Consider the following 288,358-nt stretch of genomic DNA (forward strand, 5'->3'; position numbering starts at 1 on the left):
CTCCTCCTTCTTCCCTGGACTGTCACACTGAGTTTGGGAGCAACCCACTTCATTTTCACAGCATAATGGGTAAACAGAGTGTGATCAGACCAATTACCCCCTCATTGCAGAGGCGTTCTGGCGGGAATGAGAGTTAGCGGCCTGGCAATGCAGCGGATAGCAACAGTAGCACCTGCTGCCCGGAGCCCTCACTTGTATGAATCTCAATTTGTTTGTACAGCCGTGCCGAAATGCGGCGACCAAAAAGTGAAGCCTCTAAGGAGGATGGCACTGCTGCCTGCCTTGGCACTCTGATTACTGTTTTCTATGCGCTGTCCCTGAATCCATTCAACATTACAAGGTACCTTTTCCAGCAACAAACCCATGTTGCTGTTCGGTTTTCCTATCTCGCCACAACACTAAAACTGCTTCAAAGATGATTATCATGCTGAGAAAGAATCCACTGAACAGAATCAAACTGCAGTTCCAAACAGGAATTTTGAAAACATATTTCATGTTTTTTTTTCATCAAATTTAAAGACAGGATCAATGTCCTTGCATTCTTAATAGTTAGCACTTATTGTAATGTATATACATATATTGTGAAAATTATTGAGACTCTTCATGCCCTCCATTGTTTTCTTTTCCCTGTTTTATAACATGGTTCTTTGCCCCTCGTCTGAGATGTTCGTGTTGTCCTTGAGGAAGGTGGAAATATTTCTTTTATGGTTTTTCCTTGGGGAACTGTCTGGTAGCTGATGCAAACTTATCTTGCATATATTTTAGCTGCTCATTAACAGGCATCGTAATAACTACTTACAAGAAGGCAGGTTTTTTTTTGGATGCTGAGGTACCATTTTTGTGAGAGAGAGAGAGATGGGGGGGGGGCAGGAAGTATAGAAAATGCCTTGCAGGGTTCATTTGGCTCTACTAATTGAAACTAATACCTTTCAAATAGCTTATTGATTTGGAAGGATGCTTAATTTTTCAAATGTGGACAGTAAAAATGAACAAACAGTAGAAAATCTGATTGCGAGAGATTAAAAGAGCTTTGGTAGCATTGTCCCTCTCTGTTTAGAAGTCAAACGTATAGAATCAAATATATACTGCAAACCAGGACATAACCTAAATGTTGCTTGTTTAGGGATAGGAGTGGTGATCAGCAAAAAAAAAAAAAAAGATACACAGATAATAATAATAATAATAATAATAATAATAATAATAATAATAATAATAATAATAATAATAATAATAATAATAATAATAATAATGCATTGCCAAGGTCTCAGCAGTTGGAATTATCTGCCCAGATGTGTGAAAACTGCTCTTGTTAAACCAAAGAAAGCCTGTTTTTCAAGTATGGAATATTTTATTGTCTGTAGTTGAAGATTTAAAACATGTAGATAGAAACGAAATTACTTTACTCTAGAAAATTCTGAAATCCATATTCTACTCATAAAAAGAACAAAAGCAAAAAATATGAATTGTGAATTAAGCCCCCAAACCAGTAGGGACCTACCATTAGTGCTTAAACCTTAAGATAGATCTAAAATGTGCATGTTTGTGTTCTTGAGACAATACTATTACATTAGAGTTGATAGTTTCAGATGTTTTCTTTTAATTTATTGAAATTTTATATTTAAAGGAATAGGCATGTTTACTTTGTAAACCTCACTGCTTAATGGTTGTATTACAGCTACAATCTAATGCTACAGGACAGATCCTGACTGCTTTTAAGTTCAGCCAATTAAACATAGACTCAGGTCTCCCAGATTCCACTATATTTGTGTTGAAACGCTGTTTGAGGGGCCCCAAATCTAATTCTGTTAAGGGTCCCACACAACCTTGGGCTGGCCCTGCCCATGCATGTCATGATTAGGCCTCTGGTGGCCCTTACCCCAATGACTCAGGCTGCAGCTTATGCCATGTGAACCTCCCCTAAATTCTAGAAGGGACCACACTGTTTTCTTCCACTAAACTTTTCATCCATATCCTTGCATACAGCACTCTGAGAGAGACAACGTCTTTAGTGATGACCTTTTGTGGTTTACCCTCCTTGCGTAGGGTGTCAATGCCTGTCTGTTGGACAGCTGTCAAGTCAGCAGTGTCTCTCGACTGGGAGTGGTACACAATTGGGGGAGAGATTGCTGAGAGAGACCGCTACACTCTAGATGTAACATCGCATAACACCACATTTCTGGATTAGCAATGCTGTTTTAATGCTTTTTAATGTTTCATTGCTTTTATGTTAAATTCAAAATTTCAGATTGAGGTTTTCTTTAACAGTGAGCCATAATCTTTAAATTACAGAGAAAAAAAGGGTGTTTTACTTGGACGGTGTTTAACAAATGTATAGCTTAATTTTCCTTCTCCAACCAGATTTAAGACTTAACTTTTCAATATTAATTTCTATCAAAGTCGTTCAATTATGCACCTATATAACTTCAGCAATACCTACGGTAGGACTGGGATAAGAAGGTCTAAAGTATTTTCTTATAGATAACTGAAATATTATGATTTTACAGGGAACAGAAATTTCAGCACATCAGCAGCATCGCAGCTTGGAACAATAACAATAAAACTGGATCTTTATCAGCAGTCCAAGGGAATCTCTTGCAAATGAACTCTCCCACATATGCTCGGGTGTGCACAGCTGACAGGTGAATCCGCGTCTGATTGATGCCAGCAAATTATGTTTTTCTCCCCAGTCGTTTCAAAGGCAAAACGTTGCCGCAGACTGAACACTGTTATGCAAAGCACACATTATTGTTATTTTTTTCTGTCAACGGGTTTAACTCCGTCAAGCGCTGCTCTGGATAACCTCCACAGGTTTCCACCATGGATGTTACTGAATAAAACCCTACATCGTGGAATGATTTCAAAATGATTTGAAGGCTTTAAACTCTCCCTCCTCTTCTTCTTTTTTTCAGACGTCCTCATGAGCTCTACTACCCGTTCTTGCAGATACTCTTGGCTGGCGCGCTTGCCTGATGCGCAGCGCCTCCCCAACTGGTCCCTCAATTTGACAAATTCTTGGACGTGAGTGGCTCCACTGAATGGATTTTTTTTTACTTGCAAAGATGATCTGCTGAATATCTGAGAAGTCGAACATCTCTGTTGCATCATATCTTCTCTGCACAAGAAGGCTGCCCGGTTTTGAAGAGCGCAATGACACTTTGGTCATTTTGGAGTTGTTTTCTTTTGGCTTGCATACATCTTTACCCCTTTCACCTCAAGTTGGGAGCTCGGGCGGAGATAACTTTCCCTAGATTGGCGAACAGATTTTATCCCTTAGAGGTAACATCGCCGAAAGCACGTGTGATCAGAAAATCCGCGGAGATCCAAGTCTCGCTCAAAGTCAGTGACCGCAATGAAGTTTTTAACAGGTCTGAAACTGAAGGAACAGCCGCTGCGAGATCAACATATGAGCAGGGGGTAAAAAACGAGACCCTCATTAGAAATGACACCGCGGTAAACTATTTTAACAATCTCAAAATACCCGACAAAAAGTGCGACAACATTTCAACAGGAGTGACTGAAGCACCAAAACGCACATTTTCAATCAGGGAGAAGCGGAAAAGGAGTGTTGGCGTTTCTTACAACGAAAATCTGGACAGGAGTATCACTGGGGAAGCGCAGAGCTCCGTGGAAAGTGTCCAAGGTGCTTCTAACTTCAGAAGCGAGTACCGGCGCACAGGGGAGGAAAGCAGGGGCTCGAACGCGAGGCAGAGCGAGCCTCACCTGGACACCTCCACTTTTGCTCTGTCGGGAGACTCGGCGCACAACCAGGCGATGGTGCACTGGTCCGGCCAGAACAGCAGCGTGAGTTTCAGTTCGGCAGAACACTTAAGACCGTGAGGGTTAAAAATGCCCTTTGCTGCCCATATGCTGTTGTCATATTATTGCCTGTCTCGAAACACGAAGGTTTTAGAGGATTTTAGAAAACCACATTTTTACGCACGGCTTCCTCCGCGCGCAGATAAACAAATATTTAAGCCTTACGAACACTTACGCACCATAAGATATTTTTTGCCATTTCTGCATGAATTATACAGTTTTTTGTTGGAATCTAAATCCCCTCTGGGTGTTTTGAAGGCAAGCAATCCTTATTTTATCCCTCTGCGCTCCCCCCCTTTTCAAAGAAGAATCATTTATTCTAATAACTGTCACTTGAACTTTAAATTAATATCCGTCCTTGCAAGTAAATTTGACGAGGCACAGAGCTGTGGGAGGGTGCAGGCATTTTGGCAGCAATCACAACACATTAATTATTTATGAAATAATCAAGTAATATCTCCCAGAGAGGTGTCAGCGCTACAATTAGAATAACTGTGTCCAACCTGGGCCCCTAATGTGACGCTGATGAAACAGCATCTGACCTTTTAGCAAATTAAACACGCTTTTATTATTGACAGTAAACTCACACTTAGTTGATAAATGTTGCTGCTCGGTATATTTGCTGGTCTGATAAATCCTGGCTTAACACTGCAAACGCAGCTCAAATGCATGCCAAGACACTGCTTTTTCCCTCCACATCAACCTCCCCCTGCGCGCGCGCGTGCAACCCCCCCCCCCCCCCCCCCTCACACACACACACACACACACCTCCAAAAACATATTATGGGTCAACAAAATTGTATCAACTCACAAACTAAGCCAGTGTGATCTTTATCTCTTGCTTTATATATGCAGCATGCAAACATGTTTGCAATCAGCAGGTTATATCAGGGGTAAAGATCTCCAAACTACAAAGAGCCTGGGACTGATAAAACTGCTGCTCTGCATCGTTCATCTTTTTTTTTTTTTTACTTCAGGTAACTTAGATCAGCTTAGTCCAGTGAGCAAAATACTCAGTGTCAGAAGCAAGCATTTTATTCCACATTTAGTCATTTCCATATTCCAGTTAAAGAGCTAATACTCCTATATTTTAAAACAACCTCACCAATCTCTTTAAATAATTTCATCTTTAATTGCTTTTCTTATCTGTTCCATTTTCTGTTATATGGTGCAGATTATTATGTTCACAGCCTTTCTGCTACATTGAAGCGGTTTTGAAGTCATAAAAACTCATGTGTGATGGATAGGGAAATATGTGGTTGGTTTTTAGACGTCTTCACCATTGATGGCCCTTTTTCACCGCACAACAGTATTCACTGGATCTCTGATGAGCTTGTCACTGCAGCCAGTCAACATTTTAGATTTATACAGTCTGGACTCCAGTCTGTGGTCCCGAAAGTACAAGTGAAACTGCGGATCTTAAATTTATGGGGTTTTACGACTGGATGTTAGAGCTCAGGCTATATTAGATGTAAATGACTGATAATAAATTCAATCTTAAAGAGACATTTGAAGGAAAATTACTTCAGTCCTGCGGTCTAGGGTAGTTCTATCAAATTTTCACTTCAGGACATTGCCTGCGATTTGGCCAATATGTCAAATCCCACAGGAAGAAAAATGAGAGAGATGTCGAGGGTGATGGCAAAATGTGCCAGCAGGGGATCTTCTGAGTTCAGATTTGATAAAGAATCTCATTGTATAAAAAATCCGAACCTGTCCACGAGTCAGTCTTCCAACTATCATTTGATTTCTGGGATTGTCTAAGACATCAAAGCCTGAAGTCGTAGCCCCCTGGACTCTGACTTTAAGAGAGATAACATTGATTGGGCTCAACCATGGGAATAAAACATATACACCACAAATTCCCTTTTAAATTCGTGCTCCTTAACTGTGTGTAGTATCGATTGGCAGTGCTGCCCAAATCTGTCCTGAATGTGAATGGGGAAGGTGATATGATTTGTAATGATCCAGTTTTAATTTGGAGAAAAATAAATTGAACAAATTAGGAATAGCTTTGACCCTATGAGCACAAGCACATACAAACAATAACAATAAACAATAGCATGGCTGGTGATATTGCATATGGTGAAGCTATAGTGTCTTGTATAAGTCAGGTGACAACCATAACATGAATTGTATAAGATTTGGATTTCATAGGATAAGAGAACACAAAATAGGACACAATTGTGCGATGGAGAAAATTATATATGGTTTTGCATTTTATAATGAGAAGTGTGCATATGTATTTATCTCAATTTACTTTTACACCCCTGAATAAAATCGACCAGTTGCCTTCAGAACTCACCTAATTACTAAATAAATTCCATCTGTGTATAATTTCATCTCAGTATAAATGCAGTTGTTCTGTAAACCTACACTGACAAGCCAGGCAAGGAGAGCATTAGGAATCAGGCGAGAGGTCCGTGGTAATTCTGGATGAGCTCCAAAAATCCACAGCTCAGGTGGAAGATTAAATAGCACAACTATTAGCTGTGCACTCCACAAATCTGGCTTTAATGGAAAAGTGGCAGGGTTCTTTAACTGTTCAAGGAAAGCCTCAAGAGGAACCTCTGCAGTTAGTCAAAACCTGTGTAGGGAACACAGCAGGAATGAGGGAGAACCTTTTGGCCCACATGTAAAACGCACTGTGCAGTTAAAACAAACAAATAGTCAAGATGTTGGTGAAGATTCTCAGTCATCCAGGCCATGATCAATCCAAAAAAGGTTAAAAAAAATAAAACAACTGGACTTCTATTCTGAAGCTGAAAACAAATAGACAGCAACATACTCAGAGTGAATCATTGTGATGGCAATATTATGCTTCTTTTAATAAGTTTGTCAGAGCTGTGGGAAAGTCGATGGAGGTAAATAATCACTCCTGGAAGTAAACCTATTAAAAGTCACAAAAGACTAAAGCCTGAACCAGAGGTTCACTCTCCATCAAGGAAACAAACATACAGCCAGAGCATAGCATATTAATGGGTTGGAATACCCTCGTCAAAATCCAGACTTAAATTCAATCGAGAATCTCTGGTATGAATTGAAATTGTTCGTTTGTTTGTTTTTCTTTTTTTTTTGTGCAATCTGACAATGCCTAAACTATTTAGTACATAAAAATGGCCAGAGCTGGTGATGGCATACTCCAAAAATACTTGCATCTGTTATTATAGTGAAAGCTCTACAAATTATTGCAAATAATTACACTCAGGTCATGCAATTCCCTCCTCCCGCTGAGGGCAGACGCCTTAGTGTGAAACCCAGTAGATGATGATCAGGGAGTTTATCGGCAGCCAAATGATTTTGGGCTGCTCATTGACCATTATTGCAAACTCCTCACAGGCAGCTGATCAAACCAGGACAGCGTGTTTGAGCCGAGGATATTAATGAGCATCTTTATTGACTACACCTCCCTGGGGCTTCGTCTGTGCGTCGCTGTAAACAATGTCCTAAGCCGTGAGAGAAAGAGTCTGATCATCTTTACTTGCCTGCTGTTGAAAACTTGCTTTAAGAGGTGCCAGGCATTGATGAGGCTGGCTTCTCTCCTTCTCTTTTTCCATTCTGCCTTTTGAGGTGGAATTAGTCAAACGGATCTGTCAGTTCGGTAATTTCGTCTTTTCTGTTGTGACTTACTGAGAATTAGACAGGCCCCCTGGGTCGTGTTGTCAGAACGCTTAATCAAAACGAGGCCATTATTGTTCCTCATAATCTCATAGGTATAAATAGACAATAAAAAAGAGGAAATGACATGGCCCTGGGGGACACCTGTGTTTAAAACCGTTTCATTACACAGACAGCCATTCCATTTAATGCGCCAGAAATTCATTGATCCATAAAATCAAATGGAATGGGTTCCCAAATCACAGAGGTGTTTGACCAGAATTTGGTTCTGTTTCAGGATGATGAAAACAGCATTAGAAACCTTCCACTTGTGAGTCATAGCAATAGATAAAACAAAGGCGTTTCTATTGGTTTAATAATTTCTCAAAATGCATATCCTTCATACTGCAAAGCTGGTTTAACATATTTTTTTTATATAGTTTTGTTGCCAAACTTGGGGAAAACGCTTTCATGACGTTCAGTCAAAGGGTTAATAGTTCCTTAAGGCTTTTATTCATGAACTTTTTATCATTTTCTGGCCCCCTGCTTGCCATCTTAGGGGGTTTTTGATCCACACTATGCTTGATGAAAACCAAAAAAGGATCATGCCTTCATATCTGAGTACAAATTACTCTCCCCCTGCGGCACACTTTATATTAGATTACTTTCCAGTACACCACTCCTGTTGAGTTTTTATTTTCTTCAAATTTTATATTTACTTGCATGACAAATATAAGTTTGCGGTTTTTGTAAAGTTTCTGTAACCAGCTACATAAAAACAAATCAAAAATGTATTTTTTTTTTCCCCTTACAAGGCATTTTTGTCCTCCACATGCTTGTCTCTGGAGGTGTCAGCACCACACACTTGTTCATTAATCCCACTTGTCTAAAGCCTTTAGGGTGCACTATCCACTGATAGGATTGTAAGATGCCGGAAACCGCAGCTGTGTGCTGGATAAGACGCAGGGTACAGCCATTTATCCAGTCATTGTGACCACAGCACTGGTAGACGTGTGCTTTTAATTCCCTTTTTGGTGGCAATGACTCGGCCAGTTGTGACCTGACAAGTTTTTCTGAGCTCCCAGTTTTACAAAAGGTTATTATTTAATAAGTGCAGTTGATTACAGTGCTAAAGTCTCTGTACCTCTTTCACTTTGTCACATTTTGTCATGTTAGGACCACAAACTTCAGTTTATTTTAGTTTAATTTTATGTGCTAGACCAACACAAAGTAGCACATGATTATACAGCGGAAGCAAACAATTACATACTTGTGAACCTCTTACTGGAATAAAATCGTTTTACAGTTTTTATGCATTGGTATTCCCTACTCCTTTACTCCAATACCCCTAAACAGCATCCATAGCAACCAGCTCCTTTCAAAAGTCACTGAATTTGTAAATGGAGTCCACACGTGTGTTATTAACCTCCATATAGATTCAGTCATTTTTGTGAAGGCCTGAAAGATTTGTTAGAAAACATTAGTGAACAAATAGCACCATGAAGAGCGGATAGGTCAGGAGGAAAATTGTGGAGTCGTGTAAAGCAGGATTAGTATATAACACAGAATCCTAAACTTTGATCATATCACAGAGAACAGTTGAGTCTATCATAAAAACAGTGTTGTTTGACCACTAAACTGAATTGACTAGCAGGGGAAGGAGACTGTTGATCAGAGAAGGGGACAAGAGGCCTAAGGTGACTCTGGAGGAGTTGCAGAGATCCACAACTAATGGAATAATCTGTTAAAAGATACCTATTAGTTGTGCAATCCTCAAATCCTGCAAGAAGAAAGTAGTTGTTGAAAGAAAACCAAAATAATCCCCGTTTGCAGGAGGGCTGGGTGATAAAGACTTTATATTTTAATCACAAAATATTGTGGTAATGTTGTGATAACAATAAAAGTGATAACAGAGCATTAACAGCTTCTTGCATTCTTTTTCAGGTAACTGTTTGGCTGTGACTGCATGTCAATTAAAATCCAATAAGCACAAATACTGTCCTTAAAAAATATGAAAATGTAACATTAAAACAAAATTTGAAATGTTTTATCAGGACTCTAGTTACTCAAAGAAGTGTGATTTTTATTTCCAAATTGCAGACACTAACTTCATTTAATTGTATTGTCAAATGTATTAATACATTTGAATAAGCCAACTGTGGAGAAAATAGCAAAGATAACAATACTGGCAGTTCTGGGGGATTTCAGACACCAGTAGTTGGAATTTATTATTGCCATGATAAATCCAAGTTCTTATCAGGATAATAATTGTTTTCATGATAACAAAACAATACAACAAAAGAACCAGCCATAATTAGCAGTTTGCTAACAAAGTGCTCTGGTCAGATAAGAGCAAAATCTAACTTTTTGACCTTCGTGCGAAAAAAACTGGTGGACAGCAAATAGCCTGTCATCATAGTGAAGCAGTGGCAGCAGCATCATGCTGCAGGGAAACTTTTCTTCAGTTAGGACAGAGATGCTGGTCGGGGTTGATAGGAAAAATAGTTGTAGCTAAATGCATTGTGAAAGAAAATCTGTTAGAGGTTGCATAATCTGGAGCAAAGCAGACTGGAGCAGCACCAGACAGTGGAACCAAACCTCAGTGTGACTGAACACGAGCAGCTGACTGAACACACAGGCACTGGTAGGATTCATGGCAGCAGTACACATGAGATGAGACGTTCTGGCAGTGAGGCAGGTATTTAAAGCCAGGGAACCAGGTGAGCCGAGTTGATGCTAATTAGTGGCAGCAGGTGGAGCTGGTCTGAGCTGATTGACTGGTGGCTGGTGGCTGAGGAATGGACTGAGCTGATTGGATGATGGCGTGGTGGCTGAGAGGAGTGGAATAGTTTAGAATGTCCAAAACTACAAACATAACCCTAAAACCTGACACAATTTAGATTCAAGCATAATGTTAGAATGACCTAGGAGCCAAAGTACAGCACAATTCCTACTGAGAATATGTGGCAAGAATTTCTGGTCAAAGAAACTATCCAGTCTGACTGAGCATGGATATATTTTGCAAAACAGAATGGACAGACTTTAGTCTCTAGATGTGTAAGGCTGGTAGATACATATCCCAAAATGTGCAGTTATAATAATAATGCAAAGGGAGGCTGAGTTTCATATTTGACTTTGCAAGACGTCTGAAAACCATGTATCATTTCCTTCCACTCGATAATATGTCATTCACGTTGGCCAGCTCCATAAAATCAAAATGAAATACAACTGAAGCTTTTGGATTTAACATGGCAGAATCTGTAAAAGTTCACAGACTGAATACTCTTGCACCTCCCTGTAAAAAATTATTATTGATAATAAGCCAAGTCAACGCCTTTCCCAATTCAGTAAAAGTTTATTTTTTGTTGTTTTTTTGCAGTTTCCTTACACAAAATGGTTTCATAATACGTGGATCACAGTAAAGAATCACCCCACCTTGTTTTTAACCTTGTACATTTATTTTAGAAGTTTAGAAAAAGAGTTTAGGAGTTCAAGGAAAGCCTCCTCACAACGCTCAACCAAGTGAGCTAGTCGACACAGGCGTGTAGGTCAGTGAGTGTTACGCATTTAAAAAGTATCTAATTGCTTATTAAAATGGCTAAGAATGATAACAATAGTCATGAGCCAAAAATTACAATAATAAATTAACCAAAAACAAAAGCCTACTGGTCATGGTTCATGCTGAGGTCCAGGAAGAATTAGACATCTATGAAGAAAAGTTCTTTTTATTTTATTTTTTTCCGTAGTTGGATGCAGTGTGGACAAGTCTGATTAAGTTTTATTTAAGGTGGCAACAAATTGTTGTTAAAGCTACAAAAGCTGTGTTGCCTGATACCAGAGATGTCATCTTTTGAGGTCCTGTGGAGTCTTTATTTTGGGGTAGGTTTAGAGACCACACAGATTGTATTCCCTGGTGCTCAAGAAGTGTCCGCTCATCAGTGAACATGTTCATAGTAATTGCGGCTGCCATTCAGACTGCCACTGACAATAATTCAGTCGAGTATCGCATCAAATTGAAATCCCACTGCTTCACTGCCATTGTTTCATTTTTGAAACTGCCCATCTTCACAGTAGGCTTTGAATGTTTGAAATAGTGGGAACACAACATAGTTACCTAACTCGGCAATAATGTCTTTTAACCTGAACCGAGATCTCATCCTAAACCTGACCAAGGACAGTGCAGTGAAAATGGAGTTGCCCCCTTTCAGTTTGCCTCATCTTTTTTGTGCCGATTTGTCACTCTTACATGTTTCAGCTCATGATTTTTTTTATATATCAAATAGACATAATGTGATTGAACACACAAGTCAGTATTTAAATGGGGAGTTGATTCATATGGAGAAACTCGTTATCCAAACCATCATTGCCAGGATAAACATGTTTTTTTTTGTCTGTGAGTTAAATTATGGATTAATTGCACTTAATTGCATTTCTTCAATTTACTAGCCACACACAGGCCTGATTGGCATCTGAACTGTAAAATGCAGAAATTATTAGAACCTGTCTTACCACACAAAGTAGACTAAAAGATCTCCAAAAGCAACTCATCATTTCCCAGTCAAACAAAATTCAAGAACAGGGGAGAAACAAAGTCACTGACACCTTTGAGACTCCGGCAAACCTTCTGCGAGGGTCATTATCGACAAAAGGAGAAAACATGGAAAAGTGGTGAAAGCTGTCCAAACCAACCTTGGCCTATGTGAAAAAGCAATTTCCTGCTTGCTAAATCATAGATTAACGGTGACTAACCATAATTTTTGGAAAGCTAAGTTAAGTTTCACTAGCAGACCTGATTGCGATTACTTGCCTCGGTTATTGTCATTGTTAAGGATTTAGCTCTAAGAAAGTTGGCAAAAAGAGCATCCAGTAGAGGGTTTCTAAGGTGAAACAGACTGCTGACCAAAATCAACAAAATGGCCTGTCTCATCTTTGTCATTATTTATCATGAAATTTTAGGTCAGAAAAGAACATCTGAGGCGGCTTTGCTGCTTCAGGAGTTAGACAACTTACCATAATTGATGGAACCATAATTATTATTATTTTTTCCTTAAACTAATATCCTGAAAGAAAATGTCTGACTATAAATTTGTAACCTTCATTCTAGATTACTTGCAGGTCAATGATGCAAAGCACACCAGCAGCTCTACCTCTGAATTGCTCAAAAAGAAAGAGAAAAAAGGACAGCACTTGTTGACAGTTGTCGGGTGGCATAACTGACTTGCTGTATTTACTCGGGTTATCTTTCTCTGATGTAAGTGTAAAAAAAAAAATTTATTGGAAGAAATCTGTGAGGAGGCAAAAAAATATTTAATACTGCTGTTGCTTCAGAACCAAAATCTATCCACAAATTTTGACATCTGAATAAAATAGAATAGAATAGAAGAGAATAAAATAGAAAAACTATTACCTGTCCAAATTGGTGACAGAAACAGACATTCCAACATAATTACATGAACATCTTAATAAATACAAATACAGAAAACAACTAAACTAAACAGCTTAAAGGGGACATGTCATGCCTTTTAATACTTTTCAGATTGAAATCATTCAGTTTTGGTCAATATAATGTGGAACTGCAAGGCTTTGGTTTGAATTCCAGGATATTCCACCGATCTCTACATGGTTCTACAGAACTATCCAGAATCGCTGCCTTTGAGAGGGCTTTCAAAACCAAATAAAATGGACGAGCCAGTCAGGATCGCCGGGCGGGATTTTCATAGATGTGATGCATCAGATAAGCGACTGTTTGGATTCAGACAACAATGGCAGCTCGCAGCAAGGAAGCAAGGGTGACCAGACGTCCCTGAGTGCCCATTTTGGATGATCTGTCCCCAGCAAAAACTGTCCCCGGAAATGTCCCAAGTTTCAGTGTATTATGATGGTCTAAAAACGTTTAATGCAGTGAGAGGTATTTACCTAGTCCTGCTGTTGTCCCAACGTAGTAGAATTGCTAAGCCAAAAGTGCCTTCCCCGCTCCATTGGCATTGGAGATTGGGCAAAACAAACCAACACGTCGACAGAGATTCTGCGTCTGCCTGCCCGCTTAGCAAAATAAGAGACGTCCCCATTTTTCATTAGAAAAATCTGGACACACTGTAGCATTGATGCTGCTATTTCAACAGTGTTGTCCAATCTACTAAATACTAATTCCTTAAAAAAACACCAGAGAATGCTTTGAAGGCTTTTGTTAGTGGAAACAATGGTTTCAGTGTTGGTTTTGATGTGAGTGGTTGAAGTAGCAGGTCAGTAAAGATGACAGACAAGTGGTTTATCCAATCATATGCAAGGATTTTTGATGAGGCCCTTCTACCATAAATACATCTCTAATGGAACAATCCCAGACGGATGTGTGGATTTCTGCAGAACGAAATCCATCTGGCAAGAGTCAGGTTAGCCCCACCGCCCCTCTTTTGCCCTTGTTCTGAGTTGTGTCTGAGTTGTTGCTGTATCTTTAAATGCAAAGGAGGCCCTTCACAACCGCACCCCTCCAGATCGCAGAGAGCGTTCCACTCCACCCAAATAAGCCATTTTTATAGTATGCTGAGGGAAGGTGTAATGAATTATGTGCGTCAATACACATAACAACCAAAAATCTTTACTTATCAACGTGTGGCTTCGACAACCTTGAGCTTGGACTACAAAATAGTAGCGAAAAATTTCTTAAATGGCTGATTTGCATTATTGGTAAGCTGGAAGTGCATGATCGTGTTTAGCAGCACAGACTCTAATTATACAACAAAATGTATTTTTGGCTTAAAAAAGTAAACTTTACTTGATATGTCCCCCTTAACTAAAGTAAATCACTAGTTTGTTACAACCCAGTTGCAAAAGACAAAAAAGTATTTACTTTAATCTTTGGGCTTAGTATGATTTCTTTTTTCTTGTGAACACATGCTTGACAAAAAACTGGGGAGGGGGAGTTTTGTGTGTGACCTTCAGCTTTATTAGCAACAAACAAGCACTTATTGGTGGGTCGGCAGCTTTGCTCTAAAACACCTGGTTTCATCTGATGGGCTTATGGGCCTCTGTTCGACTCCTGCAGTAAGCAATTATTTCCCTCTTCTTTTACCTTGGACTTTCTGTAACTGCGAGACTTCCCCACCCCCACTCACCCCACCCCCACTACCCACTCACCCCTCCCGACCGACCGCCACCATCACCAACTCCCTTGAAAATAGTGTCCACCGAAGATTCATTTTTGGGTTTACAAAATTAAATACTCTGTTGAGTTTGGGGGAGGGGGGGAGAGAGTGCCTCGCTCTTATTCATGGTTATACATAGATAAATTAAATAAACTCTACTCTTCCTACCAACCCTCTCTGTTGGACATGTTGTAACAGAGACATACGACTTATTGCGGGAGTGTAGATTGGTAATGGTGGTTTCCATCAACATAAAATGGTCATAAAATTTTTAAGTGACTAACCTGTTTTTTTTACATAATAATTAGACCAGTATGATATAAGAATTCAAAAGTAACCTCTCAGAAGTTAAATATGGCTTCTGTAAAAAACCTGTCTCATTTCTTGTATAGGTATTTTTCCTGCGTAAGTGCATGAGAAAATGAGCCTAAAGTGTTCTCCTGCAGTGAACCAGGATGCTGTCATCATGTTGAGATGTGTGCAGCAGTAATTGTTAATGGCTATAGTCTACTTTTTATGTTAATAATATTCAATCTATTTCTTAATTGTAATTGTTATTCATGCTTGGATTTCAAGCTACATTGGCAAACAAACTAGTTTTACACGGCTTTGTTAGTAGAAAACAACTCCTTGTCTAGATCTTTGAGCTTAGATTAAATTAATCCTTTCTTCAGTTAACATTTCACGGTAGGCTGCTCCTCTAATCACTGTTAGGTTAGAGGCAGGTCTGTGGCTACTGCTGAAGCTCGGCCATCTGTTTTAAAGAAGCACTGTCAGCAGCTACTGACAAAAAAAAATGTTTAAAAAAGTAAGAATATCCTATTACCGGTATTATATGTTTCTTTTTCAGGGTAAGGTTTATTTCATGGCACATGGGATGTGAAATTCACCCTTACGGTAGAAATAATTCAGTGAAATCCCAGTTTTTACTCCTAAAAAGACATGCATGTGTGCTCTTTTTTCATGAATCATTTGTGCTCAGGGACCATAATGCATCCCATCAACATATCCTCTCAGCACTTCCTCAGCACTTACAATTTAGTTTTGCCTCACAAAGTGCATTTTAAGCAGCAAATAGAGTTGCCATCGGTTTCATACTCAAGCACGCTGACATTGCTTGCCTGTCTTTCTCTCTCTCTGTCTGTGCACCACACACACACACACACACACACACACACACACACACACACACACACACACACACACACACACACACACACACACACATTTTTATCCATCACATTTAATCAAAGAGACAAAGCGGGTGCAGAATCATATTTGACAGTTTTGCATGTGATTAATTAGTTGAATGGCGGTTGCAGCGAGGTAGACACATAGTATAGTTGTGATTAGTTTATGAAAACAAATTTATGCATTTTTTGATTGGGAAAAATCATAAAATTTAAATTCCAATTGGTTGACAGCTTTATTAATGATAAGTGAGATTTAGTCTACACACGCTTCCCTGATTCTAAGTTGAAAGTAAAAAAGGATTTTGTGCCTAAAGGTCACGACTGATTATGTCTTCATGTCCAAATATCAGGCAACCTAAGTGAACCTGGTTTAGCAAGATTATGCACCGAGAATCACTGTGCCTTGAAGCATTGTATGCCTGAAGCAACACAGTTGCTACTATCATGCTTAAAGATGGCTGGGACTGTTCAGGTGGCAGTCAGCTTAAATAATAGCTCGACTTGGCAGTTTACAGTGACAAAAATGTATTAGTTGCAGGGGGGAAAATGGCTTTTCCTATCTAGCGAGTAACAAAAGACCCAACCTAAAGTGCCACACGCATAGTGCAATCAATGGAGATGATGGAAAACTTCCAAACAGAAAATGGCACATTTAGAAAACAGAATACTCGCTCATTGGGTATCCTGGAACAAATCCTTTAAAATAACGGGCTGCCTGTGCCATAAAAAAATAACAGAGATGGGCTGAGTCAATAAGCGATTTAATTTTGATTACAATTTTGGCAGAAGTCATGATAGAATAAACATAGACTTTGCTGAGGTCATAGGTGACATACTTGCATATCATTTATATGACTTAGTGAATGAGATGAAACATGATGGAAGTGTCACAAAAAATATATTAAATAGGCAGCAAAACAGAATCTAATTATATTTTAGTTTTACTATGTTTGGCCTTTCACTCCTCCTCTGAACTGCAGCAAGGAGCATTTAATTGCTAATTTCATGCCAGAAGTTTCTGCTTTGCACAACATGACCAGAGTTTTTTTTTTCATCATTTTTTTTTCAATTAGGGCCAAGCAGTATGTGTGTGTGTTTGAAAGCCTCACACTAAAAGAATAAAATGCCTCCTTCCTTCCTCCATTTGCTAGAGAGGTTTTAGTGATGAGTTTAAAGCCTTTGACATTAATTTGAGAGGAAAATGTGAAGTGAAACACAGGATTTGAGCCTCAGAGGATTGAATCAGAAATATACTAACATGTTATGTGGTTTTGGTTTATACATTTATGCATTCTAAAATATTTTCAAAAATGTCTTCTGTACTCATTTAACAGTAGCTGTTGCTTATTTTATGTGAAAGCATACTTTGCTATTCTGCTTATTATGTCTAAAGTTGTTATGCCACTTATCTATATCAATAATACATTTGTTACTGATAATTCAAACCATATGACATAAAAAGTTGTAATTTTCACTACGATTTCAAATTTACGACTTGGTTGTTAACATTCAATCAATTTTAATTCAATGTTATCTATATAGCGGCAATTCACAACACGTCATCTCAAGGCACTTCACAAAGTCAAATTCAGTCAAGTCATACAGCCAGATTGGTCAAAAAGTTTCCTATTTAAGGAAACTCAGTTAATTGCATCAAGTCTTGACAAGCAGCGTTCACTCCTCCTAGAAGAGCGTAGATCCACAGTGGACAGTCGCCTGCAATGTCGATGGTTTTACAGCAAAGTCTATAATTGTTTCTGATTCAGTTTTATTTTAAGGAATCAAGCATATGTGTGCATTTTTGTGTTTATGTGCGACTGTGGTACCGTTTAAGACTCAGAGGTTATATGATGATTTAAACATTCACATACTGTTATTTGGGAGTAAATAATGTCTGCTACTGTTCTCTCTATTTTTTCATTTATCTTGGGGATGTATTGTATTCATTTTCGAGTATATTCTTATTTCTTTCTTATTTTCTCGTTATACAACTCGATCAGTGTCATCTAATTATCTTGGTCTTGATGACTTTTTTTTTTTTTGCTTTATTTCCTTTTTTATATTAAAGTAAGTCTATTTTGAAATTTTAAATATTTATGTTTTTATACCTTGTAAATGATCAATACCTTTTAATATACATCATCCACCCGGGGTCCAAACAGGTCCAATTTGTCTACTTTTATATAAAATTTGAGCAAGTCCAAAATAATTTGTTCCAGTGCATTTGTGTTCTTTACTGTTGACCCAGGAATCATTTCCACTTACAAACAGTTGATTTAATCCTGTTATAATATAGCACAGGTAAATTGACCAGCCTCTAAAATCATGAATACAGGTTGTAGTAAAAAAGGCCATGGCATAATCTAAGGGTTAATGTAAACCAATATGATGTAAAAATACATAATTTTCTGTCAAGCCGCTGTAACTTGATATTTTACCAAAGTAAGGTCAACATTAGAGGCACAATGTTACTGTACCTAAAAGATTGCTCAAAAGAGCTGCGGGTAAATAAAAATAATAATTTGAGAATAAAAGTCAAACCTTTGAATACAAGTAAGTTTACGAAGACAACAACTTTGAAGAAGAAAGTACCTGATAGATTTTTCACATTCTGACTCAGCACTCTGACCCACAAGTAGAGAAACCTCAGAGACTGGATCATTTTAGAGAGTTTTCTTACTGTCTTTGTTGGCAAAAGTTGCTTTTTGGAGGAAAAGGTTCTATCTTGCTTGGAGTGATGTGTAAGCCATTATCCAGAGGATGAGGGAATTGCAGGTGGTCAGTTGGAGAACGGGCAAACTGAGAGTGTGAGATGGAAGGAACTTTGTTTGACAACCGTGGATAAAGAGAAATGTTCTGAAGCAGCATATGGAATGGTGAGGAATGGACTTGAACGTGTCTTGAACCGGGAGCAATTGGGAAAGACATTCACTCGAGGATCTTTGATGGGTGATTACTTTCTCATGCACGTTCTGCAAGTGTGAAAGAGCAAAACATGAATAGCCAACCGTTTCCAAGAAAGTCTCAGTCTTAGTGCTTGGCTTGACTTTCTACCATTATTGATTGACCATCAGGCACCACAGATTCTTCAGAGAGCTCCTTAATTCTGAGGTAGATTAGTTGATGGCAGTAAATTGTGACTGCAGTGCTTAGCCAAGGCCACGCCCTCAGATGCCAATCCTGCAGCTTCTCGAGAGAGTACACAAGCACACACAGCACAACATTCACCAAAACCATGGCAGGCTTGCTCCTCTAAAGTTTCCTGCCTTGCCTTCCCAAACCAAACCCTTCTAAGAATAATAATCTACAATATTCACCTTTATTTGTCTTTGCAACTTTGTACATTGCACTGAAATTTGTCCTCTTGATTTAACCCATCCCTCAGAACGTAGTGGGCTTCAACTTGCCTTGGGAGCATTGTGGGGCTAAGGGTCTGCTCTGCTCAGAGACCCAGAATGTCTTTGGGATCCAAACCACCATACATTAGGCCACCAACAGTGTTGGAAGTAATGCCGTTAGAAAGTAACAGTGTTATATAATAACAGTGCTTGTAATGCCGTTATTCTTTCAGTGACATACTAATCTAATTACTTTTCTCATTTCAGGAAAGGAGTGATGTAACATGGCACATTACTACAGCTCAATTAATTAAAGCACCTTTCTATAAGAGTACACTTTCCACTGCTGGAGAGTTATTTTCTAGTGTGGACCCTTTGGAGGGTTTAGAGTGGAGGTGAGATAGCGATATATGTGATGCCGATTGGCTGAGGAGGCTTAATGTGGGCGGGTGTACACTATGCACACTGAAAATAGACAAAGTAGACTAACACCAAGAGACACACACAACCAAGCAAGAGAGCCTTGCAAATTTAAAGACAGCATTCAGAGGCTGGAATTTTTGGCGCACTTTTATGTTCACTCAAGTCAAAGGCAAAATGTCTATGTGCAGGATACTTACTTACTTATTGCCTTTTACCCCTCCAGGGGCATACACTGTGAACAAGGGATCTCCAGGCATGTCTGTCCTGTGCTTTCCTCTTCAGTTGGTTCCATGTCATTCCCATAGTCTTGATGTCAGCCTCAAAGTCTCAGCGCCAGGTGTTTCTTGGACGGCCTCTTTTCCGTTTTCCTGGTGGGTTCCTTCTTAGAGCTTGGCTGGTGGTATTGTCAGCTGATTTCCATGAGGTGTGCCCTATCTATGTCCAGCGCCATTTCGTTATTTCTTCCTCTGCAGGTAGCTGGTTTGTTCTCTGCCATAGCTCATTGTTGCTGATGGTTTCTGAGCAGTGGATGCAGAGTATTTTAGGGAGGCTGTTCATCAATACCTGTACTTTCTTGGTTGTTGCAGCTATGGTCCTCCATGTTTCTGCTCCGTATAGAAGAACTGCCTTGACATTGGTGTTAAAGATTCTGATTTTGGTAATCTCTGACAGTTCCTTTGAGATCCAGAGCTTCCGGAGTTGTACGCATGCTGCCCAGGCCTTTTCGAGCCATGTCTTGATGTCTTCATCTGTGCCATCCTGCGTGTCAATGACACTGCTGAGGTAAGTAAAGGCCTCCAACTGCTCAAGTGCTTCGCCCGTCCAATGTGATCGTGTTGCTGCTGGTTGCGTTTGACTTGAGGATCTTTATTGAGGCCTATCTGTGCAGAAGTATTTGCCACATTGCTCGTCTCTTCCTGCATATGCGGCGGGGTGTGTGACAGGAGAGGCAGGTTGTCTGTAAAGTCCAAGTCATCCAGCTGCTTCCAAGGTATCCACTGGATTCCATACTGTCTCTGGTCTGCTGTGGAGGAATAGAAATGGCGAAAGCAAACAGCTCTGTCTGACGCTGGTTCTTATTTGGAAAGCTTCTGTTAGCTGTCCTTCTTTGACGACATTGCAGCTCAGTCCCTCATATGAGTTTCTGATGATGTTAATAATCTTAGCAGGCACCCCATGATGTCATAGGAGCATCCAGAGGGTTTCACAATCCACACTGTTGAATGCTTTTTCGTAATCAACGAAGTTGATGTACAGGAATGAGTACCATTCTATTGACTGCTCAACTATGACTCGCAGTGTTGCAGTCTGGTCTATGCAAGACTGATCCTTTCGAAAGTCAGCCCGTTGGTCATGAAATTGTGCATCAACAGGGTCTTTCATTCTGTTCAGCAACACGCTGTTGAAAACTTTGAATGGAGCTGACAGCAGTGAAATTCACCTGTAGGGAATCTTGATGAGGTACTCCTCTTTCCAGTGTGTTGGGACTTTCTCCTCTTCGCGAATCTTCTCAAAGAGCGAGTAGGGGCATCTCTGCTTTCTTGTCTATGTCTAACTACAGCATCTCCGCTGGAATGTTGTCTGGGCCTGCTGATTTTCCAAACACTGAATTCCAATTAAATCTTTATTTAACCAACTTTTTTTAACCAAAACAGATTTTTTTTTAAGAAAAAATAACTAAACTTAAGATACCTGAGTGATGTTATTAAATACTGACAAAGAATAAACTAAAGTGACTAGAAAAGTGACCAAAATAAATATAATGTAACAAATAAACAAATAGAATAGCCTATTTAGGTGGGAATAGCACACTACCAGCTTGTGGTAATTAAAAAATGGTAGGACTAGGCTACCATGTAAACAAACTCCACTGAACGAGAACAAAACAAACTGTAAGCAAAAATCAACTCACCCTTTAGCCTAGCATCACTATGGGGTATTTTTTTCTCACCCCCATTCTTTTAGAGGTGCTGCTAGCTGTAGTACATTTGACCAAGAGTTATCTATTTCCTTCATTATGGTTCAACTTAGTTTCCTACTTTTGCCTGAGTTTTTACTTTGAAATTGCTGGCCCCTCAGCATTTCTCCCTCAATTTTTAGAACTGAGTGGGAAACTGCCCACGACCCAGTATATGAACCTAAAATATAAAATTATAAAATAAAAACAAAGAGTAGGGCTGGCTTTCACATATTATTCAATTCAAATTGTTTGCAAGAAATACAGGAATACAAGTTGGTTCACTTTACATGGTTTTAAGGCAGCTTTGATGCATGTCAAAACATTTCCTCCAGAACTGAAATTCCATTTAAAAGGGGAGCTGGTGGCTGGGATACATAAGTACTTTTTAGCAAGTAGGCTTAGCCTTGGAAATGGATGCTCATTGTCCTTCCACCACAGTAACGGGTTACATTCAGAGTCTGCATCTGGTGATTTCAAATATCTCTCCAACTCGCTTTCTACCTTTCCTTTTTCAGTGAGATGTTGTTAGGCAGCAGGGCACTGTTTCTTGAAGAAGCTCCCCAACGATTTCCAATGCTTTTTTTCCAGGTGGTGTATGTAAAGCTGATTCTAATTCAATTCAGTAACAAGCTACTCACCAATGGCAGAGTGTAGATGGTGCCCAAAACACTGGAGCCGAGTCCAGGGATTAAGTGCTGTGGCTTTCACGATGTTAGCACCGCTATCAGTTGTGATGCACACGTGTTTGTTTTCATTCAGATCCCATGACTCCAATAATTCTGACAAGCCTTTTGCAATCAGGGAACTGGCCCACTTCAGACCAGTCACTCTGATCTCCCACCTGATGAAGACCATGGAGCGCCTCATCCTAGCACACCTACGCACCGTGGTGAGCCACACCCTGGACCGGCTGCAGTTTGCCTACCAGCCCAACATCGGAGTAGAGGATGCCATACCTGCTGCAGCGGGCGCTCACCCACCTGGAGACCACCAGGAGTGCTGTGAGAGTCATGTTCTTTGATTGATTTCAGCACCATCAGAGCGGTGCTGCTGAAGGGGAAGCTGGAGGACACTGGGGTGGACAAACATCTAGCTGAATGGACCATCAACTACCTTACTGACTGCCTTCAGCATGTGTGGCTGCACGGCGGTCAGTCAGAGGTGGCACTCTGCAGCACCGGGGACCCCCAGGGCACCGTTCTGTCTCTGTTCCTTTTCACCCTTTACACCTCGGACTTCACCTACAACACGGACAGCTGCCATCTTCAGAAGTTCTCTGATGACTCGGCCATTGTGGGCTGTGTGTCTGAGGGGAACGAGCTGGAGTACCGGTCGGTCATCAGGGACTTTGTGGACTGGTGTGAGAAGAACCATCTGTGTCTAAACACCAGTAAGACCAAGGAGATGATGATCGACTTCAGGAGAAGAACCCCAACCTCACTCCCCCGTGAACATCCAGGGGGAGGACATGGAAACTGTGGAGAGTTTCAAATATCTGGGTGTTCACATCAATAATAAACCGGACTGGACTCATAACACCGACGCCCTGTACAAGAAGGGCGTCGGTGTTGAGTGAGCAGGCCCCCTGCTTAAGACCTTCTATGACTCTGTGGGGGCCTCAGCCCTCCTCTACGCTGTCGTCTGCTGGGCCCCAGGCAGCAGAGAGCGGGACAGAAAGAGGCTGAATAAGCAGGCTGAGGAAGGGCCACTTCTGTCCTGGGCGCGGAGCCGCGCCGGGGCCGAAACAGCTCGTGCTCTTGTGGGTGTGAGCGGCTTTGGTGATAAAACAAGTTTGTTGTGCTACCAGACTTTTTCTTTTACCGATTCGCTGCAGATTTTACAAATGACTGTGGTTTGCTTTTTGTCTGACTTACTATAACCGAAATATTGCCAAGATGGCGAACTATCCATTTTCCATCCTTTTTCTTGCTGGCGAACTAATAAAACAATTTTTTTGGGACAATTTCCTCTGCCTCTCCTTGCTGCGACATCTTCACGTGCTCTGTGTTCTGGTTTGAGAGGGTGGCGATTTGTGACGCTGTGCCTGGGTCCGCAATTGCGATTGGTTGAGAGGAAGTAGTGACTGTAGCATCAACCTACATGATAAGCTACAATGAAAAGGAAGGAAAACTGTGTTTGTTTATCAAACTTTTGTTGACCCCTTTTTTTTCTATTGCGCTACACATCTATCGATCGATATATGTTGTTATTGAATTATCGTCCAGCCCTACAACACACTACAGTGGGTTTTTTTTTTTTTTTCAGATAATTAGTCAATTTACTATATTATGCATTTGATATTTACTAATTGAGCTCAGTACTATTTCAAGTTCCAATAACAGGAATTAAAACACATATTGGAAAAAAAGTATTTTTTAAGCTTCTTAGGGCATAAAAACCACTTACTAGATCAAGATTGATGGAATTAGATTTAGTATAAGACTGGAGCGCATTGGTTCTAAAAATATAACCACAAACATCAACAAAAAATGTCAGCCTAAACTACAACAGCTGCATCTATGTGAGAATAAATTATAAATAAAATACATTTTTGTGGAAACTATTACTTTGAGCGCATGCCCCCTTTTGGCTTCTTCTTAGAGAACACAGGCAGAAGATCAGCTATTTAAAGCCAAAGCTGTAAGGGAACTGAATTTGTTTTAGAAAGTGGTGAAATGGCATTAGATTGAAGTTCAAACAAATGCAAAGTAATATTTGAACTCTTAACACAAACTGTTCATTTTAAATTAGACTTTTTAATGTGGTGTTTCACATAGCTAAATATCCAATCTTAGTTGTAGTTCATGGTGTTTTGAATGACAGGATAAAAAAAAATGTAAATGATGTTGTCATGCTCCCAGTGAAAGAATGCATAAGGAACTGATAGACAGAAAAATCTTAATGCATCCTCACAATATACAGTGCATCAAATTAATTTTGAACTGCAAAGCTTTGACTAAAACATTGTCATATGTGTCAAAACATTTAAATTACTTCAGAAATTGCAATCATACTTGTCCTTGAACACCAAGTTGTGTTTACCTTTTAAAGTGCAAACCACAATTCACAGTCTGACGGCATCAGAACACAGGAGGAGGAAAAATAAGTGCTCTTTCCATTGCTGGTCCATTAAACATATTTATTTGACTTTTACCCCAAGCTTTCATTTAAAAATTGAAGCAGGCCATTCACAATCTTTTATCCCTCTAAAGGCAAAAAAGCAGTTTATTGTCTATTGTTGTTAAAGAAAGAGAAGCCCAACATGCCCACAAAATCTCGTCACAATAGAGCCGCAGTTGAAGTGAAACCCATTTCATTAATTTCCACTCCCCTCCCCCCCCCTCCCTACCTTCCATAATGGACTGAATTGATTGTTGAAACCTCTGAAGCTTGAAGCATCTGTGTTATATGACCAAAGCTCAGGAGTTGGGTGGATAAGCAAACATACAGATCGCTGACTAATGCACAAGGTACATTTTGCTGGGGTTTACTTGATGAAAGCAGCGTTCCCTAGAGTATGTTTTCGCCCACAAAAGTACAAACAATCAATTTTGTCCACAGATAAGATGAGGACAGAGTAAGGCCACTCTTCGACCGCACCATTTCTCCTGAAAGACATTTGTCTCTCTGCTAAGTGATCTGCTTTGAAAACCTCCTAACAGAGGCACAATCAAGATGTGGTGATTTTTCTACCCTCCACCCACTTGCACTGCGTCTTGATTTTGCCCTCACTGTTGTGTCTTAAAGAAATCTATGCAAATTTGCAAGGAATACCGTGTTTCTTTTTCTCTGCAGGTGTTTGCATCAGATAATTTCTAATGAATGCATGAATATATTAATCTCAGATCTTACAAGCAAAAATAGACTGACATTTCATGATTACTTTGTTTTGGCATATTGTATTGCCCTTATTTTGACAAAGTTTGACAGTTTTCTTTATATATCAGTACTGATGTATAACTATATTCTTTTATATTACTGGTCTTAGCCATTATGGCTAAACAGTACTCGTTAATGGAATAGTTTTCTCTACACACAACAATACTTTCTCAAAGCGTAAATGCTTCTCAGAGCTGAACTGAGAAGCATTTAACAACTTTAACACTGAAGTAAATTTTGTACACACAGAGATGCGGATATTTATTTATTATTGACTTTTTTTTAGCTTGAAACTAAATCCATCCCCCTTAGAACCAGACTTTGGTTACACTGCAATTTAAAAAATTTGGTACAAAATTCATAGACATTGGAGTGTTTGGGGTATGGATCAGGGAGGTCTTGGTAGTCTGCTATCAGTAAAAACAAAACTTGCCAAATCCGGTCGGGAGAAGGGCGAAAACATCGTTTCCACCAACAAAAGCCTTCAGAGCCGTTCTCTGATGTTCTTTTAATGAAACAATATTAGGTAGATTGGACAACACGGAAGAAATAGCAGCATCAATGTTAACGCTTGCTTCCTCGATGCGAGCCGCCATTGTTGTCTGAATCAAAACAGTCTCATGGTCGCTTCTCCACTACGTCACATCTATGAAACTCCAGCCCTGCATCCTGATTGGCTAGACAATAAAATTGTTTGGAAAAATCACTCTCTATGGGAGATGTCCCAGATGTATGTGAGTGAAGCTAGGCGGAGTGAAATCCATATGGCTAGAGTCAGGTTGTGGGGAAACATGGCTGTGGCATACTTGCCAGCTTTTTCATCAGAATTTTAATGTCTCTCTTATAGATGAGACCATTCATCCCAATGAGATTACCTTTCTAAACAAAAGTAAATAAATTAAATTAAAACTGGATTGGCCACGCCGCTCTCTTCCTATGGCTACAACCTCATCAAGCGCACAACTGATTCTCAGAACTTAACATGCTAATGAAACTCTCTTGATATTGTGTTGAATGTACTGGCTTCTCCCAAAAGAATTTTATGTAACAGTTGCGACAAACAATAGCTAATCTGAACAACACGAAAAATGATGCACCATTCTTTAAACTGCTGTAATTTTGGAGAAGTATACACACTTCCAAACTGAACTTAGGCTCGCTTGTGCTAGTTGCTGTAAGACCAAAAGAAGTTGTGGATTTTTCAGGCTGCCATTTCAATACAATCCTGAATATGATTGGCTAACTATGATTAGTAAAAAACTACACAGATTTTGGATTTTGTCTGCATGATTTCTGTTTTACTCCAGCTGTCAAATTATCCTAACAGTTTGGAATCACTTAGAGAGAATGGCATGCTCAGTTTGCAGTGCTTTTGAAAGAAAACCCCTCATCAGTCTTATGCTGATAAGATTATGATAGAGTTTCCTACTCCACAGCAAGGCTGAAACTGATGATGTAGGCACAGAAACTGATAGAGAGATTGCTCCAGTTGTGACAAGGTCAGGGAAACATCTTACTTTAGAGGTGATACCAATGACATTAGCTCTTGGATAGGTTTGCTAGCAAAGCAGCCAGAGTAACCTTCATGATAGCAAGATATGAGTAAATCTATGTTGAAATATGGTTAGGCAGAAATATTGAATCCATGTTAAAGCCTGACATTTAAATTATGCATAAAGTGGTTGGTGACTTACATGTTGCATCAATGTTAGGTTTTAACTATTAATGACAATATACCAATGTTGATTCAACCATTGGTAAACGGTAATCTACATGTACATTTGTGATGATTTCATTTTAAATGACAGTTAATGAATCAGTATTGATTCATCATGTACATTTCGCATAAAAATATTCATTTTTTCTAACACTTATCAGAAAAGTTTGTTTTTCACCAATATGCTTCTGCTGATAGATCTACATTACAGCATACCATTACAAGTTTCTTTATTTAGTGCTATTGTTAAACACAATATTATTGGTAGACAATTGGTAATATGCTGTTCAAAATTTTCTTATAATAAAATATTTCCAAAAATGCATAGTATGTTGTAGAGCGACAAACAGCATACACTGATTCCACATTAATTAGATGTTTGCATATCTTTTTTGTTGTTCTTTTTTTTTGGCATATCAATCATTATAATTCAACCACAAAACAACTTTGACTCAATGGAATCTTTTCAACATTCATTGAATGGCTACAATGGTCTTCTGTAACCCCAGTCGGTCGAGGCAGATGACCGTTCATACTGAGCCCGGTTCTGCCGGAGGTTTTCCTTCCCGTTAATGGGGAGTTTTTCTTCCCACTGTCGCTCCATGCTTGCTCAGTATGAGGGATTGCAGCAAAGCCATGTACAATGCAGACGACTTTCCCTGTGGCTCTACGCTTCCCCAGGAGTGAATGCTGCTTGTCGGGACTTTGATGCAATCAACTGGTTTCTTTATATAGGACATTTTTGACCAATCTGTATAATCTGACCCAATCTGTATAATATGATTGAACTTGATTTTGTAAAGTGCCCTGAGATGACATGTTTCATGATTTGGCGCTATATAAATAAAATTGAATTGAATTGAATTACAATTGGATGATTGTTTGATGGTTGATCCAACATCAATCGTCAACCTTCAGATTTTGCTATCTGGGTTATTTTCCAATTACTAGAAGCATATAGTGTAATCTTTCCCTTCACTTCAAAGGAGGTTTTGAACACTCAAGTATATGGTATGATCTTATTTGCTTGAAGGGGTCCTAAGCAGCCTGATCACAGAGTTGCCAGACTGGTCCAGGGTGATTGTTTGTAGACCCAGATGCTGGCGTGGGGGAAAACAGAGAAGCAGGAAGTTGTGTGAGGAGCAAACACTACTTAAATCAAAAAACAGAAGCACCCAGAGCAAAGATAAGACTTGACGACTCAATGGGCTTTAGAATTGGAGAATGATGTTGAGGTGCCATAAATCAGACCAAAAAAAAAAAAGGTCCTGATTTATAATGTGCTCGTACACTAGCAAGCCATTACCCTTTATAAATCACTGGCATGGAACTGTGACCAGGAGAACATTTAAATAGTGCAGAGCACAGGTGCAAGGCATTGAGCTGATCGCAGCAGAGCAGGTGGGTGTATTTGATAGCAGGGAGCAAACAGGCACTAAGTTTGACAAACCTTAGGCCTTCCCAGAATAACTGATTGCATGGTTCCCTCACATTCCTCCTGCAACCTACAATCAAGATTATCTGCTGCAATTGTGTGCTTCTTCCTGCAACAGCACAATCAGCTTCACTCCATTCCCCTGCTCTCCTGTCTTTATATACTGTAGCTCCACAGTCAGACAATGCCAGATTTTTGAAAGCCAATGAGTGAGTAATTGTCCAGCATTCCTTGCCTGTGTTTGATCAAGTTCTCATCTTTTGGATTCCTTGCTTTCGCCTTACCCTCATCAGACACCTAATAAGCTTTTTGATTTCTGGACCAAGACCAAGCCAAGCCCCGTGACTCACCCTTCTCGACTAGCCCAAGGATTTGTCTGCACATCATCTTCCTATAATGTATGACCCAAAGCCGGCGTATCAGACCTGTCTTCAGCCTCCACTTTTCCTGCTTGTCACCACCCGCTGCTAGCATCCAGTTCTCTAAATCTCCCCAGATGTTTGCTCACACCTGCAGAGGTTTTTCAATAAATCCTTTAAAGCACAACACCATGTCAGGCTGAATATGGGGTTCTCTGTCTGTCTGGGCATTACAATAACTGAGCCTATCTATAGTTATATTAAGATTAAATTAGTTAAACACTCATGCGCCTGTGTAGAAGTCTTTGCTCCATGTTTGCACACAAAACACTTCCATTTCACAAGTATGTGCTACTTTTGGTTTGTTTATCATGAAAGAGTCCAAATATGACATTGTTGTAAATTTATACACTTTCAGGGGTTTGGATACTTTTGAAAGGTACAGTAAGTTACAAACCAGATTAATAAAACAGATTCAAACTTCTCACTAATTGTGCTTTTTACATTCCTGAACCTGTTAGGGACAGGTGTCAAATCTCTATAGAAATTACCTCATACATTTTAATAAATATGATGCATTTCAGCTTGTCAGACAAGTTGCTGTTGTAGCTATAGTTAGAAGATATAACGAGACAGTGGTAATTCCCAGGAGGAGCCTCTTTGTATTCATGTTTTTACAGTATACTATACACCCATATGTATTTGTTTTAATGAGAATGTAAATATGGATCATTTTTGCTATGAAGTTTTTAGAAGCAGAAAGTAAAACAGAGATATGCTGTGCGTCATGCCTTCTCTTAGTATCAGCCATTAGCTGTTGTATTACAAGTAGCCTTACACTATTCACTGCCATCAACTTTGCCAGTCCCTTGGAAATTAATTTAGCTGCCTCAGTTGTTCCTGCTGGTTATGTTCAAAAGGAGTGCTGGAGTTACATGAAAGCAGCAGTATTCTTCACATTTCTAAGATAGCTTCCTCTTCCTGTGATTTGTTACTCCTAAGCAGAAAGAAACCGCAGTCTGGAGGTGTGATGTTTAGATTACGGGGTTCTTTTTCTTCCTCCAATACCTAATTAGAACGAAACAATATTTGAGGGGTGCCTTCTTAATGATATTTTACTAAAGGCTGAGTAAGCAACAGGTCCTGTTTGAAGCCTGGTGCTAGAGAGCGCTGGATTACTGTGCTGATACACCGCAGCAGTTTATTTCATTTTATTAATAGCCATATTGCAGTACAGAACAGAGATGATTCATGCCTAAATTGTAAACCGTGTAGAAAATCTTCTGCCCACCAGCATATTGTCAAGATGCCTTTCACGTCCCAGTGAAGCACCTTTATATTTCAGGATCTCCTTCTGGTCTCTTTTTTTATCACTAAATTGATTGATATGGAATTTGTGGAGACATGATTTGGTCCAACAGTGTGACTGCATATGTGACATGCCTCAACATTTGTGCAGCTGAAGTGTTACGCTGTTTGTAGATGAGATGGTTGCTTTGAGCTTACAGAGTACATGGCAATGATATTACAACAATAACACATTTATTGCTGAGTTGGGTGTCCAGTCAGCTATCTGAGGGATTCAATGTCCTTGCATGCCCAAACAGTTCAGATGTGTCTTTTCATGTTCTAAAAAATACATGTTAGAATTTGCACTAAAATAGGAAAACCACAATGGAGGAGGGATTGAAAGAATTGAGGAAAGATCGCACACTGAAGCAAGTAAAATGAATAGAATGTGGAAATGAAAGGATGGCTAAACCTAACTACTTTGAGGGTGAGAGCCAATCTGAAAAATGATTGGTTGAGTTTCCCGAGGCAAAGCTCTCTTTGCTCACATCAATAAAACATAAACATGAATAAATGCACAGCTTTTGGCCTTCCAGGGTTCTTACTTAATTTCATGTATGCAAGTGAGCGATGATATGCATGGAGAATTGTATTTACCTTGAAGGCACCAAATAATTCTGGGAGCCATTTTGTATTTGTTTGGTACCAATGTTTACGGAAAAGCAAGGCTGCAGCAAGAATTCTTACGGCTTTGTGTTAAATGTATTTTAAATAACCAGGATTCACTAGCATTAGGAAAACACAATGGTCTGTGAGTCTTGTGCTCTTATACTTGTGTCAACATTTGTATGTATGTAGTAGTCTCTCCCTACTGACTTAATCACAGATGCTCAGTTTATCCATAGTGTTGAAGAATTGGGAATAATGTACCTGGGGACAAATCATCCAAACAGTCATCTGCCTCAATGTTTTGCTCCCAGAGGTGGATGTTCACTGACCCAGATCCACTGGGTCGGTTTTGTTAATGAGCCAAATAAAACAAAACAAAACATGTCAACAGTTGAGACACAGCATTTAGTAGCATTTAAATTCAGGGTGTCAAGATAATTTTTGTCATCCGGTTTTGTCATGTGGGTGCAGCGTGCCTGAGATGCGAAAGAAAACCAAAAAGGTTTCTGCAAACCATTAAAACACTTTCATTGGTGATTTGTTTTAGAACATTTTACATTAAGGAACAGTGTACACACAAAAGAAACAAAAGGACAAATAAAATAGTTGAGTATCATCATCAGAATGATTCAGTGAATCCTGCTTCACTGCAGATCTAAGTTAGAGAACCAAAGTTCATCCTAAATAATATGGAATGAGGTCAAATTTGCTTGGCTAATTTAGAGCCTTTGATACGTGCTTTAACCCATTCACAATGCATGTCTGAATTAGACAAAATGTTATTTGAGGAAATAACATTTTGACAAATAATTTGCTCAGTAAAAAATCAATAGACTTTAGGATACTTGATTTCATTAATGCAATTATTTATCCAGGAAGTTAGTGGGCACTGTAGTGATCAGTCATTAGCATGTTGGGTTAATCTTAAAGTTACATAAAACACCATTAAATTGGCGTTAATTTTCTCTATTAATTCTGTGATAACGCTCGTAGCGCTATCGAACGATGGTGGAGCGAAACGAATGTTTAAATGAACCGCGTTATAGCACTAATGTTATCTGAGAAGCCAATAGCGCTGTGCTAGCAGATATTCAGCCCTAATTTAAAAGGAATTTTAAGCTCTACTTTGTAATAATGAGTGGACCAGAATACACAAATATTAATATCCAATTGATGTACAAAACCCTTATGGAAATAAAGTTTATTATAACCGTAAAACATACTCAAACCACATCAGCAAAGCTTTATTTCAGGAATGCTAGCAGGAGCTAACCTGTTCACTGTATATAACTGAATGCACCTTCCCTACTCTGCACCTTCTTGTATGAGCCAATGTGAAGAGTGAATTTCTCCATTGTGAGATCAATAAAGACTATCTTATCTTATCTTATCTTATCTGTTAGCTTCAGATCTTTTTAACTGAAAGCTTAAAAGAAAACAGTAAAACACATTAAAAATGAATAATTTGACTTTCCCTGCCTAACTCTGCCAAACCTGTGCCTCTGTGTCAGTTTCGTTGACTTTGGGCCGTCTGATTGGAAGAAGTTGCTCCATAGTGAAGGTTGTCGTGTGTCTGGCAACAGGGCAGCCGGGGTGAAAACAGTCGAGGCTGACTTGTCTGTTAATCCCGGCCAGGGATCAAAAGGATCCTTCCTGGGATCTCCGGTAGTCTGTATTCAGCCTGTAAAGGGAGGTCGCAGCGTGGGGTCTCTGCACTCCTGCAGGATAGTGGCTCGGCTCCCAGGTCAGCTTTCTCTTGCACAGCTTAGACATACCACCACTGATTTTATTTTGATGTTAGTTTCACAGAAAACAGACTTCACTCAGATTGGTCGACTTTCCAGATGCTTGTGAGTCTCCGAACCCCATTCGGCCCACATGGGTGGCTTGTCTCTCCAGCGTAGAACTCCTCTCTCAGGCAAAGAGGGAGATAAATCCGGAGGGGCATGGTACATTGTTGGCATCCCCTGCTGTGATGGGCAGTCCCTAGGCGCCTGTAAAAGTCTCACATTACACTCGAAGTCTGATATTTTTCCTCCATGGCTGATCGCACAACACTACTATCAGTAACCATTTTTATATAGTATTTATTTGCTTCTAATTAATGTGCATGCATACAAAATATGTGAATTTCTGGACTCCCAACAGACCTGTTTGTTTCTTCCATTGCAACACTGATGTTGGTGGATTGGGGAAAACAAAACAATTGTCAAATGATCTGCAGAAGGCAGATGAACTTTAGAAAACTGGGAAAAGGCTATAAAAAGCGGAACTGGAAATGCCAATCAGCAGGGTTCTAGCCCTAAACAAGAAGCGGGAAATAAGGTATTCTGATCAAAACAAGCCATAGTTAAGGATACCAAAAATGTTCAGCCAGAAATGCCAGGAAATCTGCTTTTGGATGCAAGGAAAAATCCAGAAATAACTTAAACAATTCAGATGAATGCAGTACTCTTGGAAATAAAGCAGGGTAGCTGTTTCAAGATACACAATAAGGAGGCATTGAAAGAAAAATAGGTGATATGGGCAAGTTGCCAGAACAAAGATGTTTCCTCATTAAACTTCAGAAACAAAGCTATTTTGAATGGTGATACCAACATTTAACTACCATAAATAATATATTTGAATAGGAGTCAGTAAGGCCTAAATGAGCCTACATCTGGTCTGGCATTCTAATAGCTATAACCTGATTCAGGGGGGAAGATTGTTTGCCATTACCCTCTAACATAAAAAAAATTCCTGGATCAACGTGTGCTTCTGTGCTTTTTTGTGTCTGTTATTGTTTCACCGGGTCCCGTCTACGGTGAAGCACCCTCGGTGGACCCAGTTCGTTTTACCCAGTCAGGCGACCCCCACTTACTTATTACCTTGAATGTAGGACGCATAAAACAGACAAGTATGCTTTTAGTTATATTTTATCTACGTAAAGACAGAGAAATAGTTACAGTCACACCAGCGCTGATGGGCCCCTGATCGGCAGGCGGCCTAGAGTGCTCATCACACAAACATTATAAAGGGATCTCGGGACACACCCATACAAGGGCGGTACACATCCAAACTGTGACATCAGCAGGGAAGCTGTGTCACTTTTGGGTCAGTGCCATCTAAGTGTGCCATGCAGTTCTGGGATAAACAGCTCGTTCCACTTGACCTTGTTGATATCCTAACATGTATCTGCTCCATCTTCTCAAATCCCTGGTTGGTTGTGGCAGATGGCCACTCACACAAAGCCTGGTTCTGCTGGAGGTTTTCCTCCCTGTTAAAGAGGAGTTTTCCTCTCCACTGTCGCTTCATGCATGCTCAGTATAAGGAATTGCTGCAAATCAATCAACAATGCAGACAACTGTCAACTGTGACTCTTCGCTATTTCAGGAGGAGTGAATGTTGCTTGTCAAGCTCAATGCAGTCTGCTGGGTTTCCTTAGATAGGAAAATTTTTGACCAATCTGTCTTTTTGACGAAAGTGCCTTGAGATGACATGTGTTGTGAATTGGCACTATGTAAACAAAATTTAACTGAGTCGAACATGAAAAGTACACAATGTTAAAAATGGAGGTGGATTACTTATGCTTTGGAAATGTATGAGCTAGAAAGGCACAGGGAAATTGGTCCAAATTGATGACAAGATTAATGCACCAAATTATCAGAAAAACGGGATTAAAAAAAATACAAATAGCTTGTAAGCTATGCTTGTGATATACTTAGACTTTCCAACATGACAGTGAACTAAAATGCATGGCCAAGTTGACCTCCCATTGGCTACAACAGGAAAAGATGAATATTCAAGTTGCTATCTCAGTATATCAACCTTAGGAGGATCAATCCACTATAGGGACATTTCCTTCACACCTGCAAAAAAGAAAAACAAAAACATCATTGACAGTGGTGGATTCACGGCGAGGCACCTCCTTTATGTCACCTTGATGAAAGTCCCACCTCACTAAATTATTATTATTATGTTTACCAAAATACCACTCTAATAGTGAGGCATCTTTAAAAAATGCTGTAAAATGGCTTGATCTTTTCCAATTTGTTGAGGGTTTTTTTTCTTTAAATATGTGGAAAATAAATGTTCTTATTTATTTGTTTCACATATTTTCACAAAGTTGTTTAATTGTGCATTTATTTGTACCCAAAATGTAGATTTTTCAAGATCCAAGTATGAAAAATACATAGAGATTTCAAGTAGCAAAATTGGATGTTTCTCAGTAAAATTCAACAACCCATATGGCAGCTACTGTTTAAAACATAATCAAAATTACAGTTATAACAAGCTTATGCTGTTGCTTTGTGTCTCTTTAAGTCAGTCTTCATTCATAGAACTTTACAAATGTTTCTACTTCATTGTTTGAATGCATGATATACATTGTTTTTGTCTTCCTCTCTTAATAGTAGTATGGCTGGTCACTCAACACAACAATTAGCAAAAATGTCATTGCCACTTCAAAGTCATGACACTGTGAGTAAATGAAAACAGCACAAATAGCCACCAGGACATGTTCCTACTGTCACCCATTTTAATTTCAAATAGTTTTTGACTGAAGAAAAAAATTATGTTTGCACAGTTGACCTTTTTAGCAGCTTGTGACTATTAGCTTTACATCAAACTTTTGTATTCAAAGTTTAATATCCTTCATATTTATCTTACAAAGATTTATTTATAGTAACACTTAAATCAACCCTACTACTAATAGTGGTACTTGCACCCCTGTTCAGACGCGTTGATCTAAACTCACCATAGCCCTGGCTGTATGTTTAGGCTCAGTGTTCTGCTGTGTCGAGTATTTTTGCTGCATCTGGCTGGTTTGCTTGTAAGGCCACTCAAACCAGCGTCTTTGTCCCTGCTGAAGAAACCACTATGACACTACCAATGCCATGTTTCACTGTGGCTATGGTATGCTAAGGGCATTTGTTAATTATCACATATTATATTGTGTACAACTGTGTACCACAGTTTGAGAACCACTGTTTCTGTTTTTCTTTTTTTCTTTGTTCTTCCAACCTATAGATTGGGAAACATCTTGTGGTGCTATCTGTGTTTACATTGACTTATGCGGTGAATGTTTTACTTTAGCTATATCACACCTTGTATTTTTTTCATTTTGTTTTTAGAAATTTTTTTAATAGGGGCAATCGTTTTGAACAGGGTGATGAGGAAAAACGTAAAAACACCAAAATCGTTTCCTAATTTGTGTCTGTCTTTGCTGATGTATTGTTGCAGGTTTTGTTTTCAGTACAAAATAGTGGAAGTGAAAGTTTCCTCTTTCATGTATATCCATTTAGCACATTGTGTTTGATTTCTTATAGTAAAGAAGGGACTGCCTCTAGTTTGACACTAATAAAATCAATTCCAAATTCAATTTGCCTTGTAGTATCGTAACATCCCATGACACTGAGTCATTGTTGTTAGCAAAAAAGAACAGAGCAGACAAATGATCAACAGTTTGGCTGAGTTTTTCTCTTGTATCTATTTTTCAAAGCAGGCAATTAGGCCCAGCATCACAGCCATTTAACTAAGTCTGTTCTCCAAATTGATTCGGACTCTAGCGCTGGACCTTGCAGACATGGTGCATTTAGTTATGCAAATGCTTATCTCTCTGTGTGATTGGTTAATTAACCTGCAATGCAGATAGTCCCAGCAATGCATGGTGGCTGTTTGATGGCTAAATTGTGGGTCAATTGGGTTTTTAACATTTCCAAAGCAGAATTAGTGACGTGTCTTTTGTTCCTCTGAGTCTGTGCGGCTTTTCACAGTTTAATAACTCCTTCCATGGGTCCCCAGAGGTTAATGTGTTTAAACTCACTGTAATTGAGCTTTTGACCTGTCTTTCATGGTTTCTGTTAAAAAAGGAAATCATCAAATTATATTATGTTTTATGCCCCTTGATTGTTATTATCCACCATCCTTTCTCATTGCCATGCCTCAAACTATCTACCTACCCGTTCTTCTTGCCTCGGCTATGAACATTCACAAGGGAAGTCATTTGTAGCATTATTGGAGTGACAATAATGCATTTGCAAACCATTTCCTGCTGCTCTCACTGGCTTAGCTGTTTTTTTTTATAGGCAGTGTTTTTGTTTCCCCAGAAACACTTGCTCTACCAAGCACAGATAGTATGCAAAAAGGCTAACATAAGCTACAGACCATGAGATTCAACACTGGTATATGTCATCCACATTCAATTACAAATTTACAAATTTAGGCAACATTTTAGTGGAAACAAAGAGGGCAGAAAAAGAGAGAGGAGCCATTCAGCCATTAACTCAATGTCTGCTCTCTGTTCACTAAGCAATTATGTAGGGATTTTGTTGTCGAGTGGGTCTATCATTCCACATGAAATGCTCAATGCAACACTTTTTTTTTTTTTCAAAAAATTCACAAACAGTAGACTGATATATCATGACAAAATTACAATTTCGTGTCTTCGGGATAACCATTATATGAGGCTAATATATATTGTTAAAGAAATATGCCCTATTCACTGGATTTCACTGGGTGTAGAGAGATAATGTGTACTGCAAAGCATGTGTATAGTCCTTAGCAGCTAATGCACCCACTTTCAAGTCAAAAGTCAGATAGCAGACTACTATATTTTGCGATAGAGTTAATGAGATAATTGTGCAATTTGCATGGATGTCTGAAAAGACAGACACTGAGAGATTTAAATGTGTGAATACACATTTGCAAGAGAGAGGCAGTATAAATTATTTTCGTCACATCAGAAACCTGTGTAACCAGTAGTGTGTAAAGATTAGAAGGCTGGTGGTTTATTGGTTTTCAGCAGGGGGTGATAGTACAGTTTTGGGAATTAACCTGTTTTTAAGTTTGTTAGTTTTTGATTTAATGTTCCTGAATTGTTTCCCTGATGGAAGTGCGACAAACCCCGGGGGATGGGATCTGTGGCAATATGTCGTGCCTTTTTCTGGACTCATACAGCATAGACTGTATTAGGGCTGGACGATATAGAAAAAGAGCATATCGATAAAATAAAAATCATATTGATCGATAGCGATAATTATCAACCAATTCAAAATCATATATTTTAAGTGCAGCCCTGGCCCTTTTATGCTGCTGCTTAGCGACCTATTTCTAGATACAGAACACACACACATTAAACTCAAACTCAACCCAATATTCAATCAACTTTTTACCAAAACTGCCTGCTTTTAAAAAAGAACTCTTTAAAGGGGGCGGAGCTTGGTGATGGAGCGTTCCCGGGTCTGCGTCTGTCATTGGTTGGGAGGATGTAGAGACTAGTATTAACCTACACAATACTGTTCTTCTATTGAACTTTTATTGACCTTTTTTCCTATCATCGATAAACGTCTATTAGTCGATATATATTGTTATAGACTTATATATTATTGTTATAGACTTATAGATTGTAGGATGCATCCCACAATCCGCTGTACTGTCCTCCCCACTCGTGTTAAATCCTTCCTCTCCTTGCTGGTTTTCAGGATGATGTTGTTCCTGGAGTATAATGTTTAATAAATAACTCTCTGTCTGTTAAGTATTGTCCTGTGGGAGCAAGATTATATAGCATGGAACCCTGCTGAGAGGGGAGGTCCTTTGTGCCTGTGAGGACCCCAAACTCCTGTTGCTTCCAATCCAATCTGATTTTATTTTCTCATCATGGCTCAATGGTACTACATCATCATTGTTGGAAATGATACCTACCACAGTGGTTTCGTCCATAAAAATCACAACCATGTTTGTAGGGTGGATAGCAGAGCAATCGTGGGTGAAGAGGGTGAAGAGAGTGGGGCTGAGGACACAACCCTGTGGCATGCTAGTATTTAGGATCAGAAATAAACAACAACAAAAAAACAGAGCAGGTGGAGCCCAGTCTCTCCAAAATACTTGAGATGACGTCAGAGGTTCACCCTATAGCAGATCAACTAAACATGTAATCAGAGCTACAATTGTATAGTTTAGCATATTCATGTATCGTCCTAGACCTCAATCCTATTGTAATCTTCAATTTAATTTTTTTTTACATAATTTATTCATACTTAGGTTGAGCTGTCTTTAAAATAAAATTGATAAGCATATCAAATCTAGCACAAAAAAGGCAAATCTCCAAAATATTGGCAGGGTGCTAAAGTACAAAGGTACCCACACGTTTCAAATGTATATATCTTGTTAAATGGGAAAAGCATTTATCGTTTTTTTATGACTTCATGCTTATGCACAACTTTGTGTTTTCCCATTACAAAAACATCCTTCTGTTGCTGTTAATGTTGCAGGTGATCCTGATTTTGACTAAGCTGTACGACTTCAACTTGGGTGCTGTTACCGAGAGCTCGCTCTGGAGGTAAGTTTCCTAAATTTCATCATAGCTGTTTTTATTTCTCAGTTTAAATATATACAGGTTAAAGCACCAGTCTAAAAAAAACAATAAGAATAATATATTCATGGAGAGCGTGGTATACTGTATGATTTATAGTGCTCTCCCTCGCTAGGATATGAACAATCAAGTTGCAGTGGAAGCCACGGTGAAGTATGTTTTAATAAAGCATTCTGAAGTGGTTAAGATTGAACCATCCTCCTCTGTGCTTCCTGCAGCTCCATAAATAACATGAGACTGCAGCAGGGTTTTAGAAAAGACCCTACCTTCTGTCCATCATCAGCAAAGAAACTTTTTTGAAAGGCTGTTTCTGAAAGATAAACCAGATAACTGATCGGAGAGCTTCTTTGTTTGTATCTGTGGTGCTTTTCCTCTGACCTAGAAACTTTCTGATTGACTTTTTGATTGATAGTCATCTGTAACCTTTTGTTTCAGAGGCAATTGACATGCAATCACTGCTATATAGTCATAGCAATTTCATTCCGAATGTATTAAGGTGTGAGTTACAATGCCCTGTCAGGTCATAAATAAGAATAGAATTCATTAAGGATTATACCACAAAACCCACCGCTGTCTCTGATATGGCTTCTCTCACCTCTCCAGTAGCCTGCAGAAAATTCATTTCTTTCTGAAATACACATGAAAAAAGACCATCAGTCCACAAAGCAAAAGGTTTCAAATTAATATCTGTTTCTCTAGAGGCATTTACACCCGACCCCACTGCCTTTAAAATTCAAAATTGTGAATGGGAGGTACTCCACCATCAAGGTGCCTGCTTAACAACGGCTTACAAGTAAATTGGAGTACATCAGGGATCCAAGGAGGCTCTTAGTATGTGTATTAGAAAAGCAGTGATCTGAATGTTATGAAAAGAAAAGAGTTAATGATTTCTGTGACAACACCATACATGATTAATATACACAGCTGCTGGACCTCTGCTGGTGGCAAAACTCAGCATGCAGATCAGTGGGTGATTTGCATGAGCTGGCTAAACACGCCTCAAGTCACATTATGTTTCAAGATTAAACTCTGCATTGTAATCACATCGTTTAAGAGTTCCTCAGTCAGAAACAGATGCAACAACGGACAAGAAGCACTTAACACTTAAATACAAATGTTTTTTACTGGTCGGCTTGTACAAACAAATCCCAACAGGAAATGGAACAGTTTAAGTTAATGCACAGACAATGATAGCAGGCTGTGGGTTCCCATCCAATTATGCAGTGAAATTACATTTGGAGCCACCCAGGTAGAACTGAGAACATGGACTGGCCATTTGTAGAGAGAGGAAATAAGAAGCCATGGATGACAAACACGTTTTCCTTCTGTCACTGGAGCCACCTTAGTAAAGTGCAAGAATCTTTAAATGTTTCTTTGGAAGCTTTTATTACATTCAAACATAGGCATTTTAATTAGGGTCATCAACTGGGTCATTTGTGCAAATAGATTTTTGTATTATTTGTTATATATCTTTTTATATCTCACACATTTAGCTAGTTTGTTACCACACTCTCCTCCTGAGAGGAAAATAAAAGAGAGGACAAAAGAAAAACAATTACATTTTCTGAAACTTCATAAAATGAAGATTTAGACCGGGAATAATTAAAAATAAATATTCAATACATTTGAATATTTTTTAAACTTTCACATATTTTAGTAACCCAATTTACTAAGTGAGATACGTGATATATTGTAATTAATTATACAAAGTGATGTTTTCAAGCCTTTATTTATGACAATTATGATGATTTTCTACATACAACTAATACAGAAATGCTTCATGACAAGTATGTTTAATACCTGCTTAAATGAATGATGAATGAAATCATACAGATTGGTCAAAAAGTTTCCTATCTAAGGAAACCCTGTAGATTGCATCAAGTCTTGACAAATAGCATTCACTTCTCATAAAAGAGCGTAGAGCCACAGTGGACAGTCATCTGCATTATCCATGGCTTTGCAGCAATCCCTCATAGTAAGCATGCATGAAGCGACAGTGGAGAGGAAAACTCCCCTTTAACAGGAAGGAACACTCTTCATCAGAAGCGGGCTTAGTGTGAACGATTATTTGCCTCGACCGACTGGAGGTTAGAGAAGACGGAGCAGAGACACAAAAGCACAGAAGCACACATTGATCCAGTTATCTGTTCAACATTAGATGGTAATAGCAGATGATCTGTCTCCCCTGGGTGATGTCACAGCTAACAGAACACCAGACCAGGTGTACCTACTATGAAGAGAAGAATCATGGAAAACAAAAAGTTAAAAGTTGGAAAAACAACAAATAATGCAAATTGTAGAACTGTAGAACTCAGGAGAGTGAGAAAAATATATCTTGATGTGCTCCAGCAGCCTAGGCTTATAGCAGCATAGCTACAGAGATAGCTCAGGATATCCTAAACCACTCTAACTATAAGCTTTGTCAAAAAGCTTATAGTTAGAGTACCACTGAGTAGATCTGTAGTCTGAGAGCAAAGTGCTCTGTTAGGAACATACGGGGTAATCAGATCTCTACTATGTGATGGAGCTTGATTATCAAGGTCTATATTTGTGAGAAGGAGAATTTTAAATTCTATTTTTGATTCAACAAATTTAATTCAAACAAAGCCTAGCAATCCTTGAAGTCCCCCAGCAGAACCCGTATTATGCTGGGGGACTTCAACGCTCACATGGGCAATGACAGTGAGACCTGGAGGGGCGTGGTTGGGAGGAACGGTCCACCTGATCTGAACTTGAGTGGTGTTCTGTTGTTGGACTTCTGTGCTTGTCATGGATTGTCCATAAGGAACACCATGTTCAAGTATAAGGGTGTCCGTATGTGCTCTTGGCACCAGGACACCATAGTTCAATGATCGACTTTGTAGTTTCATCTGACCTGCGGCCGCATGTCTTGGACACTCGGGTGAAAAGAGGGGCGGAGCTCTTCACTGACCACTACCTGGTGGTGAGTTGGCTCCGAGGGTGGGGGAGGAAGCCGGTCAGACCTGGCAGGCCGAAACGTGTTGTGAGGATTTACTGGGAACGTCTGGCAGAGTCCCCCTTGACACGGAGATTTAACTCCCACCTCCGGCTTTGAACACACCCCAAGGGAGGTGGGGAACATTCAGTCTGAGTGGACCATGTTCCGTGCCTCTATTGTTGAGGCGGCTAGTCGTAGCTGTGGCCGCTAGGTTGTCGGTGCACCAGTGGCGGCTGGTGCTAAAAAAACTGAGGGGGGCGCACACAAACAAACAAATGAAAAACAAACAAAACAAATCTTAAAAAATAGCACTATTTGAACATGAATTTTGCCCTCCTTTCCTTCTGCCCAGCAAATTTCTCAATTATATTCTTGTTAAAGTCAGTCATCTCTGTGACTAGTCTTTTCTCCATTGACAACATGGCCAATGCATTCAGCCTGTCCTGAGTCATTGAGTTTCTCAGAAGAGTCTTGATTCTTTTCAGAGTTGAAAAGCACCTTTTAGCTTCTGCTGTGGTCATGGGTGTGGTGATGAGGATCTTCAAGAGAGTGACAGTTTCTGAAAAGACTTCTTCTAGATTGTTTTCCTGATTTTAATAACATTTGTTGCCATTTTTTAAGGCTGTGTTATGAAATGTGTTACAGCATTTTTGTGGGACAAGATTATACAAAATTCAGTAACCAAATGTTTTATTCCCCATTACCCCTAAACTTCAGTACAACTTAAATAATAAAATATCTTGCTGACAAACATTACATCAACATACCTACACAGCATAGACACAACTAAAGGTATTTCTAACTACAATGCACATCTTCCTAATATATTAAATAACATTACTATAAACCAGTGTAACAGTGAGTTTCCACAGCAACTCACCTCTGCAGCAATCCTTTCATGGTCTTCTACACTGAGTATCCAACGCTTCTTCACTGGCTGACTACTACCTACACTGTTTGTCCAACCATGGAGTGGAGAGATCACTTGCCTGCTGCTGAATTTGTAAATTAAGACGATCCGGTCCAAGCTCCTTTATCCTGCTTTTTTCTTCAAGTGAACACTTTGTAAAAGCATTTTTTTGTAAAGACAAAACAGAATTTTCTCTCATTTTGAAACTACTCCACTTTGCAAACTTAAACGTGAATCAACCTAACGAACTGCAGCTGCGCTATGAGTCGAATCGGGGATTGTCCAATCACACAATGTTTTTAAAAAAATTAGCCAGTACTGACACTCTACCAGTAATGACACAACAGAATAGGTGTGTCCGGGACGCGGTGCGCCCCTATGAAAACCCCTTGATAACCAATTAAAAGTCAGCCTCAGATCACGTGCTTGCCAAAGTTGCTGCGCCTACATTCACTCTCATTAGAACGGCGCCCTGCACATAGGTTAGGAGGAAGTGTGCACAATGTGAGCAATTAAATAGAATTATGTATTTACTATTTTAATAAATTCTAACATGTCTATTGGACACACAGTATGAATAAATACATTTCTAAGTACTTTGCAGTTCAGAAATAATTTATTATCTAAACGATTTAAAGGGGGCGGCGCCCGAGCGCCCCCTACTGGCCAGCCGCCACTGCGGTGCACGCTGGTGGACACCAGTGGTGAGGGAAGCTGTCAAGCTGAAAAAGGAGTCCTTTCGGGCTTTATTGGCCTGTGGAACTCTGGAAGCAGCTGATATGTATCAGCAATCCAAGTGGCAGGCGGCTTGGCTGGTCGCTGAGGCAAAAACTCAGGCGTGGGAAGAGTTCAGAGAGGCCATGGAGAAAGACTTCCGTACAGCTTTGAGGCGATTCTGGTCCACTATCCGACGTCTCAGGAGGGGGTAGCAGTGCATTACCAACACTCTTTATAGTGGGGGTGGTGTTCTGCTGACCTCCACTCGGGACGTTGTGTGTCGGTGGGCAGAATACTTTAAAGACCTCCTTAATCCCACCAACACGTCTTCCATTGAGGAAGCAGAGCCTGGAGACTTTGGGTCGGGTTCTCCTATCTCTGGTGCTGAGGTCACCGAGGTGGTTAAAAAGCTCCTTGAAGGCAAGGCCCCGGGGGTGGATGAGATTTGCCCTGAGTACCTCAAGGCTTTGGATGTTTTTGGGTTAACACGACTCTGCAATATTGCGTGGACATCGGGGGCATCTCCCCAGGATTGGCAGACTGTGGTATTGGTCCCCCTATTTCAAAAGGGGGACCGGAGGGTGTGTTCCAGTTATAGAGGAATCACAATCTTAAGCCTCCCTGGTAAGGTCTATTCCAGGGTTCTGGAAAGGAGGGTCTGTCGGATAGTCGAATCTCGGATTCAGGAAGAGCAGTGTGGTTTTGGTCCTGGCCATGGAACACTGGATCAGCTCTATACCCTGAGCAGGATCCTGGAGGGTGGAAGTTTGCATCTGCTTTGTGGATCAGGAGAAGGCATTCAACCATGTCCCTCGGGGGGTCCTGTAGAGGGTACTCCGGGAATATGGAGTACTGGGCCCTCTAATAAGGGGTGTTAGGTCTCTGTATGACTGGTGTCAGAGCCTTGTCCACAGTGCTGGCAGTATGTCGAACTCGTTTCCGGTGAGAGTTGGACTCCGGCAAGGTTGCCCTTTATCACCGATTCTGTTCATAACTTTTATGGACAGAATTTCTAGGTGCAGCCAAGGTGTTCAGGGGTTCCGTTTTGGGGGCCTTCGGATCACGTCTCTGCTATTTGCAGATGCAGTGGTTCAACTGGCTTCATCAGGTCATGATCTACAGCTCTCACTGGACCTGTTTGCAGCCGCGTGTGAAGCGGCTAGGATTTGGATGCCTCCAAATCTGAGACAACTGTCTTGAGCCGGAAAAGGGTAGAGTGCTTTCTCGGGGTTTGGGAGGATGTACTGCCCCTAGTGGAGGAGTTTAATTATCCTGCGGTCTTGTTCACGAATGAGGTGAAGATGGAGTGGTAGATTGACAGGCGGATTGGTGCTGTGTCTGCTGCATGAGAACGAGATCCCAGATACAAGCGACCCAAATTAGTTTTCTCCGTAGTGTGTCTGGGCTCTCCTTTGGAGATAGGGTGACGAGCTTAGTCATCCGGGGAGGACTCAGAGTAGAGCCACTGCTTCTGCACATTGAGAGGAGCCAGTTGAGGTGGCTCAGGCATCTGGTTAGGCTGCCTCCTGGATGCCTCCCTGGTGAGGTGTTCCGGGCACGTCCCACCGGGAGGAGACCCCGGGTATGATCCAGTACACGCTGGAGGGTGTTTCTGTGTTTCTCGGCTGCCCTGGGAACTCCTTGGGATTCTCCCGGAGGAACTGGTCCAAGTGGCTGGGGAGAGGGAAGTCTGAAGCTGCTACCCCCATTACCTGACCCCAGATAAGCAAAAGAAAATGGATTGTTTTTGGCCTGCTCTTCTTCCTTCTTCTTCTTCCTTTGTTACTTCTGTGACAGCATTAGGACACTACTCTGGTGTGGCATAGGTATTACAATACCTATTACTGCTCCCCCGACTCATTGCGCTTTCATCTTTGCGTTTAAACCTTTCTGTGCAGATACAGTATTTGGCTCCATGTGGATATAGCCTAAGAAGGATTCCTAAGAAAGGTCCTTGGAAAAGCAACATGCCCACACTGTTACAAAACGTGGTTGTTGTTTTTTTTAAACTGAGATTCTGCTTATGCAATAAAAATAGGAAAGGGTTTTTACGTATCTTTACCGAGGGTGCCAGTTCATGTGGAGAGTAGTATATTCTTGCCATTGCAGATTTTTGGTACACTGTTGTCATAGTTTACCTTTATACCATTTTACAAGGCACGTGGAAATTTAGGTGGTACCCTATTTGGGTTCTAATATGATTGACATTTGAATCCTATCTCAATGAAAATAACTTTAATTTGAGGTGCACTAATTTAAAGGCAGTTGAATATTTGCTATAAATACACAGCAACACATAAGCCAGTGTCTGGAAGTATTGCAGTATTGCTGTTTGTCAACAATATTTCAAACATTTAACTTTGAACAAAGATACAAGCAAACAAACTGGGCATACCTATTAAACATGGTAGTTAATTATTTGATTCTTTTTTTTTATTTGTTGATATCTTATTATAAGAACATTCACGGTGCAGAAAAAAAATAAATGATGACAATCCTTAACAACAAGAAAGTTAATAAATGTCAAGCTACAGTAGTCTCTGTCAGATACTTTTTACACCTTACAGCAAAATGTTGCCTGAATGTCAGAAAATTTATCTCTAATTGCATGGTATTCTCTGGAGAGGTGTTCTTGTAAAGAAGAAAGTGATTTACAGTTAATGGGCTAAAAATACCAAATGTCCACAGTTCTCTAATGGATGTTCTTTATTATTATACAATGTTATTTCTGTTCAGATCCACTGATTATGGCAGTACCTACACCAAACTCAATGATAAAGTGGGCTCGAGGACAGTTTTGAGTTACCTGTATGTCTGTCCCACCAACAAACAAAAGGTCAGTGTTTTTCTCTCACATTCACTTCTGTTAAATATTATACAGGTCCTTTTTGTATAATATCAGCACTTTGAATCATCTTATTACTGAAAAGTGTTTCATATATAAACTCGCCTTGCCTTCTTTATACAATATAATATAGTTAAAAAGTTACATAATTTGTGGTACCTTCATGTGACTGTCTATTTGTCAATTATAACTTGGAGCTAATAAACATACAAAATTCGCTCACTCAGACAATTTCTTAGAAAAGGCTTTGAAACGGATTTTTGATGCAGAAATGTTATGTTATAACCTGTAAAATCATGTGGAAGACTGCTCATTTAACAGGTGTTAACAGAAAGTCATTGATGCTCTTGATAAGAAGGGTGTGCCACAAGAGGCACAAGAGTCAGAGTGGTATGTTAATGGGAAGTTAAGTGGAGGGGAAAAGGTTGGTAGAAAATTTTGCATATTGTACAGGGATCACAGCAGCTTTCATTAGATTGTCAACCGAAGCTCAAACTCAGTTTTGGGAACATTACCAAGCTGTAATCAGTGCTTCAAGAGCCACCACACATGGACATATTCAGAGGATGTGGTTACAACTGTTGTATTGCTTGGACTAAGCCACCTGTGAACCACTGACTATAACCCAGAAATGTCTTGCTAGAGCTAAGGCGAAAAAAAAGTGGACTAAGTGGTTTAAAGTCCTAGATTTACATGAAACCCACAGTGGCTGGAGATTCAGTATAACGTTTTTTTTTACAGTTTGGGAAGCCATTTTATTTGCTGGTTTTGTTCCACTGGTCAAGGCCAAAGTAAGCTCAGCCGTGTGCCAGAAAAATCTTTGAAACATTCCATGCTACCCTTTGTTGAGCAGCTTTATGGAAATGCTGATTTGTTTTTTTCCAGCATGACTTGTTAAATACTCATTTTGTCAAAATGACCCATAACTTGATTTTTCACATTGATGCAGTTATTCATGCAAAAGGATTCCCAACCAATTATAGACTGCAGATACTGTACAATATAGGAACATCATTTACAATATTAACAATCATGTCATTGGTTTTATGTAATGTTAACATTTCTGAGAAACTAGCTTTGGGGTAATTAATGAACATCATTAACAGAAACAAACACTTGGGACATGTTACTTTGCGTCTAACTAAATCATGCATGAGTTTTACAATTTCTTTTTAATTACGGTACTGAAAAATGTATTCTAACGTATTGACATGCATCTGTTCTATTTATTTATTTAATTTTTGTTCAATCAAGGCATCTCTGGTTCTCTCTCCTTTTTCTCATTTTTACCCCCTGCTTCCTGCACCATAGATATTGATGCTCAGTGACCCGGAGGTGGAGAGTGCTGTTCTCATCAGTTCAGATGAAGGGGCAAGCTTTGCGAAGTATCCCATTAACTTCAACGTCCTGAGCCTCCTCTTTCACCCTGCGCAGGAGAACTGGATACTGGCTTACAGTCATGACTACAAGGTACATTCTGAGAATAACTCACAATTAAATTCAGTTTGTTTTTCACATCTGATGCTCATCAGCATTTCTCACCTTTTAACGTGTGGAACAATGGATCTAATCTTGTGTTGCAGCTCTACAGCTCAATGAACTTTGGGAAGGAATGGCAGCTCGTCCATGAAAACGTGATGCCAGGCAGATTCTACTGGTAGAACTACTTGGATTATGTTTTTGACATGTTTTGTCCTTTAATTGGTTATAAGCATGATAATGAAGTACATTCCAAAGCCATGTAGATGAATCCAGTAATCTCTTGTTCAAAAAAACCCAAAAAACCTCTATCCTCATGGGCGTCAAGTACACAACTGATTACATCCACGTCACGTAGGCCTGATATAATATTGTGCTTTCTTTTCTGAGGCACAAACACTACATGCTGTTTTTGTTGTTGCTGTCGTTTAGTCGTCTTTACTGCGCAGGCACAAGGCAGTGAATATTGATGAATCCATTCACCCTGTTGGTCATGGTATGTGTCCAGCCAACTGTGTTCTTGTTTTTATTCAAAGAGGAAAGGAGGTAGGTTAGAGGACAACCTCTCCACATGTGTGAACAGTCTGATTTTTCATGAATTAGTGGAGCACAGTTGGTATGGCGCAGCCTGAAACAATGCATTATATGTGCTCTTGAATGCTATTCGTTCACGCACATTATGTCAAAAAGTTATTTTTCAAATCTGTTGCAGCTGCCTGCAATTTCATAACAGCACCCATTTGCCATGGTTGGTATTTATGTGAACAGTGGACATTTTGTCACCTCCCTTCTCTTGTTGTTTCCCCTGTTGACGACTCGGTGAATTGAGATTAATTGCTACTGCTGGTGCAAATTTTACCCTGAGTGATTTACAGGAGATAAAAAGATACTGTGATGGGTTTCTGAGAACAGCATTGTCCATCTACTGCTGCCATTATCAACAAAGCTATCTCCTCTTTTCTTCTAATTCTCATTTATCCTTCTCGTATCCACCAAACCCTATTTCTGTTCCCCTCTGTTTCCTTCTGATCTTCCCATTCTCTCAAGGGCGGCAATGGGGCTGGACAGAGAATCAGATGTGGTCCACATCGAGACGCGCATCGCAAAAGGCCGTGAGTGCTGCACTTCAGTTTGCTGCTGTAGCAGGACCCGCAGGACCCCTTTGCCTCTCATTTAGAGAGAGGTCACGGGAAAGATGAGACCTGTTCTGATGCTCAGATTGGTCCCTTAAGTCTCGTAGAGCTGAATAGTTGTCTCCTGGAGAAAAAACTCAGAGATTTAGTAGGTTGATAGATGTTTCCTCTCCTTAATCTATCCCCTGTGTTTCATCGGCTAAAGCAGAGCTCCCCTGTTTCTAAACATTGTTGCATATTCCGTCAAACCAATTATGGAGGGATCCTGATCGAGAGAAATATGTATTCTCTTTCTGAGGGGAACAAATGTGGGGCCAAATTAGCATACAAAGTCCTCTTGTCTCACTCAATAACGTCCCAAAATGTTTATGATATGGCAGACAAACTTTGAATGTACAGTCCTAGATGGAATTAATGACACGTTTGAATATCAAGAAAAATAATCACTAACATGTTTAGGCATAAGGACAAATATAACTATTTAGCAATTTCAAAAACAGAAATTGCAGTTTCTTAAAAAAGGTGAAGGTATAATATTCTTACAAAATGTAGCTTAAACCTGTGACATGCGGCGAGAATTGCGGTAAGGTATTTCCTGCACCACAGAGTATTTTTAAGTTAACACAAAAACATAAACTATGTGCCATTAGTAACACTTTATTCTATGGTCAAAATGAATGGCTGAAAATCATGTAAAAAATTATTTGTTTTTGACCACCACTCATCAACCAATGTCACAACTCAGAAAACCATCTTAGAAAGAGGAGAATAGCACAGAGGCATTTGGATAAGATAGAGCAAATAGATGTGCAACATCTACTCCTTTTAATTAATGCCATCGACATAATCATCCTCCTAATGTCAGTTACAATGACCAGAGAATTAGAGTCGGTACACAAAACAATCTGGGGCCATTTCTCTGCTGCTAAATGGTTTATTTGAAAATGATGCCTATGCTTCCGTTGCTTCTATCAAAGGTTTTAATGATCATTTTAAAACCTGTCTTTAATTCATTGATTCTTTCCTTTTCAATTCAGTTTATCTTTTTCTGAAGGTGTTAATGCGTTATAAGGCAGAACAATACGTTTTGACGGCTGCTTTACTCTGCAGTGTGGCAAAACAGGAAACAAGGAACGCTCGTTCGATGAAGCACAGCCACACATACACAACGATAAACCTTATTTTTATGGCCAGATGTTCTCACATTAAGAACTCCCCTGCTTTACATTACATAGGCAACATAAAAGTGTGAGTCAGCGTAAAAGGTAGCGTAACAGAATACCACCCTGCATTTACAATGCAGTTTACATTCTTAAATGGACTTCAACGGTTTGCACATGCTCAAACAAGTCCTGAGGATAATATGACATTAACACTAGTTCAGTTAGTATAATTACTTGAATTTTTTCAAGTGAGATTGTGTGAATTTAATATCGATAACAGTTCCCTTACCTCTCATAGAATGATCCCTCATCACAAACCAATCAGACGTATGCCGTATCAATCTGCTTCCTGATTTTGTGAATCAGGTGACTGTGAGTCACGATGCCACGATGATTTTCAAACAACTACGAGGCCTGGAAAAGACCAGAACATAGCATTGCCATGCATGCGAAGACTTATTATCTTCTCACCATCTTTAATGCTGCTGTGGAACTTTGCAAAACCCAAAAGCTTTGCTCTGTTCTGGTCTTGTGACTTGCAGCTGATGCAGTGGACTGATGCAGGCGACAGTCCTAACTAACTTTAATTTAAATAGAAATACGGACATTGTTCGGCTGGACAAGACTCTGCCAAATTTAACAAAGGTATCTTGTGAAACTATAGGCTCTTAGTATGATCCAACATGGCTTCCTTAACTTCTGATATATAAGCTTCAACCAATCATAGGATTTATTTTCTTTTTAACAAGCTTATGGTGAATTGGCATCTTTCGGCAAGAAAAGAAAAAAACAATTACTTCAATGTTTACTAAAGTCAATGTTCACTGAGTCTCTTTAAAAATAATCAAAACTAACCCTTTAAGCTTTACTTTTGATCACAGTTTCCATGCTGCTTTAAATAGATTCAGTTGTTAAAGTGAACATAAGATCTAAAAAAAGAAAAAAAAAAAGGCTTTGCAAATACCCAGTGCCCTACTCTGACTGGACGTCCCTGGATTGGGCACAGGAATATGGTCTTCTAATTCTTGATTGTTTTCGCAAAAACAGCGTCACTTAATGCATAAAAAAAATACTTTAAGCAGGGACATAAAAGTATTATGACTAATAGATTCACAAAATGTCTTTCCACAGCCTGTAATCACTTTACTTGCTGCTTTAGTTTCTATCACGCCTTACATTTTTAGAAATTTGATTTATATTCTGTTCAAATCTTGTTTCTACATATTGATAAGGATATTTTAAATTTGGTACATGTCAGCCAGTTATTACCTATGAATGTTAGAGTAGTAAAGTACAACATTTGGATTCGGCCTGCGGGACTGAACTTAAACACCTAGTAGTAGTACATTTGGAGTAGGTTAAAACCATAGGTATTGCCTAGAATCTCCGGTGCATACAAAGTAGAGTCTAAATGTGAGAGGTATTAATTTACTTCTTATTGATTTCCTTTTGCCCCCTTCAGGAGCCCAGTACGTGAAGTGCAGAGCACAGAGATGCACAGAGGGCAACAGACAGTACCTTTTTCCCGGACACGTAGACACCAACTCCCTCGTTGTGCAGGACGAATACGTTTTCACACAGGTTTGCATTGCAACAGATTACTTTTCCTCCATCTTGGTAGCTTCACTCATTTTTTTTGTTTTTTTGTTTAAAGGTTGCTGCCTCTGTGAACTTTGATTTCTTTTTAGCTACTTCTTTGTTTTTTTTTTTGTTTTTTTGCTCCCTTGTGCAGCCAATTTACGCTTTTCCATCAAACCACACATAATGGCTTTTCCCAACACACCTGTTCCCCGCCAGCCTGATATGTGTTTTGATTAGGTTTTGTCTCGTTCGTGTCAGGGCACGCTTAGGCGTCTCAGTTTCTGCACAGATATAATCCAATCCATACCTGGAAAACTATCTTTGTTCGCTACGATCACTTGGCAAAGGAACAATGAAAAGACAGGTCGCTGTCCTTATTATCATTCACTCTGACTTTGACTCCAATTAGACAGTCGCAGTCAGGGTCATTATTAGAAATTTAATTTTCCAATGTCCTCCACTGTCATTGATTTCCTTCCACTGGCAAGCAATTTTCCATCCTGGTGGTCAGACTTCATGCATTTGGTCATCCTTGTTTGACTCTGGGTACGTTTCAGTGAAAGCTGTCTGTATTGGCCGCACGTTTTCATTTCTCATAAACATTCCTAAATGGTTGCTATTTACCCACTCGGCGATTTTATCATTTTATGTGTTGCGGCAGACCTGACTGAAACCGAAAAAGGGGTGAAAGAAATCGCGGCGTAAGCTGTGATTCAATAAAATTCCCAAATTGCATTTAGCTGAGGTATGATTGACCACTGAGACAGAGGCACACGTGGGGAAGGTGCTGGTGAATATAACTGGACAATCAGGGGGAGAGTGTCTGCACAGAGCTGCGGTGGCACAGATGACTTTCTTGTGACTTTCATTGCTCGGGGCAGTTGGATTTAACTTGACAAAGAGTAATGAGGTTATCGATTGGGCTACAACAAAATAAGCCGTCTTCAACACCTCCAAACTCTCTTGGGAGAGGAGGAACAGCCAAGTGCAACATCCTCAAAAATGTGGCCTGGGAAAATGCAGCTCATTGATTTTCGATAGATTATTCCATTAGAGCCCTAATGTAGTGTGTTCGGGGACAAACTGCATCTTTCTAGTTGATTAGAAAATAAGCAATCAAGTACTGTTGGCCTGCCTGTGCATGGGGACGGCGGCAGCGCATTAGGATATTCAAGATGCGCTGTAGATAAGGCCAGCGCAATTTTGGACGGCTCGTCGTTTTAGACTAATTGAGGTGGTAATATTAATTTGTGTTTTGCTTGTAATTCTTTTTTTCAGCCGTCAACACTGCAGAGAGCCACGTATGCGTGCAATTGTTTTATCGAGTCAGTCATGCATTGTGAATTAATTTGCCTCCTTCAGGAGATGTTTCATTTCACAACAGTTACCTCCCAGGTAATAAATAATTCTCGGTAATTATTGTCTGAAATTTCAGACACATTAGGATTTTTGGATAATTATCAATTGTCTCATGTAAAGAGGGACAACTCTAACTGTATTAAAATTTCATCTGCAGCTTAAGAAATACTTTGGCCATACATCAGTCGTCAATATAGCTACCTTTATGAGCCTGATGATGGTTTGTTGTGGCGGTCTGGAAGTAAACAAGGAGACGGACTGAAACCAGCAAACTGTCCAAGCTAGCAAGGAAAACATAAAACAGTTGTCTCAGTTACAGCTCCTCGAATTATTAAACTGTATGGTTTAGTACAGGTGTGTCCAAAGTGTGGCCTGGGGGTCATTTGTGGCCCCTGTGCTGATTTTGTTTAAGAAAAAAATGGCCGGTCAGCACTGCTGGCTGGTGCAGATGGAAACTTTTTATTTTTAATTAGAGTAAATTTCTTATAAACAAGTTAAAATACAATTTAATGTTTAATTGAATGTTTAGTACAACACAAAACATTTGTCTCTTAATAAGCACACTTTTTACCTGCGCTTTAATTGCATAGTAAACAGGATGACTTTTACTCAAATTAAGACTTTGGTGCATTAAAATCTGATTGGAATTAATTTAATAAAATCGGCTAAACACTGTTTGATATATTTTTTGAAGTGATCATATTTTGTTGGGCAGGTTAAAGGAAAAATCACAATATTTTTGTTATGTTGTTTATTTTTATTCATCTTTTAGTCCTCGAGTGCTTTCGATTTAACAATTTTGGCCCAACAGGCAAAAGGTTTGGACACCTCTGGTTTAGTAGTATCATAGAATTTAAACTCGTATGACTTGATAATATTTCATATTGATTATTAGAGGTAAAACGATGCTGTACCATGTATTTATTGTTAGTTTGATCCTGATTCATACATTTAAGTAATATATTTAAATACCTGTTAAATATAGGGGTACATTCCAAGGATTCTTTGAGCAGAATATAATAACTTTTTACCATTCTGCTGTTTTTAGACTAATACAAGTATAACAAACTGATGGTTAATTTTCTACTCAAACTGAGAATGCAGTCAGCTGATAAAAAGGCATGCTGGTTGTGGATTGCCAGGTGTAGTTTTAAGACAGGGTTAGGTCAATAAAAGTGCTGATAGCACCATGTTTTTATTATTATTATTATTATTATTATTATTATTATTATTATTATTATTTAGGGCTGGGCAACGATTAAAATATTTAATCGCGATTAATCGCACTGATTAATCGCGATTAATCGCGATTAATCGCATTGTATTTACAAACTCCAAGAATGAATTCAAAAGTAGTGTAAAGAGCACTTTTATTTTAATGTTCTGCTGCCATATGAACAAAAGTGTTGTAACATTTGTAGCGCTTATCAGTAACACATATTTAGTGTAAAGCTCAACTTAAACATGTAAAACAAAAAATAGCAATAATAATAAATTAAAGCTTATTGCCACTGACAGGGAATTCTCTTTATGGGGAAAAAATCTACCAAAAACAGGCAATTTCTGAGGTAACAGCAGGGAGCAGCATTACCATTTTATGTTCAATACCAAAGTTTAACTTTGCAGTGGTTACAACTAACTTGTTTCTGTCATATTCCATGCTGGAAGAACTTTAAACTGAAATGCTTGCTAACTCGATATGCTTGCGTTTATTTGACGTTGACACGCGGTTTTTTGTTGTTGCTTTCTCGCGCGCATATAGTGAATGGCAGGGGGAAAACAGGCAAAAATACATGGATACTTTGAAACGAGAAGCGACTTCACCGACGGCGTCGATGCAGACCCCCCCCCGCTCCGCTCCGCACAAAACTTGTTCCGTTCGCCAACTCACCGCCTCGCCTCGCCTAAGCTCGCTCGCGGTACCTGCGGGAAACACCGCCTTCCGCATGTCAGCTGTGTTTTTTTCCGGCCAGCACCTTTCTTCCTCTTTGAATCTGAGGCTGGGCTGACAGCGAGGTTATTGGCGCATTATCGCCACCTACTGTTCTGATTCAAACCCCTACACCGCAGCAACAGACCTTCACAAAATAAAAGCATGTGACCAACATGCGTTAACGCGCGTTAAAGAAAATATCGCCGTTAATAGTCTAATGAGTTAACGCGAAATTAACGCGTTAACTTGCCCAGCCCTATTATTATTATGTTTCAAAGCAGCTGAGTTTGTCTTGCATGTAGGCATTGCAAAAGAGAAGCAGCCGTCTTTCAGACAGCTGATCGGTAGCATGCAGGAACAAGTGGGGGAGGGGCATTATTGTGCTGCTTCGTGCCCCATTTGGCCAAAGTAAACTGATCACTTTAACATTTTCCTTGCGATCTCATTAAAAGGAATTTACACTTTAGGAAATGTAAAACTTTCACTTTTTAACTTTTATTTTTCAAAACCTTCTTATGCATTGATAGCGGAAATAAGCCCATGCTTAATTCCAGTCTTTGGACTCAAGTAATAATGCTGTGATTATAGATCTTGAACACATAACTCAGCAAATACAATAGTAAGCACTGTAACTAATACCATTTGTTACAGATTTGCTTGTAATTGGTAGGATAATTCTCACTGAGAACTAGTATAGTTCTGATAACCTGATTGAAGGTAAAGATGCAGTTCTTTTGAGAGAACTGGTTCTTTTGATGTTTTTTTTTTTTCCTATTTTCTGCTGAAGTTCACTAACTCCTACCTTTTTGTCCTGAATTTCAATCCTTCCCCTCTCTGCACACCTCAGATCATGTCAGTTAATAGTATCACCACCTGGCTTTGCAAACGTATTCTTACCTTTTGAACTTTTTCACATTTTCTCATTAACCTCACAACTTCTAACATACTTCCTTTTAAAAATTATCCATCTTCCCGAAGACTCTGACCCACTATTCTGCCACGGCAGAGGAACAACATTTGCATAGCATGATGCTGCCACAGGCATATTTTATGGTGGTAAAGGAATAAATATTATTTGAAAAAGTTCAAGGGGTATAAATACTAGGGTGATGCACTGTGCATTTTTAAACTGCACTAATACTATCAATATCTTAGTATTGCTTGGAACTTCTAATTTTTGACTTGTATAAATAATGCATTTATAATCTCATTTATTTATACTTTTTCTTTAGAAAAACAATGTTACATACATGATCTTTATGGTAGTTTATTTTCTTACAAAGGTAACCAAGTCTGGACGAGCCAGTTATTTTGTCTCCTACATGAGGGAATCCTTCAGGCAGATGAAATTACCAAAGTACTGTTTGCCAAAGGTAAGCAACACGCTTGATGTTTTTGTTTTCATTCACAGTTGTTCCTTCTCTTGTAGAGGACAAACCATTCAGTGCGTCTATAAAGAAATGTCACAGTTAAAAGAAGCTCATGACTTCTTTTTGGAGTCGGTTTTATTTTTTCCCCATCTGCATTTATTATTCTCTCTCTGTCTGCTTGTGATCGTGTTTCCACTGCTGCAGGATATGCATATTATCAGCACAGATGAGAAGCAGGTATTCGCTGCTGTCCAGGAGTGGAATCAGAACAACACTTACAGCCTGTATATCTCAGACTCCCCTGGGGTCTACTTTATCCTTTCATTAGAGAATCTGAGAACCAGCAGAGGGCCTGCTGGTAACCTACTGGTTGACTTTTATAAGGTGAGTTGTCAGCTTTGTTCAATTACTCCTGCTGGATCGGTGCCTATAATTCCTCCTTCAGTCATCACACGATTATAACTAACAAAAATCAATTAGTAAACTGTGATAATGCACAATTTGAATTATGATTAGTTATTTAGTAAAAATAATTTTATTTATTCCTTTATATCCTAGCCTTTTTCTACTCAGGTTGGGATATTTCTTGAAAACTTTTGCTTCAGAATGTAGGCTCTGTCTTTATGCATTACTTTCTTTTAATATTAAAATTCAAATAGCAGTCCCTTGCAAAAGTACTCATACACCTTAAACACTTTAATATTTTGTCATAAAAACCTGTTATTTATGTCGTTTTATTGGGATTGTATAAGATAAACTTAGGCAAAGCAATGTATAATTGTAAAGTGGAGGGAAAAGGACATGTGCTTTTCAAAGTCTGCTACAAATAAAAAAGCCTAGAAGCGTGCGGTGCAAACGTATTTAGCCCGTGTGATGAATAAGAAAGCCACAACAGCAATTCCCTTTGGGTAAATCTTCACAGGTATTGCACATCCAGAGTCAAAAATATGTACCAATTCTCTTTTGCATAATAGCTCAAACTCAGACTGGATGGACAATTTTTAACTTTTGCTACCTTGCCTTACAGTATGGCTGAGTTTAGGGTAGTTGTCTTGCTGGAAAGAAAGTGTCTCACCTTTGAGTCTCTGACAGTTTTCTTTGCGGGTTTGCCCTTTATTCAGCATCATCGGTCTTGCCATGATACTGCCACCACTATGTATACCATAGGGACGGTTTAGTCAGGATGATGTGCATTATTAGTTTTCCCCTTCATATATGGTGGTTTGGCAAAAAGTAAATTTTTATCCTTGTTTAACCACAGCACCTTTCTCCACATGCTTGATGTTATTCTTCAACAAATGCCTGAGTTATAGAGTGTACAACTAACAGTATCCCTGTCCAGACTGTTCTACCTGAGCTGTGAACCTCTCCAGCTCCTCCATAGTTGTCATTGGCCTTTTGGCTCCCTGTCAGTGTAACTGGAAGACCACGTCTAGGTAGATCTGCAGTTCTGCTATATTCTATTTATTTTCAGATAATGACTTGAACAGTGCTCTGTGGGATGTTCAGGGTGTGGGATATTGTTTTATTAACCTGCGCATTAACCCTGCTTAATTCTTGGTCTTCATGGTTCCCAGAGGTCTTTGCAGAACTGCTGGATTTATACTGATATTAACTGACATATTTATTAATTAAATGATTTTCTTACACAGTTATGCACTACTTTGTGTTGGTCTATCCCATCAAACTTAAACAGAATAATTTTAAATATGCAGTTGCTTGTGACAAAGTGTGAACAAGTTTATGCTGTATGATGTGCATAGCATAAGCTCCCCTTTGCAAGGCATCGTGCATGAAATCAGTTTCATACACATTATGCATCACTTTGAATGAAATCTTTTGAAGCCAAAATAGTTAAAAAAGATCATGCAAACAATTTGCAAAAACAAAGGAATAAAATAAATAAAAATAATTAAATTATATTTTTTTATATATGTTAAATGTAATATTTAAAATCCAGCTGAATTTTTTACATTCATTTCCTTCCTGCAGGTTGAGGGTATAAACGGCATGTATCTTGCCAACAAAATAGTGGATAACCTCATTAAGACTTTCATCACATACAACAAGGGACAAACGTGGGCTCTGCTGCCGGCTCCGACCACAGATGTGTCTGGAAACAACCTTCACTGCATTCTGGTGAGCTTGAGCCTTTTAGGCAGGAGTGTATACTGAAGATGCTTCCGTTTGTGCCAGATCATGATATGTATCATACATCAAATGTTTCAACCTCATCAGTTGTAGGTTTTTTTTTTTTTTTTATTCGTTTTCTTTTTTGTTTCAGAGCCAGATTAGTACTTACCCAGGTGCCAGCATTAGCATCAGCATGTCTTTTTTTGGCTGCTAAATGGATGAGGGAAAAATTTCTATCATCAGTGTAAAGCACAGAGTGTCATCGCATTTAGTTTCTGGGGTCCTGACTTTCCATTAACCTCTGTGATTTCAATTTACTACCTGTAGTCACGCTGGACTAATGAATGTTAGATTACACAGAATTACATTAAGGGGCTGTGTTGTTATTCAGCCAGTATTATGGAATCTAATCCAGCCAGTCTGTCCTTTAGAGAGACAAAATTAATATTATTACGTCAAATAGCAGGTTACAGTCTTTCGGTGAGCTGCACAGATGACCATTCTGCTCTCGTCTGCTTCCCGACCCACCCTCCACCCCCCCAGCCTGCAGCTTCAGCTCTCTGAAAGGCTGTATTGATGTTTTTCAGTTTGCTTCAGTCAGGAAGATGAGTGAAATGATTTGAATCAATTTTGCCAGTTTTATCAGTGCATCTTGGGGAATTTTAATTACATGCCTTGTTTGCTTTGGAATGGAACAATTCGAATGCCCTCTGTGTCCTCTCCGCTATTTCCTGTTTTTATCCTGGGAGAGGAGATGAGAGGATCAAAGTATCTTTGTTTTATAAATGGCCTCTGAAAATGTTAGCACTTTCCTCTCGGTGGGAAGAATTGTAAGAAAGGAGCGCTAATTACAGCCGCCTTGGTTAGGTTCTTGATAAATGGTGTCTCAGCTCACCCATGTGCTGTTTTGGTGTTGTTGACAGCCATTTTGCTCGCTGCATCTTCATCTGGAGATGTCAGAGAACCCGTACACATCTGGGCCCATCACCAGCAAGAAGTCTGTCCCAGGAATCATTGTGGCCACAGGTACGAGTTATTTGAAAATGAAATAGATGTGCATTTGAAAGCAGCACATTCTTTGTGTCTCTGATGATAATACTACTACTACTAATAATAATAATAATAATAAAAATAACACATTTTATTTGTATATCATAATTTAAAATCTTGATGACTACATTGCTGCTATGCAACAGCAGAGATTTTCAAAATAAATTGCACATTGCCCCCTTTCTGTCTCTGGAATCAGATATAGAAACTTTAGCTACCAAGCCATGCTTTTGGGGATGAAATGGTTTGGTAAGACATTAGTTTGTCTTCCCTGTGGAAAACGAGGACACACAGACACACACACACATACAGATTTAGAAAGTAATGATTTTATCAGCTGATTGTGTGTACACAGAAAATATGACATTGGGTGTATGTTGCGTTAATGCAGTGCCTTAGAAAAATATCAGTACCCCTTACCTTTTTCACGTTTTATTATGTTACAACCACAATCTCCAATATGCGTAGAATTTGTTTAAGTTAAACAATACAAATCAGTGCATAATGGTGATTCTGAAGTAGAATATATAATATACACAATTCATTTGTTTTCTTCCCCTCAGTCAGTATTTTGTCCAGTTAACTGTTGCTGCAATTCCAGCTCCCTCTACCAGCTTCACACATCTACAGCGTGTGAAATAGCTCCCTCTAAAAATAAAAATGATATTAGTATTAATTAAAACGCAATGTGAACTGACATAAAATATCAAACTGCTAAAGTCAGTAAAACTGTCAGTATAATAAAAACAGGAAAAACACAACGTAGATAAAATATACCAGTAAAAGTATTTTATCTCGGTTAGATTGGATAGAGTGTCCGGCACCGACACAAACAAGTTTTACCAAGGACTCTCACACAGATTTAGCTCTGGTTAGTCATTCTAATACACAGTTATGCTTGAATCTTAACCTTTCCACCATAGTTCCTGGCTGTATAATTGTGTGGTTCTGTTGGCCAACACGTTTTCTTCAGCGATTGCACTTAACTCAGTCTAATATTCTCATCATTTCTGACAAGCTTCCCTGTTCTGCCGAGGAAAAGCATCCCCACGGCATGTTGGTGCCACCACTATGTATTATTGTGGGGATGATTTGTTCAGGGGGTTCACTTTCTGAGCTGTTTTAATGTGGGCCAAAATAGATGCTCAGAACATATTTTTTGAATTATTTTTTTTTATCATTGAATTGCACACAAACAGACTCCATATACTAATTAGATGCCTTTTAAATCGAATAAGATGCACTTGTCTTTTGTGGGGGAACAAAATAAAAAGTAGCGCACACACATGCACTTTTCAGATTTCTGCTTAGAAAAAATATTTAAAACCTTGCATCATTTTCCCTCTACTTCACAATCATGCACTACTTTGCATTTGTCCTTCACAGAAAACCTCCAATAAAATATCTTAAAGTTTGTCGCTTCAAGGCATTGTGCACACTGTGTTTGTTGTTTTCCTTTTCTTTTTTTTTTCATATATACTCAGGAAACGTTGGAACGGAGCTGTCCTCCACCAACCTTGGGATGTTTATAACATCTGATGCAGGGAATAGTTGGAGACAGGTAAGAGGAATTTATAGACTGTGTGCTAAACAGATGATGTCTTTACATCAGAAGTGTGTCACTCGCAAATTTGAAAACTTTTTTTTTCTTTTTCTTTTTATGAATTCAGATTTTTGATGAAGAGTACAACATTTGGTTTCTTGACAACGGAGGAGCTCTGCTCGCAGTTCTTCATGCAACAACGCCTATCCGGCAACTATGGTGGGTGTCACAAGTTGTTGCAAGCAGCATGGCAAAGCTTGGAGCTGTAGGATGTAAGGGTGTAGTGGAAAATTACCTGGATGTACTTTTGCATGGGGGGGGGGGGGGGTTATGTTGGGCAGTCCAGCATATGATTACGCCTAATGTTTTGAAATCCTGATGGGCCAACTTTATGTGATTATTGTATCGCCAGTGTGGCTTCAGAGCTGTCATTTCCAGCAGAAGAGAGTGTGTTACAGCTTTGTACTCTTGGTTGGATATGAAGGTTTGAGTGCTTTTATGTAAATGAGAAGTGGAGCAGGATGGAAATATGAGACTCAGAATGCCCTCATAAGTCCCTCATTGTGGGAGCTTTGTAACACTATCTACTTTGATGTCCCTGCACACTACAATGCTGTCAAAAGTGATTAAGCTCAGAGAAAAGTGATTTGAAACCCCCTAAATCCATTTCTGATGTTGGAATCTGAGTCATACCTTTCTTTCTGATGTTTTGTCACCTTCAAACATTTACCTGGGCTGAGGGACATTTGTTCCTTTGTTCAGGCTGCTGTCAAGTTAATTTTTCAAAGTGAAGAGAAGCCATTGTGCTCAATTTTTCAAACATGGCAAAAGCTAAATGACCTCAAATCTTTTATCATATTTCACGTTTACTTGTTTCCTATTGTATGGTTTGTGCGCATTCACTATTTGACGCCGTCTACATGGAGTAAACATGAAATTGACACGCAGTGATAAACTGGAATACAGGGATTTTGATGTACTGACAGGTATTGTCTTTGTTATGCAGGATCAGTCTTGATGAAGGGAAGAAATGGGATCGCCACAGTTTCTCCTTGGTGCCTCTGTATGTGGATGGAGTTTTAATGGAGCCTGAATCTGACAATCACATTATCACGTAAGCCAATACTCGCAGGTACAGCCCAGGAGGATATCAGGGCTCAAGCTTTTGCTCTTCTATAGGTTTAGAAATATCCATAGGTGTTCCACATTATGTTTCCAACGCCAATCAGGTATAACAATAAAAACACTTGTTTACCATCTGTTTCGGAGGCATGGTGGTTTCCTGCTCTGTCATGTTAATGTTGTGTTCAGTGTTATTGGGTGACGACATATGATCAGGCTGGCCTCCCAGGAGTTTAAAGTCTAATCATTGATTTAGATGATTCGTTAAGTTTTTTTCATGCTTTATGCTGTTGAGTTTTTGTGATTGGCTACATATTTTTCGAGAACAAAATATATGACAGTGATTTTTACACATTTCCCAGCAGATTCTTGTACTGCAAGAAAATAATCAGCATTAATTGCCTTAGGTCTTTAGACTTTTAAATGCTGTGAAAACTACTTATATACCTTTTAACTTTTTCACATTTATCACTTACCCAAAAACCTGAATGCATTTTTTTAGGGGAGGGATTGTATGTAATAGTCAAACACTTCTGAAAAGTGTTGCATGCAAACGTGTTCATCTTCCTTTACTCTGTTAGCCTTAAAGAAAATCCAGTGTGAATGTGACATGCATTTTTTTTCTGTTCCTGTGTAAGTGTCCATTGGTGTAATTAAATATCCTAATAAATGCAGTTGTTTTGCAAACTCTGTAACACTGAGATTTGTTAGAAAGCATTAGTGAACAAAGAGCATAATAACATCCAAAGAACAGAGCAGACAGTTCAGGTGGTTTCTTCTCTGGTAAGATGAGACCGAAGTTTAACTTTTTGCCTTCACCCAAAGTCCTATGTGTGTTGAAAAACTAACACTGCAGCTCGCCCTGAACACACCATATCTGTCATGAAAAAGACAGATATGGGTCGTATATGGGCAAAAAGTTCAGATTTGGGTCGCATTTCCCTGCAGTGTGAACATAGCCTTAGATTACCATCACAGGAACTTAGAAGAGGATACAATAGGGTAAAAACGTCGCTTAGTGCTGCTTTAAGCAGGCATTAAACAAGCTTTTCATTAAGCTTACATTTCTGTATTAAACTTCTTTTTATTGCTGTGACGTAATGTTCTACTCCTAAATGTTGTGTTTTCATTAGATGTAAGCAGAAAGTCATCATAATTAACAGAAGTAAAGGCTTGGAGACACCAGTCAGTGTGTAATTAGTCTACAGTATTTAATGCGTTTCAATTAGTGAATTAAGCTTCAGAAATAAAGGAAATTTTTAAATTTAATAAATCTGATTTATTGAACGGGTCTGTATATAACAGAAAATAGATCAATATAGAAGGCGTTTGTTAATATCATTCATCATGGTTTCAGGTGGAAATAAGCGTATGTCACCCCATTGTGGTGTGACAGAGACGGAGGAGATAGGGAGTTCATCCTGTAACCAGTTTGTCCGCTCCAACTGTCTCAGCCGTTGTGTCCTTGGGCAAGACACTTGACCCGCTTTGCCTGCTGTTGGAGGTCAGATTGCCTGGTGGCACCAATGTATGCCAGTCTTGCTGCTGTCAGTCTACCCCAGGGCAGCTGTGGCTACAAATCTAGTGTACCACCATCAGTGTGTGAATGTGTGAATGACTGAATGTAGTTTAAAGTGCTTAGAAATCATATAGACTTGCGATATGCAAGTACAGGCCCTTTATCATTTTATTCTCTTGAATCATCTTTCAGCTTTTTTGGACACTTCAGCCACCGCTCAGAGTGGCAGCTGATCAAGATTGACTACAAGGGTCTCTTTAGCAGGAGATGCATGGATGGAGATTACCAGACATGGTACCTGCACAACAAGGTAACAGGAATACCGTTGCATACCTGTTCATGCACATTCCTTGAAAAATTGTCTGCTGTCGAATTCACACTTGAAAACAACAAAAACATTATCTTTATGGAAAAAGGGAGAGCTTTGCGTGATGGGTGAGAAGCAGATCTATATGAAGCGCCGGCCTGGCTACCGTTGCATGTTGGCTCAAGATTATTCCAGGATCTCCTCCTCAGAACCTTGCCTCTGCACAGCCTATGATTTCGAATGGTGATGACGGCTTTTTTGTTATCTAACCAGCTCCTCAACTCTGTGCATATAATATTATGTTTATAATTAAGCTGTGTGTTGGCATTTGTAATAGGAAAACTAAAGTACCAGCTTGAAAAAACTCCTGTTTTAATATCCATAGTACATTGCACATTTACTGCAGTGTGACTCTAATTATAGCTTGAAAAATTTAGATGGAGTTTAGAACTTTCATCATACGTTTCTGATTTGCATAATGTCAAATTACTTATTAGAATTCAGTTAATAATGAATCGTTAAATGAATTTTAAATATATTTTATCCATCCATCTGAAATTCCCTTTGATCTTGCTTGTCTGACAATCATGTCTCTAGTTAAGGTCTTAAAATATTCCATGAAGCTCTTACTGAAGGAAATTTGCCACGCTACAAAAGCTTGTAGATTATTTTGAGTAGCAGTGTTTATCATTTCATGAAGTGATATGTTTTCTTCTTTTTTTATTTTGGCAGTGACTATGGGTGGGAGCGCCAGGCAGATGGGAAGTGCTCTCCTGCCTTTTGGTTTAATCCAAATGGTGTGGCTAAAAGCTGCAGCTCCAGCCAAAGCTTCCTTAACAGTACAGGGTAAGTGGGCTCCTAAGTTAAATTCTGCGACAAACATTATTATTCAATCTCATCTTGTTTTACAAGCTGTCTGGAATGAAAACAGAATATCCTAGTATACCACCTAGATAGTGGGGAAAAAAGGATCCAGGGAGTTAAAAAGGTATAAAATATCATGTGTGTCATTTCCTTTAAGATAAATAAACACAGAAGGGAAGTGTGCCCTTTGAAAATGACAGTTTTATGTATGCTCAAGTAATGCAAGTTAAATCTGTGTGCAGTTGAAAGATTTTTATTGTTTCACTACTAACTGGTGACACGCATAACCAATTGTGTGCATGCAGCACCTCCAGGAATGTGTGAAAAAAGCAGCTTGTACATCTGTGTCAGATGATGCAAGTCTTTGTTTTAAACTATAAACTAGAAGTACACTATTATTATATGACGCTTGTTCACTTTTTACTTTATGCTTGAAAGGTATCGTAAGGTTTTGTCCAATAACTGTAAGGAGAGAGGAAGAAATGTGTACTCACCCAAGAGAGTGGCATGTCATCCCAGAGCACCCCAGGGCCTCCATCTGTCCACCAGCCACGGAGAACTCAGTGCCACCATTGGAAGCAATGTTACTTTTATGATCCACCTCGACAACGTGAGTCATAATTTCACACAATTAGTGTTTAAATAAGTGCATGCTGTGTCACTAATTGCCATGAGAATTTTGAAACCAAAGTTTTAGAAGAGCAGTGATTCTATAGATCTTGTCTCAAATGCGTGTGGCAGAATTGCATGCATTTCGTTCCTAATTATGCTGGAGAGACCTCAAGTTCCCTGGTTTGAATCCTACAGACCACCACCCTGTTGCCCTGACTGTTTGCCCCAGAATGCTCCCCGAGTGGCTGCCCACTGATCTCTGAAAGGGATGGTTAAAATGCATAGGACACATTTCAAATAAAAATGAATATTAAAAAAAGAATGTCTTGTCTGTCTAGCAGAGACATTTAGTATAGTATAACACTGTTGACAGCTTGCACACTCTTTGATTGATTATGTGGAGTTGCTCAGAGAACCTATTGAGGGAGAAACCTTTGACTGTGTTTTCAAACGTGACAATTGAGGATGAAAAGCGAGTTCCCTTTAAGTTCACTCCGTATGGCAAGTTCACTTGAAGTCATTTAACTCTGTACAACAAATATTGGATGGGATATCAGGCCTTGTCTTGTGCTTACTAAAGCCAACAGTGGCCAATAATTGCCCGTCTATTTGCGCAGAGTGTGTCCCGGGCTGAACTTGTTCATAGAGAAAGCCATGCTCCTCATGTGCCATAGTGCTTGGCTGAGGATCATCTAAAGATTTGTTAGGTGAAAAACCCTGGGCTGGTTTATCATTCACTCATTTGCTGTAAGTCCACACCTGTCCAAGCCTCACCCGTCAGCCCCCAACTGCACAGACATAGATGAACAAAGACACATCCACAAGCAAATGCGGAGCAAACAGCCCTAGCAAACTTCCATCAACGCTGTGCCGAGCACCTGCAAGCCTGCACTATCACTGCCCCCCCCCCCTCCATCCTATCCCCCTAAGATAACAGCATTGCCAATGAACCTATGCCCCAGCCAGTGAAGCTACAGTATCACAGCCAAGCGCCCAACAGTCAGGCTGGAGCAAAGTTGTCTTTGCCAGTCTTGCCAGGGGCAAACCTCTGACAAAACAAAGAGGATCTCATTCAGTTGTGGTGGCCATCTCCCTTTACATCCGGGGGCATGTTGATGTTGTGGATCTTATTTAGTGAGATTTCTGTCAGTAAGAAATGCACTTCAGCTGGCTGACCATTTTACTTATCATTTGAATGTGACAGCCAGTTTGTTTGCTGACATTGTTCTTTCTGTTGAGTTTGAGATGCTCCATTTTGTTACTGAATTCGACAAAAGTTTGAAAGGATTAATGTTGGAAGTAAATGCATGCCGCATTCTGTACTGTATGTCTGGTACCGTGTAAACTGACCGAAAGGAAACATTATGATATGTCAATAATTTCTGATCACCTAAGGACATTTTTTTTCTCATACATTGCTAAGATTGTCCTTTCAGTCAAATACCTTCATGAGTTTAATAGAAACAGAGTGAAGACAAACCAAGATAGATGCGAAGTAATACAGCTAACAAATATATATATATATATATATATATATTACTGGTTAACCTCAGTATGGCCCTCAACATCATCAGTTTAAGCTTGTGTCACATTGTTTCCTGTCATCATGAATCAAAAAATGATGTTGCTCTACACATAAGTAAATTAAAATTATTTTGTTGACTACCATCTTGCCACATCTTGGAAGTGCATCTGTCACTTTTGATGCAGTCTGTTATGAATGCTGCTTGTAAATGGGGGTCAGTGGCGTGGTCACAGTGTTCTTTTTTCATAGCAAACTGACCACATGAGAATCATATTTAAATGCTCTGTAAATGACCAGATAATTATAAGCCAAATTAGTCAGAATGTGTGTGAAGTCATAACGTTTTGCTTTCAGTTTCAAGCATTCAGCATCCAGTGGTGAGTGAACCACCTGGATAGCGTAGCATGAAATTAGAATTTCATGATAATTGCATTATTATATTTGTGGTATAATTGGTGCGTGTTTGCTGTGGTGCTCATGTGGTAGAACTTTTTTCACATGTGGAAAAAAAGGGCAGCCAAGTTTAGCTTTTTTTTTATACATAAATGAAAACTAGATATGCAATGGTGTGACAGATGAAATAATCTCAACAGATACACCACAAATGTGTTTTTAAAACTCTGTAGTTTAATTTTTTTATTAATATATATAAAAATCTATTTTTGTCACCAACAGCAGGATGTGCACATCCTGCTCAGATCTGCAAAATAATCCATGTTAGTGTGGAGAGAGCCACAGTTTTTGTATTGTTCTTTTTGTAAATTTTTGCTTTTCTTTTTTAACTATAGTTATATATCTTTACTATAAAACCTATCACCACAGATGGCATGGATCAAGGCGATAGGTGGAAGTGTTACATTCTTTGACGTTTTGTGCCTATGTTGTTTTGTCACTTGGTCTTCTAATTGACATTACTATTACACCTTTTGCACTTCAGACCATATTTCAAATACTCTATACAAGAAATCCTCCAGACTAATTTGTTTTCTTTTATCCAAGGTTTACAAAATAATTTCAAAATTATAACTCATTAACCTACAGACTTGACCAGCAGTCCTAGCACTGGTACTGCTCTATTTATTCTCCACAGTTACACAAGTATGAGCACATTTGAGACCATGTATGGTTTCAGTGTTTTTCTCTAGGACCATTGGACATGTGCTGGGTGACTATAGAGGCCACCTAGAAACAGCATTAGTCTTAAAAAAATTTACAGAAAAATATTTAGTTAATAGGAGATATAGGACTGTGAAAACAATCCACTCACTATTAAATGCCAACATCATTAGCTGATTATAACAATAGAAGAAAAGTCAGGGCATAACCAACAGCATCATTACCCTGGATAATATTCAGATTTTAGCTGTTAGCAGATTTAATTGGTTCTACCCTTCCTTTCAAGAGTTGCCTAAAAACAGTTGACATGGAGTTACTTGTTGTTTTTTTATTTTGTTTTTATTTTAAGCTCAGCACATTAACTTTTAAAACTGATTCACAAAAGTTGTAGCACAAAAAAGATGACATATTAGAAATTAAGAGGGTTGCGGTAAATAAAACCCAAGTTAGTGTAATTATTTTCTTTATTAACAGAATGTAAAACGCCTGATTAATGGTAAATTATTTAATCTAAAATAAGACTGCATGATATTAGGACAATATTAAATTGTGATAGAGTTGTTGATTGGTGTGATGACACTATTAAGGATAATTGCAATTAACCCACATTTTCTCCATGCTTTCCTTTCTAATGGTGAGCCCATCCCTTTCTCAGAGCTTTAGCATCTTGGTTGGCAAGAACTAGAGTTGTGTTCACTGTAATAGTGGTGTTTACAAACCCAGTTATTATAGCTTTAAATCCTTATACCGTTAGCTTTTATTTCCATACAAATCAAAACACAAAGAAAAGTTTATTAATTATTTAGTCACTCCAGACAAAGTGAAGAACAGGGAATATTAGGATAATTTGAAAAATAGCAGTATCTGTTGTTTTTTTTTTCTTTACAAACTGAAATAAATACAGTATAACCTGAACAATGCTTACATATCGAGTTCTCCTGTGAACTACAAAACTAATATTTAGTTGTATAATTAACTGCTTCCAATCTTTGTTGCGTAGAGTTGACAAACTTTAGGCACCTGTGAACAGGCATTTCAGTCCAGGATGATTGGATTAGACTCCACCAATCCTCTACAATTCCTGCTTTTGTCTCAGAAAAAGCATGTTTGATGTCATCCTGCTAGGTTTCAGTTGGACTAATGTTTTCAGATTGAGGTGACCACTCCCTCCCTTTTCTCTTTTCGGTCTGAAACCAACATGCTGCTTAGTTACTGGTATGTTTTGAGTTGTCTTTTTGAAACATCCATTTAGAACGAATTTCAGCTTCGGCATTTAGACCACATTATTTCTTCAAGTGTTTTGATGGATTGAAATAGTCAGCTAAATAGTTCTGAAACCACAATATGATAAGCATCTTGATAGCATGATGCCTGAGACTGCGGCTACAGTTCAGTGTTTGAGATTCATCTAAACCAGGGGTCCAAGGTTTTCAGCACATGGGTTCAAACCGTAAAGTACTCGAGAGCCAAAATATGGATAAAAAGGATAGAAAATAACCAAATATGATGATGGCAATTATTTTTTTTACCTGCTGTACAAAATATGATGATTTTAATTAAACAAATTAGTCATATTTTCTGAAGGAAAGGGATGATTAATCACTTTAGATCCAAAGATAAAAATGGGTTTTGCTCATTTGTTTTATAAAAAAAAAAAACTGTCACCCAGTTTGCAAAATAGAGTCAACTGGGAAAAAATGTTTTGGTCTACCAACATGGTAATCGGATTTGGGCAAGTATTTATCTGAAAACACTAGCTGTATTTAGCTAATTTAATAGATGAATTCAAAACAGCTTTTAATGTACAAAACATTTGCATTTTAGTGAAAGTCCTGAGAGAGATATAGTCCTACTTAGTATGAAATTAAAGATAATGTAAGAAGTGTGGTTATTACCAGATGCACACATTTTGTTGTACCTAACATTTTCATTTGTAAGATCTTACCCGTCTGTAGTAATTTCACCCTAATAAAAATATAAAGTTCCCATCTGCATCAGCCATATGTGCTCGTGGACCCAATCTTTCTTGAAATGCAGTTGGGTGACCACACAAAATCAGTCCAGGGGCTGCAAATGGCCACTGAGCTGATTTAATCAGTCCAGAAAATATTGCACCATTTAATCTTAGACCAGTAAATATTTTCTTTGGAAACCCTCTTCAGCCCCAAAATGGACTGATCTATTTGCAAGAAGAGCCCTTTTCAAACTAAAGGGTTTCTTGAAGGGCCTTCTTGTGGGGACTTCTTGCAAAAACCTTAGTTTCACATTGCCGTTTTTAATCACTACAGTTCTCACAAGTAACTTTAGATCCCATTTAATCCCTCTTGAGCTGATCATTGGCTTGTTCTTTGCCATTTTTGCTGTTCTCCATTCCAATGTTTAAGGAAAGGAATACTCTATAACCAACATCATAAAACATTCGCTGCCTTTCTCCCTCATTAAGGGTCAGCTATTTGACATCTGACCATTCACAGAATGAAGGACCTCGTTGATTAAACTCCACAATTCTATTATTTTTATGTCTACTACACCTACAAGTAAAGTATTTGCCATATATAAATAACATTTCTATCAAAAACAGTGATAGAGGTCCTGAACGCAACTTTATATCAATTGTGGGCATCAAAAAGATATGTAAGTCCATCCAAATGACCTAATATGTTATTGGCAAACAAAGTTTGATTGCATCACCCCTACAATAATATATATTACTACATAATAGCTGCAATGCAACATATTGTAGCATTTCGAACTTAAAAGAATTTATAAAATGACTGCAGTTTATAAACTTTACTCTTGGTCTCTGGGTGACCTTTTTGACTCTTTGGTTCCTTTACTTTTCCTATTGTTTTCTCAGATGGATTTATGTCACCTTTTATCCACAGTCACCTACATGATGTCAGTAACGCGGCTTAATGGACACCCAAGCCTCAGCACTTAAGCAACGGGCTGGGCTATCTCCAGTTGTACTTGGCCTAACCGAAGTGTCCTAACCTAAGCCGTGTTGACAGTTGCTATGTCATCCCACGTATCCGCAGGGAGAGTCTCCGAGCACCAGCATCCAGCTAGACTTTGGGGACGGCATCAAGATCACATACTCTAACCTGAGCAGGACCGAAAACGGCATCAGGCACATCTACAGAGCGACTGGGATTTACAGAGTGATGGCAACTGCGGAAAACAGTCTGGGATCTGACAGCAGCACGCTTTTTTTGCACATCACTAGTACGTGGATAAGTAACATCATTACTCATTCCTTCAGCAGTGCATGTAGCATGACCCCTCCTCTCTTTCCTGGATAGTCACATTTTGATGCTGCCAGATTTCCTGTCAGTAATACTCCTAATACTTTTATGCATATGAGCCTTGGGACATGCAAAAGCACACACTGTGAGCTGGAGTGCACATCACCTGGGATCAGTTTCATACTAACATTATGATGCACATGTGCCCATATATTTTGCTACTGCCTCAGGTCCAGTGGATCGTGTATATCTCTCTGCTCCTATTGTGGCCGTCCGGGAGAAAGCAGCTAATCTGACGGCCGTAGTGTGGCCGAGCCACACAAGAACTCTGACCTTCTTTTGGTGGTTTGAAAACAGCTCCGAGGTGAGGGTGCATCTCCTCCTACTACCGTTTTCAGCATTTGTCTTTGTCCAGTTTACTGTCATTGTTTCTACTCTTCCACTCCTCCTCTGATGTCCTTGCTCTACAGTATTAATTTAAAGCTGCAAACCCACAGAGCATTTCCACAAATAATGTAAAACGTTGCGTCTGGCCGCCTTTTCTTGGAGGATCGGGCTCAAATGGATCGTCATATTTATTTATCCTGTTGATTATATTCACTGAAGCAACCACTCATTATACAGCCTGTCAAGGGCTGCATATATGTAGTATTTATTCAGCATTTTCTTGAGAAATTCTCTGTGTATTTTCTTTTGAAATTCAGCCCATTATAACTCTGGAAGGAAGCATCTCGCACATGTTTCTCAGAGAGGGAAAAAACAAGGTCACGGTCCAGGTTGCGTCTGGAGGCACCGTATTGGAAGACTCAAAAGTTATAACTGTTAAAGGTTAGTAGAAAAGACAGACTTCAAAGCACTTTATTTCCAGGTACATGAATATGCAATATGCTACTTGGGGCGGAGTGTGATTCCTCTCGGTCAGCACCGCGAGCCGCGCCTTGTGTTTGTCAGTGTAGACCTATCTAATGAATAAAATGTCACGCTATGTGAACATGAAATCTGGAGGAGCAATTAACTTTAAGGCGTATGTTCCCAAATGAAAAAAGACAAATCTACACATCTTATTAATCAAAAACGAAGCTAGCAGTAACACTCATTTTCTAATACACATTACATCCTCGCTTTTTTTTCTTCCCAGAGTTCTTCAGGTCACTGCTGTTGTCGTTTTCACCAGCTCTTGACGAGCACAATCCTGACATCCCCGAATGGAGGGAGGACATAGGCCGTGTGGTGCGGACAGCTCTGTCACAGGTACATCAAGTCCCAACAGATCTTTGCTGAAACCAACATTGGAGCCCCATTGCTTTCAGGGTCATTACTATTTTAAACCCTAGTGCAATAATAACCACACAGCCATGAAGTTGTATCCTCCATGATCCTTTTTTGAGGTGATCTGTGATGACAGGTCACTAGTGTGAATAACTGGTGTGAATTAAAGGTGATGTCAGCCATTATTGCTATGGAGTCACACAGAATATTGCCTTAACTTAAATTAAGGTCCGCAATGGGGTAAAATTTGTCATTCCTGTTGTCTGGTCCCAGCAGGTGTCTGGTGTTCCTGAAAATCAGCTGATGGTGTCTCTGTACCCAGGACTTCCAACCACAGCCGAGCTCTTTATCCTGCCCGATGAGCAAATGTCAAGTGAGCACAAGAAAAGGAGCGAGGAGGCGTTGGATACAGTAAGGGCCATGATATGTGGAAATGTTCATTTTAATTTTTGTTTTTTTCATACACTGTTAAGAAAAATAGAGGTAATTCTCAAGATTAACTGCTAATATAGCGGCTCCAATTTATTGTTATCTTATATGTCCATATATTGTCTTAAACTTTATGTGATTTATTCTGTCCTAATTCCTGAAGAATTCTTAATAATATTCCAGATTTTGTTATTTTATGGAAAATAGGCACTGATCTACAGATGCACTCAAATTTGTCCCAAGCCATCCACAATAAAACAATAACAAAAACTAACATACAGAAAATAATCTCTGAAAGATCTTCCAGCTTATCCTGGGGGCAGATGGGCCAACTCATTCTGAGGTATCCTAACGTATAAAGCCCTTTTAACAAGTTCTGGATCTCCTCAAAGGGGAATGTGCCTTGAAAACCTCCAGAACAGAGTTGCCCATGAGGCAACTTGATCAGATCTTTGAACCATGACCTCTAACTCCTTTTGATGGATGGAGCAGGAGATCTACTCCAAGCTCCCTCTTAATGATTAAGCTTCTGAACATACCTCTCAGGGTGAGCTCAGCCACCCTACAGAGGAAGCTCATTTCAGCTGCATGTATCTGTGAGCTCATTCACAATCCATAATTAACCAGCAAAGGTTAGCCCAGGAACTTCGAGGCTAGCTTACATGAGTTTTTGCAAATTCAATTCTGGGCTTTATGTGTGTTCCCGTCAATAACGGGGTCCTCATTTGTTTGTGGGTGAAAACCTGAGTTGAGATGGGGCTTGACGCCAAGAATAGAACAGAAGTCTTTCCAAACCTGTGATATGAACGGCGGACCGTGGTGAGAGCTTACCTCAACTGGGATGCCATGAAAGTCTGAAGACATGATGGATGAAAACTCTGACAGTATGAGCAGCAGATGGAGGTTTGGAAAGAGCAATGAGATGACAAGCCTTGCAGAACCGATTATCGATGGTGAGAATGACAGATCTATTCCCAGAGACGGAAAGACCAGTGACAACATGGTAATGGGAGTTATGGGACCACGGCTAACTGGTGATCGAGAAAAGACTTGAGGACGATGGGAGCTCTCTTTCTTAGCTCAGATGGTACAGGCAGCGATGTAGTATTGCACATCTTTATTAAGAGATGGCTATCAGAAATAGCGGCGAAGGAGACCAACGGTGGGGTGATGTGAAAAAAATTAAGTGTGGATCCAATGAATGACTTTAGAACTGATGGAATAGACACCCAGGTGGACCCCACCCCCCATCCCCAGGATCTTGTTCATTCTTAAGGGATTGCTAGATCTGTTTCTCAAGATCCCAAGAGAGGTAACCACTAGTGCACAACTGAGGAAGGATGGGTTGTGATTTATTTGTGCTTTTGTTTAAGGAGAACCATCTGGAGTGGGCCTTGGGGCTGATAGCTATCAGAACCAGGGTGGCAGCTAATAGTAAAGTTAAAGCAGGAGAAGAATAGGGACCAAGGTGACTGTCAGGGATTTAGAAGTTTTGCTGACTGCAGGTGAGTGAGGTTCTTGTGATTCGTCAAAACACTAACTTGTTGCTCCATGCCCTCCTGTCAGTGTCTCCATTCCTCGAGTGATAACTTGTTCACAAGTAGTTCTTGGTCTCCCTTGGTATCCATAATTATCTTCTGCAGGAGATAAACATTTAAAGAGGAATGTGGGCGGATGGAGCTTACCATTAGATGAGCTTCTTTGGGATAGGTAGGCCCTGACCCTGCAATTAGACTTGTCCACCTCAGGGATGAATTGGGTCAAAGGATCGGGGTGGATCAATATGGGAGCTGCAGAAAACATTTTTTCAATGTAGGTGAAGGCCTTCACGGCTTCTTTTACTGAAAGTGAGAGCAGTGAGAGGAACAGCAACTAAACTCCCGAAGCGTCTGTATAAGTTGGCAAAATGTAAGAGGTGTTGAAGTTTTCAGGTGTCGTGTGGGGGCCAGTCTGTACTGTTTTTTTTTTTTCTGGGTCAGTCTTCAACTGTCCATAATTAAAGATATATCCTAGTAAGATAATGGATTGTTTGTGAAATTCCCATTTTTCAGCCCCGATGAACAGGAATCATTTCAGATGCTTTCTGAAGGGGAATTTTGATCTTAGAGAAGATCAAGACATTGTCCAGATAAATGAAAACACAAATGTTGAGGAAACTGTTGAGGATATTCTTCATTAAGACATGAAAAACTGTGGATGCATCTGTGAGGCTAAAAGGGATGACTTAATTTCTCATAGTTACCTATGTGCTGTCCTCCATTTGTCACCTTCACGGACCAGATTGGATGCATTTTGAAGATCTATTTATAAGAAGATGATGGATTCTGGGAAGAAGTTAGCTGCCCTTTTTCTGACCCTAGACCTGTACAGGTCTTAGCTAGAAGGGAGGTCAGCCTAGATGCTCCTCTCTACAGACCTAGTTTGTTGCTATCTGAACCTGTCCTGGATGGGCCAAACCACACAATGATAGAATGACGTAGAAGGGACATAATGATGGCAGTGTAGAAGATGACCAGCAGCCTCTGTTATAGGTTTTGCTTCTTAAGTTGCCACAGGAAGTACAGTTTCTGTTGGGCGTTCTTTTGAACTGTGTCTTTGTATGAGGACCATCTTAGGTCCAGGGAAAGTGTGGTCCTGAGGAATTGGAAGTGATCCACTGCAGAAACTGTTATGGATGGTAAGATGGAGGCAGTGAGGGGGGTCTGCGGACGTCCACAGTCCTCTCCACTCTCTTGAGTGGGTTGTGCTCGAGGTGACCGTGACAGGTACTAGTGGACCAGTCGACCCACCAGACTCATCGCTGTCTTGGATCAGACCACAGTGGTCTTGTTCAGATGAAGCAGCTTGAAGCCTGGCATCAGAAGTGTGCTGTTCAGTGTGTGCTCACCAAGTCAGGCTTTGGTGGAACGAAGGGCATCAGAAGGTGGACTGAAGGCAGCGGTGTGCGGAGTCCCCATTGCCGAAGCTTCACGAGTGCTTCTGTCTCTTTTCCGCATCACTGGTAATATCCGTACAGTGCATCTGCACCGCCAACCGAGATCTTAGTGAGGTTGGGTTCAATTAAAAATTGAGGAAAAATGTCTGGAGAGGATTGTCTGATTTTTAGGTGTTCCTCGCTAGCAAAAGTGACTGCCAAATAAAAGCAGAGAGAAGAATAAACACACAGATGAGCCAAAAACAAGAGAGTGAAGTACAGAGGCTGCCATCCATGGCACCTTCTTGTTTGTTTTAAGTAAAACAGACAAGGGTTGTGTCTAGTACAAAAGCAAGTCAGTGTAAAAACAATAAAATAGCGTTCACTTTAACTACCATAATATGCTTTCTTTTTTAATATAGTGCTTTAGTTTTAAATCAGACAATTACTCTCACTCAAAATGCTTTACATCTTCTCTACAATAGTTTCATACAGAAAGGATATTTGGGGGACACTGCTTCTTGCCTCCATTCTTTGTAGAAATATCTCCCAACTTCTGTGTAAATAGGTGGCTACCTAAAGAGAATTAAAATGGTCCAGAAATAGCGTAGCCTCTGTAACATTTATTTTAACATGGAAGTTGTTTCAAAATGGAAGAACTCCCCTCGGACTAGCTGTTGGCTTCAGCCTCCAGTAATAACTGATCTGTGTTTTAAAAATATGAAGCCGATTTGAGAGTTATTTTACCTAGTGGAGGTAAAATATTACAGATTCTGAATAATTTCTTTAAATTGGTTGGGCAAGTTCTCTTTTTTTCTCATGGTGACCCTTCAGTCTGTTAAAAGAAAATATGTTTCACCCATTGAAATAAGAATTCCCCCCCCCACAGCCACTTCTGTTCTGGTATTGTGCCTGCAAATGGAAATGACAATGTCCATTAGCATGTCCCATTTTCATGCTTTGCCAGACTCCATGTTATACCACATTTGGACAGTTAGCTGAGAGGTTTTGTGGGCACCTGATGGACTGAAAGTGTTTTTTATCGGCCCTGAATTTAGTTATCATTCTTGGTATGGATAGAACTGTACATCTGAGAAGGAAATGTTGCCTCTGATGAAACGCATTAGCTCAGTTTCAGTTGCACCACTGTTTGAGAACTGTCTAAAAAATGTTAAGCAAATCACATTCATTGAAGAATGTTCTCTACATATTATTATATAAATCACAATTTAAACATTGTGTTTTGGAGTTACACATTTATTCTTGTGATATAATTATTCATTATTTTAACAGCTAAATAAGTTGTAATGATAAAACTGCATTGTGTCTAATAAAAAAATTCTTATCACAACAGATCTTAGATATTTATGTCACTGCCCTGAACCAAGGCCTGGTCCAGTTCGAACTAAAAGCCAATATTCGTATTGTTGTGTACATGACTCAGCAAACCTTGGGTAAGTCCTTCTGCAACATTAGCTCCTTGTTTCTACAGCCAACGGCAGTTCTTACATGTATACATTTATGCAGATGGATAGAAAAATATTCAGGCTGGTTTGGGTTTTTTAGTTTTAAAACATTTAAAGTAATTTTACCACTTTCTTAATCTCTCCATAAACTGTTTGACCCAAGGTTTTATCCAGTGTTAAAAACTTAAATACAGTATATTACAGGACTTAAACATCATTCAGAGTGTGTCAGGATTTTTTTTTCTTTTTTTACCTGAAGCTGTGGTACAGTAGCTGTGTTTGAAATCAGTCGATCGATGAGGTGATTGTCAAGGAGGGCGTTTGGTATGCAGTGAGGAAATCTGCAGGGTCACCGGGTCATTAGCATATTGCACAAATGTGTCGATCAGCCCTGCGTGGCTTTACCCTTTTCATCCACCGATGGATCTGTCTTCATTTGTGTCTGCATACAAAGGTCTGGGTTGCCTTTAAAATGATCCTGAAAGGTCAAACACTTCATCGTCTTCTCTCAGAGGGCGAGAAAGATGGGTGGTAAGGGGAAACACTTTGAATATTGCATCTCAGAATGCATAAGCTGATATGCCATGACGGACCCCAGAGAGAGCCCGTGGTGTCTTTTAACGTCCCAGGGGACAACAAGGAAAGTCCTATTCTTTAAACTGCAGCTCCAGTGGGCACACACACCATTTGGTAATAAAAGTGATCTCTCTGGAAGGCAGACAACCTTAAGTGAAAGGGAAAATGTTTTGAGGCAATATATTCTCGTTTTCATGAGCAACATTGACAAATATGCAAGGTAAAATGTTGTGTCAGAGCTGTGGCTTGGACGCGCAACAAACTGTAACACTGTGAGGGATTTTTAAAAGTGCTCTGTTGCAAGTCCAGCCTGCCTGAATCTATCCGCTGTAGTGAATGACCACTCAGAGAAGAAGACGTATTGTACTGAAAAAGAACATGAGAAATAAAATAAAATAAAAACACTGTAAAAAAGTGTTTTCTTACCTGATAGAGGTTATTTTTACAAACAAAGATTGAGTTCCGCTGAGGAGGGAGGTTGTTTATTTTTTGTCATAAGTTTAGCAGACCCTGCAAATGAAGATTACACTTCAACATCTAAATGTGGTATTTACAACCTGTTTTTAACAAAGGTGGGGCTACAATAACTTTTTTTAGTCAACAGATGAATTAAAATCTCTTATCTGTCTTAAAAATGCATAGTCCAGTTGTGAATTATTTTTGTTATGTATCAAGCTTTCAATATCTGTATATCTTATGACTCTTAACCATATTGGTATATACAATTAAATATTAATGTCTGAATCCAAATGTACTTGTGTTTCAGCACCACTAGTGGATTCAAATGCAATTCACAGTGGGTCGGCAATGCTTATGCTGATCAGCGTGGTCTTTGTTGGCATAGCTGCATTTTTTATCTACAAATTTAAAAGGTTTGTCCAGCCACATAGAATACTATACAGCCTTTAATTGTCTTTTGAATATAAAAAAATATCTTTTTGGTATGCTGTCTCTTTCAGGAAAATCCCTTGGATCCATGTGGAGACTGAAGACCGCCATGAGAAGGATCCGGAGGTGATAAGCACAGTAGGTCAAAACGATGCCATGTCCAAGGTCAAGCTCAGCGAGTTTCCGTCTCAGAAAGAACTCATGGAAAAAGAGCTGGAAGGCAGAAGCAGAGGTAATCAGTTTGAAATCAACATTTTTTGCAGTTTTGTGAAGCACACTGCTTTTAGGCAGTTTTGGAAAAAATATTGTGAAATCTACTCTTGTTTTATTTAAATTGCTTTGCTGCATTTTAAAATATATTCAACACCAGACATATATTATATTATATTATATTATATTATATTATATTATATTACATTATATTATCCATCCATCCATCCATTTTCCAAACCGCTTATTCCTCATGGGGTCGCGGGGGTTGCTGGTGCCTATTTCCAGCGTTCACTGGGCGAGAGGCGGGGTACACCCTGGACAGATCGCCAGTCTGTCGCAGACATTATATTATATTATATTATATTATATTATATTATATTATATTATATTCGTCCGTCCGTCCGTCCGTCTTCTTCCGCTTATCCGGGGTCGGGTCGCGGGGGTAGCAGCTTCAGTAGGGAAGCCCAGACGTCCCTCTCCCCAGCCACTTGGGCCAGCTCCTCAGGAGGAATCCCAAGGCGTTCCCAGGCCAGCCGGGAGACATAGTCCCTCCAGCGTGTCCTGGGTCTTCCCCTGGGCCTCCTCCCGGTGGGACGTGCCCGGAACACCTCACCAGGGAGGCGTCCAGGAGGCATCCTGACCAGATGCCCAAGCCACCTCAACTGGCTCCTCTCGACGTGGAGGAGCAGCGGCTCTACTCTGAGTCCTCCCCGGATGACTGAGCTCCTCACCCTATCTCTAAGGGAGAGCCCAGACACACTACGGAGAAAACTCATTTCAGCCGCTTGTATCCGGGATCTCGTTCTTTCGGTCACGACCCAAAGCTCGTGACCATAGATGAGGGTAGGAACGTAGATCGACTGGTAAATCGAGAGCTTCGCCTTTTGGCTCAGCTCTCTTTTCACCACAACGGATCGGTACAGCGCCCGCTTCACAGCAGACGCTGCACCAATCCGCCTGTCGATCTCCCGCTCCATCTTCCCCTCATTCGTGAACAAGACCCCAAGATACTTGAACTCCTCCACTAGGGGCAGCACATTCTCCCCAACCCGGAGAAGGCACTCTACCCTTTTCCGGTTCAAGACCATGGTCTCGGATTTGGAGGCACTGATCTTCATCCCGGCCACTTCGCACTCGGCTGCGAACCGCTCCAGTGAGAGCTGTAGATCACGCCCTGATGAAGCCAATAGGACCACGTCATCCGCGAATAGCAGAGACGCAATCCTAAGGCCACCAAAACGGATCCCCTCAACACCTTGGCTGCGCCTAGAAATTCTGTCCATAAAAGTTATGAACAGAATCGGTGACAAAGGGCAACCTTGGCGGAGTCCAACTCTCACCGGAAACGAGTCCGACTTACTGCCGGCAATGCGGACCAGACTCTGACACCGGTCGTACAGAGACCTGACAGCCCTTATTAAAGGGTCCGGTACTCCATACTCCCGGAGTACCCCCCACAGGATCCCCCGGGGGACACGGTCGAATGCCTTCTCCAGATCCACAAAGCACATGTAGACTGGTTGGGCAAACTCCCATGCCCCCTCAAGAATCCTGCTGAGGGTATAGAGCTGGTCCAGTGTTCCACGGCCAGGACGAAAACCACACTGCTCTGCCTGAATCCGAGATTCGACTATCCGACGGACCCTCCTTTCCAGAACCCCTGAATAGACCTTACCAGGGAGGCTTAAGAGTGTGATTCCCCTGTAGTTGGAACACACTCTCCGGTCCCCCTTTTTAAATAGGGGGACCACCACCCCAGTCTGCCAATCCAGGGGAACTGCCCCCGATGTCCACGCAATGTTGCAGAGCCGCGTTAACCAACACAGCCCCACAACATCCAGAGCCTTAAGGTACTCAGGGCGAATCTCATCCACCCCCGGGGCCTTGCCACCGAGGAGCTTTTTAACAACCTCGGCAACCTCAGCCCCAGAGATGGGAGAACCCGACCCAGAGTCCTCAGGCTCTGCTTCCACAATGGAAGACGTGTTGGTGGGATTAAGGAGGTCTTCGAAGTATTCCGCCCACCGACGCACGACGTCCCGAGTCGAGGTCAGCAGCACACCACCCCCACTGTAAACAGTGTTGGTACTGCACTGCTTCCCCCTCCTGAGACGCCGGATAGTGGACCAGAATCGCTTCAAAGCCGTACGGAAGTCTTTCTCCATGGCCTCTCCGAACTCTTCCCACGCCCGAGTTTTTGCCTCAGCGACCAGCCGAGCCGCCTGCCGCTTCGACTGCCTGTACACATCAGCTGCTTCCGGAGTCCCACAGGCCAAAAAAGCCCGGTAGGACTCCTTCTTCAGCTTGACGGCTTCCCTCACCGCTGGTGTCCACCAGCGGGTTCGAGGGTTGCCGCCGCGACATGCACTGACAACCTTGTGACCGCAGCTCCGACTAGCCGCCTCAACAATAGAGGCGTGGAACATGGTCCATTCAGACTCAATGTCCCCCGCCTCCCTCGGGACGTGTTTAAAGTTCTCCTGGAGGTGGGAGTTAAAGCTCCGCCTCACAGGGGACTCTGCCAGACGTTCCCAGCAAACCCTCACAGTGCGTTTGGGCCTGCCCGGTCGGACCGGCTTCCTCCCCCGCCATCGGAGCCAACTCACCACCAGGTAGTGGTCGGTGGAGAGCTCCGCCCCTCTCTTCACCCGAGTGTCCAAGACATACGGCCGCAGATCAGATGAAACGACAACAAAGTCGATCATTGAACTGCGACCTAGGGTGTCCTGGTGCCAAGAGCACATATGGACACCCTTATGCTTGAACATGGTGTTTGTGATGGACAATCCATGACGAGCACAGAAGTCCAACAACAAAACACCACTCGAGTTCAGATCAGGTGGGCCATTCCTCCCAACCACGCCCCTCCAGGTCCCACTGTCATTGCCCACGTGAGCGTTGAAGTCCCCCAGCAAAACGAGGGAGTCCCCAGGAGGGGCACTCTCCAGTACCCCTTCCAAGGACTCCAAAAAGGGTGGGTAATCTGAACTGCTGTTTGGCGCATAAGCGCAAACAACAGTCAGAACCCGTCCCCCCACACGAATGCGGAGGGAGGCCACCCTCTCGTTCACCGGGGAAAACCCCAACGTGCAGGCACCGAGATGGGGGGCAACAAGTATGCCAACCCCAGCTTATATTATATTATCCATCCATCCATCCATCCATTTTCCAAACCGCTTCTCCCTCATGGGGTCGCGGGGGGTGCTGGTGCCTATCTCCAGCGTTCACCGGGCGAGAGGCGGGGTATATTATATTATATTATATTATATTATATTATATTATATTATCTTTTGGGTTGGGGAGTTGTATTTTAAAAATGACGTTGATGCTCATGAGTCTTCAGCTCCAATGTAATATACTGAAAAGGTATACAACAGTGTAAATTACAAACACTAATTTCCATCTATCCAAAGCCAGTTTTAATGGCTATATTTTAGGATCTAGGGTGTGATGACTGTTATTCCGTATTTTTTGTTAAGGCTTAATTAAATACAGACTAATAATATATCTGTGAACTACTGTGATCCATTAATCCATTAAAACAGGATTTAAAGGATGACTGTCACTGTAAGAGAGTGATACCGATTAGCATTTTATTGCCCCAAAAATACACTACTTTGCATCTGAATGCATGTTAACAGCATTTGATGAAGCCTGAAGCAGCTCCATTGTATCAGTCTTCCTTTAATGGCTCATCTTAGAGTGATTCCAGCGTATGCTGTATTGAAGTGCAGCACACGTCCGAGGAGCTCCAACATCTTTATCACAGCAGTGTGTCATATTTTTTGCAAATTGCCCCCCAAGAGCACAACCACATCATATGCACGGAACCCAGATATCACTGTGACAAGTTAACTTTTTGATTGCTTTGCGCGACATCTTCTGTAAAGCCTTTTAGATGGCAGCTACTCAGTCCCTGCACACGGTGTGGACTGTTTGACAAAAGTAGCATTGCAGTGCTCCTGACGCAGACATGTGGGCTGCAGGCCTTTTTTGTGATCACTCAGCAGTTTTGTCTGTACTTCTTTTCTGGGCTGTTTCTACCTTTTTTAAGTCATTGCTGAGCTGAGACAACTTAACTCATTTTAGGATAATCCAAAAAGTGTTTGTTTGCCAAAGAGGTGAAGAGCATTGGACCTCACTGGACGTCTTAGAATCGACAGAACAAATGAATTTGCACCTTTTTGGTATAAGCCTTAATGTTTTTTTTTTATAATATTGGTTTCACTTTCTTTTATCTTGAATTTGCCAGAGATACAAATGTTCTTACAAAGGATACTGTACTTATATCTTATCATGCAACGGTTGATACATGATAGCATTATAATACACATAATTTGCAAATGTTGATGTTTTAGATTCTTTGTAAACCCACGATGGAAGTCACATTCCCCACAGAAAATCGGTCTTCTCCATCAACAATGTCTTAGTCAAGTTTTTCTCCTTACAAAATTAGAGGTGCGGTATGATGAAGTTACCATGTAACCACATAGGGCTGTGAGGAAATCAAAGTTTTGCAGATGTTTCTGTAACATCACCAATATTTTCAATCACTTTATCCAAGCTAAAATTTAGAAATCAACTCAGTTCAAATTTACCAAAGTCGCATTCCTGTGGTCATCGAGGCTGCAAAACTCTTGATCAGCTTAAATATGTGGCTTAAAAGATACAATGCGGGAGAAATAAATGTGAATAATAGATTAAATAGATAGACAAAAGAAATTCACCACTTCACAAAGCTCAGTGTCAACTTGCAGACACTTAAGATTTTAACGTGTAAAAAGCTCCACTGGAGTAAAATCACCTGATGGCTCGCTGGCTGCCATCAGTTGGATTACACATCTTTATCCCAGAGATGCTCTAATTAACTGAGCAAACATGCAACACACTGTGTTAGAGCTGATTTCCTTGTAATCAAATTGACACAGAACAGTTGATGAAACAGGTGACAAAAAATTTGGCTAAAATAACCTTTAAAAAAAGTTACAATAAATGTCACCCAGGAGAGAAATGTACTAATGCTGCGGCAAACCAATATCACTGTGCCCTGTAAACTTCGGATCAATGTTATCTCAAATTAGGTCACAACATTTTTTTCTTGACAAAACAACACAGTTTAAAATATTATCTTTTTTTATCTACCTCAAACAGCTGCTTAATCAGTTTAGATGACATGAAGCAATGCTTTTTTAACAGACAGACAGACAGACAGACAGACAGACAGACAGACAGATAGATAGATAGATAGATAGATAGATAGATAGATAGATAGATAGATAGATAGATAGATAGATAGATAGATAGATAGATAGATAGATAGATAGTGTCCCAGGAAAGGTGGTCTGAGGGGAAATTCATTTTAAAGTAATATTAGTGTGCTCAAACCTGTACTCAGGTGCTACGTGGTCAGGATCAGATTGCCCAGAGCAAACATCTGTGTGAAGAGACTCAATGTTTCCTCATTAGAGTGCAAATGACTTTATAAGCTGCAACTGGGAGTTCTTGATAGATGTCATAGTACCGTTTGGAGAAAAAGACGACAAGTACAGCATTAAGTCATAGAAAATTGTGAGTAAAAGTCATTTATTCGATTTATGCTGTCAAAGGACCAAACTAGGAGCCCAGAAACATACGTAATTATGTTCGTTTTTTTTTTTTGTTTTTTTTTTACATGCAAAAGCCTGAGACCTTTTCATTACCCTGTGGTGGTTTTATGATCTGGGTGAAAAGGCTTTTTTTCAAGGGTGACATGGCCTGCGGGGCACCAAAGGGCAAAAGGAAAAACAATAAGGCAAAACGCCTATCTTGTTCTAAGTCTGACATACTTGAACTAGGCAGACCTCAACTGGATTATCCTGCAGTGATTATAAATGCTTTAGAACAGTGCTTTTCTTTTGTCACACCTCCACTTTATTTCTATAAATCTATCAAAATGAATGAATGTTAGCTCAACATCTTCTAGCTATTAATGTCATAACACACAACTTTGAAAAGCGTGTGTTCGGTTGTGTGTGGGGCTCCAGAAGGAACCCCCACCCTCCATTTGCAACAATGCAGTGAGTGAGAAAAGAAAAAAACTATACCCGAAGAAGAACTGACCATGAATGAAATGACAGACAGGAGAGATCTGCTGTTAGTTAAGCTGAGATAACAACCTAGATTGACCAGTTTATATATTTTAGCAGAGTTAAATGTCTTGTTGGGGTATGAGGAAGTAAGTAAGCTGAAGATGCATCCTACAAGAACTAAATGTCCATTTTAAAATGTAATTTCCAGGTTAGTTCTTGTCAAAATTTACTGCTTTTATCACTTTTCTGAAACGCTCAAGATGTATACTTTGATATTGCTTCAGAGCTGACTTCAGCTCATATATTGCAGTTATTCTCACAGCTCTTACTGGATTGCAAGGTTAAAAATGGTGAACAATATAGTAGTGAAAGAGCATTTTTCAACCCAGAAGCTTTTAGAGACTGGGACCAAAACTAAAGCAGAGTAAACATTAGGCTCGCATTCATCATGCTTGTGGGAACATTACTCTAAATGAATTATGGCATAGCTCTGCAACTCCAAGCTGCAACAAAAATGAGTTATTGCAGCTTCAGTGGCAATTAACTTGTGTAATCAACAACAGTCTAATATATTTATAATTACATAAATTGGTCAGAAATGATTTGAAATGACTAAGATGTAGCGTGGAAAAATGCGCCAGAGAAATTATTGCACCGACTCTGTAAACGACATCATCAGTGAAATTTACATGTCTCATTAGATGTGAACTCGCTCACGTGGGAAGTATAAAGTTCACTGTGTGTAGTCGTAAACAAACGATACACAGCTTATATTCTGCAGCTTGGAAGAGTAATCGCAAAGGTGAAGGATTTATTTTGTGCTCGTTTCCCTCGTGGATGCAGGGTTCTTCATATCTTTTTAGACTATGTGCATTATTAGTTCCCACAGAGTTTTACAAGATATTTAATTCAACCTTTTAAATCATAATTTTTACCTTCACTTTACCAATTCAAGCATTACAAATTGCATTTGTGCTATAGCCCCCCCCCCCCACCATTTATTACAGTAATAAATATTCAAATACCTGAAATATATGTTCATGCTTACAAAATTAAAGGGAAACTACCGTCATTTAACTTAATTTCTGTTTCTACCATTTGTCTTTTAGCTCACCCCTAATTACATTAATTTCTTTGTTTGACTTTGAAAAGTACCTAAAAAAAAGTACCTAGCTAATAAGTGGTCGAGCACAGAGCTGGAAGTCATTAGGATCTTAACGTATTTTGCCTTTCCTCTGGGCATAAGTGCATTTTGTGTGAAAATGTGTTCATCTCTAAGAGAAAGAACACATTTCCTTCCTGTATGGTGTGTTGGCTGGACGTCCGCATGTTGTATGCGCTTATGTATAAGCATTAAATTGTACCCAAGGTTGAGCTTGACGTGTGGAGCTCTACAACTTATTTTTTTTAGCAGTGAATCATCTCGTTACTGAGGAGTGCTATATAAATAAACTTGCCTTGCCTTGCCTTCTGTTTTCTCGAGGCTTCTTGATTATGTTACATCAGTGAGTTTAACATGTCGCCTTAAACATAGGAGTGTAACAGTTCACATTTTCATACCGAAAATATGTGGTACAGCCCTGTCAGTTCAGTCTGCACGTGTGCAGAACAACATTTTTTTATAGCTGAATACACGCAGGATGTTAAGTGCACAACTCAACGTTCTGTAACGCAGTTTTAAATAGAGCTAAAAAAAAAAAAAAAAAACGAGAGCACTCAACAATTTGTTCTTTGGTAACATTAAGGTTTCTCACGCAGCAGCAGTAGAGAGAGAAAGGTGAGCCTAACCAAAACTTTAACTCTTCATCATTTTAACAGCAAAAATGTATGTAGCCCCCCTGCATTTAACTGAATTACTCACCTGCAACAACGTCAAGCTGAATATAAACATCACTGATACTGATAAAAATCAGCTCCATGGTGTTTTAAACCTTTTTTATTCCCACGTCTTTACACTCTTATAAAAAACAATCTTTTATGATAATGACCATTTCAAAGTGGTTTTATTGTATCATCCATCCATCCCCTTAGTCCATCCTTTATCAGTTACCAGAATCAAGAATTATCTCCAGTCAGTTCTATAGTTGCAATTTTTTTATTTGTTTCTCATTGTTGAAGCAAATAGAAAATGCATTAAACAGTGACTTTGAATCAGAAAAGTCCACCTTTGGGTTTTCTCAAATACACAAATATTTTAAAGTGTGTGAAAAACCTCTGAATTTGAAGAAAGTTAAAATAATAATAATAATAATAATAATAATAATAATAATAATAATAATAATAATAATAATAATAATAATAATAATAATAATAATAATCTATTATTATGCCATTTAGCCAAGAAAAATAATTTTGACCATCCTAATTTACTTAGAACAGCAAATGTTTTGTTTCTTTGTGTGCATTGCGTGGAAACATCTGGTTTCAACTCTTAACCGTGTTTAAACAAACATTTGTTAATCTGACAAACTTCATACTTCCTCAAGACCATGTGAACAGCCCAGTTGTTGATCTCTCTCATCTGACTGTCATGGCGTGTGCACATACAAAGCTCCATCTAGTAGTCCCCTGCTGTTATTTTGCATGAAGGAAGGACTGGATAAGATAAGGTTCACACTCCTTGGGCAGAAAATGTTTAAACAGTTAACAGTGTTTTTTGGTGGGTGAGAAAAAGTCGTTTCTTTTCAGTTTAATGAATCTCACCCAGTGCTATCGCACCGCTGGGTCCTTAGGGAACCTATGCATCCTAACTCCGCCCATTATTGCCTTGCTACAATAAGCAGCTACACATTTTGAGGCAGGCATATCATTGTTAAAAAGGTTTTTGTTCTGTGTTCTACGTACACCAAGACTCCATCCGTCATTGGGGATCCAGGTGGCATTTCATCCTTCAAATATGGTAGTCACTTTCTGTTTTGTTTTGGGATTTTTTTTGGTCAAAAATGTGTTAAAAAGTACAGGAAAGGTTGTGATTTATTTAGGTTTCAAACTTACAATAATTATAGGTTTTATATAATATTCGTCCTTTGAGATGCATGCCATGCTCCTTTAGTGTGACAACAATTTAATGGTATGGTTTAGTTTTTTACCAACATGCATGGGTGTTAAGTTGAAATCAGGCATGTAGAATTATATAAATAAAGTATGTATGTTAAAGGATCACAAACTTCTATGGCCAAAGATAAAGGGAGTCATTATCAATCTCAAAATGCTGAGTGCCATGTAAAACAAAATCAATATATGAGGAACAATTTGTAAAATAATTATGTCACAACAGTCTATTGACAACAAACTTTGCACTTGTTTTTTTTTATGTTCCCAGGAGGATTTGGGAGAAGTATGGAGAGAATTGTCACAAGAGAATTTCCAAACTGTACTAATGTCTAAGACATGAGTAAGTACTGTGTGTTGTGTTTTGATTGTGCTTAGTTTGCTTAGGTTTTTATTTTTTTATTTATTTATGTCATGCTGATTGCTACAATTGTTCAGTCATTTTTAACTCATGTGGATAGGGGTAAGTAGTTTACAGTATCTCAGTTGTATAGATCCTTCCATCTGAATGTGTCCAACTGCTCAAATTAAAGGTAGAGTGGATGATTTTCCCTAGAAATGTAGGTAAGAAACACCCAAGTCCCTTTTTGAATAACTCCACATGTGCAACACCATCCTACCTGTTCCTCCACTCCTCAGGGGGATCATTAGAAGAGAATCTCCCAAATCCACTCTGGTCTTATTTCTTTATTCTGGGGTCTTGGTCTTCTTCTCATTTAAACATGTAAGACAGTTTGCTTCTTGCGACTGTCAGCCATTTTCGTAGTATACGGTGAGAGCAGCGGAGCTACAAAGAAGGACTGAAACCGAAGCTAACTTAAACACTAGAAGTGCGCATACACAGCCAGCAAGTGGAAACTAAGAAGGAACGCACTTGCATACTGGCATTACGTGAGCAACGATTGGCATGTGGGACAACGAATAGAGAAGGTGATACTCCTGGTTCTCAAAGCCGAAAAAGATCATCCACTATACCTTTAACTCATGATGGCCCTAAAACTTCCATAGTGGCTAATATAAATGTTTTATAAATAGTTTGAGAATACTGTCCAAATTTTAAAACTTTGTACTGTGTTTATCATATCTGAGTCATTCTTCTTTAAGATCATAGACAAGTCAAATATAACAATTGTTAAAAGAAAAAAAAGTGTTAGAAAACATAGACATTCACCGGCCACTTTATTAAGTATTTCTTGCTCGTTCCTGGTTGGACTCCATTTAGACTTCAGAACTGCCTGGCATAGATTCCACAAGGTTCTGAAAACTTTCCTCAGAGATTTTAGTCCACATGATTGCATGTTACCCTACCATCTAAATGTTGCAGCTCAAATCAGGACTCATCAGACCTGGCGACTGGAAATTTTTCCATTCAGCTTACGGTCAGACTGTAACCTCAGCATCCTGCTCCTTATAGCAGCAGCACCCAGTGTGATCTTCTGCTGCTGTAGTCCATCTGGTTCATGGTTCGACAGTCGCTGTGCGTTTAAGAGATGGTGTTCTGCATACCTTGATTGTAACGTGATCATTTCAGGTACAGTTGTCTTTCTGACGTCTAAAAACCAGTCCGTCAATTCTCTTCTGACATCAACAAGGTAGTTTTTCCACAAAACTGCCAGACACTGGATAGGTTCCCTTTTGTTGACAAATTTCTCTAAAGCCAAGGGACGGTTGTGGGTAAAAAAATCCCACAACCGTCAGTTTCTGAAATACATAGACCTAGTACCAATAACCAAAGTAATTTAAATCTGTTTTCTAGGTTTGACCTTCAACAAGTTGTCTCTACCACACCTAGTTGCATTAAGCTACTGCCAAGTGATTGGCTGAGCCACTGTTTGTGTTACCAACCCATTGAACAGATGTACCTAATAAAGTGACCCGTGAGTGTAATTTAATTAAGAAAAGTACAAGTGTAATGTAGATTTCTGCACAAGAAAAATATGTTTATGATGTTTTGTCTATTAGTTTGCTTCATTTGGACCTACCTAAAGGGATATCAAAACATTGGACTCAAAACGAAAGAATGTTTTTTTTATACATATATATATATATAAATATGTCTTGCAAGACTTGTTAATACTGTTTCCTATTTTTGTTTAATATATTCCCCCTACTGCACACATTGACCCAGGATGTAAACTGTTAACTGTGTCTTGCCTCAAAATTATGATTATTACGTTATGTGAAATTTTGGAGCATAAATGTGTTTTTACCTTTCTAGTGACAGAGATCTTTTTGTTGTAAATATTATCCAGATGTGTACAATTGTCCAGATCTGATTACTGTGAATGCTGAAAGGACAGAAACATGTTGTGGTTTTGCTCTGTGAGATTACAGCGATGCTTTCAAAGACTGCTTCTAAGATGATGGAAGACTGGCCATATTAAAGTTGGGATTGTTGATACTTTGTACATAGCAAAAAAAAAAAAAAGGGATACAGTAGAGTAAAGTCAATAAAGTCTTGTGTTTCCATCTGCTTCAGCTCGACAATAAGCTTTATGCTCACTTTGGCTACTTTGTCATCTACAACAGCATGCCTCGATTAGCTGTGAACAAAGACTATATTGGGGGGTCTGTGTGCGTGTGTGTGTGTGTGTGTGTGTGTGTGTGTGTGTGTGTGTGTGTGTGTGTGTGTGTGTGTGTGTGCACATGCGCACGTGTGTTTGTGTGTACAACATATATGTTTATGGTGATTTTAAAGTTTACTTGACAAATTATCAGACATAAAAAAATAATAAACATGTTGTCTAAAGGTCTCGTGCAGTTGCTCAAAGGTTATGCATGGTATATCTACAATATTGTACCTTTTTGTCAGTTATAGGAACATTGTCATGTTTTAGGTTACATTTCTTACTGTGAACAAATTAACATTACAAAACTGCTGAAAATAAATGTATTTTTATATGTTTTTTAATGATTTTATTTCTGTTTTGTATGTCCCTCCAGTATGTGTTCTATAGGACTATGTGCAAACATTTCTCTGTTCTCGTGACATAATCCTAACAAAAAAAAGGTTCAAGAAGCTGTGTTCTCAAAAGCCTTGCCCCAGTGTTATCTGAAACACCGGTGCCTTGTAACAGGGAGTGTATCAGCCTCAACATACTGCTCTTAATGATCTCACACAGGCTCTGAAGTCAGCTTTAATGGGGAGAGGTGTGATAACGGCCACATGAAGATTCCCATCTGACATTTAGACTGAGCTCCATTTCACCTCTTTCGCCCAGTTAGCCTGTTACAGATGGTTTCTGTTTTAATGGGAACAATTACAAGGCTGTGGACCACGATGAGAAACAGATGATTTGGTAAAGAGGAACTCCGGGCATTACGACGGCGTCCTCCCTTTCTTACAATGCAGAAGAGAACGGCTGCGCGTTAAAATGCCACACAAACTGCCAGATTGGAGGACGTAAACTTCACACTCAAGGCGGTTGCAAAACAGGCCCATCTTCTGCTTTGCATTTTGCTTGCCACTTCAACAGCTACGTATCCCGCACACACACACACCAATCTTCATCACTCAAACAGCCATCAACGCCCCAAGAGTCTTATTCTCGCCTGTGCTCTCAGTCTGAATTAACACCAAGGCTTCTATCTAACCGCCCTGGGATGTTCTGCGGTGCACAATCAAATTGAACGGTGACAATCACTAATGGATGATTCGCTGCAGCCAGACACTGTAATGTAGCACTCAATGAAAGGAAACATGCTCATCAATTTCACACTGTGGCTAACACAATATTGCTGTGGGTTATTGTTGTGGGACATTTTTCATTCAAGGTGCCATCCAGAGTAGGAAAATCTTCCTTGTTGACCGGGTGCGTGTTGATTTCCAGGAGAGGGGGATAATTAATTTGTTGCACAGTGGGAGAGCCAAGGAACCAGCCAATTAGAATCACTCCAGGATACTCAGCACAGTTCATTGTCCTCCCACTCTGCCCCTTTGTAACAAGAAAATGGCTGCAGCGAAACTTTGGGCATGCTAAGCACTTATTAGGGAAAGCGCTAAACAACATCCTATCCAACAGAGGAAGAGTGTGAAGTCAAAACCGCTGGTCCAATGCAGAGTTGGGTAACAGGGATCCAGTCGAAAGGGTTCACACTTGTTGAATATTTTGAGTTTTAAAGTTACAAACTTCAGTGTATCTTTTAAGGATTTTGTGTATTAGAAAACCACAAAGCAGTGCCTGATTCTGAAGCAGAGTGAAAGTGATTGGCATAGTTATGCACATTTTTTGTCAATAAAAATCTGAAAAATGTGGCCAGCGCTTGCATTTAGCTCTCCTTAATTAGGGTTTGTGTCACCAACAGCTGCAAACATTGGGGGCATGTCTATACAAGCTTTGCACATCAACAATTGTTTGTAGATATGCTGCTTCGTTGTTGCAGAATAGCACAAATTCTGCTAGATTGGATTGAGTGACCATCAGTTTCTGAGTCTTGCCACAGTTTCCTTACCTGACTCCGCCAGATAGATTTGCTCTGCATATCCATCTGGAAACCTTCCGTTGAAGTAATTTTGGGAAGGGGCGAAAATACTGGTTAGCTGATTGGCCTATGTTGGTGATAGATGGGCCAAATGAACCAATCAGATTCGTCGTCACTCTGTTACGAGCGACGACGAAAACACAACCACAAGCCAAGCTACTCTTGCTGCTGCAGGTAAAGGCTCGTTAGCTCAGCAAAGAAATACTCTGTAATTCCGATAAAACTTGCTCGATAGCCACGCTAACGCTAGTTTCATCGGCTGAAGCCGCCATGTTCTTTAGACTGAACTGTCGCGCTTCTCGTTGCGTCACATCTCAACCCGCCTCAAAGCCAACGCTGATTGGACGTTCGTTTGGTGAACGGCTCCAAATTTTCTTTAACGGAAAGTAGCCAGACTGATCTGCGAGTGAAACCTTGAAAGCTCGCGAGATTAGGATGGTCTCACGAGGCTAACAGTTTCCCAGTTTGATTCTGGTCTGTAGTTTAACCAAGCCATTTACCATATTTTTCAGACTATAAGGTGCACTTAAAATTAGATTTTCTCAAAAAATTGATAATGCGCCTTTTAATCCGGTGCGCTTTATATATGATTATTGCCGTTCTTACTGACCAATTTTATGTTGTACAATGCGCTCAAAAATCTGTTAAAATGTGTAAGTACCACTTTAGTAAGCAATGAAGCCACTCCGCTCAATGTATATTCGGAGCATTACGGCACACTGTGCCACTACCTGATCGTACCCCTGAGATGTCTACAAGACTGCCTGACTGCCTGGGAGTCTGCTGGAAAAGAAACGGCTCTAGGTGCTCAGCTAGCTAGGCACACATTTTATCATCTGTTATGCCGCTTCGTCCCACTGGCAGAAAGTGTGTGAATTGTAGGAATTTGCCACAAGAAATGTAGGCAACAGTACGTTCGACTATGAAGGGTAAAACCTCCGCGGAGAATCAGCGCGGAGTCCACCAACATCACAGTATGCGCACAGTACACCGAGTATGTGGGAGCCTTTAGGCAACCCGCGCCAGGAGTACGCGCTAGCAACAAAAAACCTAGTAAGTTAATTCAATATAAAAGTTACGTTTATTTTGGCCTTATTAACTTAATGAAATCCACCAGAGTGCCATATCAGGTCCCTGAGCAAGACACTTAACCCCAGAATGCTCTCTGGGCACCACATAGTGGTGGGAGTGGTTTAATGTAGAGGACAAATTTCTTTGGAATGTACAAAGATGCAATGACAAGTAAAGATGATGATGGTTATGGATATTATCAGTATTGTATTATTAAATCAATTGATCCAAATTGGCAGGGTATGCTTGATAACTTCTGCACAGTGTGTAAAGATCTGCCTGAACTCGCTCAAAGGTATTTCCTCATTTTTGCAAAAGGGCCAAAAATTTCAGTTTTGGTCTCCACTGAACAGTGCGCCTTTTTCCAACTATGTGCTACAAACTGAACATCATATTCCATAGAAGCTAGATGTATGGAGTGAATGACAGAATGACCCTCACATGAGTTGTAGATTTAGTATGTGTTCACTTGGCAGCTTAATCCTCTAAATTTGGTGAATGCTAAAGGCAATTAGTTGCACTGGATTTTCTATAGAAGTATCCAAGGAAAAGGGGATCAATAAAATGCATGCCACACTTTTCAGTTTTTTTTTATTTATTAAAAAACAACAACCTTGAAACACAAATATTGTTTTTCTTCCTCTTCAAAATTATAGACTACTTTGTGTTGGCCTCTCGGTCAAAAATCTCCGTCAAATACATTGAAGTTTCTGGTGGTAACGTGTCGAGATTGAAAAACGTCCTAGGCCCTGGTATGTACATGCCGACTAATAGCAGTGGACGTTTAGATAATATCAAACAATAAAACAAACAGTGCTTCTGGTGATTTAATTCAGCATCCAGCCACACTGCAGTGCTGTTGTGTCTCTGCTTTATTCTGCAACCATGGTTACCTCTGCAAGATTAGACAAAAAGCGAAAACAAACAACAGAAAAAACACCAACAACCCACTGAATAATCACTTCACTTGTAATGTATGAGTTGTCTAGCCTTTAAAAAAAAAATCTGAAATTCACATTTGTATTACATTTGTTTTTCAAGTTGAGACATATAATAAGTAGATTGAAAGAAAACAAAATCATCATGCAAATCCGTTTAGGATGGTATTCACAGCTTAATAACCAGGACTCAAAAGATGATTAATTTCACTTAATAAATACCAAAAAGAAAGGTCTTTGAACAGCTGTGGGAAGTTCTTCTGGGCTTGAGTTTATTTATTCTTCTGGCTCAATCAGGGGATTGCTAGGAAGAAGTATGGAGAAGCCTCCAGTCAATTTGTCTTACTGACATATGATGCTGACAACACTTAAAAAGAAAGTTTGATGAAGAAGAACCTCGGTACATATCCCAAAGAGACAGCAGCTGACCGAAGCCGTGTGCGTGGGCTGAGCTGCGCTGACAGGAGATACGTCTTCTCTATCTCCGTGTCCCTCGCAGCGCAGGAGATGAACAAATCTGCAGCCTTTTGTCCGCCGAGTCCTTGGGGGCAAACCTAGAACACACTGCGGGTCCCTTTGCATTGCTGCAAACTTGGGAGATGGTGCATAAACTGCTGGCATTGCTGGCGAGTCAGTCCAGAATAAATAAAAAGGGCTTTAAGCACAACAAATATATAAAAAAGAAGAAAAATGTAGTGCAAATGTAAAATAACCACCAACCTTCACTATAATATCAGTTCAAAGACAGGATTTTGTAAGTGTGCCAAGGAATCTTTTACAGCAAATAAACTTTGATCTCATGACTAACTGAAACACAAACAGGAAACTTTTCCATTTGTTTTTTTTTTCTGTTTTTTTCCTACTCCTTAGTTAATGTCATTTCCCCATATTTTTCACAATGATTAAAAAAAATTACATATTGCTTTCAGTACAAACCAGAAAGTACAAGAAATGCACAAACCAACAAATATGAAATTTACAGCTGGTGTAACCATATGAGGATTAAATGTAGCATTTCTGTCGGGGTAAATAACCATTTGAACATTTTAGATCAGTTTGTTTCAGATCCGTGATGTTTCACCGCTTCTAAAATGACTTATTTGTGTCTCCTAAACAAGAGGGACCCCTCAGAATCCCATCTTCTGTGTATACCTATCTACTCTAATCTTCTGTTCTTTTTTTTTCCCTCTCTTGCTATGACATATATAACATTGTGAGCTGCAGAGAGACAGGCTTGATGGAATACACAGATCCGGGCCTGGGAGCCCTCCATCATCTCCTGGATATTGCGAGCTTTCATTGGATGAGAATCTGGTGATAAGATTTACTGATTACAGAGAGCTTAATGAATCTGGTTCCCTCACTGTCTTACTCAGATAAGCCTGTTCGATGCATCTGTAAAAAAAAGTAAACTCCACAAACACAAGTCCCAAGATCAGAAAAAAATGATAGTTTGTATATATATATATATATATATATATATATATATATATATATATATATATATATATATATATATATATATATATATATATATATATCCGTCGTACCGCTTTTTGATGTTTTCATATTTGAACAGATGCAGCTGTAACCAGCTGAGACAAATAACTTTCACTTCTTCCATTATGGATGTACATTATTTACATAAAAAGATCGACGTCCTTGCAAAAATACAAGTATTTCAGTCAAAAAATTGTTCCTTTTCAAGAGGCAAGTATAAATCTGTACAGTCTCCTCGGAGGGATTTAGGCAGCACAGTGTGAACTGGTCCATCCATGCATGGGTAGCAAAAGACTCGAGACCATTCATTGTGACCGCAGCTTCCTAGCTTGCTGGAAGTAACTGCCAGAGAAGATGTATTGCTTTCGAGTCGGTCATAGACTTCCAACATTAAAACACATGGGGCGCTTCATCAGAGAGCTTGATGTCTGTGTGAGATGGCAGGTAGCCTGGCGAGGCAGAAGAAAGGGAAGAGACAGCGGAAAGATTTTTATGTCGGTATTTGCATAAGGGTGTATTTTTGCAGGCAAACACATTCATCTTGGATGGGTCGATTGTTTACTGTAGGTGTGGGAAGGGGTAAATCAGCTGGAACCTCATAGATATTGCTTGATGAAAATGCTTTCACCACTCTGCTGCCTTCCTGATGGACTAATTATTTTATTGGATCAAATAATTCACCTGGATGTTCTCATTACTTTAGCTGGCACTTGATTGTGCCTCACTTACCTGTGTATAGCAATACCTCCATGTGACAAACTCAGGATGGCAGATACATAAATATACGCCGCATAATAAAAGCTGCATCTTGCCAACTTCTATGACAATACGGGGGGGTTAAAAGAAGCATCAGCACTTAAATTAAGTGAATCCCTCCTTGCCGTACGTGAGCTTGAGCTTTTGGCCGCATTTCCTCACTATTATGAAGGCTTATGCGGCACTATAAAGTTATAAAAAAAAACTGCATAAAACACTGCACCATTCTGCATCAGATTTTGGCTTTTTCTGCTGAGGATGTAAGATTCAGCCATTAAAGGTTAACCTGATTCGGAGACACCAAGTGAGCAATAGTTGCTAAAAGATTTTTTATTTTTATTTTTTTAAAACGCTTAATTTAGTCTAGTTTGACCCAGAGATTTATCCCAAACAACAATCAATAATGTTTGCAGGTGAATTGCTTAATATACTTGAAAAGTTAATTAACGATAGCAATTCTGTTCAACAGGGTCATAAATGATCATTATACTCAGAGTGATATATTTAAAGTGTTTTTTTTTTTGTTGTTGTTTTGTTGAATGTTTTTGTCAACTCTGTAGATTGCTTACAGCTAATAAAGACCCAAAAATCCGTTTGACGGAATATTTGAGAGTCACTCATTTTCCTCTTGACAATATTCCAGAGATCATTTACGAGGTTTAGGTTGCAAGGATTTGCCAGCAAATCAAGCACTGCATGGTCGTTAACCAGGTATTGGTACTTTTTCAGTGCTGCTGGAAAATGAAAGCAGCATCTCCACAAAGCTTGGCACCAGAAGGGAGCATAAGTTTGGACTTTCTAAAACACAAAGGACCCATACCAGCAGATGGCATTGTTTCCCAAATCATCATTGACTGTGGAAACATCACGATGGACCTCGACCAACTTGGATCCTCTGCCTGTCTGCTGTGGGCCGAGGCTCTGGGACGCTGGTTTCCAAACGTAATGTGAAACTGAAATTACTCTTTGTGCTCTACTTTTAACGTGAAAGAGAACATCAGATCGTGGAGCAGTCCAGTCCTTTTTTTCTCTGTAGCTCAAGTCCAACACGTCTGATCTTTGTTTCTAGGAATGCAACACTTTTGTGGCTAACCAGCCTCATGCAGGGTGTCTGCTAGAGTCAGCAGTCTTGTGAATGTGAATACATAACATTTCAGCATGAAGAATTCCCCTTTAATTGGTTAATAAATGCTTGACATATATCACTATGTATGTAATCTATAGCATATGAGTTTCATATATCATCTATTTTTGCAACTATCAGACCCTTCATTGATGTATTCTCTCCAGTTAACGGATTTATTGTCCTCATCCTAGGATGACAGCAGTCAGTGACAGCAAAGTTCTACAAGCCTTTAGAAATAACAAGGTCTTTTTATATGATCAGCTTTTTTGTTTTTTTGTTTTGACTACCAGCGCTTTGTATAGTGGCTCTCAAAAGGATAAACACTTCTGTTAACGTTCCAGGTGACAAATCACTTCCAGGCTTTTTACAAAGTTTAATGTGACATTTATCCTGAAAACAAATACATTATATTTTGAATAAATGGTAGAAAAATAAAACAAATGTGCAATAATCTGCTTGCATAAATGAGCCCACCCATAACTAATATTTTCTGGAAGCACCTTCTGATTCAGTTTCACCATCTTGTCATCTTGAGTTCATACCTGCAATAAACTAAAGTGAGTCCGGAAATTGTTCTCATCTGCATCTTTCAGCAAAAGCTTAGTTTGCAAAGAAATCACAAAAGAATAAACATTATCTCAAATTGTGAAAGTATCAGCCAGGAAAAGATTACAGAAAAACTCTGCATGTATTTCCAAAACTGATGAAAGACGCAAGAAATATAAATAAAAACTGGTTGGGGAGGCTGATAAGAGTCAGTAACACTGAGAGAGCTGCAGCAATTTCCATCCGTACTGGTTATGTTCTGCAGGTCAATCCTCTGTATTCTATAGAAAAAAAAAATCCAGACATGGCTAAAAGGTCCCAAAAGCTTGTGGGAGAATATATTATCGTCATCATCCTCAGGATGAAACATGGTGGTGGCAGTATCATGCTCTGCATTTACTTTTCCTCAGAAGGAACTCGGGTTTTTGTTAAGGTGTGTGAAACGGAGCAGATCCGTATCCCGGTCAACTTTCAGTGTATGACAGAGAACAGAAGATGAAGACGGGTTTCATTTCTAGAATCACAGTGAGTCCAAATAAATTAAAAATGCCTACAAAAGCCAAATCAAGGTTTTGGATGACTCAGGCAGAGCCCAGAACCATATCTAACAGAAAATCTGTACGATGACCTGAAGTTAACAGCCTTCACAATCTGGAGGTACAGTGGGAAACTATCTAGTCTAGCTTTGACTTGCTGACAGACTCAAACTGAAGAAGACTGAAACTTAAAATGAAAGCAATAGGTCTGTTGATAATTTTAACGGTATGCACACTTGTGCAACCAGGTTATTGCAGCTATTTTATCTTGTATATATATATATATTTTTAAAAAACAGTTTTTTTTATTATTAAAATTGTATAGAACATAGTTTATCATATTTTTTAAAAAAAAAGAAAAATATATATTTTTTAAAAACAGCTGTGACAGGGGTGTATAAACTTCTGAGAATCGCCCCATATTAATCAACAAAATACATACGAAAAAAAGTCTAAAAATTAATGCATTTATTTTATACGTATATAAATGCCTGTATAGTAAATAACAATTAAAGCTAAAATAATAATATTTGAATGCAGTTTGGAGTGTAAAAAGGGTCACACAAATGAATTAAAATACGTGTTTTAATTTGTCACGATTATAGTTTAAAATGCAATCAAAAGAGAGGTAGGTGTAATGTACGGAGACTTTGTGTTCCCTTTTCGAGAAAAGGCTAAACGCTACAAATGAACATCCATTCACCCTCATGATTACAAACAGATAATCATAACATTTTAATTCCAAGTACACCCACATTAATAGTATTTTTGGAAACTGGTGAAAGAGCTCTACACTAGTACAACATGTGCAAAAAGGAAAAACAACTTCTAAAAATAGGGAATGGGAGCATTGATACCTCTGCTTTTTGAGTCCAGTTGTACATCCACATGATCCAGAGAGGTCAGCTCATCCCCCTCGGGGTTTGGGACAGCGATGGAGGTCACCGCAGGGATGACCTCTTGTTCTTTGTCAGGCTGCTCTGTGGTGTACGTGTTCATGCCTGGGATCTTTCTGCGGGTCGTGCAGACGGGGGAGAGGTTTAGAGAAGAAAAAGAGAACCATTAATGGAAATCTGCCATCAGGTCTGTTCCCACTAATGCTTTCACAAGGCATAATGTGTCACACACTATTTTTAACAGCTAAAGATGGCGGAGGATTGTTTGATAGCTGGAAACTAGGGCGTTTTGCATTCCACTGGGCAACGCTCTCTCTCTCTCTTTCATGTTGTTCACCTCAGTTTTCAATCAATTTTTCATCCCCTCTGATGCATCCCCAGTTCTGCCTAAAACTAACTTCTTGCGTTTCTAATTTCGGATTTCTCCCTCGTGAGCGTGTGCTGCAGCTGGTGCTGTGACATTTGGGGGGGGGAGCTTAGGAAATTCAAAGTTGATTTCCTAATGTAGCAATTACAATCCTGAAAGTTGAAGTTAAATAATGTTTTACTTTATAATGAGCAACATCGCAGCGGAGCTAGACCGTTCCCCCGTGAACGGCATGGGATTTCTTGCAAGCAGAGGATACTATTTACTGTATGTCCCTCACTGTATAATATATGTTGTCTCAGGACTTATCTCCTCAACCTTTCCTGCCATTCTGCGGAGTATGCCTCACCTTGAATGGCTGTGTTTAGCATTTCCGAAAGGTCAACCCTCACATTGTCAGATAGATGAATATTGATAACTGCAGGACTCTGACACCCATTCAGCACTCTGGGAGAATTGATTAGACTGTCATTCCCTGTAATATTCTGCAGATTGAGACAGAGGGGAATTGTCTTATTCCTCCAGCCATTATAATGCCATAACTTGGAGATATGTGGAGTCTGAATACATGTTGAAAGTTTTTCAGGGAGTTCAGGGAGGTAAGCAGCACCTTTGCAGATAATGAAGGAAACTTTAAATTGTGCTGTGAAAACAGGAAGGAGGCAAAATATGATTTTATCATAAATAACTCTCCCCCCCCCCCCCCCCCCGATGTTTTAAAACCACGTGGAATAAGTTTTTTTGCATTTCGTCAAACGTACGTCTCCCCTTGATACAACTGTGTAGTTTATATACCGTATATCTGATATACTGTACCTTTTGAATTTATATATCATAAAGATAGCCAATCCCATCAGCACCACTGACACGAGCATGATGACTGCAGTGCCGCTGTGCCCACTGTCACTGCTGTCCACAAGAGGAGCTTTAAAGAGAATGAGTGAGAACATTTGTCATATGAGCTAGAATTATATGACTATGATATAACATATGAACATGAGTGTAAGATTACATTTCAATGTTATTACAATTATTTCAACCACCAAAAATTAACACTTGCCTGTCTGTCTCTGTCTGTCTATTTAAATAGTTATTTGAGCAACTGATGCGTTGCAAGAGTATTTTCAGAAATGAGCACAAATGTGGGAGAGCACCCAGTTCTCAGTCCCTTCCTAGTTTTTCAGCTTAACAAAACCGAACAACATCAGCAGACCAATGTGCAGCCTTGCAGCCACCATCAACTAGCTTTGTGCAGCTTTGTTTCACACAAAAGCGCCGTTACATTTGCGGCTGCTTGCACCTCGGCTAAGATGGTGTGATGCCGGCGTACTTTGATGCATCTATATGCTTAAGCTGCTAGCTACACATAGCTATACAAGTTCAGATAGGAGTTCAGGTGAGGTTTGTATTTGAAAAAGTGAGACATCACTACTACTTTTTTTAAGAGACAAGCAGAAGAGCTGAACAAGCTGCACAGTGAATTATTTGGGTTTTAATTGTGCATTATCTGACTTGTACCATTTTTAAACTGCATGTCTTCATTTGCTCTCTAATGCTTTCAGCCCTCCTCATATACCTACATATGCCTTCTGAACACTGTTAACCATTTGTCATTGTAGCATACATTCCAATTAAATTTGTCCTCTACACTTAACCCACCCTTCAGGGTGCAGTGGGCTGCCACTGTGCATCACCTGGGGAGCATTCTAGGTTTAAGGGTCTTGCTCAGGGGCTGAGAGTGGCAGCCTGTGGGATTGCTCTAACCACTGGGCCACGACTCCCCGTCACACGGAAAACACGTATGGACAACATCACTCAGGAGGATTGAGATGCAACTGATGTGACTTGCTGATCACCAGAAATAGAAAGTCTGGTGATGCTGTGAGAAGAGCAACAAGATCTCTCCCTATAACGCTGAAATTATCCCACAGATGTTTTTTGGACATGAGGAAACTTCACTCATCAAGCTGATGTAGAGAAGACCAAGAGTTACACAGAGAAAGACGATATTGTAACCGAATCAAAGGATCCTAACTCAAATATGGAGCTGCAGAGCAGAGCCGGGCCAACAGAAGCCCGATGAGACAGGACCTTTTGTTAGATAGTCCCACGTAAGGCTGCAAGCATCTGTCAACTCTGAGAGAACTGCCCAGAGTAACAAATGTTTATTTAGAGTGCAGGCACTCTTTATTGGAGTGAGATTTATCTTGGCAAAACGAGAGAGTGAAAAAACAAAACAAAAGAAAAGCTATAGTCTCACACTGGAAGAGGGAAAGTTGGCCATCCTTTAGCTAGTTAGCTGGCAGCTCTAGAAACAGTGATAAACATCAAACTAGATAAGCAGATCCTTAGTATATAAAGTTTTTCTTAGACTTTGGCTAATTTTGCTATTTATTTACAGTTTAGTAGCGATCCATTTTAGATGAATTCTTTGTTTGTTTAGCAAAAAGACCCTGTGTCTACATGCAAGACTCAATTAAGCAAAAGAAAATCTTTTTCAGCCACAACTCGTAAATAAATGAAAATAAGACACAACTTCTTTTCATTTATTTATCTGAATCCATAACAACTGCATAATATCAAACATATTAATTATTCTTTCAAGTCTACTAATTTGATAACAGTTATTACCAGAAATTGCGTGACGCAGTAGAAAATCAACAGAAAGCATCGTTTGAGTTAGATTTCCCCCCCCCCTGTTTCTCAAAGACATGACTTTCAAATTCTTTTCATCTGCTGAAAATAGCTTCTTTTTTTTTTCCAAGCTTGACAGCTCTTTTGACTTCCACTTGTCCATTTCGTTTTATCAAACACAGCCTGCACAATATGCTGTCATAGTCAGGTTAAAAGGACTGAACTGGAAATGAGTGAAACAGCAGTCCAAAGGCAAATGCTGAAAGACCTTGAGAAAGCCATGATAACTATTAGCTAAGACCTCTCTGAAGGTTTTGGTACTTTGAAGGAAAAAAGGCAAAAAAAAAAAAAAAAAAAAAAAAGAGGGAGCAGGTGGATTAGGGAGGGCACACTGGGACAGACTTACCCGGAGACAGCCGCGTGGCGTACACGTTGACCTGCAGGCCGGGTTTGACTGTGAACTCGATCAGATCTTGGTTCAGAGCTCTCAGCAGAACTTGAGAAAGCTACAAGGAGAAGCGAGGCAGGAGCAGAGAGGACTACGTTAGCGCCATCCGTCCGACAATAATCCACACTCATCAATATTTCACCCACATTCATCTTCACCAACAGCATGAATTATGGAATAGGGATTTCTGTTTCCTTCTAAGCAGGGGCAAATCTTTAGGTGACACGTGCAAAACCGGACCAGCCACCCCGAAAAACCCAACAGGCTTTAAGGACTTCCCGCGAAAAAGGCCGTCCGGCTTGTAGCGATGCGGTGACATTTAAGGAAATATCAATCTTTCCGCCACGACTCCCACGCGGGGAATCGTTCGTCTATATACCTTCGTCAACGCAAGTATTCTAAAGAGAATGGGAATTACCCAATTAAAAGTTCAACGAGGCGGCGTTATAGGAAATCAAACTATGTACTAATATCATAAAATAGCTGTTTTAATTTCTTCTCCCCGAAGTGCCAAAAGTTCCTCAGCTTTTCACACCTTGATGAAACAGTCGTTTAACAGGGGACCAAAATGCCTTCCCAATGCATATTTGAGTCCTTAGCCATGCCTCACTAATTCCATCTCACTCTTTCTCAAATCTTTCCACTGGTTAAAATTAGACTGCTCTACACAGCATGAATAATTACTTTTTGTTCTAGTGGCATATCAGGGTCAGTAAATCTATTACACATTTTAATAAGCCCGCGCCACGCATACACATTCGCCGCGCACATGTGTGGGCACTCGCTCGCTTAATGCCTCTACGCTGAAAAGTCGTTCACTGGAGATGAGAGAACAGTGAACTGAAGATTTATTACCCTATTGTCTGTGAGGTTCTGCCAGGTAATCAGACAGGCTTTAGATAAATACATCTCTTTAATTCCCAGTCCCAGCAGCCTGCCCCCGTTTGTCTCCCTTCTCGATGGTGCCAATTATATGATGCATCAATGTAATTAAATACCTATTAACTTAGTTCAAGACTGACTGTGAGCCAGCAAAATCATGTTTACTCCCAATAAATAAATGAGCTTGCCTGTGCCGTGCTTTAAAGAAACACGCTGTATTATTTTGGTGACGTGTTTGAAACCTTTGGAGAGAGAGAAAAAAAAAAAAGAAAGAAAGAAAATAACCAACTTCTGACAGTCTGACTTTTTCATGTGAATATAGTAACAAAATTGATGTGGAATAGTTCAAAGTAATATCTCGACTAATATTGCTTTAAGGCTGCTGCAGTTGAAAAACACATCAGGGTGTCTAATGACATGTTTTTGCTTTGTGGGTGTCATTTGAGGGCCAGGTGATTTTATAAAGGATGGCATTGCCCTCTAGTGTCGACTTAAAGCACTTCGCTTGGGATACATGCGAGATGGAAAAAAACTGTGAAATATTTGGCATTTTGGAACAAAAATACACAAAAACAAATCTATTTCTGTGACAGCTAGAGGATTGATGATAACCCCAGAAACATTAGGTAAATAAGAGTCGAGCTCAGGAGCGTCCTGAGATCAGATGGATGCTCCTGTGTGCAGAGAACAATGAGCCTATCGAAAAACACATTTCTCTTGTTCCCCGTGCGAAACGCTTGATGGACCACAACACAGAATGTTTGCATATTTTAGCCCAATTACTGCAAAAATAGTCCAGTCCTCATTACTGCTGACCTTTTCTGATGCGTTACGTGACAGATTTTTTTTTTTTTCTTCTTCCTGCCCGGTGGCATCCATTTCTATTACTCTGGTATAAAAAAAAAAAAAAAACACAATTGCTGGAAGTTGAAGCTTGGTTGCTTCAGGTGATCGATCACACTGAGTATCCCACCTGCATTTATATTTGTCAATGTTAACCTTACAATTGCGTGGCAATAGCTAGCAGATGTTCCAGCACAAGACGCACTAAACGCAATGATTATATTACTGTGAAAATATGTGCATTGATCATTGATATATAGCAGCAGCAAAGACACATTGACTTTCAAAAAGCCAGGCTGAAATGCAGGCAATTTAGGATTGGATTAAATGTAGGAATATCATCATTGACATCATCATTATTATCCATCCATTGTCTATACCAACTTATCCATGCATAATCATGGGGGTGCCTATCTCCAGCAGTATTATTATTGATATTATTATGAAAGTATGTTTGTTTCATGGTTAGGTATGTTTTATAACTACAGTAGCACAGTTAGGAAGTAAGTGTTTGCTCCTGACGACAGGGCAGACAGAAACTACTGTTCACATGCCTGGGATTAGCCACAGTTCTAAAAACACTAAAAGGTAAATTAAAATGAACATTATGTGATTGCGAAAACAATGCGGTGCCAAACATTTGTAGCTGGCCTTTGCGGTGACGTGATTGTGACACACATCAGCCTCTGTGGTGAAAGGAAAAAGGTATTGCAGCAGGAACCCCTGCCAAAATGTTCTTTCCCAGCAGGACAGAGCATGGCACCACACTGAAAAGCCTCTTCCAGGAATGTCACCAAGAATATAGCAACGAGCCAAAGGTGCCGACTTGCTTTTCAACTCACATCTGATCAAGTGTCGTCTGTGCACTGAACAAATCCGATGCAGAATGTCCCACAGTAGCAGAAGAATATTCTGTGTCAAAGTACATCTCCAGAGATAAGTGTGTGTCCGTCTGTATCTATCTATCTATCTATCTATCTATCTATCTATCTATGTGTATATATATATATATATATATATATATATATATATATATATATATATATATATATATATATATATATATATATATATATATATATATATATATATAGATATAGATATAGATATATAGATATAGAAATGTAGATACATCTATCTCTATATATCTATATATCTATATATATCTATAGATAGGTGGGGGGGGGGTATCCATATCCTGATGTGAAAAAAACAGCTCCACCCCTGATTTAATTCTGACTGTTTTTATTTTAGAGTTTGATTCCCAGTTTATCGTGATTTTTTTTGGTGTGAAGTGTAATTTCACAAGCCCCACACAAGTCTAAAAACTGTCTGATGGTGCAAAAGAAATCAGTTAATAGAATTTAAGAGACAATGTGAAGAAGGCGAAACGATCTGAAAAAGTAACACATAATTCTCAAAGGAAATGAAACAACAGATGAGAAGTAGATATCTGTTTTATCTTGGAAAGGGTTACAAAGACATTTCTTAGGCTTTGGGACTCCAGCAAATCACAGAGAGAGCCATTAGCCACAAATGGAGGAAACATGGTACAGTGGTGAACCTACCCAGGAGAGGCCAGCCGATCAAAATTACATATCAACAAGGAAGTCACAAAATAACCCAGAGCAGCATCTACAATGAAGACCTTTGTTGCCCATGTTAAGGTCAGTGGTCATAATGTAACAATTAAAAAAAAGACATGTTTTTGAGAGTTTCATGATAAAAACCACTGCTGAGGAAAACAAAAACAAGAGTCGGTTACACTTTATTTGAAGGGGTGTACATAAGACTGACATTACACTGTCATAAACATGACAAAACACCTGTCATGAACATAAATGACTCTTTATGAATGTTTAGGACTGTTGTCATAAATTGTCATTCGGTAAATTATGACACTATTAAAGCAAAGTTGACATTGTTTAAAATGTCTTTGTTATGACAAGCCCTTAACTTAACCTAATCCCAAATCAAGCCCTAAACGTAACCTTATCTCTGTTAATGTCAAGTTGTCATAACAAAGACATTTTAAACAATGTCAACTTTGCTTTAATAGTGTCATAATTTACCGAATGACAATTAATGACAACAGTCCTAAACATTCATAAAGAGTCATTTATGTTCATAACAGGTGTTATGTCATGTTTATGACAGTGTAATGTCAGTCTTATGTACACCCCTTCAAATAAAGTGTAACCCAAGAGTCAAGTCCCAAAAGACTTTTTGATGATTCCCAAGACATATGGGAAAACATTCTATAGTCAAACGAGACAAAAGAGGAACTCTTCAGGAGGTCTGCCTCCTGTTACATCCGGAGTAAAACCAACACAGTATGTTTGGGAAAAAGAACCTGATATGATCTGTCAGACGGTGGCAGTGTGATGATCTGGGGTTGACTTCTTGGAACAGCACCTGGAGGGCTTGCTGTAACTAATGGAACCACTGAGCTATATAATACACTGGAGTGCTAATCGTCCGCTGTTAGAACGAGTCACTTTGAAGCCACCAGCCGCCATATTGGTACTCCCTATTTCCCTCCAGTAACTAGGGAAAATGTGCACTACAGCATCGAATAACGAGGATTTTCTCATGTTCAGGGGGGGGGGCTTAAGACTTTTAAATGTCAAATGCCATATACTTTTATGTTATGTTCTAAAAATATCAAGTACTGAGAAAGTCATGTGCTGAAATATTTTGCATTTTATTAATTTAAATATATATATATATATATATATATATATATATATATATATATATATATATATATATATATATATATATATATATATATATATATATATATATATATATATATAACATTTATAAATATATAAATGATATACAAAGACATACATTTACATGTATGTATACATATATATACATATATACATATACACATACTTATATATACATATATATATATTTAATATGAATAACATGTAAAATATTTCAGCACCTAATTTCCTAGTAGTTGATAGTGTTAGTACATCCACTGACTGTAGAATTACCTGTGAAACGTTTTCACTCAGCCAGAAAACTGCTTGTTATTGCAAGCAAATCCTATGGGATTCTGTGAGAGTAGGGAGTAGCAAGATGGCGGCCAGTGACTTCAGTTTTTCAGCAAAATCAGCACTCCAGTGTATATTATAGCTCAGTGAATGGAACCATGAATTCTGCTCTCTAGCAGAAAATCCTGAAGGAAAATATCCAGCCATCAGTTTGTAGCATTAAACTCAACCAAACTACAGATATTGAATGGATCAATGATATGAAGCACACCAGCTTCTAAATAGCTTGCAAAAATGTTTTCAGACTGTACCGAGCTGGGGGGGTAAATGACCTTTTTCCCTTAACAGATAAAAGCTAACAATGAAAATCTGCATGTCTGTCTTGGAGTACCATGTACCAACTTTCTGAATAATCTGCTGAGACGTTACCTGGTCCAGGTGCGCCCACTTTTCATTCATGGCTCCGTTTCTTGACCTCCTCTCTGGTACAATGAACACCTCGGCTGTAGTCGGTAAACCAGCAAGCACCGTGACCAGGAGCTGATCCTCGCTGATCCCTGTGACCTTTAACAACACCAACAAAATGTTGTCAGTAAGCTCTTTAATTGACACAGTTTGAGGTGGAGGTCTGTGCTTCAGACCCAAAAATATGACGGGCGTTAGAGGAGTCATCTTTATTTCTTAAAAAAAGGGCTTTCTGCGTTCTGCTTCATATGTCGTTAGCCTAAAACACCAGAAACTGTCAGGATCCAGTTCCTGGATCAAGTGGAACACAGACGCTCATTCTGACAGTCTTTGGTAAAGGCTGGGGCTTTTAGTGCATTTAGCCCATAACCAGAGGTCTACTGTCAGTTTCCTGGTGTAGAGCGTGGTAAAATCTGACAGGACAGAAGGTCAAAGTGAATGTTTCATACTGAGGGCTACTGTTGGATATATATAGAGCCGAGTATCCAGGTCTTTTACATAACCTGCTGTGCTATGTCTGAAAGAGAAAACCAGACACCACTTCACTGGAGCTAGGGTCACTTTACTTGTGGTTTTTGGGCGTTGATCAGGATTTTATTTCTGCTGTCGACGGGTAATTATGTTGCCTATGCAACATTTGAATGCAGTAATTAACAATCACATTGCTGCTATTCACATTTGCCTACCGCCTTTTTAACCCACCTGAACTATGCAGGTCTTCACAACTCTGCCAATGTCTTCTCTCCACTCAGATACTCCAGGATTCATATCATCCAGATTAGAGGAGAAAACCAAAGGATGAGACCTGAAATAATCTGGAGCACAAGAAAAGAAAAACATTTTTACTTTGTGATTCAGCATCAAAGGAAGAAAAAAGGGAAATTGTTCCATCTGTGACCTTTGATTCAGTGACCTTCTAACTTCATTTTGAAAATCTGCTGTTGATCCCTCTGCATCCAACATTACCACTGCGTAAACTCTGTTTTATTAGGTATGGCTAGACAAGACAGCGAGGAGTTACAGTGATAAAAGACACTGAACTCACATTATTGACTGGAAGGAAATTAACTGCTGCTCAGTAGAGACTCGCTAAACTTGAAACACCACAAGCTTCAATAAAAAATGTCATTAAATGTGTATTTTCCTGTGTTTTTCATGTTGCAGGAAACATTTAGAAGCTAGTCAAACCTGAAAGAAAAGATATGGTTTATATCTGCAATGATTCTGCATCAATTTAAAATACCAACAACTGACAGTATTTTTTTTTTTTACTGTCACTGCCAGAAAAATGAGACCGGAAACTAGAATTAAATGATTGCTGTGGTTTAAAGTAAATTTATTGAATGAATTATAATTGCCAGAAAATAGATCAAATAAACTAATTAAGCCTCTTTTTTTTTTTTTTTTTTTTTTTTTTTTTTTTTTTTTTACAAAAAAAGCTGTAGTGCACCACTGGTTTCTGAATACAGATTAATTTTAAAAGAAAAAGTAAAAAATGAGATTCTATATTAAATTCAGCTTTTGAAAAAAATCTACAATTTCTTTTGCATCGAGATTTTTCTAAATTTAGAATTTGTGGTCCTTTCCTATGTAAACTGCTCATAGTTCTAACTCTAAGGGCACAATGTTTGACATTAGGCAATCATCAACAGTTTTAAATATATATATATATATATATATATATATATATATATATATATATATATATATATATATATATATATATTTTTTTTTTTTTTTTTTTTTTTTTTTTTTTTTGGACCTTTTTCTCAATTAGCTACATCAGTGTTTGTTTCCACCACCAGAGGGCGCCAGTAACACACAGGGAACAAGAGTTTACGCTGTCCTGTGAATTTCCATCATGATGCATCAAATCATTTCATTAGCAATTTAAGTAATATTTCTAGACTTCAGTTAGGGTTATTTCCTAAAAATATATATTTTGCATATTTTTTGCATGTGTGTTATCAGACTGAGACTGAGGCTCTCTGGGATAAGCCGTTCCATGAGTTGAGTTTCCTGTTGCTAAAGTTCCTCCAGTTTACTTGTGATAAAAATAAAAATATGCTATATTAAAACTATATGCCATGACAGCCGTTGCCCTGCAGCAACTGACTTGCATACTGCATATAAACAACTAAACCATCTTAACTACAATTCTTTGGCTGGCTGAGAAGAACTCTCGAGCAAGCTTTATTTTTCTTTACACAACACAAAAATGAGACACACACAAAACACTGCTGGGTTAGTTCCTTTAATCTGAATGTCGTTGGAACATAACGTCAGGTAGTTTAGAAATGTGACCCAGTTCATTTGGTCTGAGGAGAGACTCGACGGAACCTTCACAAACCATAGAGTTTGAGTTTACTTTTATTGTATTTAAGTGTATTTGAGAATTCATGGGAGTGGTCGCCTAGTGACTAGGGCAGGGAGCTAGTGTCCTAGGAAGGCTGCAGTTTTGAATCCTGTCATTCTAAGCCCCCAGAGCCCCCAGAATGCTCCTGGGGGCCGCACGGTGGCAGACCACTGTTCCCTAATGGATGGGTTAAATTCAGAGGAGTTTCATTGGAAAGTATGTTGCAATGACAAACTAAAGAGGATTTTTGATTATTTTTAAATTATGGAGATACAAGCTGTTAAAAGTGCTCAAACTGTTTTCATTATTTAATTAGACTGGGCAACCATGTTTGATAAATTAGAATTTGCATTTTGACGAGACTTGTCAGATTAAAAGTGCCTTTTGCAAATAACCTTTAAGCAGACATTAAATGGACTTTTCATTTCTGTTTCAACTCTTTGTTACTGGTCTGGCTTAATATTCTGATGTTAAATGCCACGTTTTCATTCGCTGTAAGTGGAAAATCATGATTAATCAATCTAGATCACGTGTTTCACTTAGTAAATTGAGTTTCTGAAATAAATAAACTTTTCAATATTATTCAAATTTATTGGATATGACTGCATGATATTTTTTGGAGAAAAAAATTGTATATTCTAATTTTCTATTGATTGTGTGATCTCAGTTTGAGTTTGTTTACGCTTATGAAACATGACAGATTGTAGACGCCAATCAAACCAAAATAACTAAATGACCACCAGGTGGTAAATATTATTTATGGGTGTCATGCAACCACATTTCCTTACAGCAGACTACAAATTGCTTTAAATGGTCAAAGCAGGTATAAAATGTTCTTTGGCGAGTACAATTTGACATATGGTCGGTACGACACAGGTTTTGGCTACCCAGTTGACAGAAGTCTTAATTAGTGCCGTAGCATCGCAGTAATATTCTTTGGATTGAAAACCTAACCGAGTATGAGGAATTAAAACCCAGCACATAGTTAACAGTTTTTGTAGTGAAGGAAAGCTTTCACTGATTTCTTTTCAAATCCAATTTACTACAGGCCTACCAAGTTTGACTTTTAGAAGAGTATTTTAAAGGATGTGTACAGTAAAAACAAAAAATCTTTCTAGTTTAAATAAACAAAGATAATACATTGTCTTACCATAAACGGCCACACTGATTTGGTCCTGATGGACAGTATTACCAGCCAAAGCCTGAACGGTAACAGTGTGACTTCCCTCCTTGGAGAAAGTGAAGGAGATTTCTCCATCCAGGGTCACAAGTGGCTGCAAGACAAAGGGATCTGATACGTAACTCTCCCTCACTTTTCTCGGGCAGAACGGTCTGGAAATGGATTTTTTTTTTTTTTTAAAAAGGGTTTACCTCTGTCTTGTTATCGAGCCACCAGAAATACGTGACCGTCCCCACACTATTTGGGCGAAGGGTTGTTGTGAAATTCACTGCTTTGTTCTTGATGACCACCAAAGGAGCTGAAAGCTGCACCTGCTCGAGCTGACCTTTAGAGGGAAAACACAGGAAGTGTGAAGTCACACCTTTTATTAAAACAGGGCTAAATTTAATGCTTCCCTGGTGCTTTTAAGCTTCAACAGATGAAATGTTTGTAATATTTGGCACCGCAGTGACCAAGTGGAACACGCTGAACACACTGGTGGACGGTGGTAAAGCTGTTTGCGCTGCAGGAGAGGTTTGACTTCTGCGGCCCACATAGAGGCTTTTTTATGTGTCTTGCAGCTATAACATTGTCAACACCGAAAATCACAACAGTAAATCTGTTCTAAATTGATCAGTGGGGCTTTTCTATGGCAGTAACGGAATGCATATGGCTGCACACAAGATGTTGGATTACTGTACTGAATAAAGCATTAGTTATAGCCCTGCTTTAGAACCGTAAAGGGTATTAGGGTACTAGTGAAAAGTGAAAAGTGAAAAGTATTGATCCTCTTACAGATTAAGTGGGTCACACTTCAATTTTTAAGAGGATCAAAAACTTTTTATTATCCAAAAAAGATAACCTGAGGAAATCCAAAATGCAGTTTTAAATGATGATTGCATTCAGTAAGAGAAAAAAAATGCCCAAACCAATCTGCTCATATGTGAAAGAGTAATTGCCCTCAAACCCTAATAACTACTGTCCCATTTTTTTGCAGAAACAACTCCTATCAAGTATTTGCAAAAGCTGGCGATGTGTCTTTTACATCACTGTGGAGGAAATTTGCCCCGCTGTTCTTTATAGAATTGGTTTCGTTCATCAACACTGGTTGGTTTCTAAGCATGAACAGTCTGTTTAAGGTTATGTTATGGCATTTCAGTCGGTTTAAATTAAAACTTGGACTGGGATCAATCCATACCCTGGCCAGCCATACTGACTTAAGCAGAATACAGGGCGTATCGGTCCGGAGAGGAGCTGGTAGAGTCCGATTTCAAAGGGTTCAACAGGGTCGGCATCAACAGGTTAGAACCAATCAAGCAAAAAACTTCCAGCGACGTGCTCTGTTTTTTTAATTTGTAGTCCGCGAAACATGTCATGTCATCAAGCAAACTCTCCAGTGAGCAATTTCTGTCGCTCTCGATTAAAGAACCTGAGGATACATGTACTTTCTTAATTTTCCAAGGCACCAAGCAACAAAAATCTCCCTATGTAGATCAACCGTTATGGTTACAGAAAAGGGTTGCTGCATTATGGGTAATTCTGCTGCTGAGAGTGACGGATCGTAAAGTCCCGCCTCCTGAGCTGTGATTGGTCCGGTCTGTTTCAAGCTGCAGAGTATAGAGCATTAAGTCAGTCTGGCTGGCCAGGTTAGCCACTTCAAGACGTTCATTTTTTTAAGCATTCAGAGCGGCTGTGCACTTGAGCATAAAGGCACAAATTTCTGGCCGGACACTCTCCTCTAGGATGCCTGGGTAGAGAGCACGACTCCTTGTTCCATCATTAACAGCAAGTCCTCCAGATCCTGAACGGCAAAAAAATCCCAGAATGCCACATTAATACCACCATGCTTGACTGTTTGTTAGTTTTTTTTAATGCAGAGTTAGTTTTACCCGTGGTGTAATGGAACACACCTTTCAAAAAGTTACACATTTGTCTCATTAGACAACAGGATGAATGCTTGTATGTTGTTCTGGGCTGGCAATATAGGAGTATTTTGTATTTCTGGTGGACTGACAACTCTCAATGATTTTATTTTGTGTTATTGCATTTATGTGACTTGATGTGTTGTGTTGAAGGTTAAAGTGGCGAACTTTACAGGCCTACCAATAATCAGCCCTGGATGCAGTTAATGAAAATGAACTCACATATCCAAGAAATGTGATTAACCAAGTTATTACTCATTTAATACTTTTTACAATGGGACCCCATTAGTTTTGATAGCTTCTTGCCCCTTTAATAAATCTAATTTGAAGCTTGCAATTTGTATTTACTCAGATTGTACTTGTCTCATAAAAATGTGACTGATGACAAGACAAAAAATAAGAGGAAATCAAAAGAAATCTGCCAAGGGGAAAATACCTTTTCACTAAATGTGTTATTTTGCCAAACAAAACGAGACTGCAGATATCCTAACGGCAGCTCTTAAATGTGTTTGATGGATTCTAATGTTTTAACAGCAACTCTTAAAGGACCGACTTGCTTTAGACTTACAGGACACATGGAGGTAAAGGAAGACCCTGTCAAAGCCAAGATGGTTGATTGCTGTAGCTGAAACTTGGTAGATTCCAACTTTATTGTAGATGTGCTTGACCCCATCATCAATGGAGCTGATGTTAACGTAAGATATGGCAGTTCCATCACCGAAGTCCACTGTTATACTTGTCATTGAGCCGAGACCCTTCAAAAAAAAAAAAAAAAAGATGCTGTCATTCATCCTGGGCCGTGCCTTCGTGTAGTCACTGATTCATAACAGAAACACTTTCTATAAAGCTACTCGAACAAGGTCATGTTGTAAATCACGCCAATGCATATTTATTTGATACCCCAGCGCTATAGCCCTTGTGACAGCATCTTTGATTCACACTACATTAAATAAAAACATGCCGCATGTGAGTAATACCCCTTTAGGCGAATTGTGACGTGCAGTAAAAGCAAATTGAAAAGGTCTAGTAACATTTTCCCCTGAAATACGACGGTAAACGGTGAATGTTGAGTCTACGTAATTACAGCCAGAGATGTTTGCCTTCAGACTCCAAGGAGGAAAACTTTATAGCTAGAAGGCTTATTGTTATTTAGTCTGTTACAGTCTCTTGCAAATGTTTTCTCAGCCCTTCAACATTTTCACATTTCGCCCTGTTAAAATGATTTACTTTGATGGATTTTATTGAGCTTTTTATGCAACAGATAATTCTAACAAATTGAGCGTTGATGTGAAGCGGTACAAAAAGGAGGGGACAAAAAAAAAAAGAACATCTATAAACTGTGGCCTAATTTCTATGCAGGTCCCTTGAGCAAAAACCTTCCTGAACCACCTTTGACTGCAATTGCATTTGCAAATTGTGATTCTAAATGTACAGACTGATTTTTGCCAATTCCTCTTTGCCAAATAGTGGAAGCTCAGTCAGATTAGATGAAGAGAATCTGTGAACAGCTATTTTCAACTCTTGCCACGGATTTTTAATTAAACTAAGGTGTGAATGTTGCCTAAGGCATGAATAACAGTTGATCTAAACTTCTCCATCATATCTCTGGCTGTATGTTAAGAGGGATTTTTTGTTGGGAAGTGATCATCAACTTCAATCAATATTGAAGTGGATTTGCATTGTTACTTTTCTGTTGCATATAACATTTTGCATGCAAGCGAAAAAGCTCAGTTCTTCTTTAACTCCAGTATCTTCTTTGACATGTTTGATGTGCCCCCTACAGGGCTTGGAAAAAAAATACAAACATGACTCTCCTTCAAAACTGTCATACTTCTCTCCACCTTCAATAAATTCAAAATCTGTGGACTGCACAACTAATAGTTGCCCCATCCACAGATTCCCCCACCTGAGCTCTGGATCGCTGCAGTTCCTCCAGAGTTACCATGGGCATTTTGGCTACTTTATCATTAAAGTTATCCTTGTCCTCAACATAGTTAGATGGCATGTCTTGGAAGGTCTGTGTCATACTCTTTCCGCTTTTAGTGACGAGTTGAATAAAGCTTGTGAGAGGTTTAAAGCTAGGGATACGGTTTGATGTCCTGGCTAAGTCGATCGTTCTTTAAGACGCTATTTGTTCAGATGATCTGTAAGTATACTGAGACTCTATATAAAAATGGACAGGAGGACAGGTAGTTGCACTGGATTTTCGTGGAAGTATTATGGTAAGGCGAGACTGAATGCAAATACGTCGGACCTTTCATATTTCAATATAAACAAATTTGGAAAAGATATTTCCCTTCCCATCTGTTTCAAAACAATCTACTACTTTGCGTTGGTTTGTCATCTAAAATCCCAATAACATACATTAGAGGTTTCTTGTTATAACAAAGAAAAAGGTGATAAAGCTGCAGAGGAATGAATATTTCCGTAAAGCAGTTCTAGCCATGCCTCCTTTCTAAATGTAATTGTTTTTTCGCACGCCTAATTCTCTGGTTGAAAAATATAGTTGCAAGCGAAAATAAAATGTGTTATCACACCATTCATTGTGTTCATTCTAGGTGGCCGTGTTGCATTGTTTAACTCTATTTTTTCCCTTTTAAATTAACAACATGCCTTGACTATCATCGTATGAATATTTTCCCCAGGCGTTTAATGAGCGTAGCAGTTCTCTCCTCTCCATCATACACTTCCTGCTCCTTACAGCACCTCTCCTTTCCAGAATCTCTCACTCTCACGTCAAGTGTTACATTTAAGACCGTCTTTTTTTTTTTTTTCCTTTGTAAAAATTGGCACACGGTCTGCAGTGAATTGCTTACTGCAGGTCTTAAAACAAAAATTACGGAGTGTGAATCATTTAAATACACTCCCCCTGTGATGTGAAATGAGAGCACAGTGGGAAATTATGCCTGCCTCTGGCCAAAAATAATGTAACAAGACCAGACTAGAAAATCCTCTTTCATTCACTAATTCATCACTAAAACTATCTTGTTACTTGTGATCTAAGTTTCTTCACTCCAGACGAGAGGGGGGAAAAAAAATAATATATGTAATTTTTCAGTTTGCATCGCTGGCACTGTTATTTGCTATTTTAAATATTTGATCTCACCAAGGAAGTCTTGTCTCATGAATGAAAGTCTCAGGATTTAGATATTCATCCCCAAGATATGCTCCTCTACATGGGAGCTTGTGGGAGGGTTTGTGAGACACTAACTACAACCATTGTCTTTGCTTCATGTTTTTCCCAAAACAACATTAGGATTATGCAGAGATAAGCGTAAAGCATGGTAAAATGTGGCCTTAATTGTTGAAATATTGCCACATTTACCAAAATGGAACTGAATTACTCTGAATTACCATTGAATTGTAACTATTGGACATTCGTAAAGCTGTAAAAAGGGAGTTAATCTTCAGTTTTAGAGCTACATAATCATGAAAAAATATGTCCTGTAATGTTGTTAACTAAGCCTATTACAAGGTTTTTTTTTTTGTTCTTTACAATGTGAGTATATTACATTTCATAAAAACAGGGTTTTCAATTATCTTGTGTTTTCTATTATTAGACAAGTTGTCATATTCAGTGCGTTGTGCTGCTTCTTAAAAATAAAAGATATGCTCATCACCTCTTCCAGAAAGACCAAGAAGGTGACATTTCTTCCCAGTGTTGCTACAAATGTTCCCTCGCTGGTGAAGAGCTGGAGACCCCTGGGAGCCTGGCTGGGACACTTTTGTTGCCTGGGGCTGTACTTCAGCAGACTTCCCTCGGTGCAGTTGTTTGACAAAGCCTTGCGATATCTGGAGTGAAATTAACAACAAAAACATTTCTGTATGCCGTGAGTGAAAAACAAGACAGGCGGAAGAAAAAAAAAAAAGAGTTGGAAACAGGTTGTCAAGATATGGAAAGAATTGACAGTTAAAAGGAAAACACGTTTATATTAATGCAGATTGTGTGACATTTGGTTTCATTTCCGTTTGTTGTTGTTAATTTACATTTATAAATAGAGGTATGCAACTCAATCCAGAAACAACAGGGTCTGGTGTAATGCCTAGTTCGAAAAAATAAGATATTTAAAAAAGAAAATTCTACCAAATTACATTTAAATTGTGAATAGCGATGTAGAAATTCCACAAATAGGGGACGAAGAAAAGTGTGACAAAATGTTATCATTTTTTTTTTTTAAACTGCATTTAAGAGAGCGCAAAATCCCCTTTGACCAGTACATGTTTTTATTTATTTTGTTTTTTTATGTCATTTATATTTTATATTCACTATTCTCTCAGGAGCATGGTTGTACTAAGAAATAGTTTAAGCTTTTTGAATTGGGCTTCTGTTAGGAAGAGAGTAGTAAATGCTTTACTTCGCTTTGCTATGACACATTAGTGTCTGTGTCTGACTATATTTAATGAGTCATTTTCAGTTGTAGACTGAGCATGCAGTCAGAGTGCAGACAACAAGAACATAATTTTTTGCAAATCATATAGTCTTGATTTCTGAAACCTAAATCATACTTGATCTGTTTGCAGCAGAGGAGGCAACATTTCTTCTCTCCTGGTCGGTTATAGTCAAAACCAGTGAATTAAGGACTTTCATCCTACATGTGAAATATGGCCCCCTGCACTGCTTTACAGTATTAATTTAGATTCTTCAGCCATCTGAATTTAATGGTCATCAGTATTCCAAGGAAAAGAAATCACTGGTCACCTGAAATTATCAGGAATTGATAAGGTGTCATTATATAACTTGTGGACAACCATGGGCAATTTAGAGGGACCAATTAGCATAAAATTGTTTTGGACCATGATGGGGAAGCTGAAGTACCTGGAGAGAACCCACCCCTTCAAGGAACTGCTCGTTGCTAGGCGGCAGGTGCTAAAAAAGTCTTTGGGGCTGCAGGGCATACTGCAAAACCAAACATGTTAACTATATCTAACTAGACAGTTTTTCTGTAATAATACAATGAAAGCATGGATACAGTCAAAACTTTTTTTTATAATAGCATTTTCATGAGCCTCTCTGACATTTTTGAGATTAGAGACTTGGAAATACAATTTCCATTTGGAGCCAACCACATCAGGCATCGGCCCCGGCCTTTGTGAAAAGCTAATCTGTATCAATACAAACTAAAGAGTCTGAAAAAGTCCTTCACTGCTGTTAAGATCCTAACTGCTAATAGTCTCTCAACAGACCAATTTCCTAACAATATCTCGTCATCTGGTTGCTTAAATTATCCCTTCAAGCAACTAGACACCTGGGTGCTTGAGTTAGCGTATATTCAAATGATGAGAGCGGTCCGAAAGCTTTCAGTATGGGGGTAGGGACACAATCTCAAACCTGACACCTGCGCTCTCCAGTCCCTCAGGCGAACTGTCACTCATCAGGAGCTGATTATACCCTCATGGGCAGGAGATTGCCTCAGAATATCTTTCTCTAACAATAAAATATGAACATATACTCACATATGGCGCTTAAACCTCATGGCACAAAAAGGAGTCTTTTGTCACCCATATGCAGCTGAACCCAAAGGCATCTGGAACAGACCACCACATAGTGGAGACCATGGCTGGACTTTAGCAGGGCGTCCCCAGGGCAGCAGGATCTCTTTTTTTTTAACAGTTGTTTTTTGCAAATACTGAATTTTATACATTTCCTATGAGAATCAATAAGGCTGTATTTGCCTGAGGGGTTTTACTTTATTGATAGTTTTGTGTATAGCTCCAACTACGTGGAAAAAATTATGTTAAAAAGACAAACCTGACACTTAACCCTGTAACAACTCATGTATGAGAACAGTAAGCTTTAGTTTTTTGTTTGCTCAATGGCTCTTTCTTTGAATCTGGTGTATTTCAGTGACAAGTTTACCTTCCAACATACAAGCCTGTCATAGTTGGTAAAACCTCGTTAAGTATTTGTTTTTATGGATGAAGAATTTTTTAGAAAATCTCCTGTGTTTATAAGAAGGTTTTTTAGGATTGACAAGTTTAAAGATTGCTTCAATAATGCTCCTGAGTATCAACCTTGAAGTTGATGTGTACCTAAACATCAGTATAGAGTAATTGTCTTATGTTAAATGGGACATATTACTGAAGATCCACTTTCAACCCTTAGATATATTTTTGTGTACTTGGAGTCTCAAGGAATGCAGAAAAGTATTATGTATTCTCTCCAGGTGCTGCAAAAATATCTTTATATTCTGTTTCGGTCATATTTTTGAAGTCGTTCAGTTTTCTCTAATCTTTTTTAAGTTTTTTTTTATAATTACATTACAGTATTTGCTGAGGAGCTGCTAAGCAATTTTGCAAATCCATCATTTTTATTCCTCACTGCGATTTTGGAGTCTAAGCTCAGGGATGGCGAAGCTAAAAGTGGATAAGTTAAAATGTTCAGTTGTTGGGTGTATTAATGGTAAATGGCTTGTACCTGTATAGCGCTTTGACTAGTCTGAAGACCCCAAAGTGCTTCACACTACAGTCAGTCATTCACCCATTCACACCCTGATGGTGGTGAGCTATGTTAGTAGCCACAGCTACCCTGGGGCAGACTGACAGAGGCGAGGCTGCCGTACATTGGTGACCCAGAGGAAGATAGGGTGAGAAATGTCTACTTTGCATTCAGAGAGACAGCACCAAAATCAGCTGCTCTCAGAAATACCTCAGAACAGGAGTAAAACAGGGGAAAGTGGAGGAAAATAACAAGGAATTCAGACCATTGCAGCATTGAAGCATTGCAGTTCCACTCGATATCGACCACAACTGAATTAATTAATGTGAAAGGGAGGGCATTGAAAAGCATGATATGTCCCCTTTAAAGAGACTTGTGTGGGTAGGGAACCAAAAAAAGGCTCTGGCCTTGGGGCCCACATCCTTCTAAATCTGGCCCTGGTGGAAACAAAATATGGTATTAGGCTGATTAGAAACCCAGATCTTTTTTGGATCATTACCTTGTTTGTACTGAACCGATGACAAGAATCAAGAAGCAAAGCTGGAATATGTTGCAACACAAAAAAAAATCTGGAGTTGCTAGAAATAAGACAAGAAAAAATGTCATAAAAATTGAATAAACTAAACAGCAGTACTGCAACAATCATCTGGGAGATAAAAGCAGCTGGCCCCATGTTTTCTTGTGCTCCCAAACATAGCTTTCAGTGGCTCCACATGTAGATGGTTCATCAAGATGTATTTAAGTACCATCCATCCACAATTTAATTCAGACTGGCTATCAAATAATCATTTGTCATTATAATTTAGCGTACATTATTTAGTTTATGAAAAGTACTTAAATGCACCATCAGAGTTTCCACTTAAAATTTTGCAAAGAACTGTTAACAACCCCAAAGGACAACATTACCTTATAGTAGAAGTGACTGGAAGCCAAGAACAACAGCTTTGCACACTTAATCATCTGGTGAGTGTAAAAAGCAAACTATTTCCACTATGCAAAATGCGGTAACTTGATTTATCTAAACAAGTTCCACGCAAAAAAGATTTATAGCAAGTACAGCTGTTCTGTACTTTTCTAAAGAGATTTTGTCAATAGCAGCACTACGTGAAAAACAACCTGACAGAATGTAAACTTAATAGTTTGCAATCTAATGTTTCCTCTTTGTCCTCCACAGATTAAGATAGTATTACTTTATTTATCTGAACAATACCTCCGTCCACAATTTATCGGTAAACAGGAATTCATGCTTTGCATCAGCTCTGAAAGATCTTATCAAAAGTACCATAGTTGGCAAACAACCATTTGAATAATTTTGTACATTTCTTCGACACTTTTTTTTTTTAAAGCTCCAAGCTTGTGCTTTCTACTGCGTCTGCTCTGTGAACTGAGCGTACCCTGTCGTGTTGAAGAAGCTGTCCCCCGTAACACAGTCTCGAGTTGACGTTGACGGAACGAACCAGAACGCAGAAGTGCAGCTCCCGTCGACTTGCCTCTCAAACCCATAGTCACTGTTTTAAGTTGAGAAAAAAAAGGCACACTGAAGCATTATCAGGACCAGTCATCATTTTCCTTAAACTTCAAACAGAAATATTCAGTCAAAATGGAATCAACGATTCCATAAACAGAGAACAATGGTGGGTGTGTGAAAAGTTCTCACACAACAACAGCTGGCTGAGGTTGGATGTTTTATGAATCACACATCAGAAGCAGAGGAATAGTTCTAGGTGTTTACAAAAAATTATAATTACAGCTGGTAATGTCTTACAGATCTTTCATGTTTCTTTTATCAGGATGAGGGAATCAGAAGCAGAGGAGCAGAAAAACTTCCAGCTAGAAAATGTTAAGATAACAATGCTGCATATTAGTGACACACATGAAGATAAAAGAAAGTGTAGCTCAGAAGGAAGTAGTGTAAGGGAAGTGTCACAGTACTTGTTCGACATTAACAGAGAGAAAAGTAGGTCATCTTCAATCGGTGCAACTTTTCAGGAAATGACAGCTGTAAAAGTATTGCTTGTTAAAAAATGTCAAGGTTCAAGACATGCATGTATGTATGTATGTATGTATGTATGTATGTATGTATGTATGCATGTATGTATGTATGTATGTATGTATGTATATATATATATATATATATATATATATATATATATATATATATATATATATATATATATATATATATATATGCATGTATGTATGTATGTATTTATTGTAGATATCCCTTTACACTCTCTTCTCCTCGTGCCTTTTTTACTTCACACGTGCTGCCTCTGGAGACTTATGAAGTGTTGAGAATTTGACTTAATGAAGTGAAAAGAGTGTAGCTGCAGAGGGGGGAACTCACCACTCAAAATCTGCCTCTGTGCATGGGCAGGAGTCTGACATCTGAGAAATATACTGATCTCTGGCCTTGACACATCGAACGTTTGCTCTCAGTTTTTGGAAGATTCTCTTCATTCCCATGATGCACACTTCCCCCTGTGATAAATAATGCATCATAAAAATATCTTCTTTTCCCCTTTCCTTTATGGCATCGTATTTTCATTGTGTAGATAAATCAAAGTGATTCTTTAAGATTAATCACTAGTTGATTTTTTTTTTTTTTTTAAGCTTGCATATTGTATTAGCCTTGCAGAGGCATTAGAAAGTCCAACAAGTTGTGTCAGGTCTGGAAAATACACAGTTTTTTCTTTCAGCTGATATTTTTTTCTTAGGAAAGATACCCTCAAAAATATGCTGGTATATATCCAACACTCAGATTTCCGGTTTATGTTGTTGAGACAGACGTTGCGTAGTTTTAATCAAGCGGTCAAAACCTGTGAATGTTTATTGGGTTAGAGAGGAAATTTCAAGTATCATTATCATTCTTAACAAACAACCATTTTGAACAACACAGGAGGAAATAAGACATGGCTCGAGATGGTAAAATCATAATGTATTATATTTTCATTTTCAAAAGATTGCATCAATGACTTTAGTTCGGACGAGAGAATTAACTTGCTTTTTTAGTGTGCATTAATTTAATAATTATTCTAACTATAGAGTTTCATCATGTAAATAATTGTATATAGTGTTGTATGTTAAGTGTACCCTTTTCTGTACCAGTTTAAAATAAGGCTCCCCTTATAGATGACTAATAGTTATTAGAAATGTTATTAATTAATCTGTAAACACTTCATAACTCAAGTGTTTACTATGCAATGATTAAGGGCGAGCAAGATAAAAGAAAAACTGACCAGTTTATAGCCAAACAGTGAGCTTAATTTGTTCAACTATTTCATCTAGAATTGCTTATATTAAATATTTCAGACTAAGTTATTGCCTTGTAAGCACAAATGGGTCTCTCCCTTAATTAATGCATGAGAGGCCTAAACACTTAGGAATGTGTTATAAAGTTTTTACAGATTAATTAATAACATATCTATAAACTATTTATTAGCCCTCTATAAGGTGAGCCCATTTGTAAAGTGGTTTTCCTTTCCAAGCTCAATTGTTGCTGTCAAACAATTACACATTAGGAGGTTGCTGTCTTAAGGTTGAGGTTGTCTAATCTGATCAATTCTTATGCAAATAGAAACAAAACCTGTTATCACACTGTTTTTTATTTCTTGTCACACACGTTATATTGGTCTAAACATATATAAATGAAGGAGACTTTGTAGAACATCCATTCCTATCAATATCTTCCAAGTATGAGCATCACTTTTGATGCTTTCTCATTCTGAATAGTGAGTCTCTTGTGGGAACGGTGGTAGGGAATTCACAGTGATCTGCTGTGTCATGACCAGGTTCTTTACTCTACCAAGGGTTATTTGTCTTATGCTGCGTCCAGACCAAATGCCTTATGAGCGTCAAAAACTTGGACACTTGTGCACATAAAAGTCCGATGCGCTGTCTAGAGCCTCAATACTCTGACGGCGCGTCTGGCAAAGTGGGTCCGGGTGGGAGGAGCTAGCCTGTTCTTTTGCTCTGTCGGACTCTTTGTAAAATTGCAAATAAAATCAACAGAGTGGCTCAGCTTCGTTTACCGAATAATACATTATATAATCTGCACCGTGCCTGAATTAACCAGATAATTCAGAGGCATTTTGAGTTTGGTGAGTATCACCACCTACTGAAGGATCTTCACACTGACGAGGTTCGCTTCTATGCACTATTTGTCTCTCATCCGAGCGCAGTTTGACAACCTGCTGACCGGCATCTGTGCCAGCATCTTCTGCCAGAACAACTACAGTTGCCCCATTTCAGCTAAAGAACGTCTGTCCATCTGTCTCAGGTTAGTGGGCATCATTCAAGAGGCTTGATGTTAACGTTTGTCAGTGATCCACATAAACTTTGCATGTAAATCCGATGCTCTAGAAGACCGTTTGGTCTGAACGCAGCATAAGACATCGTATCTGATCATTTTTTCCTTATACTTATTCTAAAGTTAATATTTATTGTTTGCTAACCCTCCTTAGTAGGCTTAGCATTTGGTAACAGGGGACATTAAAAGTTAATTAACTAGCAAATAATATAACTACAGACAACGGAAACAAGGTGCATAATAAATGCTTTACTTACTAAAATATTGTTGAAAATATAAATCGATATATATAGATTTGAACATTTTAACAAATATCTATTTCCATAGTTGATAAATGTATTTGACCGCCAAGAGAAAGGGGCTAATGTGCAATAGTTAAGCACATGAGTACAAAATGGTTTGTTTATGAGTATAAAACGAAACAAAACAGGGGAATTAAATGGAAAACTGCCTCAGAGCTGTTAGTTATCCAAGTAAAGTCCTGTGGGATGACTTTTTTGAGAAGTTGTGATTAAAAATAGAAACTGAGTCAATCTGAATATTTTCCTTTAGACCACAGGTTATCTCGTCCTCATTTTATCTGCCTAGTCTGGATTTATTACGAACATAAACAGAGAATAGTATGTGAGCAATATGGCTTGTCTTCATCACCTTAAAAATGTATCATCTCAACACTCAACAGTCAGCATACCCAGCTATAAGATCCAAATTTGGAAACTTAAAACAAACAAACAGGAGGTGAGAAAATTTGCTTCCAATTAGCACACAACCTCAGCTGCCAGCGATCCCTCCTCATCCACCTCCTCCTCAGATAAACTTCCACAATTATGTCATGAGCAAAATCTCAGCTCTGCTCTTGTTCAGTGCTAGATAATAAAAAAACTTTTGGGCGATAATGGCTAAAAAAATTTGAAAAAAAAATCACATGAAATGATTTACTTAAATGGACTCCTTCTCAGATATGTTGCTCTCTGAGGCGGTCTCATGAGCAACAGAGCCAACCACTGAAAATGCCACAACTCATCTCTGTGCCTCCTCAGCAGATCCTGCCAGTTTCTTCACAGTTTGCATTCGAAATAATGACTATCACTGTCAAATGCCCGAACAAATACTACATGGCCCACACCCTCCCCTCCCAACACGCATACTGTACACAAGGTGGAAATAAACATCGACTCAGTTCTGCTTGAGGGATTGATTCTCATATATAAAAACAATTAATTCCGGTCTATCTTGCATCCCTTTATATATGAACAAAAATGCCATACCTCACATTTAGTATTTTATGCAACTTTCGAAAGGTTTTCATTCTCCTAGTCACTACCTCAACTGATATTATTTTACATAAAAAACACAGTAAAGCTGAATTGTGCCCGTTAAAAAGACTTTCCTACCTCATTGTCTAACTGCCATGTGATGTAGTCCTCAGATGTGCACCGCCTACCAAATATAGGCCGGAAGTCAATCTTGAGAAGTTGCCATTCAGATCGATGGCTAAAATGACCAAATATCCTAGAAAAGTGGGTAAAAAAAAAAGAAGAAGGTCAAAAGATTTAGTATATAGGGCAGAGTTTTCCTACACTACATTGGGGAAATAAATAATTAGCCTCCGCATTAATTAACATATTGGAAACACATAATCTTCTCATAATTCCTCCATGTCTTACGTCATTATGAGGATGTCCTCTCCAGGCTCCCCCAGCACCCCATCAACATAGAGCGGTGAGGAGGTGAAGCTATATTTGTCCCAGTTTCTGCCCTCATCAAAACTCAGCCTGAGGGGGTAGAGAGAACCACCACAAATAGATCTTAATTCAGTCAGAAAAGCCTTCGCAGGAAAAGCAATCTCACTCCTTGTTTTGAAGATTGAGTATGTTCCTTAAAAAGACGCGGGACGTCCTCGGAGAGTCTTACCAAATGTGTCTAATTGGCAGAGGTGTGTGTCGGATGGCCACCAGAGATCCTCCTTGATTCAGGAAAAACACGCTGTACTCTTCCTGAAAAACCTGCACATACGCACACAGTCACCTTTGTTTCAGGACGCCAGTGAAGAATTATCAAGTCTCTGAAAAAGTATGCACCGGCGCCAACAGAAGAAAAGACGCATGCTCTCACCTACACAGCAAACAAATAAAACCTAAAGCTGTTATTTTTACAAGAGGTTCAGACGGGTGAAAAACGACAAACAAATATTGGTATCTTTCCTGATTTCTGGGGTCTTATGCCAGTGGCAAAAATCTGTATGCACCCTTTGTTTTATCTGTTTTAAAAGATCGGGAATGCACAAGGCTGACTGTCAAACCGCGTCTCTCTTTGCCGATGTTACTGCAGCACTGCAAGCTGCAAAGGAAAAAAAGAAACGCTGGCATATAAATGTCTAAGCAAGGTTGTTTTTGCATGTTGTTATTCAAATACCTGCGGAAGTGAGTTACTTTTCATTTAAAAATGTTCAAGCGTCATACTTAGTCCAAACCAGCTTTCATAGTAGCTTTGGTGGTGGTGAAAGAGTAAGACATGTAGGGAGAAAAACACGACCCACTTAAGTTACAGTGCCTGAAGTTTAAAAGCCAGAAAGTGGTTCTTGCATTTGTGTTTGGCACCTTGAATTACTGCTATTACAGCTGCACATCCTAACGTTTTGGCACCGTCCTCTTGGAAAAGTAGCTGAACCTTTGTCAGATTGGATGGAGAACATCTGAGAAGAGCAATGTTCTAATTTTATAACAGATTCTAAATTAGATTGATGTCAAAAATTTGACTGGATGAACACATGAATGCCTTTTTTTTTCTAAAGACATTTCAGTGAAGTTCAGTCTGTATTTCTGACGTTGATACTGAGGGAGGTGAACCTTCCACTCAGTCTCAAGTCTTTTGCTTCCAGGTTTGCCCTCTATTTATCTCCACTCATTTTCCCACGGGATTTGAACAATTTTCCTAGCCCTGCTGAAGAAAGGTATCCCCACGGCATGATGCTGTGACCACTATGGTCTGTTCATCTTATTGTTAGTGCTGCCCCACACTTTGTGCGATCAAAAACTTAAAAGAAGTTTTAGCCCCTTTCGGGTGAATAATTTACACTGTAATCTATACCTTTTTTTATTTTTGTCTGAATTGAATTGAATTGAAATACTTTATTGTCTCCGAGGGGATATTCATTTGCAGCAGAGTCCGCAAAAATCAACACACAATGATCACTCACCCCAAAGATCAAGACTTTAAAACATTAAAACAAAATTTACAGGATAAAATCAGAACTCCAGGTAGCACAATTTATCAGGAATGATTTAAAAACTCAACAGCGAAGGGAATAAAAGACCTCAAGTATCAGTTGGATCTGGCCTTATCAGCATTAGTAAACCTTGTTGAAGGGAAGGAACATAAACCCAGCGTACAAAAGATGCCCAGGGTGATTAGGGATTGATGTTGCCCTCCTAGTCACTCTTCCTCTGAAGATCAGATTACGGTCTCTCAAATCAACCCAAAGTTTCTGACACAGAACAGGGGCACAAGTCACGCCAGCAATATTTTGGCCCTTATCCACCTCGGTAGAGTCACAAACCTGTAACCACTATGAACTATGAAGTTCATAGCGGTTCATAGGGTATTACGGGATGACTGTGATGCAACGGTGTGATACAAAGTGAACACAGCTGTCGAAGCAGCGGGAATCCATCCAGACGTACCCCATAATCTCCCAGAGTCTGTCTGATCTGAGAAATACATTACTCAGCAGAATCTGACACAGATAATAGAAATCCCCCCCCCACACACGTCTTACACTTTTTTTCAGGGTAAATGTAAGCCACGCGGCACGCCCCTTTGAATCAACAATCTCAAAACCATTTTGTGAAAGCACATGGGGCCTGAGATCTCGGCAAATTGACTTGCAGGATGTGAAAGCAGTGAGGTGTCATGGGTGTTCCATGGCGTGTTTATCGTTTAATGTGAAAGGCACTTTAGCGTCGTCTGACCAAAGCACTTCGTTTTCGGTGCTTGTTGTGTCCCTTGGCTGATTGCAAACTGCAAAGAGGACTTCTTATGACTTTTATTTAGAACAATTATTGCCTTCTTGACATTCTCTTATAAAAGGCAAGATTTATGGAGTGCACTTCTAATTGTTGTACTGTGGACAGATCCTCCCACCCGAGCTTTAAGTCTCTGCAGCTCCTCTCTAGTTAGCATTGGTCTCTTGGCTGCATCTCTGATTGATGCTTTCCGGCACGCGATTTTAGGTCGACGGAAAAGTCTTGGTAGGTGGGAGTTGTGCCAAACTAATTTTCAGATGATAGATGGAACAGTATGTAAGATGTTCTAAACTTGGGACATTGTTTGATAACCTGCTTTAAATGCGTTTTAATCTTTAGCTTGACGTGTCTGTTGTGTTCCTTGATTTTTGTGAGACTATTTGTTCTCTAACAAACATCTGGGAAGCCAAACCACACCAACCGTATTTATCATAAGTTTAAAAACAGCCGCAGATAGATTCTATTGACTAATAAGGTCACTTCTATAGGCTGTGGACTTTATTTAACACTGGCACAAGAAAGGGGGCTGAATACAAATGTAAGATATGATTTTTATTCCACTTCAAACTATGCAATGCTTCTTTATTGGTCTATCACATAAAATAAAAATCACACCCAGTGCCCAGCAGATAAATTGTACCTCTCTCCAGGTATTTCCAGCATCAGTTGTGATGAAGATACTGACATTCACACTGCTTAACTCTGGGCCAACCACACCTAAATAGGGAAATACAAGGGGGAAAAAAAAGCTGTATTATTAAATGATAGTCCAAATCATTTGAAATGTATCATCTGAACAGTTTGTGGTCTTGTAATCAGAGCGGGCTGCCATTCTTTTGAGATAACACAGAGCAGATGTGCGGGAAAGACAGATATCACTTCCTTTTGTAAAGTGCACAAGAAGAGAGCTAAAAAACAGATCTGACTCAGATTGCTAGGAAATATGATCAAAGAGCAGCGTTAAGACGGAGAGTAAACAAAAGTATGCACGTGCAGATTTCTGTGCAAATCAAATCTCACCTGACGCTATTATAACTCCCGGAGCCGTATCTTTGCTGACAATGTTTCCCGAGGCGTAAGGGTTCTCTGAGACATGAAGGTGCAGATGCAACGAGCAGTATGGCTGTCGAACAGAGGAGATTCGTTTGAAGGGAGCCAAGAACGCACTAAAAGAAAACCTGATTCTGTTGTAAACATGTGGACATTAGTTTCATTACAAAAGATGGTTACAGAGGATTAGTACTGTAGTATTTAAAGTCAATTAATCATCTGTGTCACATGTACAAGTATTCAAACACTATACAGATTTCTTCTGTTTTTTTACGATGACAGATGAGAAAGAAGGTCAGCATAACTACGGCATTTTTAAGGCTTTAGGAGTCCAGCAGACCACAGTGAGAGCCATTATTCACATCCAAAATTAATAAAATGAATTAATTTCAAATGACTAATCCAGGAGGTCTCAATGGAGACCAGAACAACATCTAAAGCACTGCACAATTAATATGCCTCAGTTAAGGTCCGTTTTCATTATTCAATGAGAAAGAGAAGAAACATGGCAGCTATGGGAGAGTTCCAGGTAAAAAACCCTTTGCTTACCAAAAATGACTCAAATGTCCATTTCACATCTTCCAAAAACATATTGATGGTACTCAGACCTTTTGAGGGTAATATACTGTGCACTGATGAGGCTAAATGTAAACATTTTAGAAGACATGTGTCCTATTGCATGTACCATAAAACTGAGAAACATTTTAGAAAAAAGCACACCTACAGTCACACATGGTCTGAGGCAACTTTTGCAGCTTAATAAGACCATGAATTTTGCACTCTGCCATAAAGTCTTAAATTAGAAAGGTCAACCATCAGTTGATGGCCTTGAGCTCAGGTTCACATGGGTAATGCACCAGGACACCAGCAAGTCCACTTCTGAATGCCTCAGCAAAACAAGTTAAAGCTTTGGAGTGTTTTAGACAAAGTCCGGATTTAAATCCAATTGATATACTGTGACAGGACCCTTAACAAGCTCTTCATGCTAGAAAACCCACCAGTGTGGCTTAATTAAAGCACCGCTGCAAAGAACTGTCGGACAATATTACCCTACAGTGACGTAACACTTTAAATCCAAGACATCACAAATGCTTAATGGCAGTTTTTGAAACCAAGTGTGATACAAACCTGAATTTTGTTTATCTTTGTTTAGTTTTTTTTGTTTTTCAAATAGAACCAGGTTGGTTTGGAGCAAGGTTCTGCATTTATTTTTAGTTATTTATGCCTGATACTAAGTTATTTTCTTGATGATCTGAAACGCTCAAGGGTGACAAAAACCAAAAATGAAAGAAATCTGTAAAGGGACAAATAATTGTTAATGCCACAGCAAATATTCACAGTAATCCTTTTTACCTGCAAAGCCCCATAGGGGATGTTTGGTCCATAAAAACAGGCAGCTCAAAAACCGCTTAATAAAGCAAAACTCGTGATGAAAAATAAAGCCGTGAATTTGTTTCCACAACACCTGAAAGACATACTTGTCAGGTGTTTTCCTATGAGGCATTGAGCATTGACAAGAAAATCTACGGCTTGTTCAGAAACCCATCAGGTGACGGGACAAACAATCTCAAGAATACATTCAGCTTGACCTGGTTAAGAAAAGTATTCCTCCTCCCTGATGGCAAGAGGCAAAACTTTGAAAGGAGCAGATGATTAATGGCTGCCAGCTTGACATTTGCCTTTTTTTTTCTCTTGTGTTTCATGTTAAGGTTGATACAAAGGATTTTAAATAATCTAAATGTATGTTAACAATCATTTAAATCAGTTTTTGTTTTAATCATTGATTACTGATAATGCCAGTGTCTTTTACGTCATGTAACACTCTTGGAGAGTCATTTCACCCAGCACAGTTTTCTTTCTCTAAACAAATCAAAACGTAAAAGGAAACAAATATATTGACTTGAATAAAAAATATATAATTTTTTACTTAGATTTTAAAGACAACTGTTGACATGATTACATAATTGCATTAAATGTAAACATTGTGATGATCTTTAATGAACTTTAACAGTTTATTAAACAAACATATCATTTTAATGGCAATTAATTAGAGGCCGTTGTGCTGATCATATGTTTAGTAAATCTGTAATATTTCTGATTTTAATGAGCATCATTCATACCTCAGCCAGATTTAGATTTAAAATTACTTCCATTTAACCAAGATGTTCGCCTCTGATAAAAATGAGACAAGCATTTCTCAAAAGATCATAAAATCATATCAAAGAATTAACAATTCTGAAAATAACAATTCCTCCATTTAAATGTACGTTTTATTGCCAGCTTTTTGCAGATATCTACTAGTAGATTTTGATTTGTTAATGAGCTCTATTGAGGCTGGAAGGCCTCGTTGCCACCACCCTAATCTCTGGCTTCCTCCTAAGATGATCAGATCGAAGTTTGGCCTGTGGCTGGGATGCTCTAAAACATCAGAATCACTCCAAGTCAGAAGAAACATGTTGGAAGAATTAAGACTACTAACCCTAAATACAGTTGTATTAATAATATTGTGCTTAACTTTGTGCATTCACTGTCTTCAGCATTGTCAGAGTGTAGCATGGTTCAGTACGGTGCTTTTGAGAGCAGATAATGGAAATCCAAATAACTATTTCCTGTCAGTGGCCCACTTACTTGCTCACAATAGACCTTGTTTCCCTGGAGATCGGTTGTAGGAGCCTGAAGAAGACGCCAGTCTCTGCCCTTGTTGTACGTGATATAAGTTTTGACTTGGTTCTCAACAACTTTATTTGACAGGAACACTCCTTTAATCCCGGCAACCTGCGTGTGTGAGAGGCGTGGAGCGGAATGGAGAACAACAACACAAAAGAAAGCATGAAAAAAAAAAACTTTAAAATTCAAACTTAAGTAAAGCTGAGGGGGCTCTTTTTTCAAGAGGGAGACATGTCTGAGAGTGATAGCTTTTCTGACACGGAGCACTATTTTGGACCATCTGTAGGGCTGTGTAAAATCAAAACAACATATGGCAGAGCCTTGGGATGTATCTTCTTTGTGCTTGTGTGCAGGGATGCAGACTTAACATACAGCAGACATCAACTGAGCCCACATCTTTCCTTAGTTTTTTTGCCAAATCTTTGTAAAAGACAAAACAGGATAAATTAGTAATCGCAAATGTGTGATGAGGTCATCTCACCAACTGGGGGAAACGTGAGGTGTACGTTTGTAACAACACGATAACGTTCACTGCTGGATGAAGATTTAGATAATGTGCATTGATGCATTCATGTGGAATATCTGCAAGATCGGTCAGTAGAGATATGTATTCAGGGCAAAAGTTAAAGCTGTGATTAAAAGGGTAATTCATTATATTTCTGCTGAGGTTCTATTAAAATATTATGAGCAGATAGTATCGTATCTGCATAAGTGGATTTTTTTTGTCCAGGCACTTCTATTTAGTGTAAATCCTGATTTGTCCTGAAGGCTGAAGTTAACTGCTAATGGGACAACGCTTTATCCAAACCTATAAGAACTATGAAGTCATTGTCAAGATGCGAGTGGTTGTTTACATCAAAACAGTTAATTATTTACATGGAAAATGGAGGCAGGAGGTGATGCGTCACTGATGACGTCCCTGTTTAATTAAAACACAGACTAAAGGGGGATGTGCAAATTATTTCCCCCTAAGAGCAACTATCCAATAGAAAGTTTTAGACTCCATAAAAACCATAGAAAACTTAAGAATCACTTAATCCCGACAATAACTTAGCTTTTTATACTCGTTGAAATTTCCATCAGACAATCAGTCTGATTGGAAACTTTTTGCCTGCTCTGTTCTCACTACGTGTTTCACAGAGAAATATCATTGGGGGTACAATGACTCCTTAAATAATCAGCATTTTCTGTGCAAAGAACCACCCAATACAAACATGATAGCAGTTTGAAAGCTCGTAAAGAATGGTTTCATGTAAAATAGAAGAAGTACGCTTTGGTCTTGGCCATTATATGGCTGGCTGGCTATCATAGAGGACATCCCTGTTTTTCTTTGTTTCACCCGTGATTACTAGTCAACACTCTGCACTAGCCACACGGCTACCACAGGTTCCTCTCAGGGTAATAGAGACAGGAAAAAGGATGCCATGTCCCATTGATGCCTAGCCTGTTGTGGGTTCACCATCTGGTGTAAAGAGCCCCCTCTCCTCTCCACTGTATGTATGGTGGTGAAAAACACAAAGTAACACAACGGCTGACTTGACCTGATTTTTTTTTACCTTTGTTGTTATTGACATTTGTAAAATTTTATAAAACATAACTGTGATACAAGAAGATGATCAGATGCTGTAGAGTGGATGAGAACATCTGTCCTGTTAAAGAGAGACAACCTGAGACGGTGTTGGGGAAACGCAACAAAGAGTAACTTTCGGTTGGGCTTTTCGATGCTTACAGCTGCTTTTCAACCTTAGAGTTAAATTTCCATAGTTCATTTTCAATTTTACCTTTGGAGACAAAGAACATAAACTTGAATGAGTCATACAAAACTATTGCATAAAGCTGTTGGACCTTTAACCTGAAATGACTTCAAATGTTTGTTTATGTCATACATACTTATAATAATACATGAAAAGGTTAAATTCCTACAAGAACATAACCCATTGCCATCATTTTGCAAAGAGTATTCAATAAAAAAAAGAAATTATTAATCTATCTTTTTAAAAAAAAAAAAACTCTGTCCTTGAGCTAATCATTGTAATGTGACAAATGTTAAGGTTGGGAAGTAAGCCGGTTTTACACACACACACACACACACACACACACACACACACACACACACACACACACATACACCTTAGAGCAATCTATGAAAGACCAATCAACCTAACAGTCAGGTTTTGGGACTGTGGGAGTACCCAGAGACAACTCGCTCATACACAGGGAGAACATGCAAACTCCATGCAGAAATCCTGCGGGCTGGGATTGGAACCCAGGAACTTCCCTGACAATGAATATAACAAAATGTGATCATAAAAGCCGCCGCAGTCATAAGTTCACTCCAGCTCGAGTCCGGCTCAACACTCTGTGAAATAAAACAGATAGCAGCGGCAGCCCCACAGCACAGCGGCTGCTTACCTCATAGAGGTCTATCATAACATTGTCCTCTGGACCACCGGTGCTCACAACATCCTCCAGCATCAGTGTGAAGAAGAGCCCTCTGTAGTCAGACATGTAGAGGTTGTACGAATCGTTCTGGTTCCAGTCCTGAATCGCTGCCACCACCTGGTTTTCGTCCGTGCTGATTATCTGCAGGTCCTAAATATATGGAAATAAAGAGGGAATGTTTTGGGTCTTTTTTGATGGATAACACTATTTTAATACAACTGAAAAGATAAATGGCTGTGACTCTGCATGGTAATGAGCAAGCAGTGGTCACATAGGGGAAGCAGTAATGTGTTACTTCTTAAATCACTCAGTCAGAATCCCATGCAATTAAACCGGAGGGCACTTAAAGTTATGTGCTGAAAAATGAAGACTGCGTTTCTTTAGTTTTACAGAAATGTTAGTATAGGGCAAAGCCCTTTAGGCATTATGTGTCCTTCTCAAGGAGATTTTCACAATTTTCATGACTGGATGGATGGATTGGACACTTTGACAGATTTACTGAAACAACTCTGAAAGGCGCTGAAGCTGCTCGATTATTTTGACCCTGACTGTCAAACCACTAATCCACTCTGCTATGTTTTTTTTACATGGACAAAGGGCCGGTTGGTGTAACTAAAATAATTAAATGTTTGTTTAGAAAGATACCAACTTGATTCATTTTTTAGGTAAATTTCTGTCGATACACACACTGATGAAACCACGGATGGATTTTAGGATCAGATGAAAAGCCATGATCGTGGATAGCTAAATGCATTTCACGAAAATACTAATGTGAAAACATGTATATTATTGTTAGATCAATAAAAGCCACGGTTGCAATCTTACCTTAGGGAGGGTGTATTTGGGAAGCTTCATTGGGTAAAAAGCGTTTCTTTTATATGACACATAATGGACAGCCTGGCCACTGACTGACACCTTCAAGAGAAATATACCCAAAATATTTTAGTTAGTATGATCAACATTCAAATACAGCGATTATGGAAAGCCTCTCTTTAAAAAAAATGTATTCATCATAAAATCCTTGAGTTAGCCTCTAATTGTGATGCAGTGAATTGCAGCAAGGTGTAGTTGTAGTCATAAAAAGCTGTGATTTTATTTTCCTCCTTTCCCTTGCCAGCATAATGGCCCTTTTTAGTTAATGAAAAACACGACTGTACATTAAGATGCGGCTGAAAGCACTGATTTTACAGCTTTTAATCGTCTTTTAATGAAGCCAGACCTTGCAGTAAAAACCCACCTGGATGAAAACGTATTCATCCTGCACCACCAGGGAGTTTGGGATTATAAATCCGGGGAAAGGCTTGCCCTTGTTTCCGTCTGAGCAGTTCTGAAGTTTGCAAGTTATATACTGCGACCCTGTGGGTAAGCAAGAAAATATTGCTGAAAATACAAGAAATGCAGAGACCAAGCTCTATAGTCTAAAATCAAGGCTTTGTGCCATTTATACCCATAGCACTAAGTAATGCATAGAGGATAGACTATGGAGGCCAATCTTTTTTCCCCCACTAATGATTAAAGTTGAAGGTGTCATCTTCTCAAGCATAGGACATTAATCTCCCATCCATGTGGATGATAGTGCACATCAACCTGTCTCCAATGTGGACAGAAAAACATATTCAGTTCTATAAAACTAAAATAACTTTAATCATGCAATAATTCAGCTGGGGTTTAAAAGCCCACTTGTCACTTGGATACAATTAGAATCAATGCATACAGCAAATTAGCAATAAACATGCTAGCCAGTGTGTTAAAATATAGGTTCAGGAACAAGGCCACATTTTAACCAAGCCTCCGTCCACTTTGCAGGCTACTTTCAAAGCTAGTTCACTGATGCAGCACACTTTGTACGGAGCTCTCAACCCCACCCTATCTCCCAAGGATCCATCCATATTTAATCCCTACTTATCTTCTTTCCCTATCCGTCCTCTCTCACCTTTTTAAACCCCCTTTTTTCCACCTCATCTGCCTCACCCCATTTTCATTAACCTTTTTTTATTTAAAAAATCACTCTCATCCTACTCATAACTCTTTCCGGTCCTTTTCACGTCTCCGTTTTTCTTAGTTTCTCTTTAAAATGCCTCTTAATTCCTCATATTTCCTAATGCATCTATTTCATCCCTCTTATCCTCTTCCAGCTTTTTAAGACACCTTTTTATGACACCTTTTTTGTACCCCCTTGTCCCAACCATCCACCATACAGTATAAACCATTTCATCCCATTCATCCTGCTCATCCTCCTGTTATGACCTTTCCTCATTCCTCTCTCTCCCACTTATTATTCTCCTTGCTTCTCCTTATCCTTAAGACCCCTTCCTCAAAGTCATTTAGTTGCATTTCAATAGATTTTGGTAAAAAACTCCACCAAAAATACCAAATAAAGTCTCCAGAGCAGATTTATACCAACAAAATCAGTTTAAATTGTATTATAAAAATGTGTTACCACAACTGCAAGTGAACTGATTTAATGGTCTTTTCTTATTCCTATTATTTACTCTGTTCATTATTTGTAACAAAGGCTGTTCTTGTGCCTGAGGTACCAACTCGGGGCGTTTTAAGTTGGCCCGGTCATTCGCCGACTCAGACCGAAGCCTCGTGTGTTGCATCATTGTTCCCAGCCAATAATCATGAGACTCCCCTGGTGAGGCTGAATCCTCTATTTCATCATCCTCTCTCCTCTTTCATTAAACCAGTGGATTGTTGTTGTTTGCTTTGCTCCTGAAATCAGATGAGGTGAAATTTCTGCACTTTTTGACTCACGTCCATCTGAGACAGTGATCTCGAGGTGAATCATCCCTTGGTCTTTGTCTAGACCCAGTCTGGACCTGAAACAACGAGGAAAGACATACAGAGAATAATTTAATTTCTGCTTACACGTCACAGTTTTGTGAATTACAAAGCGTTTCAAAAGCAGTCCTGTCCATACAACTTTTTCCTACTTTATCACATTATAATCCCAAACATCAATTTATGTGAACAGGCTTTTTATGTGATAGACCAGCACGAACCTGGGTTGTATGAGGAAAATTATACGTGGTTTACAAATTGTTCTGGAAAAATATCTGAGACATGTGCACATTACATTTGGACTGAGAACAAACTTTTGCTGCAAATGCACCTGAAAGTATTTGGGGTATGTCGGCACCATTCTTTCACATCTAGAGACTGACATTCCTCTCTGTAAAATATTTCAAGCTTAGTCAGATTGGATGGAGACCATTTGTGAACCACAATTTTCAAGTCCTTCCAGAGGGATTTTCTACTATGACTTGACCACTCTAGCATTTCTTATACATCTAAACCTCTCCATTGTAGCCCTGGATCCATATTTAGGTGCTGGAAAACAAACCGATGCCCGAGTCTCAAGTCTTAACCAGCTTCTAAAGTTTCCTTCCAGGATTGCCTTGTATTTAGCTCCAACCTTCTTCTCATCAACTCTGATCAGCCCTCCTGTCCCAGCCCAAGAAAGCATCTAAACAGCGTGAAGCTGGCCCCACCACTTATCACCATGGGAAGGATGTGTTCAGCGTCACCTTGAGTGTTAGTTTTTGATTTTGTTCAGGGGTATCAAAGAAAACGGGAGTAAATACAAATACATGTCACACTCTTCAGATTTTTATTTATAAGATAAATGAATGTCTTCCTTCCACTTTACAGTTATGTTGTGGTAGTGAGGTTGTAGAAGGACAGAAACGCAGATGCAGATGATATTTAATGATAATGAAGAAACTTACAGGGAGACATCGCACAGGTTCTGAAATAAATAAGCACGAATAAACAAGGCAGAATGAAGCAAAATTTCACAGAGGAAAGCAGAAATGGATGGGGATAGAATAACGGAGGAAATAAAAAGAGATAAGTAAGCTTATCTACAGAGGGAGTGAGGAGAGAAGGCATAGAGAGCAGGTGTGAGTAATCAGATGAACAACAGCTGAGTACAATAAAGGCAGAGAGCTGAGGGAGAATAATAACAGGCAGGGAGGAAATACAGGAGGAAATCTAACCAAATAAACAAGACATAATAAAGAATCTACTAAATAATTAATATAGTAATTGGTCCACAAAAGTAAGAACTAATACGCATCAACACTAAAGAAAAAACACCTAAAGAAAGCATGATCCGGGAAATAACAAACTAATTAAAGACTATGACATTGTGTACAATGTTTGTGGTGTATGGGATAAAAATTGATTAAGGAAACTTTGTGGTTGCAACTGTAAAACGTTTAACAGCCATGAACAGTTTTTCAAGGCACTGGGTTATTTAAAATGACACATTAAGTTACCTTGATAATGTTTGGCCTGTTACACTATGCAAATCAGGGCTATTAATATCATGAACCTGCTTGAAATAACAGTTGTCTTTGCTTTGACTTTAGCATTGTTGGCAAACACTGAGGGTGAGCAGCACAATCTTATTTGTGCTGAGTATCTGGTTTTCTACACAAACAATGCCCCTCGCTATGCAAAGCTATCTACATACTGCGGTTTGCCCAGGCTGCTTTTAAATTAGCTACAAGTTAAACAAATAATTTAGCCGCAAATTGTGAATTACTGCCTGATGTCAGCTGTACAAGCAGCAAAAGTTTATGGCAAGCAAGGGCTGCCATCTGCAGTGGATCACAGAACAGCATGGACTACCTTTTCAGAAACAACTGCTGGCTGGACCAGAATACTAATGTGTGTATTTATTTATAATTTAATATAGTTACCCACCAGAAGCAGCACACATTAAAACCCAAACACTCTTAACTCTCAAAAGGACAAACGCGATTATTAAATACCCATAATCAAATCTCAGAATGAGTGTTACTGAGTTGATAAACATCAGAGATGCCTAGAGAAGTGAATGGAGCAGAACAAAACACAGTATATGTTTAATACAATGAAAGTTTGCGTACGTTTAAGTATATAATTTATCTCGGGAAGGTTCTGGTCGTCAGCTTGGGAATCTCTTACCCTGCACTGGTTGTATGTTTTCATAAATTTAATTTTGAAACTGTCAATAGGGCAAAACACTTCATCACCTTCATTGCTACTGTGAGAAGGCCATAAACAAAGTGAAGCGGCGTGGAAATTATGACAAAACAAAGATTCTTTCCATGGCCATGAATTACAGGAGACACTGCGGTGCTCTTTGCTGCTCTCTTGGGAGTCATAATACAACAGGCTGATCTTTAGACAGTGGATTGAAGGACATTTGACCTGCACAGCTCTTTTTCTTTTTTCTTTTTTTTTTGTAAGATGTACCTAGCCATTTCAGTCCCCTTGAACTACAGATTCTTCATCGTACGCCGTTAAGCGCCGAACGGCGGAAGTGACCACTTGTTGTATTAATAGCAGCTGTTGTGACAGAAGATGGGTTTCTCTCATTTTCCATACAGTGTCTGAACTATAATATAAAAAGCTCCCATCCTGCTTCCCTCAGCACTCTGTAATTGCCTCACAGCTCCATCTCTTCTAATGGACTTTCTGTCAAATACTTCATCCAATTCTATCAGCGAACAGCAGCCTGCGCTCTTAAATAAAGCCCCACAATGTTAAGAGTGTTCTCCAATAACTAACACACACTGCTACAATGTCTCGTAACAAGTGTGTGTTGCTTCTGTAGCAGCGTTTTAGAAACAGGGTACGTGTTAGCAGGTTTTTGTAAATCGTGTTTGATTTTCGGATGAGCTGAAAACAAGCCTCTTTGCTTTCTCTGTGTGGTTTTCTTAGGTTGTTTAACTGAAGTTAAAATACATTTCCTACTGCTAGGCTTTTAATGTGGAAGAAATGGCTCCCCGCCCAGGATGCCCTACAGGCGAGGGGCAACACAAGCACCGAGAGTGGATGGATATTGTGAGAACTAAATGGAAACAGGTCAGTTTGCCAAAAAGCTGGATAATGAAGAAAGGCGTCTGGTTAACGAACACACTTTCAAAACGTTTTCAAATACTTCAGTTACAGTTTTTGCAATCTACATGTTATATACAGTATATATACAGTTAAAACAAGAAGTTTAGTTACATTATATAAAAAGATACATGAGCTTTTTTTCTCACTGTCAGACTTAAAATCTTAATAAAGCCTTTCTGTCTCGGGTTCGTTAGGATTACTAAAATTAGCTCTATTTCCAAATGCCAGAATGATGACGTCAATCAATTTTATTGCTTTCTTGAAGGTCTATGATGGCAAGCCACACCATGTGTGGCTTGCCATCATAGACCTATCCTATTGAAGAGGTGCAACACAGGAACAATGTGACGCCAACTAACGCTGAGCGGGTCCACAAAGGAAATTCTAGCCAAAAAAGCGAAGCCAGAGTGTCAAAGACGTGGGTGAAGGACTATAGCCGAGATTAAGCTGTTTTCATTCAATGTGGAAAACAAGCTAATGCAATGCAAAAAGCAATATGGTCTGCAGGCAGCCTGAGTAGTATAACTCAACCAATCATTACTACTAAAATAATTTGCAGAAGTTCTGCTGACTTTGAGGAAGTTTGGATTTAATTAGCTCCTCCTAATGAATCTTTCTCTGGAAAGTCAGACATGTATGATGTTTTAGGGGCTTTCCATCAAACAAATACAACATGTGAAAACAGGACAAAGATAAGTTTTATTCTAAGAGCACTTTAAAGGCATACTATGCAACATTTTTCAGTTAATTAATATGTTCCATACCGTTTTGGATGATTAAATGAGTCATTTCAGGTTGAACTAAGGTTTTCTCTGCCGCCCTGGTGGTCTGTGGGGGAAAATACCGCACTTGCAATGCGGTACCGCGCACGAGCTATTTTTAGAAACACAACATCACAATGACGTCACATCACGTGGTACGCAGTGGGGCAAACTTCTGAAACCCGCCGCTACTTTGCTTTAAAAGAGACATGCGTTAGCCTAGGTTTTACTCGGTAAACGACTGCTTTTTCAAAATCTAAGACCATGGTTTTTAAACATTGTTGCTATGGAACGTGCAACAGCGACTCGAGGTACGCTGATCGGCCGCATATGAAGGATGTTTTCTTCAAGACTGCCAAGGAGAAATGTGTGCGCTGGGAACACCGGGGCGGTCGGCCTACACAACAGTTCAACCCGGAAAAAGTTACCAAATTCACCTACATATGTAGCAAGCATTTTGTTGGAGGAAAGGGCACAACCGAAGAACATCCTGACCCAATTCCAGCGACATCAAGTAGTGAACAGGTAAGAGTATTTTGGTGGCCGACATGTTAATAAAGTAGCGCCTGCTACCATGACAGCATATAGGCTATCATGGTAGCAGGCGCTAACATGATAGCCTGCTACCAGGATAGCTTACTCAAAAACATTTCAAATGAGACAAACATTAAACATATACCCATTCCTGGACGGTGATTGCAAACAAAAAAAAAAAAAACACGGCCGACGCTGCCATGATCGCCGCGCAGGAAAAAAAAACAAAGCTTACCGTTCATCATCTCGGCCAGTTTTCCAGTCTTTTTAAGCCCTCGACACTCAAGCCATCGTTTGAGCTGAAGGTTGGTGTGTTCTTCGACAGTGCGACCAGTAATCCGTGCGCCTGGGACATCGTCTTGGGAAAGTTTAACGGCTGTAAAGTCGGTCATATCGCTGGTTCTGTTGCGCTTGTAATAGCTGGGTTATCTGTGCGTTCTCTCCTGTATGCGTTCTCTCCTGTATGCCCTACCTAAGCGGCAAAATGGGCGTTGCTCTTGAGACGGTGACGTCACGTGCGCGGTACCGCATTGCAGGAGCAGTCGGCCCGCACTCACAGGCTCAGTAGTCTCGTGTGCATCATGAGAGTCGGTCTTGCTTTACGGCGAGAACTGCTACACGCCCGCAGTGAAAGGGGTGCTCGTTGGTAGCGCAGTGGCGATATTTGTGCAGTTATCATGGCGGAACCAGCGAGAAAACAGCGAAAGCCCATGTCGGAGCAGGCAAGAAAGAGGAAAATGGCTCTGGACAGAGAGAGGAGTCGTACATGGGTGAACATAGAAGGCTGCAAGGCTGACGCGGACCTCGCGTTTCTGCTGATGCGATTGTAAGTAACATTGTAGGGTTTCCCTCACGCTACCGCCTCGCCGACATTCCAAAAAAAGAATAATAAAAAAATAAAACTAACTCGATATGCGCGCCGCTCCGCTCAGCGGTGCAAAGTTTGTCTCCCCCCCCCTCCGCCGGTCGTCCCAAATTCCTAGGGGAAACACTGCATTGGAATGGTTTCTCTCTCTCTGTGTGCATGTTCATACTTTCACTGTGTTAGTCATTGTTTGTACTGCCGTTTTTTTTACTTTTGTATTCGTTGTGTTCGCCTGTCTGCTAAGCTCAAAACAACCGCGCCTGGCTTGACGGACAAACCAGGAGAACAGCTGAGCATCTTTACGACAGTGCACTTTTACTTTCGCCCTCTGGGGGGAGCCTCGCTGGAAAATCAACCCCGGTTGCATAGTATACCTTTAAAGAATGAGTCCTAGTCTCATTATACTGCCCATGTTATTCATTGTACTTTATTTGTTCTCTCATTTTAATCCCACCAAAAATCTATTGTCTTTGTTAATGTTCCTCCTTGATAGGTAAAACACAGTTATCTTGTGTCGAAGTATATGCTCCCTTGTTAATACAAACTTAATTTAAGGTTTTCTCAGGATTTTAATTTATCCTCTTACTTATTGCAACTGTTTTCAAAACATTAAAATTGAGCAGTTATTTTGGAAATAAAGAGAAACACACTGACAAATCCTGTGTTATTGTTCATTTCCATGCGGGGTACATCACACAGCATTTGTGCATATGGCCCCAAATGCCCTAAGCACAAATGCCTAGCACCGCCCTGATCGTTTGTGCAGCCGCAGTTTCCCTGTTGGACGCGCTAATGGCTGCTGAGTCTGACCTCCGTTTTGTGTAGTGAAGGACTGTTCGGTTATCATTCAACTCTGCTCCAGTTCAGGTCCCCTTTGAGTCCTCTTGGAGCCCGGTAAACATCCCAGCTGTGATGATTTGCCTCTGCTTTTCCTCTCACATGCAAAGCGCCTACATCCACTTGATAGTACGCTACGCATCTTGCACCAAGGCAGTGGGTTTCTATGAGGGGACTTTTTTAAATCAACGAAAAAAAGCTGTAAACTGTGAATGCATGGATGTGCGTAGAAGACCCGGGACGCGCCACACGCCAAAACTCTATACATTCTTTATAACATGTATGTAGATTACTAAAACTGTAACTGAGCCTTTAGACAGTTTGGTAAAACTGTAGAATGCATTTCAGAAGCTTTACTGTATGCCATTTGTCATATTAAAACCCTATACAATTGCATAACAAATTATTGTTATACTCAGACATTGACCTCAGCTCCTTGATTTATTGATTATACAGTTTTGCCCAAAAATGTTCATACCCCTGGCAGACTTAGGTTTAAAGTCCATCCCTCTATCCCCTGTCTATACCTGCTAATCCGTGCACGGTCTTAGATTGTTCCTAAATGTTTGCCTCATGTTGTATCTCTGAAGGTGATAACAGGATTGTGTGATTTCCAAACCTCCTTTGATTAATTCTGGGTATGGAGCAGAGTGTTGTAAAAAATATTATTGTAGCCAGTAACTATAAAGTCAATAGTAAATCTGCCAATTGTCCTGAGACATCATCTCTATGAGCATAACCCTAAAATCTTCAGAATAGACATTTCAAAAGCTGCTGATGCGTCACCAGTTACAATTTAGAGCAATATACATGAGAGGGAAAAAGAACCAAAAGGCCATATAATATTAGATATAATTCAATTAGCTGAATCCTGCTAGGACATTGCAACAATCTGTTAACAGTAGTTCATGCAAAGTCTGCATCATGCTTATGAAATATCCATCTTTATATGGAAAACAAGAGATCCACTACATTATTTACATAGATATATGAATAGAAAAGGAAATAAAACAGATGATTTCTATCTAAATGATACAACCTCTTACACTGTATTCTATCACTTTGTAATGAAAGGAAGTTAGTTGATATAGTAGTAAAAGCATTGACTTGATTAAATCCAGCTTCTAATTTGTTACTTTGTTTGCTGAAAAGAAGACCCTGACTAGATACATTTCACTGCTAAGTGACGGACAGATGCACTCACCAGTAGAATCGGTTGGGAACAACGTTGTTGTGCACAAGCTGCCATCTCCTCCCAAACTCAATGGAGACATAGAGCTGAAAAGATGAAAATGCATCGCACAAATGAATATGGCATGAAGTACAGTATCAGCACATCAGAATATCTAAGAGAATTATTTTTGGATTTATGTCCATTACATTATTGAGCAGCTGCCAATGCTATGAAGTTTTTTTTTTTTTTTTAGATCAAAGTGATGTTATTTTGAATAAAATTCAACTGCAGGAGGAAAATGAAACCAGGCTTCAATGCCAGCTTTTCAGAACAAACAACAATACAGATTATTTGTCGTCACTGTTGGACACAAGATGTGTTCACGACGCATCCGAACAGGATTCTAATCTAAAAGACTTTGTAAAATCTCTCTTTTGACTGTCATTGCCGTCTCATATAACAACCTTATTGGTGCTCAAGTACATTAAAGGTCTGTCATCTCGCCTCAATGATTGAGCGGCACGCCTCCTGAGCTCTCAGCTTTAGAGGGATCAGCTGCATCATTCTTCCCCATCTCAGAAGTCGCAACTTTTAGACAACATGACAGATGATCAATAAATATCAAATGAAACCAACCTGACATTCGTTTAGTTCCTTTTGGCAGGAATAACAGAAAGAAAACAATTGAAATACAGTTTTACAGAGACGTACAGAATAGCCTAAAGGCAAACTTCTCCTAAGTGTCTTTATTTTGACCCACTGATCACTCTCTGCAAGGCTTTTCATCTTTCCTACTCCACCATTTATCTCACTTCTCAGACCTTGTCTGTTCCTCTCCCTGAAAATCAAGTCCTCCGATAGCAAGCTGAGGAGGAGTGAGTTTGATGTCCCTGCTGCTGAGTGGAGCAGACAGCAGGGTTCACACACACGGTAATGGAGGCTGTGTGTTTGCGTTCACAGATGTGCGTGTGTGTTGAGTATAGGGATTTTTTTTTTCTGGTACGTCTCCTTCTTGTTAACTTTCTCTTGTTCTGCCCAGAACCATTCAAAGACGTCTGCGGCCAGACCTTATGGCTTGTTTAAGGGTAGAGGGAGTCTGTTGTTTTGGCAACTGTAGCCTTGTCTTAAGAGACTGACACAGTGCCTTGCAAATGTCTTCATCCCCCTTATTCATTTTCGCACAACGTTACAACAGAGAACTTCAACAAGTTAACACGAAAGACGTTAGTATTGTATAACTGGGAAGAAAAATCATGAATTTGTTTATGTTTTTCCAATTGTAACTCTGAAAAGTCTGCTTCATACAATTATCAAACCCCTTAAACTTCTAAATAAAATCCTGTGCTTTCAGAAATCTGGTAATTTGTAAATTACTTGTGATTCCAACACTTTAGATTAGATCCAGTGAGAGATTCCCTCCAATGGGACAAATATTACACTTAAAATTGGAAGTTCATGACACCTGAAATGTATTTTAACCAATAAATATTGTATTCCTCTGTGATAGTGCAATTGAATGTACCGATAATGCGATGACAATATATGTCAAATATATTGTGCAGTCCTAGTTGGTTGGATGATGAATTCAGCCAGATACAGCATAGCCTAAAATGAAAATCTATCGGTGCCTGCAAAAAAACCTTGAGAGTCTGACGGAGGTTCCCTTTTGTGTGGAAACTTGACCTTAAAAATGAAGCCAGAGCTACAATTAATAATAATAATAATAATTGAACTTTATTGATCTCACAATGGAGAAATTCACTTCTGCATCTTAACCCATCCCCTTGGGGAGCAGTGGGCTGCCACTGTGCGGCGCCTGGGGAGCAATTGGTGGTTAAGGGTCTTGCTCAGGGACCCAGAATGGAAGCTTGTGGGAGTTGAACTCAGAACCTCTGGGACCAAAGCTCTGTGCTCTAACCACTAGGACACCACTAATTGAAAGGTTTATATCAAAGCATAATCATGTGTTAGAATGGCCCAGCCAAGGCTATAACCTAAATCTAAATCCAGTCTATAGTGAGCCTGTTCATTGAACAATGGACAAAGAGCTCCTTCTCCCAATGTCCAAGCAGGTATAAGAGGCATAAACCAAAGACCTGCAGCTTGAATTGTAGTAAAAAAAATGTTGTTCAAAGTTTTGACTTTTTATTTGGAAAGAAAAATGGAAGAACGAAGCTATGCTTAATTTTCCTTCACCTTCACAGTTATTTTCTACTCAGTTTTTGTCTATCACGTAGAATCTCAAGAAAATATAGAGACATTTAAATTTATGTCTCCTACATGATCAAATGGGGAAAGCTCTCTAGATGTAAATAGTTTTGCACGGTGCTCTATCAGTAAAAAAAAGTATCATAAAGATTTTATTTCTTGTGAACCCACAGTGGCAACAATGACATAGAGCGCTAACACAAAGCCACAGAAAGCGACCCAAACACTTCAGCTTATGTGTTCTCACAAGGATGCTTTTCTTTCCCATTTTCAGATTTCGTTTTGCTTTGTTCACGCCAAATATGAGCAGACACCTACACATTACCTTTTGGTCATGGCTGTAAGCCAGGATCCAGTCCTCTTGCTCCGGGTGGAAAAGCAGGCTGAGGATATCAAAGCCTAAGCTGTGTTTCTGATAGGACGCCCCCTCGTCAAGGCTAATAAGCAGGCTGCTCTCCACCTCTGGGTCAGTTAGTAACATGATCTGAGACAAGAAAGAAGTCAGGGAAATCAGCAGCCCACTTTGACAACGCTCTTTCCACAGGGAATAAGTGCGCTTGTTTGCTCCACTGCTTGGATAGATGCATAGAGCCGAAATTTATTCAGTACTGGCAGGATTTTGTTTTGACACACACACACAGAGAAACTCACCTTCCTTTTGTTGTTCGGACTCACATACAGGTAGCTCAGTATGCTCCTGGTCCCCACTTTCTCATTAAGTTTTTCATACGTGGTGCCATAATCAGTTGACCTAAAATTGAATTACAGGTCAAAGTAAATAGGTTTGAGTGGTGGGTAAAGGAGAACAGTGCTTCTAATAGTTACGATGCTGATGGGATCATTAGTTCATCAGGGAAGCATAAAATTACAGCAGCAAACATCCTGAGGCGGTTTGCTGAACGAAACAAGACCTTTTTTTTTTTCTGAACTCAAACCAAATTTCCTTCCGATCCGTAGAGCTTTCCTGTCCCTCCTTTAAAAAAGGATCTTCATAGTATGATGCAGCCCCCTCCATATTTCATGGTGGAAATGTTGTTTTCTAGTTTCCACCCCCCAACTACTGTTATATATGCTTTTAAATCCGTTGGATTTTTGCCTCAGATAGCCATGTCTTCTTTGTATTTAATGTCTAACTGCAAACAAGACATCTTATTGTTTTCTGTCAACAATCGCTTTTCTTTGTGACTTTAGCATGAATGGCAGATTTGTGGAATCTTCAAGTAGCTGTTGCCATGTCAACCAACATGTCTAGAAAGGTACGATATTGTACCATAATCCTTCACTTTCAGATTAGGGATGTATCACTTCTACTAGATGACAGTGAGATGATAGTGTTTTTAACTTAACCAAACATGTGATATATACAGCTTTTTCTGTCTGAGCTGTCTAGTCTCTCTGTTGGTCTTCATTGTCTCTTTGTCGTGTAGCCAATCAGTTTAGGGTGAGAGCAAAAGGCAGGGAACCGAGTAAGACTCGATAGACTTTAACTATATGCAAATAAGAACACAATACAAACAACTGTGACTCACTACAGAACCCCTTTTCTTAAGGGCAGATACCAGATGCCACATAAAGTCCACGTATCAACAAAACAAATAAATAAAATCAACCCAACCTGGGTGAGTGGAGGGAGCCTTGGAAGGAGGAGAAGAAAATCAACAAATATCAGAGTTTTGGAGGGCAACTGTGAGGTTGTTAAATAAACAGTCGTGCCATTTTTTTATTTTTTTTGGTCCAGAAAATGCAGGTCTTATAAATCATTCTAAATGTGACAACAGCACCCCCTGCTGTTTGGTCTCTACCTGAGCTCAGTAGTTTGATGAATACTAATAAAAAACTCCTAAAAAGTATAAAACCTAACGAAACTGAAGTTTGTCTTCAATATGAATGTCTTGATATTATTTTTCCCATATGTAGTTTTTGGCTAGTTAAAAGTTGACTGCAGGTACGAGTCAGGCTAAAAGCCATTTGTATTGTTGTTGTTATTATTATATAGTGTGGCAGCACTGATACATTATAGTTGTTATAAACCATTGTTATATGTTATAAATGAACACATATATACGTTTTAAAAGTGATTCTGGGCAATCTTCAGAACGACAGCTTCAATGCATTAAAACAGAAAAGGATTAAGAGTTAAATCTTTTACCCATTTTGTTAGGATGGGGGGGTGGGCTGAAAATGTTTACTTCTCCAAAGGGTGGCGCAACAGAAAACTTCTGAGAACCACTGAATTTTTTTTTTTTTTAATTCTTATGACAACTAACTGCACAACATTTTATTAAGGGATAACAGAGAAGCTAGCATAAGATTGTTTATCAATTAAAATTCTAATGAAATACATTGAAATTACTATTGGCAATCTGTTAAAATGTGAAACATTTCAGTTGGTATTAAAACTTTAGCAAGAGAAATACAGCATCTTTGCTATTAAAATATTTATATATTTTTTTTTTGTCAGGAGTCAAGATGTCAAAAGGCAAAAAATATTACTATCACCACAATTCAGAGATTCCTAAGAACAAATAAATCTTCAGCAAAGTGCAAATATTTCACATTACAAAATATGTGTATTGTAAAATCTTTTGTAATTAATTACAAATGCTACAATTGCACCACCAGGTTTTTGTTCCACTGTATAAACATGAACGTAGACAGAAGAGCTTACCTCCACAAAGAACTCTCAGTGACTCTGCCAGAGTTGAAGTCGTAGTATTTCGTCAACATGAGTATCACCTGCAAAAGAGAACAAATAGATTACTGTAAAGTAAGGTGATGATTCCTGAAAAAAACATAGAAGCCCTTTAAGACACAATATGCTGTATGTAACTCTAAAGGGTCCCGCTGATCTGTTAAAATACCAACATTTAATCCCTCAGACATTTGTCATATTTGCATTAAACTTCATCATGCTTCCCGAACACATACATACATCAAAAATTAAAGGGGAGACCATTGTTTGCTGAATGAGCAACATTGAAAATGGTGTCCTTATGTTGTTCTCCCATGTCATCTAGTCATAATCCATATTAGGGAGCAAAGCCTGGATATTTTTTATTGATCTGCATTTCCGTGCTTGAACAACACTCAGTATTACACTCCTGTGGATGTCATTGGACTGTCACAAGTTTACTTGCTCTGAACGCATTCAACAAAATGCTTTACTGCACTTTTAGGAAATATCACGACCACACAACTCATTCACAAATCAGAGGCCACATCAACATCTCAAAGTGTGCAAGTCCTTTTACAATGTCCTCATTACAAGATGCCGCTCTGCTACAAAAAGCTAACAAGCACGCCGCATTGGGTTACTATAAATATAATTAAGCTGGATGGGAGCAGTTGGAATTTAAGATTTTTGCTTTAATCACACACAGAGAAGAGGATTCAGTGCAGTTCGAATGCTTTAAAACTGTGTGTGTGGTTGCAGTTGTGTTTTTTTTTTTTCAGATACAGGGGGGAAATGACTGGATGCTGAAGCTAATTATAAATCGTGGTGTTTGATGGTCTGAAGAGTGATGTTTTTTTATTCAAATGTGCAATTTGTTTGATTCCTCTGATAAGATGGATGGCAAATTAACCAAGAGCTGCTGTGCATGAGTTAATGTGACTTCTGCAGGTCAAACTTGACAGATGTCAGCTACAACACAACTGAAACGCAGCAGTAACTTATTCACATTTGATTTTGACACATTCTGTTGTAGTTCACCTATAATAATAAAAAACCGGTGTGTGCTAAAAAGTAGCAGCATGAACACAGGCGCTATCTGCACCACATTTTCCCTACAAGGCTTTTATGAACACATGTTGGTATGAATTAGATCATCATAAAACATCAGAAATGTTTGCTAGATTTTCAGTCAAAATCCCATAAGTATTAACAGCAAAAAATTAAATCAAACCAAAGCTGTAAGCTCTTAAGTGTGAATTTGAAATAATAAAAATATGCCACATCTATTCTTAACTCACTTAAGCATTTTTTCTATTGCAAATAAGGAGTAAATATGCTTTCCATAAGTAAAACCAAGACACCAAACTGAAGCACTGTTAAAGAGACAAGGCCCGGGTTATTTTTCCATGTATCCATTTTTATTTTAGTTTTTTCAAAAATTGGCTGCAAACTTAATAGTGAATGTAACATTAGGAAAATTAATCCAGTCCTGATTCTGAGAATAAACATCATGTGTCAGAGCAGCTTACAAGCAGAGCACACTGCTGTAAATCTTTAACGACTGACAAAATAAACAGTAAGTTCAAGATTTTTTATTTTTTTTTTTGTAAATTATAAGTTCACAACAACTCTGAGGATAAATTATTCTGAAAAATATTACAATTTAAACCAAAGCATGTGTTTTTCCATGCAATTACCGATGATTAAAGTCTTGTTTACTGCTTTAAATATATTTTTTTCTTCTTCAACAGAAATTAAATGAAAAAAAAAAACAACAACACAGACCCACACAATATAGAATTTGATTTTTTTTCTGTAATAAGTACTTCATTAAAAATACAGTCATGAGGTAGAAAACTTGCTGTTATTTATACAAATTAATTGCCAATATGTTGCCCCCCCCTGTGCTTTGTAATGATAAAGCCTACACAGCATTATTGCTGTTTGGGGAACTCTCTCTGGGCATCTTGCTCAGCTTTCCAGATCTACTTCCTAATTTTCGACCATTATGACCGTATGGGGTGACATTGATTTGAAAAGAAGGCAGTGCATCACACAATAAACAGGGTTTATTTTTATCCTCACAATTTAATCTCAACTCTCAGATAGAAATGGGAGATCTTCGGCAAAAATAAGCAAATCTTTAGATTTTACACTCATCTTTAATCTGACTGTACCTGACATCAGCATCAGTCACTGTCTGGGTACATATGAGCAGAGCCAGCACAAGGTTCCACATAAACCTAACCAGGATCTGGGGACGTAGAATTTTATTTGTTTTTCAACTAATTAGTCTCAAATTATACATTTCTGTCCAAACAACGGTTAGTTTGGACAGTTTTGGCTCAGAAGAAATTATTCATGTTATAATATGTTTAAAAGAAATTACTTTTTTTTTGTCTTCAGAAATAGTTGCTGATCTAGTTATAAGAAGTTACAATGCCCCAATATAGCAGCAAATACAAAAGGACAAATAACATCATATTTCAAAGCCTTAAGATCTATACGTATTGAAAGTATGAAACAAAAATGAATCCTAATCAGATTTTACATCTTTCCTGAAAGAAAACAAGTAATTTAAAAAAGCAGTTTTTGGCAACAACAAAGGTGTTGTCGACACATTAACGTAAATAATATATATTAGATGTGTGGTTGTTATCAACACAGACCAAAGATGGAGTTGGCATTTGCTGGGAAAGATAGATGAGTTCCCTGAAGGTAAACAATCGAAGAGGCCACATTTCTCTGAATGAAACAATTTGTGAAACAAAACACAGTCTCTGGCTGGAAACACGGCCCAGGTCTACGGAATGGCTTTAATCCTGGATTTAGAGGAAGGAACAAGCCAAACCTGGGGGAAGACAACGCGTCAAAGTTCATCCCATGGCCCGGCCAGATCAGGTTTGACTCCAGCTTTTATTTGTGAGCATAAAGTTTAGCAGGTCACACTTGTTTTTATGTCGATACAAAACACCTCCCATCATCTCAAGATTAAATTAATAACGGCTCTTTCAAAACAGCTTCAGCTGCATCTAAGTTTTTAGTCCTTGTATCTGAGCCAAATGAGCAAGAGACTGTTTGATTGCAGCAGCTGTGTGATTGTATATCAGCGTTTTAGCTTTATTTCCATCTACCACATGTGTGGCTTTGGCTTCAAGGGAAATCTCAGGGCCAATTACTGCATATTGACATACAAATATGAAAAAAAATATATTGATGCTTGTTTTTAATGGCATGCAAGTAGGGATGCATTTAACAATTCACACACACACACATATATATATATATATATATATATATATATATATATATATATATATATAAACTAGTTGTCAAGATATGAACTTAATTGGCTGATGTTATTACTAGAAAAGGGGTGGGTTTAAAAATAGGTTTATATTCCTACTCTCTCCTTTGAACCTGTAAATATTCTTATATGTTACCGTTGTTCTACTTTTGCTTGTTTGTTTTTTCCCCGTATCTTTACATATAGGTCTCTGAGCTACTGTTCTCAGGTAAGATTTCTCCTGACTTCCACTTCCTCGCTCTAAAAATATACATCAGATAAATGTTCAAATTTTGAACCAAAATTCAGGCTGACAGACTTTACTGCCCCTACTTTTGTTTTGAGCAGACGGTTTTGCATTGATACCTGTTTTCTTTTTCATCTTTCGCCTGCATCCTCAGCTGCCTCGTGCATGCTTCTTTTCTTTCATGCTTTAACATTTTACTCATGGAAGGGAATAACACTACTGGGATGCATACTTTTATAGAGTAGTTTTAAATGTGACTGTCAATCTAAAATCTAAACATTGTCATTAGTATGTCTGCAACTGGAACCGTTTTTTTTTTTAAACTTGTCCTGCGGCTGACATAAAGACATCTTATACCTTTGGCTGACATTATGGGGCCTTACACATACTTAAGTTAAAAGCCAAAACTCTTACATCTTAATCTCAGTGATCTCATTCAGATTTTAGAGAGAAAATGTGCAAATGCAAAACACTATTATCTATTCTTAAAACGCGTTTCAGTTTTGAGACCATCTATGAGACAAAAATGCTTTTCGCAGGATTCCTGAGTTAAAAGTAACCGCTTCCCAAAGATTTTCTTCTTACATGTCTTATTTCTTTTTCATTCTCTTTTCTGTAATCTTTAACCAAAAACAAGGTTATTATAAATATTGTCATTCATTCATTATTTATTCCATCAGTCTTAATTTGTTCTTATTATCTGCACAGCTTGGTGCAACTTTTGTTCAGTGTCCAGACTGGGCTGCGGAGATTTATGGTCTACCAGTAAACTAGTTGTACTCCTTCCAGGGGTCATACCATCACTGACAGAGTAATTTACAAAAAAAAAAAAAAAAGAAAAAAAAAAGGAACAACTTGGAGGTGTCTGAAAATAAGAACAAATGACATTCCTTTCCGTTCTTGTCTATTGGAATCAAATTTAGGCATTTACTTGGGAATAATCAAGCAGCTGCACTGAGGTGCCTGAAGCCTTGTTGCTCCCTCCACAAGCTTTCTTTGTTATGAGGGGTGCTTCATGGCTGTAGTTAATGCATCAATACAGCGATACAATATTCACTTTGTAGTTGTGTCAGGCGTCAGCTGCTTGAAGCTCAGCATGACCTACAAACAGTTAGATTGTTATTTGAAATCACTAGATGAAGGCTCTCCTTTTAATGATTAGAGAGCGGACCTGGTAGCTGCAACACACACCCTTGTTTCTCACACGTTCTCCCTTTGAATTTCCAACAAAGGTGTCATGTACTGCGGCACTCATTAGACTACTATAGCACCAACATGTCTGCAAACTGGATTATCTGACATCCAAGAGAAAGCAAATTGATTTCTCAACTCTAATCCTTTGTAAATCTCAACCCTTGGAGTTAAATGGACGGGGATGAATTTGATCATTATGTCTAAATAAATGGAGGCCTAATGGGTGACTTTCGGGGCTTAGAGTGAGGAGATTACTGGTGTGAAATGAAGCTGTTAAATGGGATATAGGTACCCAGGCAGCTCAAAAACAAACTCTTTTACTGAAGAAAGAAACAATTGACACGAGAGCGGCTCACTGAAATTCATTCCCGCTCTCAGCGGCTCGTTGATCCAGCCTCATCAGCTGTTGGAATTAGGTTGCCTCATCAATAAGACTGTCATCACATTTAGCAACAGCAATTAAACAGATGGATGATTCCATAATAGCAATTGTAACAGGAGTTAGTGACTGGAATATCAATAATAATGGCGAATATATATTTAAAAAAAAAAAAAAAAAACTAGACAGGTTTGATAGGCTCAAGCTACCAAATGCAACAGTGCAGGAAAAAGAACGTTCATGTCAAAATATGTCAATCTGGTCAACTGAATACAATAGCTTACGTTGTGATTTAAAATTTGTACAGTGTGCTGCAAAAGTATTCATACTCTGAAGCTTTTTCATGTTTAGTTAGATTACAACTACAAGTTTGAATGCATCTTCTTGGGATGTTAGGGAGTGGGCTAACATGAAGCACTGCGTTATTGAAAAGGAACATCTTAAACATGTGACATGTCCGTACTCTGTAGAACCTTATTTCCCCTGTAGCAGCAAGTATTTTGGGTTATGCCTTCACCAGCTTTCACATCTATAGACTGGAATTTTTTGGCCATGCTTCTTTGCAAAATATATCCAACACAGTCAGAATGGAGGCAGAGTGTCTGTCAGGTTTTACCACATTTTCTCAAGTGGATTTAGGTTTGTATTTTAACATAATTTTTCTTAAACATGAATTTACTTTGATAAATTGCGCCTTTGGCTATATGCGCTGTAGTCTCGAGTCTTTTATAGCCTCTTAAATTTTTTTTTCCCCCACAGTTGCCCTGTATGTAGCCTGTTTCTGCTGGAGGTTTTGTTCTGTTAAAGGGATGTTTTCCTCTCCACTGTCGCTACATGCATGCTCTGCATGAAGTATTGCTGCTGAGTCAATGACACAATGCAGGCATCAATGACTCGATGCAACCTGCTGGGTTTCCCTAGAAAGAAAACTGTCTGAATGATTTGATCGAACTGACTCTGTGAAGTGCTTTGAGAAGACGTGTTGTAAATTGGTGATATATAAATAAACTGTTTTGATTTGATTTATTTGGCTCCATCAATCTTCCCATCAACTCGGGCAAACCTCTCTGTCCCGGTTAATGGGAAGCATATCCACAACATGATGCTGCCACTACCATGTTTCCCTGTGTTAACAGTGCTCTTATATTTATGTTACTGCATATCTCCACATATAGAGTTCTGTATGAATAACGGAATATGTATTTTGGTCTCATCTGACCAGGGGCAACTTCTTCCAGATGTCTGCTGCATGTCTCCCTCCATGGCTGGTGGAAACCTCTAATCAGAACTTCCTACTGACACAAAGAAAATCGAAAGGGCTGCAAGAACCTTGTTATGTGATTAAACAGGTCCTCTACTATTGCAGCAAATATACTCTCATCCAATGTTTGCTCATATTTAAATGTGTCGGGAGAAAAAAAGAAAGAAGGAGCGCGTGACCATTTTGTTTGCTAACAAATCTCTGAAGTCTTCACTGAATATCTATAATGATACCAAGATTTAACTTAGGGGTAACAAAGTAAGGGGGCTAAATATGAATGTACATAAACCTGTGAATAGGCGAAAAGCTTAAAAACTGAAAATATATATATTTTTTCATTTCAAAATCCATTAGGCTACTGTATCATGTTGGTCTGTCACATAAAAACCCAATAAAATATATTGAAGTTTGAGGTTGTGACGTGACACAGTGTGAGAAAAGTTCAAAGAGTGTGAATATTTTTTGCAAGACGCTTGATGTGGCTCAAAGATATTAACATTTCTCACATTCAACGTCCATTCGCTGCCTCTAAGGCTAAAGAAATACCCGAATTAAACAGAGATGATAGCAACGGGGCGGAAGATCTGCTTCTATAAATTAAAAAGTTAAATATAATCAAGCGAGCGAAAGTCCCCAGTAGAAGTGGAATAGCACTCGATGAAATTTCCACATTAAACAGCATCACTTAACACCTTTCATAACAACAGAACCGTCTACTTCAATTGCACTCTTTGTTGCCCTGTGAAATCTCTCAGCAGCTACATGAGCCCGTAGCACAGCAGCACGCTGCCACACTTCAGTACCACCTGAGCAGGACCTGAAACGTGCAGAGGCTTTTGTCTGTCACATCAATTTATTTCACTTCATTAACAAAGGCAACATTTCCTAGTAGGCCAGATGTTGTGCTAAAGTTGGCTTGTTTGAAGTCGGAGCTGTTGGCTCTCCCGTGTGTGTCAGGTCACTGCAAACATGAATTATAAAAGAAGCATCACAATATCGCTTTGCACAGTATAAACTATCTACTCCCTCATAAAATTCAAATGCTCGCTGATGAAGGAGTAAATCACAGGAGACAAATGAAACCGTTCCAGTCATAAAGTTAAGCTGGACTGGTGTTGTAAATTCCGCCCATACGTGAACATCTTAGCCACGCTTTCACTGCGCTCACTTCAGACGCTATGTGCTACAGCTGTGGATTTCAAGCCGAACAGCAAGTGTCTGAATTCATTGGCCGGCCCATGCTGAGACAAGAGCACGGTCTCCGCGTAGAGGCTCGGTTGATGGACCCTCTGAAACGACTTCCATCCTCTTTAGGCGTATGCCCTTGCATCGTTGGCTCCTCCGACATAATTGAAAGCCCGAGCCGGTTCACAGCCGACACAGCGGCCCGCTGAGCTCAGAAACCTCAGTGTACAAGGAGGGGCTCTGATCAATCCGTGCAATTATTAGACAGCTATTGGGCTGCCACTCTCAACCCAAGCGAAAAGCTGTTCCCACTGGGCCATGAGGTCTGTGTATTTCTTTCCCCCAAAAAATCCCCCTTTAAATCATCAGCACTCAGTGTGTAAAGTGAACGTGATGAACAAGATTGCTCAGTTGCATGTTGACATACCAAAAGCTTCTTGGACTGCTTAATAAGGTGTCTTCCCTCTGCTAGAAATGAAACAACAGATGGGATAAATCTGTCAGATAAGGATTATTTTTATCCATATGGCTTACTAGGCTAACCAATTGTGTTTGAGGTTTGGCAAAAATGCATCACTATAAATCCAACATAAAGAACATGAAGGGCTGAACCAAACTTATACACTGCAAAAATAGAACTAAAAATAAGTTAAATTTTCTTGAAATGAATGTATTTGCCCTTGATTTGTGCAGGTAAATAAGACTATTTGCCAATGGAATAAGATTTTTGCACTTAAAATAGGAACAATTCATCTCCATCATCTTATTTAAAGTGCAGGATGTTTAATTATCTTATTTTAGGGGTAATAATACTCATTCCATTGGCAAATAATCTTATTTAACTGCTCAAATCAAGGGCAAATACATTCATTTCAAGAAAACGTTACTTATTTTTAGTTCTCTTTTTGCAGTGTAGTTTTGAATAGGGGTTTGCCATACATAGGTCAGGTGATGGAAATCATTTGAAAGGGGATTGCAGGTGGAGACTGTAACGTGAAGGTGTTCTGATGCACCAAATAATACGTAAAGTGAGCAATGGCCGTATAAAATTGCTAACAAACGCAACTAACTGGGAGGGAGTTTCATAGATGGAGCACTGAGAGAACAAGACTTCAGCTGAATACTGAAAAATAAAATGCATCTCAACAAAAACAACTCTCCTGACTTATTATTTTTAAGGGTGTGTCTCCAAAAAAAGCTCATTTATTCCTTACCAGCTGCTACTGCAACCATTCTGGGGCTTTATGTTTTATTCTGAAGCTGATCATGAAACTACAGTGAGTCACAAAGCAAACAGGCTGAGCACACAGCATAAGTCTGATTTAAACCGCCACAAAGAAGTGAAACACAAAAGACGTGTCTGTGACACGCACAGAAGACAAAGAAAAAGAGGTGAGATCTCATTATGCTCCCCGCAAGTGAACGTTATGCTCCTCTGGAAAAACAATCTTTACCTGATTTGGATTCTGAATTTCTGCTCTGTTGGGCCACACTTGGAAAAGAAGAACATAAACCGGGGAGGCGAGCAAAGCTCGGCAATATAGGTAAAAAAAAAAAAAAACGAAAAAAAGCCCACACTCAGCAGGATCTGAAGGCGTCAGAGAAGCTCACCATGGGAAGGCTTGGTGACTTGACAGAGCTGCACTCAAACAGCCAGTGGTTTCTGTGCAGCGTTGAGTGTTAAGAGTCGGCGTTTGTTCATGCAGCAAAGGAGGCACCACTAGCCCCAAAACTTAAAAAAAAAAGTTACTTTTCTTAGTTGAGCTTTTACTAAACCCAGCCATTTTATTTTTCATGAATGTGTTTACGTGTGACATGTTCACTCCCTGACACAGCGCAACATTAAAAATCCTCCTGACTGCCTCCCAACGCTGTCCGCCCTGGAGTCCTGGGAGAGAGACGAGCCCGAAAAGGTCCATGCCGAAAGCATTCACCACGCGGCTGTCTGAGTCGGTGCACTTTATGAAGGAAGCTACATGTGTCCAGCAGGACAACAACCCTAAAGGGTTTTAAACAAAAAATGTTCATGTGTTAGAATGGCCCAGTCAAAGTCCAGACCTAAACCCAAACAATAATCTGTTCACAGACACTTACCATCTAATCTGACTGAGTTTGAAGGCGCAATGCCCTTTTCATTTTTTAATTTGTAAAAAAAAAAATAATAATAATATATATCTTTATTTTTATTTCACAATTGTATACCACCTTGTGTTGTTCTTTCAGATAAAATTCCAATAAAATATATTTATGTTTGAGGTTGTAATGTGGCAAAAATGTGGAAAAGTTCAAGGAGGTATGAATACTTTTGCACCTAGAAATCAGCTGGTAAGCGGATGTTCAGACAATCAAGAATGCGGTTTTATTCTGATCAGTGAACACATCATAATAAGCGCTACAAAGCTGTGCTGAGGGCAACATCCTTTAAATTTTGTTCCTGTTACTGACAGAATTTTTGCTATGTTCCATGTCAGGGAGGCCTTTAACGTGACATCAGAGGAAGTTCATAAACATGAAAAGCTATTTAAAACAAGACATGTGAGATGTCTGTTTTATTCAAGCTGAGAGAGAAAGACAGAGACTTCAACCAGATAATAGACTAAAGAACAAAGTACAAAATACACACAGAAACTGCATTTTTAGTAATGCTAACTGAATTTTTTTTAGTAAAAGATGCTAAATAAACGGGTATTTTTTTTTTTTTACAGCTACTGCGTTCTGACACACCCTGGGACGGGGCCTATGCTCCTGATATAAGTGATTGACAGTTTACAAGTTTTGTATAAATTTCTATGTTACAGTTCTTGGAAACAGGAGTTTACTAAAATCAGCAATAGCAGGTTAAAAGTTTACAAAAACTGAAGATTGGAAAGCAGCCACAAAATTCTGATGTCTACATAAGTCAGATTTGATAATTATGTGAATAAAATTATTTAATTAAAAAAAATTATTTAATTAGCTTTGGGAATGCATTCAGTTTAAAAAACATGGTTATTCTTGCTAAATCTGCTGCTTAAAAAAATGCAGTATTAATGTCAACTGTGCCTCTGCAACTGTTTATGCAAAGGATATTATTCTATGGGGGGAACAAGTTAAGTAAATCAATTTTAAGATGCAAGAGGGACCCTGGAAATGAAGATGAAGGGACAACATGAAGAGCGGGGTTTGAAGGTTTGAATTAAAATGCATTTAAAAGCAATTATTTTCCCTGTTCAAAGAAACATTTTGGCGTTTTCATAAATATCCACACTAACCTCTCTCGTCTGTGTCTCTCATCTTCATTGTAATATAATTTCCCTTTCTTCCACGTACACAACTAAAGTATCTTATCTTACATTGTTGATTGAACCTTTCAATTAATATTTTTTATATGTACATGAAACACATATTACACATTAATATTTTTCTTTGAGTATGCTTTGTATTTTATACACAGTAGCTCATAACAACTCCTGTAAAAAGGAGCAAGCAAACCACGAACCATAAGCCTTTTAGGTTTCTCTACCCTTGTGAATTTAAGATTTTCTCTCAGAATTTTTTCCCTACTTATTATTGAAAAGATTTTCTTGACGCAGCTCCATAATATTACAATACTACTTTATGCAAACCAGCACAATTTCTTTTAAATGTTTTTTTTTTTCATGTATTTTAAAACCACAAGTGAAAAGAGGGCTGTGATGCTACAAGATTTTTATCTTATTGGTACAAGGAACAAGAGAATGGAAAATCACAACTTAACCCGTCACATATTCTTAAAAGGTTGCTATTTAATGGGAATGTTTGTAGTTTAGTTGTGTAAGTTATGCAAGATTTTTTTTGTCTTGCAAGATGAACATAACAATTAAAGTCTTTTTTTGACAGACATGTATTTTTATTCTCATTCTCTACCCTTTCCTTTTCCTGCTTCTTGTTGTTTGGAACAAAATCAATAACTTTTGATTTGGTCATTTTAGTTTGTAAGCATAATAATATTCTATAGTCGCATATAGAGCTTACATGTGGTCAGTTTTCAAGGCCGTCAGCTGTATGTAAGGAGAAGCTTTGACATTTTTCTTTGGCATTCAGGTGTGCATTAACACAATGTCAAGCAGGAAAGACATCTGCAGGGATTTCAGAATAGCAATTGTTACCGCCCATCAAGCTATTTAGTTTATGAGGTCAGCTTTTATTTATTTGTAGCCCATCTATCTCCGATGAGAAATGGTTTCTAATGCAGAAACTCTTCTTGAAAAGCTACTAAACATCTTAGACGTCGCATGTCACAGAGAGAATGTACAGGCATCAAATAACATTAGAGTGTTAAAGATTACGGCGGCACAAGTATAACGTATAAAGTCTGAGCAAGTATAGTTTGTTTGGAGAGTCAACAAGAGAAAGCCCCTTGCCACTAAAAACAGTAGGGCAGATCAGCCACGGGGTGTGAAGCTACATCAAAACAAACAAAGCTTCTTGAACAGTAGCCTTTGGATTGACCAAAGCTGAGATGTCTTGTAATAGAACAAAAAAATCAAAATTGCCACAAATCAACACAAACACCTCCTGCCAACTTTCACACACAGTGGTTGGGTGCTGATAATTTGGGTTTGCTTTGCAGCCACACATCCAGGCCACCATGCAGTCATTAAGCAAGCCGAACTCTTCTGTACACCAAGGTAAGGCAGGGTCTTATGTGAGTCCCTCTGTTTGAAAAGCTGAAAATCAAGGCCAAACTGGGTCAGTCACCAGGAGAATCCTCCCAGGCAAGGCAGCAAGTCAGCAACAGAATGCCTGAAGAAGAAAATCATCTGGAGTTGGTGTGTAAAAACTGAATTTAAGCATTGTAGGGAATGACGAAGACTGAGAAATGGTAGAGCTTTAAATGCAGAAATTGATTCAGCTTCTGTATGTATTACTGTATAATTGTTTTTGCTCCATTAATAAATGAAACTGTGAAGCCCAAATCTTTTCAGAAATCTGGCAGATTTGGAGGGGAAATTTCCATCCAACCGACACGTTTGTTTCGGATACAAAATGAGACGGGCAAAAAGATGACGAAACAAAAGTAAAATATGTATTTGTTTCAGGAAGAAACAAGGAAGAAGATATTTTACTCAATTTGCACCAAAACATTTTAACTAGAAAAGGCTACGAATGCAATAATGTCAAAGCTGGTTGAGTCACGAGCATGAAAAAGAGGATTACATTATTGTGGATTAAAGAGCATTGTTTGTCGTGTGTTGACATGCATCTTAATAAACACATTCTTGTCATAAAAGCTTGATGTTCCGACAGTCGTGGACAACATCTGTAGGAGAAAAGATGACGCCAGCTCCATCTATTACTGTGGACCTTCAGCATGATCAGAGGAGTGAATAATGCGAACAAGTGGATCTCTGGGGCCTAAAACACTAACATCTGCTGGGACAACATTGCTCCACAGTAGCGTAAAGGACCAATGAGTTAAAAAAAATAAGAGATGAAGGTTATCCTACAACTGGTTAAATCACAGGGATGAACTTAGATCTTAACACTCTACTTGTCTCTTTGCTTAGTATTTTGCTAAATAAATAATAATGCTGTTATTCATTATCTTTCTGCTCCTCTGAGGTTGTCTTTAATGCATTTAATATCAACTGACATAAAAAAACAGACATGATCTGATATATTTTTTAAGTATCTTGACGGTATTAAAAGTATTGTTTTACCTTAACAAAGTAGCAACGTTTTAGTTTATTTTTGACATTAATATATTTCTAATAATTTCAACTGAACACTTCAAAGAGTTTCTCAGGCTTACTCATAACGGACTTCTCAACTTGCACAGACATGTATTTTTAATTTTATTTTCAGTTGCTGTATGCTTAGATCAGCAAAGTAATAAAAAAAACCTCAAAATTAAATGTATTGCTACATAAAAAAAAAACTAACTGAGCTCTATGGGATCTTTATTCCTGGATTAACTTTGTACTTTATTGTAAAATACTAAGTACCTATTCCCCATGAATTAATTTTGTCTGTGACATTTGAATGAGCCTTACTGTAGATCAGAGCAGTTGTTTGCTTTGACTGAACAGGAAATACACAGACAGCTTATTCATCCAGACTCAGAGCATAATAGATACTAGACATGATGTCACCAACACAAAGAAAGGGACATGAGATCATTGCAAACCAATTATTCTTAGCTTTTACAAGGACTTTGGAGAAACTCCATCAGTCTGTCCATCCATCCATTCATCCGGTAATTTAATTAAAATGATAAAAGTCAAATATTATGTTAATTCATTTCACACTGTGTGATTTATTTAAAGTGTTTATTGAAAAAAAAATGTTTTTGTAAATTTCCATTATAGTTTGATGAGGGGTTCTGAATTTTGCTTATAGCTAATAAAAGCCCAAAATTCAGTTTCTTAAAAAAATTGAGTAAAAACTCTGACATCTTCCGCAAAGAGGCTAAGCCATAAAAAGGGCTCTACTGAAAGAAGACGACTAGTGACAGACTGCTGCATCCAAGCATATTAGTGGAAAATTGAGAGGAAGGAAAAAGTGAGGTAGAAAAAAGTGCTCAAGTGATGGATAACTGTCGACTTGAGAGGATTATATACAAGCAACAGAGATAGCTGTAGCCTTGGAAAGGATTGTGAAGCGAAACACATTCAGGAGTTCAAAGGAGGTTCACGCAGTGTGAACTGCAGTTGAAGCCAGTGCGTCAAGAGACACCAAACACAGAAATATGCAAGGCATGAGCTACAGCTGTCACTCACTGCGTGCTAAGCCCCTCCTGAAAGCAAAGACGATGTCACAAGCGTCTTAGCAGGGCTAAGGAAAAAAAAGGACTGGACTTTTGCTCAGTGCTCTGAAGTCTTCCTTTCAGATGAAAGTGTATTCTGAACAGGGAGGATCTGGTGAGCTGTGTCATCTGCTTGTAATGGTCCACTGAGTTTTTTGAAGTCCGTCAGCTCGGCCATCCACCGGGAACAACGGCATTTCATGCTTCCGTCTGCTGACAAGCTTTATGGAGATGCTGATTTTATTTCCCAGCAGGAGTTTGCACCTGCTCACACAGCTTAAAGGTACCAATACCTGCTTTGATAATCATGGTTTCACTCTGCTTGATTAGCCTGCAAACTGGCCTGGCCCAAACCCCTAGGAGAATTCACAGAGCATTGTCGAGAGGAAGATCAGAGACTCCAGACCCAACAATTAAAATGAGCTGAAGGCCACTAATATGACAAGCAGGGATTCCATGTCACCTCAGCAGAGCCGCAGACGGATCTCCTCCATGCGACACTGCACTGATGCAGTATTTCACGCAAAAGGAGCATCAAGTAATTAGTGCGCATTCTGTACAGTGCACAAAGACACTTTTCAGTACAGAAGATTTCCGTGCTAAACTCATTTCTATTGATCTTAAATAATATATTAACTCTTTGAAAAACTGAAATCTGGGTTTTCAATAGCTATAAGCAATAATCATCAAAACTGACATAAATAAAGGCTTGGGATATACCACTATGTGTGTAATGAAGCCAAATGTTAAGAGAGTATCACTTTTTGAAGATTTTAATCAATTATAGTCTAATTTATCGAGACACACCTGTAATACAAGTTGTATTATCTGACAGCTGCTTTATGTCAACCATTTTCAATTATTAAAAAATACAGATAGTTGGAAACAGGCCTTTTATTTCATATTAAAATTAGTCATATATGTCGTGATTAACAAATTACAATTTTTCAGCTAGAAATCTAGTTGATCACACAGCAATAACCTCGTAGTGCTGTTTTTGTATTTATGCCTATATTCGCTAACCTGACTCCGCCAGATAGATTTGCTTCGCATATCCATCTGGAAACCTTCCGTTGAAGTAATTTTGGGAAGGGGCGAAAATACTGGTTAGCTGATTGGCCTATGTTGGTGATAGACGGGCCAAATAAACCAATCAGATCAACGAAGCATATGATGTACAACGACAGACGTAAACACAACCACAAGCTCTTGCTGAAACCAGTCGGAAGAAGAGCAAAAACATCTTTTCCTCTGAGAAAAGCCTCCAGAGCAGTGTTTTGCTCTTCTTTCAGTGAAGAAATACTCTGTAATTCCGATAAAACTTGCTCGATAGCCGCGCTAACGCTAGTTTCATCGGCTGAAGCCGCCATGTTCTTTAGACTGAACTGTCGCGCTTCCCGTTGCGTCACACCTCAACCCGCCTCAAAGCCAACGCTGATTGGACGTTCGTTTGGTGAACGGCTCCAAATTTTCTTTAACGGAAAGTAGCCAGACTGATCTGCGGGTGAAAGCTTGAAAGCTCGCGAGATCAGGATGGTCTCACGAGGCTATATATTCGCCTCTCTGAATCAACAGAAAATTAATGGTAAATCAAAATCTGTCAAAAGTTTGTAAAGTCGTTTCTTGTAATCCTAGTAATTAGTTTGCGAAACCCGAATTCTTCCCATGTTATTGACTGGGTCTGAAATACTTTTTTCAACCGCTTTCCAGATTACCCATTTGTCAATGATTAGTCCAGCCTGGTCGGTTTGTGCTTTGGTATTTTATCTAATATTTGAAATGATCACAATTTGAAAGCCCTTTCAGCTTTGCTATCTAATCATAAAACCTTGGATAAACATTAAAAGAGGTGCCATGTCCGTGAGGAGCAGGAACACTGATTCGTGTACCTTTTCAATACATGTCAATACCAAGGTTCTAGCCATTTGACTTGAACATTTCAACTTGAAGCAATTAATAAACATGCTTTAAGTATTTGATTAAATAACAACTGCAAAAGGATTAGATGACTGGAATGGATGCATACCGTACATCTTATGTTGTATTCATGCTGCCACAGCCTTGAGTGGCTTTCCTGTGGGGCTTCGTGTAAGGCGGATGCATCATTTCAATCAACTTCTGTTCATCAAAGACTCTCTAAACCTTTATGATCATCCAAGGGCACGGTATTCTGTAAAGGCACAAACCTAAAGGATTTCATATCCAAAGGTCTTTAGAGTGCAGCAGAGCATGTTGGGTTTTGTTCTGATTGTCCAAGGTTTGTCTCTTTTGAAGTTGAGTTTTGAAATAAATTTTCTCAACAATCTGTGAATTTCAAATGGTTCAGCTCAAGTTATTTGGTGAAATAACACTGATTTAAGGCTCCACTTTTAAACCAGATTAGAAAACTTTTTAGGATTACACATTTAGGATTATTTTACAGTAGCATTTCCTCAGAAAATAGGGAAGGCATATTTCCTCCTGTTTTTTTTATTATTATTATTTTTACATCAGCTGTTCTAGTTTTTTTTTTCTCCAGTTTGTGAGGCTAACAAGGGGAATCAGAAGGTCTAAATTGAATGGCGGTGTGAATGTGTTTGTCATTCTGTTTGCCCGTTGAGTCAATCAAACTGTCTTCGGTCTTGCCTAGTGTGAGCCGGGGGATGGCATCAGCCCTCGAGACCTTGAACACATCTGTCCAATTTTTATTTTCACCCTCCTGTGTGAGAAATAAATTCATAAAAATAAACATTTGTCTCAATAAAAAACAATGTGCTCTTAAACTGTTTTTTTTTCTAGTTTGAAGCTTTTGATGGTTCAAAAAAAGCTCCAGTTGCTTATGAAAATAATTAAAACATAAGTTGTGTCGTATAGGAGTTTGGAAGTCTGACGGTGCATTACCTGTAGTGGAAGGTAAGTGGAAGCGTCACTTGCTAGCGCCATTGTACTGCTGTATTGTCCCCGACTGTGCAATTGCTCTTGCCTGCTGTGCAAACGGCCGGCTATATGTCAGCCAGCAAATGTGGCCACATTGTGATGTTTAACTATTGGGTGTGCGGTTCCTGAGCAGAGCTGCTGCACAAACAACCAAACCATTGTTTTCCCAGTCCAAATCAATCAATAGTCATTTAATAAAACATGAATAAAGTTTAGTGTCACTAGACAGCTTGACCTGGTGACTTTCCTGAGGATTAGAATCAGCTCCTCTAAGTCTGAGGCCATGGTTCTCAACTGCAAAGAGGTGGACTACAAACCCCCACGTCTGGGATCCATCTCCGGCTCAAGCGAAGGACTTTAAGTATCTTAGCATCTTGTTCACAAGCGATAGCTGGAAGAAGAAAGCATAGTCCTTGATTCACTGGTTTGTCTATGATTCCACCCCCACCTTAGGATCATGACTGAGAAAAGGAGATCCTGGATAAAAAGTTGAAATGAGCCACCCTTGAAAGGTCCTTAGAGATAAGATGAGGAGCTCTGTTAGCTTGAACAAGCTCAGAATAAAGCCACCACTACTTTGTCCATTGACCAACAGGCCTGTCCTTTTTCTTTGTTACTGCAGGTGAGATGTTTCAGAAATTGTGTCTTTTTCACGAGTGGCTTAGCCCAAGAACTGAAGCAGTCATAGCCCATGTCCTGGATATGTCTGAGTGTGTGGGGTGACTGAATCCAGCTGCAGTGCACACCTTGTCAACAACATGGCGCTGCTGTGTATGGCTTGCCCCATGTCTCTGTTTAAATTGTTGTTTTTTTAGCTATTTTCCTTGTTTTGTATCCAAAATGTGTCATTACTACATCTGTGGGAACACCAGTACCTTTTAAATATTTGTTTTATAGCGGAAAAGTCTTTGAGCCACAAATTAAATGTCCATTTAAAGACGTCTCCACTGCCTTACCTGGTATCAGTGCTTTTAGTTCTACGGGGTTTTCTCTGAGTGGTTAGCCATCGTAGGAGGCATGGCCGGTGAGGCGGCTACAAGTGCGGCTTGCTTAATCTTCAACTCATCCATTGTGCAGGATTTCACATGAATACAGAGTTTTTGATGTGAGGCATCCAATTGAACATTGCTACCGCCAGCTTTGCCCTACTGACACTGACACTGGCAGCACATTTCCTTGACCCAGGCTTGCATATATCTGCAAAGGGGGCTGCATGTTGGCGAATATTCACTGATTAAATGGCATTGCCATGCACAGTGGTCAGTATTCTACTGGCGTGTCTTTGTTCAACCCCAAATCTCTCACAAATCAAACTTTTATTCTTAATAACTTTTTTTCCTGGATGTTATGTTGTTGACAGAAATTTAGATTAGACAAAATCTGCCTTGTGACACCTGAAGAACATTTACAGGATTAAAGGATCAATCAGACAACTGCAGCTGATCCAGAATGGATGCTGCTCGCTTTCTCACTAAAACCAGGAAGGTCGAGCACATCACCCCAGTTCTAAAGTCCTTTCACTGGCTCCCTGTAGCTCAGAGAATTGACTTTAACATACTTCTGTTAGTTTATAAATCACTGAACAATTCAGCACCAAAATACATTAAAGACTTTTTGTTGTATCAACCTTCCTCTTCTGGTTCTGGTGTACTCTGCATACCTAGAACCAGAACCAAACATGGAGAAGCAGCATTCAGCTCCTATGCTCCATAAATCTGGAACAAACCTCCAGAAAACTACAAAACAGCTAAAACACTGACTTCCTGTAAATCAAGACTGAAAACCCACCTGTTTAGAGTTGCTTTTGACCCATAATAACAGGAACATGGACCAACATATTTGATGTGTATTAATGTTTTCACTTGACAAAATGGTCTCACAACCGGTGACAGTTTCGATGTGTTTATGGTGTTATGTTTTCTTAGCATAAAGCACTTTGAACTGCCTTGTTGCCGAAATCTGCTGTGCAAATAAACTTGACTTGACTTCAACCAGGTGACATCATGGTCTCAGAGCAACACTCATGTCTGTTGTCTGAATGAGTAATTGGCCTCTGAGTCTTTAAGGCTTTTGGCATCTTTTAATCTGACATAATCTGTAGATAGACCAACCCACCACCTTGCACATACTCTGGACTTTGTTGTATCTCATGGTCTGAGAATTTCACACCTAAAAATGTCTGAGACTGCTATACCAGATCATTCCCCATCTTTATAAAATGTACAACTCCCTCTGCAGCCAGTAAACCATTGGTAGTGGGTGTCCTTCTCTGCTACTGCTGAACATTTTACTACTGCTTTTATGGATTTGCCTTCTTCAACCAGTCTGAATACTCCATTATGTCCTAATGACTCTTCTTCTTCTTTTTTTTTACGACACTTGTCATTAGATTCTGGACTTTGTTGTTTCTGTTAAATTTAAAAACCTTTAAACCCAAAATTGAACCGTGGCTACACAACGATACCACACAGAAACTCAGGCAACAATGCTAAAAGGCTGAATAACAGTGGAGAAAGACAGACTGGATGTATCTCTAGTCTCTCTAGTACCAGAGAACTTTTAAAGAGGCAAAAACACAATTTTTGTTTAACATCTTAACTAACATCAGCCATTGCCCTGGGGCATTATTCACACAATTAGCTCTGTTATAAATCCACCCACATCTGTGTTGCTTGATGCTTCAGGTACTACTTGTGAGAAATGTCTCTCCTTTCTGATTAAAAAATCTGCCATTGTTAGGCATACTATTGTACGTCTGTAAAGGTAACTCTGCTGTCCCTGCTGTTTTTGAGCTGTTTGAACCTGTTTCTTTTTCTTATCTGAACAAAATTGTGTAGCACATTAGAACTACAAATTGCCCCCTGGACTTTCTAAGTTGTTGAAAAAAGTTTTTAAAATGATTGATTCCACTCTTTTATTACCTCATGTCCTAGTTGTCCAAACTGCTTTCGAACATGCTATTGTAATACCTTCAACTCACTTGGACTAAACATTAACTTTAGTTTAGTTAATTTTAGGCCTATTTCTCATTTGCCCCTCATTTCCATGTTTTTACCCAACTACAGCCATTTTTAGTAGATAATTATATCTTTGAAAAATGTCAGTCTACCTTCAGACAGCGACATACCACAGAGTTCTCCTTATTAAAAGTACATAATGACATTGTTATGTCCGTTGATGGTAGGTGCCCTGTTGTCCGGGTACTGCTGGACCTCATGGCAGCTTTTGATACTGTCGGTAATTCTGTCCCTGCGATAGACTGGCGACCTGTCCTGGGTGTACGACCACCTCTCGCCCATTGACAGCAGGAGATAGGCACCAGCACCCCTCGCGACTCAAAACGGATAAAGTGTGTTAGAAAATGGATGGATAATTCTGTCCTTCTGTCTCACCTAAACCACTATTGGTATTCGTTGCTCAGCACTTAAATGGTTTACATCTTGCCAGACAAGTCTTTCACAGTTTTTATTAATAATGTATTTTTATCCAGGACTCCTCTGTCATGTAGAATGCCACAGGGTTACATTATTGGTGCCCAAATATTTTTCATCCATCTGCTGCCATTCGAAACAAATGTAACTTGCCATGGCATGTCTTTCCACTTTTATGCAGATGATCTTTAGATTTACCTGTCTTTAAAACCAGGTAACACATTCAAATTCAACATTCCCTTCTTGATCTACAGTGGCCAACAGTGGCAAATGCGCTGGAAATGGCTAAATGTACCACAAAGGCCAATGCGCTAGAGAGACACATGAATGATGCAAACTCCAAAACACAACAAATGCGAATGAAAAATGCTGCAATCACAGAAAATAGAATAAATGCAAAATTTTGAAACGTAACAAATGCAGAAAAAACTCTGCAAAAGAAGAATGTTGCAATCATGGAAAATACAAGCAAAATGAAAAAAACCCTGCAAGTTTTGAAAACAAGTTTAAAGAAAAGCTACAAACTGGCTCGAAAAAAACAGACATGTGCCAGACCACTAGGGGGACTAGGAGGAGTCAGTAAAGACAAGCACACTAATATTATCTACATGCTGTTGTTCTAAAATATAGTGAAAGATTACATCCACGTTTATAAAAGGTGTAAACCAGGGGTCACCAACATGGTGCCCGCGGGCACCAGATAGCCCCCCCAGCACCATATATGGTGAAATAGCAAAACCCTCCAGTGAGCTGCATTTAAAATCCTATTTTATTCAGTTGTTCTTCCTTTTTAATCATACTTGTATTTACATAGATTTAAAAATGACAAAAGCCTTAAAAACACATTTATATTACGTAAAGTTAAGGTGAGCTTGGACTCTTGTTGTTCAAAGGTCAGTACAGGTAGCCCTTCGTATGACACAGTGCCGATGAAGTAGCTCTCAGTTTCAAAAGGGTTGGTGACCCCTGGTGTAAACAAAAATGTACATTCTCTTTCTTCCCTCCAGCTTTCTTGTGGGGAACACCTTAATGTTTTTACTGAGGGCCTGGTCCCATATGACTTGGTGGTTGCCTCCCCTTAATTGTCTGGTGAGTTTGAAGCTTTTTAAAACTTGCTGTTGTGTTTGTTACTTGCAACATTTTTGTTTTGCAGCATTTTTCTATTGCATTTGTTTTTTGATTTTTTTTTTTTTTTTAGGGTTAGAGTTAGGGTTTCTGTGTTTTGGAGTTTTGTATTTTCTGTGATGCAACACTTTTCCTTTGCATTGTTTTTCTGTTGCAGGATGTTTGTCGTTCTGGCATAGTCAGACGTTTGCTTTCTCCTGTCGGCCAGTAAAACTGTTGTTAAAACAAAAAATTCTTGTTTTTAAATCAACAAGACTAAATACAATTTAAGCCTTTTTAAACCAAGCTGATCTTGAGAAGGCATTTATTAGCTCAATAACTGCAGTGCTCTTTTTGTCGGTGTCTCTCAATTGTCCCTCAACAGGCTTCAACTGTGGATGTCACCTCTAGATCCGAGCATATTACCCCTATTATGTCCTCTCTCCACAGGCTGGCTGGCTGGCTGTTTTAGAATAGATTTAAAATATATCTATATATGTATTGTGTTTTTAAAGCTCTTAATAGTCTGGGATTGATGACACTTATGTCAGTCTGCCCTAGGGCAGCTGTGGCTACAATGTAGCTCACCACCACCTGTGTGTGAATGAGTGAATGGCTGAATTTAGTGCAAAGCGCTTTGGGGTCCTCAGGACTTGATAGAGGGCTATATGAGTAAAGGCCATTTTTACCATTCATTGAGTTCCTGCCTACATGATAGATCCCTGAGGCCAACTTCCTAGGTCTTCTTGAACATTCTGCGAACCAAATCTAATCATTGGGGTGACCAGGCCTTCTCAGCTGCAGCACCCAGACTTTTGAATTAGCCCCCTTTGATATCTGCTCAATCACTGACCTGGGTCTTTTTAAATCTAAACTTAAGATGTTTTTATTCAGGAAGTCTTTAAAGACTTAAGTACTGTGTATGAGTGTTTGGCAGGTATGAAAACATGCTATGTGCTAAGAATGCTTTGAGAATTTTGGTGTTACCACCCATTACCTTAAAACCAGCATTGATTCGTATAGGTACTCTTGGAAACACTCAGGGATTCTGTAGGATGGTAGTCAGGTGAATGATCTGTCTATTATACCACAGAGATGCTAATGGTCATCATTGTCACATGTGGGTTGAAACAAAGTCATACACCGAAACAGAAACAACCGTGTAGAAGGCTTAAAACTGGGTGAAGAACAGCCAAACTGTCCACCCGAGGTCAGGTTGTGGACGACAGTTTCAAGTCACAATGGCAAGAAGGAGCATAGCAACATGAGGCAAGGCAGTTACACTGTATCAGCAAGGTTTTTCCTAGAAAAATATTCTAAAACAGACTGCCGTTTCAAACATGTTGCTGTACAAACTCTTTTAAAGAAGCACAAACATCGAGGCCACATTGAGGACTGTAGATGCAGTGGTTAGCCAATGAAACAACACAGCAGATGAAAAATGCATCATAGCTATTTCCCTTCAAAACTGGAAGATGTTCAGCAGTGCCATGAGATCACAATGGGCGGAAATCAGTAGGATTCAGGTACACCCACATACTGTCCACAGAAGTCTGGCCCGAAGGAGTCTGCATGGAAGAGTTGCCATACCTCCAACATGGAAACAAGGACAAGTGACTTAACTATGCACAAAAACTGATATATTAAAATTTTAAATCGTTGGCTGTAGCAGAAGGCAGTTGGTTCACCGGAGGGCTGGAGACTAGTATAGCAATGAGTGTTTGCAGGGACCAGAGAAGCATGGTGGAGGTCCCTGCATTGGGGGCTGCATTTCTGTATTACCAGATTTGGTCAGGATTAATGGTGTCCTCAGTGTTATACATAAATGCAGATACTTACCCTTCATGCAATATCATCAGAGACGTATGACTGGCTCCAAATTTATTCTGCAGTAGGATACCAACCCCCAAACATACATCCAAGGTCATTAAGAACTATCTTCAGTGTGAAGAAGAAGCTCTAGAAGTGATGACATGGACCCCACAGAGCCCTGATCTCAATATCATTGATGGTGTCTGAGATTACATTAAGAGACAGAAGGGTTTGAGGAAGCCTACATCCACAGAATATATGTGTGGTTAGTTCTCCATGTTTGGACCAAAATACCAGCAACGTACCTTCAAAAACTGTATAATTGTACCTTGAAAAAATTGTTTATGTTTTAAAGGAAAATGGTGGTCAAAGCAAATATTTTTTCCATTAATATAACTCTGCAGTTCATTAAATGCAGTTTCTTAATTAATGAAGATAAACTGTCAATACTTCAACTGTTGAAAGCTCCTAAAACTATTGCACAGTAATGTGTGTATGTGTGTGCTTGCATGTGTGTGTATAGAGCATGAAACCTTCCAAGTGAATTTTAGATACAGAGATTAAGAACATCTGTCTAAGTTAAACAGCAATAAACAGCTATGCAGATGATGTACATTTGAGTAGGTCTGCACTGCCAGTTTATGCAAATTCACCCTCCTCCTCTATGCACTACCTCAAAAAGAATGACTTATCTTATTATAAGGTCCAGCAGGCAAACATTTTAGATCTCTTCTTTCTTAGACCTATTCTTTTTTTGTTGTGATGGCGGTTTTGGGTTTTAAGATGCTAAACATAAATTAAACATCATCCCCAAATGAGTACCAAGTGATTTCAGATATGAAACGACTCAAACTAACTCATTCTTCCATCCTAAACAGACCAGACAACGAGACACTTACTGGTCTCACAGCAAACTCTGTTCTGCTGAGAGTTTACAAATAATTCAGATCGTACCTCTTGACTAAAAACCATGAACGTAGTAAGCTTTAGTTTCAGCTATACATGACGTGGCTTAGTTTGTTTCCAAATAGATTTTGACATTTCGGGCTTGTACATGCGGCTCTAAATGGAGACACACTGTGTTGCATGGAATATTCCCAGTTGTCTTAAGTGCCTCCACGTTGAATCATCTTTTCTTTGGAGGGTTGGTTGAGTTTATGACCAAAGAGGTAATCAAGTGAAAATCACAGCATGTAGTGGGAGCCAACGGTAGGGAGCTTCTGTAAACATTTGGAGAAATATTATTTTATTTGTATCCAACTTATAGGGTCACTTGTTTAGCACATGGGATCATGGGCAAAATGGCACACCGCACAAGACAACCTGGTGGGTGAGACAAACACCATCCATCCATCCATCCATCCATCCATCACCACTTTTCCATACAGGGTGAGTCAAATACTTAGGACACAAATTTTAAAGTAGAGCAACATAGCAGGTACTGAGTTGTATAGCACCCTTATTAAAGATGAGATGACTGTATGCATCATTACTGCTTGAAATCAGGAAGAATTGTGTTTTTGTGTCTTCATTTGTGACTCTGTGCCTTTTATACACTTCCCTGTACCTTGGGCTTTTTTTTGTTCAATAAAAAGATAAGAAAAAACGGAAACAAATACCTGTCAGTGCACCCCGTAAAGTTTTCTATTCCTTCTTTGTAGACATACATTGCAATAAATGGGGAGTGGATACCCCTCTTTTTTGTGCACAGTGCAGTCAATGTTTAAAAAAATTTGGCCGTTCGAGAAGCGTGGCTGATGAAATAGGTATCTGATTCTGAGCTTTCGATATAGCACAAAAGGGCAATTGCATTATTTTTTCTTATTTACTTTGAATTAATCTGAACTGTGTTTAATCATCTTTGATTAAAAACACTTGAGACTGGTCAGCCACAGGCTAACTTATATAGTAATATATTTCAATCAATACTTTTAGCTTTTAATGGATAAATAAGTCATGCAATAACTAGTTTCTTCTTTTCTGTTCTGCAGGATATGTTTGAATTGTTTTGTGTTGGACTCTGAGATGGGCGTCAGCGGTATAGAGAGGAGAAGAGACTTGCACACGGCATCATTCAAGCAAGAACAACCACTGCCCACTAACCATAACCGTTATAAAAATTATAATTTTTTTCTATCTTTTTTTTTTCTTTTTTTTTTTTTTGCTTGAGTTTTGATATGTGCAATATCACAGTTATAAACGACTTCTTGCCACATTTCATAGGCTATGCATTCCAACTCTACATGCTCACAATTATTATTCAACCGGGTGGATGTTCACTGTCTTTTGTGCCCACACCTAAAGCTAAGGAAAGTGGTGGGGTCACCATGAGGATGGAGAAAAAAAAGACAATTGTATGGAAAAGGTGGCCTATTCTTAATATTCCATGATATACTGATTAAAGGTTTTTGCAGACCTATTTATTATTATTATTATTATTATTGTACAAAGTAGAAAGCTTTGACAAAAATTGTTTCCTTTCACTCATAAACAAATTCACAAATTATTTATTTTAAAAAGACCAGATGGAAGAGCAATTATTTATTTTGAACATATAAACTAGAACATCTGGATGTTCTTCATTATAATATATTTCTTCATACATTCCAGAATTTAAATTGATCAAAAATAACAACGATAAAGCAATTAATGGGTTGCGTTCGTGTGTGTGTCTGTGTCTGTGTCCGTGACAGAGGAGATGGAAGGTGGGCACGGACACGCATGAATAATAGCCCCCAAATTATGCAATCTTTCAGCATTCTTCGTTTCCATCAGTGTCACGCACCACCGCCCAGAACAAAAGCTTCACATTTAGACATCCACCCCACAGATGCGTGAGTGAGCGCTGACCACACTGCGTCAAAGACAGCCGTGCGTAAAATGTGGAGTGCCACAAAGTAGGCTATACTTACGCTGCTGTTTTGTCCGGACCAGTGCACCATCGCCTGGTTGTGAGCTGTGTCCCCGGCGAGTGGAAATGTTGAACTCGTGAGCTCAAACTCCTCCTGGTCAGAAACCGAAGTATCCTCTAAACCTCCGCCTCGGAATTCGGACCATGTTTCTGCGCTCCTTCGCGCTCTCAAAGCGAAAGCATCTCCGTCCCCAGTCAAGTTTAATCTGGTATCTCTTTCCCCGCTTGCGTTATTAGGAAAGGGGCCAGAGGCACTTGAAGCACTCGGGGGAGGGTGGGAAAGTTTTCGATGGTCCCCGTGTCTCTGCGGACCACTTGTCTCGTTCTCCGCCAGCCGCGGCTGTACTTCGAATGAACTTTCTTCACTCGCGGTTAATTCCGCAGCGGCGAGCTCTTCCTCTCCGCTGGCGCTGAACGGCTCCTCGCCAAAGACGTCAAATTCTTCACCGGGAGCTGCGTCAAAATCTGCCCGCTCCAGGTTCGTTCTTTCCCGGGGTGCCGCCGCGACGCGCGGCAGCTGGCACCGGGGAATGCACCTTACCTCCGCCTTTGTTCCGCCCAGGATGGAAGTTAATGAGAACAGACAAATCCACTCAGAGAAAAAAATCATCAAAAAGCAGCAACCGAGACGTGTCTCCATCATACATTGATTCCGACTTTAGAGTTTTTAAAATGAAATCTCGTTGTTTTGTTGTTGTTTTTTTTTTATTCAGGAGCGATATTTCCCCCCCGTCATCACCTGGTAAAAAGGAGTCTGCGAACGCACTGTGGGGAGGTGCAGCAACGCGCGGACAAGGGTTCCCAAGTACTGATGCAAACGATGCATCAGAGGAGGAGCTGGAGGCTGAATCCTGCATGAGAGAGGAGTGGGGGCAGACTCCCGCATCCTCGTCTTAGCCCGCTTTAAGAAATAAACTTGTTATCTTAATTAAGCTATATATATATATATATATTTCCCAGGGGTCTAAACAGTTTTTTTGATGTACAGTATGCTATTCGTGTTATTTCCCTATATAGGCTATTAGATAGCACATTAAAACAAAAATTCCTGGAGAGATCCTCAGATGATGAGAGGGAAAAGTCTAGAATCATTAGTGGGTCTCCATCTGCTCCCTCCTGTCCGGGAAGGTAAGGGGTGCAGAGGCTGCTGATACAATGAGGCTTTGCATTTTCCATTACCAAAGGTCTGGGTAATCAATTAACAAGATTGCCTGTGTTCACTGTCAATTATGCCATACAAGTAATGACTCTGTTTTGGCCCGGCCTGCAAAAAACGCTTGGCTAATTGTTTCACTTACAGACTGCTCCCCCTGTATCATCCATTCAGCAACAGCTGAACAGAGAAAATGCTTGTTACCCAAGATTTTAGCTTCCGCTGTCCATGGCCTTTACAGGTTAATGGGGACTGGTATGACAAAAAATAATGAGCAGGATTCAAAGCAGATGTGAGCAGGTAATCTTTTTTTCTTTTTTTTTTTCTTTTTTTTGCTGCAAAGCTCTTCTGATCTCTGCAAATATGCCAGCACTGTGGCAATCATTGAGAGCCCATTATTGCCATGCAATACAGGCCCTCGGAATGTATTGTTATATTTCCCTTTACATTTTGGGCTTTGTTCCAGACAGCTAATGGTAAACCATTAGGAGAACCAGAGCCTGTCCAAACCCTGTGATTAGATTCTATTTCTGGGCAACATTTAGTCAATAAGATGAGGATGCTGTTGACTGGTGACTGATGCCGAAGAGACTCCCTGTATTGAGCTGTGCTCTCTTCATCGCTCTGAGCTGCGACGTGATCCTGTTCCACATACGGGTCAACCACACAGAGACGTCTTTCATTGCCAGCCATTAGTGATGCAGCGAGCTAGAGCTGTCTCAATCTGTTTCAGTTAGCCCCCACCAGACAAGAGGAAATCAGTCTAAATTGCAGATTGATGGCTCACTGAGAATTTCAATCATGGAGAATGCTGGCTAAAAAGCTGAATTCTTGACCGTAATGCAAACCTAAGAGCACAAACTGACTATCTCAATGCACATCACTGCCTTAGCAAAAGAATTGGCCGTGCAGGTGTGAGACACCCATATATCTTCTGTAATGTGTTATTTACTTACTGAGGTTTTGTTAGGGACTGATTCACACCGTATGTAATGGATTTTTTACTTGATTTGGTTGCATCAATGCACATGGATATAATCCTTAATCCTTTTACTGTACACGGTAAAAGAAACCAACTTCCTTTTCTGGCATGAAAAAAATTATTCTAATTTCTAAAAAACTTGAATAACTAAGTTTAGCATATCGGGTACATTAGTAAAAGTCAAACCGGATAACCAAGGTAGTTGTAAGCTCTAAAAAAAATTGTGAGTTGTCAGTACTTAAATCTCTAAGCTATAAGTCCTTACTATGGGCAAAAGTTCTGCTAACTTTTGTACTCTTTCTGTGAAATGTGGGAAAACCAATATTTTGAGTTGGCTTTTGAGTTGGCTGAGGGTGGTACTTGGACAAGAAGTCTAAGTTTTGCCATTATTTAATTTAATTAAAATGATTTTAGAATCTTTTGTGTGTTGTGATTGTGGCCGAGCTGTCTGTCTGCTCCCTCACTTTCCTCCTGCTCCTTACACATTGTGATCTGTTGCGCCTGTGATCCTCCTCCCGCAGCGGCACAATTGAGCTGAGGTTACCTGATCTGCTGCCTTTATGTACTGGGCTTCCGCAATAAGCCGTGGCCAGACTATTGAAAATATTCCAGCATTCCTCTTTGTCAGACCTATCAGATCTCCGACCAAGTTCTTGTTTTTGGATTTCCCTGTTCTCGACCTGCCCTTGTCGGATACCTCATTCTTGACTACGACCTGGACTCTGGGAAAGAAGCTGTTCGCAGCTTTGGGAAAGCCTGGTTGGGATCCATGGTAATATGTCTGCCACTTTTATAGACTTGTGTGGCATAAAACATGTCTAGATCTTGTAGACGCCATCCCATAAAACCTTTAGAAAAGGGTTCATTATCAACTCGTTGCAGAAGAAACAAATGTTTCAGAGAGCATCTATCATTGAACCAACTGAGTTGCTGTAAGATAGGAGTTCCAGAAAAGCCTCTGTGTATGTTTCTGTAAATTAGGTTATTGACCTTTTACTAAATAGAACAGAGTTGCTGGAAATATTTTTTTCATTTTTTGAAAATAAATGAAATGTTGGTATTTTAGGAGCGGCATATCTCATTAGGACTTTACAGCGATGATTTTGAGTTATGTAACCATCAGGCACATCTAAATCTTAAAATTACTGCTGTCTATTGGGTGATTCTCAATCTGCCCTCAATGTTCTGCTCTACTTTACATTCAGTTCATTCGGCCCACCTTCTTATGTTCTCTTATGGTGATTGTGATGGGCAGGTACGTGAGTGTTAGGATGATGACGATGACGGTAGTGGTGGTGAATGTTGGAGGGTGGGCAGGCAGGAGGGAGTCATTGTGATATGAGGTAGGCTGTTCTGATAACTTTGCAGGTAACTGAGCGCTTGAGGCTGGAATCCAGGGTTGCCAGAGAGAAAGATCCCAGTTTATTTTATTAAAAAAAAAAAAAAAATGAAAATATTGTAAAATTTGTCAGAAATGTAGCAGCAAACCCAAAAAGACATTTTATATGTACAGAAAAGTTATGTGTAAGACAATATGAATAGTGCAAGTAGATGTAGCAGCAGGATATATGGCAACAATGGACATGTTGTGCAGAGAGTACAGTTAGTGCAGTAGAGTTCACAGAGTCCATGTAAAGTTATTCATGTTTTTTTTTTAATGGTGAGTGGAAAGAAGCTGTTGTGGAGTCTGGTTGTTCTGCATTGGAAGAACCTCTTGCCAGAGGGCAGCAGGGTGAACAGTCCATGATGGTTGAGGGAGGGGTCTTTTATGATTGTCTGAGCCCCGGTCAGGCAGGGTCTGCGAGTCGAGTCATGGATGAAGGGAAGCGCCATCCTGATTATTCTCTTTGCTGTCGTCGCCACGCTCTCTATACATTTTCACTCTGAGGAATTGCAGCCCCCAAACCAGACAGCTATGCAGCTGGTCAGTACACTATTCTACTGTCCCTCTGTAGAAATATTAAAATACTGCTTTCACAAATAATGTTTTATCTAACTCTTTGAGTTGCATTGTTTCAATTGTTATTCTAAATTAAAGTTATAGTGCACAATCTCTTTCAACTTCGAGTTCCGGGTGGATCACCCTACCTGTTGGTTGTCTCGCATGTCAGTCATTGTGACCTGCTCATGCAGGACAGGGGCCAACAGGGGCCAGTGCCCCTGTACAACTATGGCCCCTGTACTAAATACATATTACTGAATAAATGTCTTATGATGATACGTGCTGGAACAGGAATCATCTCTTGGGCACATTAATTTTAAAATAGTTTTAAAATGAATGTGTATCGCTTTTAGCTTCAGCCGTAGTGCGATAGCATAACAGTTTTCATCCTGCAGTTCCAGAGACTGGCTATTTGGCTCTGTGGCTCACCTAACATATCAAATGATTACATTTTGCCCAGTTTATCCTGATTATGTTAATTTTTTTTTCTGTCTCCCCATGAAAAATACATTGGCCCCACCCTGGCCCCCCTTGGTGAATTTGTTCTATAGCCGCCACTGTGCTCACGTAAGGCCAATGTGTGTGCACGCTACTTCTTGGTTTCCACATGCTGGCTGTGCATGCACACTTCTAGTGTGTTCCAGTTAGCTTCGGTTTCAGCCGTTCACTTTGAAAATGGCTCAGCGTCACAAGAAGAACTATCTCACAAGTTAATGCGAAAAAAGGAAGACCTCAGAAGAACGAAATAAGACCCGAGTATATTTAGAGATTCTTTCTTGTGATCCACCTGAGGAGCAAAAGAGGAGGTAAGATGGTCTTGCGCAAACTATGACTTGGGGGTTTCTTACCTACATTTCTCTAAAAAATCGTTCACTATATTTTTAGACTAATCTGACCTCCAAATTCTTTAAGATAAACTTTGGTTTTCAAAAATAAATATCAGCAATGAACTTAATAATAATTGAATAATTTTGTGTTAATGATTTTCAATCATTTTCATTTGTCCTTTTTGTTCTTTGCATTTATATAGTTAGTTTCTTTAATGTTAATTTTTTAGTAGTTTCAGTTACATTTCACTAGTCTAGTTAAAGAGCTGTTGATTGAAATATATTTTACCTGAAGTTAAAATGTATGTTTTGATGAGAAGTTGTTACTGATTTATTCCATATATTTGCAGAATCTGCTGTTTGAGAATGAGCTTGAATCCCTGTTTCATCTATGGTCCTAATATCAAAGCCAAATGGGCTTATATTGACAGGACAATACCCAACAGACATCAGGTTATTTGAATAAATATTAAATGAATTAAACTGCACAGCAGGTTGAATGTAGCTCCTTTCATAATTTGGGTGCACTCTACTGGAATTAGTTAAAAATATGTGTTAATTCATATACACACTTATTTGTTGGCTGTTATAAAATTGTTGTGCGGCTATGTTTATTTTCTCATTAAATTCATGTTCTATACAGGTTTTGAACCTACAACTATTGCTCTGTTCAGGGTTTTCCATTATTATTTAGTGTTTTTTTTTAAGATGGTGGGCCAGAGCTAGGATCAACAGACTGTGGAGCAGAATGCAGGCTCAAGGCCAAAACACACCGGATCCAATTTGGCATCCAATCTGACAGAACATCACGTCATATGATGCCTGTAGCAATTAGAATACGTTGAAGTGAATGGGGCTGCTCACATCGCTCGTGATTACCCATGACTACGTCTCCAACTGACAGACCAAGATAGGCCAGGGAACTATTTTTGTTGGACTTACGCATCAGTTTGATGGGAAAGTCACAAGTCAGACAGGAAGTGAAACAAAGTAAAACACATCCGGCCTGGGGAAATTTTCAAAGTAAAATCTTCTACTTGCAATGCACCTACCCATGGTAGGAGCACAAAAGAACTGAAACAAGTGAAACGGCAATGTTCGGTCAGCAACTGCAGCTTTGCGATTACTGCCACACCGGCGTTTATGCTGTCAGGATTTCCAGCATATACTCTGGCATGAATAATTAATATTGAGAGTCCAGAGGGCCGTAAGGGAACCTCTAGTTGGAACCTGTGAGTTTTGAAGAAACACATCCAGGAGTTTTTCTTTGCTCGCATTAAGGATGAGACATCAGTGGTTGTTTTACTGTTTGTCTGGAAGGACGGAAACTATCTCTTCACTCAGATATGCCGAAATACAGAATCATAATACCCGGGTAGATGAGCATGTACAAGGAAACTAAACACTAACTGAGCACTTTGACTCTGTTTTATTTATTTGTTTTGGTTGTTTTTGGAGGGTTTTCTTTTGTATTTTATTTTATTTTTTCGGGTGGGGTAGGTCATCTTCATTATTTTCATGTTGTGCTGGTTTGATTTTTTGTTTTTTGTCTGTGTTCCTATTGAGGGTTACTAATGGAAATCTTAGCTTGGCCTTCCATAGGAAAAAGAAGTTCAGTAATACTGAAGGTTTTATTTAGTGGATTTTGTGGATTTACATATTGAAACATTGCAAATAAAGACTGTCTCTTTGCACTGCTTTTCAAACTTGTCTGGGTCCAACCTATCCTTCTTCAGCAAACTTACCTCAATTAAGTTTGCTTATGTCATGATTCAAAGTTGTGCTCACATCTTTCAGTTGAGTCGAGACGGTTAAAGTTAAATGTTTCTGTAATGCTAAATTGTAAGTAATTTTTAACTGAGAGTCTAGTTACTATTAGTCATGATTTATAGTTGTTAGAATCTATAAGTTATAACATCCTAAAATGAGTTACAAAAATCTAGAAAACAAATTTGGGCACACTCAAAAGCAAAACTGAAATAACTGATTAGAAGTCCTAAACCTAAAAATGTCATGAAGTTTGTTGCCTTAAAATGTTGTGTTCTGCTAACTTCTCTTTTCTTCAGATTGTAATATTTTTTTCGAACGACAGATGCAACTTCAAATTACTCTCAATGCTTTTAAAATAATGTTGTTGTTTTTTAAACAATAAGTAAAAGTTAAGAGTGAGATGTATTGTTTAATGCTGTTTGCAGTGTGAAATTTCTCTTTTTTTTTTTTTTTTTTTTTTTTTTTTTTTTTTTTTTTTTTTTTTTTTTCCCCCAGTGTCCTGTCTAGCACTATGGCAATAGGAATTGATATCTCAATGCCAGATAGAGCTCGACAGATTTTGCTTTTACAAGTGGAGCAAACAGCTTTCGCCATAGTGCTCCACTTGATCTATGCTTGTAAATAGCTTTATTATGATTCCTGCAAGGAGAATTTCAAATTATATGGACATGACAATGGGAGAGTAAAGGAAGAACAAAAAGTGAAAGAAAAGAAAAAAAAAGAGTAGAGGTGAAAGAAAGAGGAGATAAAAGGAAGAGAATGATAAAACGTCCTCTGTCTGCTCCATCACCTGGAAAGAGACACAAAAAGAACAGCACAACCAACAGACATAAAGCAACAGATACACTCGAATAACACCTAGATGCCATTGCTAAATCATATATATTATTATGTAAGCTGACATGTGTAATGTGATATTTGAAAAAAGAAAGTGAAAGAACATAAATAAATAAATAAATAAATTATAAGATTACTGTATATAAGTGAACACTTAATACCTGGGACCCAGCACCTGTGGGAGATGTGAAAGTGCACTAGTTTAGGTGAAGATTATCCAGAAATAGCTTGATAGTGATTGTGGAGAACCGAAGACCCACCTTCCCCGAGCACAGAGGCAGGCGTCAGGGGACCCGTAACCCCGGACTCCCAAAGGGGTCCCTAAAGCAGGTCGCCCAGGAGGGGCCGACACAGGATATCTGCAACCCCCCCCCCAAGGAAGGAGCAGAGACGACCCCGAGGAAATCCCCCAGCCACCGCAATGCCGACGCCCTCAAGAGCCGCGGAGACGAGCCCGTGGGCTCCGCCGGCAGCCAGCCCCGCTGAAGTGGTCCCGGCCATGGGCCCTGAGGGCCAGAGGCCCCAGGGGCGCCCCGCCCCCGCGACGAGGGCCCCGGCCGCCCCCCGGGGGGCCAGGCCCCGCGAAGAGGCCGCCAGGAGTGGGCCGGCGCACGCCCGGGAACCCGCCCCAAACCCGAAGTCAACCAATGCGCCAGGGGGCCAAGGCGCCCGCCAACGAAGTGGAGGAGGGCAGGACGTGGGGGGATGGGCTCCGCACCTATCGGAGACTTGAGATGTTCTTGGGAGAGGGAGCGGACCACACCCATACCTGGAAAAAAAAAAAAAAAAAAAACTCATTCACCCCATCCCTCCCTTGTGCCCCACTCGCCACACACAGAAAAAAAAAAAAAAAAAAAAAAAAGACGCTGTACACACATTCCCACATAACACTCACATCCAACACTGACCAAAGGGGGGTGGGGGGTCACCCCAAATCAACTATACGACTGCTTGTGCCCGACCCCCGGCCCCGGCCCCAGACCAGACGCCCCCCGGACCGGGCCCCCCCAAGAGGGCGGGCCAACACGACCCGCACGAGCCACCCGGCCAGAGCCCCCCCCCCCCCCCCCCTAAATACCTAATAAACCCCCTCCCTCCCCCCCACCTTACCCTTGCCATCCCTGCTCCCCGCCCCCTGGGGGGAGCAGAGGCATCAGCCCCAGACCTGGCAAGCCGCTGACTGCACACCGCAGCCCCCCGCCAAGACCCCGGACACAGTGGCCCGCACCTCCTCCAGGCCCCAGACTCCTTGCCGCCATCGGAGAACGGGGGTGTGCAGAAGACCCCGACCCTCCCTTCGCCTGCTCAAATGTTGTGTTGTTGCATGTTGTTCTCAGGTGCGTTTAAAAACTGGGAGCGCCGAAGGGGATGCACGGCACATCCTGCAGTGTGAAATTTCTCTTACTGATAAATCTCTAAGAAAAAAAAAAGAATATACATTTTTGGTTATTTCTTTATCTGGCATAAACCAAACAATAATTACAATTCAACTACATGTTAAAGAAAAAAACAAGACTGGGAACTTATGATTAATGTAATTAAGAAATAGTCATGTTATTAGTCACACTACAGGCTGCTTACTAATGATTTAATTAAGCTAAAGCAAAGCAAAAAGAAACAAATCTAAAGTGCACAGCAGCAAACAACAATTATATTCTCCACCAACCTGTACTACATCTCATGATTATTAAGATTTATGCTAAAGGAAATTAATGTTTAAAATGCAGAAAAAATGCTGATATAAGTTTACGTTTTATCATTATTTAATCATATATCAGGGTCCAAGGTTTGCTGTCTAATATCAAGTTGTGACACCTACCGTTAATCTGAAGGAGAGCAGAAGGAAAAAAGGAGGAATTCAAAGTCCTGGAACCACTTTTTTACCGTTGGCTTTCGAGAACAGAACCCTCGAAACAGAAAAGGAGAAGAGTACTGACTGTGGTCTGAAATCGACTGCTGGTTCACAAAGGAAACAGACTGGATTTCTCCAGGCCTGCAGTTCACTAAGTCCCATCTCTCAGTTCAGATGAAAGGGAAATTTGACACAAACAGCTATTCACGGTTTGTATAAGGTCTGAAAAAAGATTAAACTCAATTTCAATATTTTCCAGTTCTAGATGAGAATGGAAAAAGAAAGAAGGCAAAATATTTGTTTTTCAGATTTTATTTCCTTTTCCACTGTGCAAAAGTTGTGTGATCCTTCCTTCCTTCCTTCCTTCCTTCCTTCCTTCCTTCCTTCCTTCCTTCCTTCCTTCCTTCCTTCCTTCCTTCCTTCCTTCCTTCCTTCCTTCCTTCCTTCCTTCCTTCCTTCCTTCCTTCCTTCCTTCCTTCCTTCCTTCCTTCCTTCCTTCCATTATTTCTTATTTGTGATTTTCCTTCCTATCTTGTATCCTATCTCTGCTCCTTCCTTTCACATCTTTCCTTCCATCCTTCCTTTTATTCCTTCCTTGCATCCTTTCTTTGTTCCAGTTTCTATTTTTAAAGGTTCTGTATTTAAAACCTGGATAATCTGTGAGAACCCTGACCGTTGTTGACACTGGTAGGTCACCAAGACTGGAAGACTGTTGGTTCTGAGCCAGGTCATTTGATGTCAACGCAAGCAAAAACATTTATTACGAGTGAGTCAAGCACGTTGGTCAGGGAAATACCTCCTGATGGATTCTGGTTCTGTCCGAATCTCTTTAAACCCAGCACAGTATTCCTAGCTGGTCCCTGGGAAAAAAATTTCACCAGGGGTTGGTTTGCGAATTAGAGGCAGATGTGGGATAAAGTCACTTTACACTGTCAAGGAAAATAGGAATCCATTATTTTTCTTAAATAACTACAATGATAACTGCAATTACAGTAATTTTGCCTAAATAAATTTTGCCAGAGCTGTCTTTATATTTGAAGTTGGAAAGAGGTAACCACCACAATGAATAAAAAGGTCAAGTTCACATTTTACAGTTTAACTCATTAATCACACATCAAAAAATTATTGACCAAAGAGTTTCCAAATAAGGAAAAAAGGACTCAAATAAGAGAAACTAAGTTTTCCTTTGAGATAGCACTTTACAAAACAATTTGACAAGATCTAAAAGCTCAAGTAGCTTGAGTCCTTTTTAGGAGACATCAGGCAAAAGTTATTGTGGGTGAAAGGTCAGATCTGATGTGTTTGTAAATGCTTCATTTTAGCCTCTCAAAGATGAACCGTTTTTTTAAATCCTGACTATGGGTTGAGGTTCTTATTCATTCACAGATCCAGTTATATGAATCCATGGGTTGGATGTTTGTTGGTGCTCGGCCTATTTCTTGACTGGGGCGAGTATGTTAGAGTAGAAAATAAAAATAAAAAAAAACATGAAATAAACGAAAATTGGGATGAAGATGAAGCAAGCAGTGAAAAGCCTTGAACTCAGCCTGCTGCCCAAGCATAATTAGGAACCACCCTTGTGGCTGATTCAGTTTCACTAGTAATAAACCTGCCCACACTGGCACTGTCAAGATAAGACAAATCATATAAGTAATTTTAATTGACAGGAACAATGGCTCCTACACAGATAATGAGAAAAGAAATTCAGATGTAAAGTTAGTTTGAAGCTTAATTCTGAGCGATATGGTTTTTACAGTTTTATAAGCTACTCAAGAAAATGAAAAAGATCTTGAACGGCTTTGGCTTCTGAAGCTTTCCTCCATGTGCCCTGGTCGCCAAATGTGGTTGGAAAGACAAAATGAATGTTTTATGTACATTGTCACTGACAAGAAAACGTGTAGGATATGCTGTGCTGCCATTTGTAAAAAAGAGTTTTCAGGACATGTTAGTGAGAGAATTATAATACAGGGGACATTTTTATAACACCAAATAAGAAAACTGAAGTAAAAAAAGCAATGCTTTGACACTCCAGTAATGTATAAAAGTTAGGACACCCTGTTACATATTCAGTTTTAACATAAAGAAACTGAATGGCAGCAAGACTCCAAAGATAAACAGCCTTTAAATCTATAAATGAATGTTTCGAGAAACATTTGAATTCCCTCCGCCGCCCACCAGGCCTGACATCTGATCTGAGGAGTTTATGCGTTTCCACCTGACATGACGCTGTTTGTGCGTTTTGGTGTCCAGAGGACATTGTTTCAGAAGTCTCGTGTTTATTCGTCACTTAGCTTTACCAACCAAACTTAGTGTTGGCCTCACTTCAATGCAAGCCAAAATTGTTCATATTTTTTCTAACTTAACTGTCATCAACATTTAACATAATTAACAACATTTAACATCTGCCATGCCAGTTAAGTCCATTAGAGTCTAATACAGTGGTCTCAAACTGTTGTCCTGCAACTTTTAGCTCTATGCACCTGAATCAAATGGCTAAATTACCTCTCTATCTGCTAACGATTAGCTCTGCTGATGAGCTCATATTGGACTCAGGTGTGTTGAAGCAGAGACACATCTAAACGTTGCAGAACACCGGCCCTCAGGACTGGAGTTTGAGACCACTGACATACAACTCTTGGTATTTTTTGCAGTTTCTCTGAGAGTTTCACAATTAGACCATGGGGTGAATTTACTGGCACAGATGGATGTGGGATGACTGGCATCTGTCTTAAACATTTGTCATTTGTCCACTATCTTTTTTTATTCTTTTTTGCTGGACTTCCTTTTCCTTTTCACCCTTTAAAGCGCAGCAATAATTGCCTCTGGACATTGCTAATGTCTTGCTACTTTGTGTCAACACACAAGAACAATCATATTCCATATATTACAATATTATTTAAAAGTTCATTTATGTCAGTAACTCGGTGAAACATCTTATACAACAATTACACACAGAGACTGATGTTTTCAAGTCTTTATTTGCATTAATTATGACAATGTTCCACTTACACTTGATGAAAAAAATGACATTTAATTTCATAGAAGATGTGAATATTACATCAGACCAATAAAAAAAAAACAGAAATGTAAGTTTAGCAAAAAAACATATTTATACCTGCTTAAAGTTTGCTGTTTTTAAAAGGTACTTTTAATTAGACAAACAAGCCTCATTGACATCCATATTCTAATTTTTTGAATATTACTCTACACTTCATATTGATAAACTGTCAAATCTCCTTGTTTCATAGAGATGGTCGCACTTGATGAAGATCAATGGCTACAATCTTGGGTACAATTGATTAGCAGCACCTGGCTGCTACTTTCCCCTCCTTAATCCTATGTAAGCAGTTGAGGATTTACTTAGTTTTCACTATTAATGAAAATATATGTCTCCCATGACTATGTAAGCCACTTACATTTCTTTTTCCAAATCCAGTTTTTGAACTTGAAAGAAAAATCTTTAATAAATAAAAATAAATAAATAAAAACTTTGCACAGGAAAGAGTCTGTACTGAGCAGCATGTACTGTTGCATCATCTGACAGCCTAAAAAAAAGATACAAACACTGTGGATAGGCTGTATGTTTCAGAGTAAGAGGTACCAGAAACCCAGATATCTATTCCGGTGTTGCATCGCTTTCATGAGACATTTTAGCAATTGGGTTCACTTCAGTACCAACATCTGACAGAGCCGTAGATGACGAAAAGATTGTTAGTTGAGAAATTGTTAACGAGCTGTAATTTTTTTGGATCTGTTTACATTTAAATATTTCAAAACACCACTGAAACAGAATATCTGCCGTTCACATTGTGGGACATGTTTTGGACTCACTCTTCACAAAAGCTGAATTTGATGATTTAGCAATATACTGTTGAAAGTTTTAATAATCAGCCTCTTCACATGCTTCATCTTGTTCTTGGCTCCCGTTCAAACTGATATGATATGCAGGCTTTCTTCTTTCATGGATTATTCTTCGGCAGCCGCTGTTGTAGAAGAATGTGAGAGACTCTCAAACAGAGTAACGATTGGAGGGAGACTCATGGCTTACCCCATCTCCACCTCTGGAATAAAACTGGGTCTTTCCTGCCGAAGACTTTTGAACTCAAGTGAAGCTTGTATTCATGAAAATGATTCTGCCAAGGCATCAACCTTTTCCTTCACATGTGTGCACGGTTAATGTACAGGCAATCTGTCCCCATTGTGATGCCTTAATAAGTGTAGTAGTCGTGTTTTGAGGATTGCATTATATGTTAAGGGTTAATAATACCCCTTGAGTCTTTTCACTTTTTACGTAACCTTGCCTGCAAGATGAATTGTCACGTTTTTTTGTGCATTCACAAACACACGTGAATCCGTCTTCAACCGTTTGGGCCAATCACGTTGCAGTATTGTCGTTTAAGGCGGGACATACCGGTGCGACGAAAGCAGGAGCTGACGAGCCCACAACCAAACCAAAATAAACATGGCAGCGCATGAGGACCCACATGTAGCTGCTGCTATCACATCTGTTTTGTCAGAATGCTACACATTATAAGATGAGATAAGATAAGAAGATAAGATAAGATAAGATAAGATAAGATAAACTTTATTGATCTCACAGTGGAGAAATTCACGTGTCACATCAGCTCAATAATCAAAAGCAGGTGTCAAAAAGAGGAAAAGGTGCATGAGGTATATACAGTGCAGTTATATTATGGCCAGTCAGATTATCTATCTGGCTGGCCAGGTTCATTTCTACGTCGTTACAGCCACAAACTGTCTGGTGTGTGGCTTGCATTTCTGTTCAGCCCCTTTTCATCAGAGTTTGGAGCTAGAAGAGTCTCAATATTTACAAATGCATATGTGATTTAAAAATGCACAGGACAAGATCCACACATGCTCAGGACAATTCAAACAAGCACACAAGATTTACACACAATACACAAAATGCGTTTGTGTATCGAGTAAAGTTAGTGGAGTTTCAACAATCCACACACAAATGCAGTGACGTTTAAAGTTAGTAAATAAATATATTTTTGTATGGATCAGAAATGTTTTTGTGAATCTTGTCCACTGCATGTGTAAATCTGAGTGCTTTTTTTTTGTTATTGTGCATGTGTGGCTCTTATCCTGGCATGTAAGCATCACATATGTGTATTTGTAAATATTGAGACTTTTCTAGCTCCACGTTGGCCCAACTTTATTATCTGAATACAGTGACACATCCAACACAACCAACCAAGACACGTCCAGCACCCTAAACTGATAAGCCAGTCAAGCAGAGTGTTAATCAGGTAAGCAGCCAACAGGCCAATGGTAACTTTGGAGGAGCCTCAAAGAGTTACAGCACAGGCAGAACAGTCTGTTGGCAGGTCATCTATTAGTTACGTACTCCACAAATGTGCCTATATATAAAAGGGTGGCTGAAAAAGAACAAAACAAAATAAGCCTTCATTGTTTTGCCACAGAAAGATGTGGAAGATGAGACAAAAAATGTAAAACTTCTGGCCCACATACACAACACTGTGAGGTAAACTAACATTACACATTAGAACACACCATTCCCAGAAATGGTGGTGGGAACATCATTTTATGGGGATGTTTTTCTTTAGTGGGAACAGGGAAGCACACCAGAGTTGATGGGAAGATGGACAAAGGTAAATATAGGAAAATCCTGGAAGAAAACCTTTTAGAAGTGGAGATTTACCTTCTTCCAAATGGAAAACAGCTCTAAACAAGTATTTATGTATCAGGACAGCTGAGTCAAAGTCCAGACACAAATCCGACTGAGATTATTTTACAAGAGTAGAAAATTGTTGTTCATACATTCCATGGATGTGATCTAAATTAGCTTGTGTTATTTTGTAAAGAAGAGGATACATTTTCAGTTTCTAAATGTCCAAAAATGTTAGAGACATACCCCAAAAGGCATGTCACTGTAATTTCAGAGAAAATGGGTTTCTATAAAGTACTACCTTAAGGGGCCTGACTCCATCGGCACGGCACAATTTCCATCTCTATTTTTTCTCTTCCTGTTTATATTTATGAACTTTGAATCCGTCTGTCAAATAAAACAAAAATGTATGCACATGACAAAAGGGGGTATGAATACTTATATGAGTTATTGTGTACTTCAGAATTGAACATGTGTCGCCAAAAACAAAGGGAACGCGTGTAATCCTATGCAGCGCGTTGTAAAATGGGGCTCCTGAATTAAATATCATGAAGCGCGTGTGTGCCTTGCTCGGAGTCATCAGAATTTACTGTAAAAGCTGACAGGATTTCAGGATTGATGTCATGTACAACACATTTGTGTGCACAACATGGTGGCAGAGTGGAATCATTGTCTTTCGACAGACAAGTCTGCTGCTTCGCCGCCTGTCACACTGACTGAATACAAACTGTGCTATCCTCCCTGAGCTCCTTCTCCTATGATAGGAACTTGTGAGCATGCGGTGTGAAAAAGCACACAAAGGAGCAAGGTGACAGCTATCTGCGTTGGTAGGCTTCTCTGTGTTTTAATTAAATGGAATCCAGCAGAAGTAGAAAAGAGCACTGTAAAGGCCATCTCTGAAATTAAGTCTCTTCAAGTCTGGTGTCCGGTTCACTTTCATAGTGGGCTTGATTACTCTGATCTTTATAACAGATAAAGCAAGAAAAAAAGAAGGAAAGAGCGAAGACGTTGAGGTCATTGGTGATGCACTGTGCATTGTCAGACCGTTTTGCTCCAGCAAAAAAAAAAAAAAAACGAACATCTGCCTTCAATGCTGGTTAATACTGAGTATGTGTAAATGGCAACAGATATTTGCAGCTGGCACGAAAGCCATCTCTCTTTTCTCCTCTAAGTGATTCTGCACATCTATACCTCTTATTTTCCAAAATCAGATGGCAAAAAGAGCTGAACATCTGTGCAATTGTAATATATTCAGCTACTCGGCTGTTAGAGGGTGTTGCGGTTGCAGCGGCATGTAGCTCAACCTGATAATAGACACCTGAGAAAACTACATTAATTAATGCTGAACACACCTCTGAGGCACCAGGCAAGAAAACTGGCCTTTCAAATAATGATTTCAATTAAATTATAGAGAGATGAGATACAGTGGAATGCAATACACCGAGCAGACCATGTGCCGTGACTATAATACCAGGCTGCAGGCTGCATGCCACAAACCCATCACACAGTCGTGCAATGTGGGAGATAAGTGTGCTTGCACTGTCAGGGGCGTTACATGTTGCAGTGCAATAGATCTATGGATGCATATATCTATCACAAGAAGAGAAACAGAGCATGTGCTCATTTCCTACTTACTATATATTGGTCAAAGTTCTTATTGTAGTGTGCTAACATTGACTTTGGCAATATGGTAAATTACTTTCAGGTCCAGTATATCAGTTGACATTTAACAGATCAGTTTTCATTCATTTTATAATTTGGCTCAGCTTTCAGTGAACATAAAGAACCTCTGTGCAGCCAAACAACAACTACAGTTTAACATAATTACAAAGGCTTAATAAGCTGGCCTGCATGGTGCAGCATTGGTTTGTGTGTGTTTCTCAACAAGAAGGTCCTCGGTTCAAATTTATAGGGGGCCTGAACTGTAAATTTGTCTGAGCAAGATTTACTCAAATTGAGGAAATTGTTTTTTCAGTGGGACCAAATGTTTGTTTGTGAGTAAATTGACTCTGTGGGTTTTGTTCTATGTGTCTATGCAAATTGCGTGTTTATGTTCATGGGTATTGTCTAGATATTCTGTTTTTTTCCCCCACAGTATAAAAACATATATGTTAGGTTAGGTTGCATCATATTGTGCACTGTGTTGTTATGAGTATTAGTAGTGCAGTGGAGAGAATGGTTTACCATTCAAAAGTTCGATATTGCTTTGCAAGGCAAAATTAACCAACATTAGATTGATCATTGTTTGTTTTGATTTATCTAATTTGCGTTTATCTTAGAGAGGTGACATTCCACGTCCCAAGAGCCAGGTGGGGAAGGAGCCTGAGCTTGTGCGCGAGGTTGAGAGGTTCCGACTAGAGATAGTCGGACTCACCTCGACGCACCGCTCTGGCTCCGGAACCAGTCTCCTTGAGAGGGGCTGGACATTCTTCCACTCTGGAGTTGCCCATGGTGAGAGGCGCCGAGCTGGGGTTGGCATACTTGTTGCCCCCCATCTCGGTGCCTGCACGTTGGGGTTTTCCCCAGTGAACGAGAGGGTGGCCTCCCTCCGCATTCGTGTGGGGGGACGGGTTCTGACTGTTGTTTGCGCTTATGCGCCAAACAGCAGTTCAGATTACCCACCCTTTTTGGAGTCCTTGGAAGGGGTACTGGAGAGTGCCCCTCCTGGGGACTCCCTCGTTTTGCTGGGGGACTTCAACGCTCACGTGGGCAATGACAGTGGGACCTGGAGGGGCGTGGTTGGGAGGAATGGCCCACCTGATCTGAACTCGAGTGGTGTTTTGTTGTTGGACTTCTGTGCTCGTCATGGATTGTCCATCACAAACACCATGTTCAAGCATAAGGGTGTCCATATGTGCTCTTGGCACCAGGACACCCTAGGTCGCAGTTCAATGATCGACTTTGTTGTCGTTTCATCTGATCTGCGGCCGTATGTCTTGGACACTCGGGTGAAGAGAGGGGCGGAGCTCTCCACCGACCACTACCTGGTGGTGAGTTGGCTCCGATGGCGGGGGAGGAAGCCGGTCCGACCGGGCAGGCCCAAACGTACTGTGAGGGTTTGCTGGGAACGTCTGGCAGAGTCCCCTGTGAGGCGGAGCTTTAACTCCCACCTCCGGGAGAACTTTAAACACGTCCCGAGGGAGGCGGGGGACATTGAGTCTGAATGGACCATGTTCCACGCCTCTATTGTTGAGGCGGCTAGTCGGAGCTGCGGTCGCAAGGTTGTCGGTGCATGTCGCGGCGGCAACCCTCGAACCCGCTGGTGGACACCAGCGGTGAGGGAAGCCGTCAAGCTGAAGAAGGAGTCCTACCGGGCTTTTTTGGCCTGTGGGACTCCGGAAGCAGCTGATGTGTACCGGCAGTCGAAGCGGCAGGCAGCTCGGCTGGTCGCCGAGGCAAAAACTCGGGCGTGGGAAGAGTTCGGAGAGGCCATGGAGAAAGACTTCCGTACGGCTTCGAAGCGATTCTGGTCCACTATCCGGCGTCTCAGGAGGGGGAAGCAGTGCAGTACCAACACTGTTTACAGTGGGGGTGGTGTGCTGCTGACCTCGACTCGGGACGTCGTGCGTCGGTGGGCGGAATACTTCGAAGACCTCCTTAATCCCACCAACACGTCTTCCATTGAGGAAGCAGAGCCTGAGGACTCTGGGTCGGGTTCTCCCATCTCTGGGGCTGAGGTTGCCGAGGTTGTTAAAAAGCTCCTCGGTGGCAAGGCCCCGGGGGTGGATGAGATTCGCCCTGAGTACCTTAAGGCTCTGGATGTTGTGGGGCTGTGTTGGTTAACGCGGCTCTGCAACATTGCGTGGACATCGGGGGCAGTTCCCCTGGATTGGCAGACTGGGGTGGTGGTCCCCCTATTTAAAAAGGGGGACCGGAGAGTGTGTTCCAACTACAGGGGAATCACACTCTTAAGCCTCCCTGGTAAGGTCTATTCAGGGGTTCTGGAAAGGAGGGTCCGTCGGATAGTCGAATCTCGGATTCAGGAAGAGCAGTGTGGTTTTCGTCCTGGCCGTGGAACACTGGACCAGCTCTATACCCTCAGCAGGATTCTGGAGGGGGCATGGGAGTTTGCCCAACCAGTCTACATGTGCTTTGTGGATCTGGAGAAGGCATTCGACCGTGTCCCCCGGGGGATCCTGTGGGGGGTACTCCGGGAGTATGGAGTACCGGACCCTTTAATAAGGGCTGTCAGGTCTCTGTACGACCGGTGTCAGAGTCTGGTCCGCATTGCCGGCAGTAAGTCGGACTCGTTTCCGGTGAGAGTTGGACTCCGCCAAGGTTGCCCTTTGTCACCGATTCTGTTCATAACTTTTATGGACAGAATTTCTAGGCGCAGCCAAGGTGTTGAGGGGATCCGTTTTGGTGGCCTTAGGATTGCGTCTCTGCTATTCGCGGATGACGTGGTCCTATTGGCTTCATCAGGGCGTGATCTACAGCTCTCACTGGAGCGGTTCGCAGCCGAGTGCGAAGCGGCCGGGATGAAAATCAGTGCCTCCAAATCCGAGACCATGGTCTTGAACCGGAAAAGGGTAGAGTGCCTTCTCCGGGTTGGGGAGAATGTGCTGCCCCTAGTGGAGGAGTTCAAGTATCTTGGGGTCTTGTTCACGAATGAGGGGAAGATGGAGCGGGAGATCGACAGGCGGATTGGTGCAGCGTCTGCTGTGAAGCGGGCGCTGTACCGATCCGTTGTGGTGAAGAGAGAGCTGAGCCAAAAGGCGAAGCTCTCGATTTACCGGTCGATCTACGTTCCTACCCTCATCTATGGTCACGAGCTTTGGGTCGTGACCGAAAGAACGAGATCCCGGATACAAGCGGCTGAAATGAGTTTTCTCCGTAGTGTGTCTGGGCTCTCCCTTAGAGATAGGGTGAGGAGCTCAGTCATCCGGGGAGGACTCAGAGTAGAGCCGCTGCTCCTCCACGTCGAGAGGAGCCAGTTGAGGTGGCTCGGGCATCTGGTCAGGATGCCTCCTGGACGCCTCCCTGGTGAGGTGTTCCGGGCACGTCCCACCGGGAGGAGGCCCAGGGGAAGACCCAGGACACGCTGGAGGGACTATGTCTCCCGGCTGGCCTGGGAACGCCTTGGGATTCCTCCTGAGGAGCTGGCCCAAGTGGCTGAGGAGAGGGACGTCTGGGCCTCCCTACTGAAGCTGCTGCCCCCGCGACCCGACCCCGGATAAGCGGAAGAAGACGGACGGACGGACGGACGGACGGGCGTTTATCTTAAGTAATATGTATTTTATGCAGGTTAAGTTACCCAGATACTCATAGCCAAAGAAAACTGACCCATATCATGATCGCTTCCAGACCAGATTGGACACTCTGGGGAGGAGTCTTTATATTAGAGTGAGCCGTCCACTCTGTCATGTAGAGTTGGAAGGATAATGACAGTCATTTACCCCCAAATTCCACATCCTCCGTGACCGCTCCGTTACATTCACGCATGTGCTCGTCCGGCCGACGGAGCAACTGTGTTGTTATTTTTATTAATGAGAACCATTCCAGATTCTCAGTGACTTCTCCAGACGTCACCGTCAGCGGACAACTCTCTCATGGAGGCGATCTGATATGGAGCGGACAAGTACGAGAGCGGATGATGAGGAATTTGAGGTTTAGAGGTTGTTGTTTCTTAACGATACATCCCAGGATTTTTTTTCTCACTTAATTTGGATATATCATGCAAAATCCACTGTTTTAGTCCTTATATACATTTTTATGTGTACTTGAAGTCTCCAGGAGTTTTACGATTTTAAATTGGTCTGTCCAGGTGCTGCGTAGAAAACTCTGTATTCTGTTTGGGTCATAGTTTTCAAGCCGTTCAGTTCTCTCTGTTCTCTATGGCAACAATTACCAGGAATTCATACCGAAGTATTGAGGTTCCACTTCATATAGGCCACACTAAATGATTTAAATGTGAAAAGGAAGGCATTACAAAGTATGATATGTTCATTTAAGTGAACATGAGGCCAAAACCATAAAAAGATAGGTCAGAAAGTGGATCAGATTCACCGTGACCTCACAATTAGGAGGTCTCTGGTTAGAATCTCTGCTTCACAGGTGAGCATTCTTATTTCCCTTCAAAGTCCGTAGGCATGTTTTATTAACTGGTCCATTTCTGATTTAGAGTAAAGAGGGTGGAATACAAATGAATGTTGCAGTTTTCAGATGTCTAGTTGTATAAAAAAAATTGTAAGCCATGCTTCCTCTTCCTTACCTATTACTACTTTGTGTTGGTGACAGAATAAATACATAAGTCAGTAGATGTGACATAACAAAATATGAAAAAAGTTGACGGATGTGATATACTTTTGCAAGGCACCTATTGAGTATTTCTTTTTTTTGTATTTAATATTCTGTATGCATGTAGGATAACTTGAATATTGCCCAAATATTAGAGGTTACACAGGACACAATGCAGTGAGAATACAAAATACTGTAGAACCTGAGATCTAATATAGCAGTGATTATCTCATATTGAAGGTTTTTATTGTTCCCTGTTTCTTGGATATTCAAAATGTGTCTGCATTCACGTCTGCCAGCTACACCAACAAACTTCCCAGCTCAGCTTAGAGCTATTTTGGACTAAGCAATATAGCACACACAGACCTCAAGTAATATCGTATTTTTGGGCTGTCTTGCATTGACAGTCAATATGGTTCCAGGGATGCAATATACGAGAAATAAGACCTGAAAGTTGTAGGATAATGCCCAACTGCATGCAAGCTGTAATTATTACCAGAAGTGCTTTAAAATTTTGGCAGGGATGAGGAAAAATATGTTTTTGTTCAGATAAATCTCTCTTTTTTTTCACTAAACCTCGTCATGTGGTCCTGACCAAATTTGACCTGATTTAAATTTGTTTTTCAGCACAACACAACTCAACAGGAAATCAATGTTACCTGAAGTCAATAGACGTACAGTACGTCAGCCAGGAGAAATACTAGGACTAACAGATTTCTCTGTGCAAGCTTCCACAAAATGTAATTTTTATGCAGTGCCCTAGATAAAAGCCTGGAAGAAGTCATTTCTGAGGAGATGTTGTTCGACTCGACGTAAAGGCAATTTGGGATAAGAAATTTGCACAAGTTTCCAAACAATGGGGCCTAGTTCATTACGAAAACTGACACACTAGGGGACGACGAGTGAGCTGCTCATTACAAAATTAGATTAACAAATCTGATTCCCGAGGGAAGAGTTCAGGTGGTCAAATGAAGCAGTGGACGAGGAAGAAGTGAAAGAAGTCTGAACCTGTGGCTGAGGACACCACAGCTCATCAGCACCCCACATCTGAGAGAATTACTAAAATGCTGCAGTATGTACAAAGATTTCCACATTTCTTTATGTAATTAAAACTTATAGATGTCCCTCATGTGCACAACTCTGGGCAATAATGATCGAAGCCGAGGCACGCTGCTGAGCGATCCCCCGCTTGAAAGTGTTGTTTTATTGTCTTTTTTCTCTGCCTCCTCACTTAAAATATCATTAAGAGTGGGACTCTTAAAACACACCTCTACAAAGTGTTTAAATGTTAGAGGGGAACCGTAAATCATTAGGAGAAATGTCTTACGGCTTTCTTGCAGGGCTTAACCTACCCTCAGCCTTTGACCGTAAAAAAAACAAAAAAAAAAAAACATCCAGCAATTTTCTTCACAGTAGGAGTAGTAACTCCCCTCTAGTTTGGCCTCCAGCAGCAGAGCAACAACCATGAGACATAAACATGAGTCATTAATTATAAACGTAGCTATTCAAGCTGTCTCCAACATGCAAATGGTGGGAGTAGTCGAATCCAACTGCGTAATACTATTGACTAAATATTAATAAGGAAAACAATAAGTAATTATATGCTTTGTTGCAACGTAAAATAACATTGAATGATAAAAATGTCTCTTTTCACCAACAATACTACAATTACAATTTTTATTTACTGCTTATTTTTTGTCATCTAAGAATCAACATACTTGCTTCAACATGTTGGGAAAAAGATTAAGAAACTGTTTCTTAGAGATTCTGTCATCGGTGTGAAATACGCCAGTCCAGGTTTTAGACTGTTTTGCATAAAGTGGTCTCAGTTCAGTACATCATCTAGAGAAATACAACTTTCCTTAACAAATAGAGTAGGTATAAAAAAAAGAAATCTAAATTGTGTTTATCTATGAGCACACTAAATGGATTCTATTCAGTATGTACATTATTCGCACCTTCCCCTCTCCAAGGAGCAGAAGGTTTGAACATCTTCCTCAGCCAGAGGTGCAGCATCAGCCTCTTGTCCTGCAGCTGCATCAAGAGACCTCAACCTCAAGGAAGATCAACATCAACAAGGCTGCAGGTCTAGACATGGTGTCAGTTTGGACACTAAAATCATCTGCTGACTAAATTCCAGGATTTTCTGGACATCTTTAACCTCTCCCTGCAGCTCTGCATAGTCCCTGCCTGCCTGAAATCCTCCATCAGATTTTGGATCAGGAATGGGACGTTGTAAATCAGCTGGGGTCTCTCTGAATGGCGGTATTTTCTTACAGGATTTTAAAATAGCCGTTTATTGTCCATGTGGTTTCTGCTACACAAGCAACTTAAAAGTGGCAGGGGTTTCCTCATTACTAATTTAGCCAAACAACTTTAAGCTTGCAGCAACTGGATTGTGTTTTGCAAGCTGTGTCGTGTTTGATTTGTCCTCAGAACCTGCAATTTCATTGTTAAAAGTTGGATGTATAAACAAAACGCCCTCTGATGTAAGAATTAAGGGAGTCTTCAAGAAACCTCAAGTTAAATTTCAGTGTGGCTAATGTGCATGTGAAATGTAGAAGTGTCTGGTTCACCTGCACCTCTGACAAGAAGGTTTCCGATTTAGCTACTGTCACAGATGGAATTGTATATTAGTGAACATTTTCTATGGCTGTTTAAAGACATAAAATGAAGAGAAATATGCTTTCTGCTTGTGATGCTAATTCTAGACACACAATATAAATGTAAAATATTAACATGACTAGTAGCCTTCACTGGTTGTCTGATTTACAACTAGGACACTTAATTTGGTTGTGACCTCATTTCCTGATCTAGGTTCTAGCTTCCATGCAGTAACAGATGAAAAATATTGTTACGTTTTAAGATGACAGGCCTGCCAAATTTTTGTAAATCTTAGTCTTTTTTTTTCCTCTGACGCCTTCTTTCTTTGCTAAAAGTAAATATACATCTTTAATTCAGAATTCTGAAAAACACTGTAATTGTAGAAAATACATGTGTTTACAAATCCAGCGTAATTCCAAAATGCATAACTGTACAGTTGTACATTATACTTATAAAGAAAAAAAAACCTCAAAATGTAGAGTGCCAGGTTATATGATCAGTATTTAGCATGGCTCATTTAACACACTTGTTGATTATTAGGTAAGTCTTCTTCTTCTTCTTTAGGCTTTTCCCTTTCAGCTGTCGCCCCAGCAAGTTATCTGTCGCTATCTAGTCCTATCTTCTGCATCTTCTTCCATTACAACAACTATCTTCATGTCCTCTTTCGCATCTTCCTCAAATCTCCTCTTTGGTCTTACTCTGGGCCTCCTGCACGGCAGTTCCAGCCTCAACATCCTTCTACTTATGTACTCACTATCCCTCCTCTGAACGTGTCCAAACCATCTCAGCCTGGCCTCTCTGACTTTACCTTCAAATCATCTAACATTAGCTGTCCCTCTGAGGCACTCGTTCCTGATCCTATCCATCCTCGTCACTCCCAAAGAGAACCTCAACATCTTCATCCCTGCTGCCTCCAGCTCTGCCTCCTGTCTCTTTCTCAGAGTCCACTGTCTCTGAACCAGACAACATCCCTGGTCTCACCACTATCTTGTACACCTTTTCCTCTCATATTCTTTTATCACACAACACACCTGACACATTTTTCCACCTGTTCTAACCTGCTTAGACACATTTCTTCACCTCTTTTCCACACTCGCTGTTGCCTTGAACCTGCTGACCCTAAGTTCTTAAAATCCTTTGTTCACCACCAGTTTTATTTCATATCTCCCCCTAACCATCTTACATTGTTCTTTCCCTGTATAGGTTCAGTACAATATGTTTTATTGTTCTGTCTCCTTGTTTCGTATAGTTTAGTTCTTGGACAGGTTTAGATTTTGCATTGTCTTTCTTGTAAGTGTGTCAATGTTCTCTACACTTTCTTGCCGTCAGCGTTTGTTCTTCTCTATTTCGTGAAACGTGACTGATTTATGCAATTTCTAAACCAACAATCACACATCAGAGTAGTTTTACTCGTAGAACAGGGTTGTTTTTGGTTTGTAAATAAAAGGTTTAAGAACTGCTTTTAGAGTCATGAAAGGCAAAAAGAAAATTATCTCCGCCTGTTATTGAGCTCTGCTTTTAGTCTCTGGTGCTAAGACACTTTGATAGGCTGTTAGCTGCAGCCAAGGTAGCGTTATGGTGTCACGGGCGCCGGAATTACCATTTTTAGGGTTTCTTTTTTTCTCTTCAGACTATTGCCTCATCAAACGAGCACAAACATTACCGTCACTGGATGCAAGCCGCATAAGGGTAAGTTCACAATGAAACAGTGACACGGTGAAAAACAGACACCGTCTCAGTCGGTTTGCAGTTGCGCTGCAAGAACAGGTTGATGTCACAGTGGGCCTGTTTCCATTCAGTCGTGTCAAACACAGAAACGCACAGAGGCATCCGTTTGTTACTGGCAAAAGAGACACTCCACTCACAACATACACATCCTTGCCTATTAGCCTAAACTTTAACCTTCACGACTAAATGTTTAAACAAGCCTCCAACAGCGTCTCACCTTGAACCAGACAAAAAATTTACTGTTTTAGGTCATTTTGGATGAGCAATATGTCTGTTTGCTAAATAGAATAGTGACAGAGGGCTTTTTTTTTTTTCCAAATTCATAAGTTTACACACAATAAGATTACTATTCCTTTAAACAATTTGAGAAAGTGTAATGTTCTGTTTTGGTTTAGGTTTATTGTTTGGTTTAATTAGTTCTCTCCTGCCTCTGGGTTTATTTCTATTGTAGGTTCTGTCTTGTTTTAGGTTCCGGTTTAGTCTGTGTATTGCTCTAAGTTATCCGGTCTTTGTAATAGTTCTTATTTTTTGCTCTGTGCTTTGTGTTATCCTCAGTCTTAGGTTTTTTCTTCTGTCAGCGTCATTATTGCTTTCACCTGCCTATAGCTAATTGGTTCACTCCGCTCACCTGTTTGTCGGTCTATTTAAGCCCCACTCCCTTCTCAGTTATTTGTCGCTTCGTCACACTTCATGCCCATGCGTCTGTTCCTCCTTGTCTGTTTTGGTAAGAGCTCCAGCATCTTGATCCTGTTTTGGTTAACCTGCCTCTGTTTATTTCTGCCCAGTTCTGTTCCTGTCAAGTGTTTTGGATGTCTGCCTTACCCCCTTTTGGGTCTGTTTTTTGTTCATTTGTCCTTCAATAAAATCCAGCAAAGGAAAACATTGTTTTGGCTGAATTCCGGGCTCTACTCCACACCATTCATTACAGAAAGCCCTGATGATGAAATTAAAATGTTGAAATGTGTCTAGACATCAACAAGGAAGATTTTTGGATTTTTTTTTTTTTTTTTTTTTTTACTTTTTCCTTGCTTGCTTCAGCAAGGAAGGTAAAGTTTACGCACACACTGGTCTTCCAAATAGATAGTGACCTTTGGTGTTCCGACATTTTAGTTACAAAGTGTCTTAACAATGACAGCATCCGTGTGCTGGAGTGGCCATCACAAAGCAGGGATCTCGCTCTCACACAACATTTTTTGGCGGTGGAGCTGAAAAGATTGGTGTGAGCAAGGTGGCTTACTGACCTGACCCAATTACAGCAGTTTTATCCCAGCAAGCAGTTGTGAGGAACTTGTGGAAGGAAACCCAGAATATTTTACCCAAATCAAACAGACTTGCTGCTGAGGAAATGTACAGTATGTGAACTTATGAATTTGTAGAAGGTAAAGAAAAATGCTAAATAACCTGCAACCTTTCAATGTTTTTTATTTTCAATGTTTCACTTCCTGGTTTTGCTACTGTCAGTGAAACAGTTATTTGTCAGCAAATTTGTTAGATGACAAATCCTTAAGAATCTGCTCTTTGGCTGTGTGGCACTGTTTCCGTCAGCAGTAAAGACATGCATGTCAAATATTTGATTGGCAGCTGCCAATCTAAGATTGAGATGTCATACCGACACTTTCCCCTAGAGGCCCACTCCCCGTCCTTAACGCTCACAGAGACACACACAAAGACAACAGTTAAAAGGTTGCCACAAAGTGAGGCCAAATTGTTCATCCTCGCTTTATCTTTATTTAGTAACTTTCTTCTGAGGTCCTTCCTTGCCCGTTGTGCCTTTCATTTCCGAGGTCTGAGTGATTCGAATTGTGAACAGTTTTATTTTTTTGCTGCACCTTTATGTTTACCAACCAGAACTGCTAACTATTTCAAGTCAAACTCAATTCTCTCTACTTTCCTTTCCTCAAAAAGGACTGAATCATTCTTCTAAATTGGGCTGACACGTCGCAGCTCATCCTTAGAAGGAACACGCTGTTCTCGTGTATTCCCGCTTCAAAGCAGGTGACATCCGGTCCTCTTTTTCTTATTTAATTAGTCAAGGGGCGTCACATATGAGAAGAGGAGAAGGTCATTTTTGTTGTTTAAAATACAGATAGAAACTAAAGGATACGCATCACTACTAACCACTAATGAGGGCATGTTAGCCTTTTCATGCTGGTGTAAAGGCCATGGCAAACTTAAAAACCCTGAACTTTTCACAATAATAAGGCAGCCAGGAGGGTTGAAACCTCCCACACAGCGCATCAGTAATTCACAAAGTTAAAGATTTCATCCTGCAGAAGACCCCTCTTATTTTCAGGAATGTCATTTCTGAGTCATATGAAGTATGAGCGCAGACATCTTTGCAGACATCAATTATTAACTGAAGCTCATATCACAAGCTCCTATTTCAAAACAACAAGCTGGTGAGCTACCACAGGGTATCTGATGTATTTAGTGCTGTCAGAGAAACAAAAAAAACCAGACTAAAACAGAAAGGTTAGGTGCTGAAATCTGACGAGAGCTCCAAAGCCTTTGTAATTTCCCTGACAGGTATGCGATATGGCAGAGGAACACTGTAGGGTATGTGAGCCTATCTTTGTACTCCTCCATAAGAGGCAGGGAATTTTGCACCACCACTGAATAGGGTTCCTGTGGAAATGAATATTTTATGACATCGCTACCAGGCTATGATTTGTAGTTTATGAGTAGATTTGCATTCTGAACTGCCTGTTGTGCAAAAAAAAAAAAAAAAAAGGCAACCTTAAATAAGTCCTAATGTATCAAGAATCCTAAAAACATGCTTGCAACAGTTTTGTTGTGTTCTTTTCTCAGGCTTAAAGTCACATGGCAGATGGAAGTATTTACCCACAGTTTAAGTCACAACTCCTTTGCTCTTTCTACATCTTTACTATTGTTGTGCAATTTTGTCCAACAAAAGCTTCTCATCCTGGTTGGTCATCTGATAAATGCAATCTCAATCATACGGTAAAATGTCCTTTTAGTACCCCTGTTGTCAATAGTTTCTAGAAATATATAACAATACCCTTTATTTTTTAACATAACTTAACACAAATACAGCGGGATCTTTGACCACTTTGAATCATCCAGAGTCCTTGGTCTTCTCTAATGTTCAATTCTCTTCACATTACTTCACAGGTTTTCTGTAGAATTAAGGACCCGGAGACAAAAAGGGCTACAGAAAAAAAGTTGGATTTTTGTGTCTAGTGAAACATTTTTGTGTTGATATGGTAACATATTTTTTATTAATGTTTTACACAGATTCAGTGACAACACATTGCCAGTTTGTAATGCAGAGGCCATCAGATTACCATGGTATTTCAAAAGAATTGATGACGCCTATAACAAGGTTTTTATGACATTTGGGGGAAAAAAAAGACTGACCCACAGCATCCTATACGTCACAGTGGCCTTGATGTGCGTTCTGCATGGTTTTGCTAAGAAACCCAACTAAGTGCCTCTATTTTTTAATACAAAAGTGTCTACAGCACAAATTGGGCCCATGCAACTTTCAAATGCAATCCCCATTCAGATACATATCTGATGTTTTTTTTAAAGCAATCATCCTTAACAGCTATCTTGCATTTCATGTAGTGATTGTACACTGGGAACCCAATATTCAAACCAGACACAAAGTCATCTTTTGAAAGATTTATTGTAGAGCGTGTAGATGACAGGAAGACGGAAAAGGCTGGTGACGGCAGGAGATGATTAAAACAGGTTGACCAGGTGATGATGGCAGAGATTGGTTGACCAGTTGAAGATGACTTGAAGCAGGCAGACCAGAGTAGCAGCTGAAGAATCCCCAGAGAGGGCAGAGCAAGCTCTAGAGCAATTAGATGAGACATCCTTGCAGGGATCTCGTTGTGTGAGGCAGGTAGGTAGGTATAGTAGCTGGAGTCACAGGTGGAACGACTTGGTGTTAATTAGGCAGAGGCAGGTGAAGCTAATAATGGTGACTGAATGGTGGCTGAGAGGAGTGTGGAATGGTGAAGGATCAATAAGCCCTAATACAAAAAACAAAAAAACACAAATCATGACAGTTTCATCCAGATTTTATTTAATTTAAGATTCACAATTTTGCACAGGAGGAGGCGGGCAGTAGCAAGCGACTAGATCGAAAAACAGACTACACAAACATGGAAGACTAGTCTTAATTTAGTTTGCAACAACTTCAAAGGTGATATCCACAGCCGATACTGCATGTGCGGCACAATATCAAATCCCAAAAACAATGCACGCTGAGTGTGATGTTGTTGTGAAACCAGACAAGAAAGAAGTAAGAGTAAGACTCTTATGACTGAAGCCACAAGAAATGTGAGAAGCTGCAGGCTCATTATCTAAGGAACTGCCCTATCACAGCAGGGAGCCCACTGTATAAGCCTAGCTGTCCGGAACAATCGTTCTCTTTTGCCTGCTGTTCATCAGTAGCAACGAAGAGGAACGCTCATAATCTACTCATATCTGTGTTTTTTATGACAGCATGAACGGCCCAGTTCCGATCTTTTCACCCCCCAAAAAATCAGATTTGTGGCACTTCCATATTTGGTACTAATTTGGATACGTATCAGATTTTTTTTTTGTCAAAGCGTCCGCTGTCTGAACTGTCATGTCGCATGTTATCCATCTTTCACGTCATTCTCCTGTCTCTCACTACACATCCACACACAGTAGTAGCAGTAAACGTTCCATAGAAGACCGTTGTTAATAGCTGTGCTGCTATTTGTAGTTTTCAACTATTGCTTTTGATCTTTTATGTGTACATACTTCCTTAGTTTCTTTAATCTTAGCCTTTTGCGTAGTAGTTTAGTTAAATTTCACTAGCTTAGTAGAGATGATTTTGGCAATATTCTGGAGGTGAAAAAAGGAAACCCTGGAAAACTGTTTCAATGGGATTTAAATGACATGTCTTGGTCAAAAATAACTCCAAGGTTTTTTTTTTTACTTTATTACCAGAGGCCAGTTTAATGCCATCTAGATTAAATGATTGATTAAGAAGTTTATATTTTAAGGTCCAAAGATTACAACTTCAAAATTTAAAAGCAGAAAATGTAAAGTCATCCAGCTTTTGATGTCTTCAAGACATGACTGTAGTCGAAGTAACTGATTAGATTCATCAGGATTTATAGATAAATATAGGTGAGTGTCATCAGCATAACAGTGGAGAAGAAGAAGAATTATTATTAACATAACCAAACTGGAATCTTTTAGACAGATACGATTTAAACCAGCCTAATGCTTTTCCCTTAATTCCTACAGTTTGTTCAAGTCTTTCTAGGAGAATATTGTGATCAACTGTATCAAATGCAAAGAAGGTTAGATATAGGAATGTAATGAATTAAGTCATCTTGATCAAGAGAGGGTTTCTTAAAATAACAGCTACTTTAAAAGCTCGTGGTACATATCCATTTACTAAGGATAGATTAATCATGTCTAAAATGGGGACATTGATCAAAAGGAATACTTGCTTAAATAAGTTGGTTTTTCTTTAACACAGTTGTCAAACCATGTGCACAGCACTTTCCTTGCAGTAGGTAACTTTTGTATAAATGTATTTTTCCAAATTTGTTAAAACTGTCACTATATCCTGGCAGTTAAAATATGAGACAAATAATCTGTGAAAAAAATCAAGCTCCTCCGACTCCTCCCAGTCTGAGGAAAGTCGTAGTTGAAGGTACTGCAGCGGACAACCGTGGAGTGAAAGGGATGAGCTGAGGTGAGAAATCTTAATAACCTCAGGAATTTTCCAGGAAATCCCAAGACCAGAATTAACATTAACCTGGCACAGGGCTTGACTATGCCAACAAAGTTGTTCATTAGGCAAAGAACGATCGACTTGCAGCTCTTTATATTCTCAGCAGTCAGATGAGTGTGATTGCAGGCGGGTGTGCTGTCAGTCAATGGTCAGCCACGCCCTCCAGCCTCTGTTCAGGAAGAGACCCATTAAAATAGACTAACACGCCAAGATCATGACATTTTGTTGCTAATAACACAAGGCTGAACCTGGCTCAGCCTGATTAAGAGGGCTCCATTAAAAGGTTAGATTTTTCTAAAATGTTCATTTTGAGATCTGATGATTTTATTTTTTTGGATGATCCTTTTGGAAAGGATGATTTTTTAAAGACTTTTCACACGTATTTACTAGGGCTGCCAAAACATTTGTCTGGAATTGTATATTAGGCTGACAAATGAATGTTTCAAACTATAAGCTACACTGAAAAAATAATATCTCATTGCTTTTGGCAGGTTCCTATTAATGGCTGGGCAATTCAGCTGAAAGGTCTAGCTTTGTTTGGAGTACAGTTGTAAAACAAAGGCATTAGATGTGAAATGAATAATGTTGAGTTATATCCGTTAGTAGTCTGGACTGACTGGGGGTGGGAGATACGGGGCTGTGTCATCCTTTAAATAGTGCTAAACATATTTAAGTGTAAGTCCATTTTAATCAACACACATGGAAGCAAACAACAGGCTTACACAGTTAAAACATATAACTAATCTCAGTCATTGAGCAGTCAGGTGTGAATGTGTAGTTTGTGTGTCACTGCACTGTATCCTACAGTACGTGTTAGCTGAAGTTTATTTTGTGTTTTGTGGATGCCGTCCTAGATTTACAAAGTGCTTTGTCACAGAATCGGGGAGGACAACGCGCTCAGAACTCCAGAAAAGCAAAAAATAGCCAGGTTGCTTCTGCATTCCAAAACACGCTCCATCTTTATCTAAAGGACTTGTCACTCTCCACCTGGTGACACAAACAAACTTGGAACCAGCTCAGGTAGTTGATGCTGATTTGCATTTTGTATCAAGTTCCATTGGTCCGCTGCCAACACAAGCATATAAACCTCTGCCCACCAGATATGGAGAGCGCTGATTGAAACTGTGGGTAGAGTGAATTCTCTTTTTATGTGTGTGTGCGTGTGCGTGTGTGTGTGCACACTATATAGAGAGCTCATTAGCTGGAGAGACCTGTGTGCATTGTTCCAAGTCTGCAGAGTCAGCGAGGGAGCCACTCATCACTCCGCTGAATCCAAACTCCTGCACATCTGGTCTGGCAGCTTCAGGGTGACCCGTGTTCGCCCACAGCAACACACACATGCACCATGCAAATGTTGGCCAAAGACGCAAACATAAACATTCACCGGAGCACCGAGAGTACCCTGATGGCTGAACGCACATAATCTCCTGGCTGATCATGCATGCACTGTGCGAACGGAGCTCTGAGGATGAACAACGGGCAAATGCAAAAGATTGCACACACTCTGTCTCTCACAGACACACACACACACACACACACTTTCACACAAGTCGGGCAGTGATTTACTGGACGTTTTAAACCCTGCTCAGGTGGCCACTTCCAGCGCTGACCCTGTCCTGCTGTCTGGGGACGTCAGTAAAGCTCTTTGCAGCACGGCCTGCAGAATCCCAAAGCACAGAGGGTGACTGAGTTGTCAGTCTCCGCTTGTGGAAGTTTTAAACTAATGTTGGGTTCTAAAGTGTAAATATTCATTCAAATGTGAGTGCATTCGCTGTTTTCCCATTCAATGTTCAATGTGACAACTAACTGCTTCAAGCTGCAGATTGCTGAAAATGTACGTGCCTTCAGTGGAGACCTCTTGAAATCTCTCAATGAAGAATCAAGAGAGAGGGGGGTTATGACTTCAGGGAAAATCTTAACTTCAGGAACCTTGAGGGTTCGAACCACCATGAAGAGAAAGTGCATTTCAGTCTGTGGTGTAAAGGTCTGGAATAAACTCCAGAAAGAGCTGAAGCAATGTCCAACCATGAGCCTGTTTAAAAAAAAAGGCTTAAACTGATGTTTTTCAACAGGTATTGTAATGAGGAGAGATGAATGATTTATCTGAGCACTGTGTATGTGTGTGTATGTAGATATGCACGTGTGCATTTATGTGTATGTATGTAGATGCATATATTCATATGTGTATAAATATAATTGTTTATATTTTTTGTGAATTTTGGATCAATACATTGTTGGTTAATAGGAAGGTACTTTAAGTGCAATTAGAGGGAGAATGGGTATGAAAAATAAGTTTTACTTCTTCATACCCCTTTTCAGACAACTTTCTTTAATCATTAATCAAGGTCAGAAATCAGGGTAAATATACCTGATATATTTTATTTAGAGGAAAATTTTGTTTATCTCATTTCTATTCATGTTCAAATGATTTAATTGAACTGGAACATAAAATTTAATTTAATGTTTATCAATTACTTTTTTATGTAATACTTGGTTGAAGAATTTCTTAAATTGATTATTTTTTATTATTATTTGGTAATATCTGAAAATGATTTATTTAATATTTGTCAAATGTGTGTTAAATTTGTTAATTATCTGAAATATATTCATTCATTCATTCATTCATTCATTCAAGAGCAGCATACAGGTGACTCTTATAAACAGCGTGTGAATAGCGATAAAATAAAATGAATCTTCTCAGAGGAGGAGACATGTCTCTATTCAGAGCATGTCACTTGTGTATTCTTTTGAATCTTTTCTCTGGACTATGTCATTTAAAAGAAACATGGACTTCTTAGAAGAGGAGGAAGTTGAGAAAGAAAACATAGCAATAAGCCACATATCGATTCTTAAATCAGTATAAAAGAAATTATACAGAGAGGGCCGTCACTTGCTTTATGAAAAGATAGATATAATCTGAAGAGTCCACTGATACGACTTTCAGATAATGACACAAGCAGAGCTTGTCATTTAAGATAAGAAACATAGAGATCAATACGTTTGAGTCTTTTTGTTTCTCTTGGCATCGGTGAGAAGTGATTGTGGATGCCTCGCTGCAGAACCTTGAACGTTCAATGAGATCACTATCATTATTCGGTGATATTGTGAGAAAATGTCAATATTATCTACTGCGTTCCAGCCTCTGTCATAAACAAAATTGCATCAGTTATCAGTGCAACATCAAATTATGTGGCATATCACTGACTCCTACAAACTCTCTCTTCTCTTTTTAAGACAGGCCAGAGGTGAATAAATGAACATGGTGGGTTGTGCCTTAAATAAGATCATCACGCTAACTTTTGGCACTGAAGGCATAGTTTGTGACTTTGAAAGCAAGATTTTGCCAAAATGTTCAGTTAATATCTCGCCTGCAGTAGATAACTTTCATTGCATCTTAATTTTGTATAAATCCAGATTAGTTGATCCTGGAGGCTGAAGGTAACGGCTAGTCTTCAGAGCGATCACGATCAAATTACATTTCCACCCAACTCCAGCTTCGAAAATGGCATACCAGTTGTTGTGAATGTAATTTTCTGAATCTCTCAACTGTTTTCAAGCTTACATTGGTTGGTTATTTACTTGGAAACCCATGATTATTTACACAGTTAATGGACGCTGATAGCGCTACATCGTTAATGATCTTCCTGTGTGAAACACGGACAGAGAAGTAAACATAAAAAGCATTTCCAGACAAAGTAAGTGCCTCGTAAAAAAATAAAAAATAAATAAAAAAGTGAGTCCTTGCTTAGTCCTTTTGTCACTGCATAACATCATGGATACGTTTCATCCTTTCTTTCCATTTATTAACCCCAACCTTGTAACCGAGCGCACAGCATTTACACTATCCCAGAAAACCTGTGCTGCTGTTACTATGGCAACCCCAAACAGTGTGAAAATCAATAAAATGCCGTCCTCCTAAATAGCTGTGAGGTTTTTGATCGTTGCACTGTCTCACTTTAATATCAAACATGCACAATGATTGAAAATGCTTTGCCTCAAGCGTGCCCACCTCCAGGAGCTGCTTTTCTAACTTTTAGACACGTCCTTTCATTAACACACCTGAATCAATTGAATGGCTCATCATCAAGGCTCTGCAGAGCTGAATGACTGCTGATGAGGGAATTCAGCCATTTTATTCAGGTGTGTTGGAGCACGGGCGCACCAGAAAGTTGCAGGATAGTTGCGCTATGAGACTGAAGTTGGGCACTCTTGTTTTACATGTTCCAATCCATTTCACTGGACAATACAAACATGATGATGGGTGAAAGAAAAGGCTGCAACAAAATGCTGTACACAAAACCAATAAAATATGTATTGGAGTGCATTAAGTGTGACCAATAAAGAGAAAACAAACAAAACCAAAAAATCAGGAAGATTAAAAAAAATACGACTGAACAGAACGCTTGATTTGAGCTGCTTTTAAAAAGAGTCAGCAGAGTCAACTAAACAGTTTTAAGACAGTAGGAGTCAGCTTTGGTCTTTGCCCCTCGCTGCTAGCTCCAGCCTCAGGCCTAAACTAATCTAGATTTATACTGAATTAAGGTGTCAAGAGAGTTACACACTGCAGTAAAAAAACAAAACGAATTTTACCAAAACCTCATTTCAGAAACCCTGATTTTTCCCTTTAATATCAGAGAGTGACTGAAGATCAGAATAATGTCCAGCCATTGCAACAGTTTAGCTTTACAAATTTTGTCTTTTGTGTAAATTGTAATTAAATTTCTAACACAAATTTTACCTGCAACAAGGGTATATTTGGGTACAACATTGTCATATTTTGTGAAAATGTAGACAATATTTTTGAATGGTTATTGATGTCAAGTCCTGGTCCATGGTTCAGTGAAGCTAATGAGAGATGTAAAACAAGATAGATCATAAACGCTGATTAATAGGCAATATTTTCATCTAAAAGAAATACAGTAAGCTGCAACTCCAGAACTCGAGACAGAATAAATAGTAGAACATTTTTAAAATGTAGTCAAATTTGTTAAATTCAGGGAAGAAAAATCATCTGAACAATAAATACATATAGAATTTATATTTAACCTACCTGGCACCAAAATGTGTTCATGAGATTATAATCTCTGGCACAGGAATGCATACAGTTTACCAGGTCAAGTCTCATAAACCAAGATGTATATATATATATATATATATATATATATATATATATATATATATATATATATATATATATATATATATATATATATATATATATATATATATATATATAGCATATTTCATGTATGAATACAATTGTTGGAAAAATGATCTATGTTGCAATAAAGTCTTAACATTGCAAGTGTTGTTTTGTTTTCGGGGGAGGCTTTCTTTTTGCTGCTTGCAAGATATTGATTAAATGTGTACTTTAACCAATTCAGAGACTAAGGCAGCATATAGATTACATTATTCTGATATATGTTTCTCATATATATATATATTTTATATCAGTTCAGTGTGCCAGTAATTTTAAAATCTTATAAAGGATATGAAGATAAAGCACATTGATTTATGTGACCCAGTGGGCTGTAATGCAGACCTGTTTATCTGTGCAGGGTTGCAGGGAGTGCTGTTGCCTATCTGCAGCGGTCATTGGCCTGGAGGAGGGTTACACCCTGGATGGGACACCTGTCCATCACACTGCAACGCCGACACACACAGAGGGATTAGTGCCTATAATTAAAAAAGGATGTTTATGTTATGTTAAAGAAGAAGAACACAAATGTACAAAGGAGGATCATCAACAATTTCTCTATGTGGTGAAAATGTTGAATCTTAATTTTTAATAGCCTTTTGAAAGCACAGGCAATGTTTGGGGGGGGGGGGGGTACCGTTGAAGAGTTGGAACAACTAATTATTTATGTGCTCAGTAATTTATTTAGTGCTTAATTTCTGGACCCTTCTGAAGAGATGGAATCATCTGAGTGTTTTTTGTGCTTTAACATCAACCTGATTGGTTCAGTTAACAAGATACTTAGCTCTGTTTGCTCACTCAGTGTGCCTCATTTGAGCTGGCAGGAGAGCTGCTGCTCAGCACCCTCAGCAGACATGCCCCTCAGCTTTTTAATCATATCTGGCTGGATCGGTAATGTATCAAATATTGTTGACGATTACTACCTTGCTCTTATTACATTTAATATAGATGTAGACCAAACATCCATCCATCCATCCATCGTCTTCCGCTTATCCAGGGTCGGGTCGCGGGCGTAGCAGCTTCAGTAGGGAGGCCCAGACGTCCCTCTCCCCGGCCACTTGGGCCAGCTCCTCAGGAGGAATCCCAAGGCGTTACCAGGCCAGCCGGGAGACATAGTCCCTCCAGCGTGTCCTGGGTCTTCCTCTGGGCCTCCTCCCAGTGGGACGTTGCTGGAACACCTCACCAGGGAGGCGTCCAGGAGGCATCCTGATCAGATGCCCGAGCCACCTCAACTGGCTCCTCTCGACGTGGAGGAGCAGTGGCTCTACTCTGACTGAGCAATACTTCTTACTGCTCCCTTCTTTACACAGCTCCTCTCTGGGTTAAATATAAGAAGGAGAGCCTGCTTAAGCTAAACGTAGCCTATAATGACTGTCTCAGGATTCTCTTGAAGAAACCAAGAAGTACTAGGGCAAGCCAGCTGTTCTGTAGGCTAGGTTTAACTACTTTCATGGCTTTGGTGAGAAATCTCACTTTCAAGTTTATGAACAGGCCGGACCGATCCACGAATGAGCTTACTGTTCAGATAGTAGATCCAAGCTGCAGTTCTGTGAGGTACATGTCATTCATTAGCTCTATTCTCTTGTTGTTGTTATATAGAATGTGTATGTATGAATGTGTGTTGTTTTATTGATTTGTGTACAGTATTGTCTTCTGTGGGCCTTGGGCCTGTAATAAAGTTGTCTGAGTCCTCCCCGGATGACTGAGCTCCTCACCCTATCTCTAAGGGAGAGCCCAGACACACTACGGAGAAAACTCATTTCAGCCGCTTGTATCCGGGATCTCGTTCTTTCGGTCACGACCCAAAGCTCGTGACCATAGATGAGGGTAGGAACGTAGATCGACCGGTAAATAGAGAGCTTCGCCTTTTGGCTCAGCTCTCTCTTCACCACAACGGATCGGGACCGCGCCTGCTTAACACCGCACAAATCCACCTGTCGATCTCCCGCTCCGTAATATACATAATATAGCTACATATACATTATGTAGTCAACTCAAACTATAAAGGTGGCACCCCCCCCCCCCCTATCTTCAAAAACAAGTTGGCTTAGATGCCTGTGCAAATTCTCAGTAATCCGTCTCAGTTTGACGACAATGATGTCCAGATCTTGGACAGGCAGAACAGATGGTTTGAAAGAGTGGTGAAAGAAGCCATCTTGGTCAAAAGAGAAAATCCATCACTAAACAGAGGACGAGGGTTGAGCTTCCAACTCCTCTGTGTTTACAGCTTGGTTCTCCAACTCATTCCAAAGAAATTACATCAGCAGTCTTGTCATGATTTTAGGTGACCAAGTACTTCATTCACACCAAGCAATAGCCTCTAACGGCCCAAGTGCAAGCCACCAGAACTGACTCCTGGATAGGTGTGGAATCATTTTCAGAAAGAACTGATCGAAACTCTGTTTGCCTCTGATTTAAGCCTGTTTGAGTTGGCTTAGGCCTACATCTAGGTTATCAAACCCAAATACGATTGGACTCATAGGAACAAGTTTACCAAACCATTTCAGAGTGCTAAATGTGTGTAAACCTGCATTTCCATGTTAACAGGTTTACAAAGCAAACAGCGTCTCTGTTTTGATGCAGTTCTTTGTGTTTTAAATTAGGCATTGTGCAGCCATTTAGGGGGAAATCTGTCAATATTTATGCAGATCTATGTAAATCTCAGCCAGGGCAAATAACATTTTGTGCTCAAAGACGACGGCTGTTTGCTTAACGTTGGTTGCATGGATAAAATACCGTCTGCTGAAAGTGTTGTTACGGTGCACAAAAAGAACCGCAGGGTAAAAAAAAGCAACCTGCTTAGACTGATGAATGTCCAAAAATCCGTAAAAGATGTCACAGTGGGTAAAATTCATTCAAGCTTTTTGCAAAATAAATAATTAAAAGTGTGTTGTCTTTTTGTAATTAATAATTCAAACCCTGTAATTGTGCAATATTGTTCAACTAAATTGACATGATATAATCACACAAGTTTTTCTTTGTTATTCTGGTGTGAATACAAGTTTAAAATTTTGGTAAATAGCAAACTGCTTCCATTGACTAAATATGACGGTCATGTTTGCATGCATTAAGTGCAATCTGCTTTGTGAGTTTCACGCAGAAACAAAGCAAATGGCAGGTGCAACATATGTAGGATATTTCAGTGCTTCGTTAATCGTTCCCTTATGTCTTCTTTTAGGCCTTGACATCAGGTGGCTAACATTTTTGAAAGCTCAGGTTTTAAGCATGTAATCCTTTGCTGTGCCGCGAGGGCAGAAATTCCAAGTCATTGTTGAGGAGGGCAATAAACAGAGATTTCCTCATAGGGGGAATGCTAAAAAAAAAACACACATCACCAGAGGGTAGTTATTATCATCTGAATTAAAATGAACAAATATCCGATACAGTAATTCGCCCATAGTCAAAAGTAATTTTGACATTTTGTGTGCTTTTGCTGTTTTTCACTCTCTTTCTTTCTCTATGTGCTCTGCTCTCTCCTTTTTCTCTTCTCTGTCTCACCAGTGCTCAGCCACTGGCTATGCTTGGCCCCTCTCCCCAGTTTCAAACTCTTCTCCAAAATGCACGTATCACTTTGAGGGATGCGTATTTTAAAAAGATACAATCTACCAAAAAGCTCAACTCTGTGAAATGAATTTAGCTAGTTTTGGTTTACATGGCAGTACACAGCAGTCTATCACAACGTTCAACCAAAGTAATGAGCTGAAGAAAATGTGGTCTGATTCCAAATGTTAAAGTGTTTATTTTTATTGATAAGTAGAGGTAAATAAAATGTGGGACGTTTCTTTTAAGGAGCTGCTTATTGAAGATCAGTTATTTGTGCTTTAAAGATGACCCAAACAGAATATAAAGATATCTTATCAGCTCAGCTAAAATGTTCTGCTCTCCTAGAGACTCCCAAGTTCACAACAAAATGTATTTAAGGGCTAAAAAAGTGGAGCTACAAATGTTAGCTGTTAACAAGGGCCAAGGTGTAAATGCATTGCTTTGCCTAAAAGAATGCCTGATTTCCTTTGTTTTTATTTTTATGTTTACATTTTTCACAATGTAAGTTCCTGTAAAGATTTAATGTGGAGGGGTGAAGCAAATCTACGATTCCTGTGCAGCATATTACAGAGATTTTCTTTTGATAAACTTTACCATGAAAGCAGACTTAACAAGTATAGTTGGAGTTATTCATTGATAACAAAGAAGTTCCATCATCATCATTGTAAAGGTATAATTTTTCTATTATTTTCTTTTTGAGTAGCAGTTAAAAAAATAGCACAAATATTCACCCATAAAAAACAACAGCTAGTCCAATATTTTGTTTATTTTTGAGTTGCATAAAGTTGCTCCCTGGTTACCAAAATGATGAACATAATATTTTCACAGAAAACACCAAACACAAAGCTTGATGCATCAGTGAAAATCAGAGATTTATTTATTTCTCATTATTATTTTTATTCATTTCTTTTTCTTTTTAATGGAGTCACCACATTACCAAACATTCTTTTATCTTCCTGCTTTTTGAAAATTCTGTGCAGGCCTCCCAGCAGCCACAATAGGAAGTTGTAATTTTGCAATTGGTGCGTACTATCAAGCAGCTGACAGCAATTTCCCTGGTGAGGGAAAGCAGCCTGCAAAGGAGCCACAGCTTTCTACCAAACATGCCCAATCAATCATCACAATGTTTCATTGAGTTTTTTCGGATTATCAGGCATAATATGATCTTTGTCAGGTTCTCGGAGTCACTTCAGATAAGCTTCAACAACTGTAAGAACGTATTCCCATAGTGTGGCAACACCTATGCTGAAAACTGCTAATTGGAAAGATTCAGCCTATTCTCAGCAACCAATGAAGAACAAAAAAGAAGGAAGAAAAGCGAAGTGTGAGACTTCGATGTCCCAGGCTTGACTGTCACAGCACACGCAATCGTGCCTCTCCCGTGAGAGTTGCCTAAGTAAAAAGCACACACAAAGACTTGCCGCATGCTCATTTTAGTTGTAAGAGATGTGAGGGGGAAAAAAAGAGTTGTCAAGGCCATAAAAAATGTAGTCACAAATCCTGTGTGGCTCTACATTAATGTGTTTGAGGCGACACACTGTTAGGAAAATCAGCCTTCTATTTAAGGAAGCTTTGGTATTCGGTGTTAGGTCACTGTTACTTGATTTACCTGCATGACATCATCATCTTTCAGCTTCACAATCTTTGTGGTGATAGCGTGACACAAAGTCCACAAATTAGGTACAAGCATCTAACATCGGAGGCTATCAGTGTTCAGCAGCAGCTCAGAACATTATTGATGTGACAGCTCTGAAAAAGAATGCGAGAAACACAGCCACGGATTTTGGGAAAACGAAGAATTTCACCAAGTTACTACATCGTTTAGTATTCATGGGCAAATGGCAAAGAAGTATATCTAATTTCTGTTTATCTCTTGGTTGTTGCTATGGGCCTAATCGATTGGAGGACTTACTGGCTTCTTTTCCTGAAAAAAAAAAAATTGTCATGCTGCTTTCTACGTCTGCATGTGACTTTTGCTGCAATTAACTATGTTTATGCCTTCAGCTGTCTCTCCGACGGAGTGAGTCATTGACGGAGCTAATACTGCTATTAACTTTGTGCTTCATCTCTGTTTTTCCTTTCATAGAAATTATTCCTGGCCCAGTTAGCCTGTGTTCAGCTGTCTCGCTCTTGCACAGAGTCCAATAAATTGGCTACTGCTGTCATTAAACTTATGTTCCATCTCTGATTTTTCCTGTTCATAGAAGGTATGCCTGGCCCAGTTTTATTGTGTTTAGTGGTGTATTGTTGCTAGAAGGCGCCAGTAACTCTGTAGTCTCTTTTTTTTATGTCTCACAGAAAGAGCTACTGTTTTGGTGCTTCATCGCAAGCCTTGTCTTCAGTCTCGATGGAGATCTTAAGGAAGCTGTTGCTGCCGTTTACTTTGTGCTCCTTCTATTTCTGTCCATAGCAGGCATTCCTGAATCTGTGTTTCTAAGTGTTTTACCTGGACGGAGTCACTGAAGAAGCTTTGACTGCCATTAATCTTAAAGTTATATTAGGCTATGTTAAAGTTCAGTGTTTATTGTTAGATATCATGAAGCTACAGGTTGTTAGAGCTGATGAAACCATTTATTGGGGAAAGATATGGACAAAAGTCAGTTATCTTGGGGCACTTGAACAAATTATAGTGGTGACAGTGATTCTACTGGACAATGGGAGGAGCCTCAGTATTAATCTGTTATAATTTCTCTGGCTTGTTTAGATTAAAAGTATAGTATAGTTTCTGTTTCGAGAGTCATTTCCTAAAAAAAGAAGTTATTCGATGTGTGACCACTTCTCCAGGATGAAAAGACCGGTGCTGAGGCGTCCAACCGCCAACAGGGGGCGGTAGCGTTTACATTTATAAACCAGTTTTATGATCTATCAACACTCAAATTGATGGATAAATAATTTTTCACTCCGCAGAGCATTCTCTGTTGTATATTGACATATGACAGGACCTGTAATGAAATAATAAAGCGTGTCTTCCAGTTGAAAAAAAGTTTCCATTCAAATGTTGACACAAAGGTGCACAGCCATGTTATTTGACTTTTTTTTTTATTTGTTCGTCAGTAGCTCCCTCTGGTTGCAGACAACGTTTTTATGAAAGATTATCATGTCCTGCTGGTGTATTAGTTGTTATTTTGGTGTTTTATGCTTTGTTTTTGCTCAATTTGTCAGTAAATAAAGCCTTTCATGTTTATTTACAATATTAACGGAAATACATACTGCGCATGCGCAGCAGAGGTTAAAACACGGAAGCAGCTACCGGCTATTAGCATCTCCCACCGAGGTAAATTTAAAGTTAGTTTTAGATTTTTAAGCGTTTGTGATTTTTAAATGAAGCAAAACCAGACAATTAACCTTAATCAACTCTCCTATTGAAAGACCATTTTAAGTTATGATGGGCATGATGGTTTGTGTTAACTAAGTCTTAAGTCTAGCAAATCCATCCAAAGTGATTTAGAAAAAGAAAACTTGCGTGCGTGCTGCAAATATGTTCACTCTGTTTTCTTTCCGTGGAAACCACTCATGGCTCACCACTAATATGTTTAGCTACATCTCTTTCCAGGATGAAGCTATTTAGGGTGACTTTGTTTAAAAAAAGAGCATTGTGCACAGTGGTGCAGTTGGTAGTGCTGTTGCTTTGCAGCAAAGAAGTACTGTGTTTAAATCCTGGCTTTCTGCAAGTTCTCCTTGTGTACGTGTGGATTTTCTCCAGGTGCTCTGGCTTACTCCCACAGTCCACAAACATGACTGATCAATTAGTCTCTCTAGGTTTCCCTTAGGTAAGGGGTCCTGTCTGTCCCAGTGACACTGAGGATAGGCATGAGCATATATAACAATCTAGATTACGTATAATAATCTAGATGTTATATATGCTCATGGTGAAGAACATGGATTTTTAGGACAGGGGGAGCATATTCACATGGCTGAGGTTGGCAAAGGATTGGTGTCTGGTAAAGTAATTGATTGCCTTTTGATTGATTTCTTTTTCTCTGATGGTATGGAGATACGACGCAGGCAGGTGAGTGAGCCGTGTAAGATGGTAAGATACAGGTGCAGAGCCAGTGTCACATTACAGAGAGGATGGTAAATAAATTGCCTAAAATTTAAATAAACTGACAAAGCTTTGTTTTGTTACAAAATTTGGCAGCTACATTTTTGACCATGTTGTCAACCTAAGGCATCAGTATGAAATTGTTAGCAATGTATGCGATGCTACCAAGGACAGCCAGACAGAGACTAGAGAGACAGGAGGCTTTTTTTTGTGAGCTTCATGAAACGCACTGGAAGGTCCACCTCAGGCTGCCCCCACAATGCACTAAGTAACTTTCTTATTTTTCAGACATACACTGAATGTTCTCAGATTTTCAATGCAGAACAAAATAATTAAAGACAACATGTCTGAACTCTCCAGTCTGAAGGGAACTGAAACTTTTATGACAATGACACTGAGGATAGGCATGAGCATATATAAGAATCTAGATCACGTATAATAATCTAGGTCTTATATATGCTTATGGTGAAGAACATGGATTTTTAGGACAGGGGGAGTATATTCACATGACTGAGGTTGGCAAAGGATTGGCGTCTGGTAAAGTAATTGATTGCCTTTTGATTGATTTCTTTTTCTCAGATGGTATGGAGATACGGCGGAGGGGGGACAGGCAGGTGAGTGAGCAGTGTAAGATGGTAAGATACAGGCGTGGAGCCAGTGTCACATTACAGAGAGGATGGTAAATAAATTGCTTAAAATTTAAATGAAAACTGCCAAAGCTTTGTTTTGTTGCAGAATTTGGCAGCTACATTTTCGACCATGTTGTCAACCTAAGGCATCAGTATGAAGTAGCTAACAGTGTATGTGATGCAACCAAGGACAGCCAGGCAGGGACTAGAGAGGCTTTTTTGTGAGCTTCATGAAAAGCATTGGAAGGTCCACTTCAGGCTGCCCCCAGAATGCACTAAGTAACTTTCCCATTTTACAGACATGCACTGAATGTTCTCAGATTTTCAATGCAGAATAAAATAATTAAAGACAACATGTCTGAACTCTCCAGTCTGAAGGGAACTGAAACTTTTATGAGCGCCATCTACTATTTTGAAGCCTAACTTTGGGAACCAAGCCTTCTCTGTGGCATACAGACTTTATAAATAAAATATAACATTCACATGGGTGTGCTTAAGTAACAAAAAGAAATGCTGTCTGGGTTGTTCTACATGGAGATCCTTTTTGAAGAGAAAAAAAATAGTCAAGCAAAGTGATTGTTTCTTTCACAGCACTTAGCTCAATTCCTGATCAAAGCTTTTTGTCATTGTCATGTTTTGATGCAAAGAAAGTTCCTTATGTTTCAGGCTTCATGATGTTTGCAAAACAGCCATTTAAGTGGATCATAATAGTGTTAGCTTGTCAGATTCCCTGTGGCTTTAATAAAATCCTTCAAAGATGAAAAAGACATGACTCGAGCTCATGAAGATTTAAGTGTACAGCTGTAACACTGTCAACAACAGTAACATGATACAGATTCAGTGCCTTCAGTGAGTTATGCAAGGGTGGCATCAAGAACCCTGTACCACGTCGCATCCTGATGCAGCAGCAGCTGGTCTGTTCAATGAAATATTAAATGAAACAAACAGGAAACTGGGCGTTCTTACTTCGCTTGTGAGTGAAGATGATAGGTTTGTTTAGGATAACCGAGGAAGATTTCATGATGGCATTTTGATTCTCCCGAATTCTGCCAAAGCGTCCCGTTTTTACACTGCATCGTACAACAGCTGACCAGTTCTTCAGAAGCTTGAACTGTGTGAAAAGACCAACCCTCTTTTTTCAGTATGAAAAATAACAATTAAATGACACATAAAATCAATTGAAGCTTGGATTGTAATCACTTAAATCAAATTTATTCCATGATGAATTTCACAGCTATCTTCACCCATTGCTTAAACCTTTGTCTTGGAACGGTTAGCTGATCAGCAAAACATGTTGACTGTCATTATTTTAACATTAAACAACACAGGAACAGACTCCATTATGTGTGTGGCAATAATCCAAAAGGAAAGTCATAAGATCTGATCATATGAAATGGCCTATTAAATGCCCCCAACAGATTCTGGTAATGCAAGTAGAAGGTTAAAAAAATATGGAATAACTTCTTTCCATCCCAACTTTCCAGAACAACCACCCTGACATCTGTACCCAGGATGCACTTTGATTGCTTAAACAATTCAGAGATGACAAATGATGCGAGGTGACCGTTCCTGTCATAATTTGAACAGCAGAACCTGGCTTTATCAGTGTCTTTCATCCTAAAATTATCATTCTGTTTTCTTTTTTCTATCATTTCTGGCTAGAAAGCAGTTCTAGTTTGCACCAATCTATTCGGGTTACAGAAATAATTTGCTGGGCAAAAACTTCATTGCTGAACCAAGATACTATTTGTCTGATCTCTAATGAGAACCTGCTTTGAAGCAGACTCGCAGTTCTCCATTTTGTATATCTGCCATCAGCAACACTGTCCGTCACTGCAAGATGTGTAGGCATTGGATATAACTCTGCTTAGTAACCCACGTTTGATTCTTCATATTTTAAAGAAGGTAAAGACAGCAGTGACTTTTCTGAGATACTGAGATTTAATAACGTTTCTCATTGAACACCCAGATAATCGCTGTGGCTATACCAGAGAATATTCTCCCTTTGGTATTTTATAAGAGAACAGCTTCTCTCCACCTTTAGAACTATGCGACTATCACAGCAGATCCCACATGTTGTTTTCTGATTGCCTCCGAGCAGCAAAGAGGGGACCTGCCTCGTTAAAAATGAATGCATCAAGGGGGGGGGGGGGGGGGGGATCAATGGTTACAACAATGGAATATGTTTAGAGGGGACATGGCAGTGACATCAGCAACACTGAGTCAGCTGTAATCTGCTGAAATCATTTAAATGATTCAGGGTGGTCTTCACAGAACTAGCGATTCAAATCCCAGGACAGTGGGCTCGTCTGAATCAGAGCCAAGAAACCGAAGTCCTAACCCTGCTTAACGGCGCTGCTCTTTAACAGTGACAAGGACAAGAAACTGTTTCTGTAATACTATGCAGGCTACTGTATGTTCATTCATTGAGCAAAAGGAATTTTACATTTATTGCTACAAATTTAGTTCACTTTAAGTGTGTAGCTATGGTAACACCTTTTTGTATACCAATGAAAAAGTCTCATAAGCTATCAGTCTGGAGGGCGAATTCATTATTTCCAAATGAATGATTTCTATACAAATGAAAAGTAAGGGTTATTCTCATTTAGACCCCTGGTAGGTTTAGATTTAGAAATATTTTCATTCAACCAAGAAGTTTATTTCTATAAGGAATTTAAACAAACATCTTTCAAAAGTTAACCAAACAATCTAAAAGGAGTATCAGTTTTAAATGCACAATAAGTAATAATGACACTTAGAGTTTCAATGAGTGAAGATGATTTAGCCAAAGTAATTCGTAACGCAACTGCTTTTGTCATAAAATAGCAAATGCTGCGCTCTGTTTGGCAACCCTGGGAACGCTCATATGTTTGGCTCAGGAACCAGGAAGTAAACACGAGGCTACACGCTGAACCGAAGTAGTTCTAGAAAGTACCTCTAGGTTTGAAAGGAGAAAAACCTGACTAAGACATTGTTGATGGAGAGGACCAATTGTTTATAGGGAACTTTACTTCCATCCCAGGTGATAAATGAGAATGATTTTGGTTTATTTTACAGTAAATTCCTTAATTATTGCTCTTTTAAAATATGTGTATTGATTGGTTGGTTGATCTACATTTTTTGTTAAAATACAGCATAAAAAATATTTATACCCTTATCGATATTAAGTGAAAAATCTTTATTTGGCTTTCTATTAATCAAACACTTATAATAGTGACCAGTCTTTTAGTGTGCATATTTTCACTACTATTTTGACGATTTGATATTGTTCCCAGGATGTAAATCACCTCAGAGATGACAGAGGGAGATGGCTTTCCAAGGCGCAGCATCTGCAGCTGGTTTTTGTACAAACACGAACTACCTATCTCCTAACTGGGCTGAACTTAGAGTGAACTGTTATTGGGAATAAACACATGTCAATACATCTTTTATGTAAGCTTCAGACACCACACTAACAAAATAATTTATTGTAAACATATATCAACATGGTGATCAGTCTTAGCTCCAACCCAGTTAGGCAACGCATCTTTTTGGGTTCACTCATTCGTGGTTCTCTGAGTGTCCCCAGACTGGGATCAGGGATTTGAAATGGTCACTCCACAACACTGATTTTGTCGCCTTAGGCAATGTCTAAGGCGACAAAATCAGTGGCTAATGTCTTGAGACGTTGTCTTAATATTTCCACTTCCTCATGATACCATTTTTTTTGTGAAGTGCACATGTCCTTCCTGCAGCAAAACATGCAGATATAATCATGCTACACCCAATTTTTTCACAGTTTGGGTGCCATTCCCAGGTTTGCAAGTTTTCCTCTTTTTTTTCTCAGAATGTAAAAATGATTATCATGACAAAACACTTACATTTCAGTTTCATCAGGCTATAGGATATGTCTCTAGAAATGAATGTCTTTATTCATGTGTGCACTTACAAACTGTGATCTGTCTTTTTTTTTATGTTGCTTTTGAAGTAATGCCTTCTTCCTCACTTAGTGACCTTTCAGCCCATCCTGCTTCAGGACTCGTTTCACTGTTGATAATGATGCTCTTTTACCAGCTTCAGCCAGCATCTTCACAGGATCTTTTGCTTTTTTTTTCTAGGGTTGATACACACATTTCATACCAAAACCCGTTCCTCTCTGGGACCAAGAACTGGTCTCCTTCCTCAACAGTGTGATTCAGATTGTACTTATAGTCGTATACAACTGTTTGAGCACCTTCAGGCATCTAGATATTGTACGCAAGAATGAGACAGACATATGGGCGCCCACAATTTTCTTCCATGCTACATGTATCTTGTCATAGCTTTTTTCTTCTTTATTTTTCAATGATGTCACAAAAGGGAGCAGTGTGTTTGAGGTGAAGTCTTAATATACACTCCAGTTAATGCAAATGTTGTGAATAAATATATTAGAAGCCAACAAAGCTTGACATCAACTGGGCGTTTTGAAGTTGTTTACGTAAAGGTATAGCAACCTTTGTGTGTGTGCAAGCTTCTGACTTTCATGAATGTGCTAAAGGTTCTCAAAGTTAACTTTTTCATTATTCTGGCAATTAGCAAGTAGATATTATTCAGAAGTTTATTATTCAAAATTTTTGTAATCCCAACTGATATAAAACAGGAAACACTGATTAAATTTTGAAAGGCGAGAAAGAAGTGTAAGGGTTTCAACTGGATTAGCAAGCGCTTGGACAAACATGAAAGCAGATTCAGGAAGGCCATTAAGATGGGCTAATAGGCCAAGCAAGGGCTTTTTTTTATTGGCTTAGAGGAAATAGTGAAATGAGGTGAAAGATCAAATCCAATGTGTTTTCAGATTTAACCGTGTTATCAGATTCTACAGGAGAGCGTCTGAGAACGGGATGTGCTGAGTTCTCGCGATAGTGGCGTGTAAGTAGAGAACATGGCAGCACTCTAACAAATAAACCTCCAGCTCAGGTAAAAACAAGCCAATGAATTCTAGCCAAAGGTCAAATGCAAATTAAAATATTGACCTTTGTGTCTTTTTTCTCAACAACAACCTGGACTAAGAAACTGTTGACTGTCTGCAGAACAACACAGACAAGTCTTTTCACAGAGTCATACTGGGAAAATCCCAGAAACCACCTGTGGCTCTAATATCAAAGTGGACACGGTCTGAAAGCTCAGCCAGTGCCAAAACTTCAACGGATAAAACTCACACAGATATTTTAGACTCCATTGCCCAGACATTTCCCAGCCTCAATGCCAGGCTTGGTCTGGTATAAGTTCTGCACATGGACCCTGAAGGAATTCCTTAGAATACAGCCAGAAACAGATGATGACGTTAGCCAATCAGAAAGAAATGTTGAGTAAAAGTGTACAAAAACTCACCAAAAGGGATGACGCAGCTCTCCAACAGCAACAGGAAAATCAAGGAGATCCAGAGGCCATCCTCCATCAGCAGCTGAAAATCAAAGCAAAGCAAAGCCGAAACCCATTCTAGCAAAATATGAACATTTCAAACGGAACAACTCAAAAACTGCAGTAAGAAACTGCAGCGTAAACGGTCAGTTCCCACAATCCTTGACCACCAACATGAACTTTTTCTATAAGGAAGAAGCTCATCACGTAGGGAACACGCGCTGTGGTCATAGTTGACAGGCATTATGGAAACGGACAGCTGTTCTGGGATGAGAGAGATTATGCGGCTTTGCAGAATACAACTGCAGGTAGGATTGAAAAAGTAAACTCTGTTTAGATGGGTGATGTTTGTTGGCATTTATAACTTTAAAGTTTACGGGCAGCTCCTTGTGATTGTGATTCTGATGTGTGCGTCTCTCCAGTCTCCCTGTTTTTCTTTTCTTTCACCTAATCACAGACACACTTACTTTATTTCTCTATTGTACACACATGCACACACTCACTTTATTTCTCTATCATACACACATGCACACACATGAAAGTAGAAAGACACAATACAAACTTAGTTTAGACCTCATTGGCTGTGATTTGAATTTAATTTGATTGGAACTAGAAATAAAAGCATAGCTCAACTAGACAACTTAAAGCAAACATTGTCTTCCTTCAGGAAACCCACTTATCAAAATCTAGATTACTGGACTACATATACCTAAACACAGAGGTAAACATGCTCAGCAAAACATCTGCATTTCGTAACGTCCAGTCAGTTACAGTTTTTTACAATTGCTTAAGCTTGATTTTGAAAGCAGGGCTCAGAAATTTCCAAACACTACACACAATATCTGACCCAATCTGTATAATATGATTGAACTTGATTTTGTAAAGTGCCTTGAGATGACATGTTTCATGATTTGGCGCTATATAAATAAAATAAAATTGAATAAAATTGAATTGAATTGAATATCCAGAAGACCACAGATCATGTGCAAAATGAAACAGTCTTGTAAAAATTATAGACACATCTATAAAAAAACACATTATGTTAGCACATGAAACATACACATTTAACAAGGCTTAATTCTGTCTTAACCAGTTACACACTGATGTCTTTAATTTTAAATACTTTTAACAATTCTACTTCTCAGTGATTAGATTACTGTAAGTGAAGCGCACAGAGAAAGTGAAAATACGCAGCATGGTAAATTCACCAAACACAACACAAGATCAATGCTGCAGACAATTTGAAAATATTTATAATTATTTATTTCTCTTCATGTAACCAACAAAATATGTTCCAACAGTGTAAGCACAGAAAATAGACAAATACAAATATTGTACTACCAGTAGTAAAAGTACTGCAAAGTAGAAAAAGAACACAAATACTACACACAAGAATTTCATCATCACAGGCAATGTCATCATTGGCAAGACAAGGTGGGAAGAACTGTCTTGTCAAATTTGGAAACAGGAGAATATTCTCTGTTTCAGGCCTTCCTCTTCTTCTTCCTCCTTCTCCCCGTCACTCTTCTTTTTCTGACTTTGTGCATTTAGCTGAACTCACTGCTGCATTTTTGTAAAGCTCAAACCTGATCAGTGTGTCTACAATAACGCAGTCATGGGTTTGCACACTTGATGTGTATGTTTAATCAACTGGGCGATGAGTTTGGTGATTTATCAGTCAGAGCTTTGGAACTGTAAGGAATTATGATATACTGCAGCGTCTAACATAGACAAGTTTGTTTAGTGTTTGGCAAATCTCTGTGTGTATTGTTCTGCAAAAAGTGTGAGGCTGACTTTCTGTTTGTATTGGAGAAAATCTGGTCCAACGTTTTGGCACCTTGAGTGTAAGGTACTGATAATTATGTAATTCCTTTATTTTTAGGATTTATCCAGTGATGAAAAACTGTAATACTCTAAAGTAGTCCTTGTAGGATTTTGGTCTGTAAACTTACCTCAAGTTTGCTCATGTCATGAGAAAGTACAAAGTTAAGTACTCACATCTTTCAGTCGAGTGGAGATGGTCAAAATGAAACGTTGCTGTAATGTTAAATTTTAAGGTTATAACTGATAGTTTAGTGACCATTGGTCAGGATTTATAGTATTTAGAATCTATAAGTTTAAGTATCCACAAGATGTGATTAAGTTAGAGAAATGTGAGATTCATAGCATGTTCAACATAAGATTTAAAGTCAATACTATTTTTATATGAAAAAACCCAAGATTCACAGTTGTAACAGCCAAAAGTGTTAAGTCACAGCAACGTTTGAGTTACAAAAACCTAGAAATCAAATTTGTCAAATGTATAAACTTATTGCTCACTCTATAAGTAACCTCTGCAAAAACGAACTATGCTATACATAAATATATACATATATATAATTTAGTGATGTATGTGAAAAGGGGTTTTAAGAATTGAAACTTAGTTAATCACACCCCTTCTCCTTTCAATAGTCCTTAACACCCACACTCTTCCTGATTCCTTCTTTATTTATGAGTCCATACTACTCAAAATCCATTAAGCAAATAAATCAATATACTGTACATATACACATTTACATTTGCCTACGCACATCTACATTCAGAAACGTATTACCTACAGCTCATAGCCCACACGACCATGATCATTGCAAAAGTATGAATACACCCATGTGCAGTGTCTAATTCTTCCATCTCAGATCTTTTCAAGAAAACCAGTTTGAGCCTTTTCCTAAACAGTCTTGTGCTTTTACGTTGCTTTAATTCATTTTTGATTTTTTTCCATACCTTCATATCACTTAAATGCACATTCTTTTCATGTTTGTTCGAGCACATAAAAATTAAATTATTCCTGTAATGATACTCCTCCTCTCGCTCAACAAAAAACTTTTTATATGTCTGATAGTTGTTGTTTTCCTGGCTTTATACATTACCTGTGAGGTTTGAAATTCTACCATATCTGAGAAATTTAGTAAGCAATAATAAATGAATAATGAATTAATGTGGTTGTGAAGGCCAGCCTTGTGAAACACCCTAATGGCTCTTTTTTACAGCGTTTTGCTTTACTAAGAACTGCGAAGATAGTTTAGTCTGAACATATTTAATGCAAGGTTTCCAGCAGATTCTGTCGTCATTAATCAAACCCAAGAATTTTATTTAATTTACTCTTTCCACCTTTACCCCATCTATTATGACTTCCATGTCTATATTTCCTTTATAATTACCAAATAACATAAACTTAGTTTTTTTCCAAAGTTAAGGACAATTGGTTTATGTCAAACCAGTTTTTTGGTTTATTCATCTCTGGAATGATATAATGCAAAAGCTGCAGCCAGCACTCACCGGTGCAGAAAGTATTTGTATCATCTGCAAAAAAAAAAAAAAAAAAAAAAAAAAAAAACTGTAGTACTTTTGAAACCTTGTGCCATTTATGTGGAGAATAAACAGTTTTGGTCTCAATACTGACCCCTGGGGGACACCACAAGCAGTGTCCAAACATGATGAGTGATAATCATCCATTTTCATATATTGTTGACTGCTATAGCTCTTCATCTACTCCAGGACCACACCCATACACCATAATGCTTTAATCTCCTGACTAATATGATGTAATTAGTTGTTTCAAATGTTCTTTAGGTCAACAAATAGACCATTTGCAAACTTGTTTTTATCTATGGAGCTGGTGATTTCCTCTATTAATGGCAGAACTGCCAATGCTACGGGTATCTGTCATCTTTGAGAAAGTAGCTTGTGTTTATCAATTAAGTTTTCCAGTCTGTTAGTAAAGAGCTTTTTCTAAAATCTTGAAAATTGTAGAAATAGAGTAAAGTAGAGTACAGTATAACGGTATTATTTCTGCATTCTTTTGGGGGGGGGGGGGGGGGGATTTGCCAGTTTGTAAAGAGAGGTTACAGATATGAGTCACATGTTTAACAATTACATCAATAACTCTTCGATGTTGTCACAGTCAGTGGACCTTTTATTGTTACATTTGTTAACAACAGCTCTGATCTCTGTCTCTCTCTCTCTCTTCCACTGCTGTGAGAAACACTGAATTTATTTACTATAATATTTACTATAATATTCTTGTTTAGATGCCCTTAATACATTTATTCTTGTATTTTTTATATATTTTTTCTGCCTCCGCAGTTCTATACTTTAAGAATTCTCCATATAGCATATTATTTTTTGCGAGCACTCTGCAATCCTTTTGTGATCCAACAGAATATTCACATTCCTTGGTGTATTTTCTTTATTAGATATATATGACATATTTGTCATATTTACATTTGAAAATGTTTAGGAATGTTTCACAAGTTTTATCTATGTTTTTCCTCCTGGAGTACTAAGTCCCAATATTGACGGAGCAGTTCCTCTCTAAATGCAATCATTGATCCCTCTGTTCTCATTCTTTCGTACTTTTGTGTGTGTCGTGCTTAGCAGCTTTCCTGTAACAACTGTCATAAACAACAAACACCGGTGGTCACAGATATCATTAATACATAATCCACTTATTGTGATATCAATCAGGTTTGTAATCATATTATCTAATAAAGGAGAATAGCACAAGTTCCAGGATTTTTGCAGACATCCGCAAAAATAAATAATATTCAACTTCAAAACTAGCACTTTGCACTTAATGTGGCACTGTGAGTTGAGATCCTACTAGGTCTGGTGATTTTTTGATAAAGGCTCAAACTGTAATTTGTATTTAGAAACTCTTCCTTAGATGTGTGTTTCTCTGAGTTAAACAGATCAATATTAAAGTCTCCACATATGAAACATACCTTCTGATTTAAAGTTGTGAATGTTTCTTCAAACTGCTCCTTAAAAATGTCCGTATCAGACATAACTTATGTTACATCCCAAGTAGAAAATTGGTTAAATCAAATAAAAAAAAAATAGAATTTAAGGGATCAATCAATAAGAGAAATCCAAGTCAAACTGGAGCTGCTTCTGCTCTCAAACGCTCCCCACCTTCAAAACTCAAGACCGAAGTTAATCCATGTTTTGTTTCTTTCTTTATCTGACAACTTATTCGCCAGGGACCATTGTTGTTGTCTTTTTTTTTGTTTGACCTGGTCCCTCCATGAACGCTGGAGATAGGCACCAGCAACCCCGCGACCCCATGAGGGATTAAGCGGGTCAGAAAATGGATGGATGGATGGTTAAAATAACAATAATCCCCCCTCCCTCACATAAAAACTAGTAACTTTAGTTAGACTCTGTAAACTCTATTGCACTATACTATCTGCTCTCATAGGCACTCATCATATGGTCCATTCATTGTTCCATTACGTCCTGCTGCTACATACACTTGCAATATTCATATTGTCTTACACCTAACTTATATGTACATATAAAATTTATTTTTTGGTTTGCTGCTACATTTATGACAAAAGCCACAAATATTTTTATTAGGTTCTATTTCTTTTATATTTTTATGTTATACCTTTATTTTATTTATGTTGAACATACATTTATAATGTTTCTCTCTTGTCTTCTGCTTTTACCTGAAGCCTTGCAGCTAAATTTTGCTCAAATGTACATTGTGAATGTGCAGCTGAATGGCAAAAAAAAAACTCTGTGAAAGTCTAAGTCTAAGCCTGAGAAAAGGGTTGGGTAATTTTCTCTTAGCAGCCAGTGAACTCCATGAAGCCGTTAAGTGGAGTCCTGGTGGCAAAGCTCCAGGACCAGATGGCTTCCCTGCAGAATTCCACAATGAACTCTGTACCATACTTCACCGTGCCATGTTTAGTTATACTTTCAAAAAGAACACAAGCAAAGTGCTGCAAAACAAGTACAAGACCCTAACGCTAAACCTAAAAACATTTCCTCAATAAAATCAGACAAAAAAGTACATTCATTGTCAGACTCACAATGTGTCAGAATCCAAGCAGTGAAAGTGTGTTTTTCAAGAGAAATTCAAAAACATTAACAAAGGCAGGTCATCCTTGAGCTTTGGGGCCTCAACAGAAAATGATCCGTCACTTCTCATTGTTTTTCTGGAGCAAACAGCAGCATCTGCTTAGTGGACTTGGGGGAACAGGATGGGGCATAGGGGTGCAGCAGGTTGGACAAAGATGCTGACACAAGGCAATTGGGAGACTTAAAAAAAAAAACAAAGAATTTTAAAGTTGATCCTGAAATACATAGGGAGCCTGTGCAATGCCGGAGTTATGTGCACTTGTTTCTTTATACTAGTAAAAAAAAAAACACGCTGCCTTATTTTGGATCAGCTGAAGGCGTGAAAGAGGACACTGGCTAATTGCTGTAAAAAGAAAGTTAATCCACAGGGAGGCTATGAAAGCATGGATTACTGATTCATCCAAGTTATGCCCAGAAAGGAGAGGTCTAGTCTTAGAGAGACGTCTAAGATGAAACAATTAGGATTTTACTACACAGTTAACATGGTCGTCAAATCTAAGGGCAGCATCTATTTTAACATCTAATTTGTCAACAACAAATCATTGGATTTCTCAGAGCTTCTATCTTGAAAGAGGTGCCAGACATGATTATCCACTACCCTCCTTCCTGTTTGCTGTATTGATTGAACAACTGGTGGCTGCAAGTTGTCAAAGCAAAAATATTTGTCGAATTCAAACAGCTAATAGAATCCACAAAAAAAAAAATCTTTTGTGGATTCGTTCACTAGACGCATTTATTAGGATTGTTGGAATTCAAATGAATTAGATCTGCAAACAACTCTGTAAAGCTGTTTATTTCTTCTGCTTAACACTCCCCCCACACACACACACACACACGCAAATACATCCTTGTTTTAAATACAAAATGAGGACCTGTCCTTCATTTCCATTGACTGCTGTTCATTTTCAGCCCTTTCTATGGCCTGTCCCTAAATCTAAACCTAACCTTTACCAGTATATATAACTGACCCTAACTTAATTTAATAGACACCTTAGTTCTAAAACAAACCACTCACCCAGAAAAAAGCGAGGAAGAACAAAAGGTTCTCACTTTACATAAAAATCCCCACTTTATCAGCAAAATGTGCAAAAGATGTTCTGACTCGGCTGCAAGTACAAGAACACAGACACACTCACTACACATCCAGATAGTTGAAGGTTGTACAAATACAGGTTACTAGTGCATCAATGATGCTAGATCCAGTCTTATTTGAATAAAATCAATCACGCAATTTCTGTCTTGAGATATGCTTTTTGTTGGGCAAATCTGCTCTGGCATTCGTATACCTGAAATACCATAACAGGAAGTGTGAATAATAAAAATCAGGTGTGTTATCTAAGGTAGAAGTGTTTGAGATTTCAGAATGTAGATTTTGCATATCCTTTGACATGTTCTGTAGCGATTTGCTAAAAAAACACTAGATAAAAAAACACAAGATGGCATAATGTAGGTAGGGAAAGGTTATGAGGTAAAAATAAGGCTTAATTCCTACAATCTAAAGTTGGTGGGTGTTGTGAATGCCAGGCTTACATTTAGACAAAGTGCAAATTAAGCCTAATCCTATAAATAGCTACTCAAAACATTAACACAGTCAGCCAATACAAAGTCAAAATAAAAGCTGTTGCACTTACATTTTCTAATCCCAACTTTAACCAACTATAGTTGTAATGATGAGATTCATCATTACAAACTTTAAAAAAAGAAAAAAAAGAACACAGGTGTTTAAAGCATTCCGAAAAATCAAATGATTGTTCTGTGACAGACTTTAAAAAGAAAAGCACTTTGATTTTTTTCAAAGTCAAAGAAACCTGCATCATGAAGCGTTTGATGCAGTTCCCCACAAAGTTCTTTCAATGAGACATAAATAGCATTAAAGTCACACAAGCTGAAGGCAATGGCAGAAAAAATAATGACCATTAGAAAGCTTTTCTAGGGTGCCTGCACAGACAAAAAAACTTGTACTTTTATTCCAGTGGTTTGTAATCAAAGAAATTGCGGCTGTGCGCAGAGGACAAAATCTAATTTATCCCTTATTTATACCCGTGTTGGATGATTTGGGGAAGGCTAGGGTTGTGGGGGGGCAACACTAATTCCAGTTAAGGCACATCCTGAACAGGTTGCCGGTAAATCTCAGCTTACGTATTGGCATTTATATGTGAACCTTTTATGTTCATATTGCAAACATATGACCAGTCAATCTGGAGAACTGAGGAAACCCACGCGGGCAAAAAAGAAAACATGCAAATGCCACAGGGAAAAGCCTCGGGCGAGGTTTGAACTCTAAACCTTCGTGCTCCATGGTGATGGCGCTAACTGCTGCAACACGCCACCCACATAAAATACACCTGCAGACCATATATGTGCTTAAGCTGTCACTTATTGCCTTGCAAAGGTAGTAGGGGGAAAAAAGCAAATACCAATACAATGTAAGCCTTGGGTTTTGTTGTTAAATGAGTGAATAACAAACAGAATAAAGTGCACGTGTCCACAGATTTTTCACCGTTAGACTTCTCTACTCAGCTTACGGAGGGTATAACGATCTCTGTTTCGTGTAGAAATAATTTCCTTAAAAGGCCCGTATTCAATGGATATTTCATACAGCTAAGTAATGCTGCCGAACAGCCTCCATTAATACAGCTGACATATCTGTTCTCTGTGTCTTTCAACACACTCTCTGTGTGTGCTGGGTGGGGGGGGATCCCACAATAATGCTGTGCTTTAGGAATAAATAACCTCATGACCATTTCTCATAAGCTCTGGACAAAAAGCAATTCTTTTATGCAGGCAGCTGCTTTGTGAATAATGAAAACCTCCATCACTGTGACGCTCTATAGTTTCACTTTTGGTTTAACTAGTCTTTCAACTTAAGAGACGAAAAATCATTAAACGTATTTTCCCCCCATTTCCACTCGAGTGTGCTGCCAGAGAGTGAATTGTATCTGGGAATTTAAGCTGTCAGCTGCAGCCAAAGTTAAGTGAAGTTTGAGCTCTGGAGGCCGCGGTTTGCTGCATTCCGCATTCATGGTCTGATTCTCTTTCCCTAAAAAGTCTGGGACTCTCCATTTACTTTTATCATTAAAGTTGCATAAACAACAACAAGTACACAAATCAGTGCATTTCTATTTAATGACAGAGCCTTGCCAGCAGCACCTTCTCTACAACACTGGAGCTTTTGATGTCTCGCAAACGGCAAGACCCCAAGACAAATAAAAACAAATTTGAACAATGATAGGCAAGAACAGCTGATGTAAAAATAACTTCCCCTAAGTGGAGAAAGAATCACAACGTTAATCCACATCCATGCTCTGATTTGACGTCTCAAGGTTTCATCAAATCTTCAAAGGAGGTTTTTACATTGGAATCTACTTCCACGTTGGGATTAGCATCGCTGGATCTGACTTTCTCTTTAAATCTTTGAACCAATGTCTGTGCGGTTTGAAGATTGTAAAAAAAAAGAATACATACAGTTTTTACCTTTTTACAGCTTTTTTCGGTTTTTGCGTTTTTTCTTACACCTAAAGTTTTTATTGATATCATCAAATAAATGTTATAAATTACTCAGGCGCAATCTAAAGGAACAAAACAGCAGTTTTTAATCCAAATTTTGTTTATTACATTAACAACCAACGGTGCCTTGACGAGTAAAAAGTTATTGCCTCCCCTTGGTGAATAAGGAATTAACTGTGATTAGTTCGGTTTCGGTGGACATCCAAGCCTGATTTCAATCTGAAAAACTCACAGAGAAAGAAATGGCAATTAGAAGAATTTTATTGACACAATAATTTAAGTCTTTGGCGCTCAGACCTCGGCAGGAACATTAATGCTGAATTATACTTTAATATGCATGAGTAGATGTATGAGAACAGGGATGTTCCCCCCCAGGTCTGAAACTGGTGGTGGAGTGGAGATAGAAGAAGTTTGTTCAGTCCATATGGTGATCTGTTTAAGATAGATGTCCAACTTGATAAACACAGGTTTGCATGAACTGTCCATGATGAGCAAGCTTGAAGCGACTGTGGAGAGGAAAAACTCCCCTTTGGGAAGAAACCTCTGGCAGAACCGGGCCCAACATGGTGGTCTTCTGCCGGACCAATACGAGGTGATAGGGAGTGATGAAGACTGAAGGGAGAAAACACTCTGATGGGTTGAGGATGAAGAACGTCATGGAAGCTAGATGAACTCAGCTACGATGGTGGAGAAGGGGTTGGGGGTGGTTTGAATCGGACATCTGATTCGAAATCAGACATGATGCAATGCTGTTTGCTTGCTGGTTAGCAGGCTGAGACGTGGATTTGAAGTTGCTTTTAAGATGAGCGCGGGATGCTGATTGGGCTTCATGGAGGTGCGGTCCGAAGCTTATTGGCTCACATCAGAGGCGGATCGGCCTCTCATTGGAAGCAGGCGATGAGTTTCTTCAATTGAACTTTCGCTTCAGCTTCACTATTGCCAGACCTGCAGAATAGAGAAATCCTTTAAACTGAACCTATCCGATAATATGAAGTGTAGGCTAAAAGATCATAATATAGATCATATATCATGCTCCTATCTAAAGAAAGAACCGATGGAAAACAGAGTTACTGACATCGATCAGTGTAGAAAAGGAGTTCAGAGCCATTTCTGAGGCTTTGGGACTCCAGCAAACCTCGGGGAGAGAGAGCCATTATCCACAAAACATGCGACAGTCACAGAAAGTGGTGAACAGTGGTGAACCTTCCCAAGGGTGGTCGGCCAACCAAAAATACTGTAAGAGGATGGTGACAGTTCCTCCCGGAGGTCAGAAAATAACCCAGAACAACAACAACAAAAACAATACAGGCCTGAATAAACCCAGAGGAAGACTGAGTAGGAATAGAAAACGGATGAATAATGTACTGTCAAAATCTTATTCCGTTGGCTGTCTCCTATCTGTGTCTCACACTGTAATTGTAACCCTATATTTTTCATGATAGCTACACGTCAGTGTTTGTCATTTTACTGGAGCCCTGTGATACACAGCAGCAGAGCTGTTAGCAATGCCGTGGATACTTAGCTTTGATAAATCACACTCAGGTCTCCTTAGTGGCCCCATTTGACACCTAACAATGAAAACCGATGCAATAATGATAGCCCACAGCCTTACGAGGGGGCGACTAAGCATAGCATTTAATTAAAGCCAGGTTTTTATCCCCCTCGCAAAATGCAAGCCTCAGCTGAACAGTGCTCCTTTTCTAATATTTTTTTTTTTCATCTTTTACATTGAAGACACTGAAATATTCTATGCCAATCACATGGAGAGGCACCCGGGAACAAGCTCGGGAAAAAGCAGCAGTGCTGCAGCTTTGAGCTCCCTCCTCAAGGATTTTTTTTTTTTTTTTTTTTGAGAGAAAATAGCTACAAGAAAAGACACCAAAGTTCTCCAATTTCACAAAATTTTTGTCATTGCAGCAAAATCTAATCCAAGACAAATAGACGTCTTTATTAAAATGGTAGGAATTCAAATGGATTAGATCCACAAACAAGTCCATAAAGCTGTTTTGTTTGTTTTGTTGTTTTTTTTTTGTCAGTCAAAAGCCCACTGGAACAAATATTTCTTAAGATTTGGTTCCTAATTTTTGTGGAGTGTTATGTGGATTACACAGAGTGGAGCTCTGAATCTTAATTACTTTAAATAACACTCAGGTAGCTAGTTAAGCACTCTGGGGGCAGCAAAGAGGTATTAAATTACACTCTCTGATAAGTGAAAAAAAAAGCCACCTCCGTGTATCTAAATATTACATTTCTTGTTTACACTGAAAGTTCTTGTTTTAGCCCGATATGTAATTCATTAGACATGCTCCAGTATTGCAGCTTTCAGAGGAGCGATAATCCACGTCGTCATTAAAAGTCAGTGAAAGTAACTTTTAATGACATCGTTCCTTGTAATTTCACTAAAAATAACCTTGGACTTCATCATGCAAGCCAATGGTTGATACTATCTCCTGACCTAGAAAACAAGTAAAGTTTCCTGAAAGCTTTTAAATATTTTAATGTTTTGTGACTTGCGTTAACACAGCCATGCCTTCGCTGCGCAACATCACTGCCACGTTTCACTGCAATGTTTAAAACGCCCAGAAGAATTGACAAGGCATTGGCCGGGTCCACCTCGAGCCACAGAACAATTGATTAAGTTCTGGAGATGCTGCGGCTCTGGAACCTCCGCCATTAGGCAATTATTGCTTTTAATCCATAACTACAAATTTAAGGGGGATAGACGCTTGATTTCAAATCCTGAGGGCACGTTCGCAAAGTGAAGAAATCAAATTAACCTGTGCATGGCGTGTTAAGAAAGATGTCTTTGGAGACAGGTTTTGGCAGAGCAGCCTGAGCCTTAATCAGATTTAGACAGCAGCAGGGCGGAGGAAATGATCGTTGTAAGTGGAAATGCACTTCTAAAGCCTTTAATGGTTTTAATGAAGTATGCTGTGCTCTTTTATCCCTGCCCACCAGTTCTTTACAGAAGTAGTCATTTCTTTTCAAGGATTCCGATATAGGGTAGTGTTCACTCAAATATATATCTGTGACTGTGCTCCAGGCATTATTAGGTCCCGGAGTAACCTCAGGGAATACTGTGGCTGCTCAAATTTGAGGCAATCTGTGTGCGTGTGTGTGTGTGTGTGTGTGTGTGTGTGTGTGTGTGTGTGTGTGTGTGTGTGTGTGTGTGTGTGTGTGTGTGTGTGTGTGTGTGTGTGTGTGTGTGACCCTATTAAATGAGTTTAGTTTGAAGCCAATCCTGATCTGAAAAGAATGATGAAATAGAGAACTTTGTAGAGAGTACAACAGTAGCCTGCGCTGCAATATTTGGTGAATTTGGACACATTTCTCGTCTGTGAATTAATTGGCTTGATTCTGTTGGTATCGTCTCGGAGAGTAGAGCCCCATGGCGGCACCAGCAGCATAAACTTATGCAAAACAAAAGAGGAAATTATTAAACTTTTCAGCAATGTTAGATGTTTTACAAGAATTTGACAACCATTGTAGCAATAATACAGTTGCTAATTGATAGTGTTGGTTAGGTTAGATTCTTATTTACGTTTCAAACTACTGATCATATGGTCATGTTGATGGGATAGCATTTTTTACATAAAACTTTCAAAAACTAAAATTGCATTAGCATTTACCTTCTGATATGAGAATCACAGTCATAAACACCGGTGGGCATGTTTTTATCCCCCATGTTTTGATCCCTTTATTTTTTCCTTAGTAACAGGCATGTTTTAAATCATAACTGGGTATGATACTCTAAAAATGCTTCAGTACCAATTTCAAAACTACCGAAAGAATACAAGCAAACTATAACAATGTGGTTCAGTTACATGAGTAAATGTAATTGTTTTACTTTTCTCTGGAATTAAATGTCAGCTTTGTCTCCTCCGACATAGTTGCTTTCTTGGTAACCTTTGTCTTCACTCTGTTATTGCAAAAGGAATTTACTCAAATAATTTCCCAATCCATCCAGCTGTGGCTTAGACAATGTTAAAACATGTATTAAAAACATGAGACCAAACCTGGAAGTTATTCTCCCAAATTTGGTTTAGTTGTTTTTTTTTTTTGTTTTTTTTTCCAATTTTGTCATATTTTTCATTATTATGTCTAAGATTATAGTGCCTAGCAAAAGTATTCATACCCTTCGCTTTTTTATCTATTTTGTCACATTACAACCTGTAGTTTAATTGTTTTCTAACATTTCGTTCGCGTGATGGATCTGCACAAATGGTCTTAGTTGGTGAAGTAAAATGAGAAAAAATGCATTAAAACAGAATTAAAAATAAAGATTTACAAAAATGAAAATTTGCTGAATTAATCTATCCATCCCCTTTGTTATAAAGCCCCTAAAAAGTCCTGCCGACTCTTAAAAATTATATAATTAGTCTGTCACCAAAACTCATGGATTCAAATTTTCAAATACATTTTAGGAAAAGCAACAACACACAAAGCATCAACCATCTTATGTAAACATTTACCAAGGCTACTGATGACAAAAGGACTGCAATTATATTCAGGTAAAGAGTTTCAAGTCAGACCTTTATTTCAATTTATTCTCTGTGAAAGAACGGTTTTTTTCTTTGTTATGAGGCCTATTTAGCTTTGCCTTCAGTCCAAAATAAATGGAACCTGTCTACAAAGGTTTCCAGATCGCAATCTTTTTTACTGCATTAGAGACATTTTGTCTAAAAGACAGGAGGAAATATTTATCTTTATCTCCCCCTAAAAACAACACATTACTTCAAATGAAAACCCTCCTTTCGACTCATATCCTTGCCCAAAATCATCTAGGATTTATTAGATTTATATCTTATGAGCAACAGTGAAACATTTAGATTGTAATGAGCAGATTTACAGATGTTTTCAGATGGCCGTGTCCAGGCTGAACTACACAATGTGGCATTTAGCTGCATTCTTTCCCTGAATGTGCCATTTGACCTCTCTCGGGTACCAGACTGGAAAAAATAACATATTTCATAATTGACATAATTGGAACCTGAGCATTTGAAATCATTCATGAAATTCAAAAACACACCATCCACCACTGTGTATCTGTGCGCCTCAGTCGTTCTTGGTATTCCAGTGCAGTTTATTCCTCAATCCCTGCAGGAGGTTCCGGTGTTTTGCCAAAAAAAAAACAAAGATGGATGAGATTAAAGCTGCAGACGTATGAATATACAGAGCAACGCAGCTAATAGGTTGTGCATGCAGCTGTGAAGGTTGATCGGTTTCCTTCAGCGCACCTTTTGGCTCAACACATGCAGTAGAATTTTCACGTGTTTTCATGTTTCCACGTTTTTTTTTTTTTTTTTTTCCATATAATATTTTTTTACCCAGCAACACAGATTTTTAAATGGAAGAATATTATCAGATGAATGTTTTCTTGAAAAATAAAAATGCTGATTTTGAATTTTGCTTAGAATTTACAAGTTTGTGGAAGATGTTTTAATAAATATCATTAAATGGTTTTGGTAACAGAAAACTCATGTTATCAGAACACTGTTAAAGAAAAAGCATTGGGAGAAATGACACCAACTGGATGATTTCATTATGTTAAGTCCAAGTTGGATTTATAACATAAGGATATTTGCATAAACTCTTTAAAGTGCCCTCTTTAAACATAAAAGTTAGTTTGTGAAGCTACAGAAAAATGAGAAGAACTGATTTTGGAATGGATCTGGATATATTGTGCCACGTATACCTCGATCTCACTGCTTTGGCATATTGTCACTAATCGGATATTGTTATATCCTCCACCCCAAGCAAAAGTGCAGAAAAATAACATTGTAATACTGCAGCAAGAGGTATTGCAGCTGTTTATTTTCAACTTCTGGTCTTTATCGTGTAGTATCTTGGACGTCGGCTCCATTTCCTGATACACTGCCAGTGTATCAGGAAATGGAAGAGACGTTAAAAATCATTTCCAGCCATCTAACTTGACCAGATGTCAAAGACAACATTAACAATTTACACATTTTTATTGATATTAAAGAACCTACAACATGGCTTTTTCCAAGTTTGCCCTTTTTTTTGTAAGATTTTGTGAGAAACCAGTTATGAATATCCTCTAATAAGAAAGAAAGCCACTCTGGAATATCTTGATAATTATCTGATTGACAAAAAAAAAAAATATTTTCCAAAGATGATTTAAAGTTTTTGATATTAAGTTTTGACTCTGAGCTTTTGCTAAAATAATCACACAATGTACATGAATTGTTTTATTTCATTGAGGAAATTAATTAGTTGTAGCTGCTATGTGTTCTAATCAAACTTTATATGGCATAGTTTGACTGTATTTTCCCAACAGATTTTATAGCAGATTCTTTGGTATTAAGGAGAATTATTATTCGTCATCATGAGCACCACTGAGCAAGTCCATCAAAGACTTGATGGAAATATATTAAATTAATTTTAGGAGAAGGACGATGTTATATTTTTATTATTGCTGTTTTCATTTTGTTTATTTTATTTGTACCAGCTGTGAATTGTAGAAAAGAGCGAGGTGGTCCTGACGTTTCACTTGTCTTATTGACTCCAACCATTTACCCATATATGGGGAGACCCATTTTTTTTCCCATAAAAATAAAAATAAATACACTTCAGTGATTAATAAACTTATGTATCTACCTGTGTTTTTTGGAGAAACAATAATCCAAATAATTTCATTTGTAACTTTTGCAGAGGAGGGAACAAAAGGAAAAACCGTACCAATTAAACAGTTTGAAGCTTTTGCACTTTTGTTTTTCAAGTACTATGCTGTGTTATTAAAGTGTCTTTCCCCCGAGACAGCTACGTCGCATACATAAGAATTAACGGTTGCAGCATCCCCAAACTTCTGCCAACATTAAGCGAAGCCCAGTTGTAACTCTGCCTTCCAGATCAGAGCCTCAGTGGTGAACGCTCCATCCAATCAATGAGGGGAGTCTGCCTTGTACTTTCATCCTACGGCACTGTGCCTTCCACATGAAGGAGCCGGTTGACCAAAGCAAACGGCTTGGCGAGTGCTCGAAAGGGGAACAACAAAACATGAAAACAGCAAAATTCCAAAGAATGCTTAAACGCACCAAGACGGCAGCCCCAAACATTCATGCCCCATGAGAGAAGCTTTGATTTCTCCTCAGCTGTTGGGCTCTGCGATAAGACACAGCGGCAGAGGCAAACAGTGCTGACGCCTGTTCATGTTGCTGCCGGTCTGAAAGCTTACCCCATAAAAACAGCTGGAAGTCAGATCTCCAGACGCACACAATGCAGCTCTTTTGTGCCGGACTTCCACTGTCAGACAGTCACCTTTCTGCAGAGAGGTCCCTCACCTCTCACCTCAGCCTTAGTCAGCTGTGGATCATAGATGGCATGTTTTGATGCACATGATTTTATCCCTTTTTTTCTGGCAAATCAGTCAGAAACACAAAGGATTTTCTTAGTGTAATATTTTAACGTGCAATGCTTTCTGTCCCTTTTGTTATTGTAGTGAGGACTGGCACGTTATATCGTTTTACATTGAAATAAAAACCCAATCTGTGGGAATCTGTAGGCATCCAATTCAATTGTAGCATTGCAGAGTTATTTGGGGAGTTTATATAACATCCAATGCCAGATGAAGGTAAGTTACATGTCTTGTTGTTGTTCTTTTTTATCGCCTTCCACCCACTTTTCTATCCCTTGTGTCAACATGTCCGCTGCTACATTTGCTATGTTGTGCTGTAGCCAATTGTTGTGATCATGTCACCGCTTTTCTCTGAGACACGAGGCAGATCCTTCACATGCTGAAGTCTTGTTTTGGCTGAAATCTTCATGAATCTGGTATTCTGTCAGAAGTGGGGAGTAAAAAAACTCCTCTCCCTCTTTTTCTCTGTATATATGATATGTGTGTGTGTGTGGGGGGGGGGGGTAGATACATAGATAGATAGATAGATAGATAGATAGATAGATAGATAGATAGATAGATAGATAGATAGATAGATAGATAGATAGATAGATAGATAGATAGATAGATAGATAGATAGATAGATAGATAGATAGATAGATAGATAGATAGATAGATAGATAGATAGATAGGCAGATTTATTTAAAGGATCTGTTACAACATTGAAAAACTAAAAAGATGTGGAACCATTTTTCGTATGCTAATTAACTCAACGTTCTTCCAGTTCCAGGGGAACAGAAGCAGTAGCTTTTGTTTGTGTTTCTCTGTCTCCAACAATAGACTGGCTTCTGCATTTATCACAATGTTGTTTTATTTCTCCAAAACCTATGTATTATTATTATTATTGATATTATTATTATTTGATTTCTTAATTTAATGATCTACTTTTCTTTTTATTGTTACACTTAATAAATGTAAGTGAATGAGTTATTGGGGCTGCTTCCTTTTTCAGGGGCCGCCACAGCGAGTCATTACAACTTGAACACTTGGCAAAGTTTTTACACTGAAAGACCTTCCTGACGCAACCAGAACTCAAACCTGGGTCCCCCGAAGTAAAGATTACACTTGTTAGATCCCTTTGTGAAAGATCAATAAAAATAGATCTATGTTCACTTCTCTTCCCCTGCTGGAAGAGAGTTTATACCACTCTGTTTATTCAAGAATAACTATTTTTATTTTTTACTTTTTTTTATTTTTATTTTACTTTTTTACTTTACTTATACTTCTTCTTTACAATACATTTATAAAAAATAGAGAAAAATTTATAAATATCACAACAACTGCAACTATATATATATATATATATATATATATAGTTGCAGTTGTGAGATTTATAAAATTTTCTCAAATTTTTTATAAATCTATTGTTGAAAAATTAAAATGTAAGAACCTTCAAAAGCTAGATAAATTAAATAATTTGTTAGTCAACAAATCAGTTTAGAAGTCCTGATCACATAAAACTTTGCATTTTAGTATTTCAAGAATTTAATAATTCAAACATCCCAGTTGGATCTGGGTGCTCGGAGGATTTGTCGGCAGCGTCTCACTGACAGAGATCTGAAGTGCAAACTTCGCGCCCCAAACCACAAATCTTTTCTCTCTCTCTCCTCGTCTTCTTTTTTTCCCCCACATCACCCTCGGAGGATCCACAAAACGGAGTGACAGCTTGTGCAACGCTGAAGTAAAGCCTGCGTTTTGGAACTCCATCGGTTCGCTAAGTCGTCACTAGATGGCAGTGTAGTGTTGGAAAAGTTCTCAACAAGTTTCACCCCCCCTCCCACACACACACACACACACACACACACACAGAAAACATCAAACTCTCAAAGGCTTCTCTCTTTTCTTCTTCTTCTGTTTTTTTCGTTGAGAGGATACGAATATATCAAGAGAAATACTTGTGTGGACCTGAATGTTTATTTTGGGAAGCTGCCTTGATCGTGCCGTGACTCTTGACCCGATGCCTTCTTTGACAGGGGTCATCCTGTGGGGTGTGGCCGCGGTGACTGCAGAGAGCTCAGGAAATGAATGTTTTATCAGCCTGCAGTAAGACAACAACAACAGCAGCGTAGTGGGTGGGAACAGACAGAGACCTCTAAATTTATCCCCGTCAGCTGAGGCCCGGCCAAACGACATCAGCAGCGGACGGTTTCCTGTCGCTTCCTCCTGCACAACATCTGAGATTCCCCCCCCTAAACAGATTGCACCCAAGCTTACTGAGAGCTCAAACACCATGGAGGCAGCGTTATAGCTGCTGCAGCAGAACAGCGTTTGACGGTGTGAGCTGGAATCGGTGCTCGATGTTACCCCACATCGCACGCCATCAGTGATTCTTGGAGGATTTGGATCATTTTGGAGAACTGCACTGAGGCCCCTCAGATCACACGTTTGCTTCCCATCCACTGTGTCCTCGCTGTGGCGGTGTCAGCCAGCATCTGTGGCACGTAATTACCTCGTATTGCCACCTTCTCCGCTAGGAAAAGATAAATAAACCGTGCTCTCTTCAAAGGTCTGCTGTATTCAGGTGGCGCAGAGGAGAGGGAGAGCAGCAGCTCGTCCTACTCATTCGGTGTAAAGAGACCATGTGGGAGGAGGTGAAAGCAGGCAAGCATTCGTTGTGTGCAATGCCGTCCTCAAGAGCAAAATTTAGAACATGAGGCACACTCTGGAAGCAGAGGGAAAAGAAAAGATGCCAAGAAGGAGACAGTTGCAACGTTCCTCCATTTTTTTCCCCCCCAGTAGAAATGAAGCAACTTACTCCTGATTATTAAAGTTCCTTAACGCTACATAGAGGAAGGGAAGTGAAGCACATTTACCTAAAGGAAGTAACTCACCATTACAATGTATATAGGAGGGGTGGTGCTTGATCCACCCATATTTCCAGTCCAGTCTCATCTGAAGGTCTCCACAAAGCCCCTCTGTCGGGTTTTCCTGCCTGTCCATGAGAATAGGCAGCCGCCGTCACAGACCAACAGTGGGAGTTCAGGAGATCTGAGGCAAAGCAGCAGTGGCCTGTTTTTCTGGGGAAACCAGATGAGCCATCTCAAAGCGATAGTGTAAACAGCTATCTAACAAGGCCTGGAACCGTGGGACAAGGAAACAAAAACCTGCGCGAATCTGCAGCAGGATCAGCGTGAAAACAGCCAGCCCTGTGAGGTGTATTCACTTTCTGTTTTCAGTTTCTGTATATTTTTTTTAACCTTATATGCAGAGAGGATATGCGTTACAGCACTGCACGCAGGGATTTAAGCGATACGTGAGAGATGGTGGCTGAGGAAGTGTGTGAAGCTGCTTTTAAAGCGCCGATAACTGAAATATGACACATTCACCGGGACTAAAGTTTCTATTCAACAGCTTGTGAATGTACATTTTAAGGACCCTTCTCAACGTTGGTGTTTTGATCACTTTTTTGTTTTGCTTTTTTTGTCATACCTCAGCCGTATGAAAAAGAAATATTTGGGAAATAAAATGCAATTTTGTCAAATAATTTTCCAGGTTGGATTGAGAGAGGGAAAAATATAGCATGCATTCATTCCCAATGTCTAAAACGTTTATTCATCCATCCATCCATCCATTTATCCATCCATCCATCCATCCAATATAACCACTTTGGTTTACCTTGGTTAAAATGTTAAAATACTTTAGAAATAAAGTTTAACTCTATGTCATCCATTTATTTTTCTGTTGATCCATCCCTGCATCTACATACCTATTTTGTCCCACCTATCCATCAGTCCACCCAACCAGGTTCCATATTTATAAAGAGTGGCCAGTCCAGAAATATCTGCCATAGGTTCATAGAAAACTATTGTATTGATACTTTTCATTGGTTTAAAATAGAGTGATATCCCTTGAAAATAGAGTGTGGAAAAGTTAGGATTTTTTTTTACAATAAAAAATATGTAGGAATCCTGTCTTACTTTACATCATTTTCTAGATTACACCTCCCGGTGCTGCCGAACTCCACTAAATGAACTGTTTGCAGCTGCGCTGTCAGCTCCAGCTGTAGAGTCTGCAAACAGCTGGTTTCAATAAACGTGGGCCTGCAGAAACATTACTCTAAGTGAGCAGTTGTTGACTTTAGATGTGAAGCTGGGGGAGCACCGGGTTTCGTAATATGTGCGTCTGGTGATGTGAGTTACAGGCTCTCTTAAAAATCAAATACCCAGGTCATGACCCAAACCCTTTCACCCATGCAATCGACTGTTCTTTTTTGACGATTCATATCTCTTCGCATGTGTTGCATACAATGGATTTTTTTTTTTTTAGCTCTGATTAAGCTACTTTTAGTAGCTAAACTCATTTAAAACCTGCCCTCAGCTATTGCTCCGCTCTAGTCAGTGTCGTCCTTCTGTTGAATGTCAAAATGAAGTATAAGACAGACATTTGTGACGTGACAAAAATGAAAACCACTTCGTTTCTAACCGTTTTCATTCAAATGTGAAAGTCCACAAGAGAGCTGCCACAGTCACACCGCCCCCGCCCAAATTAAAGTGAACCACATACAGTACTAACCACTGGAGGCCGTCCAAAGACAACCACAGTGGGGACTCCAGCCAGCTCCTCCACATTTGTAAACAGGTCTGTCTTTTTCCACACAGCTGCACTCTCCGTGTGTGTGTGTGTGTGTGTGTGTGTGTGTGTGTGTGTGTGTGTGTGTGTGTGTGTGTGTGTGTGTGTGTGTGTGTGTGTGTGTCCGTGTGTAATTACGAGCATGTGTAAGTTTACGCAGTTACCGCGATGGGAGCTGATCCAACTGGAACAATGTGAATTATTTCAGGTTCAAAGTGGACCACCAGAGAGGGGTGTAGCCCAGCCATTTTCAGCTAAAGGTGGAGACCGTACCCTAAATATATCCCGACAAAGACGCTATTTTGTTACAGGAATACAAAGTCGCTTTAACAGTGCTTCCCTCTCATCTGCACATCCCAACTGTCCAAAATTTGGCTGAATCCAAACAAACGGTACATTATTTTCCCTTTGATTCTATTTTGAAAACACAACATTGCCTCATTGAATCGTGTGATCAGCATATTTAAATAAACACCTTAAATCTCATTTTCATGTTTAACATCCAATAATTTTTGTATTTTTTTCAGCTGTGTTCAAACTTGTGGCTCTCAAAGGCTATCGTATTCATTAGTCGAGAAAGCAGCCAAAAGCTCCCAGAGGACTGACAAGGTTGTTTTTGGAATAATGAGCTCAGTATCAGTACAAAATGCAATGTCCACTCGTGACTAAGGTGGTGATAGCAAAGTCTCAAACTTGAAACAAACCGAGAACATTTATGAGGCAATTAATCCAGTGAGGAGGAGGAAGTCTGAAGAAATGCTGCCTGATAGCAGTAAGTTGGAAACCTAACAAACAAGCACCCTACAAAAATATTTAAATGTGTTGAGATCAGTCTGCCAGTCATTTACCACAGCAGCAAGTGATCAGTTGTTACTGAAAACTGCAATTCAAAACAATAAAGTCCTTGCAGTATGTAAATATATTTTATATTTGGTCTCCAGCAGCTTTACTGCAAGAAGCTTTAATAGATTGTATGCTGGGACTGTTTCATGTACAATGGACACTGAAATGGGATGGTGAAAAAGGGAAAAAAGGAGAGAAACAGATGAGACAAAATGCTAAAAGAGGAGAGGAAAGTGAGAGAACAATATAACATCTTCAGAGTCTGCTTCTTCACCTGCAAAGAGAGTTATTAAAAGAACAGCAAAACCAGCCGGTGAAGTATTACAGGTACAACCTAACCAGCGCCTTGATACCATCACTGAAGAATGTACTGTACTATTTACTATGAAATGTGTAAAATGACAGCTAAAGCTATTGATAGTTTTCTGAGTAGAAGTCAATCTGTACATTTTATAAATAAACCTGTAGGGGTTTGTGAGAGTGAACTTGTGTATGTATGCTTACCCATGAGAAAAATGCTCAATAGTGGTTGTGAGGAGCCAAAGACCTGCCCACCAGAGCACCGAGGCAGACGCCAGGGGAACCAAAACCTGAGATGCCCAAAGGGACCCCCAGAGCAAAGGTGCCCAAGAGGGGCCAACACAGGAGAGACAGGGCCCTGGAAACCGCTCAATAGCCACAACGCCGAAGCCCCCGGGAGCCGTGGGGACGAGCCCGTGGGCTCTGCTGGCAGCCAGCCATGGGCCCAAGGGACCCATGGCTGGAATTAACCCCCCAACAGAGACACAGGGGCAGCGCCTGCCCGAGCACCCAGCCCTGGACACCGAGGACCACCAAGGCACCAGCGGGCCAAAGCGCCAGTAAATTCCTTCCTACACCTGTGCCACTAGAATGGCCTGCTTTATATGTGAGCTATGTCATGGGTGTCTATATATGTTTCACTGTTCTGCACAAAATCATTCTGTGTTTTGCTCACAAGTCAGAGCTGTGGTCACCTCGTTGATCTGGGGGTTTCCCCCAGGCTTGAGCTATTTGTCCAAATCATGGCGTGACTTGTGTTTAGTCTTTTTCCCTCATGTTTGGGTTGTTATTTTTTTTAAATAAAAGATTCAAATTGGTTCAAAATCTTGGGGCAAATGGGTTTCCAACAGAAAAAGTGTGAAGAAAAGCTGTCCTCTTCTACTGTTTCCTCAGAGCTTACCCAAGATTTCTGCACAGATATTTGTCGCAAAGGGTCTCACTATACTTTTTTTCTGTACTGCTAACAGGTGGCTACCAATGCATTTGAAATGTTTTTAATAGTTCCAAAAGGGTCCTTAAAAGCTTTAGATTTTTTAAGGGTTGTGTGGTGTTATCTAAAAAGAAAACTGGCTGTGGAATCAGAACTTGATGTTTCCCAGATCCCCGTGCTGTCCAGTATCCAGCAGCCGCTAGTATCATTTAGCCTGCCTTCAGGGATGAGAGTGGCTGACAAAAAGGTTCCTCCCAGGAATGGATATCAGAGAAGCGTCGAGAAACCCTTGGTCAATATTTCATAGCTGTCTGCAATTCAAGGGGAAACAGGTTTCATGTCACCCTTCAAGAAGACAGAATGTCTTTTGTTATTAAGGAAACACACACACCCTTTACCACATGCTGTAATTACAGAGGAAGGCAGGATAATCAGTGGTATTGTTATATAATGCTCCTGAGATCCATACTTGTGTTTCCTTGAACCGTGGAGGCCTGAGCGACTTCTACTTACTTTTTTGTCATGTCCAGAGCACAACCTGTTGTGTTTGTAAGTACCTGTTAAATGGTAGCCATTCACCCACGGCCTTTGGCACAACTTACACATGCCTGAGACACAATCTACCAATGTAAATGAATCATTGTGTTGATCTTGAAATGTAAACAATTTGTGAATCGTCGGGACCCATCTTGACGATATCTTTAATGGAACGAATGCAACCAACATCCTATGGTTCAGTGCCATAGAGCCCATCAGTTTATACCATTAATAGCTTCTTCACCAACAGACATCAATCTGCGGGGATGGACAAGAACTCCTCCAGTGTCATCCATCTCAGCATCGCACGCGACTGCTGTCCCAGGTGTACCACAAACCATTTTGTAAAGTGTGACGACACAACAGTAGCGGGCCTTAGCTGTGATTATGGCGAGACCCCCTACGAGGAGGAGGTGAAACTTCTGGTCAGGCGTTGCTGGTCAGGAGAACCAGCAACCTCGTTCTGAGGTTGGACCAGTCACACACGTCACACACGTCTCATCACCAACAAGGAAAGAGGAATAACCACTTAAGTTCCTGGGGGTGTAGATAATGGACATCCTGACCTGGTGTGTCCACATGACAGCTCTGGTCAAAAAGGCCACGCAGCAAATACATTTTTGCGTGACGAAGAAGGTGCATCTCTCTCCTCCCGTTTTCACCCACCTTCAGGGGCACCGTAGGGCGCATCCTGACCAGCTGCATCTCCAGCTGGATCATCTGTAGAGGCTGGTGAGGACAGCAGAAAAAAAAAAAAATATATATATATATATATATATATATATATATATATATATATATATATATATATATATATATATATATATATATATATTCAAGATGTTGCAGAAAGACGCTGCCCGACCAGAGCCCAGAATATCACCAAAGACACCTTCCACCCACACAGCAAACTGTTCTCGCTTCTGGGGTCTGGGAAGAGACCACGCAGCCCGTGGAACAGAACAGCCAGGTTTCCCATCAGCTTCTTCCCTATACGCCATAAGCTTGCTGAGCTCAAATTAACCCCCAGCCACAGCCCCCCGCCCCACCCCCTCCTTCTCAGCCTCTGATTACTACTCCTGGAGTGTAACACCCCTGTCTCTCTTCATTTGTTTCAATCTGCCATGTAGGGAACTTTCATTTATGTCACATTGTGCATTTTTAGATATTTTTTACAATTCTTTGTATTTTTGACAGTGCATATGCATATTTTCTTGCGCATATTGTTTCCTCTCTGCTGTTTTTAAGGTTAGCTTTGTTGCAATTATGCTAATTTCATATATAAAACGATGAGTTTGTCTGTCTGTGCCTTTCTTGGGCCATTCTAACAAAATCTGATCGGGATAAGTGTTTGACGATGGAAATCTGAACGCTAATAAAAACTAAGTCTTGAGTAACTTGATGATTTCCAGATCTGCTTGTCTCTGAAGCCAGGTTGCAGTGGAGCTGTCAGACAGTGGTTGGGCCAGAATGTTTGGTTTCTAAATGACCAAAAGACTGAATGTATCTTATCTGGCGACAGCACCTCTACAGACGCCACCGCTTTGACTTTTAATCTAAAGAAAAATGTGGGAGTGCTTTTTGTTAAGGGTTTTACATTTAAAAATGAAATTGCCTCTGTGGTCTGGACTTTTTTCAGCTGTGTCATTTGGCCAAATTAAAGCCTTTTTTAAAGCGTCCCGACCCGGAAAAGGCCATTCATGCTTTTATTCGCTCCAGACCTGACTATTGCTCTCTGTGTCTCTTCATCTTATCCAGGAGGTAGCCGGCCATCTTTTAACAAGCACCTCCCAACGTACGCACATTGCGCCTGTTTTATATTCTCAACACAGCTTCCTGTTTGTTTTGGGATTGATTTAAAGCTTTCTTTTTTAACTGAATTATTTTGTGTGATCTTTTTTAGTGTTTTGGGGATTTTATTGTTACATGCTTTGACTCCTCATTTGGATTTTTTAAAGCACTTTTGTAAATCAATAAATGTACGAAACTTCATTAACGTGTATAGAGCGCAGTCTTTGCAGACATATTGAAAATGTAAACCTGGATGCCTGTCTTCCTTCTAGCAGCAAAGGAAGGAGACAGACATCTATGTTTATCCCACAAGGTACGATCACAGGCCTGTGACATAACATGAACCAGACAGAAACAACAGGAGTCTCATTTTTACTGCAAGACTGTTATAAATGTATTGAGTATTTTTGGAGCTTGACCTAAATACGGCACTGCAACTCAATAAATCCCAGTCTGAAATTCATAATGTCTTTCTTCAGCATCTCTTAAGGCCATTCACATAAAAAGAACATCCAAGACACATTTACCTGAGTTATATCTCAGTGTGTTTAGATGGGCGACACTAACAAAAACACAATTCACTACAATTGAACACAATATTTTGAGGTATTTCTTGTTATAGTTACAAAAGAGGAGATAAAATACACTACTTAAAGTTCAGCAGTGAAAATGTGTCACGGATCACGCTACATTAAATTATTTTATGTTCAGGAAACTAACATTTAAAATATTCTTAGCTGAACTAATTAAAGATCCAACCATTATTAACAGTTTTTCTGTCTCCCGGGTGCTTAAAGTAAAGGGTTGTTGCTGACTGGGTTTGATTATAATTTCCTCCTGAGCTTGAGAGAGGAAGGGGGAAAAAAAGAAGCAGGAATCCAAAACCTGGGAACTACCTAGATCTATTTTGTGGTGTGAAACCATGTCTCAATCACTCAAGCTGGTTTTCGGCTTATAATATTCCCACAACCCCGTCTCTCAGCTCGGGTGACAGGGAAATGTCAACACAAATAGCTGTTTATTCAGCCGGATGTCCCTCATACTTAAAGGTTGTCTGTTCTCTCACAGGTTGTTGAATTTCTTGCTGGTTCCTCAGTTTGGATTCACCATCTGCCAGGTTGATCAAGCCTCTCTCTCGGATCTGGTCGGGTCCAGAGGCTCACTCTTTCTCAGAATTCAGCGGCTCCTTCGCTACATGTGGTTCCTGGGGAGGAGACGTCATGAGGATTTGATCAACCAATCAGAAGCAGAATTGAGGTAACGCCAGGGAAAAGTCCCATTAGACAGCCTCTAATAAACTCACTTATTGACTTATTTAAATAGAAACCATCACTTTAGACATAACTTACGACTAAGACTGTTTTCACGTTACTATTTTTAAAAAAAATTGTTATCATTCAATTTGATAAAAGACAACACTGACCAAACGTTATTGAAATTTTCAATTAGAAAAACACGATTATGCCAATAGGACTTTGGTGCATACCATGTTTTATTTTTAAGATCTCGGGAGATATGTGGAAGAATAGGTTATTCTAACTAGACCTAAATGTCTGGTAAAAAAAAAGATTTTGTACGTGAAAGATCAACTCCTAGGTGTTTGTGTGCATTGCAAGAGAGTCTAAATACCAATTTTGCTCTAATAATAAGATGCAAAAGTAATATAAACGTTACTTGATTACACTGATTAACTTAAGTAGAACAACTACACTGCTAAACAATGCATAATTATTAAAGCCTATCGTGTTTTGAAATGACAAGGCTGTATTTATGGAGGATTTCAGGAAACCAATAGTGGAAAACCAGATAAATCAGCAAAAATAATGAATCCCTAAAGTCTTGTTGGGTTTTTGCAGACAGACTTAACTCACTGTTATAGTCATATCATATAATTATTTTCACAGAAAGACAACATTGCTTATTCCTAGTATAAAGGAGCTGTTGGTGTTTATTTATAAAATGTTTGAGCAAATAAGATTTTTAAAACTATCATTAAATTTTTCTTAATATTATGACTTTTTTTGTTGCTGTTTTTGAAAACAAATGTTTACATTGTGAATCACTATCAAATTGAGTTTTTAGGTTGGCTGTATACTTTGCTGACCATTGTATCAGTACTGAAACATTAATAGGGGGTATAAGACACGCTTGTTTGAAAATAAATAATCTCAGTGTAGATTTTGTGTTTTGTGTATTCCGTCAAAGGAACCAGATTTAGCACAAGCCTTCGCAAACCCATCACCAGCAGAGATTTAAAAAAATAAAAAATAAAATAACTACCTGGGGTGGGTGAAGGGGGGGTCAAAGGTGAACTCATGCATGCCCCTTTTTCATTGCGATGTGCTCTGCCAGACATCTCTCTGAAAGATTGAGTCATGACGTGACTCTGACTCTCAGTCCTCCAGATGATGTCTCTCTGGATTTATACAGTAGCTCCTCATCAAGCATGACGAGCTGACAGCTTTTAGGTTTTCTCTCAACCTCCATCACGGCACACTTGTCATTCTTTTTCACTTTCTTGAGTTCGTTGTGCAGACTTTTACTCTTCTTTTTTCCACTTCTGACTTTGGTGTATTAGTGACACATAAAGCTGCTGGTTACTTGACACGACACCTTTTACTGAGAGAATGGGTCACAGTCGAAGGACAACATGACAATTTTAATCTTTTGCTGATTTCATGGCAAATTTTTAAATTATGTTCTTCATCAACGAGAGGAAAGCTGATTTTAACTATAAACTAAAGCTACAAATGAATGATTTATGGCTCTGAATTTGATTTATAAATCTCAAGATGGAATTTCTCATATTCTATAATAAGTTTGTTTTTGTTTTTTTGCTGGTTCCCAAATTCCTGCCTCTTTTAATAAATCAAACGAGTCCCAACACCTAAAAGTAAAATAAATTAGCTAGAGAGAAGACAAAGGTGTGCCTTTGTTTGCAGGCATTCTTATCCCTTTTGGGACAGCCATCTGTGTGAACAAAGTGTCGGCTTATACCAACTGACATTTAGTCAGTAGTTTCCAGATAAAACTCCTTTCCCTGAGAAGTTCAAGTGGTCCGAAAGAATGTGGGGGCTGGACGATGGGAGGCTGTTGTATGCAGGAATCTAAGCATGCATGTGGTTTCATTGGGAACTCTGCCAGACACAGGGGCAGGTTTTTTTTTTCTTTCTTCTTTCCCTTTTTTTTTTTCTTTTGGTGGCGGGGTAGTGGGGTAGGTTGAAGGGTCACATTGCTCCAGAGTGGGAAAGTTCTGCTTTTCATTACATTAGCCATTAGGTCCACATCTCTGCTCCGCCTCTCTACTATGTTATCTGAAATGTTCATGTCAAACAGGGATCCACTCCTCCCCCGTCTTACTCCACAAGTAAAAGATAAATATGTGTGAGTGCGTGATTGTGTTTGATTAAAGCTGTAATAACTCTGCAGAGTGACAGAAGCAATGTCCAGAAAAAAAAAAACCAGGGATTCCAGAGCTGCTTTTAGTAGAGATGGGAAGCGTTTGAACACTGCTAAAACTGTCAAAGCAGAGGACGCCGTACAGTGTCCGGCAAAAGTGTTTGTGATGTTTTTGTTTGACAAAACCACAAACTGTAATGTATTTTATTAGAATTTCATGTGTTAGACCAACTCATACTAGCCCATAACATAGACTTAGACTTAGACAACTTTGTCATTTTGTATGCACAGAGTGCGCACAGAACGAAATTTCATTGCATACAACTTGTAAATTGCAGAAAAATCAAATTACAGTATAAGGTGCAGCAGTGATTCAAAAGTAAACAATTGAAATGTAGACAATGCAGGAGAAGTCACAGTGTACAGGTGAGTATTTAAAAAAAAAAAAACATTTGTATGTGGAGAACTGATTGTGCAAAGGGCATTTGTGCAAGAATACAGCTTGTAAATTACAGTAAATTTAAATTACAGTGTAAGGTGCAGCAGTGATGTAAAAGTAAACAGTTTAAGTGTAAACAATACAGGAGAAAGTCACAGTGTACAGGTGAGTATTTAAAAAAAAAAACATTTGCATGTACAGAATTTGATTGAAACTAAGAGTTCGGCATCATTTGTAATGCTGGATGGAGATGCAATGAAGTAAAGTGGACAATAATGTGTGTGTTTTCTTGATTTAAATAAAATAAAAATGTAAAGGTTTGGTGTATATTTGTGTTCTCTAGGTTTTCTTTCAATAATCTCCTGTGTGTAATTTCTATCTGTCTTCCCATCATCTCTGCCCAGCTTCTAAAAACAAGCATCCCTGCTGCACAATGCTGCCCCCACCATGGTTCACCATGCAGACGATGTGGTCCAGGTGATGTGCCATCTTACTTTTCTGCCACAAATATTCTGCATATATGCCAGAAAGGCTTAGTCTCATCTGACTGAACCGCCATCTTCTTCTCACCATCTTTTGCTGTTTTCACAGCGTGGGTTGTGGCAAACTGCAAACAGCGTTTCTTGTATGTTTTCTTAAATAAAGGCTAGATTTGTAATGTGTATGATGAGTAGTTATCTGCTCAGCTGATTCCCCCACCTGATCTGTGGATTTTTGCAGCTCCTCCCGAGTTACCAGGATATTTTGGCTGCTCATCTGCCTCTTTAAGTTTAGGTGGATGCTCATGCCTTTGTAGGTCTCCTCTTGTGCCAATCTATTCATTTTCACACAACGGCTTTCATAGGGCTCTATGAGGAGTCCAAAATGTGTGAACTTGTTTTATAAATGAACCCCTTTTAAATTGGGCTGTAGACTGTGGGTTTTATTTCTTTAAGTTAGCTAAGAAAAGCATGCATGCAAGAGCTTATGGAATGCATAGCTCTACTGAGTGGTAATCATAAGTTATAACCCCTTTATTATTATTGCATCTGCAATTGTATATTAAATAGGAAAAGTATTTTTATTAAAGTGTTGGACCTATGTGAGGCAAATGATTTAAAAAAATATTTGCTCCTGGAGGCATCTCAGTGCAAAATTCTTAGACTATGGAGATTTGCCGAGAAACATGACCTGAGTTCATGTTCTCCTTCTGAAGATGATACTCGTCTATCAGTGGTTGACCATGTCTCTCTCCTAGATAGCTATTTGCTGAGCTTTTACTGCGCTAAATATATGTTTCTCTCTTCCATCCGCAAAGCCTTGAAAAACGGCTGTCTTTCTGTCATAGATGAAGCCATTAAAGGAGCCAGTACTGCCTTTTGTACTTTTCTTTCACATAGAAAGTACTCCTGGACTGGTGCTTCTGTACCTTTTTTTGTGATCTGCTCTGTCTTTTCAAACCCCCAGTCGGCTGTGGCAGATCACACCGAGCCTGCCTCTGCTGGGGGTTTGTTTCTGTTAAAGGGGGGTTTTTCCTTTCCACTGTCGCTACATGCATGCTGGGTATGAAGGATTGCTGCAAAGTCAACGACTAGCGACTGTCCACTGTGGAGCCACAACAGCAGCCCTGCTACACGCTCATGCAGGAGTAAATGCTGTGCAATGTGCTGTTTGAGAAAATGTTTTAACCAGTGTTTTAACATTTGCGTGTGTTTTGTTTGTTTTTTGCTTCTTTGTTTGTGTTTGTTGTCTTTGTTTTTGGTTAATTGCCTTGAAACGACCTATTTTGTGAATTGATCCAAACAGTGCCAAAAAACTTTGATGGGGCTCTCAGACAGACGCTTATTTTTTTAAATAAGGCAAATCACTCACATGCAAAGAAAGGAACAAACTTTTTTTTATTAAACAACAGCTAAAAGTATATTTAGGGTGGCTCCATGTTGCAAAACCCCGACAGCAAGCAGGCTGCAGATCCAAGCTCCCCCTCCTCCTCCTGCTCCAGCGTGTGCTTGTAAAATCCGGTCCCCCAACCAGCGCCTGTATCTTTTGTCCCGCTCCCTCCCTCGCAGCCAGGGCCCGGGTGGTGGGCGGGTGGGTGGATAAGTGAAGTCACATGGTCACTTTTCCTTTTTTCCCACACAAACACACCCACATCCTCCTCCACGCTGCCGCTCTTCTTCCTCACTCCTCCTCGGCTCAGCAGCACTCAGAGAGCCGCAGCGGGCAGTCCGTCTGGATACAGTAAAAAAAAAAAAGCGCCACAAGTTGCGCCTAGCAGGCTCCCCTTCCTCCTCCTCCTCCTCATCCTCCTTTACTTTTTCTTTTCGTTTTTTCTTTCCCATCGCAATGAATCCGAATCGACAATAGCAGCCGTGCGGCTCCTCTTCATCCCGGTCCTTGCTGGAGAAAAGTCGACATCTCGCCGTCCTGGGAAGAGTTGGAGGGACTTTTCATTAGAGGTAATCTGCAGTTCTTCTTTTCTTTCTTTTTGCCCTGTTTTCTCTCTCTCTCTCTCTCTCTCTCTCTCTCTCTCTCTCTCTCTTCTTCTTCTTTTTACTTTTATGTGCATCGCCTTAATGTTTTAAAGTTGCAACATGACGGCTGCTTCTCCTGCTTTGGTTTTTGCTGCAGTGATCCCAACTTTTTTTTTTTTTTAAATGCAGGGCCCCTAATGTAAAGGCTGTCTCCTACGCCTCCACCCCCACATCCAGGTGCTAACTGCTTTCCATATGAGCTGGTTTACAAGAGGCCCGTACCTTTGTTTACCATCCACCATGCTTTACTGTCTTCCTGAGTGGGGGAGTTTTCTTTTCTCTCTCTCCCTCTCTCTCTAAGCCCAACATCTGGGGATGGGGGGGAGAAAGAGTTCTGGGGGTATGAATGCATCAGTTCGGTCCCCCTTGCATCACGTTCAAAGCGTCTCTGACTAACGCAGCTTTGCACAAATCTGCATCAGTCAGTCGCATAACAACGTCCTCCGCTCCGCTCCTCTCCTTTTTTTTTGTCTAGATCACTGTAATTACATGAGTCACCGCTGCAGTCATAGACTAGTTTTCTTTCTGACACCGGCTGCCTCGCCAAGCCTCGAGTCCGAGCTTAAGGTGAGCCGATCCTCTTGTTTTTTTCAGGGCAAAGGAGGCCACCGCCGCCGCCCAGGAGGAAGACATGAGCTTGGTGGACGTGAGGAGGGCGGCCGGGTCCCTGACCCTGCCCCTGTCCGGCAACGACTCGGGCGACCCGGAGTCGCAGCAGCGCGGCAGGACCCTGTCGCCGGACCTGAGGCAGGACTTCAACATGATGGAGGAGAAGAAGAGGGTCACCCAGATCCTGCAGAGTCCGGTGCGTAGAGTTCGAGCTGCGTGAGAATGCCTTCCTCCTACACAGAAGCTTTCGGCTGTGTATGAGTAACGAGCCGTGGCGATAGAGCCAGAGAGGCTGTGAAGTCCGTTCTTCTAACCCCGTGTTTAAAAAGCCTGCTGCATTTACAAATGTCAGTGTTTTCCCATGTTTGTTTCTCTGTGAAGCGCCGGCGAAAGCATGCAACTTTTCTGAAACTGTTGAGACATCCTTCATTGTCCCACAGTGAGGAAATTCAGGATGCAGGTAGGAAGTTTGATCTGGAGCTTCAGCTGATGACCTGACTGAGGGTCAGGCTGGGTTAGGGTTGTGGAGTTCCTCCTTCTGCTAGTATGGGGAGGAGAAATAAGATACAGCTTAATGTGTCCATCAGTCCTTTGGTCCATTCATCTGTCTGATCACTGTGGCTATATTTTACCATAGCTTCACAGTGAGGTTTTGTGGTCCAATTTAAAGTTAAATAGGCTGAAGAATGTGGTGGCGTCTAAAAGATTGAATGTGGAAAAGTGTGAAACTGTGGCCTGAAAACTGAGATTCCTGGTTCTAATTCCCTCTTTTCCCTAGATAAAAATGCAAAGACGGCCAAAAGCGACAAATCTACGCAGTATAACTTGAAAACTGCAGGATTTTTTTATTGAATTCTCTCCACTGGGTGTTTATTTTTAAGTTATGCTAAAGCATGATAAAAATAATTTTAAATAAATGGTTTAGATAAATTTATTGTTTTTTTTTTTTCACCTGTCCTGCCACGGCATCGTCCCAAGGTCAGGGAGAAGATTATACCAACCCAGGAAATCAAATGTTCTAACATATGATAGCAGCTGTGGGCATGATTGTAGCCATTCCTGTTTTTTAAATAAGAGGGTGTATATAATGTTACACATGTTCTGTAAAATTGTGGAACACTTACTTACATGTAAGTACAACATTTAAATTGAACATTTACTTACAAGCTAATATGGGCTTAGATTTTACTTGTTGCTTTTTTTATTGAGTCATTTTGAAACGGCATTCAGACTGCACCTGCTTCCAACTGTGCTAGAAACACTTTAAGAATATTTAACTGTAGCTTATAGTCCTTTAAATTCAGAACTGGTTTAATTTCTTGGTCTTTTAACATATTAGAAACACTTATGGGGGGGGGGGACTAATGCAGAAGACAACTGAACATAACCCAATCTTTTGGATCATGATCTTGTAAAAATCTGTCCTTTCCTACCAGTTGTGGTAAATCCACGTCTTCCTGACTACTGTCTGTATTAATCTGTCTTAGCGATGCTTCAACCACTCTGTGACACTCACTATGTAGAGCACTATTGCCTGGCTGCGGGATGTGTGGACATGTAGTACAGTCAGACTCCATCCTGCAAGCTAATTATACTATTGGCATGCAACGTGTGAATATCATTTGCAGCGCTAATGTTGCACACACTGATGGTTTTTCCTTCCGTTTTCGGTCTGTACTTTTGATGTAGTTCAGAAATCCTTCCCACGCCGCTTCAGAAATAATTTATCCTGTACTTCATTGGGTATGAGATTTCAGTCCAACTTCACCGAAACTGTACAAGCAGCACAGGCTGAAGCACAATGTAGATGTAAGGCAAAAAAAAAATAAAAAATGCCAATGAAGTGCGCGGAAATAAGATGAGCCCACACTCATCTTCGGTTGCATAACAGGCCCAACAAGTGTAAGGCGTCGCCATGGGAACAGTGGACGGATGGAGCTGAATACCAGAGCTCAGCTGTAGCTCACAGACAGCAAATATTGCTGTTTCAGGGCTCAGTGGCCGCTCTTTGCAGGTTAATGTACACCCCCCCCCCCCTCCTCCCCTCTTTGCTTTTAATGAAGCCCCCCTTTTCACAGACTCACAAAGAGCCTCCTAATAAGCCCTCTGTGATTTGTGTACGGCGGTAATAAGGGGAGCTGCGCTCCCTGGACACATCTCCTGGAGGTGTTGGAATGAGGTCAAGTTGTGTTTGTCCCAGTTGTCGGGGTGACGCGGCTTGACGACTGCGTTTTCCCTTCTTCTCTCGTTTTGTTTACAGGTGTTCAAAGATGAGCTGGAGGGCCTGATTCAGGACCAGATGACGAAGGGCAACAACCCCTCGGGTCTCCTGGCCCTCAGGCAGATCGCCGACTTGGTCATGGCCAGCAGCGTGGGAGGAGCAGGCCCTTTGACTTCGCCCATCAGTGAGTGGCTGTGTTTTGCCAAAGAATCTGCCTCCGTCCCTTTCGGGCCTGGCTGGCGCTAAAGCGGGCTACGTGTGTACGAGCGCATTCTGCACCCTGATTGACCTCATTGTTTGGAGGCTAAATTCTCCGACTCCTGTGACACTCGACAAGCCCGGAACGGCACAAGAGGCAGAAGGTTGTTGACAACGTCCTTCATTGTGTACGTCCCCTCGTGAACGCTCTTTGTTAAGAATTACGGCGGTAATTATGTTAGTGTGACTGTTTGCCTCTGGGGGGGGGGGTTTCAGGGAGGTCATGGAGAAGATGTAAACATTGGGGTCACGCCATGAAGGAAGTGGTTGCGAGGCTGTTTATGCAAACCTTTCTTTTAAAAAGCCAGAGCGGCCGTAAAAAAAAAAAGGAAAAAAGAAAGAAAAAGAAGGCCGGGTTCTGTATCATTAAATGTCCTTATATGGAGTAAAAGGCCCAAAAATATCTTCTGGGTTCATGTTGGGAATTCTCAGACCTTTTTTTTTTTTAGCTTTGGAGCTGCGTTCAGCTCTGGAGACACGGGTTTCCTGCATTTAGGAAGCTGTGTGTACTCTAGAAGCAAACCGTGTAACTTAGTTCCAAACGCCGTCTGGACACGTCTGGAAGAGTCAAGTAGATCCACGGAGAAGTAGATGCTTTTCCAGACTTTATATTTCCTGTGGCATTGTTTAAAAAGATGCAGTCTTCCACTTGTTTGTCCATCCAAGTGTTCATCCATTCATCGGTCCGTACATCTGTTCATCCGCCCTCCGTCCACCCTTTCCTCTTGTCTCCCTGTTTTTTTGTCTATACTCCATACTGAAAGATGGACCGCTCGGGAGACATCAGCTTTAATGTCATAACGGACTTTTTGGATTTGCCTTTAAAGCAATAGTTAAAAAGGACACAAAAGTCTGGAAATTTAAGTCTGGTAAAATCTGAGAGCGAGCGTTGACGTAAGCGTGTGCAGCAGTGCTACATGCGAGCAGACTGAAGTACTGACGCTGTTCCGTCTCGCCTCAGGCTTCGGGATGGTGACGCCCGTGAATGACTTGTACAGCATCGAGTCTCCTTCCTTTGCCAAAGGAGAGAAACAGAGCCGCTGCAAACTGGCCACCCTCTACAGGCTCGTCGACCTCTTCACCTGGGCTCGTTTTACAAGCTCCTACATCACTGTGAGTACAACTCCATTGTCACGCTTCGGCGCACGCCGCCTTATTTATGCAGCACAGGAGGTTTGCCTTTCTTTACGCAAAGTTGCCATTCGTACTCCTTTATGGCCTATAGAGGAATCCGTCTTCAGTTTCAGAGAGTGTAAATTATTAATGTTACAGGTATCTACGATTTTGAATTTAGCAGCAGTTTAAAGGGACACCGCGAAACACCCGCTGGACACCTGAAATGTCCGGGTGTGACATTTGAGTAGAGAGGCATAAGTTAAACACATCTGGTTAATTCTTCTCTGAGCTTGGATTTATATTTCAGGCGCATCAGAGCGGATCTGCTTTTCGATCCTGACCTGAATTAGTTTTTACTTTCATTGGTTAAGAAGGCTGGAATATAATTTTGCAGCTAGCTGTTGTGGAGTGGCCTTTCTGATATGCTCCCTGTGTCTCAGGTGCGCGTGAGCAAAGAGCAGGATCATGTTCTCATCAGTCCACGAGGCCTGTCCTTCTCCGAGGTGACGGCGGCAAATTTGGTAAGAACAACGCCTGGTTAGGATGTCATTTACTGAATGCTGTTAGTGTTGTACTGATAAGGTGCCCTAATGCATTCTGGGGCTTATTTTGTGTCCAGCGTTTCTGCGTAAAAACGCCGGAGCGTCAACATTTGTCGCTCTAAATTAAATTCACACAAATTGGGTGATTGTGTCTAATCAGGGACAACAGTGTTGTTGTTGTCGCCAGCTTCACATGATTCTTAATGCTTTCTGTGTTCTCATGCGGGTATGATTCGTTAGATTTATTTCCAAAATTAGTGAGATTGGATTTGAATTTAATTCAATTTTATTTATATAGCGCCAATTCACAACGTCATGTCATCTCAAGGCACTTTACAAAGTCAAATTCAATCAAATCGCAAAGACAGATTGGTGAAAAAGTTTCCTGTTTCGGGAAACCCAGCAGATTGCATCAAGCCTTGACAATGAGCCTTCACTTCTCCTGAAGGAGCGTAGAGCCACAGGGAGAGTCGTTCACTGGGTATCGAGGGCTGGGTGTTGATTCAAACTTCTAGAATCGATTTGATTCCGATTCTCAAGATTTCGAATAGATTATTTTTGATCTCATCCGATCTCAAATTGGATTGCTGGTATTAAAAGCATTTTTCTAGATGTTACCTGAATTAAATGACTGTAGTTATGCCACATCTTGATACAAGCATTATGACAGCAAATTAATAAAGTAATGGTAGTTAACGGCAGCTGTAAGGACCAAACACTCATGTTGAGACAGTTGCTTTCAAAACACGCTGAGAGGCAGAATAACCAAACAGATCGGTGGTAGAGAACAGAGGACGCCAGAGCTATGTACAGCTGCTATTTCAATTCAAAAATACTTAATTAATCCCAAAGGGATAAATCCCAGGGTGGACCCAGCTGACATTGGGCAGGGTCCACCCTGGATAGGTCACCAGTCCATCACAGGGCAACATAACCATGCATGAAAAACAAACTCCAGACCCCAGGCCAAACTCAGGGCCTTCTTGTTGCAGGGGACTGTTGTAGTAACTGCACCACAGAGCATGCCTTTGTTTCATTTTGCTATAAAGTCTATGCAAAACTTGGCGGGGGGTTTTCCACCAAACAGGTTCCAGTGCTAAACTGGTGTTAGCGGTTGCGTAGCGACAGTTTCATACACAAAACTGGTCCTATCTCAGCGCAGCTGCTAGCTTGCTCAGAGGGATCATTAACTCGTTCACTTTATCATTTTGAAAGTTAATTGTTCTTTAAATCCAACTGACGCTAGTATACTTGCTAGTTGCTGCTGTTTGTTTTAACATTCTGTATTTTTTTATAATGGATGCATGTCAATGAACTGCACAGAGGTGGCTCTTACAGTCTGATTTTGTGCTAGGTTTATATACCCGGTTTGTCACTATGCTTATAAACATCTTTTATTACGACCACCTGTTGGTGGTAAATCCTGTTCAAAACAAACATGCATGCAGTTTATCTTGACTAAGCCGTTTATTATCACTGATCAGAGCTTGGAAACGCCCTTCGGCATCGCGTAGAGCATTCACAAACACATAATTCAGCTTTTGTAAATTAAGCTGTTGACACAACACAGCTGTTTGCAGAGATACCAAGAGGAAAACAATCATTTATGTTGATAAACGGCCTCCCCGCTCTGCGATCCTCCACAGAAAATTCAAGGCTCGGCTGGACCAAGATCGAATATTTACATTTTGAGTGACCTACTTAGGGCTGACAGTCTCTAGCTTTGGTTCTGGAACTGCTTGGATTTATTAAAGAGAGAAGTTTGCCGGTTGCTTTGTTAAGTCATACAGTGCAAAAATGTGGTTGGGCTTGCAGATGCATCATTGAAGTTTTTATTGCTTACTGTACAATTTTAAAGCTGGTGCTCTTAGTGTGCTTCTTCACAAATGGCCAATGGAGGCTCCTGTTTGAGTAGTTCTGGAAACTTTTCATGCATTTTGCAGTCAGCTATTTTTCTACTAATCATTGGTCCCTGGAAGAAACTTTGAACTTTCTCTTTAATCTACATTTTAATTACATGTTGAGATTTGTATTACATAGTGCTGTGAAAAAGTATTTGCCTCTTACAGATTTCTTCTGTTTTTTTTGTGACAAAAAAAAATTTCTAAGAAAAATATTATCGGCAAACGTAACTTAAACAAATACAAGCAGCTGTCAAATTTTATTTATCAGGGTCAAAAACATCTGTCCAAAGCAACCTGACCCTGTATGAAGATGTCATTATCCCCCTTATTACATCAACAATCAATGGAGATTATTCACATTCTTCGGTCTCACTGGCGTACTGTAGACATAAAAAAAAGCAGCAGATGATGTCCAGATCTAAAGAAATTAAAGTTGCTGACATCTATCGGTGCGGACAACTAGAATCATTGAACTTCTTTTTACATTTTGTCCCCAGCTAGAATTCTCTGGCTTACATCCAAAGCGCTCTGCGTGTCAGAAAAGCTCACGCACCCTGAACACCTCATTCCCTCTATGAAACACGGCGGCGGCTCCAACATGCTGCGGGTACGCCTTTCATTATGAGGCACAGCGAAGCCGCTCCGAGCTGAACTCCCATCGGCATTCAGCCGCTAAATAAACAGCTGGCTGGGAAAAGCTCCATTGTCGCACGGATCTTTTTTTTTTTTTTTTTTTTTTCTTTATGCGTGGGTTTCTGTTTTGTTCATGCGGCGCTTTCAAGGACCAATTTAGCTACAGTACTTCCATGGCAACATTGACTAATGCCACTTAGAGTATTAGTCTGTCACCTAGCGTTGAGCAGAACTTTAACTTGGCTTTTAATTTCTCTCCACGTCGCCTGCAGGTGAAAGTGAACATCGTCGGTGACGTCGTGGACCAGGGCTCCACGGACCTGGGCCTTGACCATTTTGGATTTGCTCCTCATGCGGCCATTTACTCGATGCGCCCTGATGTGAAATGCATCATCCATATACACACCCCGGCCACAGCTGCTGTAAGTACTCTCTAGTCATACATATATCGAATACGTTTTTTTTCACTGCATAAAATCTGCTGCTTTATACCTGAAAGACAAGGTCAGATTAAAAGTAGCCTCTTCGCATGCCTGGTTGGTACAGGTACAGAGCCCCGGTCATGTAACTTTATCTTTTCCTTTGAATCCTTGCTGTAAAGCGCAGAGCACACCATGAGCTCTGCTGTTAAACTGCATTTTTATTTGTGCCCCGTGAGGAAGACAACGAAAATAACAATAAAGTAAAAAAAAAAAAACAACAGTGCCTCTGTTGAGACGCTGGTGCATCACAGTCTCGCTTGTTTTCATCCCACACTAACAGGTGTCCTCGATGAAATGTGGAATCCTGCCCATTTCCCAGGAGGCTTTGCTGCTGGGAGACGTGAGCTGCTTCGGTTACCATGGCAGCCTGGATAATAAAGAGGAGAAGGTGGAGTTTCAGAAAGCTCTGGGCCCGACTGCCAAGGTACCGCCAAGCTGAAGCGCCTCTTTAACGGCTCGCTCGCTTTGACGTCGTGATGCGCGCTCACGGGGGATCCTATGAATGTTGAACCTCTTCAATCACATGTATACCTGCCAGTGGGCAGGAGTTGATTACTAGACTGTGTACTGAGCCTTTAAGAGGTGTGGGAACTAAGAGAGCGCCTCAAATAATGTAAGAAAGTTAGCAAATATAAATAATGTCTGTAATCCTAAACTCTAACACAGGTAAAGTTTACTCAGATTTAAAGGGGCCTAGTCGCATACTTTGACCTTAAAAATGACATGCAAAAAAAAAATCTTCAAATTAAACAGTATATGCCAAACGTTTGTCCCGATAGCGCTTAGTTGTCCTTTTTGAGCATGAAAAGAACTTTGCACAGGTTGCGATCAGCAGACAGAAACACTGTTGTGCCATCTGCTGGCAGTACCGGCGAGCTATCAGAAAGCAATATGCTGATGATTGATCCAGCTACTGTAGGCTAGCCGGTAGAACATCTGTATGTTTCTAGCGGCTCTTTCTGATAGAGCCGGTAGATTGTCCTGCAACGCCTCGCAGTAAAGTGACAGCTCAGTGCGGTCTAAGACCAGCCAGGTCCACGGGGTTAGGGTTACTTCACCTCTTTCTTTTAACACCTCCGCTGGACGCTGCGGACTCACTGGGCTCACCTTGCTCACTAAGCAACACCTAACTGTAGCCACTTGTTCTGGTAAATATACACAAACGCACTCTGTTTGATTATTTAATTGGAAAACCTTTGTATGCTTCTGGAATGAGCTACTGGGGTAGAAATTTGTTAAGTCATAGTATGTGACTCTAGGCTCCTTTAATGTTAGAAAAAAAGGGCTGTATCCTTTTCCTATATAGTGTATATAAACTATGGTTTAATCTGTACGTTTCAAAGTTGAAATAACAATAAATAGTGTTATATGCATAATGGTTTCATAAACCATTACTTTAGCAGCAGTAGGAATATTGTGTTTTGTCTTTTAAATGAACACATTGGAATAGATTGTGTTATATACCAATTATAAACCTATTGTTGTTAGTGCTCGTGTTTTGTTCAACCACCAAATGTCGATGCCTGTTTGACGCTGCTGTACTCCAACGGATGGGAGCGGCTGAGGTGGTAAAATAAATATTCTCAGACTTGTTAAGGACGATAGCCTTTCATAGACAACATCTCTCTGACTCTTGTCGGACTTAAAGTATCCAAAATACTGCCCAGCTGGTGATGTGGCCTTTCCTCTTTTAGCCACAATTTCCTCCAGAGCTGATACACTCTTTTCACTCCGCGGTTATTGTTTTTTTATTTTCAAGCAGTAAATGAGTTTGTCGATGCCACCAACCTTGCTTAGCTGGCCGTGACAGGTCGAGAGGCTGATGCCTTCCCTCAGCCTACATCCCCCAGAATACCATGCGGCTCTGGCTTGGAGTTCAGTGAAGTTATGGATCTGATCACATGTATATTGCAATGGATGTTATTGTTTTATTGGCCAGACCTACATGCTAAGTAACCTATGTTTTATAGCGCTCCAATGCTTTATTGTTGAACGTTTGAACTTTCTGTAACTCGGCTTGTGAAGCATTGTGTGTAGGAACCAGCGCCCAACTAGTGCCGGTCACGCAACCAGTAGAGATTTAAAGTGAACGATGAAGATGAGCGCATAACCCAATATGAGAACTGACGAAATATGAAATCAGCACTCATAGAGAATAAGCAAGCCACGGGATAATAGTTTATCCTCACAGTTCGTACCCACGTGTTGCCAAACATGTGCTTATTTCCTTTGTGGTTCAGTATTTTCTTCTTCTTTTTGTTGGGGGGGTGGTGGGTGAAATGCTTAAACTCTATATTGTTGGTGTTTGCCCCTTCTAGTGTTTGCAGTCGTCGCCAACGCTAAGATAGAGACTTTGCAGAATTTGCTGCCCGTGCACCAGCCTGTCCATCTCTGAAGGAACGACATCTGCAGAGTAGCCAATACAAACACAGCTTCAAAGCTGAGCAAAGAGCAAAAGTTTTGTGGGTTTTTTTGGAGCACTTTGATGTATACTAGCAGCCTGGCCCGAATATTGAGGCGTTTTGCCCACCAGCTTCACACAATCAATCCTTATACTGTATTTTTGTTTAACTCGGGCAGGAAAAACAGATACCAATCCAAGTTCATGTATAAAATAGCTGCATCACACCTTGACCTTTTGATTTGTGTTTTTCAGGTGATGCTTTTGAGGAACCACGGGCTGCTGGCTTTAGGAGAGACAGTGGAAGAAGCCTTTCATTATGTGTACCACGCGCAGCAAGCGTGTGAAATCCAGGTATTTAAATGATGCTCCTCTTTGTTGTTCGCCCTCCGCTGCATGACGAGGGGCGATTTAAACCTGATTGTGTTCCTCTACACACGTGCCGCTCGTTTAAGGTAGCCAAGGCTTTTGGTATTCATATGTTGATGAATGAGTCAGATGGATGAGATAAAGCAGGGCCTGAAATAGACGCGCAGCAGACGATGTCTGGCGTGACGGATTTCCGAGCAAATCTAAGTCAAACATGAGCTGCATGTGGCTGTTCTAGGCTCGGCTTTTTATTTGCTGTTGCTTTAGCCACAAATCTGCAGTCAGAGTTCCTACACAGAACGGAGAGAAAACGTGTGGAACTACACTTAAATAGTTTCCAGATCAGGATAAATATGGAACTAGAAAATATTTTATTTTATTTCTTTACCTGTTGTCTAAATGTTGTCCTTCATCTCTTCTTTGTGTCCTCCTTCCTACTTGTGTCCCCTCATTCCTCAGTGCCTTTCAACTTTAATACAATCTTTTTTTCACTTTCCTTTGTGCGTCCTACCTCCTCTTCTTTCTTGTGACCTTCCTTCCTTGCTCCCTTCCCTTTTCCTATCCTTCTTTTCTGGTCTCCTTTCTCCGTTCCTTCTATCCTTTCTTTCTTGTCTTTGTTTTTTCCTTCCATTTGTTGCTAATTTTTTCCTGTGTCATACGTAATTTCCTTTCGTTGGTCCTTCCTATCTTCTGTCCTTTCCTTTTCCATCTTCACTCCCTTCCCTCCATCCTTTTTTAATTCCTTGCTTTATTTTTCCTTGTTTCTTTCTTCCTTCCTTTCTTCCCTCCAGTTTCGGGCTTTGGCAGACGACTCCCCGTTTAAAGTTGTTTAATTATCTTTCAGCTTTATGTTCAAATGAATGTTAAGGACTGACAGGGTTCCCACGGGTCCTTGAAATCCTTGAAAGTTTGTGAATCTCAAAAAAAATTCAAGGCCCTTGAAAGTTCTTGAAAACAGCCAAAAAAACACCTTGTCCTTGAAAGTCCTTGAATTTTTTTGTGGGGTTGAAAGTTCACACGGATGACGACTCATGTGTCATTATTTTACTACCACACGATTTTTTAAAATTATGTTGATTCTGCAGACTTTTAATTTGCAAAAGTATGTTCGCTCTTCTTCGTTAGTTGGTAGGCTACGGTTTAGGCCTACGTGCGTCCAATAGGTTACATTCAGGCAGTGTTGCCAACTCAGCGACTTTGTCGCTATATTTAGTGACTTTTCAGAGTCAAAGTCGAAAACTAGCTTAATCAAAGATGAAAGTAAGTGAAACAAATTGATATAATTCTGAACATCTCAATGCTGCACTTTTTTCCATAAAATTCCATGAAACGGTAGGCTAATGTACATCTTATATGTAATGTAGTATGGCATAGCCATGTACTGTGGATATAAATGTAGGCTATGAATATGATCAATATCAATGTAGGCTATAAATTAAGTCCACTTTCTTGCATTGCTTCTGACCCAACAACTTCTATGCCGTTTAGTCTTTTGTTGGATTTGCATTGTATTAAAATATGATAACCTATTCAGCGGTCACAGTAGGTAAATGCCGCCACGTGTGGTCCTTGAATTTGAGGAAATTGGTCCTGGAAAGTCATTGAAAGGTCCTTGAATTTGATGTTCCCCAAGGTGTGGGAACCCTGGACTGAAACCTCTGGAATTTTTACATGAAATGTGTGAGAGCCCTGTTCAGGGGGGTTTCCTACCCATGAGCTGCGTCGATTGGTTTTCGATTGGTGTTTTTTTTAAGTGAAGGTGCATTTTAATGTCTGTCTTATCTATGTAGAGAATCATAATTTAGCTTCTAACTCACTATGAACAGTGCTGACAAAGTAAAGTCACATACCTGACGTCTGTGTTTAGGTGAATTCTCTGAGGTGTTCAGGCGGCGTGGAAAACCTGGTGCTCCTGGACAGGGAGAAGTTTAAACCCCGCACCCAGGGCGTGGCCGCGGCCGGGGTGCTCATTGACAACGAGGTCAAGTGGAAGGTGGGCGAGGCCGAGTTCGAGTCCCTCATGAGGATGCTGGACAACCTGGTGAGTGAACCCTCACACCCGTGGCCTCCGATCAGGCGCTACCTGATTTGAGTGATCTAATCATATTGTGTTGTGATTGTATTGCCTTTTCCCTCATGGAGCGCGTTCGTATTTTTGCGTTTAGTGAGTCATTTCCAGGCTTCCTTGTGATCTCTTTTTTTTTTTTTCCTCTGTAAGGATTTGGTGGGGTGATTAGAGGCCCCGTTATTCCACCCGCTCTGATAATGGCTTGTTCTGCGGACGGCGGAGATGTCAGGCCGTCTGTTTTTGAACGGGCTTCTCGCTAACAGCTGCGGCTGCTGCTGCAGACGGCAGCTGTGTTAACTCTGAGGAGTCATTATCCGTCGGTCCACACGGTCCCAGCTTTCAGACGGCGAAGGCACGCCGCGGGCAGAGAGCCGCAGACCGCACGGTCGCTTATTGGAATAGCTCTAGTCCAGACAGTTTGGGTTTGGCTTTTCTTCAAAGGACTTTTAAGGACTACGGAGTGAAAATACAAGCTCTGGAAGTCTAGCTGGTGGTCTGACCTTTTAAACTCGAAGGGGAAGTGAGTCGGTTTTGTGGGGAACAAATCATAGGCGTAATGCCTTTGAGGGAAGAATAATAAATTAGATTGAGTGTTTTGGTTTTCTAAACTAGGAAAAGGGATTAAGTATAAACCAAACAGTGTTGTATTGGATTTTCTGAACTCTGGGTTTTACAAAGCTTTGAGTAGCCAAAAACCTACCAGCAGATTTGGGTTTCTTTTTAAGAACTATAATATAAGAAGAGTGAAGGCCATTTACTGCTATCCTTAATCATTTGCTCGTGGTTAGGAGGGCTAGAATGATAACGGATATCAAACCTGATGGTTTAAACACCTTCTTGTGTCTCTATATTAGCGATTAGCGTTACCCCGGAAACTGACGCTACGGTTGGGTTTGTTGCTTTCTCTGACAACTGTTTCCACTGTTTTATTTACATTTTATTAAAAACATACTTGGTGAAAACTATTTACACCCTTTTCAGTAATTACTGGTCAGATTTATTAGCTTCACAGCAGACAACCCCTGTTAGTCATTCCCAACCAGCTTTTTGCATGTTTCCACTGGTATTCTCATGATTCATTTTGCTGATGAGCTCCAGGTCTTTGATGTTGGAAGGCAATATTTTAGCTTTCTTTATTAGGGAAAACCAATAGGTAGGGGACAGTTCAGCCCTCATTTACCATAGATAAATAAGTAATTTTAAAGTCACTTCCACGATTGGCATAACAGTAGACAAGATAACTTTTATAGGTGTTAATACTTAATAGTCTAATAGTCTAGCGTGAAAGCAAACCACACCAGCTAAAAATGAGCAATATGTACCCCAATCGCACCAAGTCTACCAGACTATCAGGTGTCAAAACGAGCTAAATGGAGTAGTGGAGGGAGGCGTACTTCTTTGTTTCATTGCTTCACTATTCTCTCAGACTGAGCTGTCAGCTGATTAACATTTTTCCAGCAGTAGTTCCTACCACAGTAGAACGGAACTGCCTCATAGGGCAGACTGCCTCTGTGAAAAAGACCTTTATCTTGTTTTATTTTTTCGAATTTGAATTATTCTTGATGTACTCGCCATGTTAGGAGAGATTAAAGCTTTCATCAGCAGCTCGTTGTTTGGTCAGGTGAGCGGCTGCAGTCTGAAGAAACTTACACATGACAGGGGTAGGAATATCTTTAAGTGTTTCTCTAGCAGTAACAATGTTCACAATAAAGTGTTACATCGCGCCCATCAGTCCATTGTGATTTACTTACCCATTAACACTGCAATGATGATCGCAATTATCCCTGCTGGGGTCGCGAGGGGTGCAGGTGCCTATCTCCAGTTGTCAATGGGCGAGAGGCAGGGTACACCCTGGACAGGTCGCCATTCTATATATATATATATAGCAATATATATATATATATAGCAATATATATATATATATAGCAATATATATATTTATATATATATATATATATATATATATATATATATTGCTATATATATTGCTATTAAATATTGAAAGTGTTTGATCTTTTTACTCATAACCTTGGCAAATCTATAAAAACTGTTGTTTTGGTTTGTTGAAATATTTACAATCTAAATGGAAATGGATCTTCGTGGCCTGTGGATTGTTTGCCTTTTTAAATAATTCTGAGTGCAGATCTCTCTCCCGAATTCTGAAGCAATGTAAAATGTTACTATTTCCGTGCATATTTTAGTCATTCGCTGTCTCTCCTCATGTGACTCGGCAGGGGTACAGAACAGGCTACTCTTATCGGAACCCAGTTGTCCGCGAGAAGCCGCGTTCAAAGAACGACGTGGAAATCCCCGCCACGGTGTCCGCGGTGCCGACGGAGGACAGTGAGGCGGGTCTGTGCAGCCCCTTCAGGTTCATGGCCCAGAAACAGCAGAGGGAGAGAACCCGCTGGCTCACCTCACCCAACAGCTACCTGAAGGTCAACGTTCCTGAGCAGTCGCCCAGCGGGGACGTCAGCCCAAGGACCAAAATCATGGTACATCGACTTTAAATGTCCACCCTTCACAAGAAATTGTGTCATCTGCAGCAACTGCCCGTGGCTGGTTGATTTTCTCTTTATATAAGCCTGCCCTCTTGTGGTTGGTTTGAAGAAAAGCATGTGCTAGATCTTTTTGTAATACATCTCTTTCAATTATTTTCAGTGGATGAAGTCACAGCCAGGAAACAGCATGGGGACCCCAATAAAAATTGAGGACCCTAACCAGTTTGTCCCACTCAACACTAACCCGACGGAGGTTTTGGATAAGAGGAACCGGGTCAGTTTTTGCTTCACAACAACAGATACTCTGTCACAGTTTAAGACTATCACTGTCAGCATAACAATGCTCAGACCAGACTTAAGGGTTAAACAATGAATAATTGTCATCTTGAGTAATCTGCTGAGTGCGGTCCATATATATATTAATTCTTTAGTCTAACCAGTAAAAGGTATTTATTTGAACACGCGATAAACAAAACTACAAAAAAATATCTTAACATAATGAAAAGGAGCTGAAAGAAGCATGCGAAAAGTATTCATATTGCTTATTTTTTCTTTTAATTTTGCCATGTTAAAACCACAGGCTTCACTGTGGTTTTTTTAGGTTAAGGAACAATATAAAGTAGTGCATGTTAAAAAGTAGGAAGAAATTGATAATAATTTGGATTGAATTGAAATCTAAATGAAAGTACAATGCAAACTATTGCTTCCTAAAGTCACCTCATTGGCTGTTAGAATGAACCTGCAGGAAAGTTAATCTCAGTATAAATCCAGCTGTTCCAGAGATTTGTGAACCAAGAACATCATGAAGACCGAGGAACACAGCAGCTGGCTCAAGGTGAAAGCTGGGGAGACATTTAAAGCAGGATTACATTCGATCCAAATCCATCATCAAAAACAGAAACAAAAAACTATTATACAACTGCAGACCTAAGAAGACGTGACATGTCACCTAAACTGATAACTGGACAAGTTGTATGGTGGACACACCAAACATGAAGAAGAAGGTCCTATGACCAGATAAAAATAAAATGTAACTTTTGGTCGCTATGTGTGGCGAAAAGCAAGCCAAGCACATCACTCTGAACACCTTCACACCACCCCACTGTGGCAGCAGCGTCCTGCTATGCAGGTGCTTTTCTCCTTTGAAGGGAAGATGGGTGGAGCTAAATGCAGGGATATTCTTGAAAACAGAACAGCAGAGGTTCACTTTCCAGCAGAATAAGAGCCTTCCAACAGTGAAGCATGGTGATGGCCGTATCATATTAATGGGATGTCTTTCTTTAGAAGGAGATGGAAGTTGGTCAGAGCATAAGGGAAGATAGATAGTTCTTAATAAAGGCCAGTGATGAAAGTAAACCTGATGGATCATGTTAAAAAATATGGTTGGGGTGGAGGTTCCCTTTCCAGTAGTAAAACAATTACGCACAATTTTGTGTCGGTGTATCTCATCACGTGAAAATTGGGCAGAGTATAAGGGGTGTAAATACTTTTGCAAAGCACTGCATGCTTATTTAACATTCTTCCCACGCTGCAGAAACCCATCCTTTACACTTGCTTCTTTATTACTTAATAATTGTCTATTTATTACTTTTGCAAGCCTCTACACTCTATCCCAAATTTACACCAGAACACAAACAAGAACACATAAGTACATAGACTCATCTATGTATGTAAATATATCTATATAGATAGATAGATAGATAGATAGATAGATAGATAGATAGATAGATAGATAGATAGATAGATAGATAGATAGATAGATAGATAGATAGATAGATAGATAGATAGATAGAGAGAGAGAGAGAGAGAGAGAGAGTTAGCAAACTCTAAATACATCAACAGGTTCTTATAAACATTGTCTTACAGTGAAAGCGTTTTGTTCTGCAAATGGTTCTGTGTTCAGTTTTCCTTCCTAATTCTGATATAATTGCTGTTCTGAACAGTGAAATATTCATATAAAACAGATTAGCTCAAAATAACAAATAATCCTCCTGATTAATTTTCGGCCTGAATAATTTGTCAACCTCTAATCCTGATTTTGGCATACTAGGTTTTTCCGCTAAATCAACAAGCTGCCTCATTAAACCACAGTCTTTGGAAGAGGACAAGTCAACGAATAATTTTAGGCTCCTAATGGTGCTCTAAGACTTCTCTATCCCAAATAAAACCGAGAAAAATGTCCGTGTGATTTTATCCGTGTGTGAAGGGCCTTTCTGTTAAAGAGCCCGGTTCCTTGAGTGGAGAGACTTCAAAGATCCTCTTACTTTGAACGACACAAGAAGGAAACACATGTGCTAACACACATACACCGGCTCAGTAGCACCACTTCACGGCATTTTCAACTACAACACATTTTGGTGCTTAATGTACTTCAGGAAATAATGCAATATATCCTTCACATCAGCAAGCTTTCATCCATCAGGGTTTTACCATGTCACATTTGCTCTGTAGCTTGTCAAAGGAAGTGAATATTATTATATTCTCCATAACTGTTAAAAGTTGCTTACCTCTGAATGCTGCATTTTCCACAGACGGATGAAATCACAAAACATACTTATCCTAAGTATCTAAAAAGTATCTTTATAAAGCTTTGGGATGCCTTTGGTAAACTCCTTTAATCTATTGCTCTCTAAATGCAACATCACTTTTACTAAAGTCTTATTGTACTACCATACTTTCAAAATGTTTACCTGTTTTTTAAATATGTTTTTTCAGATAAAAGAACAGCACAGGGGTGATCAGATGACTCCAGGACCAAAATCTCAATTACTGGCAGGCATTGTAGTGGACACCAAACCAGGACCAGTGAGTATATGCATCCGTTCCGTTACATTTTAACATTAAAGGTGCAGTACGTGTAACTATAGTTTACTAGCTTCTGCCCTTTGCTCGTAAATATTGAACACTTGTGTTATCATCACAGAAACCTACAGTCCTATCCAACATAGTCTATTAAAATATAATGTCCCTTTCATTTTCCTTAAAACAGGAAGCAAACAAGATAGTAAATACTCATTAGTGAGGATTATCCATGTATTTCTTGTTGGCTTTTTTTTTTTTTTTTTTGCTAAAGACAAAATTTTAAATCTTTGAGAATTATGCCAAGAAAATAAAACACTGTATATTTCAAGTGAAAGGGTGGTCTGTGTCGCTGAGCATTATCGTGCTGCTATTAGCGTGACTTTGTTTGGTAAAATAAGTGTTAGCTATTAATATGAGCCCTCGATCGGGGGGTGTGTGCACAAGATTCTTTTAAATTAAAATCAAATCAAAAGTAAGCAGTTCCTGAGTTGTCTTGCTATGTTGACAGTATTGACATTTAAGGATTGCTCAATGGGCTGGCCAAAAACACGGGGCCAAAGATTGGTAAATGGACTTAACTTACATAGTGTTTTTTCCAGTCATACAGACCACTCAAATAGCTTTACACTAGAGCCACATTCACACAATCGCACGCACTAACGCACTGAATCCAGTGTTGTTTGTGGTCTTGTCTCCTGAATTGAATTGTAAACTGGGTTTTTGTCATTTACTGAGAACTTAACTCAATGGCTGTGCAAAGTGACCAGGCTAACTACTATTAGCATTATAAGCTAATAACAATGTGTTTGTTAGCCATTTGTGTCTGATTGATTTATCTACCACTACACTGTTTCAATTAAACCAGGTTAAACAATAATTTGTACAGTTTAATGAGAAACAAACCATCAAGAAGTGCAAATCCATTGTTCACCACACAGTGATCACCACATTTCACCTGAATGGCAGCCATATTGGATTTTGAGATCTGTTTGGTGAGAAAATTGAACTTTCCAAACTTGAATTCTGGCTTCTGGGAGCATTCAAACCGATGCTTTCTGATTTGGAAACAGGAAAGGATGAAGTCTGAACACAAGTGGAAAACAGCACTCATAAAATGGTCTTTTCCTTTTGCCAGGCCTTCATCATTGAAGATGAGGAGCTGACCCGCTCGCTTCCTCCCAACCCTTTCAATGATCTCACCCAGAAGGAGCTGGAAGATTATAAGAGCCTGGTGGAAAAAAAGCAGCAAGGGCAGGAAGGTATGCATTTTTATTATTATTCATGATGTAATTAAATTAATCAGATTGTGTCTTCTCTTTCATGTTTTAATAAACAGTCATATTCAATAAATTACCAGTAGAGTATTATCAAAAAGTCCATATGTTTCAGTAACGCAGTTAACTAAGGTAAACACATTAAATTGGTTAATTGCTCACAGTGGGGTGTTTTACAGTTCTTATTTCTGTTAATAACAATTATTTTTTGCTTACATCTAATGACATCATAGGATTTAAGATTAGAATATTACATCAAACTGATAAAAAAGAAAAAAATTACCATTTAAATAATGTGCACTTAATGAAAAGTATGTTTAATACTTACTTAAAGGTTGTTATTTTCACAAGATACTTTTAATCTGACAAATGAGCCTCACTGGAACCCATATCCTAATGTATTGAATATGCAGGTACATCTCAATAAAGTACAAAATTATCGAAACATTATTTCAGTAATTTAATTAAAAAAGTAGCTCGTATTTTATATAGATTCACTACACATGGAGTGATATATTTAAAGTGCATTTCTGCTTCAATAATTATGGCTTTTACAGGTCATGATTCTTTACACAGAATCATCTACCTAAACCTTTGTCTATGTACTGTACAGTATGGACATCTAACACTTTCTCTGGGCACTTTTTTCCTGACTTCCTGCATGACTTCAGTTTGGCATAGAGATAATTGACCAGTAACTCTGTGCAGGAAGCCCAGGTTGCTCTTACAGTGGCCTTCAGCTCGTCTGCGTTGTTGGGTCTGGTGTCTCTCGCTTTCCTCCATAGATTCTCTGCGGTGTTTAGGTTAAGGGAGTTTGCTGGCCAGTCAGGCTCACTGACATCGTTGTCATTAAGCACGTATTGGTACATTTTGCATTGTCCTGCTTGAAAATGATATCAGCATGTCCATAGAGCTTGTCTGCAGAAGGAAGCTTTAAAAGTGCTCTAAAAGTTCCTGGCAGATGCTTGCAGTGAATTTGGACTTGGTAAAACACAGCGGTCCAACAGCAGATGGCATGGCTGCCCAAATTGTCATTCATGTTGGAAACTTCACACTAAACTTGAAGCCACTTGGGTTCTGTGCCGTTCCTCTCCTCGTCCAGACTCAGGGATCTTGATTTCCTAATGAAATACAACAATTACTTTCACCTGAACAGAAGACTTTGGACCACAGTCCCCTCATTTGTGTCCTAAGACAATTTGGATGCTTTTGATGCATTCTCTGGCTCAGGGCTAGCTTAACACAGGGAACAGTGACCATTGTAAACCGTGTCCTATTGTAGATATATAATCTTGAAGCTCTGACTCCAGCTGCAGTCCACCCCTTATGAATTTCTCTCAAACTCTAGAATGGGCTTTGCTTAGCAATCCTCTGAAAGGCTGGAGTTATCCCTGTTGCTTGCTCACGTTTTCCCAACACTTCCATTTCTAATCATATGCTTATGTACAACACTGAACAGTCAGTTTCTTTAGAAAGGACCTTTTGATGCATACCCGTACTCCATTAGCCAGCTTTTGCTGGAGCTTTCTTCCTGTCAAATGGTACTTTAACATGTACTTTAACATACTCTCATACTTTAACATGTATGTTAAAGTATGAGAGACTTCAGCAAAGTCATAAGTTTGATGCAGTCAGCTGGGGTTCCTTAGGTAGAAAACATTTTAACAATTAGAATAACAATAGAAGTCTGGCCGCAGTGTTTTATCACAAGGATGGAGTTGTAATGCATGTAAAAGAGTTTGAATCTGTCTATACGAGTGGATCGAATTGACTTCCTATCTCTCTGCTTTAATTGAATCTGGCCATTATGCTAAACGCCTTGAAGTGTCATTCGTGTTTAAGGGGGAAAAAAGGAATTAAGACAACTGTCCTTTCGGCCATTTTGTTCATGATTGTTGATGATGATGTAGCCACGACAAAAAATTTCTGTAGTAAAAATATTTTCCTATCTTATGTTCTGCAAGGAATGCATAATATATATGGCTTAAAGGAGATAGCTACAGGTTTACCTCCTCCCAGCCAGTAGGTGGAGCGCTCCTGCTCATCTGCTCTCATTTAAACTCTCAGCTGTACTGTTTGTCAGGTCCTTTGGTTAGCATCAGCAAAGATTTAACTTAGCCGTACAGAAGGAAAGCAGCAACTTTCACGTGACTTATGAGCCCCTTTGCTCCCTTAAGTCGGCACCAACGCCTAAAAGCTTTTACACATTATTTCAGCCTACTGTTCCTATTGGTGCAGAATTCTTTGAATGTGGGCGTTGGCATTGTAACCAGGAGTAAATATTTATATGTTTTGGACATGTTAAAATTTATAAAACAAATTCTTTCTATACTATATATTTATTTTTCAGTCCAATTAATACTCCATGCGTTCTGTTTGAATTAATCATTTTTAAGAAAAAGTTGCAGCTATGGCGTTTAACAGAGGTTGTTAGCTTGTGGTCCTGGCAGTTCATCAGTCCATCTTAGGATGGGTCATGTTTGAAGAAGATTAGCTGAACCTTGACGTTGTCTGCAAATATAACTGTAGGGACACACAGCTGTCAGTCAGTGCTGTGAAGTCAGCTCACAGGACTGAGCAGCAAAGACTTCAGAGCTGTCCAACTCTCCAGACAGGAATGCAACATGCTTGCAGGAGAGAAGCCTGTTTGTGACCGTGCATCAGGGTGTCACCGTTTTTTTCTAATGTGTTATTTCTGAAACATGTCATCTTCAGGTTCGGGTTACATTATTAACACCCAAAGGTAGCTTTTCTTTACAGTGAGATGCGAAAAGAATGACGTCCGTTTTACACACCACAGAGACACACTGTAAAAACGAACACATATCAGACTAAACAAAAATACATTTATTTTTTAAAAGTACTCAGAGTACTCAGGGCTCCGCCAATCAGGACATTCTAGAGGAAAGACACATCTAAACATTCTAAAAAATATATATAAAACCAGCCAAGTTAAATCATAAGAATGCTAACTAAGCTAATATATTGAAAATGTAAATAGAATAAAAAATATATATTATATTATATCCTATATACTATACCATACAGTCCATTAAATATAGAAAGTGTCTCTACAACTTATTCTATTCAATACCAGCTGCAGGCACAACGCTGTTTTTTTATAACATCATGTTGTGCATTTTGAGACTAAAATCTCCACCCAGAGGGAAGAAGCTGAAACACATTAGGTAAAGGATGGGAGTCATTTTCTAAAATGGAGGAAGCTATCTGCTGTACCTGCCTGTTGTGCAGGAATAGAAGAGACTGTTGTGGCTCACCAAATCAGCCTAGATGACCACTTCACTACTTGATTTAAAGCATTTCTCTCCCTTACAGATTTAACGGATCTATGAAACTTGTTATATAAGCGTCTCGTGTCATTTCGGCTTGCGCCTGTGATTCATCAGTTTGAAAATGCATTTTGCACAGACCTAAACATCTGTTTGGTGGATAATTGCCTTTTATGTCTTTTGTAGAGGATGACGATGCCACTGATGCTGATGAGCTGACCACATTTGATGGCTCAACTATCTCTCTGTCACTTTCTCCCATAATGACACCAGTGAAACAAGGTAACGGGAAAATCGGCTGTCGGTGCCTTATAAATGACTCACCGTCCTTGGACATTTTCACATTTCCATGTATGTGGATAATATGTGACATAACTGTGAAGTACAATGGAAAAGTCCAGAATGATTTTTGAAAAAAGATATTAACCAATGAAAACAAGAAAGGTGAGAAATACATGTGTATCCCCCCTGTACTCTGATCTCATCTGATGCAATACAGTGACAAACCCTTCAGGAGAGACCTAATTGATGTAAAGAGCTTTGATCACAGAAGGCAATAGGTGAGGCTGCAGAGACCCACAGCTCAGGTGGGAGAATGTATTGGTTGGACAACTATTAGTCATGCACTCCACAAATCTGGCTTTTGTGGAAAAGTGGCAAGGATAAAGTTATAGGTAGAAAAAAGCCATAGGACGTCCTGATTTTGGTTTGACAAAACCAAACAATATGGCCTTCAAGTGAAATCCCTGCGTGGGACGCAAAATTAGCCCTGCACATAAGCCTGAACACATCCTCCCAACAATGAAGCATGGTGATGGCAGCATTGTGCTGTTAGTAGGACAGGGAAGCTGGTCAGAGTGGGCGGAGCTTAGTTAAATTATGTAAAAGACTAGAATGGGGTGCAGGGTTGCCTTCCAGTAAGATGACCCTAAAAAAACAGCTAGAATGGAAAGGGTTGGATGTGTTTCAAGTGCTCAGTCAAAGTCCAGAACCAATTACAATTGACAATCAGTGGCAAAACCGAAGAAAATCCATTTTTCTGTCACCAACCCTTACCCAACCTGAAAGAATCTGAGCTATTTTGAAAAAAAAAAAAGAATGCGTAAAAATTTCATTCAGGAGACGTAGCATATCCCAAAAGACTTGAAAATTTTATTTTCAGAAAAAGGTGCTTTAAATTCATATGAACTTAATGTAAATGCACGCCACCCTTTCACTTTGTGTCAAACAACATCTAATTTTCCTTTGAAATGTTAACATGTTTGTGAGGAACTATCAATCTGTCTCACAACAGATTGCTAGTTTAGCTCATAATTAATGCCTCTTCTGAGGGCCTTTTCTGTCGCTCCTCTCTGACTGGGTTTTATCTGTCGACAGACACAATACTCAACGGGAAGGACCACTTGTCAGAGATGGAGGAGGATCTGAGCATCGAGGTATCCAAGCTGAGCGTGAGCACTTCAGACACGGTGGAGATCTCCATAACAACAAGGGAGAACACGGGGGTGGCTCAGACCCCGGAGAGCCAGACCAAGTCACCCAAGAAGAAGAAAAACAAGTTCCGCACTCCCTCGTTCTTAAAGAAGAGTAAGAAGAAGAAGGAGGAGAAGGGAAAAACAGAAGCTTGAGTGTCTTTTCTGTAGGAGCAAAGAGCTTTATGTGAGAGAGCGGCAAAAGTGTGAAACCAATTCCTTATTTTCGTTGCGTTGAAGGGAAGAGAAATGGTCAGAAAGAGCCTTCTGGATGTTTCCCCTTATTCCCAGCTATCATTCCAATTTCCTTCGATATATGCCGGTGGGACATTTTCTTGACCTGACAGTTTGTGACTGACCACTGAGAGTTCCTGTACTTCTCACCCATATTCTCAATGGGCCTTTCGTGGGTATTATGAAGTCGTTCATCCAATGAAACATCAAAGTGGACCTTAACTTTTTTTTTGATTTTTCTTATTATTGCACAAGTCGTTGAATGTTTTCTAGTTTTGAACTTTTTAATTTTCAAACATGTCTAGCTAGCGGTCATACGAGTAGTTTACGAGTGGCTGAAAAGTATAAAGCTATATGATGTTTTAGCCTTATAAACAGTATGATTTGTATTTGAGCTTTGAATCTAATCACAGTTACAGTTGTAATAATATATGCGGGTTTGTATAACTAGAACATTATAGTGTTTGATAGTAAATGATTCGATAGTCTTTGTACGTACGCCTCACACGCTAAAACATGCTGCGACGAACCAAGCGGTGACAAAACCGTGTCGTTTCTACACGGACGCGTCGCTCTCATGTGTGCTGCTTTTCGTGGTGTTTGTGACGAGGAATCGACTGTGTCCAACAGAGAAGGCTCGGCTAAGTGAGGACTGTTTATGAGTTTGACTTTTGCTAATAGCTACTTTTTATTATGGGACGGCAATAATGAAAGTGCCGCGCGCGATTCACGGCAAGTGGATTTTGACGGCGGTTTCGCTCGTTACAACTGAAGGCGTCTGGTTGGGGGAAGCTTTTCTTCTCGCTCGCTGTTGGGAGTTTTACACGAAGTACAACAAGAGGATTTTTATATTTCCAGCCCAGTCAACAATGTGAATGATGAGTTTAAACCCAAAGGGAGTGAACTTTTTTCTTGTAAATAGTTTAAAATGTTTTTTTTGTGAAGCTCCTTTGTCATGCTAAACCAAATGGCGATGAATCTTTAAAAAAGTGACAGAACAATCTAATATGAATATTTTAAAACTCATACTGTTGTTTTTACCTACTACAATTAAGTGCTACAATTATTATTTTTTTGTTTACATTTGTATTGCTAATGTATGCTTGTGTTTCCCCTTTTGTTTACGTTGCTCTTTGTGTTTTGATCGGATTACTTCTGCTAGACAAAAAAAAATAACCCCTCCAATATGAAATAAAACTTTCGTTAGTACAAATTTCGCAGTCCCCCGTCGTAAAGCGCGCTGAACCCTTCCCCCCACCCGTGCGAAAACAAAGCATTGACTCCGTTTGGGGATAATTACCCACGTGAAGCTGCATAATCAGCCTTCAGCCATGATATGAATGAGCGTTGTCATGGTGAAGCACTGAGTGTGGGGTCTGTGGAGACAAAAGGGGGGATTTGGTGTCTCCAACAGGTGTTCGCGGAGGGGGAAGTGGCGGGATCTGCACCTTCACGACCCCCTTCTACCACCCACATGCACCTCTGTAAAACATACGGAGATAAAGATCAGCAATTTAGCTAACGCGTCTAAACATAAGCTTAACTCATGGGATTTCTTTTATCTGCTCAATGAAAAAATTAAAGGGATTTTTTTTTGGTTTGTTTTTAGGATCTTTGGCCTTTTTTTTTTGTTTTTGCCTCCAAAGTATGACCAGTATCAGAATATATATTTGCTATAGGAGTGTGTGAACACCAAAGTTTATTTTCCGTCCATGCCACAGCTTGGACAGAGGGTAAAGAGCAGGTGACAAATGTCTGACCTGCTCTGACCTCACGACAAAGGGTCTCAATTGTCGTAAAACAACTATAGAATCAACGGACCACCACTATGTTTAAACAGAGCTTGGACATTTTCACATTTTGTCACATTAAAACAAAACAAAAATGAAATGTGTTTTATTGGGATTTTATGTGATAGCCCGATACAAGAAAAGGATACATGGTTTTCCTAAAGTTTGCAGCTAAAAACAGTGTTCAGAGTACATCTGTCTGTAATAATTTCACGTGAATAAAGCTGTTCTGGGAAGACCTCGGAGATTTGAAAGAACATCAGTGAACAAACAGCATCATGAAAGGCAAGAAGTACATCAGAGAAAACACCCTGCAAAAAGAGAACTAAAAATAAGTAAACTTTTCTTGAAATGAATGTATTTGCCCTTGATTTGGCATTGTAACCAGGAGTAAATATTTATATGTTTTGGACATGTCAAAATTTTAAAACAAATTCTTTCTATACTATATATTTATTTTTTAGTCCAATTAATTAAGATAAGATTATTTGCCAATGGAATGAGTATTTTTACCCCTAAAATAAGATAATTAGATAAACTGCACTTGAAATTAAACAATGGAGATGAATTGCTCCTATTTTAAGTGCAAAAATCTTATTCCATTGGCAAATAGTCCTATTTACCTGCTCAAATCAAGGGAAAATACTTTAATTTCAAGAAAAAAATGCCTTATTTTTAGGTCTATTTTTGCAATGCTGGGATAAAGGTGGGGAGAGGTTTAAAGGAGACTTAAGTTTTACAACAATATCCCCTTAATCCAGAAATCAAAAGAGTATGGCACAACTCCAAACCTACCAAAAACAGCGTTAAACAGAGAAGCAGCCAACAGGCTCGCTGCTGCAGACGTCCATAGCTTAGGATGAGCTGGGGACGGGGCAGCTAGTAGCAGATAACCACACTCCACTTTGAGAAACAGTATCAGGAAAAGTGTCGGTGTTGAAAGAGAGTCACGAGGAATCTCATTTCAAGCCGTGCAGGAGGCACAGTAAACACGTGCTCCTGATAGAGGAGCTCTAACGGACTTTTGGGTCAAAATGCCTTTCCTTGAACACAACCATACACCATGGTGTAACATGGCGGTGTCGGCATCATGCTGTGGGAATGCTTTTTTCCTCCGTATCAGAATCAGCTTTTTCTGCCATTTATGTGTACACATACGACGGATTTGACTCTGGATCGTACAATGTGCTTACTTACACAATTGGTACCATAACACAATAGTGCAGTAATAAAAATGAAACACAGTCTGCAGTGTAGAGGAGTGCAGGGAAGTCAGGACTGATGTGTGGGCGGACGGAGCTATAAATACGTGGCAAACCTCGAAGAAAACCTGTTAAAGGCTGCAAAAAGGTGCGGGTTCACCAGCAGGACGGCAACCCTAAAGGTTACAGCATGAGCTGCGGTGCAATCGATTAGTTCAACGTAGATTTATGTGAAGTTGAGTAAAGCTCAGTCCTCCTCCGACTGACCTTGAACTGTTTTGCAAAGAAGAATGGGCGCTTATTTCAGTATCTAGATGTTCAAAGCTCGTGGAGATCTAACCCAAAAAGATAGACGGATAAATAGATAAGATATTTTTTTTCTGTTTAAAAAAATAAGCAGCGCTGTGTGCCTTTGCCGCTGCTGTGATGACAGACGAGCCACTGGTGTAATCCTCAGGCTTTTCAGATTACTCCAGTTGGGGTCACATTCTACACCAACCTACAGCGGGTCAGCTTTCCACTCCCTCGCTATCACTCAGCCCGTCCGCACACAAGCCTCGCAGCGCAGATGAAGCTTTTCCCGGTGAAACGCTCTCAGTCTCCCTCCCCCCACTGATCTCTCGGTCCAAATCTGTCCTTTTGAGCACGCTGGTCAGAGAGCTAGGAGCCGAGGGTGATGTGCGAGTTGTACATCGGAGCGGCTGCAGCCACGAAGGAAGAGCTCGGTTCAGAGCAATTTATAAGAGCGCAACCCGGCATGTATTCGAATAAGCATCTTTGCCTATTTGTGGCCAGATTATAAAGTATCAGGGCTCTTGGCGACGGATATAGACTCCATGGGAGGGTGAACTCTCTTTCACTCGGGCGTTCGTTACAGGCCTGGCCACATCTGCAGCAGGCGAGCCATCTGCACCTATTGTCTCAGAGACGAAACACGGCCCCACACGCATGGCTGGCCTTGTAAAGGCAGTCAGTCCCTTTCCACTCTGTTCTCTACTATCCCTCACAGTGTGTGTGTGTGTGTGTGGGGAGGGGAAATTACCTTTTAATCCCACAAAAACAACAAACAGCAAAGAGACAACAAACCACAATGAGATTTGATGTCAAGGTTAGCTCTTCTTTTGAAACAGAAGATAACTTTAAACATCAGTGAGGTCATTGACACTATCATAAAAAAAAGGCAGATGACAGTAAGGATGGGTTGTGCTCGTTGAGATATTAAATATAATTTCCCGCTACCGTCGGGGCAGTTCAAAGAGTTTTGGGAATACGAAGTAACATAGATGTGTGAGAGCAACGACGGGACCGCACAGCAAAAGAGAGAAATAGTTGTGAAGATAAATCTTTAAAAAATTAGAATGTCAGGAAAATATTATGGCTTACACAATCGTGGGGAAGACTGCTGACTTGACAAATATCCAGAAGACAGTCATTGAAGGAAGCTAAGCCTCAAAAACGTATTTGCTTAGAGAAGCTGGTTGCTCACAGAGTGTTCTATCCAAGCATGTTCATAGAAAGTTGAGTGGAAGGAAAAAGTATTGAAAAGGTGCAACAGGGATAAACAGTACTGAGAGGACTGTCATGCAAAATCCATTGAAGGAGTTGGGGGAGCTTTACAAGGAGTGGACTGAGGCTGGAGCCAGCACATGTAAAGCCACTACACACAGACTAATTAGTTACAATCTTTGAGTCATTTCTGAATCAGAGACAAAATCAGGAGGGTCTTACCTGAGCTAAGGCGAAAATGACCTGGACTGTTGATCAGTAGTCCAAAGTCCTCTTTTCAGATAAAATGAAATTTTGTGTTTCATTTGAAAATCAATGCTGCAGAATCTGGAAGAAGATGGGAGAGGCACAGAATCCCCGTTGCCTGAAGTTCATCAGAGGTTGCAACAGTCCGTGATGTTTTGGGGTGCCATTTCATGGGCAGGTGTTGATCTACGGTGTTTTCTGAAGTCCACAGTCAGCCCAGCAATCTACCAGGACATTTCAGAGCACTCCATGCTTCCTTCTGCTGACAAACTTTCTATAGATGCATTTTCCAATAGGACTTAGCATGTGCTCACACCGCCAAAGGTACCA

The 288,358-nt window shown here is 39.6% G+C and overlaps 3 protein-coding genes across 5 annotated transcripts; 2 read left to right on the forward strand and 1 right to left on the reverse strand.

Annotated features, from left to right (window-relative positions):
- Window positions 1–2,704: 2,704 nt before the first annotated feature.
- LOC105920522 (VPS10 domain-containing receptor SorCS3) lies at window positions 2,705–91,433 on the forward strand. 3 transcript variants are annotated; one of them, XM_036126432.1, is made up of 28 exons: window positions 2,705–3,801; window positions 39,068–39,135; window positions 46,491–46,590; window positions 47,911–48,069; window positions 48,183–48,256; window positions 49,126–49,190; window positions 51,837–51,955; window positions 56,531–56,620; window positions 56,822–57,001; window positions 58,610–58,756; window positions 59,674–59,776; window positions 61,285–61,361; window positions 61,471–61,562; window positions 62,350–62,457; window positions 64,177–64,294; window positions 64,401–64,534; window positions 65,024–65,137; window positions 65,594–65,765; window positions 71,447–71,633; window positions 71,884–72,017; window positions 72,358–72,481; window positions 72,792–72,904; window positions 73,196–73,333; window positions 77,620–77,719; window positions 79,074–79,179; window positions 79,267–79,427; window positions 88,799–88,870; window positions 90,284–91,433. In XM_036126432.1, the coding sequence occupies exons 1-27, from the start codon at window positions 3,148–3,150 to the stop codon at window positions 88,861–88,863; spliced, it is 3,702 nt and encodes a 1,233-aa protein (XP_035982325.1). In that variant the 5' UTR covers window positions 2,705–3,147; the 3' UTR covers window positions 88,864–88,870; window positions 90,284–91,433. The 3 variants fall into 3 exon arrangements, with proteins under 3 accessions (XP_035982325.1, XP_035982324.1, XP_035982326.1); XM_036126431.1 differs by having other exon boundaries at window positions 88,799–91,433; XM_036126433.1 differs by having other exon boundaries at window positions 2,706–3,801; window positions 73,199–73,333; window positions 88,799–91,433.
- A 5,130-nt stretch (window positions 91,434–96,563) lies between these two features.
- LOC105927286 (VPS10 domain-containing receptor SorCS1) lies at window positions 96,564–177,653 on the reverse strand. Its single transcript, XM_036126640.1, has 27 exons — window positions 176,836–177,653; window positions 150,337–150,404; window positions 148,320–148,419; window positions 147,994–148,152; window positions 145,491–145,564; window positions 138,152–138,216; window positions 136,632–136,750; window positions 136,220–136,309; window positions 135,365–135,544; window positions 132,914–133,060; window positions 130,256–130,358; window positions 129,876–129,952; window positions 127,125–127,216; window positions 126,878–126,985; window positions 126,605–126,722; window positions 123,249–123,382; window positions 122,296–122,409; window positions 118,086–118,257; window positions 115,034–115,220; window positions 112,756–112,889; window positions 112,535–112,658; window positions 109,731–109,843; window positions 108,993–109,127; window positions 103,786–103,885; window positions 101,562–101,670; window positions 100,340–100,494; window positions 96,564–96,967 (listed from the first exon to the last, which is right to left on the reverse strand). Exons 1-27 carry the CDS (start codon window positions 177,475–177,477, stop codon window positions 96,909–96,911), a joined length of 3,678 nt encoding a protein of 1,225 aa, XP_035982533.1. The 5' UTR covers window positions 177,478–177,653; the 3' UTR covers window positions 96,564–96,908.
- Window positions 177,654–259,722: 82,069 nt separating this feature from the next.
- Window positions 259,723–285,174, forward strand: LOC105927285 (adducin 3 (gamma) b). Its single transcript, XM_036126453.1, has 14 exons — window positions 259,723–259,913; window positions 261,978–262,122; window positions 263,158–263,309; window positions 263,753–263,833; window positions 266,664–266,813; window positions 267,154–267,297; window positions 269,530–269,628; window positions 271,511–271,684; window positions 273,946–274,206; window positions 274,373–274,486; window positions 276,928–277,017; window positions 278,150–278,273; window positions 281,765–281,860; window positions 282,956–285,174. Exons 1-14 carry the CDS (start codon window positions 259,740–259,742, stop codon window positions 283,204–283,206), a joined length of 2,055 nt encoding a protein of 684 aa, XP_035982346.1. The 5' UTR covers window positions 259,723–259,739; the 3' UTR covers window positions 283,207–285,174.
- The last annotated feature ends 3,184 nt before the right edge of the window (window positions 285,175–288,358 follow it).

Source organism: Fundulus heteroclitus, chromosome 22 (genome assembly GCF_011125445.2).
Source record: "Fundulus heteroclitus isolate FHET01 chromosome 22, MU-UCD_Fhet_4.1, whole genome shotgun sequence".
Classification (NCBI taxonomy): Eukaryota; Metazoa; Chordata; class Actinopteri; order Cyprinodontiformes; family Fundulidae; genus Fundulus; species Fundulus heteroclitus.

Excerpts from the sequence above, each read along its gene's own strand:
- LOC105920522 (XM_036126431.1), top strand. The coding sequence starts at position 3,148 with ATGACACTTTGGTCATTTTGGAGTTGTTTTCTTTTGGCTTGCATACAT. Across the intron at positions 56,621-56,821 it reads CAAAGTACTGTTTGCCAAAG|GATATGCATATTATCAGCAC; the intron begins GTAAGCAACACG and ends CCACTGCTGCAG. Across the intron at positions 72,905-73,195 it reads TGCGGACAGCTCTGTCACAG|CAGGTGTCTGGTGTTCCTGA; the intron begins GTACATCAAGTC and ends GTCTGGTCCCAG.
- LOC105927285 (XM_036126453.1), top strand. The coding sequence starts at position 259,740 with ATGAGCTTGGTGGACGTGAGGAGGGCGGCCGGGTCCCTGACCCTGCCC. Across the intron at positions 262,123-263,157 it reads CCCTTTGACTTCGCCCATCA|GCTTCGGGATGGTGACGCCC; the intron begins GTGAGTGGCTGT and ends GTCTCGCCTCAG. Across the intron at positions 274,207-274,372 it reads GCCCAAGGACCAAAATCATG|TGGATGAAGTCACAGCCAGG; the intron begins GTACATCGACTT and ends AATTATTTTCAG.
- LOC105927286 (XM_036126640.1), bottom strand. The coding sequence starts at position 177,477 with ATGATGGAGACACGTCTCGGTTGCTGCTTTTTGATGATTTTTTTCTCT. Across the intron at positions 133,061-135,364 it reads TTATGATAGACCTCTATGAG|GTTGCCGGGATTAAAGGAGT; the intron begins GTAAGCAGCCGC and ends TCACACACGCAG. Across the intron at positions 115,221-118,085 it reads TCTTGGTCTTTCTGGAAGAG|GGTCTCGGCTCAATGACAAG; the intron begins GTGATGAGCATA and ends TTTTTTTTGAAG.